At 35.1% G+C, this 247,276-nt stretch overlaps 9 protein-coding genes and 7 long non-coding RNA genes across 24 annotated transcripts; 11 read left to right on the top strand and 5 right to left on the bottom strand.

Annotated features, from left to right (window-relative positions):
- Window positions 1-7,600: 7,600 nt before the first annotated feature.
- On the top strand, window positions 7,601-8,437 carry LOC138137434 (uncharacterized). The gene is made up of 3 exons (XR_011161731.1): window positions 7,601-7,675; window positions 7,728-7,826; window positions 8,264-8,437. It is a non-coding gene; the product is annotated as an uncharacterized lncRNA (long non-coding RNA).
- An 11,458-nt stretch (window positions 8,438-19,895) lies between these two features.
- Window positions 19,896-25,802, bottom strand: LOC138137044 (uncharacterized). Its single transcript, XR_011161538.1, has 2 exons — window positions 25,710-25,802; window positions 19,896-20,664 (listed from the first exon to the last, which is right to left on the bottom strand). It is a non-coding gene; the product is annotated as an uncharacterized lncRNA (long non-coding RNA).
- LOC138137043 (uncharacterized) lies at window positions 25,800-28,204 on the top strand. The gene is made up of 2 exons (XR_011161537.1): window positions 25,800-27,151; window positions 27,206-28,204. It is a non-coding gene; the product is annotated as an uncharacterized lncRNA (long non-coding RNA).
- Window positions 28,205-44,269: 16,065 nt separating this feature from the next.
- cysu (Curly Su) lies at window positions 44,270-90,110 on the top strand. The gene is made up of 13 exons (XM_069055861.1): window positions 44,270-44,507; window positions 84,067-84,255; window positions 84,307-84,383; window positions 84,438-84,528; window positions 84,585-84,776; window positions 86,490-86,686; window positions 86,745-86,918; window positions 86,974-87,052; window positions 87,099-87,619; window positions 87,670-88,000; window positions 88,050-88,181; window positions 88,232-88,378; window positions 88,856-90,110. The coding sequence occupies exons 1-13, from the start codon at window positions 44,494-44,496 to the stop codon at window positions 88,980-88,982; spliced, it is 2,271 nt and encodes a 756-aa protein (XP_068911962.1). The 5' UTR covers window positions 44,270-44,493; the 3' UTR covers window positions 88,983-90,110.
- LOC138137332 (uncharacterized) lies at window positions 73,143-74,416 on the top strand. The gene is made up of 2 exons (XR_011161693.1): window positions 73,143-73,746; window positions 73,802-74,416. It is a non-coding gene; the product is annotated as an uncharacterized lncRNA (long non-coding RNA).
- Window positions 90,111-90,481: 371 nt separating the features above from the next.
- Mcm2 (DNA replication licensing factor Mcm2) lies at window positions 90,482-95,725 on the bottom strand. Its single transcript, XM_069055980.1, has 10 exons — window positions 95,581-95,725; window positions 93,895-94,046; window positions 93,409-93,841; window positions 93,140-93,351; window positions 92,680-92,872; window positions 91,942-92,628; window positions 91,536-91,792; window positions 91,277-91,484; window positions 91,014-91,196; window positions 90,482-90,835 (listed from the first exon to the last, which is right to left on the bottom strand). The coding sequence occupies exons 1-10, from the start codon at window positions 95,590-95,592 to the stop codon at window positions 90,545-90,547; spliced, it is 2,628 nt and encodes an 875-aa protein (XP_068912081.1). The 5' UTR covers window positions 95,593-95,725; the 3' UTR covers window positions 90,482-90,544.
- A 63-nt stretch (window positions 95,726-95,788) lies between these two features.
- On the top strand, window positions 95,789-98,032 carry LOC138136525 (uncharacterized). The gene is made up of 2 exons (XM_069055749.1): window positions 95,789-96,039; window positions 96,844-98,032. Exons 1-2 carry the CDS (start codon window positions 95,889-95,891, stop codon window positions 97,971-97,973), a joined length of 1,281 nt encoding a protein of 426 aa, XP_068911850.1. The 5' UTR covers window positions 95,789-95,888; the 3' UTR covers window positions 97,974-98,032.
- Window positions 97,975-104,817, bottom strand: LOC138136527 (cyclin-dependent kinase 2-like). Its single transcript, XM_069055751.1, has 5 exons — window positions 104,573-104,817; window positions 104,065-104,275; window positions 98,667-98,939; window positions 98,414-98,617; window positions 97,975-98,365 (listed from the first exon to the last, which is right to left on the bottom strand). Exons 1-5 carry the CDS (start codon window positions 104,695-104,697, stop codon window positions 98,234-98,236), a joined length of 945 nt encoding a protein of 314 aa, XP_068911852.1. The 5' UTR covers window positions 104,698-104,817; the 3' UTR covers window positions 97,975-98,233.
- Window positions 104,818-105,405: 588 nt separating this feature from the next.
- Window positions 105,406-213,667, top strand: LOC138136524 (protein tramtrack, beta isoform-like). 8 transcript variants are annotated; one of them, XM_069055741.1, is made up of 9 exons: window positions 105,406-105,687; window positions 105,741-106,105; window positions 112,097-112,514; window positions 200,096-200,226; window positions 200,278-200,386; window positions 200,548-200,633; window positions 205,205-205,420; window positions 205,473-205,709; window positions 205,762-205,979. In XM_069055741.1, the coding sequence occupies exons 2-8, from the start codon at window positions 105,749-105,751 to the stop codon at window positions 205,665-205,667; spliced, it is 1,512 nt and encodes a 503-aa protein (XP_068911842.1). In that variant the 5' UTR covers window positions 105,406-105,687; window positions 105,741-105,748; the 3' UTR covers window positions 205,668-205,709; window positions 205,762-205,979. The 8 variants fall into 8 exon arrangements, with proteins under 8 accessions (XP_068911842.1, XP_068911841.1, XP_068911843.1 ...); XM_069055740.1 differs by having other exon boundaries at window positions 105,413-105,614; XM_069055742.1 differs by lacking the exons at window positions 205,205-205,420; window positions 205,473-205,709; window positions 205,762-205,979 and adding exons at window positions 212,560-212,779; window positions 212,833-213,667 and having other exon boundaries at window positions 105,415-105,614.
- LOC138136532 (uncharacterized) lies at window positions 112,990-147,234 on the top strand. The gene is made up of 4 exons (XM_069055756.1): window positions 112,990-113,288; window positions 146,698-146,779; window positions 146,829-147,047; window positions 147,094-147,234. Exons 2-4 carry the CDS (start codon window positions 146,769-146,771, stop codon window positions 147,170-147,172), a joined length of 309 nt encoding a protein of 102 aa, XP_068911857.1. The 5' UTR covers window positions 112,990-113,288; window positions 146,698-146,768; the 3' UTR covers window positions 147,173-147,234.
- On the top strand, window positions 172,744-175,411 carry LOC138136536 (uncharacterized). Of its 2 annotated transcripts, XR_011161327.1 has the most exons (3): window positions 172,744-173,075; window positions 173,126-174,353; window positions 174,415-175,411. It is a non-coding gene; the product is annotated as an uncharacterized lncRNA (long non-coding RNA). The 2 variants fall into 2 exon arrangements; XR_011161326.1 differs by having other exon boundaries at window positions 172,744-174,353.
- LOC138136538 (uncharacterized) lies at window positions 181,792-183,667 on the top strand. The gene is made up of 2 exons (XR_011161329.1): window positions 181,792-183,429; window positions 183,482-183,667. It is a non-coding gene; the product is annotated as an uncharacterized lncRNA (long non-coding RNA).
- LOC138136530 (uncharacterized) lies at window positions 197,174-198,251 on the top strand. The gene is made up of 4 exons (XM_069055753.1): window positions 197,174-197,583; window positions 197,637-197,836; window positions 197,885-198,044; window positions 198,095-198,251. Exons 2-4 carry the CDS (start codon window positions 197,684-197,686, stop codon window positions 198,205-198,207), a joined length of 426 nt encoding a protein of 141 aa, XP_068911854.1. The 5' UTR covers window positions 197,174-197,583; window positions 197,637-197,683; the 3' UTR covers window positions 198,208-198,251.
- Window positions 212,993-213,622, bottom strand: MED22 (Mediator complex subunit 22). The gene is made up of 3 exons (XM_069055754.1): window positions 213,481-213,622; window positions 213,221-213,434; window positions 212,993-213,175 (listed from the first exon to the last, which is right to left on the bottom strand). The coding sequence occupies exons 1-3, from the start codon at window positions 213,581-213,583 to the stop codon at window positions 213,070-213,072; spliced, it is 423 nt and encodes a 140-aa protein (XP_068911855.1). The 5' UTR covers window positions 213,584-213,622; the 3' UTR covers window positions 212,993-213,069.
- An 81-nt stretch (window positions 213,668-213,748) lies between the features above and the next one.
- Window positions 213,749-215,467, top strand: LOC138136526 (uncharacterized). The gene is made up of 3 exons (XM_069055750.1): window positions 213,749-214,424; window positions 214,477-214,609; window positions 214,663-215,467. The coding sequence occupies exons 1-3, from the start codon at window positions 214,132-214,134 to the stop codon at window positions 215,296-215,298; spliced, it is 1,062 nt and encodes a 353-aa protein (XP_068911851.1). The 5' UTR covers window positions 213,749-214,131; the 3' UTR covers window positions 215,299-215,467.
- Window positions 215,468-227,866: 12,399 nt separating this feature from the next.
- On the bottom strand, window positions 227,867-231,918 carry LOC138136535 (uncharacterized). Its single transcript, XR_011161325.1, has 2 exons — window positions 231,535-231,918; window positions 227,867-228,810 (listed from the first exon to the last, which is right to left on the bottom strand). It is a non-coding gene; the product is annotated as an uncharacterized lncRNA (long non-coding RNA).
- Between the last annotated feature and the right edge of the window lie 15,358 nt (window positions 231,919-247,276).

The following is a 247,276-nucleotide window of genomic DNA, read 5'->3' on the forward strand; positions in this document are numbered from 1 at the left end:
TAGACTTTGAAATTCTTCCTAGGATGTAGTATTTGTCCCAAAATTATTATTCTTTTTTAAATTTGTAGATATTTGCATCCTCTAAACGATGACAATGGTTCTTTGTTATATCTTTTTTATTTTTATTGTTTGTATTAAGAGAATGAAAAATACAGGGTCATAACTCATAATAAATGATTGTAGAAGCAAGCCATGCCCATGTTATAAAATTTTTGCCGCTCTATACATAATTGTAATGTGGCGTGAACTGTCAATAATGTCAATTGTGTGAACGGTTTATATTCACTTATTCACATAATTTTGATCATTTTCATATGGGGCATCTCGGTCTTCAAGCTCAAAAAGACTCACTTCTACTCTTAATGATATCGCGTGTTCAAATAAAATCCTGGGTCGGGAAGGCGTTGGAAACCGTTAATTGTTGTGCTTTTTTAAAGTATAGATTAATTTTTTCTTTCTTTGCAATGTTTTCATTAAGGTTGTACAATGCCTAAAAATATTACGTTTCACCAACGCAAGATGGCTCTGAAGTTTCACACTCTGATAGTTGGCGTATAGGCAACACATCAACCTTCTATCCTTCCCTTTACAGATTTCAATTTCCTTATAGAAATAAGAAGGGTTGATGTCCAAGCACAATTGTTGTTATGTCTATTGACCGGTAGGTGGATTCAAATTCGACCGCTTCCCTTCACCTCCTTTCCGCCCGAAGCTATGGATATAATTTATATTTTTACTGTGGGTATAATCCTGTTAACAGGTATACGAGCCCCGTCCAGCTTCAGTTGGCCCACTTACACTCGCTCCAGAGAAATCTAAATTATATTTTGATATAGGAATTTTTTTCTTCACCAATTTAAAGATTTTTAATACAACCTAAGCCCTACTACTATTATTTAAAAAAAACGATAAATTAAACAGAAAATAAAAAATATTATTTAGACGAATGTGAATGTATTTTTAACAACAATTAGCTAGTCTTTTATCTAAAGTAAAATATTCGTTCTGAGAATTCCAATGATAAATTTTGATTTGTAGATCTTTCTTTAACGTGCAACTCCAAAAACTTTCATTTTTCTGTTTAATTCCTCGTTCACTCCCCGGCAAATTTTGAAAACCTTCTTTCAAAATTTTCCGTACTTCCCCTTCAGATATCTGAAAGAGATTGAAGCTAACATTTTAAATAGGTCAATTTAAATTAAAAGTGGATTTGTCAACTTATGGCAAAAATCTCCTCAACCATTCGGTAAACTGGCATCTTCCCCAAAGTTTGACCATTTACTTTTTACAACATCAATGAACACTTTACTTTGTCTTTAAAGTGAGGCATTTTCTCTTTATAACCCTGCCTGTGGCCTCCAGGATATCGTTACTTAATTACTTAATCGTATTTTTTTCATATACAGTGTGGTGATAAACCAAGGAACAAAATTTATAATAACTTTATTTAATGTTTTCAGGCAAAACGCTCGGATAAGTGAATTTTATTTTTTAATTAGCCACCTTATAACATAAAAATTTTACTTATGACGTAATGTATTTTTGCACAACGACGTCATGATTGTTTTTTTTTATTTTTAATTAAACATAACTCAAACAGTCCTTTTTGATCACCCGGTATATTGAAAATAAATAAATTTTAACTATAATTTTTGTCTATAAGAGTCAAAAAATGATGACATTTAAGTTTCAATAATGAAAAAATTAATTTGAATCTCGTAATTTCATATTACGTTCGTGTCTGCTGTCGACCAGTTCGGGGCTAGTGCTTCAAGCGTTTTTGAACACGTGACCGATAAACAGAGAACGAATCTCTATTTAAATACAAGTTTTAAACTCTGGAGTTCTGCACTTCATAAAATATTTGGTATTTATACATTTCCAGGTAGCCGGAAGGGTCCGGCACCGCTAACTCGAGGTAGAGGAAGGTATCTAAAGATTGAACAGTGCTTTTAAAATAAAAATGTTTTAATTTTGGAAGGATATTTTTCATAAATTGATCACCTACTCGTACCACTATCGTTTCAACAGTTTCAACGTTGATTCCTTTTGAAGTCCAAACTATAAAATCGCAGTATTTGCGCTGGGTCACAAATAATTGTCCCTGAATTTGAAAAAAAAAAAGTTTTTTGTTGAGTTTTAGCTTTTGGTCATTTTCTTTCTGCGAACCAATCGTCGCATTAGTCTTTAGGTTTATTTTTGAATAATTTTCTGCTCATCAAAAGACACATTTAAAAAAAGTTTTATTTGTTTATCAATTAAAAAATTGACTTCGCTTTCCTGCATATCAGGTTTGGCACAGGATAAACCGTAATGCGAATCGTTGCCTTGATTTTTTTAGAAGTATTTCTCTCAAAAGACAAGTGTGATTTTTTACTTGTTTTTTCAGTCGTTAACCAGGTGTTTTTTGTTTACAGACTTTTAAAAACCGCTCGGGACCAAACTGATAGGCGCCTTGGAATTTTATGTTAGCCATTCCTTCTTCCATAGAAATTTGCTTTGGCCCCATTATGTCCTCGTCCTCAATGACAATGTTTAGAATTCAAAGGACCATAAAGCAATAAATAGTACCTACCCAGTGGACGTATTTTGGGAAAAACCCAATCCATTTTACAGTTTCTTGAAATAAATAAACTGTTTGTCTATCTATCAGTTTGCAGATGGCACTGATGACATTGGAGGTAGTAGTTGAGGAGATATCCGTCCAGGCTATGGGGACGCTACTGTGCAGTGTTGCATTAGTAGTGTCGCATTTTGAAATTATAATCTGAAAATGCTTTTTTTGAGGAAAAAAACATAATTGCAGCCAATCATTTGACTTACATTTTCTTTTCATTGTATTTACAAACTGTACAATGGGTTTTTAGTTTTAATTAATGTATTTTTGCTTGATTTCGAATCGTCGTTTTTTTATTTTTTTATGCAAAAACTGTACATTCAAAATCACTCAAAAAAATGGAACATCTACAGAAAAGCTATTGTAACCTGATGTTGGATTTTCATTAAAATTTATCATCCCATTTTTAATATAAAAAATAAAATGTGGTTAAAAACATGGTTTTTCTAATTTTTTTAAGAAACTGGACGGAAGATTTTTTTTAAATTAATCTTATATTAAACTTGAATTATTTGTAAGCGCTGGTAATTTTTTCAGATTTTTTGAATGTAAGGTAATTTTTTTCTTGACCATAGTACAACCTTAAAAATAGAATAACTTATACTAAGGACAACGTAACATTTTATCTGCCCCGCCCATTTCATTTTCTTAGTTACCAATCAAATGGGGTGTTAAGACGATCTGATTTACACAGTAAAAATTTCTGACATTCTAATTGTCTTAATGACATTTTATTTTTTAGAACCTAAAACAATAATTGTGGACTTGACAGCAAAATTCTAACCTTAGCTTTTTTACGTGGCAAATGTGATGAAAAAGTATACAGATTGAATCTGGCTTTGATTCTGATTGGTCAATTTTAGTGGGCGGAGCAGATAAAAAGTTATAACGGCAATACTATAACAATTCCTATTCTCGAATCAAATATCTAAGTACAACCTTTGCTGAAAACAAACATGTTCAATTCTGTCCCAATTAAACATAAACAAATGTCATTCGTGTGAAATGGCGGGAAATTCAAACTTTACACTGTTTTAAACGGTTTAATTTTTCCAACGCCTACTCAGCCCAGGATTTTATTTAAACGCGGGATATAATCTATTATTGTTACATTATCTTGTTATTATCATCTTACATTTTACGTTACAAAATGGTTATAGTTATTTTTATTTATTGTATAAGTGTTTTAGATAGCATTTTATCCACGCAAGAATTTTTAACCGCGAGTGCGAACGCACGAGCGTTTAATATTCTTAAGTGGATAAAATGCGACTAAAACATGAATGCAATATAACGTTTTATCCACAATTACAGCGATTTAAAATCAGAATCGCCAAAATTTCATCTCTTGTCATCAAAAAATGATTTGACATTACACTCTGACAGCGGATGTCACCTCAAAAATCATTGAAATTAACTAAAAAACATGGGAGGTGTTGAATAGTCGCTATTTATTTTTGATTGTTTATCGACTCCATTTGTACAAAACGCTGTGCAAGTTGGTGAAAATGGAAGAAAGTGATCCTGTTCCGATTGATTTAAGATTGTATTTTTTCATTATTCCACTAGTGGAATAAAGTGATTTCATTATTCCACTAGTAGATAAAGTGTTACTTTATACGGTTCATAAGTGTGGATAAAACTTCAATTATAAGGTAATTGTGGATAAATATTATAAAATGCAAAGTTTTAAGCAACAATCAACATCTCGAGAAATAACTGAAATACCCAAAAAATGTCATATCATTTAGACAAAAAAAAACCTGCAATTTAATAAACAAATCGTAATTTTGCCATAAATAGTACTGGCTAGAGAACATTTCACAGTTTAGTGAAAAATTGAAATTTTACATTTTTCAGTGTAAAAAATCTAATATGTATAATTGGAAATTAATTCTAATTGGCTTTAAGAATTTCTTCGTAATATTTTGACATCATATACATTTTTTCAGAATTTTTCGACAACATTTAGGTATCTCCTGTAATTTGTAAATCATGCAGAATTGGCACATTTCATGGCGCATCTTACGTCTAAACTATGATAGTTACAATGTGGCCTTCAGTGACTTCTGATAGGAAATTTTGTGCTCAACAAAAAATATTCAATACAATGTTGCTCTCTGTGCAGAGGCGAAAAAAGTGATTTCAAAATTTTAACAATGAATTGTTTAAACAATTTCTTGAGTATTTTCTGAGGCGCAAATGCAGAATAAGCTTTAACGAAGCGATTTCTACCATTCATATATTTTTTAATGTTAGAATAAATGAAAGGAACATTTTTATTGGACTGGACTTCTGGATATTTATAATTATTTTTTAATTAGTTATCTATAAATAGTTTTTGATTTTTTAATTTGTGTACTACAACATCCATTTCATTTTTATTAATTTCTTGGCAAACAGTTTAAATTTTTAACTAATTAGTGAATCACAAATTGACAGATTCTTCACTTTCATCTTTCATCATTATCTTTTTCTTTTATTTCTCCTCTCTTCTTCCTCCTTTCCTCTCCCACTTCCATTTCCATTCACCCCACACAACTAAAATCTCCATTTCAGTATTTTTACCGTCGAAGCTTTCTTGTCAACATTCTTCTACACCGACACAAGATCTCCATTAACCATTACCATTACTTTCTTTGAACTAGTACCAAGAAAAACCGGTACAAATGGTGCACCGAAGACACCACCTGTTGTATTTTCTCTGCGTTGTCGAGTGCCTCCGCAAGACACTGAGATTTATATAACATCGATTAGAAAAGCAGAAGTGTAGAAATCGCAATAATTTAAACCGGCCAATAAGTGTCATCGAATTATAATTTAAAGAGTCTCGTTGCGAAATCTGTTTACCCAAACCCACTCAGCTCCGGTGTTATCAGTCCACTCCCATTATCACTCGCACTCCCACACCGTCACATCCTCCCGGACAATCGTCCCAATTAAACGTTTTGTTGTTGCGGGATCGCATCTCTTATGCAAGGATAATTAAACGCGGACCAATTTCCACTTTCACTGGTTTTATGTCTTCGACTCGTGCAATTCAACGTGCGAAACGAATCAGATCGGGTGATGGATCGAGGACAAAGGCGATGGACGTTTCGAAAGCATCTTCAAGGCCCGGCCCGTTCAGGAATTCCGTATTTTGTGCAATGCGTTCTAGTTCGAGCGGTTTTGCAAAGACTGGCAGGATGTGACGGAGGATTTAGGAGTAACGATCGGGGGGGTTGTGCAAGGATGTGGACACGTTTGACCGGAAATCGTATTGTCCAAAAGAGTTATCTAATATATTTTTTATTGCGAGATCGCTGTTTTGGCTCCGGATTGTGTTAGATTTTCATAATTATAGACGAATTTTAAAGAAGAGTCAACGATGTGTTAGGTAATACCAGCTCATTATCTGTAATGATGGTGATTTCTGTAATTTATACCTCGAGGATTTTAATTAAATTTTTTTAAACATTTTTTGTCAGCTCGTTTATTAGGACAAGATCTTTTTCAAATGTATCGACCACTTTGTTTTTATTTATTGGCTTGATTTCCAATTATCAAAAAATTATCAAAATGATTTGGTTTATTCCGGTGTACAATTTATAGCTGGGGAATTTTTAATTATTTTTTTTTGATTACTTAATTCTTGTGACATTTAACGGAGATTTTTTTTGCTGTATTTTTAGAGCGAACATAATTTGATAAATTATTTCACTACCTTGTGGCCATCTATTATCTCCGCATATTTGCATATTGGTTTCTTTTATTTCTCAAAATACACAAATACAAATTCTTGATTCGTCATGGAGATTTTAAAATGGCTTTCATTGCATTAGCATCTGTCACAAATGAATCTTCATCCTTAGCTTTCTTCTATGTGTGGTTTTTTATTTGTCAAGGTAGTGTTACAAATTTTTGATTCAGTTTTGCCCAAATTTAATTATTTTTCTCTAACCGACGGCTTATCTTGCTATGACATTCATGGAATTACAGCTGTCAAGGAAGTTGTTTGTCAACTGGTTTTTAAGGCCAAAATATTTTTCACATCGTATTATTGATCATCCTGTTTTTAGTCAACGACTTGATTTCCAATTATCAAAAAATTATTAAAATGTTTGGGTTGATTGAAGTGTCTAATTCACAACTTGCAACTTTTTAATTTTTTTGTATGATTATTTAATTCGTGTGACATTTAAGAGAGATTTTTTGCTCCATTTTTAGAGCGAAGATAATTTGATAAATTATTTGACTACCTTGTAGCATCTATTAGTTCCGCATATTTGTATATCAATTTGTTTTATTCATCAAAATCAGCCAGAAAACCTTTTAACTCGTCATGGAGATTCTTGACAAGGTGATAAATCCGAAAATATTTTCCATTGTCTTAATGTCTGTCAAAAATGGATGTGCTCATTTCTAGATTTGTTCTTTGCGTTGTTCCTATTCATCAAATTTAGAGTTACATTTTTTAAATTTGGATTTCATCATATTGACCACTTTGTTTTTACTTATTGACTTGATTTCCATTTATCAAAGAATTATCAACTTACTATCAAAATGTAGCTTGGCACTTTTCAATTTTTTTATTACCTCATTTCTGTGACATTTTTTGCTCTATTTTTAAAGCAATGGTAACTGAGAAATTACTTGACTCCTTTGTAGCATATACAGGGTGTGACAGAATTCCACCGACAAACATTCAGGGTTGATTCTATGATTAAAAATAAGCATAAAACTCTTAATACATATGGGGTCAAAAACGCTTAGTTTGCGAGATAATAGACAAAAATTATTAACTTAGTATCAAAATGTTTTGGTTGATTGTAGAGTCTAATTTATAGCTTGATAAATTTTATTACTAATTCTTGTGACATCTAAGAGATTTTTGATTTTGTCAAAATACACCAGAAAACATTCTTAGCTTGTCAAGTTCTTGAACGTTATCACAAAATTATTTTTAGATTGGAGTGGAAAGATAAGTCCAAAAATATCTCTCAGTGTTTTATCATCTGTCAAAAATGAAAGTACTCATTTTTAGCTTTCTTCTTTGCGTTGTTTTTATTCAGCAAGGTAAGAGTAAATTGTATTTAAGATTTCATTAAATTTAATTGTCCTTCTGCAGCTGACAGTTTGTCTTTTTATGACATTCACGGAACCACGGATGTCAAAGTAGTTGTTTGTGAAGGAGATTTTTGTGTTTGTTATGGTTGTAGATACAGTGGTGAGTTTTAGACATCAATCGTTTTCATAGTACTTCTTCCAAAGTACTACAGGGTCATTCTCATTATAAATGATTGTACCATCGTAGTAGGCGTTGGTGGCTTAGTTGAATGTGCCGCAAGCTTGATAACATGAGTGAGACTAGTATCGCCGATAGGTGGTGGAAATCTGTCTACTAGGCTGGCGGCACATGTGGGTTTTCAACGCCAACTACGATGGTACAATCATTTATGACCCTGTATAACAAAAAAAAACTGGAATAATTATTGACATTGATCTACTAATATAGCATCTTACTTGACAGTTATGTGAACAACCTTTTATGAAAAACGAGTGTTTAGTAAACGCTTTAAGGAAACAAAATCTCCATGGCTTGCTTAATAGACAACTATTTCCAATTTTGACATTACGGCATTTTTGATAATTCTTTCTTTCTAGAAAATGGTGAAGTAATGTATGATAAAGGGTGTGCTCCTGCCAGCTACACTTGCAACTGTACCAGTCTGCCACATGTTTGTTACACATGCGAAACTGATTTGTGCAATAGTACTTTGTAATCATCCATAAATGGCAGAACAAATCAAATCAGAAAATTAGAGAGTATATTTTCGAGATTAGCGAGATATTTTTTGTGTAAGAATAATTATGATGAAACAGTTAGTCCAAAATCGAATAGTTTGCAACAAGACGTTTTCATTATTGTTATTATAATTTTTGCCAATTCGTTTTAACAAACGTGTCGACTGTATTTGAATCGAAAAATGTTACAAATTCGCCGTTTAAATGACTAAAAGGTTAAGTTCCTCCCACAGAATAATATTCTCTTAATCGGACACAGAAAAGGCCCCAAACGAGACCCTTACGGTACTCACACTGTACAATGTCCACCATCGAGAACTTTCTTTCCTCTCGATCGTGTTGAGTATGCGATGGAAATAACTGACACCAGTAGCAATTACCAACAATTTCTTCGTGATTAAAAATTCAATCTGCATATGCCGAGCCTCCTTTCATGCCAGCCCGTCCTTATATAACACATTTACCCTCAGGAAGCTGGCTCGATTAATTCTGGCGCAATCTCATTGTTTTACATTAAGAAATAGATAATAGCACACACTGTTTGAACTAGAATCCTTAAGGCTGCGGCCACTCTGTGACATAATCCGTTTTAGGGCGTACCCGGTGCGAGAGTCCGGTTGTCGAGGCCGTTCGAAACCGTAACACCGGATTTTCAACAGACAGATTTATCTTGGTGCACCTTTACGATTTATCGAGAGAGGAAAAAATCCCAGACGAGATTCGGTTCGAGCTTTTGCGTGATCTGCAGCAAAGGTTGCGATCTGCATTTTGTAGGAGTTATGCGAGAGCGGAGGAATTCGCTTTGAGGTGAAGCTGGGAGGAGCTTGTGGGAGGAATGGGTTGAATCATGATTCTTAAAGGTTCATTTTTAGAGCTGTAATGATTTCTGTTTGTTTTTCGAGATCAGTCAAATTAGAAGTAATTAAAATAAGAGAAATTGAATAGATATCCAAAAAGAAATAAATTTGATTCGTTTTGAAAATCGAAGAAGAAAAAGTAAGTAAAGAAAAAAAATAACCAAAATTAAATTATAAAGGGAAGTAGGAAAAGAAATTGAATGTGGAAACAAGAGAATATGGTCTAGTTAAACTACAGGAAAGTTTAAGAAAAAATGGAAAATTAAAAAATGAGCACATTATATTAAAAAAGAAAATAGTGTAGTTGTAGTTGTGTAAAGAGAAAAATGCTAAATCAAGCATAAATTAAAAAATATCAAAAAGAAAACTGCTGAATAATAAAAGGAAAAAGAAGCACTACAAGTGGAAATTAAGGAACAGATATATAGAAATAATAATAATAATAGACTAAAATGTATTTACAATAGAAAGATAGGCAGATAGAAAGAGATATATAGAAGAATAGGAAGTATTTCTGCACAAATCTTATTAAGTACTTACTACATTAACATAAAACAAAATTTAAAACATGAAAGAAGGAAGTATAAAGACGTAAAATAAAAAAATAAGCGTAGAACAAGAAATTTAATTCTACTTAATGAAAATTAGTTATTTGTATCACAAGGCCAGAAACTGCACGTTTGCGAGCATGAGTACGGTTTGCACTACGAGTCGATAGACGAGTATTGCAAGTACGAATGCTTGCACAACAGTTTCTGGACGTGTGATACATAAAATTTTTCATGCCGACTTCTGCGGATTTTTGTTAAATGGAAGTTAAAGCACTTGTTTTAATAATTGGTATTAGGGACTTTTTTTGTGTTGGCAACACTTACATTTAAACATTTAAATTTTAAAATCAACATCGCTCTTGTTTCCTGAGATTTACTAAATTTAATTAATTTGTTTTGTTTTTGACATTTTCCTGAAACATTTGTTGTAATAAATACACCAGCCCATATTCAAGAAGTGCCTCGAAACGTAATTTTAATTCATTAATTTTAGTTAAATATTGCTTCTTTGTAGTTTGTACGTTGCGTTGTTATAAATAGAAAAACATTTTTAACGAGCCATCCACAGAACAAACATTGACGTTTGATAGAATTCTGATAACAAATGCCAACCGAAACCGATGACAACTCAAAATCCCTACTTTTAGCCGGACTAGGCCGGCAATGCATGTGTTTCTGGACGATTTCGAGATCTGTAATTTATCAAATTCCGGCCGGAGGCACGAAAAAAATTAAACAGGCGCACCTGTAGCAGTGGTGAAAAAGAGAACATTATATTTAAAAAAAGGATATAAAATCGAAAATGTAAACGTCCAGAGAAAAAAGAAGATGTTTAAAAGATGAATTAAGAACAAACTAAAATACACCAAAGCAAAAACTGTGCGGAATAAGAAAAGAAGAAAAACAGTACCTACAAGAAATAAGAGAAATAGGAAAGGAAGTATGAGGAGAAAAACTGTAATCCATCAAATACAAAATTAACAAAAGAGGTAGAAACAAAAAAGTAAACTAAAAAGTTAATAAATGAACATTTATGAAACAATAAAAACACAAAATTTAGTTAAATAATAATAAACAATGTAACAATGGTTAAGTTGGTAAAAAGGTTTTGGTAAAAAAACGAAGGTAAGTAAAAGTAAGAGCGGAAAAAAAGAAATATAGGTACAGACCGCCCAGAAATGTGGTAGCAACTTTTACACAAAGTGTCGCAAGATGGCACTTTCGAAAAGCCAAATTTGTTCAATCTTGCAACATTCAATTTTTGAATTTTTTCAAAATAATATGTTAAGGAGGTTTTTTTACCCCCGATTTGTGCACTAAAATTTGTCGAGATGTTGCTCGAAGGGTTCAGTTATGCATTGAGCATAATGGTGGTCAATTTGAACATTTACAATAAAATTTAAATTTGAATGTTTTACGTTTGACAATTCTTGACATTTATTTATCTCAATTTAGATAGCGGCGTTGCCATGCATAAAAAAGGTCTCTGTAAAAAAGTGTCATCTTGCGGGACCAATCGAAAAACTTGCTACCACATTTCTGGACGCTCTGTACAAGGGAATAGAAAGTATTTTTGGCAAATCTTTTTACTAAGTCAACATAAAATATAGCAAAAAATACAATTAGAAAATTAAAAAAGTAAAATAAATTACTAACCATAGAACAAGAAATTTTATTCTATTTAATAAAACAAATTAAACAGGAGTACCTATACGAATAGAGAATAACGCGGGGAAGAGGAACACGAACCATAAAGAGTTTAATAATAAGAAGAAAAAAACTAGTGGAACAAAAGACTAAAAAAACACAAAAAAAGGAAAGTAAGATTGGAAAAAGGAAGAGACATAATAATATATAAGTAGTAATAATAATAATAACAATGATAAGTGATAACAGACCAATATAAAAGTGTTTTTTAAAATTTGGCGTCGAAGTTGGCTTTGAAGAGTCAATTGTGAATGAACCACTCCTCTTAAAAACACTTATTTTTCAAACTGAATATAAAAGTGAAATTAGGTTTAAACAGCTGATCGGAGTTGTAATCCGGTGGTGCGTTCACAATCGACTCTTCAACGCCAACTTTGACGCCAGATTAAAAAAAAAACACCCGTTATATATTTACAATAGAAAGATAGACAAATAGAGAAATATAAAAGATCGGTAAGTATTGATTACGTCAAATTACAGCACCTGCAGAAATGATATAAAAGAGAAAATAATGGAATAAAGTGCTAAGAGAAAAATTATGTTTGATGATCGAGTAAAAAAAATTATAGCCAAAAATAATTTGGAGAAAAAACAAGATCAAGACAGTAAACAACAAAATACAAAATTAACAAGATACGCAAAAACCAAAGAAAAAAATTAAGCCAAAAACATATAGTTAGAATGAAAATTCTGCCTGATAATTAGAAATTAATGACTCAATTCAGATGATGGATATAGTAAATAAAGAAGAAAGGTAGTTTGAGATGAGGAATCAAAGAAACAGAAAATGTGAAAATTGTATTTATTAAATGAGTATTAAAAGGATAATATAGAAACATTCAAATATAAAAGTAATGAGAGGAAAATGAAGAAAAAAGTTAAAAAAGGATACACACAAAAAATTGTACTATTCCGGACATCCGGAATCTTGGCCACAACTGACATTTAACTGACAAATTGTGTGAACTGGCCTTTATTGAATATAACCCAACTTTTGACTCGATAATGCCATTTCCCTGCTTTTTTGATGTCACAAGAAAAACTTCATAGTTATTTATGTGACGCGCTTAGTAAATTAATCTTTACGGGGGCGCTGGATTTTGTGGGACGAGTGACGTAAGGAACGAGTCTCCATAAGCCAGTAAGCCTAGTAAAGATTAATTGCTAAGCGAGTTGTATACAAACTTTTATTTCCACCTTCAGCCTTTAATTTCGTTTTTTAATTGTTATTTATGTTTATAAAAATTTTGTAATGAAGGGCGGTGGGGCAATTGTACCTACGTCGTAATGGTGTTGAGATAAACAATAAAAATACTGTCAGAAGTTTTGTGAAAATTGTTGCAAAAAGAATGGCTTTAATGCCCGATGAAGACTTTGAAGGCGATTTTTTTGAAGTGCAAGAAAATAACCACGGAATTACCACGCTGCAAGTGCGATTCGATCCCAAGAGCAGTATGAAAATGTAAAATGACTTTCGAAAACGAATCAAAATGCATTATTAACGTATGTGATTGCAACAATTATTCGTAGTTACATTTGTTTGTGTTTATAATAAACTTTTTCAAAAATCATTTAATTCGTTTTAATGAATTATTTTGTGAAATTCAGTGTGGAATTGTTTAACTTTTCCACAACCATTTGAGTGTTCAATTTTTCCTAACTAGAATGGAAAAATAAAACAAAAGAGAAACAATGAAAAAACAATTTTAATGTCAAATATAAAAATCTAACTGTCATCAACAAATAAGTGCTTCCTTTAGAAACTTTTCTACCTCTAACTTTGCAAACACGCTGGATTTCTTTGAAAGCTGGCCGACTGACTTTCTTTTGATAAATGCTATCAAACTTGGATAGTTTTTAATTTCGATCTTCTTGTTCACATTAAGGGTAGTTCGTAACATTCAATATTCCATAGTGTAGAACCTTTAAAAGTTTAACTCTCTTTTCTGAACACCAATTCTCGAAGTCTTTGTACGCCTTTTTGTACTTTTCTTTTGATTCTTCGCGCACCAATGAATTAAGTGCCTAGGCCGCTGACTTCAATATCAGAAGATGGTTCATCTGCTTCCTCAAACATTATTTTCAGGCAAATGAGACGAACACACAAATTGAAAATATTTTGTCAAATTTTACTTTGTTTACTTTTGTTTCTCCTAGGTAACAATACATCAATAGGAACTTGACTATGGTTTTCACATGAAAAGTAGGAGTATCAATTAAAATTATTATAATGTAAGGGCTTCTTTTCCGAATTTCACAAAATCTTGTGTGCAATTCGATAGGAAAAGCTTTTTTTTCTATTCACGACGTCTAGAATGGAAAAGAATCGCTTTTCCTATCTCGTTATTCTCGTTGCACAAATAGCTATTTTGATGAGCATCGTAAATTATTACAGGTCTCTTCTACGAGCCTGTAAAATATTACAGGGCTCTACCCGTAACTATTCATTTACTTAGTTACCACAAATACCTGTAAACTGTTATTTACTTAACAGGTGGAAATAAACGAGTAAAAGAGCTTTTACGACAAATTATTAAATAATGAGTCAACAACTATTAAGTAAAGCGTAAATGCACTATTAAAACCATTGTTAAATACTTAAACATGTTGTTTGTTGGTTGTCTGTAAACCAAATGATGTGTTTCGCGTCTCTAAACCACGAAGATAAAATAAGTAATGACAGAATTTATTGAAGTAAATAAATCACACATATTACATCAATTTGTCGATTTCCTACGTTATCTGTTTATTCTTCGTCCCACTTTCGCACACCCGCCGATTTCCCCTTCCCACACCACTTCCAAATCAATTTCCATCCAAACCCATCACCGCTTGCAATAAATCAGCCCGACGGAAAACTTAATTTCCTCATACTTTCCGGTTCACATTTTCGACCTTTCCTCTCATCTCATTATCGATGATTTATGTCACAAATGCGCACAAACACGTCACAAAATCCTTTCACTATCTTATTATGTCCTGCAGCACCTGTGAATCATGCACGCATTGCACCATTTTCTTTGAGCAACTCCACTAAACGTCATTCCGATAATTTACGAGGAATGTGACGCGAATGGCTAAAAATGGCGAATTAAATGCTTTGTGGGACATTCTAACAATCCACAAAATGCAGATAATGTCGCGATAATTGTCCCAAAACTAATCGAGTGGAATTTATGACACGGAGACTGTTTTCGGACAATTATCGTAAATTGGTAGTTGTGGTGGAGTTATATAATCGACTCAGATACCACCGGTGCTCTCCACATATTTTTCTAACATTAATCTGCGCGTTTACGTAACGTTACGTGGTGCAGGTTTTTGGACGAGTACCGATTTTTGTCGATGACTTTTGTTACGTAAAGAGTGGAATCGAATCAGATACTTGTGGGACTGCTCCAATTGGACAAAATCGGAACAAGTGAAATTAAAACACCAGAATCTAGGAGTTTTGGTATTACTGTTGAGTCCCGGGTACTGACAATTTCATATTAGTCCTACTGGCATCCCTCAGGGTTCCAATCGAGGACCACTTCTTTCTCCGGGAAATGTCCAAAAATGGTCGGAATGACCCCAAAAGTTTGATTATGTGTCCCCAGGTGCTCATTTTTCATCCAGATTACATAAACCCCAAAACCATCACATTTGTGGTGACACTTCCTCTTCTATAATTTATTTCACCAAGATTATTAATGCCACCAATGCAACTACAGTGTTTGTTGGGGTCCCATAAACCTGAGAACGTTACATGTGAGAGAAAGAATGTTGTTGAACATGATTTAGAATTTGTGAAAAAATGTCGATGACATATCTAGAAACTCGGGCGATTAATCTTTTATCAGGATCCAGTGCTCATTAATTTTGTTATACATTTTGGTCGATTACCTCACATTCTAGCGACGATTAATTTTTAATTAAAACTATAACTCACGCGATTCTTGATTGATTAAACCGAACGGAACAGATCTAGATGCACCAAAAAACTTTATGGTAGTTAATGGTGCAGATTGTAAATCACACAAATAACCGTAGCTGGTGCGCCCCAGGGCGCGCATATGGGTCCCCTTCTTTGCCCAAAATCCAAAAATTCCTTCCAGCGCTCTCAGTTTCCTGATCCTCGTCTCGGTCTCAGCATGGGCGTGCTCATTTGATTATTTACGATCTAAATCACTTTCATTCTCGACGATTTTCACAATTGGCGGCACGTGTGCGCGTCTTTCATCACCGAAAGCTTCCTGCTCCAAGAAATCTATCACTGGTGATTGTCGCTGGGAATTTATCTGTTCGTTAATTGATTGCAGCCAGTGCTCCCTAAAACGGGGGCTTTACATAAGAGGTGACGTTTAGTAACATTTCAAGGATTGCGAGATCCAGTCTCGTTATTTTGTTATGTCGCTCGTATGCAAGGAGAATTGTGTACGTGAGCCGTTTAAATGGCTCTTGTAAAAAATCCGCGCATTTTTAAAGAGTTGGGAAACGTGTTCTGTAATAATTGTGAATTAATAGGTATCGACAAACCACAGGTTTGGAAATAAATTGGTACAGATTGTTTCGGTTTAAAATATGTATGTGGGTCTAAGAGTCAATTACAAAACTGGCGGGCTGACCAGGAAGTCGACATTAATTCCCACGAAAATTTTCTCCGGGACATTTTCTTTCGAGTGTTGGCATTATTTAAGACCTAATTAGCTATTAAATTAATTGAATTAAAAATCCTGCAGAAAAAATGTGGGAAGCACGACTTACTCAATGGTGAATTTTCATCTAGGGGAAAATGAAAAGTTGGGTTAAAGCTTTTAGTTCTTCCAATACCTTGTTGACACCATTTTAAATTTTTTCTTAAGCACATTTCCTATCCACTGTATTACACTTACATTTTTCTGAAGCACGTGTCCATTTAAACTGTCGTCTCAGTTGTGCCAACTTATATCGTCTTCAATTATTACATGGAATAATAGGGACATTTATTGCGTAACCAACATAAGTTAACACCATTTGTTATGCATTTTGAGCAAAATATTTCAAAACCAGTGTAAAGCTGGTTACTAAACTGTATAAATTAATTAGGAAAAAATGTTAGGTTAGAAATATGAATTTTTAGTGTCTGGTTCAAATTTAGCATTTAGCAATAAAAGTCTTTTGCAAAGATGAGGTGAATTAATAAATATATAAACTTACCAAATCATTAACAATACAAACAAAAAAAATTAAAATAACATGATAACTGCCGCTACGACGCTGTCAAAAACTCTACCAGTGTCCAGTGATTAGACAGTTTGATACTTTTTGGAAAGTAAATCATATTTATTTAACGGCAAATTAGCTAATTTGCATTAGAGTTACAATGTGGTTTTGCGATTTAAAATCAAATTTATTGTTTTCTAATTGTTTCGTTTTTGCAACGAAAGACAACTACCGTAAACTTTGAAAAAAAAATCAAAAATGCAATGGTAAAAAAGGATAGGTACTAAGTAGTACTCGACTAGGATTAAATATGGTAGTACAGTCACGGCCACGGAATGTTGTCAGTCGTTGTCAATCAACTGACATTGGGGCGTATTCTGTAATTTTAAAGGGGCGTTACAATTTTAGCGTCTTTTAAAACTTAAAATTTCAAGCCCTGATTGGTCATTGCTATGACAACTTAATTTAACTGCCTTTAAAAGTTAGCGGAGAAGTTACAGAATACGTTCCATTAGCTGTAAAACAGGTTTTATATAAGTATTTCTAACCCCACATTGGAATTTTTGACATGGATGTCAATTTGTCAATTATTTTTATTGGGCGTGACAGAATTTCTGTCACAAAAATTTTGAATATTACTCATAATGACAATAAAGCTTAGGCTATACAATTTTTTTAGAGTTGACAATAAAATAACTGATGAAATTTCGTGGCCGTAACTGTACATACTCTCGTGTCAAAAATGGATTACTCCCTAGGCTTAAGGGATATTCGTTACTAGGTTGCCATAAATTTGGTTAGGTTGGAGGTTATGTGGTTTCTGGTGACAAATAAAAGATATCCCAAAAATGTAAGACAGCAAATTAATTGTAACAGTTGCAAATGACTAATTTCTCGCCAAGTGATAGATGATTTTTCGTTTCACAATCAATTTTGGTTACTGGCGGCATATTTGTTTGGATTTAATCTCTCAATTCAAAGTAACCAACCTTAGGCATTCAAAATAACTTTTGAAAATTCTAGTTACACACAACATGAAAAACGTTATTTCCCTAAAAGTTCGAATTCTAGGGAGTAATCCATTTTTGACACGAGAGTATATAAAGTCCATTCACGTTGGATTTTCCTCTCAAGGTCAAATAATTAAATTTTTTGGCTCAGTAATTATGTTTTGTAAATAGTGACATGCAGCTAACCAACATAATGCGATTTAGCAATGCTGAATCCAATCTGTACGGTGTTTACCTGTATGTCGCTATTTACAAAACATAATTACAGCCCAAAAAATTTAATTATTTGACCTTGAGAGGAAAATCCAACGTGAATGGACTTTATTAATATTTCTGTGCAAGAGCTGCATTCTTATCAGTATTGCAGCACAGCTTCACCAAAGATAAATATTAAAGTGAATTTAAATGAAATGCGGTGGTGGTAAATTATTCTGCACATTGAAGATATTAATAATCTGACTCGTTAATAATTGATATTTTATTTAAATTTTTATTGATGAAAAACGGAAGCTTTAGTTTCCAGTCTGTTTAATCCGTGTGTCTGTGTCACTGTGCAGAATCAGAATGACAGTTTGTTTACTTTGTTTTGAACTTTTGACAGATTTCTCCAAACTAAATGTGTTATAAAACCATAATAAAGGGATTATTGTGCAGTTTTAGGTAAAAATCTTGTCACAAGTTGTTTGTTTGTTGTATTTTCATGCACACTTTCAGTGCCTCACGCGTGACCTACTTAATAAACCTCCTTGTGCAATTTGAGGTTATGTTGCAACAATTTGATTGACCCAATTTAGAGAAGACTCCGGAATTCAAATTTAAGCACTTGAACCAACCTCAAGGTATGTCAATTACACTGTAGTTCTGTACATATTTTCATCCAAATGAAATTGATTTCATTATAAAAAATTAAAATTTGGCTAAAAACTTTGTTCATTTAGTTCACACTATTTCTCTTGTTAAAATTCAGTTGAATACAAAAAATACAAAACATAATTAATTGGGATAGCGTAATAAAAACTTTATAATGACGCTTTTTAAATGTTAAAACAATAAAATAAAAAGTGTAGATAGAATAGTCAATGTTGGGTTAATTATCAGCTTATGTAATAACATTTTTATCAACAGTCTCACATTCTTAACAGCTTTGTGGATAATGTGGTAACAGTACAATAACTCAGCGTCTCAACTACAATAGAGGCAAAAGAATTTTTTCCTGAGGAATCTTGAAATATAAGTTTCATCTTCTTGTCTAAGGGTACGTTTATGTTGGAGCTACGATGAGCGATAAAAGCGGCGGCAAGAGCGAATTGCCATGGTTTTCAAATGGCAATTCGCTCTTATCGCCGCTTTTATCGCTCATCTTAGCTCCAACATAAACGTTCTCTTAGAGTACGATTATGTTGGAGCGGCGATCGCTCTTATCGCTGGTCTTATCGCTCATCGCAGCTCCAACATAATCGTACCCTTAGACGTTACATCCCTCACAAAAAATTATCATGGCTTGCTGACTGAAAGGCTTCATGAAAACTAGAAGAGGGCCTAATACAGGTTCTTGTGGTACAGCGTGCCCAACTATACATACCTATAAAGGGTGTTTTTTTTAAATTTGGCGTCGAAGTAGGCGTTGGAGAGTCGATTGAGATCGCACCATTCGTGTAAAGCGTAAGATTTAAACAGCTGATCCGTGATCCGTAACCTGTATAGTGCGTTCACAATTGACAGTTCAACGCCAACTTCGACGCCAAATTTAAAAAAACACCCGTTACATAGTATCACAATTTGAAATACATATGTACCTATTATTTTTTCTTCTAACATGTCCAAGATCTTAGTACATATTTTGTTTCAAGAGTTTTTTGGTGTCCATAGGACTCTCTTGAAATACTTTTTCAAGATAATACATATTTGTAGTTTCTTTACTACTACTTTACTAGTTTTTTCTGTTTCAGTTGAGCAATTTATATATGTGTCAAGAATAACCTCCAGATTGTTTTTAATGAAACAAAAACTATACAATTTAGAATTTACTATTTCATAAAGATAATTTATTATCAACGAATTTTACAAGTCGGATTAAAAGAAAAAAACTATTTTGCTATGCAATATTAGCAACAAATAAAACACTTTCGCCGTAGTAGGTACCTAACAAGAATATTAAATGGGCAATAAAATAACCAATAAATGCCGACTGAAGCAAATATATTATTATTAAGCATACATTATAGTTTGCTGGAATTAAACTAAATCAAAAATTAAAATAGAAATCTACAAAATGTTTATTTTCGTTGTCAGTTGCACTACCGAATGCGCTAATTGCATTTATGCAACGCTATTCATAAAATCCAGTCTCTAGGAAACACCAGAAAAAAATTCCAAATCTAATTAAAAATTGACCCGTTCACTTCAAACAACGCAAAATTGTGCGGAAACGGAACTCGGATACAAAACCCGATGATTAAAGATCGCAGGAAGGCGCACTCGCATTATTTGTAAAGAAATAAAAACACAACAGGAAATGTGTCCAAGCTTGCGATTTTATTGTACAACTTTTACGCTCGCGATTAATCCTGACATCTGTCGATTTTTCCCACAAATCCCCTCATTTGCATTTGTAAACATAATTGGTTCTTATTCGATGTTTACGGCCCCAAATCCGCTCTAATGGACATAGTTCTGGCGATTATCGCGGCCAGATACTGCTCCAGATAGCGATTTAGCATTGACACACATGACTTGATGGCTTCATTTGTTCGGTAGATCACGCAAAAAGCGTATTAGCATAAATGCAAATCGGTGGATGGTCGGACGACGGAAGAATGTCCTGTCTGGGTTCAATGCCGTCCTGACAAGAGCGAGTTTGCGGTGCGATTGTGATCAACTTTTCGTTATAATTAAGACTGACAGTCCTTGTTTGGAGTCGGTTTTGTGAAGGCGTCGTCCTGGGGCTATCTCTGAAAAGGAACAATAAAATTATTATTATTATCATTTACTATTATTACTACTTGTTACGGTCGCGTAGTCAAAGTCTGATCGATTATTCGACCGAGCGAAGGTCGTTCTTGTTCTGGTTTCGATACACGACAATTAGAATTAATTACTTGTCATTTTAATCTAATTACATGTAATTACGACGTGATCTATTCGAAATATCGACGCAATTAAGGAATAGAAGAAAAGGGGACGGAGACCGCCTCCCTGCGGCATACCGAATATATTTTTTTTTATCCTTCGACCGCAGCTTGTTAGCTGATACGTTGTAATTTCTTCTGATCGCGTCTTTGTTAATTTGTAATTCATTAAATTATCTGCCTACGGGATACGAAATCCTGTTGATGGCATTAGCGAGCTTTATAGTAAACGCTGCAAATAAATCAGTTTTATTGGCTTATTAACAAATTAAATTTATGTGAAAAAAAAGTGCCTTAAGTCGGGTTTTTCTTGTGCTTTCTATCGAGAGGATTCGAAGCGTTAAAAAAAAAAGTGACCGGTAGAAATAATGTGAAATATGCGGTATTTGTGGAGCAGCAGATGACTGAAATACCAGAAAAAATGGAAATGAAGTCAGTAAATGTTATATTCGGAAGTAGAGAAGACTAGAAAAGTGTAGGATCTGGGCGACAAAGTTTGTAGAAGAAAAAAAAATCGAGACTGCTGAGAAAGAAAGATTTAAAAATGAAAATGTAGAATCTAGAGAATGCAACAATTATTATTATTTTGATTAAAGAAAATGTGAGATCTGGAGAAGGAGAAAAGATGTAACGAAGAGACGGGTGTATAAGAAATATAAAAAATTAAAATTTCTACTGGTACCATTAGTACCAAAGGAAATAGTTTAATTTTCTCTCTGGATGTTTGAAAGCTACGACGGACCTAGAAGCACATTACTGTAAAATATAGTTACCCAAAGGTTATAAATACATTTGGTGAAGTACCACGACTTCGGTACCACTACCAAAATTTTCTCTACATATGCTACATATTTATTATTTTTCGAAATATTCAAATCTTCTTTATAAATAGTTGTCACTATGACCATTTGAGTGTATTCGCCTCCAACTTTGTGGTGGTACCGTGTGGATTAATCTTGCCTAAACCTTGAGTTATTGAAACGTCACTAGGAACATTAAACCGGTGAAATCGCTCGAAATTAGCCTAACAAGTTAATTTTCTCTACTCTGACATTTCGCATTTGCAAAATCTTGGTACCACCATTTCTAAAAATTCCAATCAAATCGAATTAATATTTTTATGTAACGATTAATTTACGATTTTTATTTGACCCGCGAGGTGGTCATTACGCGCGGCGAAATTCTAAAAAAAGCTAAAACCAGTACCTGAGCAGTACCATTAAATAAAGCGGTTAAGTGAATTTGTAAACTAGATAAATTACGAAATTCCATTTATTTCCAATATTTCATAAACGTCCCGCTGCGCGCTCTCTATTAAGCCTCGTAAACATAAACGTGTAAATGTGGAAGTACCATTTAGTAGATTTACAAGTATAAATTTCTAGTCGTACATTTGAGCGGAATGTGTGGGGTACCACAGAGGAATTAACATATGTGTTTATAAATTATGACAATCCAGATCTGAATTATATAAAAAATGCGATCCACACTTTCACCACCACACGTTCAGTACCGCGGTGGTACCACATAGAAAGCCGCGGAATTGCAGGAAAATGCACTCAAATTGAATCTTCAAGAGGTTCACTTGGAAACCACGAGGGCGGAGTGATTGACAGGTGTTACGTGCCGGTTGCATATTTACGAAATCCGTGAAATAATTTGGTACTTGTTCGGTACCGTTTAAAATTCATTTTGTTGGACGAAAGTGCGCGCGTGTTTATCAATTATCCTGAACGATATCGAAAGCTGTTTGGAATGCTGACAAGGACGTTGTGTGCGTTTGTCAGTGGGGCATTCGCACCGACCCATATTTTAAAATGCTAAATTTATGCGTCGGTTCAGTGTTGTTGTTCTTCGGCACATGGACAAGAAAAAATGTGGAAGGAAAATTTTCACAGTAACTGGTGAAAATTATGAAATAAATCAATTTGTAAATCTTCATGAAATATTTCACATTAAAAGTGACGGGTCGTACCGTTTCGTGGTACTGAAATTTTGTTTCTCTTAAAGTACTTAATGTAATATAAAATGTAAGTTAAGTGAATCTTATGAAATGTTTATTATTGCAATCGTTGGAAGGTAACTGAATAAATAACACCAAAGAAATAAAAAGTTCAATCAACTTTAAACAAGATTGTCCCAGATTCTGTCCAAAAAAAAAAAGATAGTTAAATGAAGTGAACTGTTGAGGTAATGGGTAAGTGTAGTTGGTTTGTGCTGATGAGGAAGTGAAGAAAAGAAAAAGAAAGGTGTAGGAAATGAGACAAATTAGAGAAAAATGAAAATAATAAAGTGGATTTAAAGGACAAAGGATCAAAAGGATGAACTGGATTGGAGAGTTGAAAACCTGTAATATGTAAATGGAAGGAATTCGAGAGTATACAGGGTGTCGCAAAATTAACGTATTCCAAGTCGGGGGTCTTGTAGGAAAAATCTCAGGAATCTCGAAAAAATAAAATAAAAAATATAGGGGGGGGGGGGGGGGTCTTTATAAAGATATATGGGTCTGAAGGTTCAAATTTTTAATCATGTTTTCTTCAAATAAAAAATATAAATGGTTGACATTCTTTTTGAAATATGGTGAGGATGATTATGTAAAATATTAAAATATAAATGAAAAGACATTTCTTGAAAAAATAGCTTTATCTCGAAAAAATAAAAGTTTTATTTTCCCAATTTTTGTTCAAAAGGGAAGTACCACACAGCTAGAATATTAATCAGGTATTTGTGAACAAATATTGGCAACTTTGATATTTTTTTCAAAGTGTCCCTACTAATCCCCGAACTCGGAATACGATAATTTTAAGACACCCTGTATAATAAGAAAAAACATATATTACTCTTGAATTTATAAAAAAAAATATTAATATGTATTATTATTATCACTTATGGAGTGGTAAAATGTTGTAAATTTAATAGTTGATGAGATCATGAAGATCATAATAAGTAGTAACATTCACTTGTCTGTCTATTTACGTTTCGTATTATTACTATTATTATTTCTTTCCTTCGGGGAATCACATGATTTTACCGAATAAACAAAAACCCGTTGACCTTTAATTGTCCATTAACGGTTACACTTTTGATCGTTTAAGATAATTAAAAAGTTGTAAAAGCACATTCACGTCCACACCAAAATGAATGAGCCCAATAGGAATTTAATTGGCTATTTCGCCAGAATCTATTCTTTACGAAATTACGAAACAGATCCTGCTGGTCAAACGTAGGCGCTTCAAATACCACCATTAGCAGGTACGCGTCGATAAATTTGCTTAATTGTTTTTCTGATCCCGATATTTAATAAACGAGCGAATCGTGTTCCAAATTGATTAAATTAGCACTTTTGACCGAAGGCGACCGAGAAGAAAAAAATCCACACGTTATTGTGAAGAAATCCGGGAAGTCGAGTAGTCTATTCATCGCGTTGCATTTTCAACAATGTTATTGAGCGGAAAAAAATTGTTATTATCCGAAATAATGACGGCCTTGCTTTCGAAAAATTATGGGTGGTACCGCCGGTACCTCACCTACTTGCAGATGCTGTCAATTATTTTCGATTATTCGAGTTCCGTGGCGTAACCGGTGAGGTTCAGGATGCGAGGACACACCTGGCGGATCTGGAGAGTACCGAACGGTACCCAAAAATTTTCCAAATTGTCACAAAACTCGTTCTGGAGTTAGTCACAGTCAGATCGTATTTCGGTCGTAAATAATGCTAATTTGGGTTCGATTGTGATCGAGAAATGCAAGAATTGGCATTTCCGTACATTTGAGACCGCCAAAGATGGTACTTTGGTCAGTGGTGAGTCACATCTGGTACTGCAGCAGCCCAACAGCCTCAGTAACAAAGAAACTTGGCGTGTAAAAAATTCGATAATCCAGATTAATGTTTTTTTCTGTGTAATAAATTGTGTTTTAAATGTTAGAGCGAGACTTTCACAATCTGCTGGACGTTCTGTATTTAATTTGTAGACGATCAGATTACCCAGAAGCTATAGTACTTGTGTATGTTGTAAGGAAACGTTTAGAAATTATCAAATAAATTATCTTGTAGCTTTATGTCTTCATTTGATGTTTTTTTACTTGTTATTTAAATAAAAATCTAATTCTGGTGTTACGCAAGGACCTAGTTGAGGCCCAATACTTTAATACAAATAAAATTGTGTTTTGAAATTTTGAGTTAATACTTTACATAAGATGGGCATTTTGAATAAAATTCAAAGTAAAAGACTTGATTTGAGTTTATCTTTGATATAGTTGTTTGTATATCAAGGCCACGAAATCATTCTTTAACGCACCGAGAGAAAAATTGTCGCCGAGGTGCGGCCGAGACAGCAATCTCGAGGGGGTTAAAGAATTTCGCGGCCAAGGTGTACCAATGTACCAACATCTTTTATGCAACCGAAATTGGATTTCGCGGCCTGTTTTAGGTACGCGAAATGCTCGTTTCGCGTAGGGTTGCACAAAAAATAATTATTTCAGTTTATATCGACGATGCTATCGATTTTATCGTATTAAAAATAAATTAGCATTCCATAAAGAACGCTTAAAAATGACAAATCGAATAAAACCGTCGGCTAAGCAAAAACCAGTGAAAATATAAAATCTCTCTGACATTGATATCTAGATTTATCGTAGCTGTTTGGAATAATAGCTTTTGTGTTATGTTATCTGTTTTTTAGAGCTTGTAATGAAAAACTTTTACTTGTAGTTTCCATATAAGCCAGATACGATCAGTTTTTGCACAACACTGGGTGCATTTTGAACAAAATAAAATAAATCAGTCCGAATCGTTAAACAAAAAAAAAAGAACCTTGATCCATTTAGTCGCAATCGAAAAACGGGTGTGAAATTCTACACCTACCCACCGAAATTTATGAAGACAAGATTTTATCATCTATCACACGAAAATCACAATAGCGCCCCATTTATGTCACACCCGCACATAAATCTGACAAACATCAAATGGGAGAATAAGTGTAGCGTGTATACTCACCGCCGAAAAATTTGGTCGGTTTGTAAAGGTCGACCAGTGCGAATACGTCCGACAAAAGTTTAAGGTGAAAATTCTTTCGAGTAAATTAAATTCGCATTTTACGGAGAAGGTGTCTCTGATGCGGAGAAGAGAAAGAAGAAAAGTCAAATTTATTGTTGACACATCTGGCAAAACAGTGGAATCAACCGACCGCTTTCTTCTTTCTGCAACACCATCCTGAACCTCTCCCAAAGGTCAAGTTTGAAGACGTAAAAGGAGCGAGTGTCACGCTCGACTGACGATTATTATTTTCCGAAAATCGTCAATTTATGGGCGTTGCAAAATTGGCGAAGAAAAAATGCTCGACCTTCGCATTTTGCAACGAATTTTTTCGGCCAGACACGACGTTCAAGAAACAAAGTGACAGTCATTGTTGGCCGGTGGTCCAGTTTTTGAGAAATGGAAGGAAAATTGTTTGGAAATAAATGAAGAGTGATGGGTGGAGATAATCGATTGGTATCTTGGCAGGCGATGTTTGTGCAAAGCGACTATTAAAATTAATGTTTTGTTCCACATGTTGCAATAGAAGTTGGTTGGAGTTTTTGCGAAATGCTTTCAAAAGCAGTGGCGTGTCAGAGAGTGTGTAATGGAAATATGTGGAATAAATCGTGATGGTGTGAATGACGTTTTCAGTTGGTTTTTCTTGCGAAAAATATTTTGGAAAATTTTAAGTATCTAATGAAAATGGAGAGGAGAAAAAAATGCTTGAAATAAAAATAGTTATTTACACTACGAGAGAGGAAGGTAAAGCTTTTGTTCACGCGAATTGCATGTTCGGCCACGACGCGCAGCGGAGTGGTCGATGCAATTCAAGTGAACAAAAGCGGCCTTACTCTCGAGTGCTGTATTTGATTTTGTTCGATACCAGACATAACTCCTTAGAAAATAAGCCTGTAACTTTATATTCAAAATTTTAAATAAAATTAAAATAAAATAAATCAATCACATTTTCAGAGAGATCTGTTGCTATGGAAAAAAATAAAATACAAAATAAACAAAGTTTTGCAAAGTCAATAAAGTGATTGTGCACACCACGTTGTGAAAATGGATGACGAAGAATTCTGTGTTCCTGATGACGTCCTGGAAGAGGCAAGTGCCGCGAAGTACCAAATGGTGCCTACGAAATCAAAATTGCGATACCAGAAAGAATTGGAAATATTTACACAATGGCAGACCGAGATCAAGGGAAAAGACGAAAGCAGCATCAGCGCGGTTATTCAATGTTGAAGAGTACACTGTTTGTATTTCAAAACGTTTATATCTCCAGGTATCCAGGTAAGAGGTTTTTTTAATAAGCTATTAGTTGTTTTAATATAATAAATTGTACAGGTTCAACAGTCTCACCTCCTTTTTGAAAACAAAATGTAGAAACTATCAGCCGAAAAAAGCTACAACTTCTTCAAGAAACGATGTTTGCAAGTTTTTACTGGAAGCGGCGGACCAAGAATGGATCCTTCAGAAAGTTGTACTGATGATGGGCATATTCAGTGGCCGTCGTGATTAATTATGTAAAGTGATGAATTGTTATACAGTGAGTTTTTTTTTTAAGACTGGCCATAGGGTTTTACAAGCTACATTTTTCAACCCCCTGTTAACTTTTGTCCTCATGAAAATATTCAACCCAGTTTTGTAGTAAAGTTGTGGGATATGATAATGTATTGAAACAATTTCAATTTAATAACCAGAATCAAGGAATAAGTTATAGCAAAAAGACATTTTTTGAATTCCGTTTGCTCTAATTTTAAATTTTCAGTAGGCTAAAATTTCACCTGACATTTGTAATTTTGATATGTAATTGATTATGTGATTGCTTAACTGCCTCTGGAGGCCATTTTGAACATTTCATTTAATTTTTATTAAAGTAAAGAAACTTGTTATAACATAAATAATGAATCTATCGTTATAAAATGTAAAATATTAATGTTCACACTATTTTTTGCAAAAAACATTTTATTTGTAAATTGTCTATTACAACCATTTAGGTATTACAAATACAAAGTTAACAGGAGGTTGAAAAATTAGCATGTAAAACCCTCTGGCCAGTCTTAAAAAAACGCACTGTATACGTTATTCACGTTGAATTGAACATTTCAAGGTCAAATAATTTAGCAAACAGTGACATGCAGGTAAATACCGTTCACGATGGATTGAGCATTGCTAAATTCGCATTATGTTGGTTAGCTGCATTTACAAAAGCCATTTACAAAACATAATTACAGAGCCAAAAAATAAAATTATTTGACCTTGAAATGTTCAACTCCACGTGAATAACGTTTAGTTATTATTGGTATGTAATTATTTTCAATATACAAATTCTTTTTCATAAAATCGAATTTCAATTATGCGTGAGCGAAAGTGCGTGAGCGAAAGTGCGTGAGCGAAAGTACGTGAGCGAAAGTGCGTGAGCGAAAGTGGAACCTTCACTCACTGGTAACCATGGATACAGACCCACTTTCTAGGGAGGTATCGAACAAAAATATATAGATATAGAATTGGAGACAGTTTGATGAAATATTCCATGTTCCTTTTTTGGAAAATTTGGGCAACAAAATTGAAGAAAAACATTCCGAAACTTTGGAATAAAAATATAAATAGCAAAACGAGTTCACAAAGAATTGGAAATAGAGGAGAAACATATTTTTAAATTAAAAAAAAATACAGCAATTAGAATGAAATTAAAATGAATGAATTACTAAAACGAACAAAAATATTGAAACGCTAATTTATTGAATAACAATTTGAAAAGCGTGTGGTGAGGAAGAAACTGCCCTAATGTCCTTGTTGAAGGGTCTCTGGCTGAAAGGTTTATATTTACAGCATCTAGGTAGTCTGACTAAGTACGTTCTAAGAGATGTTCTGAGCGGACTTTCGGATTATTGAAATTAAATACAGGGTTGTAAAATTTTTCGCATAAATCTGGAAAATTTTAGGTAATAAAAATTAAGAAAATGTTTTTCCTAGAGTTACCAATGAAAATATAAATGGCAAAATGTGAAGGGAAATAGAGAAACGACAAATCTTTCAAGGAGAAAAAAAAACAGATTAGAATGGAAAAAAATCATTTATCAAAATAAAAAAAAAAAAATTGTGACATCAGTGATTAAATTGAATAACATTTTGAGAACCACGCGATGAAGAAGGAACTGACCTAAAAGTCTATCTGAAAGGTTTACGTTTTCAGCATCCACCTAGATCGATGAAATAAGTTCCCTAAGACACGTTTTAAGAGATTTTTTAAGTTAAATTAAGTATAGCGTAGTGAAATATTCCGTGTAGAGTTTGTAAATGCGTCCCTTATGGAAAATTTTATGTAATGAAAATAAAAAATAGTTATTTACTGTAAGAGCGAGAAAGGCAAAGCTTTCGTTCACACGAATTGCGTGTTCGTGGACGATGCAATTCAAGTGAACGAAAGCAACCTTACTGTCGAGTGCTGTATTTGGTTTTCTTTTGTTGAAAATTTTAAACACATAAAAATAAATCACATTTTTGGATGGAACTGTTGCTATGGAAAAAATAAAATACAAAATAAACAAAGTTCTGTAAATAAAGTGGTTGTGTGCACGTTGTGGAAATTGTGGAAATGGGTGATGAAGAGTCAGTTATATGTTCCTGATGATGTCCTGGTAGAGGCAAGTGCCGCGAGGTACCAAATGTTGCCTAAAAAATCAAAATTACGTTATCCGAAAGAATTGGAAACATTTACACAATGGCAGACCAGTGAGTGAAAGACAGTGAGCGAAAGTGAAGTAACAATGGATACATGCTCACTTTCTTGGGAGGTATCGAACAAAAGGTTTATATCCTCAGCATCCATGTGACTGATTAAGTACGTTTTGAGAAATGTTCTGAGGCCACTTTCGTATTCCGCGAATTAATCTATAATAATCTATTAAGCTATAAATACTTCTGTAAAGTTCTTGAGGTGAATGTGTTGTCTGCTTAGCGATCGAGTCGGCATAGAAGATAATTCACGTCAGCTGAGATGAGTCAGATTTGGTGTCTCAATAACCTGAATAACAAAGAAAATTTATGAGCAAAATTTTTTGACGTTACAAATTAATGTTTTTTTTTGATAAATTATGTTGTAGCTATATCGAAACTTTCACAATCTCCTAGATGTTCTGTCTTTCATTTGTGGTGGATCAGATTGCTCCGGCGGAAATTTTTGTTTACATTAGTAAACAGTACTGCACGAGTTCTTTGTTTTCCTTTTGTGGAACTTTTTCTTTCTTTGCGTTTTTTTTTTGTTTGTTTTGTTTTCTGGGGGTCAAGTACTTAATTTCATTATTTAAAATAGTCATTATTATTATCATGATTAAAAAAATATTCTGCACTTCTGCACCGCGTCAGTACTGGTTGGGAAATTTTTGAATTTTTTTTCAAAGAAAACCTACCCAATACAGAAACAAACATTAATCTTTCTTACTTCATTATCACTTACAAATTCCAAGTTTTTAAAGATTAAAACACATTTGACAGATTTACACCTACACCTCTCCAAGGTTGCAACAATTAGCAACTGTTACTGAGCAGACAATCCCGGATCCATCTAAGTGGTGAATGACACACTGATCAGCAGTAATTATAGTGTTGCCTAGAAAAGAATTTAGCCATGAAAAATATGGAGCAACCTTCGCACAAAATGGGTTGCAATTTCTTTCAGACTGTTAAGAGAACCATCAAACTCACAAATTATATCTAGTCAGCTTATCTTAATTACCATCTGATTTTTTATAATTGGATTTTCCACTCATAAATTAGTACAGAAATGGCTTAAAATAACTTCATCAGGCTGAAGGAATTTCTCAAATATTTGAACACGCCAAGAACTCGACTGATTTATCTCTTTCGCTAAGTTTTCTACCTGTCCGCACACCAAGTTCGTTTCCAGATCTTTTGGTACCAACAAATCCCCCAAACCACGATTTCCTCATTCTCATCAAATCCCGCGTTCACGGTCGCCCCTCGGTACCACACGCGTGAAATGTACCCAAAATTAAATTAAGTTTTACTTTCCAATCACCTTGAGTAAACTTCTCAAGGCGGTACTGTACGTAACTGCAGACTAATTAATTGATAAACGCAACAGAACGAAATGTCACCAAATCTTGACCGACAATAACACCAGATCACCAATTAGGAAATTCATTCGAATTGTTACAGCCTCGTCGTAGTCGAGATCTCGCCAAAAGCGATGCTCACAATGGCTTCTTTGTGTTTGTCGCTTCGGATTAAGTGGTAGGGACTTGTGCAGTTTCAAAAATGCTGCCACAACAAAAATGCAAAGAGAAACCGTGTGGCCTAGTGTGATTATCGTAAATTGGTCGGCTGGGTGCTTGGGGGCATTGTAATTGAGTTGTTGTATTTCTTGGACAATGATTGTTGGTATTAAATCTAATAAATGCAGAGGGTTATTAATCATTTTGACAGTCGACTGGTTGAAATTGCGTCGGGGTTTCATAAGGTGGAAAAAAATCGTTTAGTGGGAATTCTACGTAAGTAAAATGACGCAACAAAAACTACCACAAAGTACTACTTGTAATGTAAAAGATGTGGGACAGCAGTCCAATTAGTACCAACAACACGCCAATGATAATTGATGGTCAAAAATCTAGTCCAAAATGAGGTAGTACCAATCAGTACTAATAGATAGAAAAATAGTGACGATTTGAGTTTAGTTAAAGGGAAATGAAGTAGTGCATACAATGTCAAAAACCTTTTGTAGAGAAATTCGATGTAAGAAGTACCACACCTCCAAAATTGACGCAACAAGAACTACCACCAAGTACTACTTGTAATGTTTCGTCAAAAGATGTGGGAAAGCGGTCCAATTAGTACCAACAATATGCCAAGCCAATGGTAATTGACGGTCAAAAATTTAGTTCAAAACGAGGTAGTACCAGTGAGTACTAATAGATAGAGAAATAGTGATGATTTGAGTTTAATTAAAGAGAAATGAAGTAGTGCATACAATGCGCAAAGACTTTTGTAAGAAATACCACTTCAAGAAGTTTCACACATCCAAAATTGGAACAGAAGTTTTTTATGAGTTTGTAAACGTGAACAAAACAGCTGAAGAAGAGATTTTGATAGCTCTGTCTTAATGTTGGCAATGCTATTATTACGGAACAATGATTAATATTATTATTATTATTATTATTATTATTATTATTTTCAAAAATAATTTTACTCCTTAATATGACCTGACCTGACCCGAAAATAGTAATATACCTGCTGCTGTTTTTTTTTTGAAGTGTGCTTAACTAGCACTTGCATGGAATTTCTTGAATATAGAAATTTTGAGAGATCAGTCTGAGAAGTACCACAGTACCAAAATTGGAATTGAAGTTTTGGAAGAGCTTTTAAAGTGCAGATGTAGGCGAAGAAGAGGTTTTAGTAAAACTATCATAATTTTTTGTGATAGCATTATTTAATAACAAGTTGCAGTGTTAACGTTCACTTGAAAACGGTAATGGCTCTGTCTGTTGCTTTAATTTTTTGTAAGTGGTGTTACTACAAATTATATGAAATCTAATTTAAATTAATTAATCATTAAAAAATTCTTTGGATATTGAAACTTTCGTGGATGTACTCTAATTTCTAAATATTTATACATATTTATATTTCCCATTTTAAAACAATTATTGTGTAATAACATACATAAACGATTTTCTTTCAAACATTAGTACCTAACAAAAAAAAAGGTACTAGTTGTAATGTTCGGTCAAAAAAAATGTGGAAAAGCATTCAGGCAGCAGTATCAATTATGTAGTACCAACAACACAGCAATAATTGTAACTGTTAGTTAAAAATTATGTCCAAAAACAAGCAATATCGATCAGTACTAATCGTACTGAAAGAATTTTGTACTAAAATTCACTCTGAGAAGTACCAAAATTAGAGTTGAAGTTTTTTAAGAGTCTATAAAGTGAACATGACAGCTAAAGAATTTTCCCTCCACTACCCGGCGGCACGGCAATTTTGCCGGAGTAGGTACATACACAATTACGGATATTACTATCAAGTAATAGTGCAGTGCTAATCAACATAATTACCGGCGTCTCGCCTCCACATTTTGACTTTGTTGTGTTTTATTATGTTCTGTGTCAATGTTAAGAAACTTCCTTACATTGTGACATGAGGATATTAATATACCTTTTTGAATTTCAACTACCAATGTATTCCCTAAATCCAGAATTTTTAAAAAGAGTTTGCGGTACTATTCCCATTGCTGAAATTATAAGTGGTAAAATCGAAACTTTTTCTAAACACCAAAGATTTCTCATAGCAACGGAGAGCTCTAAGTATTTATTAATTTTTGTGTTATATGTCTGTTCTATATTGTGTGAATTTGGAACAGCTATATCTAAAAGATATGCTTGCTTTTGTTGTTTATTTAAAATAATAATGTCTGGTCTGTTATGCTTAATATGAATGTCAGTTAAAACTGTTCGAGCAAAATATAATTTGTAATTATCATTTTCCAAACAACTTTCTGGTAACTATTTAATTATCTATGTACATTTATAATAATGTATAATATTTATATATGTAAACTAAATTTTAAACAAATAAAAAACTTCTTCAAGTCCTGAGGTTTTGGCCACAGTTCCCAAAACACTAGCAGCATTTCCTCTTTGGATAGCAATACTTATTCTTTGCTGGAAATAGCTAGGGGACTCGGAAACACCAGATTTTTCAAGCAGCAACTTGCTTATATCTTTAAAAAGCTCTTTAGCATCTGGGCTCCATGGGCCAAAGGTTTCTAACGAAAAGGCGACAAAATTATGATTTTCTTTAATTGTACAATATTTGCCGTGTTTTAATTTTTCGGCTGAAAGAGCAGCGGAACCTGATTTTCTTGAACAACCATCTAAAGGTGTTGCAGCCAAGATATCAACACATGTTACATCCCAAACAAGTGTTCTACCACGTTTCCAAGGAATTAAAGTAAAGTAACCCCATCTGGTCTTTTACCATCTTCACGAAGCAATACGTAAGGTTCAATAATACAAGGAATGTTGACTGAAGAGAAGGTACGCTTTAAAATATCATTTAAGGCACTGTGGCGTGGAATTCTACCAGCACTTTTTAAACACGAAAGACCACCTGAGAGCCACAAATGCAAATGTGTGGATGACAGATTTCAGATGCAATTCTAAGAGCAACAGCTATTTGAAGTGTTTGACGGTCCAATAAAGTACCAAGGTTAGAAGATGGTAGAGCTTTTAACCAGGCTCCAGATTCAAATTCAGAAACAGCTAGCAGTCTTGCTTTATTGCGATGATCAGAAGAATCCAAAATTTCATTAAACTTTTTGTTGATAATTGGAGCATCCCAAAGTCTTTGCAAATTAGGTGAATCAGGTATCTCAATGCCGGGACAGAGGAGCTTCCAACAATCCAAAGCTTCTGACAAATATTTGATCTCAAATGTATTGTTTAAAGGAGAGAGTATACATCCGATGAGAGCAATTGGAGAATGTATTGAAGCAAGGAACGCTACTGAAGATAAATCAGTCACTGAACGGATACCTAGTCCACCAAAATCCAATGGAAGTGATGCTTGATTCCATGAGTTTGAAGATAATTTAATATTCAAAATTTTTTCCAAGGTTGACTGAATTTTTTCATCAAAAGCTTTACAATAATTTTTGAATTTCCAAAAAGGACAGCAACGAAGAAAATAATTAAGTTTCAGAATCCAAAGGCAATGACGTAGCAGAAATAAAGCCATATGAGGTTTTATGTTTTCGATATTCTTCACTAACAAGTCGAATTTTTCCAAAATTGTTGAGAAAAAATTAGGCATTGCATCTTCAAATAGCGGCGAACCAAGTAAAGATAAATCTTCTGCAGAGGTCTTTCTAATATCTGGAGAGAGGAATAATTCACATTTAGAGTAATTCAATGATAACCCAATTTTTTCAAATTCAACTAGGTATAATGGTTTCTAGATCTTTTAAAACAGTTTCAGCTGAACCTCCTAAAGCGCCATCATCCAGATACCAAACATTAAGGTGCGACGAAAGTCTTTCAATGGTCGGGTGAATTGAGAAGCTGAATATAGCAGGACTAAGGGGGTCGCCTTGTTGACAACCAACTTGGGAATAAATTAAATTTCCATTGTAAATCAGATATGAAGGAGAAGAGTAACATTGCCATAAATAAGGATAAATCAGGGGAATTTTGTTGTTAACCATTAACAGCAGGGAGTCACGTTCAACAGAATTAGTAGTTATTTATTTAACGAATTCGTGTGTAATTTTGGCTTTTTTTGGCATGAGTGGACCAATTTAAAACTCGAGTGAAACGAGAGTTTTAAAGGTCCACGAGTGCCAAAAAAGGCCAAATTACACAAGAACGAGTTGAATACAACGTTTTTTTTGTTCGACGAGCCCCTTAAAGGCTCCAAATCGCTAAAAATCTTTAAAATTAGCTTGACGTTTCGTTTTGACAAGTTGTCAAATTTATCAAAATCCGTTCACACAGGAGAAAATTCTCAAATTCTGACAGTGTCGAACAAAAATAGCTATTTATGTAATAAGTACATAATATAGGTCTTTGTGGACGAGCCCTATAGTTTATGGCAGAGCGAGCTTGCGAGCGAGGCTAATAAATAGGGCAAGTTCACAAAGCCTAATTATGTACGAATTACATACAAAGCTTTATGTTCGATGGTGAAGTTAAGTTTCTTTTAGATACAAAATTAATAGATTCTAAAAATTACGATAATTTCGAAGTGTTCTGTTTTTGTTTCTGTGGTTACGAAATGATTTATTACTATTTATTTGAAAACGAACAGTGTTTGTGTTTGAAATACGAACTGAAATCGTCTTTATTTCTAGTTGTAATAATGAGCAAAGTAAGTGAAATTGCGGCAAAAGCTAAAGAATCTTGACTGCAATGTTTTCTATTAATTCTATTCATTCCTGATTTAAATAAAATTAGGAAAATTTTGACGTTTATTCAAAATAAAGTAATACCCAAAATTGACAAGCGGCCGTTTTACTATCTTTATGGACTAGTCCATAAACATATAGTTTGTGGACACTAAACGATATCATAAATCATGAATTATAATACAATCGAACATAAAAGCATTTTTAACGTCAATCTTCAAAAAAACTTCGGCTGAATAGTTTGTTAAATATGATCTTACGGAATGCACAGCTGCTTCGCAACCACTTCTCGTACCGAAACCAAGTTGTTTTGGTTTAAGATAATTTTAAATCTCTCCAGAAAGATAATAACATCCTAATTTCGATGCAAGGCGTCTAAAAGTGGATCCAATGGCGATTGGGCGTATTCCACCATCTTTCTTAGACAGCGCGCATAAAGAAGCTCCATAGATAAAAGGTGTAAAATTCGAAATTATTTTCCCAGAGAACATAAAATTGCATAAACGCGTTATTTCAGACAGCAAACGTTGGCCAGCATCACATGAACTTTTACCAATTAAATCTTTTAGATGTTGTGGTCTTATCCCATCTAAACCAGCTGAAGAACCATTCGGAAAAGACATTATGGCTTTAGAAACTTTATCTTCAGAAACTGATAAATAATCAACATTTTCATTTGGTTCTTCAGGTAGATTAAGTGTTCTAGAAGGAGGAGGATGTTTTTCTTCTAATTGATCAAAAGTATCTGAGTTGTTTGCTGCAAAAACATCTGACGAAGAAAGTAAACGAATAGCTCCACGGATGTCACCATCGCTAATTTTATTCTCTGCTGTTTTGTAAACGGAAAATTTTGAATTCTTTTTTTTAATAAATGTATAAGGACCTTCATAATGAGAGATGTTTTCCTTTACTTTTGAAGTCAAAGATTTATTCTTTAAATTTTTATTTGAAATATTCAAAATCCTATAAGAAAATAGAAAAAGTTCTTCCCAAGCATTCATCGTATTAAGGTTAACACAAGCATTTATCACGGAAGATAGTTTGTTTGCAACTGAAATTCGTGCACCTTTAGGAATTCTTTTGAGTACAGGAACATTAAATTTAAAGTTAGCAATTCTTTCTTGAAAACTCTTACATTCTTCAACCGGTGATATATTAACAAAAGATTCTTTATGGCATCTTGAATTGTGAATTTTTAAACCATGAGCGTTAACAAAGGTTCTTGAGTTTGGACAAATCTCACATTTATTATTAGAAGAACAAGTTGTTGTTGTAGCAATAGAGCTATTCGAGTGGCTTTTTCCAAGATGTATGTTTAATCCACGTTTTGACAAAAATTCTTTATGGCAAATGTCACATTTTAAACAAATTTTCTCACTGTTGTTAAAACTTCTGTCAAAAATCCAGGAAGATTGTGAAGATTGTTGCAAATCAAAAGAACTCGACGGGCCTGCATCAATGATGTCTTGTGTAGACACTTTGAAATTACGTAAAGCATCCGAAGTTCCACTTTTCAAAAGACTACTTCCAAGATATGTTTTTTTAACTGGAGAAAAATTTTCACAACTTGACACTGACATTAATTTATTTATTTATTTCTGGTGTATAACTATAATGTGGTTGTGTATTCTTTAATAAATTGAATTTAACAGCTAAATTCATGTGTATAATTTTAGCGAATATATCATGACGTTTCTTATATCCGCTTTGAGCCAAAATGGTGCAAGAAGAAATGATGTGTTCAATTGTTTCCCTTCGAGTTCCGCAAATCCTACATTTATCAATAATAATAAAAATTATTATTATTATTGTCAAAAATACGTTCAGTTTTTGGCTTTTAATTAAAACGGTAATTGATCTCCCTGTTGTTTTAACAATTTTGTAAGCATTATAACAACCAATTACATGAAATCCAATTTAATTTAATTAATCATACATAATTTCTCGGATTTGCGGATATACCCTAATTATCAAATAGCCATATGTATTTATATTTCCAGTTCTTAAACAAATTATTTTGCAATGACACACTAAAACGATTTTCTTTCAAAAACTGGTAAATTTGCATTTTTTTCTAATTAAATTTATCGCAACAGCAATTATTATGTCACAGATTTATACGTTTTTATTAGATTACTATCAATTGGGACTAAGCTTCATTCCATCCGCCCACGACTATTTTACATCTAGCGCGCCTCGAGCCCAATTTTTTTTCCTATAATGGTACAATTTCTTACGAGCGTAACATATACCATCAAGGTATATGGTTTATTTTACTCTTGGGGCTACTTCGGGAAGAGAAAATTTATAGCACTCGAGTATCTTCTCTGCACATCTAGTCCACAAAACTGTGGCGATTTCTGATACTGCTAATGGAGTTTAATGTCGTAATCATTTGATGGTATAAAAATGTATAAACACCATCATGGGTGTCATTGAGATGTCGAACGGTTTTATGATCTTTGGTTTATACTCTCAAATTTAGAATAAATTAAATAGAAAAAGATTTTGCAAAACTCATCATGCTAACTGTAAAACTGTGTAATAGTTTGACAGTTCTAAACGTCACCTTATCCACTTCCTAATTAAGTACATATTTAGATTAGGACAAAAACAATGCAAACAATAATAAATAAAATTATTCTGTAGTTTTAACTTAAAACTATTTTACATTTTTAGCAATGCACAATTTTTAATACCTATCGATTAAACTTTACAGTGAAATATATTTTGAGGTTATGTATGAAAAAATTTGATAAAATAATCAAAAAGACACGTACAGTTCAATTTTTTTACCTTTTTTAAAATTCTTCCTGTTTTGAAAAAAAAAGCTATTTGTATCTTTAGTAAAAAATTAAAACGTTCTGCAGTTTCGAATGAAATGAGATGGATCCACCAACACATTGAACTTTGTAGCATGATGTACCGATGTAAAAATTTAAATATCCGTGTCAGACAATAAAATACAAAATGGGAATAGAAAGCAAGTCTTACCATTTCGACGACAAGTTCTTAATGGCGTTCTGTTGTCCTGATTTTATAAGACAACAAATGAAAGTTCTTTTTTGAAAATTTTTAAATTTGTGCTTACGGTGTTGGGTTGATTTAGTAATCGGTATAGAAAGATTTCTAAATAAAAAATAAATTCATGTGGTGAGATTAGACGAGTCGTGAGCGAAACTCACGATAATTTTGCAGAGGAAACAGTATTAAATAGAATATTGCAGGAAAATATCCTTTAATACCAGTTATTAGGTGCATTTGAACCATCGAAATAAAATCTGAGTTTATCAAGAATCAAATTGAAATAAATTATATCACATCGGAAAAAAGAAGGTGATTTAAGCCTAACCCTTGAGGCGCACCTAAAATCTTGCTGCACTATCTTACCGTAAAAAATGCGACCTGCATTAGCAACGACAGCACGAGCACAGAAAAACTTACATAATGCGAATAAATTCCATCGAGAATTATATCTCCCCGATGAAAAAAATTCGAATAGTTAAAAATTTAACCGGCACATTACCGCGTAACACCATGAATTATTATTATTATAGTTTCGACACAAATACGATAAGATTTAATCCACAAGTGACGTAACGAAACATATTTGCACGGCCCATCAGTTTTTTGCATCTGAAAATATTCCAAACCATTAATATTATTATTACAAGGTGCTTGCGTAACTCTTCGTACACTTATTCCAACGGACAGTTTTTGGCTCAGTGAAGCAATAAACTGTCAAAAAAATTTAGCAAAAATACATTTCGAACCCTTTCACCCATTTGGACAAGTCAGCAAAAAAATCTCGTTGTTGCTGTTGCTCGATGCAGATGTCGCCATCGGTGTCTTCGTCGTGCGGTTCTTCCGTTTTTGTCGGTGCAGCGAAAGTAATTCGCAAACAATGCCTCCTATTGGGTAATTGCGATTTTAAATACCGAATCACGGTTCTCACGCGAGCACGATTCGGCTTCGTTAAGTCGCATCAGGGAAAAATACTTAATGGACCTCATCCCAGCAACAGTGTTAATTCTTTTGTTTTAATCTTCCTCCCTGCAATTATTTTAATTTGCGTTGTTCCGGTCTGATCGGACGAAGAATTTTTTCGCCCGGTTCAATTAGCGAAAAATGATTGGCGAACAGAGCGAGAAAGTGTCGAACGGTTTTATTTTGAAGGTGAATGCTAAATTCATTCGATTTGTAAATTGTGTCTTTGTGTTGAGAAATTCGCGGGATTTTGATGCGCCGAATGTTGTCAAGTCTGCTTTCACTGTCTATCAGAAAAGAATCGTGCGAGATGATGTTTGGAATGTGTTTTCTTCCCATCGTAAAAAATAACTTTATAGTGTGTGGTGTCAATTGGAGCGAAAGCTCTGACCTCTGCGGGGCTATTGGCAGCTGTCAGCTTCCAGTGTTGTATCAGTTGCATACTCACCAAATCGGAGAATAGTTATTTATGTTATAAGGACGAAAAAGAAAATATTTCGGACGATTTGCTGGAAATTGCTGAACGAGGCAAAGCCGAGTCCAGCAACAGCAATGAGTCCGAAATAGTGTTTTCGTCCATGCATCATACATTACTTTTTAGTCGATTGCAATAAAAAATGCTTCTAAAAATTTTCATTCCATTTGATCCATAATAATTTTGAAAAAATGCGGGCTGTTAAAAACTTCCTTAACAACCCTGAGTGTTGCCAGGGTGTTATTGACGACTTAACTGCTATCGATTGAACGTTATTCATGCTTAACAACATAGCGGACGAAAAATATTTTTCGGCCTAGGACGAAAAATAATGCTTTGACGAAAAGACAACGTTTTCGCTCAGATATTCAAACCGAAAAATACTACTTTATGGTACAATCGACTAAAAATGCTGTTTTGTCACCTAATAAATGCGTGTGGATTGTCTCAATCGCTTATTTATCAACGGAAACGACCGAATTGAGCAAGACCGAACCTGTTGTGCGATTAATTTAATGTTCAGCTTACATCCACAACACATTAACATTGTCAATATAGCGAACAAATTTGTCCGACTGACACTAAATTATGTTCTGCAATTATCTACGCGATATTATCACATCTGGCGAAGGTCGAAAAACTGACACCTTCTTGTAATACCCAAAGGTGAAGCATTTTCAATATAATTGGTGGTTATCTTGCCCAATCTGATTATTTATGGCGTCGTAATGTTCGCAGAATGAAAAGTAAAAAAATAAATTAAACATTTGTGTTTCGTTATTATTTATAACGTTCTTACGACAAACAATAAATTATTATTAATTTTGGATAGGTGTGCGTGACGCTCAGACCGTTGACACGGTGAACCAATAAACGATATGAGTTTGCAAATATTTCTAAGTGGATACCTCTCCGCAGGTTATTATAACCTCTTCAACTTTCCTTTTTCAATTAGGTACAGAATCTGCGGTTATTTATTTAATTGTATGAATTTAATAAAAATGTTTTTTTATTTACTGTAAAAATCCCTGAGGAACTCTTTTTTTCCACTTTCTCTAGATGATTTTCTTCGTAATTGATGGTAGTTCTGAATGTGCAAATTGTTTTGTTATTGTCTAAATACGACAAAAAAAGGAATTTTTGTCGAGTGAAATAGTCGAATCTTCAACAGAATGAGACTCTACCTCACTGTGCGACATCACTGAAAATTGCTGTAAAAGTGTGGAGCTACCATAGCTAAGATTTTGATTTTTCTGCAAAAATACAGTATACCAAGTGATTGTGTTAATCGTTCTCATTTTGTCCAACTACGACTTGTTGATTTAGTTGCAGATGACAGGATGAAAATTGTTTGAGAACACATCCTGTATAACCAGTTTTGTTGAAATAAAATGAAATCGTCGGTAGAAATTAAAAAAAATTTCCTCAATAAACTACATTAAGACAGTTATTAGTTTTATACAGAGTGATTCAAAACGAACGCACCAACTACTAGCAGTTGTACAGAATAGAGTGGAGAGAACATAAAAAAATTTAAAACAATTTTTTTAACAGCTTCCATTAAAAATTACAGGGTGTTGAAGTTATAACATTTTAACCAAAATTTTTTTGGAAAAAATTCTTTTTTTGTTCCAATTATTTTAAACATAGTATTCATTCAATTGCTATAACATTCACTAATTGAATTATTTTTCTTTTAGTCCATTTGATTTTTTTAAATGCGAAATTTTAAATTTTTGTTACACAATTTTTGATTAAGTCTTAGTCAATTAATCATGTACTTTAAATGTCAACAAAAGAAATCAAAATCTGGAAAAATGAGAAAAAACAAAAACGCATCAGGAAAATTTTTTTATTATTTTTTTCACGTTCCTCTAACTCTACTTTATACGGTTACAAGAAATTGGTGCGGTCGTTTTGATACACCCTGTATATTGGGTGTATTTTAAGGTAGAGATACAGAATGTTTGCAAAAATTGCAATAATTCTCACGCAATATGAAATTACTGTCTGCTGTTCAAAATTTTGGAAAAAGTGATCCACTCTGTATAGGCGATAATGATTTTTTGAACTGATTTACAATTACCGAAAACAAGAACGTTCTACCTACAAATAAATATTTTGAAATTTTTGTTATTTTGTATAGTGGGTGATTCATTTACATTTATTTAATTTAAATGAATTCTGAAATAAATGTAAAAAATTCGGAATATTTGTTGCAGCAGTAAAATGTCGCCTGGAAACATTAGTATTATTGAAAATAATTTAAAATTTGTTGTTCACTCTGTATACAGTGCGTTCGTAAAGTTCGGAATAAATTCGATAAAACAGTAAGTATGTATTAATTTCTGAGAAAAATCCTCGAAGAGGTCAACAGCATATTCTTCAGTACTTTACTTATGTTGACAGCTTTTCATCTCCTAATTATGACGTCATTAATAATTTTTTTAAATGACAACCCCCACTTTTTTCTTCTTTTTCTGATAGGCCTTCGTACTAGCTAAACGATGAATGAAAAAAAATGATACCTTACATAACAATTCTTTTGAGAAAATGACAAATTTTACTTCAAAAATCTATGTTAATTTTTATTGTAAAAATTTTAATTGAGATCAAACAAAAACAAACAAACATCTAAGGTTAACAATAAAATTCAACCCAAATGTTGAAATTGCCTCTCGCCAACCATTTAGCACTCACCGACACTATGTACACTGCGCTCAATAATGTCAGGGCTTATCTGTTCCGTTTCAGTACGAATTTTCTACCGCAAATCTTCTAAATTGTTTGGTCTATTAAAATCCTCGATTTTAACTAAACCCATAGAAAAAAAAAGTTTACCTTAAAAATTAAATTAAATATTTGAAATAAAAATTGTTATTTTCTCCAAAAAATTCTTAAGTAAGGTACAATTTTTTTCACTCATCGTTTAGGTAGTGTGAAGGTCTATCAGAAAGAGAAGAAAAAAGTGGGGGTTGTCACTTAAAAAAATTATTGATGACATCATAATTAGAAGATGAAAAGCTGTCAACATAAGTAAAGTACTCAAGATCTCCAACAAACTTTTCTAAATTATACATACTGGGTGAGACTGCATATTTTGGAATTTAAAGGATTTAGGAGAGATTTCAAACATTTCGGTAATAATCTATATTTATTTTTAAGAAAATTTAAAATAGAAATTAAGTTGTTCCAGGTTATGTCATTCTAAATAGAACACTCTATACAGGGTGTATCTGAAATACGTGTGTTAATTTTAATCGGTGGAAGAACTCGTCAATTTATGAAAGTTTTTTCTATAACATTTTGCAAAATTCGCAAGTTTTCCAAAAAATGTTGCCCCTTAATTTTTACCAAACGAGTCGTTTTGTGTGAGAATGAGAATGAGAATTTTAATTTTAATTGTTTAATTTTTTTCTACCTATTACAATGTAAACTTTTTGACAAGGCTCCGTTTCTATAACAACCGAAAATTGTCGCCTTTACCCATAGGCGGGTATACATTTTGATAGCCAATTTATTCCAAATTCTAAATCAATTTGTGACGCTTTTTCGTAAAAAATTCAAATAGAAAAAACGTTTCATTTAACGAGCTCTGCTACATGTTAAAATTAACACACCCATTTTAGATACACCCTGTATATTTTAAAATTAATTGGAGACTGACGAGGTTCTTTTTGGCTATCAACGGTCCACACATAAGCTTAACGGAACAATTAAAGAATGAGTCCCTAACACATTTTTGTAAAAAAAAAAGTTTTTTCAAAAATCTGGTTCGCACCACGTTCGCAGCATAATTAAATCCCGCTTCTGACGCATCAGCAGCACACCCAACACGCGCGTTCAAAAATTTCGCCACGCTTCACTTTCACAAAAAACACCAAATCCCAGTGGTGTCCGTACGGCAATGTCCCTCCGTGTTGCACACGTCGAAATCGCGATGTCTAATTAGCCTAATTTCGTAAGATGGTCGCCACCACATTTTGGCGTAGTCCCTGACCGACACCAGTTCCTCCGTCTCGGCACCGTGGAGGGGTGAGTCTCTCTCCTTCGCGGTGGCAAAGCTCTCGGTTCTCTGCACCAGCTCCGAACAAGTGACAGTACTGACCGTACTAACCCACATCCGAGTCGTACTCTCGTCAGTACTTTGCCGCGAAGAAGTATAGTAGAGCGCGCGGGTGGAGTGCGGTGCATTGTGCTGCATTGTTTTTCTTGGTTGTCATCTGTTCAAGTGTGCCATACGAGATTAAAATGATCCACGGAAGGTAAGCGATTTTTCGGGATTCTTCGTAGACGCGTTGGGCAAGGTGCGCTCTTGATGGTGATTGACGAGAGAGTGAGGTGAGGTGGTGACGATGATGAGGTGTCGCGAAGGTTGGCAGATGGGTTAATGCAATTTTTGAGCGAAGGACGGACACAGAGGTGATTGGCCGCGGGACGAAAAAATATGGAAATTGGGTGGTGGAAGGACGACTCAAAAGATATCTGAAGATGTAGAAGAAAATGAAAATTGGAAATTGGGGTCTAAAAAATTTTGGAAATCTAAAATTGACTAGGAAAATATACACATCAGGAAATGAGAATTTCAAATTTTTATTATGTTAATGGAGAAACATTCTGACCAGGATAGAAAGTAAAATTTGCAAATTTAGCGATAGGAGCTGCAGAAAAAATTATATTTTGTCAATACCGTTGAAATCTAAGAAAATTTACAAAATAGCAGTCTGGGACTAGAACTACATATTTTTTTAAGTAAAAAAAAATCTAAATTAAATAAATTCTCTAATATTAAAACTACCAAAAGAACACGATTTATTTTTAATTATTTATTTTTTGGAAATGCATAGAATCAAAATAAAATTACGTCAAATCTTGCATTTTTAAAGTAAGAAAGAAGAAAAAGAAGAAGAAAGTAAAGTAAATAAAAACTCCAAGTGCTAGCAGCAATTTTGAAATTTTTATATTTTTTGTTTATAGATCAGAAAGTAGAATTTTGGAAATTTGTAAATCGTCGTGAAGTAATAAATGAGATAATAGAAAAATTTGGCTTGTAATAATAGATACCTTGATGGAAACAAAAGAGTGACAAAAACTGTAACTAAAAATTTTCAAAATTTCAAGACGTAAAAAAATTCTTGAAATTTTGATATTTTGTTGTTTAAGGAAAGTTCATAATTGTGAATTATAAAATCTTTGTTGACAAATATGAGGGTCTGAATTACACCATTTTACAAAAACAGTCTCCGGAATCTTGGAAATGAAAAAAAGTAAATTTCAGAAATTAAAATTTTTAATTTTATATATGCCTATTGAGGAGTACAAATTCGAAATGGTAATAAAAATGTGTAAATGACACTAATCTTGAAAGGATTAAAACAATACAATTACAAAAAAAATTGAGAATAAAAGCAAAGTAAAATTAAAGTTAAAATTATTTGTGGTTACAAAATAGAATATTTTCAATATTACGTTTGTTCGTCGATGGGAAAATTATTTCTTAACAAGCTATTGAAAGGAATAAAGAATAAGTAATGGAATTAAAAAAATTAAAAAGTGCAATGGAATTGCAAGAAATTAAATTATTTAGTTGTTACGAAAAAAGCAAAAGTATTTAATATAATAATAAAATTGTATTAATATTGAAGACCAGAAATTCAAAATTTGAATAGTTTCTATTGCCGGAACGTTATAGATGTGGATTGGGGACTCGTCATTAAGTTGGCACTACCAGAAAAAGTAACTAGGTGCGCTTATAAAGTATTTGGAATTTATGACAGATTTCTCACTAACGTACAGTTCAAGCATAAGTTTTAAGCGACCTTGAGTTTAATAATCCACATCTAAAACGTTTTTATTATAGAATCATTAGAACCAATCTACAGTTTTCCAAATTTGCCGTAATAAAGTATGAATTATATAAAATTTATTACAAATAATTTTGACTGTTTGGATTCAGTTAAAAAACAAACAGGACTTTATGAAGTCAAGAAATTTTCAAAATTTTGGAAATAATCGTCAAAACAGGTCTAAGTTCTCTAGTATTAATTTTAATTTTGAAATTCTATATTGTGGTTTTGTAGGCAAAGAAGTCTAAATTGTAGAATATAATTTTACCAATAAAAAAATAAATAATAACCAACAAAATGGAGCAAAATACTGCCAAGACGTTGATATGTTAATTTACGGAATGTTTAAATGGATAAAAAATTGTGAGATAGTTAATGAAAGAAAATTGAAAAGTGATAAATACTGGAACCCGAAGAAAAAATAATTTGAAAAATAAAATGAGTAGTAAATTAATATCGATTGTAAATTGAAATTAGGACTTGGACTTTTAAATCATAATTCAAATTCAGAAAAGTTTATCCAGGACTTGAATGAAAATAAAATTTTGGAAAAAAATCAAAATGAACTTGATCCTTTTACTTCCACGTCAGCACATTTTATCAAAAAGAAAAAGATTTCATCGGCCAGACATTATCGCACCATCTGCTTTCCAGATTGCTTTTGAAACTTCATTTTATCATTTTGTTAACATCTGAAACCGAAAGTGACTCCACCTCTCGCCACCGGCCAACTCTCGTCTAGAACGCTCCGGAACCTCAAATTGCTCAATGATACAGCGCCTCCGGTACGATCAATATCTTGTCAACAGTAAAATTTTTCACAAATTCTTCCCGCATGTGGTGGGCGACCAAAACGCGCCTCGAGCACCTCAACACTCGGATTAAGCAATTAAACATAACCCACTTATCAACTTCTTTAAACTACCGAAACGATCTTACGCAGGATCCAGTTTAATTAATGCGAGTTTTGAAATAAGTAATCCGAGTCGTGCTAGTCGAACGAATTCTGCAGGTGCAGTCGCCGAACCGAGGGGCATTCCATTTTTTCCCCAGATTCGATTGTGAAAGTCCCAAGATCAAGATCAAAATCTTTGCCCGACATTGGAGTAATTACGCAGACTCACGCTTCCATTAATCTACTCCTCGAAGCACTCCTCCACTCCACTGACGTATCTCCTGTCGCGATTATCACGCTCTAAATGCTGGAGTCACAATTTTTTCGAGATGTGTGTGTCAATGGCGAGTTTCACACTTTTGTGGCCACGAACAAAAGGACCATCTCGAATTCCTCTTTCGCTCTGGATTCCACCGAAACGCCCGGGATGCGTCGTGAATGCAACCAGACAATAGTGCATCTTTCACCATCCGTCGAAGCACCTTTCAATATTTTTTTAGCCAATAGGGAAAGTCTCTTCCACTCTAACCAGAATGGTCTAGGATCGCGACCGGTCTTTGTCGCAAGCATTGTATAAATTTATGTGGACTAGTGACATTTCTCTTTGTTAATTACGTTAGATTTGCGCAAAATCGATTCGTTCCCAAATGACATAATAGCTACTGGTTTTTGCTTAAATACGACTTGGTGCCCGCACCATTTGCATGAAACGGTCACTTTTTCCCGCAGAATGCATCGTATTTCGCTTGGTTCTAATTTGGTTGGGAATTTGACCGACGATGTAGGATTTAACGCAGCCGGTGCGCTGATGAACCCGAAGCGCATTCGGACGTGTCCAATTTGTCAACACTTTTTTCGCGTAATTGCACTAGGAAAGTTTGCATTTTCACTTTTGTTCCGTTACTATTGCGATTTTTGTACAGTAAATTTTAAAATGTTATTATTGGTATCATTTGAGCGCAATGTGAACACCAATTAAAATTATTTCATTAAAATTATGTCATTAAAATGCTAAACAAATTGCTAATAATGTGCATTTTCCGAGAGAGCAAACGCCATAATTGACACCTGCATGTGCAACTAATTTACGACCATAAAGGAAAACAATGTGGATAAAGTGACAATTATGTTTTGCTTATCTTATTGTGATGTGAAGGTTGTAAAGTGACTATAACTGTTATTAATTGCAATTGCATTAAATAATTGTGACACGTAACATGATGTAATCCCGTCTAAGATCAAATCAGATTTTTTTCCAATTTGAATACATAATAATAAATTTAGTTATGAACATTTTCTAAATCTGAAGGAAAATGTTTTCTTTTAAACTCTGAACAACATTTTCTTCTAGCAAAACAACATTCTAACACTCTAACTAAATTTATAGACCAAATAAAAGAGCTCTTGGTGCACTTCCTTGTGGTCCTCCAGTCATTTCTAGTGTCTGACACTATCTTCTTATTTTCTTTCGTTTTCCGTTGAAGCTAGACCGTAATACTTTTATGACGCCATGTCGATTTTTTTATACAACTCTTGAGTACCATAAAGTAGGGGAGACCGGTGTCAATTGTAACAGGTGTCGAAACTAACAGGGTTGATTTTAGCGCCATTTTTGCTAAAAAGTTTGAAAAGTCTTCAACAACGTATGGCATATCTACTTTACCAATCGAGCATTGGTTGGCGCAATGCAAGTAGGTCGCGTTGTTCTTATTTAAAAAGATTTGTGATAATTGCAGCAAAACGTAAGTTTCCGCACACAAGTATTTTTCGGTCTACACCCTAGTTTATTATATTTATTACAAATCTGATTAAGACCCCACAATGCATGTTCTTTTAGCTATCTGTTGAATACGTTAAATTTGTTAGGTTATACAGCATGTATCATAAGGGAGGTGGAGAATCAGAAATGTCAACATGGTGTCGATTGTAACACATGAGACGGTGTCAATTGTTACACGTTAAAACCGACTAAAAAAAATAAAATTGTTCATGATAGCGATTCGTTTGAAGAGGATGGGCAAGATAAGGAAACTTTCTGTTTAGTATTATAACACAAGCTAAAAAGACTGGATCCAGTGTAGAGATTGCAAACAATGGGCACATTTTAGTTGCACTGATGAAGATCCTTATTTTGTATGCGTTAATTGTCTCTCAGATTAATTTTATTAGTATTATTTATGAATACTGTTTAATTTCAAAATTTTTATAATTAAGTTACGTGAGTTCTGTATATTTTTTGTTGTTATTAATGTTTGTAACAATTGACACCGGTCCTGTTACAAATGACACCAAATAGGTGTCAATAGTAACACCCGACACGTGAGATAATTTTGGAACTATTCTAAAAAACCATCTTTGGCAGGCAAATTATAAAATCGGTATAAGTGTGTCAAATTATTACTTATGTTGACAAAAAATAATCTGATAAAAATTACTAAGGGGTTCCTCAGGAAAAAAATACTAAACAATTTTTGTTACTTTTGACACCGGTCTCCCCTACTCAATTTATGCCTACTGGAATTACGTATTGGTAAAAAATAAAATCCAACAGTGAACATCAGGAAGTAGTAAATGGTAGCAATAAACAACAATAATAGTAATAAAAGTCAGATAATGATGCGAGAGAAATTCATGTGCGTTCGTTCGTTTGAAAATCAAAAAATGTCATTTCCGGCTGAACCAACTAGTAATGAATTTGCACGTGAAGTTTTTCTTTCTGTTTGTAGTTTAATGTTTCGAGACTGACTCGATGTGTTCTATTTTTGCAACGACCTGAAACAATCTAGAGGAGTTAAATCGGTGGATCTTGCTGGTCACCACAAGTGTTTCTGTCACTAGAAGTGATTCCAAGTTATTGCTCTATTCGGAAACGAACTCAAATTGCTTTCGACATAGATTTGAAGCTTATGCCGTCTTGAATTCTCCACTTTTACATAATTCTTCATGACATTCGTAGTATGTTTTTGTGTGCGCTGTCGACAAGTCTCTGACATTTTAATTGCTCCGAATTCTCGTTTCCAGTTTTGGCCGGCATGACATCACACCAAATCACCTTTTTGCAGCGTGTACGTACCACATTCGTAATGGTATGGCGTGATTCCCATATACCTATGGGGGTCAGTGATACGGCACCAAATCTATTAGGTATTCCGCGTAGAGTTTTAATTTAAAAGACGAAAACAAACTATTAATTTGCTTTCACATTTTTATTATAATCAACAACAACAAGAAAAATACTTTCACACATCGTCGGTCCAACCTGTGGCCTTTACAAAAAAAATATATAAATATTATATAATGCATTTCGTGTGACGCACGCCTTACATACCGTTACGGAGCGATCAACGCTAACGAGTGCAGCAACGGTAGATAATTGCGCAAGAAATCGAAAAAACTGTTTTTTTGCTTCGTACGGATTGTCCGGAAATGAGCGCAACTTGTGTCGTACCGATTTTTCGCACGCCTACGTCAGCGCGGGCCACGGCGCGGTCAGACCGGCTCAGAACTGGTAAATCTGGAAACCCGGACAAAGAAACACGGTGGTAGAGATGAGTCCGCGAAGTGAAAGTACTCCTTTCGCTCTTCTATCGGTCAACGGGCTGGGCAATCAACTAATCTCTAATAAATATTTATGTGTTCTGCGGAAATGGCCACCGCCGGCATGGTCGACTTTTTAACGTATCGTCAACCTTACATGTCCATGGTGGAATGCTGGCTGGTGATGGATGAGGTGGATCGAAGGTTGAAGGGAAAAAATCCGAAAAAGGTGGGATCTAGACGAGGAATTTGTTTGGTAACAGTTAAATTATCGACGTAAATGTCACTTGGTGTGGATGTTTACACTTTCTGAAGATTAGATGGATGAATATTTACGTTCGTATGTTGAGAGCTTCCTGTTTGGTACTCGCAGATGCGAAAAAATCGTTTGCCAAGAAAGGAAAGCCATTTTTGCTCGTTTTGCACATATTTTGCCTTCTCTCCATTGAATGGTACTCTCTTCTAGTTTTGCTCTTCTTCTAAAATTTAGAACCAGTAGATAGAAAAATGGTTACCGGATTGGATCTAAAGAGATGAATGCGTGAACTGCTAATTTGTAGATGTGGTACTAATGTTTCAAAACTCTAGAGTAGAGAAGATTAAGTTCTACTAAGTAGACGTAGTACCAGTAATTTTTAATACCAATCTACTTTTATGACTTGTCGCTCATGTTCTTGTCCATTTTTCTAAATTGAAGAAAGGTGGTACCTGGACTAGGTTTCAAGTAAATCAGTACTACTTCAGAGTAACTAGATTTGGAACGGTAGATGCCCATAGATCTTATTCTACGTGTGAAATAATGTCGCGAAAAAAATTTGCTGATCACCATTCGGTATGTGTAGTACCAGAAAATCGAAAAATTTTCCCTAGAAGAATTAGATTCTAAGCAAATTCGTTTCGGAAGAAGTACCGTTGGTAAGCATTTGTTTACATTCTGTGTCTTTTGTTTATTTGTTGTTTTGAATTTTTGTCTCGGTCGCTGCTCCACCAGACCATAAACAAACATGAAACAGTTACCCAGATACCATTTCGACAGCTCTCGATCAAACAGATAACTTCCTAAGTAGCCGAACATTGTACAAGTACCGGTACCATTACCTTGCCGAAATCATTACAAGAAAGCAATTTGTCTAATAAGTACCTAACCCACATAGGTACACGCGTCTGGTCCTACTGTTACCGTTTCCGGTCTGCGTCGTACGATCCGACCTTGGCACACCTCCTCAAGTAACTGTAAAACAATTTCAGAGCGGCTATTAAAAAACGACACCTTTTCCTAATGAGAAATCAAGGACGTATGCCGATTAATTAAATGTAGCGGAGTACGACCGGTCTAATTATAGGCAAGGAGTACCGCTAGGAAAAGCGGAAAAGTCGTGGCGGTACCACCTCTTGGACGGACAGATCTGGGATCGAACGGAAGTCACAGGATTGAGATTACTTCAGATGCTGATAGGGTTACGTAAAAACAATTACAGTACGACCTGGCCAATTGTATAAGAGAAAGATGTTCCACGAGAAGTGAAGCAACATGTGTACGGTATAAAGTTTACTTGCAGCAAAGCGAACTTTTACTTTCATAATATGCTAATAGTGTGGTACCCAACGGATTAGAACAATAGTACCACCGGGTTCGAACATCTTACAATCGAACAATCTCTGCTCTGGTACTGCTGCGCAACGAGATCTAGACCAAAACGCAAAAATGTGTACTGCTTTGTCTTCACTTAGATCGAGTCAAATTTGGATATTTTTCAAAATTGTTCACTTTGTGGGTCAAACTTCTAAATTTATTTTCTATTGTTTTCAAACTGTCCCACTTATGTAATGAAGCGTTCGCATGTGTTCCACGTTCCTTTTGACAAACACCGTAGGAATCTGCGTTCTGTTTACAAAGTCTCCATTGATTTATAAATTGCATTAATCATCCAGACAAGAATTTGAAAGGTGATCTTTACAAATACCATAAAATTAATAACCCTAAAAAACTTAAAGTCAAGATCAAAATTGAGCAGTTTTTTAAGATCTGTTTGTGGATTGTCGACGCACGTGCAACACATTTCGTCCACTTTTTGGCGCTGTATATATTTGGCAAATTCCCTGTCCAAATATTACACTGCCAAAAATGACCAAACATTTCTTAATTATTCATTTAGCACAATAACATAATATCACAACATCATTCAAGTGAAAGTAGGAATCTTGATGTGATTACGTTGATTTTCTTACGGTTCGGATGAATATTTATCTTTTATGAATATTCAGCCAACAATTTGTTAATGCAAATCTTTTACACGTACGTGCATATTTTTAATACTTATTAGTATTATTATTATTATTTGTTTGACCCGGATTCACCAAAGCAAATTTAGATTTTACAATTAGTACATTCTGACCCATCCGGTGACACGGCATTCAGACCGGATTAATTTATCATTATCGAAAATTTTTTTTGCTTTCTTGTTTTGTCTCTTTTGTCCACCTTTGTATTTCTAAATTTTTTATTATTAAGATTTTTAACTTTGCCTTTCCTTCCCTTCTATTCTTCCTTTCTTTTTCTTTTCTTCTTCTGTACACTAACTTTTTCTCTATTATTTTATCTACAGAGTAGTCATCACATTCCAAAAAATGTACCTCATATATTGTCTCCTCAGTTGAATAGTACCATTTTTTATTGTTCTTCGTGTAATGGTACCATTCAGGATTTTTGATTACTATTTTTATATTTCTTTGAATTAACGTTCCCACATTATTAATTAGTAATTAACACAGAAAAACATACCTGCTCTAATTTCTTCAGTCTTTTGCAAGTGGTTGACTTTGACAAACTAAATATTAGCAATTTAAAAACCTGCGAGCTTTTATGACAACAATTAATAATAATTTGACATTTATTTCTTTACTAATGTAGGTACGACATTAAAATTCTGTTGGGTACTTTTGCAATCAATTCACTTAAACTGGCACAACCTACAATAGACAAGTGGTACTTGGTACTTAATTTTCTATTATCTTCAAGGCGGTACCGCTTCCATTCAAAGCCTCCATTACTCGATCCACCAAAGATTCAATCACCCATTATTGTTCTTCTATCAATAAATTTCGGTAAGTAGTACCGCCCACCATCTCACTTGTGCTACCATTTGAGGTCGACCACTATTGTTACTAGAATCAACTCATTAATCCCATTTGGAAAAATTTTCATTGAAGAATTACAACTTTTACAACTACTAGTACTACCAGTGCCGATTATTCAAATTCGCTCGTACCAACATCTTTTATTACTTGTTTTCAGTGACAATTTTATTTGTTGACTAGTGTGACTACTTTCTTAATGATAATGTTACTTTAATATAATTTAGCTTGTCATATTTGCCCCGTAGTGGAATCACCTGGAACGTTTCAATTAGCACCGTGATTGATTTTTTGACGGACAAGATCGACAAGATCAATTATATTTTTTTGTATGAAAAAAGATTAATTTAATTGCGTCGTTTTATAACAAAATTAAACCGTAACCAAGATAAACTAGGTGTCCATTTGAGAAACGAGATCGCGCAAAACTTCCATCGATTTCAAACTTTCTTTGCATTAACAAGAAAAAGATAATTGCGGTGTATTAGCACAAGACTGACGCCATTATCTAATCTATTAGACGCCAAATTATCATTATTATCTGCCGTTTAGAGTGGCACTAATGTAACAGATTTAATTTAGAAGAAGTGGAACGAGTGTGAAGTTGGATAATGAAGAATAAAAAAATTGAAAAAACAGTCTAGACGTAGAAGTTTCGGAGTTTTATAGTTGTTTATAGAATTGTTTCTGACTGTTCAAAAAAAAAAAAACAAACAAACAAAAATTGACTAGTAATGATAATGGGAGTGTGCGTGATGAGATTTTTTTTTGGAATTTGATAGCCGCAACATAATCTCTTCGCAGTTCAGTGACCACAAATGATGTAATTATGGCAAAATTTGAGTAAGAAATTAATTCCATTTGAAGTCCACTTCGATTGACCAACGAAATTACACTTTTCGTTGCACAATTTTCGAAATCTGGTCACGCGGTGCAACATTTTTTCATTTTCTGACAGATTACGCCCGTTGCACCACGCCAACATCGAAAACGAATCAATTTCGAAGCGAATTCTTGTCGCATTTCTCCGTTTTTTCGTCCGTCCTTCACAGTCTACAGCGCAGCAAATTGAGCGTTTCTGCGATTTAATTTCAGAAGTGGATCGGAAAAAACTGAAACAGTTTCCAAAGTGCTATTTAATCACGGTAATAACAACGAGTTATGCAAGTGTGGTACACTTATAGCTTCAATTGCCCGGATTGTTGTATAATCGAACGGTGTAACTATTGTATTTGGGTTGTTTCACTCGCAAACCGGTACTTTGGAGTAAATTAGTGGAAGACTCGGGAGTTTTGCAACAATGGGTGTAGGGGCGCTAGTGGTGAACGTTACAGACTTCCCGTGGGCCACCCATCCAATTTATTGACCACTTCCGACGCTGCTTAACCTCTCTGATCAAATTAAATCAGTACTTTCATCCTTACTTTTAATTTCTTTTCTTCTCCTGTACCTTTCCCAATTCATGTGTATACGACATCTTAACACTTTTTAAATTAGTTTCAGCAACACATTTTCACTCTCTTTCCTCTTGGAAGCACTTGACCATTTTTCACCTTTTACGAACATTTTTAGCACTTTCGTAAACCGCAAGCTCACACACACACAATTAGAAATGACAATTTCTACTTTTATTTTTCTCATTTGAGATTTTGCAATGTTTGTACAGAATTAATTAATATGTTAATAAGACGGCTAACCGGTCAGTCCTTGACCCTTCTAGCTCAAAATCAATTTGCGGTCTCTCAATTAATTCGATAAAAATCTGTTAACTCGCCTTAACGCGAATATTCAGGACAAAATCGTGCCATTAATCATAAATATAAATAAATCCCAGTAAATCATGGAGCTAAAATCGATCCGGTAATTAATTCGACCGTTAATGATAATTTACTAATCTCCCAAGAAAAAGTTAATGCGCGAATAAATCAAAACTGTGTACGCGGTGATCCTAAATAACAATAAACTTTCTGTCGTGATCCTATTTTTTTGTTTGTATTTTTTCCTGGTGCACTTCTCGCAGAAGTAAAAGGAATGTCTGCGGCATTGCCCCATTTAGTGCCACACATGTAAGAGTATTGTGTAATTCCTGCAGCATACCAGTATGTGGTGCCCGAGGCGGTTGGCAGGACTGCAGCACCGTTGTGCTTTTCAATTCTCGGAGATCACGCCGATAATAATAAAGTTATTGGCCAAGCTGAATTGTTCAAGCGTTTTATTGACACAAATGTCGATTAAGTGGTCATCATCGACATCGTTTTCACGACTGTTACCCAACAGCAAATTCATTAATTGCATCTATGACACAGAAACAAACAGTGAGAGTCGATTTGCTAATTGGATTTCCTTGTTTGGTGGTATTTGAGGTTTTGCAGAGGATGAGTCATTTTGAGGGGAGTTTTATGGCAAAAAAAAATTAAAAATGCACACAATAAGCGGTAAAATCTATAAGGCTTGTAAAAATACTTTTTAATTACCCAACCTTTTCCTTCTCTATCCTTTCCCTTCTCTTCCATATCTCTTCGTCCATCTCATCTCCATTCCATCTTCATTCAGTATTTCTCCCGTTCCTTTCCGTCCCTCTCTCTCATTTCGCTACATCCATTCAACATGTGCTCAAGTGTCTCTCTCTGCTCACAGCACATTTTGCACCTTCCTTCCTCTCTTTCCTTCCACGACCTGTTTTCTCTCTCCTCATTCCCACATCTAAGTCTCTCCACCATTGTTCTTTCTTTTGCACTCTTTCCCCCAGGCACTCCGGAATTGACTCATACTCCCTATTGTATCTGGATTATTTAATTCTCTCCCTTCTTTCTTGCTTGTTTGTATCTTTGTCCCTTTCACTCAGCCCTACATCATCCATCTTCCTTTTGCTCTGAATCTTTCCATTTCTTCACTGGCATACCCGTTCCTCTGGTAGTACTTCTCTCGCTACTTCTTCTCCGTGTTCTTTTTCTTTTCTCTCCAGCATTCCGTTAGTATCCGGCACTCCTTCCTTCCATCCATTTTGTCCTCAAACTTTGCCGCTCGCTTTCCTGCTTTCGCTCTCAGCCTGTTCCTCTTTCACTCTCCCTCACTATGTAACCTGGCGTTTCTCTGTCCACTCCTAGCACCCATCTCAAATATTTTCTTGAACTCTCTCCACCTCCTCCTGTTCCTTCCCTCCCCAGATCTCTGCCCCATACATCAGGATGATGCTCTCAAACATCATCATTCTCCTCCTGGAACCACCTCCCCACTTTCTCTCTCCTATTCCCCAAACACATCCCACTATCTTATTTACTTTCTTCATTATCTCTCTGATGTGTGTTTTTATCAGTTGCTCTTTCGTTGAATCTGTAACCCAAGTATTTGAACTCGTTTACTCGTGCTATTTTCCTTCCTTCCTATTTCTACTCATTCTCTTCACTCTTCCTCTTTCGGTTATTGAACACCATCATTTTCGTCTTCTCAACATTCATTTCCAGCTTTTTCTTCCTCACATACTTTTCTAGGCCCCTCATCATTTCTTTCATTTCTCCCTCACTCTTTGCCACTATTGCCAACGCCAAGTTCCAAACTTTCTCTCTTTCACTCCCTTTGTCGTCTCAAACCATTCACTTTGTTCATCTCCCACCTTAATTTTGCTTTTTGTGTTGCGTATTCTCCTCAATCTTCCACACCAGCCATTCGCTTATTCCTCTTTCTCCCATACACTCAAACATTTTTTCTCTGTCTACCTTGTCCAAACACCGTCCTGAAGTCTGCAAACAGTGCATACATTCTCCCCTCTTTCTTCTTTAATTCATTTTTTGTTAAATAATCCAGGATGTATACATTGTCCATAGTACCTTTTCCCTTTCTGAATCCTGCTTGACTGTAAGGTACCATTCTATTTTCCTCGATCTCTCTCTTCATCACCCTGTGTTTAGTAGAGTTATTCCTCGGTAGATTTCTACTTTGTTTTTCGCTCTCTTTTTATAAAGAGGGCAGATTAAGCCATTTCCTCTCCATACTCCGTTCGTTACTTCAACCATTTCCTCTACTATTCCTTCGGTCCCATACATCCATGTTTCATTCTGCACTTCGTCTCTCCCCGATGCCTTTCTCTTTTTCAGTTTCCTTATTTGTCTCCACCTCTTCTACTTCTTCATCTCTGTTTTTGCCTTTCCTTTTGCTTTTCTCCCTTCCAGCAGTTTCATGAAGTACTCTTCCCATTCTTGTATTGTTATTTCCTTGTTTACTGATTCTTTCTTTCTTTCTCTTTCGATTTATGTATTTCCATACTTCCTTTTCTGTTCTTATTTCCTTTATCTCTTTCTCCTCCCTCTCCCCCCTTTGTTTCTTCTCTCTATCTACATTTCTCTTTGTATCTTCTTTTCGCTTCTAGAAAGTTATTTCTGTTAATCTTGTTCCTCTTCCATTCTCTTAATGCCTTTTTAAATATAATAATTGTAACGTCCTATAGAAAGGAATGAATAACACCAGAACTGGGAAAATAAAATCAAAAACAAATAAAATAAGTAATAGAAAAAGTCAGATGTGATTATAAATTATTACAATACAGGGTGTCCTCGAAATGCATGCAAAAAAAATATGGGTAGTTGGTGACGATGAATAGACATTAAGTAAGTATAATGTTTTTTCTAGTAAAAGTTTTTGTTTTTGAGATACAAAACATTGAAAATTTGCTCAAAATTTCCAGAGTTGAAGTTATTTAGGAGAAAAAAAAAGATACTGAAAATTTGTAGGAAATGCTTTATATCTCAAAAATAAAAAGACTTGTTCATTTTTTTTTTGTATTTAACTTCTATTTATCGTCACCAACTGCCGACAATGTTTTTTGCATGCATTCGAGGACACACTGTACAATAATAATTGAAAAGTTTGAACTTTAAGACCCATATATAAAGACCTGCCTATATTTTTTATTTTATTTTTTCGAGATTCCTGAGATTTTTCCCTACAAGACTCCCGACTTGGAATACGTTAATTTTGCGACACCCTGTAGAACAAAGAATACCTAACATCAGAAGTGGGACAATAAATCCAAAAACACCTAAACCAACTGATGAAAATAGTTTGAAAGCTGTGTAAGTGGAAACGAATCAGATAAAAGAAATGTAATCGTTGTTTTGACATTTCTGTCACTTGTTGACACTGTCAATTCGTCAAACCACCAGATACTTATCTCAACCGAGGACTGTGCGACTTTCTTGTCATTTTTCTCCGTCACCCGCGAGATTGCATTCCCATCCGGAATTCGGCAGAGGTGATGATTAATCTGTTGGTCGTGACTGGTCTTTCTTAATTGTTTAACAACAATGCCGCGCGGGTAATCCATTTTTGTCAGGAAAGTGAAGGTAGTTTGCTTTGCGCGAACGCGCGAGCAGATGTTGTCCAAGTTTCACTGCAGCAGGAGATAGCGCCCGGATTGTTGCCGGACCCGGAAACGGCCACCTCAACTCCGGTAGTACACCTAGTGCGATCTCTTACGAAATGGACAGATTTCATCACTGTTATTCGCTTTCTCACCAAATATTCTTCTAGTGTCCAGGTGTTTTGTCGTGTGAAGGTCGACGATGCTAAAATCTTGTTCCAATCTTGCTCGATTGCTTTTCTATTCATATATTCCTGGATGAAAGCTACGTTGTGCAAATTAGAATAAAATTAATTGATTTTTAATTAGTTATCAAGTTTTGTTCTTTGTTTGGTTCTTTGACCACATCCAAAAACTTTCCATTTCATCTGTCCATGTCACACCTGACCTCTTCAGACCCCAACAGATGTTAAATCTAATTATCACGATCTCCATGGACCTGTGAGTGACCCGTTGGTAAAATAGCGGTTCATGGTCGCATCACCTTGGTCGCGATCGATCGCTATCGATGCCGACGTCAATTAAAAATGTAGCGCCTCAAAGAGACAACGTTGCGCCATCGACGGCCACACAAAGAGCTCTTTAATCGATTATCGATCGACTATTAAGTCGTGGCTCGGTTACATTCTAGATCCACTTTCTCATCTAGTCAATGTCAAATGTGCAGACTGAGGCGGATAAATTATTATGAAACTACCAATAAGTGAATTTTATAAAGAGCGAAACATAAATAACGTCCTGTCAGCGGCACCGCAACGGTGTGCCTCACAATTTATTAATTTGTTTGTTCACGTTGTTGTTCCGTTTTGTAAATTATAGAGATTTAGCGTTGCTCGGGGTGTATACTGCGTGATTTGTATCAATCTCAAATGGAATATGTTGGATGTTGCGACATTCGAGGAAAGATTGTGTTGCATCTAATCTAAGAGAAGAAAACGTAGAAGATTAGAAGACATGCTGTTCTGAATGCACATCCTGAACGTAAAATCTTTTTCGAAAGAAGTTTGCCGTCGCTGTCGTTGAAAATATTGTTCGTTGGATTCTTGAAAGAACTTGTTTGACAGAACGATGTCAGTGGTTTGACGTTTAAGCCAACTTGATTCTTAGAGATTTATCTTTGCACTGTAGATGTACTTATCTTTGCAATATAGATACACATTTTTCTGGAAACAAAAAACATGTTTGCTTCATGTGATGGCTTAAGTATCTTTTTTTTTCCCATTTCAACTGTTAAAGCTCGTAACACTTCTTCAAACTTTAGTGGACCCTCATTAAGGCTTCACGGTATGCTGGGGCGCCGCGGACCACATGCTAAGAACCTCTGCCTTAGAGCGTAAAGAAATTATGGTAAAAATTAGCATCTGATTGCTAAAATCGGGGTAACTGAAATAAGCGCGGCGAGCGCATTGCGCTACGATATACTGGGTGCAGATTTATCGGTACTGCGCAGCTCCCTGACGTCGTATCGCAATGAAACAAGGTGCAGGACACAATTAGGAATTTTAGTCTTTTGACAAAGCTAAAATGTCTTCTGCATGGCGTGAGTAATTTAAAAAATTTGATTTTTTTTTTATACGAAATAGCAGGCACTCTAATTGTATTTGTATGTATTGATACAATAATTTTCAATGCAAAATTTAACTGCAATAGGTCCATAATAATAATTTTCAAATGTAAACATTGTTTAAATCTTGTAAATTACGTAAAAAAGTTAGCAGAGACTCATTGCGGACATATTCTATAGTCTAGAACGTGGAAGTCTGGCAACGTCGCAGTCACGGACTAGAAACTCAAAAATCTTTCCTGTTCTTTTCTTCTCTTCTTTGTGTTTTTTTTTTTACTTCACAATTTTTTGTTTTGCAAATCTCCCCCTGTTTCTTATATTGCTTGAAACACTGTTTGCGATTTGACGCCTTCAACAGCTGCTTGCCGAAGGTCACGCATGTTGCCATATCTGTTTCACGTAAATGTCAACTCTAGTAAAGGAATTTGTAATTTTAAATTCTCAATAAATTAAATATTTAAAAATGCAATAATGAGTCATGTTATAATATAACATTTTTTTATGACAAAAATATCCAGTTATTTTTGTTGCTGTGGTACTGCAGACGCATTACCTTCCCACGCTGCATAATTTCTAATAATTAGGCCTGAGGTTAATTGTATTTTATTTGACAAATTGTTTCTAAATTCTAAATTCCACATTCTTTCATTTACATTTGTATTTCACATTCTATTATTATTGTTCACTTGTTTTTCCTATTTTCATCCTATATTGTTTTTCTTCTGTCCTGTAGGTGGATTTTTCAATCCATAAATAAATCTTCAGGAGATTCTAACGGGTGACTATTAAAATTTTCACTTAGGGTTGGCTGTGGATCATTCTTTGTTTTCCGTTGCACCTTAGACACTGACAAGTTTGACATTTCAATAAATGTTTTTTCTCTTAATTTGGTTATGTTTCAATTGTACTGACTTGACATTTGACATTTTAATAGTCACCCGTTATATACAGGGTGACTGACGGAAAACCTTTGATGCTGTATCTTGCTTATTTTTTATCCGATTTGAATAAATGACAAATCAAATGAAATAATTTTGAAAACACTTCAATACCATCTAAATAAAAAAAAATTCTTGCGTCCAGTTTTTGACAGATGAACATCAGTTTCTTTTTTTCAAATAGCACTGTACCTTTTTTTTATTCAGTATTGTAGAGATTTGTCTTCTGAATATAAAAATGTAAAGTACTGTACATCAAATGAAGTAATTTTGAAAACACGACAATACCAACCAAATAAAAAAAATATATTTCGTCCAGTTTTTGACAGCTTCTTTTTTTCAAATAGCACTGTACATTTTTTTTTTATTGAGTATTGTAGAGATTTGTCTTCTGAATATAAAAATGCAAAAAACTATACCCATTCATGAAACAAAAGTTAAGAAATTAAAGAGTAAATGTACAAAATTTTAAAATCAAGTGACCAAAATAAATTAGAGAGAAGTTTGTTCTAAATGCTCGAAATGTCTAAGTAAGCTCTGAATATTCATTTGTCAAAACAGTTTGATAATAATAATGTTGCTGTGGAAGAAAATTTCCAAAGACGATTTAGTGTTAACGTGTGGTGTGGCATTTTTGGAGATAGCATGGACTAGTGGGTCCCTTTTTTATTGATAGCAGTCTCAATCAAACAAAATATCATATTATTTATTATCAAACGAAATAAGCAACTTTCTGGATGAGATACCATTAGCAGTGGTGAATAGAGTCGTGTTTCATAAGGACGGCGCCATACCACATAATGCACGCATGAATTTTGTATTTTTAAATCATTTAAATCATTTTGGTGAACGATGAATGGGTGTTCATGGAGCTATTCGATGGCCCGCTAGATCCCCAGATTTAAATCCATTGAATTTCTTTATATTCATTCGAAACTTTCGAGACAATGTTTATTTGACCCCACCAGGTACCCAAAAAGAGTTAAGAAAAAATGCGAGTATGTCAGGAAAAACCCTGAAATTTTTTACTGAATGCAAAGGTGGGCATTTCTAGAAGGGATCGACAGTGTCTGCAACAGCACTGAGGAAATTTTGAGCAACTAGAATAGATTTTGTATTGTTTACAAATGTGATTACTTGATTTTTGATTTTCAATTTTTTTCAATTAAAATACATTTTTTGTTTTTTCTTTTAATGTACGAATATTCAGAAGAAGATTCTTTATAAGAACGAATAAAAAAATATATAGAGTGTAATTTGAAAAAAAATAGATGTCGAAAAAAATATCGAATAGAACAATAATGAAGTGTTTTTCGAACTATTTCATTTGAGATGTCATTTATTCAAATCGGATAAAGAATAAGTAAGATACAGCGTCAAAGGTTTTTCGTCAGTCACCCTGTATATACTTCAATTTAAATTTTCCACATTGCTAACGTTTCTTTCTTTTTTACTTTTGTATTTTTTTTTTAATTTTCACGATTGCTTGAATTCACACTGCAACCAAATTATCATAGTTATTTGTATATCAAGTCCGAGAAATCATTCTTTAACATACCGAGAGAAAAATTGTCGCCGAGCTTGCGGCCGAGGCAAGACAATCTTGAGGATGCTAAGAGATTTCGCGACCAAGGTGTATACATTTTTTATTTTATTGTTTCTCGTAAATTCATTCAATCTTGTTTTTTCTTAATGTCTTTATAATGTTCTTCTTTTATTTTTATTTGCATTTATGTATCTACTTTCTTTTCTTTTTTCTCGTTATGATAATACATTTTAAAAAATTGTGTCGTTTCATTCATTTTAATCATTTATTATTGCGTTCTTTATGCAAATATTTTATCGTATTAACATTTATACAGTTAGTTCATAATAAATTAAAACGAAGCAATTAATTAGTAACAAATATTTTATAATGTTTATATCAGAATTAATTAAAATTAATTTGGTAAACACTTTCCTGTGACATTATGAACAGTCACATCAACAATTCATGTTTTTCACAACATTGTCAAAAATTTTAATTTTTAATATCACCGCCAAAAATATTTGAACTGTTTAATTACTTTTTAACAAGAGCTATCGGCAACTCATTTTGAAACATAGTTAAAGCAAACTTTTTATTTAATTTCAATATGCCTTACATAACCGCTGACATTACATTATAATAAAATGTTTTATGATTGAAAACAAATTTCTTTGATAACGTTACGAAATCCCAAAAGATTTCCTTGCGCCAGTTCCGGTTCAGACTTCTCTTAATTTGCATTTCAACGTTATTTTTCCATCGCGTCTCACTCTCGAACCAGCCGACATTGTCTCAACAGTTCGTCATTGACCGCTCGAACAGGAACCCGTACCTACAGCGGCGACGGATCGATCACCGACGTAACTTCCTGATTCCACAGCCGAGCTGCGCGCTTTTTATCAAACAAACACAAGAAAAAATGTCTCGGCGACACTCCGAGAAAGTAAAGCGATAAAGTTTATGTACGGTGTTTTTGCACTCACTTCCAGATTATCTCTGAAATTGTTGTCGAAAATGAGGTCTCTCACATGTGCGAAATAGCGTTTTTACGACGAGAAAATCCGTTTTGGCGTAACGTTCAGAATTGAGAGATCAGATCAGGCCATGAGAAAAGTGCACCGGATTAATGAAATGTCTTGTGCGGGTTGTAATTAAAATGGTTTTGATGTTGCGGTTACGTGTTGCGTTATGTTGTGAAACTTGCTTTCCAAACGGCAAAGTGATTATTTCGGTAATCTGAAATCTGGTGCTTTTCTATTTAGAGTTGTAGAGAAAATGAGAAGAAATGAAAATGGGGGAGGGAAATCAAAATAGTAATAGTAATGATAATAGTAATAAATGACAGAGGTAACAAGAAACGAAAAAAGGGAGAATATGTATTGAACTGTAAAGAAAATAAAAGACAAATTTTAAAAAGAAATTGATTTAATAATAATTATAATAATGTATTATTTTTTCAACAGACTGGAGTGTATGAAGGAAACAAAATTAAATATCTAATATAACAATTACATAATAACTGAATTGTAGCCAAATATAAATAGATAAATAAATACCAAAGGACAAAATTATAAAAAAAAATAAAAAACTAGCTCATTATTCTCTAATTGAAGCAATTTGCTGCAACGATAAAAATCTGACGAAAACTGGAAACGCTAATTATAATTGCGATATTTTCTAATTATAATTATTGCTTGTTATCCCTAATCACGGTCATGATTTCAAATTTTTGTAAATGTCAGCCCCCCCTCCCCCAGAAAAAAATTGATTAATGAGAACGTTCCCACGATCCTACACACCTGGTAACGTTTTAATTAAGAATTTTTGTTTCTGTCGTATCTGTATTGTTATCTAACCTAGCGCCGATATGGAGAAATAAATAGATAATTGACCTCATTCGTACTCTTCACACTCGATAACTCGCCGCTAATTTAAGATCGTTAAGATTAACTCCATCGGACTCGCATGACCATTTCGTAACAACGGATTCATGTCTAATTGGCTCGCATTACTAATTGGTAATTTTTCTTGCTCAAATTCGCACAGATTTCAACGTTTTATCTTAATCGCAACATGAGACCTGTTTACAAGTTGTTAAAGTTCATGCCGACTCAATTAACCGACAAGTGGAGGTTATAAAATTGATTCGACCGAATTAGAAACTTGCATCAAATTATTTGGGAGTGGAGACGGCCGCGAGACACAAAAGGCGAGTCGCGGATTGATTCGTGTAGATGTTGGCCGTCTCATTACGATCGGAACCAAGACGCATTAATTTGGACCGAACAATTCAGAAGCGGCGAAACACAAAAGTCGAGTCGCGGATTGGTTCGCAAATGTAAGAATAATAATGATATTTTTTTTACAGAACAAAACACAAAAAAGTCAAAATGTGGAGGCGAGACGCCGGTAATTATGTTGATAAGCACTGCACTATTACTTGATAGTATTATCCGTAATAGTGTATGTACTCCGGCAAAATTGCCGTGCCGCCGGGTGGAGGTAATATACATATGATAAAACATTACAATTTTTATACTATTATATCCTATATAATTTTTGTTATTATTATCAATTATTTTTATTTTTGTCAAATAATTTAGGGGTGTGGACGGTTGCGAATGACAAAAGGCGAGTCGTGGATTGATTCATATGGATATTAATTGTCACTCCAATTAGAACCCGCATGAATCGATTTGTACTTAACAATTTACATTTTTACCGAAGGACATAGTCGAGTCGTGAATTGAATCGTACGGATGTTAAAAGTCGTCGTAATTAAACTATGGATGAATCGATCTACGACCTGACATTTTTCTCATTGATCTTTGCAGCATTCATTTTTTGTGTGGATTTTACCTTGATCGTTCCGCGAAAAAACGACGAACCACATCAGGTTCGTTACAAGAAACTAGGAAATGTCAGAATAAAGTGTTGCAACTAAAATTAGCCCTGAAAAAAATTACAGACCGAAGTGGTCGACCTCTAGCCCAGGATCGATCTAGGTTTACAGTGACAGATCGTTATGTGAGATGGTTATGCGATTAACAAGCACAACCATGAGTGCATTTCATACTTTTCACGCTCTGTCTAGCGTAATATGCCAACATGCTGTGACCTTTCCTATCTAAACATCTAAAAGTAACGTACTAAGAAGTGGGATTTCGGTTGGATCGATTCAGGAATGGGTTTTTTTTTGGATTTCACCCTCGTGATGAGATTTATTTGACCACAAAAAATCAAGAGGTACTAGATCTGGAGATTTGTCACGTCTTTTGTGAGATTTTGCACTGCTCTCGGCGTTTTAGATTTGTCACGGATCTGCAGTAGATCACCACGTGCGAAAGTACCTCAATACCGTAAGGTGCCGATGACCACCTAATCGCGCTAATTGAGAAAGCGGACCCCATATTCGCACCAGGAAGAGTCGATTTCTACCAAATCCACCAAATCACATCGTCCACACCACCATAAATTACCATATCACGCGACTTGCCCGCGTCACTACGACTTTCTAAATTTCGACCTCTCGGTCACATGGTCGTCTCGTCGACCCCCACCACTCGGCGCGACCTTGAAGCTTTCGGCATTGCCGAAAGCGCGACGCCCGGAATAATCCGGGCGGAATGTGCTGTGATCGGCGATGCGCCCAAAGAACGGATTTCGTGGTGGGAATGTCGGTTTGGAGACCTTGAGGGGCTATTAAAATATCTGCCGGTTTTTATTGCGGCAGTGTAAAAGGATAATTGCGTTTTGACGTGCCAGGACACCTGATGTGTCAATTCGGAATGTTTCGGTTGCCGAAATGGGGAAAATGTCTCGTTGTGCAAGGTGCTACTGGATTTGTAAACAGGCCCATAAAATTAACTCATTCGTAATTATAATACACTTTTACTTAATTTTTGTTAAGTAAAATGTGTTAATTAACTTTGATTTATTATCTGGATGCAAGGATTGAGATGTGCTGTGGGATGATCAATTGTGAGGGTGGAGCCCTGTGGGGCGATTGTTAACTGTCAGTTGCACATTTACGAAATCGGAAAGATATCTTGCCACCAAGGAGTCACAACAAGATATTGCTTTTATTGTTGTGGTGTTCTGATGACATACATTCTCGCAACAAATCAAGATACATCTTGATATCGTAACTGACACGATCCATTGTCAAAATTTGTTTTCTCGCTATTCATTTTATAATTGGCAATTGTTTCGGCAGATAACAAAAATAACAGAAATTTTTATGTCGTAATGTCTCTGGAACACGTGTACGAAATGTAAAAGTCTGATATGACGATTTAATTACTCAAGTGTTAATTTCAACAAACGAAAAATTAAAAATTATACTTTGTACTTCAATTATTTTATTATCTATTTTGTTCTGTTTCGAAAACTGTTTTCATATGATTTTCTTCTTCGCACTTTTCAACTCGACAAAAGTTATTTTGGCATCATTTGAATATTCTAAAATAGTATATTAAAAAACGACATTCTAGATAGTCTAAGCTTTAAACTTTTTTTTCTAAACACTAACTTCTAAAAAATTCTTTATATACAGAGTGGATTTAAAATGCGTGTGTTAATTTTAATACGCATCAGAGCTAAATGAAACGTTTTTCTATTTGAATTTTTTACAAAAAAGCGTTACAAATCGGTTCAAATTTTGGAAGAAATTAGCTACCAAAATGTATACCCGCCAATGGATAAAGGCGAAAATTTTCTGCTGTGATAGATAGTCTTGTGAAAAAAGTTACATTGTTGTAGAAAAAATAATAGAGACTAGTTAATTAAACAAAACGACGCGTTTGGTAAAAATTGGGGGCAAAACATTTTGCGAATTTTGCAAAATGTTATTGAGAAAAGTTTCATAAATTGGCGAGTTCTTTCACTGGTTAATATACACCTGTATATACAGGGTGTATCTGAAATACGTGTGTTAATTTTAACCAGTGAAAGAACTCGCCAATTTATGAAACTTTTCTCTACAACATTTTGTAAAATTCGTAAAAGTATTCCAAGATTTTTTGCCCCACAATTTTGACCAAACGAGTCGTTTTGTGTGATTAACTAGTTTCTATTTTTTGTAACCATGAGAATCTAAATTTTTTTATTTACTTTTTTCTATAACAATGGAACTTTTTAACAAAGCTCTGTTTCTATCACAACAGAAAATTTTCGCCCTTACCCATAGGCGGGTATACACTTTGATGGTTAATTTATTCCAAATTTTAAATCAATTTGTATTGCTTTTTCGTAAAAATGTTATAGAGAAAAGTTCCATGATTTGGCGCGTTCCTCCACTGGTTAAAATTAACACACGTATTTCAGAAACACCCTGTATACATATATTTTTTTCTTTTTTTTTTAATAATTATAACTTAATTTGTTCCGTTGTGTACTGTAGAACAAATAAAGCAATATTATTATTATAATAATTTTTTTGCTCGGATTCACCCACGGACAAATTCGAATTTTAGATTTTTACTGTTATTATTATTGTGAGTTGTTTTTCTAGACCAGGTGGTATACAGCGACATAAAAAACAAAACAAACACCTCTGTAATGATACTGTTTTATAATCGCTAACGTAAACAGTAGGTAGATCACCAACGCAAAGATATAATTGGAGGACATAAATTGACTACCTACTAAATAAACAACTTAAGAAAAAAAAGATGTATATTTATAGACCATCAAGATAAGTGTTTAGTTTGCGAATGTGAATTAATTAATACCGTTATGGATATAAATACCAAAAATACATAAAGTCCATTCAAAAATAAAAAAACCACCACCTGTTGCTTTAGATTGGTAAAATTTAAAAAACCCTAGGTAGATATTTTTTCATACTATGTTGGTAACTATAAATTATGACATTTATTTGATTCAAAATAAAATTCAATTACTTTGAATTTCGTTCATATTGTTTTATTAGCAGCACGTTTCATTTGTTGATTCTTATTATTTTTACTTAAACATGCCCAGAAAAACAACACTTAATAAACATTTCACCTCAAAATTACAAGTCTCACCAAATTCAACACTAGACAGCGTTGCCGATAGTAATTATCGAGGAAAATGTGACGTTAGTGTTTTTTTGATTTTTGAATGGACTTTAAATCTTTCTGAGAATTATTTTAATCACCCTGTACATATTTTGAAAATTTACTAGTACATATTCAATTATTAATGTAATTATTGTAATAAACTGTCATAATGATCATTGCCTTTATCATCATCGTCGTCATCATCATTGTAAAAAAAATATTTTTATTATTATTACATACATTATGATATGACGTTTCTGTAAATATTTTTGATTTTCTTTTGTTTTTATTTTACAGGGTGTCCCAAAAAAAAAAAGACGAGTACATAGCTCCCTTATTTATCGGAGGATTTTAATTATCTATACACCAAATTAAATGGTTGTTAATAGGCTACAAAACGGCTTAATAAATTCACGTATAGCTCCAAGGGCTTCAAGACTAAACTGTCAAAATATTTTTTTTTTAATGGGATTACATACTTTTTTTTTATAAGTATGATAGAGATTTTAATTCTGAAAACAACAATGTATCACAAGTATAACTTTACATAAAAAAAATAACACTAACTTTTGAAACAAATGACGAGCACCAAGCGAATCAAAATGCATTGCGTTACAATGTAATAACCAAATTAAGGTAGCTGGAAAAACAAATGACAAATGATAACATGTGGAATTGCGCAGATATGCCGCCAATGTTTAGCGCAAAATGGAACATAGACGATATTAGTGTTTTTTTACTTTTTTTTTGTGAATTTTTGGTATTTAAGTGTATACTTGTGATACACTGTTGTTTTCAGAATAAAAATCTCTATCAGAATTACTAAAAAAAATATGTAATCCCATTTGAAAAAAAAATATTTTGACAGTTTACCCTTGAAACCCATGGGGCTATACTTAAATTTATTAGGCCATTTTGTAGCTTATTAACAACCATTTAATTTGGTGTACAGATAATTAAAATTTTCCGATAAATAACGGGGCTATGGACTCGTCTTCTTTTTTGGGGACACCTGTATTATATCCGGCTTGGTCACTAAATAAAAAAGATTGGACTGGTAGGATACCCAAATAAAGAAGAACATTTTTTTATGTATATTTTTTTTTCCAGAAAATGGCATTTTATAGAAAAAAATCACAATAACAAATTTTTATTTATTTATTTATATATTTATAATAAAACTAGGAAGATAATACCTAAATATTTTTTTCTCATTCTATTTTTTGATCTCTTCTCTTTTTACCAAATAGAATTCTATTTTTTTTTTTAATGTAATGTAAGTTTTTCGTAAATTTCAACTACATAAACTATGATTAATACATACTATCCCACCTCCACCCGGCGGCACGGCAATTTTGCCGGAGTACATACACTATTACGGATATTACTATCAAGTAATAGTGCAGTGCTTATCAACATAATTACCGGCGTCTCGCCTCCGCATTTTGACTTTGTTGTGTATTATGTTCTGTGTCAATGTTAAGGAACTTCCTCACGATGTGACATGAGTATAATAATATAGCTATATCTAAAAGATATGCTTGCTTTTGTTGTTTATTTAAAATAATAATGTCTGGTCTGTTATGTTTAATATGAATGTCAGTTAAAACTGTGCGATCAAAATATAATTTGTAATTGTCATTTTCCAAACAACTTTCTGGTGTATAACTATAATGTGGTTGTGTATTCTTTAATAAATTGAATTTAACAGCTAAATTCATGTGTATAATTTTGGCGAACATATCATGACGTTTCTTATATTCGCTTTGAGCCAAAACGGTGCAAGAAGAAATGATGTGTTCAATTGTTTTCTAATTAATTAATTGTTTCCTACTATGTATTAATATTATTATCATCATTATTATTCTTCTGTAAAGATAATATTACATTACAATCTGTTACGGTACAAAATTCTGTGATTTCAACGCTCAGTCAAACCCCGAACTCCACCCGAATTTTTCCAACATTCATCCGCATCCTTCCTCTCGACAGCAGGTTTGCCAATCTAGATCCCACCAACATGACACACATGACACGTACAATTCAGATCGGCAAGACGATAAAAGAAACATGTGCATCGCATACGAACACCTCCGGTACCTACTCATTGCCAAGCCTTGCCCACCGAAGGCCGTCCCCTTTACGAGCGGTTATTACATAAAGGGTAAAGAAATAATCGCGAAATAATTACTCACATTTCGTATGAAATTTATATTTCCTCTCGGTAACAAGATTCCTGGCGGGTTCTCGATCTGGTGCAAATCTCCGCAGCGTTTCGACACGCTCTTATATAACGACCATTGTCCAAATTGGGGCGACAATTGTGTAACGACCCCAGCACGGGTCTGCCTTAGATGCTGAGAAAGAAAATTTGCATTTTCCGCGAACAATTTTGCAACGTCGAGCTAGTTCTCGAAGGTTGTTGTCGATGGGGCTCGTGTCAGAAGTGTCGTCGTGGACTGCAATTGGAGTTTTTGAAATTTTTGGCGGTGTACCTAGTTGGTATTTGTGTGTCGTAAAAAATGTTTAACCGCTGCCCAAATAACCTTTTATTCTTTTCGTTCGATTATAATTTGTGACATTTTGAGAACTACCAGAATGTGTCACTACCGGTTTTTGACCAAATAGAACGGTTACACTGCCTGCAGGGTAAAATATTTTTTAATAGATAATATTTTATTTAATGTCGTCATTTCATAATTTATTTGTTTCATTGAATTCGATCAGATTGATAAATATGTAAAATTAGAATAAATTAATATGTAATAATAATATCTGTGGGGTTAGTGGTGGGTGTCTGAATAATAAGTAAAGCTTACACTCGGTTTTTCTGACAAATTTTATCGTTACTGGATAATAAAGTCCGTAAAATAAAATGCATCAGGACTGAATGAATTTTTTGTTTCTACCTAAAATTTGTACCATTTTTATTTCAGAATCTCCTACATTTTCTGAAAGCGTCTCGTTTCGGTATTAGCTTAGATTTTGCTCTCTCTTCTTCTATCATGTTATTGGTGGTTCACCTTTCTAGTTTCTTAAACTTTTATCCATCTACATATATTCGGCTTCTTTTTGCTCTTTGTTTTTCGATTGTTTATTTATCGCATCTTTCTCTTTTATTGCTCTCATTTTTATTCTGTACTACCTTATTGCATTTATTCTTTATGACATATCTTTTATTTATTATCATTAGTCATCTTTTTCACTAAGTTCCCAAATAGCAAATATTTATTTACTCTTTGTTATGATCACATTCGTTTCTTAACTGCTTTCTGTTCTTTTTGTATTTTTATATAATTTTTCTTTTTCTTCCATCTTTTTCATTCTTTCTACTGTCATCCAAAAGGGTATGTGTGAAGATCCTTAATTTCTAAATAGTCTAAGGCCTGGTTGCATAAAGCGATGTCAAGTCGTTGTTAAAGTTAACATAATGTTAAGCGATCTGATTGGAGGACATTTAACATTTTATTTGAATCAGCCAAATTTACGACTTGACGCGTTGTTAGCTGACACGATGTTAACTAAGCTTTATACAACTGGACCTAAATGTTTCAACTTTTCTTATTATTTATTCTTTTAAATGTTATAATTTAAATAAGTGTTTACCAATTCCCTTTCAGTTTTCTTTTCTTTTTTGTACAGTATTTTGTAGACTTTAAGAAAAGTATGATGAAACAATTACCTAATAATGCGGAATCTGGAAAAGTGCCCCGAATGCTTGTAGCGTTTCCGCGTTGAATAGCAAGGGAAATCCTCTCGAAAAGGAATTTCTTTGATTTTGAATCGCCTGATTCCGCAATAAGTCGGTTTTATAGACTGATTTTCCTCTTTTTTAATTCTCATTTAACTTCAACCAATTTACTACATATGTACTTGGTTACTACTCTGAATTGTTTCATCTCCTTTTTTATATTTCGTTTCCTTTTTCAATTTCATCAATTTTTTTACAGATGCTCTTCATTATTTTCCACTTGTCGTCTTACTCAATTTTTTTTTATCTTACACTTTTTAGGCTTTACTACTCGTAAGATTGAAATTAGTTAGTGCAGGGTTATTATAATTATAAATGATTATACAGAGTGATCAACAAGAATCCAAATCAGAGCAAGCGTTGCAAATTATCGGTCACGTCGTAGCAGAATCATACGCAAATAAGCGTTCAAAGCATGGCCGTAGACAATTTGTGGTCTCAAACGCTAGTTTATAATAAATCATACCTCATGAATTTTAGACGTTGGAATTATAATTGTGCATTTTATTATTATTATAAGATAAGGGAAACAATTTATAAGATAAATAAGAGCAACATTTTACATTTGTAAGAGTAAGTAAATTATCAGCTTTATTGCCAAACGCGACGCCACTGGTACGGAGATGTTTCGTTTAAATGTCACATTTCAAAATTCAAGGTTGTTGTTGTTGACAATTTAAGTGATTTAATCTAAAAAACAAATCTTCGATTTCGGAAATATTTACAGACGTTTATTGGAATTGTAAGCAATAATTATCCCAGAATAAGTTGTAAAATGGGTTTTACCATTAAAGAGAAGGCATTTTTATTAGATTATTTTCGAAAGAGGGTGAAACAAGAAAGTGAAGACTGGCCTTACTTTGTACCCCCTTACACTGAAGAATTTCAAACCAAATGTCTGAACCTGATGGTATTGGTTATTAACAAGTTTATCAATGTCTTAAAATTATAATGCCTAATTTTAGTGAATCATAATCCATCATTAAGAAGAAGTCAGGTCAGTCCTTAGTTCAAATTTTAGAAATGGTGCAAAATGTTCGACAAATTATCAAGGAACATCCCTCAACTTCCATAAGGCGTTTAAGACTGCAAATTAAATTGAGTTATGGCACTTATTGCAAAAATTTTGAAGGAGGCTATTAATTTGTTTCCCTTGTGTGTTGCAAGAAATAAAACCCACACATTACCTTAAAGAAATTTTCACCATAAATGAATTTTGGCAGTCCATTTCACCTGACAGCTTCATAAGTGTTTTTGGAAAATATGAGAGGCGAGTTTGACTCTTTCTGGACCACAATGGAGAACATTTGGAGCAGTTTTTGTGAAAACTTATTTTTTGACCTTGGAATAATTTAAATGTTTTAATTAAACTGCTAAAAAAGATACGAGTAAGTTCTCAATTAACCAAAAATGTGAGAATAATAACTTTAGCACTTTTCTTACAGAAAACAACAAAACAAAGAATTCTGAAAAATAATTACTTTTAAAATTTTGTAACCAAAGATTACGTGCCTTATGAAGGAATTTTATGTAACTGTGTGTTTTTTCCTTAATCAGTAATAAATAATAATTAATAATAACTTCCTTTTAAATCCATTATTCATGAATTACAAACAATTTATAAAGGCAATTAATAATAGATTTTTGAGGGGTAGGCAACCAACAAAACGAGTGCACAGCAATTATATAAAAGTGTCTGATTAGTATACGACGTACGTTTCGATAAAATAAAAGATGATTTAGCACTCTTGATTTGGTTTCTTGTTGATCACTCTGTAGTCCAAGTAGGCGTAAAAACTGAATGTAAAATGTATGGTTGCCGCTTCATACAGAGTGTCCCCAAAAAAAAAGACGAGTCCATAGCTCCCTTATTTATCGGACGATTTTAATTATCTATACACCAGATTAAATGGTTGTTAATAGACTACAAAACGGCTTAATACATTCACGTATAGCTCCAAGGGCTTCAAGACTAAACTGTCAAAATATTTTTTTTCAAATGGGATTACATATTTTTTTTTAGTAATACTGAAAACAACAATGTATCACAAGTATAACTTCACATAAAAAAAAATAACACCAACTTTTGAAACAAATGACGAGCACCAAGCGAAAAGCTGTCAAAATGCATTGCGTCACAATGTCATAACCAAATTAACGTAGCTGAAAAAACAAATGACAAATAATAACATGTGGGATTGCGCAGATACGCCGCCAATGTTTAGCGCAAAATGGAACATAGACGATAGTAGCGTTTTTTTACTTTTTTTTTGTGAATTTTTGGTATTTAAGTGTATACTTGTGATACATTGTTATTTTCAGAATAAAAATTTCTATCAGAATTACTAAAAAAAATATGTAATCTCATTTGAAAAAAAATATTTTGACAGTTTACCCTTGAAGCCCATGGGGCTATACTTGAATTTATTAGGCCATTTTGTAGCCTATTAACAACCATTTAATTTGGTGTACAGATAATTAAAATCTTCCGATAAATAACGGAGTTATGGACTCGTCTTCTTTTTTGGGGACACCCTGTATAAAAAATATCAAAATAATGTGAATAAGTGAGTACACACCGTTAACACACAGGAGTTAAATTGGGTGCAAAACAACTCAATATTAGAATTGGTTGCAAAACAACTCAATATTTTTGGATTCAATCGTTAATTAAAAAAAAATAAATAATAGTCTCATTACCGCACTTTTCACCTAAAAAAATTGACAGTTCATAGTGAGGCGGCAAAAATTTCATAACATGGGCATAACCTGCTTCGACTACAATAATTTATAATAACCCTGTATTTTCTTTTCAGGTGTACATATTTATTTGACATACTTACCTTGATATCCGTTATTCTTTTTCTCCATTACATATTTTTAACAAGTCTAACTACATATCTGTATTTTACTTTTCCTTCATCTTTTTGACATACTATTTCATTTCAAGCTTTAAATGTAATAATGGTATCTATAATTCTTGATTTTTTCGTTTTTTCAATACCATTCAATACACTCGTACTTTCTCATTCTTTCTTTCATTTTTCTATCTACATTTAGGTATTTACGTTTTTCACTTCCATTCCACATAATTATGTTTTGTTTTACTATAGATTGTAACTAATATTTTTACTAGATACTTTCTCCCATTTAACTTATTCTTGCACTTGTTTTATTTCTTATCTGTATTATTTATTATCAAAACTTGTTTACATACAGGGTGTCCCACCTAAGACTTTCGAGCCAAATATCTCGGTTATTTGCCAACAGATTTTTATCAAATTTAAAATGCAGATATGTTAGATGGTGAACATTCAATTAGTAATAATAAAATTACCTCTAGTTAAAAAATGTAATTTTATCACAGCTCAATTATTATTAGATTGTTAAACATTAAAAAATAGGTGTCTACACAAACAATTAACTAAATCATTCGTCTGATCCAACGAAAAAATTAGAGTTTGTTGTTAAAAATTTGATATAAATTTTGAAAATATTTGAACAGTCACCTTTCGAAATAATTGATGAAACATTGCCAAGCAAAATTTTGTACACCCTTTAAAATCTGTAAAAAGTCAAAAGCTTTATTAGAAACGTAAAGTTGTATAAATTTATTGAAAATAAATATTAAAAATAGACAATGGGAGAAATGTTGCAACAAATAAAAAACAATAAAACGTAGCAATAAAGTCAAATTTAATCTCACCTGCGTTTGTGCGAAGAGAGGTGATCAAAATTCGACGATAGTGCGCACATATTTTGTTTCATAGGCGTCTACGTTTTTGCATCCACGTTTAACGCAGTTTTTTCCTTTTTTCTTGCAAACCAAAGGACGAATTTAACATTTTCAAAAAGCATGTAAAAAATTACATTTATTTTTATTATTTTCGATTTTATGTATATAATACGAGTATTATTTCTCAATTTTTTTATTATCCACTTGTTCTAATTTTTTTATGTCTCTGTTCGTTATTGTCAGAGAATCTTTACATACTTACTACTTACTATCTTATCGAGGAAACAAAAAAAAATCAATTATTCAATTAACGATTATACAATGTAAACAAAGAAATACTCGTACATTATTACCATGCATTGTTGCCGTAGTAGTTTTGAGATAATTTTTACGATTTTCAAAGCTTCTAAATTCTCCATTATGCAGGATTAGATATTGGTAGTGAATGATCTGATCTTGTACTTTGTGATAATACGTACGATTCGAGGTAGTTTTCATGGCAATTTAATGCATATACATATTTCGAAATCGTTGACCTATTAAGTGCCACATTCAAAGACCGCCAAATTAGCAAATAAGTCCGATAGAATTTTTTAAACATTTTTCTGACGTTTACGGTAATCTCTTCTACACCGTAATGCACCGTTAGTGCGCCCTTTTTGGACACCTGTATGTACTTCTGTACTCTAATCATTAGTATGTTTACCTAAATATTTTAATAAAATATGTATTTTTTTTTCAAACGTCCGTAAAATATGACATTGCACTGCTGTATTATTGATAATGCTAAAGTGTCACTTCATTGTCATGGCATCTAAAGAACTGACCAGCGTCCGTGAAGTTATTATGTCCCCTGAGGAGCGTCCGTGAAGTTATTATCTCCGCTGAGGGCGTCCGTGAAGTTGTGATCTCCGCTAATGAGCGGCTGTAAAGTAAACTAGCTAAATCATTTGAAATTCCTACCTAGTTTCTTAACATGTCTTAAATAATTTGTTATGAAGGTTTGAACAAAAAATAGTATATGTTATTCGGAGGAAAAATGGTTTTATTCATTTTCATTTTTGCTCCTCATAACATAATATACTATTATTTCTCTATGCTATATCATCTTTTTCATGTTATACAAACAAGTCTTCCATTTTTTTCAATTTTACGATCTTATTTATAGTTTAGTTTTTAGAATACTATCAATTCATTTATTTTTGTTATTTCAGATTTTATTTTATATTCTTAATTTTTTGCTGTTGACTGTACAGTTGTTTTCGTCTAATTATAATTTTTTGACTGTTTTTTTTTGCTATTGTTTTTATACTTAAACAAGTTTAAGTATCTTCCTGAAATTCCAAATTATCTTCAATTATATTTTTTTACGTACATCATACTGAACACACAAACCCGTTTGAGACGACCAGATTTCTTTCAGAAACTGCACAGACCTGCGGGCGACAATCCTATCCGCAGATCATGAATTTACAACCGATAGTAAATAATTACAGCAGATCATATCTTATCCAATACTAATAACCGCCATTACCCAACACCGATGACATCAACGTCATAGATCTTGCATACGGCGCTGCAACAGAAAATAACTTTCTCCTCTTAATTGTTCCGTTAATTCGGCAAGTGCACAACTGCAAAAAAAAAACAACTCGAAAAAGCAACTTCTAAATTTCAGTGGGTCAAGGCGTTCCGACTCGTTTACACCAAAACCGCAACTTTTCACCGACCAGAAGACGTCTCGAAGAAAATCGCCGCCGTCGTTCAGCACAAATTTTTATTTGTGACCGACACAAACTCGCACCGCACAACGAGAGCAATTTCGCAATTTTCGCTTAATTGTTATTGTTGTTGACATTAATAGGAACACTCCTTTTTCCTTTCGTTTAAGGCCTATCTGGTGACCTCTATGCGATCCGGTCTGGTTTTCTCTAGGGTAATTTATGGTGACTTTCCATCGAGTCGTTTTTTCTCGGCGAAAAACTAGAGGTGTTGAAAGCGTTTGCCGCGTGAAGAAAGTCCGCCGTCTGATGCAGTCCTGCAGCGGGAATGACTTGCAGGAAAGTACATACCGCGAGTCGAGGTGACGAGTCGCCGCTGGCGGGGTGTGCCTCAAGGGTCCGCGTTGCTGTCGGTCTTGTTGAATTTTTTGCTACTTCTTGGATTACGCGCACGCTGGGCATCTTGCATCATGTCATAGGTGTAGTGACCTTCTTGTGGCACGGAATGCATTGCGAGTAGTAATAATAATAAAGTGTGTCTAGCATAAAAGGAAATGCGACGCAACGATTAAGTGTTTCATTCTTTTCAGATTTTATGGTTGTCTTGACTTTTTCTACAAGTGATAATTTTTATTCTGTTTATCATTGAGGTATTAGGTACTTTTCATTTGAACTCTTTCATTTACTGTTTAACCAAGAGTCACTTGCATCTTTTTAATTCAACCTACATTTTGAACTAAGTATTCTTCTTTCTGACTTTTCAAACATTCTATTAAAAGTATTTAGGTACTTATTGACTTTGATTTTTATTGATTTTTTCTTTTTCCGTTGTTGTTGATTTACGCTATTTATCTACTTATTGCGTTTCTATATTTTTTAAATTTATATTTTCATTCTCTTTTCTCCTCTTTGTTTATATGCTTTTAATTTGATTCTTCTAAAACAATGTATTGTTTCCTTACTACATACCGGGTGTAGAATTGGTTTACGAGACATAGGATTTTACATGTAAAAATAAAGAGTTTCAATTATTGGCTCCCCTAACAATTTTATGGCAAAATAGTTAAAATGAAAGTTAGAGAGAATTAAAATTACTGTCTAATTTCAATCTTAGCTTTATTCTAATATCTTGTGGTACTGAAAGAAAGGCAAGAAAAGAGTTAACACAAAAATACTAAAAAGTACTACTAGGCATGAAATTTTATTTCTTTCTTTAAATGGTATTATGGAGGATCCTCTTTAAGAAACTTCCAAGCAACATTTGCTTCAGGTTTCCCAGACCGACCAATTTCAGCCACAGAAACAATTCGAAGAATTGGAGAAAAGTTTGAACATTTAATAGAAGATACCGTTTCATTCGCCCGGTAGTCCTGTATGAGTTTATTTGAAGGGCAGATCAAAAGAAAATTAAATAATAGTGAAACCACCCGACAAATAATTTTAGAAGTCAAATTTCATTCCTACTACTGCTTTTTAGTATTTTTGTCTTAACTTCTTTCTTGCTTTTCTTTCAGTACCACAAGATGTTACAAAAAAACAAAAGGTGGAATTAGACAATACTTTTAATTCTCTCTAAAACTTTCATTTTAACCATTTTGCCATAAAATTATTAGGGGAGCCAATAATTGGATCTCCTTATTTTTACATGTAAAATCCTATGTCTCGGTATACTATCTCCTTCATTCTTATAATAGATAATAGATCGTGTACTTAATTATAAGGCTTGATTCAAATAATGAATATTCTCTTTCAATAAAATGTCTAATTTATTATCGTATCTGTTTCTTAACTTCTTTTTGTTCGATCTTTTATACCATTTTTCTTTCTGTAATTTACCTACATATTTCGTATATTTCATTTTATTCTTTATTTTCCAAAGCTAATACATAATACCATGTTGTTAGTATCGGGTGTTCATTTAAATTTCCGGTCAAAGTTTGTTGAAGAGTCGATTGTGAACGCACCACTCGTGTAAAAACACAAACAATGGTAAGATTTAAACAGCTGATCCCTGATCCGTAATCCGTAGTGCGTTCACAATCGACTCTTCAACGTCAACTTAGACCAGAAATTTAAATGAACACCCGATGTTACCCACCATATACAATTTTCTTTATCTACTTATTTATAACTTTTGGATTTGTTAGAGCTTCAACTCCTGTCAGTTTGCTCTTTTCCGCTCATTCTTTTAATTTCTGCTTCGTTTTCTCCATTTTTTCGGACACTCATTTCATAATAATTTTGAAATGAAATTCTCTCCATTTCTATAAAGTTTCCTCTAAGTATACAATTGTTTATAAGTATAAGTATAAGTATATATAAGTATAAGTATACACTGTTTATCTTTGTTTTTAGTAGGTACATCTACTACTACTTTTTATTGATTTCCCCCATTTGTTTTTTTCTCCACTGTTTATGTTTTATTTTTGTCACGTTTCTTATATCTTTAAAATTCTCTAATCAAATTTCAATTTTCCTTCATTTCTTTCACACCTTCATTCCTCTTTTGAGCTATAAATTTAATAATATGTACCATTTTTTACTTTTTTCAACTATTTCCAATTCCTGTTTTAAATACCCTTCTATCCAGGTTTTTAATTATTTTGTTCTATTTTGCACCTTTAATACAGTCAGTATAACACTCAAACGGGTTTCGAAAAGGAGTTCTTTTCGATACCGGTTTCAGGAACATTTACTTAAATTTTTAATGTTGGTAGCGACTCACAGTGAGTAGTTGCTACGTGATCACTGCATTTCACGATACTTTAAAATCAAACCTTGCAATTGTTCGTCTAGTTACTAGTGTTACCAACCCTTTATTTTTGCCAAATATAATTTTCCCAGCGTTGTGTTTTAAACCTTTTTTAATTTAAAATAGGGGCAAAATAGAAAAAATATTGTATTACACTCGTTTTATAACCCATTTTGTCGCACTTGTTTGCTTTATAGCACTCCTTGTGCTCTAAAAAACGCGTGCGACAAAATGGTGTCTTATAAAACTGGTATAATAAGTTACTATTTTACTTCACTATCTTTACTTTACTTTACTTAGTTGTTTACGTTTTCCACTTACATTCTATATTTTGTTTTGCTATACATATGTGTTAACAAATATTTTCCTTTCTTTTTTTAACTCCCTCTTTCACTTAAAATATTTGCATATATTATTTACTTTTTTCCCACCTTAATCTGTGCTGCCTATTTTGCATTTTTATCGTGTTTTCATTATTATTCTAAATCTCTTAAACATTTGAAGTTTCTTCTTTTTACTTTCAACCTTAATTCTTTTTTTCAATTTCCACTGTTTTTTTTTTCATTTTTATCATATTTCTTTATTATCCATGTTCTCCGAGCATTGAAATTTTCTTCTACTTTCTTCCCACTTTCAGTCTTTATTGGACCTCTCATTCTGTCCAATTTTTAATTTTGTCATGTTTTATTTAAGTATTCTTTTTTAGTTCTACTTGCACTTTTAAATCTCGACTGTCACTTCTTTAAATATATGGGAATTTTCTTCCCACGTTTGTTCCTTTTTCAATCTGTATTGTATCTTCCATTCTGTTCATTTTTACTATTTTTGTTACGTTTTCTATATTTCTTTAACATTTTTCAACTAATTTTTTTGTTCGACACTGTCAGAATTTGAAAATTTTCTCCTGTGTGAATGGATTTTGATAAATGTCACAACGTGTCAAAACGAAACGTCAAGCTAATTTTAAAGATTTTAAGCGATTTGAAAATGTTGTAGCTATTCAACTCGTTCATGTGTAAATTGGGCTCCTTTTGGCACTCGCGTTTAGACTGGCCCACTCATGCCAAAAAAGCCCAGTTTACACACGAACTCGTTAAATAAACTACTTACTATTTGATGCATCATTCAGCACACTTTTTTTATTCTTTCTTTTATTTTCGTTATCTTCTTTTATCATCATGTTTCGTTATTTATGTATTCCCCTTTCATTTATTTTACTGTAGATTGCAACAAATATTTTTACTAGATACTTTCTCCCATTTAAATCTTCTTTGTATATACTTGTTTTGAATCTTTTATCTATGTTCTGTGTTATCAGAATATTTTTGCAATTACTTTCATTTATTTCTATTATTTTCGGTTTTACTTAATATTTCTCTTTTTCCTTTTTTTTGTTCCCTTTCTTATATACCTACCTTTCAATAATCTCTTATTCTTTTTTTAATTTTTCCATCTTCACTAAGTTGTTTAATTTTTTTACTTCCATTCTGTTTTGTTTTGCTTTAGATGGTAACGAATATTTTTACTTGATGATTTCTCTTTTTAAATACATTTACACCTATAGGTAGGTACTTACATATATTTTTTTTATTTTTCTATTCTTTTATTATTAGAAAATATTAATATATACTTTCTTCCCACTTTCCTTCTTCATTGAATCTTTATTAGGTCTCCGTCTTGTTTACTTTTTTTCGTATCCCACCTCCACCCGGCGGCACGGCAATTTTGCCGGAGTACATACACTATTACGGATATTACTATCAAGTAATAGTGCAGTGCTTATCAACATAATTACCGGCGTCTCGCCTCCGCATTTTGACTTTGTTGTGTATTATGTTCTGTGTCAATGTTAAGGAACTTCCTCACGATGTGACATGAGTATAATAATATATCTTTTTGAATTTCAACTACCAATGTGTTATCTAAATCCAGAATTTTTAAATTTTTAAAGAGATTGCGGTACTAAAAATTTTGTTACACAGTCTAGGACTGGTTTACAAATCTATGAGGGGCATGGTGACCAACTCAATAGACCGGGATCAATGGCTTAACGTGACTTCCGAATCACGAGACAGAATATAGCCCTTTTTTTTTTTAATTATTTTTTAAATTTCGCCCTGGGTCGGAATCGAACCCGCGACCCTCGCGTCCCTGAGCCGAAACGGACTCCCTTAGGCTATATTCTGCCTTTTTATTTATTATTTTATTATTATATATTATTAATGATATAATTTAATTTTTTTTTTTCAACTACATATTTCTAACTCCTTTTTTAAACATCGTTCAGTGCATTTATATTTTTTATTTTATTTTCACTTATAATGTCACGAGTGCGTAGCACGAGTGGTATTCTCAAGCGTGGGGGACATGAGTGAGAACACCACAAAAGTAGTCTACGTAACTTTGACTAATAGTGGTATTCGAGGGACTATTCAACGAACAAAATTTATAATACATTTTCCTGATGATCATCACTAGTGAAAATAACCGATAATTTTCACATGTGATGAATAATCAGGAAGTTTCGTTCTGATTGGTACAGAAATGACAAATCGTGCATTTTTATTGGAGAATTTGATGCGATTTGAATAGTCACTTAATCATTTACGTTTTCCACTTTCATTCTTTATTTTGTTTTGCTATAAATCGCTAACTAATATTTTTACTAGATGTTTTTTCCCTTTTAACTCATTCTTACATTTGTTTTTTATTTCCCTGTTCTTTAGTATTTATTCTAAAATTTGTCTCAAAAACTTTAATTATTGGTTTTACTTAAGATTTTTTCTTTATTCTTTGTTTGTTCCATTTATTATATACCTGTCATTCAATAAACTTTGCTTATTATTATCATTATTATTCTTTCTTTTCCTTTAATTTTTCTCTATTCTTTACTATCAGAAAATCATTACATATATTTTTGATTTTCATTCTAAAATTTGTTAAATATACGACATCAGACGTCAACTGTTCTATTCTGTTTCATTCTACATATTAAAATTTAATTTTCTTCATGTCTTCCAGGGGGACGCTTCCCCTGTGTTGGTGGCTCACAGCGACGATTCTATACCAAACAACTCTAGTTCTTTCAATTCAGTACACACCAGTGGACCTCGCGGGAAACGGAGACGGAGAGTGCGCCCTCCTCTTGAACGGTCCCGCCAAAAGCAGTCACTTCGACTATTCCCTCAACCTCTTAAGGGGAACTCCCTTGTAAGTTGACCCCACCAAATCCAACACACACTGTGACCAAATAAATTTCAGCAACTACAACGGCCCCCATACCTGCATCACATACGATGCCGTCAACGCCGCCTACCTCGACGCCCGCAAAAGGATACGTAAGTCCCCATCCTATCCCTCAACAATTTTTATTTCTGCCTTGTCTCCGACAGACATCGCCCAACCCCACGGAGACTGGAAGCCCGAAGATGTCGCCACCGTCGGAGAGCTTCTCCTCGACATTTCCATCAACCTGGCCAGAACGTGAGCTCTTCAAAATATACTCAACAATAAAAATTATTCTTGTTGTGTTGGGATAGGTACGGGTTGAGTTACGAGGACATCGAGAAAGGTCTGCCCCTGATTGACACCAGCAAGACGCTAATTCGCGAAGTGTGTCCACCATATTTGTCCAACGTGGAGTGCAGAGCTGGAAAGTACAGAAGGTTTGATGGTCTCTGCACGAATTTGGAACACCCGACATGGGGGGCCACCAACACTCCGTTCACAAGGTAAGTGAGAACGTTGGCGAATTTTATTGAATTTCGCAATTTATTATGTACTACAACTCTGGTGGGTGAGTAAAATTGCCACACTATCGTCGATGTTTACCTAAATTCGTAAAAAAAAATCCCGAGAATCGTGAGAGTTCATTGAAAATAACCGAAGTAGTCCGCCATCTTGGCGTTGGAAACGTCAATTTTAGATTCGTGTTTTGATTGTCGTAGAAAAAATACACGCCTGCGACCCGTGCGGTCGTATTCCCCATTCGTGGCATAACTAGAGGTACCTATTGGATTCTCTCATGGGCTGTGACCTTGGAAATATCTACTACTTTATGCACCCGTTGCATAAACAACTACTCTTCATACGTGTTTGACAATTATCATCAGCCCAGGTAAATTTCACTGAGCAAAAAAAAAAATTAATTAATTCAAAATTAGTCGTTGACGAACCCACCAATTTTGTCCAACGGACTGGATCGCCTCCATTATACAAGAATTTTAAACAGCACCAATAAAAACCAAATAAAACGTCTCTACTATCAAAAGAAAGGCGTTTAAGCCTAATTAAGGCAAAATTTCACTCGCCAGCAAAAAATTCCTCCTCACTAATTTATTCAAACAATCTTATTCGAATATTAATCCGACAATTTATTATCGATTCGAACAACCGTTTACAATCGCAACCGTTGTCGGAATTTTCAATTAATTTCTAACACGAACCCGACCAGAAGACAATTACCACCGCCTTCACCCATTATCGCAACGCCGCTCGTTGTTAATTGTTTCGCCTCGAAGAAAGTTTCACGTGAGTTATCGCGGACGTTGGCAAAAAATTTTTTGATTGATGACGGCGATCATGATGATAATAGAGGATGTTGCTTTGTCCTTTTAGGCGAACAAGTCGACCGCTAATAACAGCCTGGACCACATTTGCGTAATTAGTAAGTCACGACTTGACCAACAATGTGTGCGAGAATTGAGTGTTTGACTTTTAAAAATCACCGGTCCAGATACGGGTTTTTTGTGCTGCGTGAAAATGCCTTATCGCATAATAGCCCAATTCATCGCTTAATTGGACCTGTTAAGATATCTGTTATTAAGTCGAGAGATCGAATTTGCCACTAGATTGATCGGTCGCGGCGTGAGAAAAGATTGGAGTCTGACTGGGTACACTGTTGTGCACGCTAGGGCGGACGGTACAGTGCGCCTCACGCTACGACGGACAAGCTATACTGCGTTTGAAGTTTTGACACCCAAGAGTCGTATTGTCAACCATCTAGCTTAATTTGTTGTAAAAAAAAATACACGAAAAAATCTTACTGTAGGTACTGTTATGGCACTTCAAGTTCAGGCGAGCTCCGGAATCTCAAAATAAATGTCGATTTGTTTTGGTACCGTCATTAATGACCCACTAATCAAAAATCACTGGTCTATTCGATTGTTCTACTAGGTACTACTAGTACCGATACAGCATTTGAAATTTTGACACTCAACAGTCGTACTGTCACACCATTTAGATCGATTTGTTGTGGTAAAATTCCCACAAAAATATTACTATACTGTGGTACTGATTAGTACTGTAAGCACTCCAACTCTGAGCGAGCTTTAGAATCTCTAGATTTGTCTTGGTACCGTAATTAATGATCCACCAGTCAAAAAACAGTGATCTGTCTGTCGTTACTTCTAAGTACTACCAGTACCGTGAATTGAAATTTTCAGACTTATCGGCCCCCTATACGCCGACGGCATGACAGCCCCTCGAATCAGCGTGACCGGAAGACCTCTGCCCCTATCTCGTATCGTCTCGCGTACCATGCACCCCGACGAAGGCTTCCACGATCACGCCGGTACCGTCATGGTCATCGCTTGGGGTCAATTCATCGATCACGATTTCACTCTGACAGCAACCCCTCTGGGTAAGTACCGCTCACAATATCTTGGGAGCAGTACCATTTAAACTCTCCTCTCTTCTAGACGCCTTGAACAGGAACGACCCTGAAGAGTGCTGTCACAGACCCCCTCACCTCAAACATCCCTACTGCAACGAGATCATCATCCCCGAAGACGATTACTTCTACAGATTGTTCAACGTAAAATGTTTGGATTTCGTCAGAGCTTTCCCCGCGTCCAGACCAGGATGTCGATTGGGTAAGTACCGGAAATAAATCTTGAGTCCAGTACTACTTTGTACGTCAAATTGTAGGTTCTAGAGTGCCGTTCAACACTTTGACTGGAGTACTCGACGGCAACACTGTGTACGGAGTTACAGAAAAATTCGCAAGGTAGTACCGCAATATTTTCTGAACCAAATCAAATATAAATTTGCAGGAAGTTGCGGACAGGTATTGGTGGTCTGTTGAGGATGAATCCCGCTTTCGAGGAGTACGGCCTCAAGGATTTGCTCCCCCTCAAACTTGATATTCCGGACGAGGGTTGTACCAGACCCAACAGTACCATGTACTGCTTCGAAGCGGGAGAAATAAGAGTCAACGAGCAGTTGGTACTGACTTGTATGCACACCTTGATGGCTCGCGAGCACAACAGAGCGGCCAAAGCTCTTGCCCAAGTCAACCCCCACTGGGACGACGAGACCCTTTTCCAAGAAGCCAGACGCATCAACATCGCCGAGATCCAACACATCACGTACAACGAGTTCCTGCCGATACTTCTTGGTAAAGATGTGATGCAGAAGTTCGGTTTGCTCTTGCAGAAAGACGGCTACTGGGACGGGTACGACTCCAACGTCAACCCCAACGTGATTGACGCTTTCGCAGCTGCCGCCTACAGATTCGGCCATTCGCTCCTCCCCACGGCGGTGGAGAGGTGGAGCAAGGCGCACAAATTCATCGGTACTACCGGTACTGACACACAAATGTTTTCTCTGACGGTTAAATTTCAGCCTCCAAGCGTCTCTCCGATTTGATCCGTCGCCCCTACGACTTGTACCGCGCCGGGGTACTCGACGAGTACTTCATGGGATTGATGAACCAAGTGGCGCAAGCCATGGACGACTCCATCACCCAAGAGGTGACAAACCACCTGTTCAAAAAAGCCGGAGCCCGCTTCGGCATGGACTTGGTCAGCTTGAACATGCAGAGGGGTCGCGAGTTCGGAGTACCCGGCTACATGGAGTTCCGCAAGTTCTGCGGCCTCCCCGGAGCCGACAGTTTCGAGGAGTTGTTCGGCTCGATGCCCAACGAGACGGTCAGGAAGTACACCACCATATTCGAGTACGTGCGGTACTTGCGCTTCTCTTCCGGTACTCATTGTTCTGTTTAGGCATCCGAGCGACGTCGACCTTTGGTCCGGCGGCGTTTCTGAGCGCCCCCTGCCGGGAAGCATGCTGGGACCCACTTTCGCCTGCATCATCGCAACGCAATTCAGCTACACGAGACGCGGCGATCGTTTCTGGTACGTCACTAATTCCACGTGCTGAAGGTGGTACTAGAGGAGTTTTTCAGGTACGAGTTGCCCAATCAGCCGTCGTCTTTCACACCAGAACAGCTTCACGAGATCAGGAAGACCAGGATGGCGAGAGTGATTTGCGACAACACAGATCTTATAGACTCCATCCAGCTCTATCCGATGGTTCTGCCCGACCACGAGATGTAAGTACCGTCAGTACACCTGGGGTCTTACACCTCATAATTGGGTGGGGAAAATCGAATTGAGGTTAAACGTCAAGTCTCAAAAACGTCCATTTTTTTTGTATAAAACGCAAGTACACCTAATTGCAGTATATAAATACGACAAAAGCTTGGTGCTTGTCATTGCGGGTGGCTAAATATAGATCGGGACTGCCAACCGTGCAAAGCAAACACCACTAGACGGTAAGTTTAACTAACCTTACTTTTTATCTAGTAGATGGACGGTAATGCTAATGAACTTCACTTTCTATCCAATTGTATCATTGTCTTCTGTATTTGGTTGTATTTTTGTTGTGTATCGGTCAAACTTGAATGTTCTTTCAACATGAACGTTCAAAAATGTGATACCAACCCCAGATCGCCAAAATCACTAACCAAGCTTTCCGTGAAGTTGCACTCGAAAAAAACCGAAATGAGTTTGTGTTGTGTTACTTTCAGCAATCCGAGGGTACCTTGTCGCAGCGGGGTAATCCCCAGCATCGACTTCAGCAAGTGGGCGGAGTTCCCCCAGACCCGAAGCAGTATGTATTACAGCAACAACTACGAGCCGCTCGTGGGAAAATGATTTAGTCGTTGAATTAACCCTACGCACAGATGCCATTGTATTATTATTTATTCGTAATGCCAACGGACAATCCCAAAAGCAAAACAAACTCCACAACCCGACGAGTTGCATACGAGAAGTAGTTTGGATGTTGCGCACGGCGAGTGACGTGTCTGTCGTTTGTCAAAATATTTTGAAATTTTTGTTGGAAGTGAGTCGCGATAAAATCACGCTGGTGTTAATTTCCATTGCGAAATGTTGCCTCACGTGCTCCAAGTCGAATTTTGCAACCTGTTAGAGTGGTATGTTACCATAATTTGCTTTTGCGATTGTCAGATAGATAAGTACCATTTTCAGTCGAAACTTACATCAAAACATTAGAATTGTAAATAGGTCATTAAGTCATACTCTTGTTTCATTGAAACATTGAGGTTCACATATTTATATTTTTTGTACATCAGATGCATGAGTATTTTATCCGATTTTCTACCTCCAAAATGTACAAGGTGGATCAACAACAACGACTGTTTGAGTTGGCAATACAATTATCAATTAAGAACATTTTCTTAGTGGGCTATTAGCAACACTGCAGCCGTACGTTTTGTTGACAGATATCTGACGGACATTAACGGCGACAAAATGTCAGGTTATGTATGAGTAAAAATTAACGACAAAAATAAATTAAACATGAAATACAGAATAATTATCTAAAAATGATCTAAAGGACGTGCTAGCATGTTTAATTTGAAATGTCAAATGTTACTTGTCAATGATGCCGCTGTCAATATCAAGCTATCAACAACCGAAAGTTACTCCGGGTCCGGATCCCAGTTGTACCATTTAAAAATAAAATTCAGTATTACCAATTCAAATAGTCTTTGATCACCTTGTAAATAGATCCGGTCCAAATTAAGCGAGAGCGTTTTTCAGATTTTTTAAACAGGAAATAATAGTCTTATCTAACAAGTGTGGAATGTTTACCATAGTGATAGTGTATAAATCTGTTAAGTCATTTTTGGTTTAAAATTTTATTTTATATTGGATTTTTGTGTTTAAAAATTTGATTTTTTTTTTGTATATATTGTTGAAATAATTTATTGAAAACTCATGTGTAAATGTGTCTATATATACTTACTATATTTTTAGATATATTAGACCCACTTATTTATTTTACACCTTTTCTCCACCACAGAAAAAATCTAAATTAAAGTCTATACAAGGTGATTCAGAGGTAATCATCAGCCCGACGGAATTGAAAATGCAACCCATAGTACAGTTGGAAGGTAAAGCTGGATGTTTACCTCGTCTATGTCCAGCTTTACGTTCCAAATGTATTGTGGGTTGCATTTTCAATTTCGTCGGGTTCATTGTTACTCGTGAATCACCTTGCATGGATTTAATAAACGTAAGTAGCACTATAAAAATAGCAACAAAATTAGAAAGACATTTTTTACTGACTATTTATATTTGTGCGTTTGTACTGTTTTGTCTTTTCGCAGGTTTAAAATAAAACGCGAGTATAAATGTAAAACTATAAACATAACGGTTCATGAAGGTACAATATGAAAAATAAAATCTTATGACTAAAGTTCTGCAGTTATGGCTTCCGGGATGGTGTGTATGATCACCTTCCTGGCGGCGTCGTACACGAAATTATTATTTTCGAATATTCTACTCTGGTAAAAAGGTTTCAAGTCGTGTATGTTCAACTGTTTCGCCTTATCCTTCAGATCTTTTTCGTCGATTTCAATCACCAGAGCTTGAGATTCGTTGGTTCCGCGCAAGAACGCCAACTGATCTTGCGACAGTTGTCTCAAGATGTAGAAAAGTAATTCGCTGTGGTCCTTCTTGAAGAGGAGGTATTGTTGGAAAGTCTGGAATTAAATAAAACGATTTGATATTAACTTGATTTAAGTATATAAAAACAATTTTAATGACAAAAATAAATTTGGTACAGGGTCGTATTTGACGCCCTGAATACGAAAATTCGATATCTCCGATGTTACTTTTATTTTTGGACATGTTGCAAATGTTCACATTCGAGCCACTCACTTGTCTCATCGACTTCATCACGCTGTACTTCTGGGTCTCGACGAAGCTCTCCAGCATCATTCTGACGGCCATGTTGACGTCGTCGTCATGGACGTACTCCCGGAGGTGCATCTTGGCGTGGGCCTCCGCCATACGAATCATACTTTCAATATGGCGGACAGTTATCGGAAGGCTTCCAGTAGCCTAACAAATTTATTTGCTGTTGTAAAAGTGTCACACTCAAAACATCTCAAATTTCACATTAAAAACGAGAGGACACCTACCAACGACTCTTGTCTCAGCTTGCTGTAGATATTTGCAACTTTGTCCTGGTCCATATTCTGCAACTTGGGGTGGACATTCTCCCTCGCGTACACCAAGTACTTCCGCAACATCTCCTGAGGAATGGCCAGGTCGTTCTCCACCTCCGGCGCCTCCACGTTCTCCCCCTTCTTGGAGGGGTGGTGCCGTATGTGCGAATTCACGACGAACCTGTTACAGATTCCTGTAATTTCCGGAGTGCAACTCGACACCTCTACTCACTTCGCCAGGTGCTGGTCTTGTATGGGGTCGATCTCGTCCCTGACGACGCACATGATGTCGAAACGCGACAGGATCGGATCCGACAGATTGACGTTCTCGGCGAAGGTCATGCTGGCGTCGTACCGCCCCCCGATGGGGTTGGCGGCGGCGATCACCGAACACCTCGCCTGCAAGCTGGTCACGATTCCCGCCTTCGAAATGGAAATGGACTGTTGTTCCATGGCCTCGTGGATGGAGGTGCGGTCTTGATCGTTCATCTGCAAGACGAAAAATTACAAATTTTAAATCAAAACGAATCTATCTGTCAGCTGTCAGTATTACTGTCACGACTAGATGGCGCTTTTGACTGTCAAATTGTGACACCTAACCTCTAAATCAATCAATTTTATTTCACTCTCAATCTCACCTTGTCGAACTCGTCTATTAGACAGACCCCTTGATCGGCAAGAACTAGCGCCCCCGCCTCCAGTGTCCACTCTCTACTCTGTACATTCCTCCGCACGTAGGCCGTGAGACCCACAGCGCTGGCCCCTTGACCGGTGGCGAACACCGCCCTCGGGGCGATCTTCTCGACGAACTTCAAGAACTGAGATTTCGCAGTTCCGGGGTCTCCACAGATCAGGACGTTTATGTCGCCCCTGACTTTGTGTTTTTGTCCTGGATTTTTCGGTTCTCCCCCGAACAGAGCTAGAGCAAGAGCCCGCTTGATGTAGTCATGTCCATAGATAGAGGGCGCTATCGACGCTATAATTCTCTCGGCTATCCTGTGATCCTTGCTCATCTTGATGATCGCGTTGATATCGTCGTCAGTCAAAGACTGCACGATGTGTTTGCAGTCTTTCACCACCAGATGATTGGCGAAGATGACGGTGGAAAACACCGGAAAACCGTTGTCCACATTGAGGGAGCCGTCGTAGCTGTTCGAGTAGATTCCTGTAACGTCTACTTCATCGCCGGGCTTGCAGAGGTCGCACAGGTCGGCCAACAGGATGCAGTCTTTGGAGCGGGGGACGCGGCCTGCAGGAATGTGACCTGGAGATTCTTGTAATGTGATTTTCTGGTAGTTGCGGTAGATCGTTTGCTCCATGTTGATCTATCAATTGTTAATTTGAAGTTGACACAAATACCGTGTAGATGGACTTACCATGAAGGGACCACTACTCTGACATTCTGGACAAGCCCCAGGTTTGACTTCGCTGTGTTGTGATTGGAGGAACGGTCCCAAGATGAAACCACACTTGTTACAGTCGAACTTCACAACCGACAGTTGGGGGAGTACCCCGGTGGTAGCGGTGACTACCCCCACTGTACGTACCAGCTGGTTGACGTGGAGTTTTCTAAGGAAATTATAATTGTCGGTGAAACTGTCAACGTTACGTGCATAGATGGCGCTCTCGACAAACTCTCAAATTTGACACCTAACCTCAAAATGGATCCAAATTTGCTTTAATTTTCTTTTTAAAACAAAAAGAACATGTGACAATTATTTTATCATTAAAAAGAAAATTATCCTTCAGCTCTCATCTCCTCACGTTGCATATTTACGAAATGGGAAGCACATTAACAACATATTTTTCACCAAAGACCCTTGACGCAATACACACCTGAACGTCCTGAGCTCCTCTATCAGAGGCAACTCAGAGATTCGCACGTGAATTTCGTTGGTGACCCTCTCGTAGCTCGGGTACTTCGATAGCACGATCTCTTTGGCGACTTCGTCAAATATCTCCAACATCTGGAACGGAGCTTCTGGCAGAAAGTACGCCAGAACGTGTTCCTTATTCGCCAAAAATGGAAACTCAACCGTGAAGCTCGACTGGAAAAATTCAAATTTGAATTTCGCACCATTGTTTCATTTGAATTTTTGTTTTACCTTGTTGCTCTCGCACATCCTCCTGATTTTCTCCTGAAAGACATGCTGCCCCCTGCTACTGGTGTAGGTCCTGAGGAAGTTCTTGAACCTGTTGGCGATCTCGGTCCTAGGCCCTATCATGCAGACCCACTCTTTAATCGTGTGCCCCTTTGTGTCTTCCAAGTTCTCAATGGACTCGATCATCTCCGCGTCTTCGGTCTCGCCGGCGGCGGCTTTCTCGGCCATGCGCCGCTTCCTGCGGGGGTCCGCGTCGTCGTCGCTTTCATCGTAGAACAACTCTCTGTCGTCGCGACGAAAAATTCCTCTCTCGCGGTCCTGCCGTCTCAGTTCAGCTTCGGCGGCCAGACGGTCCTCTATCGACATCAAGTCGTACTCTTCGTCGTCGACGATGCGACCGTCGTAACGGTCCAAGTGGGGCATGGGGCGATAGTCACTAGTTAAAAAAAAAAAAGATGATTTGGGAAGGTAGAGCGTGGAGTAGTTTACTTTTCCATGTTGTCGCCGAACAACTCTTCTCCTTCGCCCTCGTCCATGGGGGCTTCGTCCTCGAAGAGGGCCCCCTCGTCTTCGAACGGCTCCATGTCGGGGGCTGGAGATGACACGTGTGAGAGTGGGGTGGGTTGCGGGGATTCATCAGACTGAACAGAAGAATTTGTTGTTAAACGTCTCGATTATATTCACTGGGTGCAGACTTGAGCAAAATCATTTTTTAAAATGTGTAAATTGCGCACATTTCCAAAACGGTTAAACCGATTGGGATCAAAATCAATTGGTCTGGAATCGTTACTGAGACAAATATTTTGCAAAAAGGCAAATTCAAGTCGGTACGTATATTATTACAGAAGTTATCGTGAGCGAAAAAATTGCACAAAGTTGTGATTATTGATGGAAGCATTGATGCGATTAAAACCAAAATCAACAGACCTGTAGTCACAACTGTAACAAACATTTTCTAATAAGAAAGATTACATATGTGCATTTTCACAGAAATTATGAACTTAAAAAAAGGGAACAATAGTATATTTCAAACCAAGGTAAGAAAGTGCTTTCTTGCAGACCGCAGGCACAGATTATAAACCGAGCCGTAGGCGAGGTTTGTAAGTGTCCAAGTTCTGCAAGGGCACTTTCTTAACAAGGTTTGAATACTATTTTTTTCCCTACCGGCACAACTTCGTTGAAAAAAGTCAAAATATAGTATATTATATATTGAGGGAGAGAAATGCATGATTTTTCCTAAGGTGCAGTTTGTAGCCAGAGGGCGAAGCCCGAGGGCTACAAAGCACCGAGGGAAAAATGAGCATTCTCTCCAGAAGTATATATACTATTTTTTTCACGGTAGGGAGTAGAAACAGCACAAAAATCTCAAATTTTAAGAATAAAAAAATGATGACAAATGAGTTGTCATCTTTCGATGAATTTAATGGAATTAGTAGTTGCCTTGATAACACAATTAGATTTTTGTCACAACAGTCAAAAAAAATGAAAACTCCCATTAGATTTTTGTCACAACTGTCAAAAAAATGAAAACTCCCTAGGGAGCAAATATTTGCTCCCTAGGGCAAATGAGAAAATGCTCTACTTCTGTCACGATGTTGACATCCGAAAAGTTGATTTCTACTCCCGATCGTGAAAAGATCGTGGACCTTTAAAACGCTCGTTTTACTCGCGTTTTAAACTGGCCCACTCGTGCCAAAAAAACCCAATTTTACACAAGAATTCGTCAAATAAACTACTATTCCAAAACCACTGATCCGATTTGCACCAAAATCTACAGGCTTGGGGTCCTTACAGAGACAAACGTTATCCGAAAAGAATCTGTGCATTTTTGCTAAAGTTATCGTGAATGAAAGAAAATTGCACATAATGTATTTCCAAAACCAAGGACCAAACTCAGTAGGTCCAGAGCCTCCACTAAGACAAATCTTCTGCTCAAAGAAACGTTCAAATCGGTGCATTTTGACTTAGTTTGAGAGGCATCCCAAACAAAAAATTCCACTGAGAGACACCTGCATAGCAGTCATGCAAAAAAGCACACTTTTAAATGTTTTGAGACTAGTACACAATACAATAAGGACCTGACGGTATCTGGAAGACGGTTTTTCGATTCCTCACCGTTTTTCCACTTCTTCCGGGAAGACGGAAACAAAAACAACTCTAGTGAAGAATACTCACCCTTTGAGACATTTTGAATAAAATTTGGTCACTTGACACACACTTTACAACTTCTTTATGAAATTAAACGCGCAAATAAACTTCAAAACAAAGAGAACATTCGGTAAAAATTGGCGCCAAATTGCTTCAACTTTAACCTCACATTTCTAGTGACTTTGGTGTGTTCTGGTGGTTGACACTAACTGACACTAATTACACTAGTGTCAATGTTTGTTTTTGTCAACACGACATAACCTCCACGCGAATTGTTTATCCAAAGAGACTGCAAAAGCAGTAAATATTGTTTAAGTGTCTAGTGTTGGTTAAATATGGGTAGTTCAGACGACGACTGCTGTTACATTTATTTGGACTTTAATGAAAAACTCACATCGAATATTTTCGCCAATAAGATGTTTCTGAGGGTTGCTAATTTGCATAAACCGAATCCTTTGGTTCAAGTTAACGATTTGCTCTTCAAAGGTGAGTCGTTGAAACTGTAATACAATACATACTAACTTCATAATTAAGGCAAATGTAGAAGAGATTTTTTTTACTAATTTATTGTCACCATCAGTTTGTTTGCATTTTTTAAATATATTTTTATTAACACCGTTTCTAAGAGCTTATTACTCGAATACAAATACAAACATATTGAAATAAGTGAAAAATGTATTGGGTGCTTGGTTAATTTTTTTCTTATTGGTGATTTTTTGTTGTTGCTTTCCTATCATCCACACTTCACTCTTATCTTTTTCCAGTAAACATTTCTTTGCTTTTTCTTTTAAATGTTACTGTTTTATGCATTTATTTGTATTTCCTGTTACGTCCCATACTCGTTTTTTTTTCAGTCAAACCAAGTGCATAATAAAACTCAAATAGACCAAATGCAAAATAATGCCGTTTGCCCAGTACTTTGTTATTTATCCTTTTTCTAGATCTCTTGTTGCTAATCTTCATTTTAATTCATTTTTCTTTATCATTTTCATTTCATCTCCTTTTTCTTGTCTTAGCTTTTATTTACCTATCTTCTTTATTTACTTTTAATTACATTAGTCCTCAACTCGGTCCTCAAAGACATTCCCCTTGTTTTTTTTTCTGCATTTCTGTTTTCACTCAAAGCTTCTTCACACGATTTTCCCTCCCCCCATTTTCCAAACATTAATTTTTTCCCTACACTGTATTTTTTCATAATTTCTGTTTTCAACTGATTTTATTTCTGTTCTCTTTCTATTTCCTCTTTTCGTGCGGGACTCTCCGCTCATCCTATCTTCTTCCGTATTCTAGGCACATTCGACGAATGCGTCGGTACTAACCTCTTCTTCGAAGAAGTCGAAGACCCTCCCTTGAAGACCAACATCTTCGAGCAAGACACTCCAATACGCCTCAAACCCTTAGTCTCCCAAACCAAGATAATCAAATTAAAACAAGCAAAGCTCCCTCGAAAAGTAACATCGACCAACCAGTGCAAAGAATCGGTCATTCTAAACCTGAACCAAGACTACCACACGGTCTTGGAAAAGCTGGAACAAGGCATGCTCAACATCGACGACATAGCCCACAAAGAACCAGAACCAACGCGAGACGAACAATTTGATGATTTTTCGTTCGAATCCCCCGACGAAATCTCAACAGAGCCAGAAAAAGAAATCGAAACGTTGTTGGAAGGAATCGAGGACAAATCACAGACGACCGAACTGGAAGCAAAGTACGAGAGGCTGAAGCGGTTGGCTCGCAGACCCGTCAAGAGGATGAAGTCGCCCGAGCTGGTGGAAGAGTGCGACCCGGAGTACCGCAACGCCTACGAGTACCACAACCTAGAGAAGCAAATCTGCCAGAGCAGCGACGCCTTCAGGTCGGTGTCTTGCCCCATCATCGAGAAGAGCTTTGTCGGTGGGGTCGACATCGACCGGTGCGTCCTCCAAGGCTTGATTCCCGCCTCGTCCAATCTAAATCGAGTGCTGACCAAAGACGAACAGTCCAAAATCTTCGCGATCGACAATTTCGAAAATTTGTCTCTACCGGCGAGGTATTTGGTGTTGAAGGAACACGTCTCGCGGATCGAAGAGCTGATCGAAACCACCTCCACCGAAGAATTGAAAGAAACGGACGAAAACGGAAGGACCATAACTGACATCTGCGACATCTTCAGGAGACTGGTCAAGGCGTTGGAGCACGCGATGGCGGTGTCGTCGGAGGGTGAAGAGCTGACTGTGGTGAGCAGAACTGATCTGAGCGAGAGACCGTCGGATGAGTACGTCAAATATAAATATAATCCTGCGGCGGATTTGGTGAGGTCTGAAGACATCTTCACTGTGGACGATTGGATCGACGCTGATGAAGATGTCAAGAGAGATGAGATAGACGATTCGGAGGACAGCATGGAAGATGCAGACGAGGAGTCAGACCAAAATTAGATTAGTTTGTTGCATTGTTTATTAATAAAATCAATTTGTTTATAAAATAGATAAAATTCTTGGAGTTTTTTTTTCTCAAGTTGGCATACACGTCAGATTGACGTTTGCGAAATCGAAACATTTTTCCATTTCGGTTTAAAATGGCGATACCAATTCTCCTACTAGTGTCAATACCGTAACTTTAAATTGTTATAATAGAAGAATTGTGAATCGTCTTAATAAATACAAATAAATTAAATCTAAATTTAAGTAAACAATCGTCAACAATACTCTTCTGTGGTGTCTGGAAATGGCTTCATGTCCGGAGCCGTCAACTTCGCCTTTTTCAAATACCCCGTCCCCAACAGAGCCTTGGCAGTGTTTCGCACGAACGGGTCGTAAACGAGCATCAACTAGAACACAGCAAATCGTACACGCAGACCCCTTCGCACAACACTCACCTTGAGAAACTCTTCTTCTTCGGAGTCGTTGAAATTTATGTGCGTCTTCAACTCGGTAGCTTTCCACTTTGGAAACGACACTTCGTACTGCGGCAGCGTCGTCACTCCGGGCCAGTTTTCTTCGGTGGGGGTGCCCAATATTTTGAAGATCTTGAACATCTGGTCGATTTCAGAATCTCCGGGAAACATGGCGCGCTTGTTGAACTAGAATTTGATTTTATAGATGAATTTTGAACGGATCGAGATGCTTCACCATTTCAGCCATGACGCAGCCCAAGCTCCAGATGTCGATTCCGTTCGTGTACATTTTGGAGCCTAGGAGGAGTTCCGGTGCGCGGTACCACATCGTGACCACTTCGTGCGTGTACGATTTTGTGGGGAGGGAGAAACAGCGGGAGAGTCCGAAGTCGGCGATTTTGACGTGGCCCTCTTTGTCGACGAGGAGGTTTTGGGGTTTGATGTCGCGGTGGAGGATTCTGTGGGTGTGCAAGTAGGCGAGGCCCTCGCACAGTTGCTTTATGTAACTCTAGAAAAAAGAAAAATAGTGGATCTTGGACGGTGGAATTACGATGGAAGGTCAAATCGAATTTGAATATACAGGGGTGACGTTACGTATGGGACCGGTTATGAACGGTGTTGTGAATAGGCACAACTGAATTATTGAATAGCCAGATAAATCCCTTGATCTGAATCCCCTAATTTTTTTCTTGTGGGAATATTTCAAGAGCGGTGTTTAGATTAACAGACCAGAGCGCTTGAACGATTTAAAACAGCTTAAACAGTACAGTAGAAGGTTTTATCCAAGGAGTACTGTCCAGAAGCAATTAGGGAACACTTTGAGCAACTTCTATAATCTAATTTCTGAATTGACATTTTATTTTTATAAAGTTAAAACAGTGTTTGAATATTAATTGAAACCATTTTTTAAATTTTCTTTTCCTACATTTCGTTTATAACGGAGTTATTGTGATATCGAAAACAGTTTTAGAATAGTTCCTATTGTGAAACTAAGGCCCGGTTTCTGGAAACAATTTTATCGGGCCAGTTAGTTAACTCTCCCATAAATACTATTGGGGACACGGAAAACTGGGCAGATGTGTCATTCAGTTGTCAAAATTTCTAAACCATACCTTAGCTACTCATAACCAAGCTTAAGTTAATTTGACAGTTTTTTTGAAAATATCAATCATAATGACGGTAAAGGTGCATTTACATTGACACTTTCTGAAATGACAATAACAGACTGCCCAGGAGTCCATGTCCGTCATTGTACAAAAATCACGTGATGTGATTGGTTACTTTCTAACGTTTCTATAGCAACGCTTGATTTAACCGGCCAGTTAGTTATTGCGCCGTTCCAGAAACCGGGCATAATAGTTTTAGGATAGACCCCATTGTGAAAAAATTAAAGTTTAAGTTCTTAAGAGTGGCATTTGCTTCATATGTCAAATTGTAAACACCGTCCAAATAATAAACAGCTAGACTTTTCTTTTACGCGAAAAACTAAGACAAAACTGACAATAAAGATTTCTCAGAGGAAGGCAATTTGTCAAAAACCAGTACACAAAAAAAAAACACTGGCTGTTTAATTTCATACTAACTGTCAACATGTCAACTGCGATATTTCAGATAATGAAGCTTTCTCAAAATTTGTTAAAAAACGGTGAAGAAAACCAAAATTTTAACTGTTTAAAATTTTATAATAAACTCAAATTCCACAGTTTTGAAAACGGGTTGACTGGGTCACATGATACAATCAAAGTAAATTAATTCAAATAAGTAGAAATAAATTGTGTATTATACAGGGTGTTTCTGAAATATGTACGTGTGTTAATTTTAACCAGTGAAAGAACTCGCCAATTTATGAAACTTTTCTCTATAACATTTTGTAAAATTCGTAAAAGTATTCCAAGATTTTTTTTGCCCCACAATTTTTACCAAACGAGTAGTTTTGTGTGATTAACTAGTTTCTATTTTTTGTAACCATGAGAATCTAAATTTTGATTATTAATTTTTTTCTATAACAATGGAACTTTTTAACAAAGCTCTGTTTCTATCACAACAGAAAATTTTTGCCCTTACCCATAGGCGGGTATACACTTTGAGAGTTAATTTATTCCAAATTTTAAATCAATTTGTATTGGTTTTTCGTAAAAATGTTATAGAGAAAAGTTCCATGATTTGGCGCGTTCTTCCACTGGTTAAAATTAACACACGTATTTCAGAAACACCTGTATTCGTGTAAAAAGAGGTACTGAAACACTCCTTCTATCGGAGCTGGTGCTATAATAGACCCTCTTATTTAACTAGTACAATAATAATCCGCGTGAGCAAAATTACTGTTTGAGTTGGCACAATAAAAAATGTTACTTGAAATTGGCAAGACTGAATTGTACCTATTATATTTTCGTTTGTTTCATGCAAGGAGGTTAAACCTCCTTGGTTTCATGTCATAATTGACAGTTGACAGAAATTTAAAATTTAAACGTCTTGGTTTTTATAATCTTTTATTGATTATAGGAGCAGCACCTTTAAATTAAAAGCCTTTTCCTCACTCTAACTTGTTTGTTTTTCAAAATTTCTTATTTTTCCATAAACCGTTGCTTCCAGTTATGTGACAAATTTAGTCAACAGGGACGCAAAAAAGTCACTATACTTTAATCCATGCGACTTTCTTTACGAATGTTTTAATACAACGTGTACAATATGATCAACAGCAGTGACTTAATCAACTGTCACTTTGTTTAAAAAATACAGTGTGGAATAAAATGATTTACATCTAGTTACCTTTGCATTACCCTTGTAAAAATAGGAAATGCCGCTCTACAAAAAAAAAGAAAGCCTAACCTCAAAATTTTCCAAAATTCCAAATGTGATTTATTGCGAAGGGATGATATGAATGCAAAGTAGAGATTGAAATTAAAAAGGAGCTAACAAAAGCAAGTCACAGCTAGTGTTGAAAGTGGCCACCAACGTTTGTTAATTCAATTTAGTAAATTGTAACAATTGTCAATTCGATTGATGACATTTATTGACAGAACTAATAGTTCGGCACTTCAAAAAAAAAGTAGAGCGGTACAGGAAAATTTATATGTGCAAAAATTCCAAAGGTAACTAGATGTACCTACATAAATAATTTTATTCCACACTGTAGTTTTCGCTCGAGAATAGAAAATATTATTTAATTACAAAGAAAAATATCTACAGGGTTATTATAAATGTTTCTTACGTCATAATTGGCTGTGATTTATATCGCACGTATAGACTTGTCGCCTCTTCGGAATTTGTAAATTTATGACAGCTACTACGAGTACTTGTTACTTTCCAGTTTTCATTGTTTTGTTGTGTTATGTTTTTCAAAACGTTAATTAAGGTGTTGCAAGTTAGTTAAGTCAGAAAAGTAATTCTTTCAGGACTATCTCCTGCAGGATATTAGTTACTGCAGTGTGTACAACTAGAGGTAAAAACTTTCTTGTTTTAGCAGAATAAAAATGGTTTATCCCCCGAAACAGGATACATTTATTTTATTGCAATATATTATTATAACGAGTGTTCAAAAGAAAAGTTCATCAAGTTGGCTATGACTTTTTGATGAAATAAGATAGAGCGAAAAGGGGTACCGTGTCACAGCAGTGCAACAAGAACTCTAGCCAGCAGATTATTCAAGAGGATTAGCAAGAATGAATATCTTACAAAATATCTGTTGTCTAAACTAAGAAACGTCTCTAGTGGCCCATATGAAAGATGTAATCAGCCTGGAAGTGATAATAAAGGAAAAAGCACTGGAAGGCTTCCAGAATCTAAGGAAGTTGTTGAGGATTAAAGGAATGAGTAGAGCACACCTCAAACATTTTGCAACTCACCCTGAGGAATTTTAAAGACCAAGTGTGACAGCTTAAAGTCTACAGGAAAAAAATATACAATATTGATCAGACAATAGCAATGAACAGTTTTCTTTTTAACCATTTGTTCTTATAATTTTTCAATAAAATTTCAATCAACTGAACAGACTAAATTTGTTGTGGGGTGATTCGATTTTAGTTTCTCCTTACATTTTTTTTAAACTTCAAATTATATTAACTTAAAACACCTTGTTTTTAGACAGTCAAGTGTCACACCAATTGACCTTTGGGATAGTACAGTAATGCTCTGAATTGCACGTGGCAAACTTCACAGCCGACTACGATGTAAGAAACACTTATGACAAACTCTGTAGTTACGCTCCACCAAACAACGATAGTGATTGAAGGTTAAAACGTTTTACGATCATCATAAGAAACATTTTCTAACAAAAACCCATTTTTTAAAATAGTACAAACATTAAGGGAAGTGCTTTTTTTAAGTAAATTATAATGATTGTATTAACTGTAATAAAAAAAAATATTCTTATCAGCAGCATAATTTTGCTTCATTTATTTCAAATAATTTGGGCTTTTTTAAATGTTTTTTGTTCATAATATTGCACAAACATTATTTAACGACAGACCAACAAAATTCTAGGTACCAATCCTGCCTCGACATCAACCACTATTATTTTTTAATCTCAAAAAATATCAGCGAATGGTTTTTAAATTTTGAATTTGTTTGTTTAGCAACGACATTTTATAAATCTTCATTTTATGTATCTGTTTTTTTTTTTGTTTCGATTTGATTTCTCATTTCTTCTCGTCATTTTTTATCTCTCCGTTGGTTTGTTATTTAGTCCATTTGAATATTTTAAGCGAGCAACATGAAAACATATCTTCCAACGAACGGCTATACATTTTTTATGGGTAAAGCTTGTTTGACACGATGCTAAATTTTGTAGAAAATTTGTTAGAAAATGAGAGAGAGGACCAATGAACGATCAGGATCATAGTCTGTCTTTGTCAGATCCTGATCGTTCATTGGTCCTCTCTCATTTTCTAACAAATTTTCTACAAAATTTAGCATCGTGTCATACAGCCTTTAGTATCTACATATGTTCAAATAATTTTTCACTGATTAAACTTATCGCAAATAAAAAATGCCAATAATTCTGCAAATAGTCGTTCGTTGATAAAATTCTTCCCAAGGACTCTGATAACCTCTACGTACAAGATAAATAAGGAAATCTTATTGGGACACCTTGTCAAACAACAAACGATTATTTAAAAATAATTTCTTATTTACAAATCAAAAGTAAGCAGCAAATGTATTTAGAATTGTCGAGTGTAAACTAAACAAATGCCAACATAAAAATAGGAAATCAATATAGGTTGTTCTACCAGTCATAAAGAAATTTTAATTTATTTTTAATTATCTTCAAATCTAAACATTTATAACATTTGGTGAATAATATCTTTATTCCTTCACAATCATAAAATTAAGTTGCAGTAATTTTTAAATTGTTCAAAACCTATTTATAAACATATTAGTTTTTTTGGCACCTTGTAGTGATTTCAAAAATTTGTTAAAAAATAAATTATTTACATTTTGTACTGATCTATTTCCACACAAACGTGTCAATTTATTCTCAATAGTAACATAAAAATAAATTCTTCATATCTTTTTTTTTATTTTTTGCAAGCTCAGTTCTTAATTCTTATCTGTTCCTTTGATTATTTAGTTTTTGTCATTTTATAATCAAATTTGAAGCAATGAAAATGACGATTTTGTGATGGAAAACTCACCCTGATTAGTTCTTTGTCTACAGGTTTACTGGTACCATCCAAGTACCTCTTGAGGTCAAGCTCCAGGTATTCAAAAACCAGATACAACCTATCAGAAGTGTACATAACATCTTGCAGTTCAATTATAGAAGAGTGTCTGAGCCCCTTTAGGATCGAAATCTCCCTGATGGCAGTAGAGGGAACCCCTTCAGTGTGATCCTCCTTGCAAAACCTACAAAAAAATTCATACTTTAGAAGTGATCTGAACACAATCCAAGCACCCCAATTTTAGTATACTTACGCGCCTTCTTTAATATTAGTGTTTAATGCGTCGCTTGTTAGCTGAAGTATAAGCTGAATCATGTGGTGCTACGAGACAAGACTACGAAAGCACCGCAAGATTCAGCTCAAAATCCTGCTAAATTAGTAGAGTTAGAAGCGTCCCATCCCTTAGAAGAGAGCAGCCGAAGCACAGTTACAACGAGAAACGCAATGCAAACTGAACGTTGTGACTACAAGCGGGACTTACTTTTCCAATTTAATCCTTTTAAGGGCAACACTTTTACCAGTTACTTTGTTCTTGGCCTTGTACACGATGCCGTAAGTGCCTTCTCCGGCGGTACCCAATTTGATGAATTTGTCCAAATTATTCATTTTTCGCGGCTTTTCGAATATCACCTCACGGTTAGACCCTCGCACCAGTTTAGCGGGAAATTCACGTTGGGCATTTTAGCGGCCATTCCTGTTTATGACAATATGCGCATGCGCACCAACCTGCAAAATTCAATAATGAGGTTGGTAACGTAATCAATAATTAGGAAAACTCTCTTTTTTTGAGAACAAATTTGTAAATTTTTGTTAGTCGGATTGCCGTTCTTACAGTCTAGTCTGCACCAGTACTATCATAATTTGAGTTTAAATTGATCTTTTTTAATATTTGTCTTTATTAGGTTGGTGATTCGGTGCGACGCTACAAAATGGAGGGGGAATTCGAGCTTCAGGGGAAGTGGTTACAATCACTTTTTGCAAAATTAAAAAAATATATAAATGAAATTCGTACCTGTTATTTCATATACTGCACAAAATGTAAGGCTCCCTGTATTTCAAGTTTTAACCACGACACTACTAAATTACTTTAATATATTAAATGACACGAGCGACTCGTCACTTATGAATTATTTTGCCTTGATTCTAATTGTCTCAAGTGTGACACTGAAAACTATGCTTCGTTTCGTTCTAAAATAGATGACAGTTATATAACTATAATTATTTTAGGAAAAAATTGTCCAGTATTTTTTAAAGTGTGTCGTAATTGTAGCCACTTCGCTCCCACTCTCATCCCCTCTATTTGGAATTGGAGGCAACCGTCGACCGCGTCGACCAATGAGAAGTGTCCAACGCATGCGCCCCATAGAGGACGCTGGCCACGCTTGAAGAAGAGTAGTTGAAGGTGCTGCAAGTTCCAATTACGCTTGAATTTTTGTTTTCGTTAAGTGCCATTTTTATTTTTAGTTCAATGTTAAAAACTGTGCGTAAACAAACCGAGTGAACAGGAAGACGTTTTTTGATAGGTCAGTGTAGTTTTGGCCCCGTAACAACATAATTCTTGTGTGAAGTCTTTCGCCGACAGCGGCCGCCATTTTGGCGTGTCTCGGCTTCTGGTCCAACACCCATTTATAGTAGTTGTTGTTTTGCAGACGTCGACATGGCGTCGGAGCAGTTTTCGCTATGTTGGGACAACTTCCACAAGAACATGAGTTCCGGGATGAACTCGCTGTTGGAGAACGAAGACCTGGTGGATGTGACTTTGGCGGTGGAGGGAAAGTACTTGAAGGCGCATAAAATGGTGTTATCCGTGTGTAGTCCGTACTTTAGAGAACTGTTTAAAATGAATCCGTGCAAACACCCGATCGTGTTTATGAAAGACGTTTCTTATATTGCCATGAGTGATTTGCTTCAGTTCATGTATCAAGGGGAGGTGCAAGTCAGTCAAGAAAATCTCACCACGTTTATTAAGACTGCCGAGGCGCTGCAAATCAAGGGGCTCACCGGGGATGGCAACGTAAGCAATTTTTTCATTGTTAACAAGATGTGTTGAAAAATTGTCGGAAGGAAGATGTGAACTCATTTTTTCTTTTTTACTTCAAAGATGCACACGTGCAGAAACTGGTAACGTTAACGTTATGAAGCACAATAGGTATATACCAGGTAGTTCAAAAAATACAAACAACATATGGCACTTCAAGAGTAACTGGATTTTTGATAATGTTTCTTGTTGCATAGGTCATGATTTATTTCAATTTTTTTTTCTTGCTCAATCCACAATGTTTTGCCCCACCCAGTATATGATGTCCTTATGATTGTTCATTTAAAAGTTTTCCTTAAAGAAGTCACTTGCTTGGTCTAAAACTTTTTCTAATTGGCGTTTTTTTTATAATTATCTTTGGTGAGAAACTTTCAGACGTAAAATTATTAGGTCATTGTTCACTTTAACTACTTCTGGAATTTTCCCGTTTTTTCTGGCTAGACAGCCTCAGGGCGTCCTCCTACATCGTTTTCCACCACTCAAACCTTGTGCAAATGAATTTTCCTTCCCCTTTAGTTATACTAAGACATTGGCGCGACCTTGAAACACAACAAGAGAGAAAAAAGGCATTTGCACAAGGTTTGAATTGTGGGAAACGATCTAGGAGGACGCCCTGAGGCTGTTTAGCCAGAAAAAACGCCAAAATTCCAGAAGTAGTTAAAGTGAACAATTACCAATTATTTATTTCTACAAATGTACTAAATATTTTCAAAAATATTCTCAATATTATAATTTCCGTTATGGTGTCAAAAGTACAAAAAATCCACAAGTAATTCACACACATTTATTTAAATTACTAATTACTAAAGTAACAAATGTGCTGCGCGGAGTAGTATCGAAAAAGACTTTACTGTCTTAACTAATATGGAATGCCGTTATTTATACTTTTATTATAAACAATGTAAACTGCAAAATGACAAGTGCTAAATATCAGCTCTCAAATTTATATTCTGGGAAATCGGGAAGAGGCGGCAAATCGCAGCCAACTGGAATACAAGAAATTTTTACAACCTGTGTTAACACTCTTGGCACTATTTTTGGAGAGTTCTATTTAAAAGAAAGGATTGTAATAGATATTTGTGTATCGCGGCCAAAAAGTGAATCTTTTTCGTCCGACTCTTGAGTTTGCTGGTCGAGGCGCAGCCGAGGCTTGAAACAGGCGAAGACAAAATGCACTTTTGGCAGAGGTGTACATTAAATTTTTTAAGCGACAGCAAACAGCTTACCAACAAAACTAGAAATTATCGGTTTTGTCGGTTTAGTTGCTAACTTACTAAAAAGACCAACAGATGGCGCCACGGTCAGAGTTAAAAAAGAGTTACTTTTCTTGCGAGTATGTAAAATTACCGTTTTCATTATGGGTGCCTAAAAAACATTTTTTTACGAGGAAGAACACCCTTCTTGGTTATATTAAAAAATATATCGTATCGTATGATCAAATAAAATTGAGGTCAAGAGTACATGCTTTAAATATCGTATGATCAAATAAAATTGAGATCAAGAGTACATACGTTAGAATGTCATTTGAATACATACATGTGTGGAGTGACAATCTAAAGCACTTGAAATTCTGAAATTTATTTGATAACACGATAGATTATTACTACACAAGTAGATATGTACTACGATGTGAATTGAAATAGATTAATCATTAAAGAAATAACCTTTTGAACTTTTTTGGAAACAATGAATTTGTCAATTAAATTGTTTTTATTAATTTAATTTTTTGCGTAATTAAAAGCACAATATTTTGATGAAATTTTTTCGACGAATGATCAAACTTTTGGTTGATCTTGGTAAAAATTGAAAAAAGTACTATTCCGGAATCTTGGCCATAACCGACATTTAACTGATTAATATGTGGAACTGGGCTTTATTGAATATAATCCAACTTTTTTGTCACAAGAAAAACTTCAAAGTGATTTTTAATAATTTTCATTCATTAATGATTGGTTTACATCATTTTTTAAAAATTTGTTCAAAAAATGTTGGCCAAGATTCCATGTCCGGAATAGTACCTGGAACAAGGTCACACAACAATCACAACATTTTCTTAAGGAATCTGCCAGGGAAATTTTTATTACTAAAGTGTTTCTCATGAGTTGAGACAGTTGCGTCATTATACTCTATTCTTTATCTTGGTGAGTGGTCTTTGGGAAATTTTCAGCCGTCAAGTTGAATTTAGGGATTTTTGAAAGTTCCCATGAAAAAGTGCGTTGGTAGTTCAAAAATATTCAAATATGTATTACAATAATGTATGTACTTACAGAGACGCCGCAAAGTCTTTCTATTTATTATTTTCCAGGTTAAATTGCTCATGATTCACATGCACCGCGACATAACCTCAAATGTGTCATCTTCACATCGCATCGTTTTCTAAAATTTTAATAACTTGCTGGGAATTTCAAAATGTTCTAGACCAGCGACACACTTTCCGGTCAAATTAGGTCCGGTTTATGGTTTAAGAATCCGGTTAAACCCAAACTTCGTTGCAATATTACCCGATACGGGCATAATTTTCGGTCGGATTGACCGACGACGGACGCCGATAATTTTCAGACCGGGAACGGTTAAATTTAAGAATCGATGTGTACGGCTTATATATTTACATTTCGCGACATAAGATCGCGAGATTTGGACTTGAATGTTTGACGAAGATTCTAAATCTGAATGACAGCGATGACAGTTAATATTTTGGTTTACACCATACAAAAATTTGATGGAAAAAGTAAAACTTACAAAGCTACCCATGCCTTGTTTGATCGCATCGACCACTCAACCAAGATAAAGAATAGAGTATACTTGTAAAGCGTAATAAAAATACAATGCTGCCAAAAGTTTTAATTCTGAGGGGAGCAGATACAACGAAAAAAGCTGACAAATGAAATTGACGTTGCACAATGTTGCCAACGACAGCGTCTTTCCTTCAAACGTTTTAGGTCCTTACGTTGGTATGTCTTGAACATGATTTATGAAGTAACTGTCTTAACCCGAGAAACATACTAAAGCATCAATATTAATGTTTTACAAAAAAATTTAAAACCATCGAACATTTTAAAATGAGGAATTTGGTTTTTTTCTGAGATTATGTTATCGTATGGGAAAAATAGTGCCTTTTACTTTTCTTAAATTAGTTAGAAAAAATTATTATGTAATGTAATGGTATCAACTAAAATTTAAAAAAAACTTTTAAAGATATAATCGTGTCAAAAATAAATTACGCCCTAGAATTCGAACTTTTAGGGAAATAACGTTTTTTATGTTGTGTGTGGCTCAAAAGTAATTTTGAATGCCTAAGGTTGGTTACTATGAATTGAGAGATTTAGGGCCAGTTTACAGAAGCGAAATTAAGTTAAAAATGCGAGATTAACTGAACACGTGATCAGATTGAACCAATCGAAATTTCGGATTCATGGGTTAATCGCGCATTAAAATTTAATTCGAATTAAATACAGGGTTGGCATGTTTAAAACATTATGTTTTAATCTATAGTTTAAAACAGTGTTTTAACTGTTACCACGAATTCGCTACCTTACATTTTTGATATGGTTACGATATCTTTGATTTGTCACCAAAAACCACATAGCCTTCAGCTTAACCAAATTTATGGCAAACCTAGTATCGAATATCCCTAAATCATAGGGAGTAATTTATTTTTGACATGATTATACATATAAAAAAATTGGGATGGAGCCGAGTCGAAGACCCGACCTAGTAACTTACCCGACATCAATTTAAACCAATCTGAACTGACTCGAGATACTTACCTAATTTTCTGTTAAAATTTTTACCATTTATTACCGCCAAACTATAAACACGTAAATAACTTTATAAGCCGCCATATTGGACATTTTCGCAAATAGTACATATCATTTCCAACATAAAAACACATGCCCTTTCAACTGGTAATGTCAAATTTCCATGTCACCTCATAATTTTTTCGAGCAACCCCCACCCTCTTCCACCCCTCGTAGTCAGATTGACACCAAACTCTATTCGGTGGTCACTATTACAGAGTTATTTCCAATGGCAAGATCCGAGATTATTTTGTTAAAAGTTTCAGCAGTTATCGCCGTCGATTTATGAAGACGTAAATAACCTTATAAGTCCGCCATATTGGAAAAATCCGCAAATGGTAAACATCGTTTCCGACATAAAAACAGTCAAATTTCCATGTTCCCTTATTATTTTTTCTACCTACCACCACCCTCTTCCACCCCCCGTGGTCCGATTGACACCAAAAGCTTTTCAACTCTAGAGACCACGGGTAAGTTTGTGTTGGTCAAATTTGTAAGCAATCGGTCAAAGCGTTTTTGAGTAATCGTGGGAGAACGAAAAGTGGGACAGACAGACGCACAGACAGACGTCATTCTAAAAACTTCATTAACGTGTTCAGGGGACCTCAAAACGTAAAGATCTACTGAAATTAGCAATTCGAAATTTTGGACCGATCACAATAACTTACCTACCTTTGGTCGGGTAAGTTAAAAATTGAAGCGAATTGTCGGAAGTTTGAAAGTTTCAGATTTTTCTTTTTTTTAATGATTTAAAACACTTTTTTCTCCAGTAAATGCATATTCGTGGTTACAAAGACAAAATAATCAATAAATCAAAGAAATTGTTTTGCAAATGGTAGAAATATTCAAGACTATTCCATTCACCTGTCATTTGTTAAAAATGGACCTATAAAAACACAATTTTACACATTTGTTACAATGGTTTCAAAAAATTGGACCGAATATTCCTACTCGTGGAAATTGTATCGGTAATACCACTAGTGATCCAAGCGATAATTTTTAACAAATGAATGCAGCCTTGAGAATTGCTTTCAAATGAACTCGCGTGTCTTTTTTTGTGTTGTTGGAAACATTTTCTTCGATTTCTGCTTTAATTTCTTCTTCCGATTTGCTGCCAAATTGCCAAAGTTGGTTCATGGAATAGTCCTCCGAATACAACTCGTAGTCCAAATTATGTAGACTATTCAATTCACCTGTTATTTTTTAAATATTAACCAATAAAATAGCAGACATTTACTTTCGTAGCCTAGCAACAGAAAATTCCAGCGAATATTCCACTAGTGAAAATATAACTGACTATTCCACTAGTGGTCGAGGTGAATATTTTAAACAAACCTTGATTATTATTTGTATTCAAAGAAATTATTACTTTCTTACGAAGTTAACTGAACAATGAAATCATGTGTAAGGCAGATTTGCGAACTAGCTTTGAAAATTTTTATTTTAATCATTGATTTGGTTCATTGAATAGTCTGTTGAATACAACTCGTAGTCAAAGATGGTAGAATATTTTTCCGATGGTATCACTCATGGACATTACGCTTTTGAACACCATTCGTGCTACGCACTCATGGTGTTCATAAAGCGAATAACCATTCGTGATACCACCACAAAAATATTCGACAATCTTTGACTACTCGTGGTATTATAACTGACTATTTTTCAAACTGGTTTCACTCATTCAATTGTGCTTGGGAATCTCACTCGTGCTGACGCACTCGTGGATTCATTCCCAAGCACAATTGATAATTGGTGACCAGTTTGAAAAATAATCGACATAATTTGGACTACTCGTGGTATTATAAATGATAATTTTATTCTACGTAATTGAAATTTAAATTATCTAAAAAATTGTCGTAATACGTTGTACACATTTGTTAATTTTATGGCTTCGCCAATTTATGCACACTTAAAGCCACCAAATGATTAACTTCAAACAAATGCAACAGATGAGGACAAAATGTTTACGAAAATATTTTGGAGTAGGTACAAGACATGAAATGGTGTAGAGAGTAGAGTTTATTTTTTCTCACTGGAGACTGATAAGAGTGATATGAACACATAATTAGAAAATTTATTTGCCATCGTCTTCTTCCATATCGACACTTTTTTAATTCGTTTTATTATCATGATTTTTTTGGAATGCATGTCTTACTCCGACATGTTTCAGGGCTCCACCGAATGTGATAACGAGCCGCACGACGAACCTCCCAAACCTTCCGATGTCGAAACACCGAAGGTGACGACGCGACCCAAAAAAATCCACCACTCTCCAGCAGCACCACCCGCCAAACGTCCAAGAACGAGTGTTACAGAGCAAAACGTCACAACGGCAGTAACAAAGACTGAACCGGCAGCGTCGAGCACGCCGACCAACGAACAGTTGATACAGTTCAAAATGGAACCGTACGACCAGAGCCAGTCGACGGTCACGATACCGGACGACAATCCGGACGAGACGTTTACCGACGACCCCCTGGACGAGTCGAACGCGGACGACGGTAACGAGGACTATTCGATGATGGAAGGCGGTGACGAGGAGCCCCAGGCGGGCACGAGCGCCGACGGAACGGCCGGAGAAGGGCAAGGTATGTAGATGTTGATTTTTGCACTGGTTCTCTCGTCGCCACCTAACTGGGAGAAGAGATGCGGTACGATTCCGATTCGATCGTATCAGTAAAGTGTGCGTTAGACGACGGACAAATAATTGATCCGAGGTGAAGAAACAGATGTCGCGACGATTTTCGAGTAGTCCCTCAAAAAAAAATAAAAAAGATCCGCTGTGATTTGGTCGTTTTCACTCGAAATGCTGGAAACCAGTTACGTGGTCGACGAGTCGAATGTTTACAAAATTGGACGGTCGACATCGTGTTTTGATTTCTCATTATTCCACTACTCGGTCTTCCGCTCGTCAATCTGTCGACAGGTAATTTTGTAAACATTCACTGTTTCACACTAATTCTGTGTCCAATGTTTGCGATTCTACGGCATAGTAGGCAACACTATTTCAAATTTGTCTGTTTTTTTATTATACTGTATGTAACCAATTTTATTTGGTATTTTGTATGTTGTTTTGAAACGTTTATAATTGTAAACGTTTTATTTGTGCATTTTTTTCTCGCACGTTTCAATGTTTGTGGAAGTGTGGTGAAAATTGGAACGAGTTGACAAAAGGCTGTTAAAATTTTAACTGCTGGATCTGTTTCTTTTTCGCGATTGCGTCACACCTATTTGTTCTTAATTGGAGGATTTCTTTCAGTTAATTTTTTCTTGTGGTCGGGTAGTGAGTGCAAACGAGATTTTTCATAGTGAAGTGTTTGGTAAGAATTTGTAATTGAGAAGAGGAAAACTTTATTTCTTTGGTAGGTGTCTTTTTTTAATCTCTTAACGTGTCAAACTAGTTAGATTTTTGTTTTTGATCCGTGACTTCACAAATTTGTAATTCAAAGAGCGATCAGGATTGACTCAATTTGATGAATTGTTGTCTTCAACTGCGTCTGCATTCTTAATTTTAAGATTGTGGTATTTTTTCGAAGATGATAATTGACCGAACAGTTTGGGAATTTTGTTCCTCCTGTTCGTTTGTATGTTTTTTATATTGGGTGACAGTTTTGCGGTGAAAAAAATTTTGTTTGAGGTAATTTGGTAAAATACCCACCCTACCTACCATGGCGTAAAATCGCGCTCTGAATTTTTCTCTTCAATTGACATTTTTCGTTATTGTCAGATGCAAGTGTTCCTGTGCCGTACGCCAAAAGATATCCGAGGAGTGGGATAATAATTGATGGGTTTACGTATCATCAAAATACTGTAAAGAAAGATTCTAGTATGCGGTAAGTATTAAATGATGATGTTATAGTGAGATAATTGAAAGAAAGAAGTGTGCGGTAAATATAATGGGTAAGAATATCGTGGGTGTTCGGTAATTGATGAGAGTTGCGTCAAATAAAAAAAAAGGTTTGTTTCGATGCTCTAAAAATTAAAGATGAGCAAAAAGTAAATACATATTTTGTTATAAAATAAAAAGTTATCCTGTTTTATGTAAAAAAAATATAAAAGTAATCATCATGAAAATCAGTCGACAAAAAAGTTAGGATCAACATTGAAAACTCCGAAAGTATAAGATAAGCAAATAAAGATTATAAAGGTAAGTGGTACAGTTTTTTTTTTATTTAAAACGTTGAAAATGAAGTACCTATTGGGAAAGGGTGTTTTCAAATATATGTACGGGGTCTCCCATCACTTATGACAAGTACGAAAATGACTTTTTGTACTCATAACCTTGAAAGCGACGCTTCCAACATCCAACGCTCACTCCGAAACGAGTGTTTCCCGATCGACTCGAATGTAAAAATTGCAAAAAACACTGGCCCTTTGAGGCATTCAAAAAAAATCGGTCTTGATAATAATAAAATTTAGTTCATAAAATACAACTTCCCTGGATTTTCCTCCATTAAAAAATTAGGGAAATACATATTTATAATCGTTGAAAATTGTTTCTACAAAATTCACAAATTATTGCAAACATTGAAATTTCAAGTGAAGCAATTGTTTCTAATAACCAAAGGTCACTGCCTACTTGGTTTTATGTTCGTTTATGCTTAGGGTAGTAAAACAAAAAAAATTACTAATTTAATGTTCGTCCAAGAAATATTGTACGAACCACTTGCGTGAAGACATCTTCCGCTCATTCGCGCATCAATTAAAGGCACTCGTTCCTTCGCCGCTCGTGCTTTAAAAAATGCGCTCATGCGGGAACATCGTCTTCCCGCACTTGGTTCGTAAATAACTATTAAAACTAAATTATATTTATATGAAAGTATTATAGATGCGTAAATACTGTTCACCGCCACAAAAATTGGGTATTACTTTTTTTGTTAAAATTAATTGCCTAGGTACAGCAGGCAAAAAACTATCACTTTAAAAATTACATTTTGTTCGATGCAGTTCAAATTTAGTACACGTTATGAAACTATGATAGAGAAATAAAATCCGTGATTAGAATTTAATTAAAATGTTTTGATGTAAGGATATTTGGTTAATTTAATTTGGGCCGTTCTATTTTATTAAAACTTATGGCAGACAAAGTTAAGTTTGTGGTTACTGCTCCTGTCCGCAGTTTATGGTACGAAGATTTATGAGGGGTTGCAGTTTGAGCCCGTAACACAGGCGGCTACCGCTGGAACCCTCTTGAATTGTCGCTACCTGATATGGATGATATTTCAACAAATTTATTTAAAAAATAAAATAAACACCATGAATTTTTTATTGAGTAGTTGTTTCGAATAATTGGTAATAATGATAATGCATAATACATAAAAAAGTAACAACTATAACAAATGTTCAAAATGATGCCCAGCTTGCTCTAGGCACGTTTCAAGTCTTTTTCGAATGAATCTTGAACTGGAGCAGCTTGATTCGATTCGTTTATCGAGCGAAACGCTTATACAGGGTGGAACAAAAGTATCAAATATTGGCTGTAACTTTTTAATTTGACAATTTATGAAAAAATGTTTAATACCGGGTGGGGCATCGTATACGCGCACGCGAGAAATCGCGACTTCTAATTAAATGAAATTGGCGAAATTTTTCAGACTTACCTGGCTATTGGTAAGGTACATTTCATAATTTTTCACTTACAAAGCCAAAAAAAATTAAAATGTAAATTTCAACCAAAAAGTCAAATTCTGATTTTTATACTAACCTACCCAGATTCACTTCCTATAATTATTTACGAAATCTAGGGAAAAAAATACCAATTACATTTTGAATTAAACGCAGTTTTACATTTCAACTTTCAAAATCATTTTTATTTATGACCTGCTACTTGTGCTGTCGTAAATTTAGGTGACAATGGAAACTGTCAATTTTATGGCAAAAAGGTTTAAAACGGTCGGCTATACCTTTGTTGGGAAATTATACCATTGTGCCGTAAATCACCCGTCTGGTTTACGTTTAAATAAAAAAGCGAATTATTTAGCTAACCAAGTCAAAATTTGTAATAGTGCCACCAAGGTTCGATGCGCTAGCAGATACAGATTCATTTAGTGTAAAAACTTTATAGGTAAATTAACAGTTAATTTCAGAAAACTAATAAAACTGTTACGGCCTTATTTATTAACAAAAAATTTTTAAAAAATTCTCAAATATACCTCATCAATAATTAGTCAGGTATATAAAATTTCGCCAATTTTTTTTAATTACAAGTCGCGATTTCTGGCGTGCGCGTATACGATGCCCCACCCATTATAAAAGTTGATTGGTGTATTATCCTGCATCATCTGGTCTTTCTAGTTTGTTCCTATCTTCTTTTGTTTCGCTGCTAAGGCAACCAACTTTGGTTTTTTAAATAGCACCCATACATTTTTTGTGTGATTTTCAAACAAGCGTATTTTTCTGTATTCATAAATACAGTTTTGCCATTATGGGGAAAAAGAATAAAAAAAAAAGGTGATAAAATTAACTTACTAAGTAATAAAATGCAATATCAAGAATGCCATGGAAATTTGACAATTTTTGTTGAACGTCATGCATGATAATAAACCAAACAATTTTTATATTTAATTTGAAAAATTATGAAAAAATGTTTAATATAAAAATTGTTTGGTTTATTATCATGCATGACGTTCAACAAAAATTGTCAAATTTCCATGGCATTCTTGATATTGCATTTTATTATTTAGTAAGTGAAATTTATTTATTAAAATTTAACATAAAATAACATTTTTAATTTACAATGCGAAAATTTCCGATAATAATGCGGAATCTGGAAAAGTGCCCCGAATGCTTGCAGCGTTTCCACGTTGAATGGCAAGGGAAATCCTCTCAAAAAGGAATTTCTTAGATTTTGAATCCCCTGATTCCGCGATAAGTCGGTCTCCGATGACATTAATAAAATCTATTGTTTCTTTGTAAGTTAATTTTATCATCTTTGTTTTTTTTTTTTTTTTTAATTTTATTCTTTTTCCCCATAATGGCAAAACTGTATTTATGAATACAGAAAGATACGCTTGTTTGAAAATCACACAAAAAATGTATGGGTGCTATTTAAAAAACCAAAGTTGGTTGCCATAGTAGCGAAACAAAAGAAGATAGGAACAAACTAGAAAGACCAGATGATGCAGGATAATCCACCAATCAACTTTTATATTAAACATTTTTTCATAAATTGTCAAATTAAAAAGTTACAGCCAATATTTGATACTTTTGTTCCACCCAGTATAATTCGTTGCCTCATGCCTTCAGGTGTTGTTGGAGGTGTCCTGTACACAATATCTTTCACTGTGCCCCACGTGAAAAAATCCATAGATGTTAAATCGGGAGAACGAGGCGGTCACGCTACAAGACCTCCTCGCCCAATCCACCGATTGGGATATTTCTCATCCACGACTGCACGTGCAACCATTGCAAAATGTGGCGGAGCTTCATCTTGCTGAAACCACATGTTTGCTATTTGATTCAGTTATCCAACTCATTTTCCAGGAAATTTGCGTATATTTCCCCTGTCAAATTCTAATCGAAAAAGAACGGTCCTATCAATCTATTGTTTATAATGCCACCCCAAACATTCAACGACCAGCGATTTTGTATTTTTTCTTGCCGCATCCAATGCGGGTGCACAGGCGACCAATAATGCATATTGTGCCTGTTCACATGGCCGTTACTTTTAAATGACGATTCATCCGTGAATAAAACATTTTCTTCCTTGGGCCCATTCGCAAAACGCAACTCTGTTTTCAAAATCATCCCCGTGGAGTTCTCGATGTAATTCAAGATGGTACGGATGATACTTGTGTTGTTGCAAGATCCTTCCGACAGATGATTTGCTGATGCCAGTTGCGCTGCTGATTCCCAGTAGGCCAATATGGTGACTGTTATCAGCGTAATTTAACACAATTGCCTTATTTAATTCGTTGGTGATGGGTTTGTTGACGACATCCTTCGTTTTCGGTTTCAGACTACCTGTTTCTTTCAGTCCTTCCACAAGTCATTTAAAATTTTTATTTCCAGGATGATTTCGCAATGGAAAGCTTTCCACGTAAATTTTCACGTCTATTGCTAAAATCACAACCCCATTCCCTAGTAATTACAATTGCACTGCCATAAAACCAAATTACCGGGTGATCAAAAAGGACTGTTTAAGTTGGCAGTACAATTAAGAATTTTTTTTTAATTCGGTTATTTATAACACTGCAACTGGATATGTTTTGTTGGTTTATTTGACAAATATCTGATATAGGTATATTATTAACAACGACAAGCCACCAATAACCGGAAGTTACTCCTGTTTACGATTTAAAATACGATCCAGTGTTACCAACTTAAACAGTCCTTCTTGATGACCCCGTATAAATGGGAAAACTATACCTAGGTATGTAATTAATTTTAACAAAAAAGTAATACCCAATTTTTGTGGCGGTGAACAGTATTTATGCATCTATATTAATACTTTCATATAAATATAATTTAGTTTGAAAGTCATTTTCGTGCTTGTCATAAGTACAAGAAGGAACTGTAATTGGCGATGAGTAGGAGTCAATGAAGGAAACGTTTTTCTAATGAGTCTTGGTTTTGTAGATAAAATTGACAGATTTTTTTTTTTAACATGAAATTATTAAACAATTTCCATAAGTGATTAGTTAAGGCAGTGTTTTTCAAACTATGGGTCGCTGTCGCAAGCAAGATAAAAATAAAAAGTAAGAGTTCTAGGTCCTACTTTTCAATAAAATTACAATACTTTCAGTGAAAAGGCTGTGCCTGTTTATTTTGTAATAATTTTTCGAATCTTGGTTCTGTTTTTAAGACGCAAATTAGCAAATCATTCTCTAAATGGAGTCTATTTCTCTTTTTAATTTTTAATGTGGGGAGAATGTTGATTCACATACTCGTAGGTAGAATGTGGCGAGTGGCACTAATAATTTCAAAGCTTCCCCTGTCAGCTCTGGACATTCTTTTCTCTTCATCCAGAAGACGTCAATCTTCTGCGAATTAAATTCCATTTTAAGCATGCTGTCAGCAATAGCTATTAGATTTTCTTTCGTTTTTGTGGTCAGATTAGCCAGTTGTACATTTCCAAACAGGGATTTAGTATCCATCTTTGCCTATCGCCAGCTTCAGAGACCTGTTCTGGAAAGTAGCTTAATAGTTTCTCTTCTAAATTATGCAAGCGTAGTATAGTGCAAGGAATGTGAGCAGTTGCTACCAACGAATGGTCCGTTATAGGTTCTTAGACGATCTTCTAAATGCATAAGCGAATTTTTGTGATGAATCCTTTGATTTTATCCTTAGCCGTTAATATGTTTCCTTCTGTCCCTTGGAGACTCTTGTTTAAATTTAGGTGGTCAAAAAGATCAGCGAGAAATGCTAATTTTAATAGTCAAACAGGATCACAAAAATAAATCGCATATTCGGATTTAAGATCTTGTAAGAACATTAACAATTCAGCTTTTAGTTCCAAGACTCGTGTCAATAGCCACTAGAAAATTAAATACATCGTTAAAATCACTGACAGTTCAATTAAGCTTCTGGGGAGGGGGTCGCCAGAATTTTTTTACTCAGAAGGGGGTCGCGTATTCAAAAAGGTTGGAAAACACTGAGTTACGGCAATGTGGAGTGTGTTTGGATGTTTGAATGCCGGGCGTTTTCATAGCTTCGTTGCTTAATTTCATGATTGTCAGTAATTTGTAAGAAACTCCGACGTGGATGTTATGTAAAAAGTATGTATATACCAAAATAAATGATAATATAAGAAATTGTTATTACTTGATAGAAATATCCGTAATGATTAATAAATTACGTTTCTTGTGCTAATACAATGAAACAACGCGCGGGCACAAAGTGTTCATCGATGATGAGCTTAAAAACAAATTCAAAACCCTAGAAATAACTCATTTATGTTGCTTATTAAAGATTCAGTAATACGATATTTGGTGCCCAATTCGACAAATTCCCAGACTTGTTCAATTTCTTATCGAGCGATCAAATTAATTTGTAATCGAGTCATCGATGAATCCGAAATCGTATGTCATTACTTGAACTCCGCGCACCAATGAACACAGCGTGAGACACAGGTTAAGTCTTTGACAGTTAACATTTCAGGTAAACTATTGCAACGGTGGTTAAAAGTTTTCATTGTATACCCAGGATTAGAATCTGATGAAAATTGAAATTAACAACAAAATTTGATGTGGAGGGTACAGTTTTTCCGATCTATGTATTTAAAAATTACAAAATTTTTGAAAACCAAATCGATTTAAAAAGTCTTTTAAATGGCGTCACTTTAGATCCCACAATTAAACATCAGTCGCAAAAGACATACGAATTTAAATGCATGGAATATGTACTCGATAAGAAATTAATTTAATCGCTCGATACGTAATCGAATATGAATATTGAACACTATAAAACTGTTGCAGCTCTAAATTGCACTAGTAATTAATAAAGATACTTAGGTACCTTGTACAGGATTATTCGCGAGAGACTTCCGATGAAAATTTCGTTATATGCAACCGAAACTACAATTTCCAATAGTTTTTAGCTTCCTAAATTTATAAAAAGTAATATTAAATCAACAATAGCAGGCCCTTATAGTCTGTCATGTCAGTTTTTACATTTTTAACTAATCATAATTTTTCAAGACAGTTTAATTTCATAATAATAGAGTACACCTCAAAAATCAAGAAGTCAATTTATTAGTTTTTTTTCCACATGTAAAGATGCCTTTTTGAAATTTGAGCGTCGTACTTTTTTTTATATAGGTGACTAAGTGAGGTAAGTTTGACAACATAAAATGTCTCCGATATTTTAGAACACCATAATATGGTCTGTTTTATCCTCTGCACGGTGCTCTTCGTGGTTTTATAATACAGGGCTACCCCCCGGACCACCCTTCTAATTTGGGAAGAATGAGCGATTTCGCGTTTTCGGTTAGATTAGGCATTTTGTTTGTCAAAATTGACATTGATCATTGACAAAAAATGTAAGTGCAATTCACACTAGAAAATTAGGTGTACCTGCTCTATAATTTTGAAGTTAGTGTACACAAAAGATAAAAACACGAATATATGGAGCATGTAAAAAAACGGTGCGCAAACTGCCTTTATGTATTTACAGACGGCAACATCCATACTTGTTGTGAAAACGTTTGCTCATAACCTCAATAAAGAGAAAGTCCAAGCGGTTTCTTGTATTTTGGGTTGCATATAACGAAATTTTTATCGGAAGTCTCTCAGGAATAAACCTGTATACATGCACAGAGTGAATGACAAACATCCGCTCCGAGCTCTAGAATTGGTATCTGGTAAATACTACAGAGTTATTATAAATGATTGTCCCATCACAGTTGACGTTGAAAACCACAAATTTTGGATGTGCCTCAGCCTCGCAACATTAGAGAAACTATTAGGCAGATTTCCAGTATCGCCATTTATCGGCGATACTAGTCTTCTCAAGTTATGAGGCTTGCGGCACATTCAACTAGGTCTGCAACGCCAACTGCTATAGGACAATAATTTATAATAATTAATAACCCTGTACGAAGTGTTGAACGTATATCAAGAGTTTTTTGGAACTCGAAGATATTTGATTTTTGATGTTCTGTGGCATGTTGTGGTACCAAATGGAAAAACAGAGGAAATGTAAGCCCATTAATGACAGATTTTTAATGACTGTTGTAAGATGAAAAGAAATTAAGAAGACGAATACAACTGTCACAAGAATTGCGAAATTTCTTACATGGTTTCATCTATTTTAATATATTTTTATTTTTGACAATTTTAGGGCGAGGAGCGAATTCAGAATAAAATACTTACTTCAGATCTGAAGAGTAGGCATCCATTTAAAAATAAAAAGTTGACAATCGCTTCTAAGGTACAGAGATTATTATAAATTATTGTAGTCGAAGTAGGGCATGCCAATGTTACGAAATTTTCACCGCTTTAATGTAAACTATAATTTTTTTTCGCTGTCACTCATTTTTTAGGCCAAAAGTACGGTGATGAGGGTTTTATTTATTTTTTTAAATGACGATTGAATCCAAAAAATAATTAGTTTTGCACCCAATTTAACTCCTGTGTGTGAACGGTGTGTATAGTCCGGACAAAATAAATCTGAATCCTGACTAAACATGTTCAAGTAAAAATGTAAAGACAACAATAATAAAGATTTATGATGGGGAGCAGATGGTTATCTACCACCAAAGTTGCAGGTAGAGAATTTCGAAATCTCGCTGTATTTTATACCTGCTCCTTTTCCAGAACGACCTACCATAAATCTTTTCTATGGTTATGATGTTAAATAATTGACTTAATCAAGTCAGGATTCAGATTTATTTTGTTCGGACACCATATACTCACTTATTCACATCATTTTGATGTGTTTTATATGGAGCGGCAACCATAAATTTTACATTCAGCCTACTTGGACTACAATAATTTATAATAACCCTGTATAATAAGTTAGGAAATTGTTCGTGAAGAGTGTTGTATTTATTAACCATTCCGATTGGCATGGTTAATAAAAGCTGTAGAACTGAAGTTGAATCATTCCTGTCATTAAATTTAAGCTACGTACACTAAAGTAATAAGTTAATAATTTTTATCAAATTTTGCCTTATAAAGTCATGTTTAAAGACTTAGATACAGGGGATAAAAGCACTTGTTTAATGAATAATCGAATAAAATCTGTCGGATGTCCTCAGCTTTTCTGTTGAATGCCCCTACCTTTTGTCAAAGCTTCTTATTAAGGTTCCTGCTTTTAATTGTAGAAGATGTGAAGTTTTTCAACTAAGATCTGCGAGGACAAATATTCTACTAATGTCACCGTTATACCAGATGGTTAACAGCTGTTCAACCAAAGCTGACTCCAATAAAATCGACATATTCTTTACAAGACCCTCTGAACTCAGGTCTGTCCTGACATATGCCTCTTAATATAGCAAGAATATATATAAGCTGGCAGTAAGTGTGATTCCTAATGGGAGAGTAGTATCATGCTGCTACTCATTCCACTTACTGCCTAACTAATGATAGCTTGCCTGTAATTAGGTCATTACCTGTTGGCAAGCTTAACTAAATAATAATAATAATAATAATAATAATAATTTTAATTGCTCTAGCGGTTTAAATTTTTTATTTCGCTCTAGCGGTTTAAATTTTTTATTTCGCTCTAGCGGTTTAAAAATATCAAGTAAATGTCAAGAAAATAAATAAAAATGTATTAAACAATAATTATACATACATTACAGGTATTGGGAAGCAATTGTCCATAATTGTATCATCAATTTTCTAGATTTTCATTTTCTACACACTGATACGCCGTAAAGACCTAATTTTATTAGGAGTAATATTGGATAAAATAATTCACTGTCACACCGATTTTTTTTTCTCCTGTCAATAAACCCATGGCAACAAAAAATCACACTCAGCGACTCTACAATCATAGGTGATTAGTGACACAAGCTTCGGAGTTCATTTAAAAAAAATACACTTAAATTAGAGAGGTTTATTATTAGTGTAAAATTGGATAAACAATAAATTGTATTATACTCGCGGGCTAAATGAATGTTTAACTTGCGATGTTAACGGGCTTGCGGCTTCGCCGTTCGCGCTGTTAAACGCATCGCTCGTTAAACATTCATTTAGCCCGTTTGTACAGAGTGATCACAAAAAACGCCCCAGCTTATATCTTTTTTATTTGAAATCCGATTTCAATGAGCGATACATCAAATTAAAGGGTTCAAAAAGTACTATACATTGGATAATAAATGTTGCCATTAGCAACCCTACCTTGTAAGGGTCAAGGGTCACTTTAATATTTTTAAATGGCAACGTATTATTTTTTTGGTACAGTTAGATTCATTATGTTTTTCTGAGTTCAAAAATATAGCACATCTGTATATTTAAATGTTATTCAAACGTAATAAATAAATAAAAGTCAATTACAAATTATTAAGAATAAGTAACACTGTATTATGTATTTATTTATCGTAACAGGCCATGAATTAAAGTCCATTCATTTTGTATTGAACTTTTCAAGGTCAAATAATTTTATTTTTTGGCTTTGTAATTATGTTTTGTAAATAGTGACATGCAGGTAAACACCGTAAACGTTGAATTGAGCATTGCTAAATCACATTAAGTTGGTTATATGCATGTCACTATTTACAAAACATAATTACAGTGTCAAAATTTAAATTATTTGACCTTGAAAAGTTCAATACAAAATGAATGGACTTTACTTACGAAGACATTCTTGTAGCCATTGAAACAATATTTATTCATTAATACAAACAAGAAATATAAAAATATTTTTTTTTCAACAGAACTGTTCAAATTGAGCACCGTTTTGTTCAAAACGTTGTTGACATATAACACATCGCGTAGCATTCAGAAAGATTTCAGGTGGCGTTTTTCTGCATTCAGTAATTTCTATTATTTTCGAAATATGAACATATCCATAAGTTCGTTATTATTCATTTTATTTCACAACACGAAATCGGAGAAAAAAAATTAAACAAAAATTAAGACAAATAATTTTTACTAGAGGTCGCCCAGCGGTCGAAATTCGACCGTTTTCATTAAATTTTTAAGTTTGAACGTTATTGAATTTTTTTTTTATCAAAGAGTATATAGTTCTCCCAGAGCTGCAGCGGTTTTATGGCAGGGCAATAGAAATTATTACGCATGTTGAAATGCCGATAAGCGACATAAACAGACCCCTGTCAATCGTCATTTTCGTTCTATACCTGTCAATTTACAGGGTAGTACTTGGACGAATTTACGATTAGGGGTTGTACTTGCGGTTTAAACCTATTGTGGGTGTTGTTAACGTTTATACAATGGTACCCTGCCATAAAACCGCTGCAGCTCTGGGAGAACTATACCTCTATAATTATGGCATATAATTTTTTTGAATTTTCTTCTGTTACGTCTGCTGCGAGCGTTTACAAATACGTCATTATGCACTAATTTTCGAGTTACTTAAAAAAAACGAACGATAGGAAAAATGAGGTATAGTTTGGCTATGCCAGATTTAAAAACAATAATGCGTTTTTTTGACATTTCCTTAGGTTCTTCATTGCTATACTGGCTAGGTTTCTCCAAGGCTACACGGTTAATTTGCCCATCTTTTTCAAATTATAAAAAATTAATACAAAAATTAAAAATGAAATAAAGAACACGTGTTTCGTATTTTTATACATACATACCTATATTTTTTTATTGAAACAAAAAACCGGGCGGTTAAAAAAATAAAATGTCCATTGAATTTAAAATAAAATTTCATCGTTTGCTAAATGCCCTTGGCCGTTATATTCGGAAATATAAAATCTCAAACCATTGAATGATGATCGAACGCTACTTGCTGCGACGTACAATTGAAAACTGGCTGCCTCAATAAAATTGCAATTTTTTCGAATGTTTGTTTTTGAGACTTATTTATTGTCATCGCAAATGCAGCTATAATTGGAAATTGACTTCTTTGGAAATTAAATGGTACAATAGTACCTGAATATGTTAAATTTATACGTGGAATCAAAATTTTCTTATTGCGTTCGGTTCCAGTTAAAACTTCGCAATCAATAGCATTGCGATGCATAAACTTGATGCGCATTCTTGTTCCATAAACTAATGCTTCCTTTTATTTAAGTTTCTGATCAGTAAAACGTGCAATTAACTTTCAATACTAACTTATGTGGTGGCAAACCACTAATAGTCAAAAAAATTTGTATTTCACTCCGAAGAGTTTTTTTTTTTATGAATAATCTAAATAAACTCCTTCTTGGAGTGGATTTCACTGCGGGGGAATTAAATCAATTACAAATCATCCACTCCATTTACTCCGCTAATTTTTTACAGTGTATGAACGTAAACAATGAATGTTTTGATATTTTTGTAACACACAGGTGTCCCCGAAAAAGAAGATGAGTCCATAACTCCTTTATTTATCGAAGGATTTTAATTATTTATACACCAAATTAAATGGCTCTAAATAGGCTACAAAATGCCCTAATAAATTCACATATAGGTCCAAGGGCTTTAGGGCTAAACTGTCAAAATATTTTTTTTCAAATGGGAACACAATTTTTTTAACACTTCTGATAGAGATTTTTATTCTAAAAAGAACAGTGTATCACAAGTGTACACTCACCTACCCAAAATACAAAAAAAGTTAAAAAACACTACTATGGTCGATGCTTAAACTGCGCTATGTACGTGCAATCCCAAATGTTATTGCATATTTCTCATTTGTTTTTCCAACTAACTTAATTTGGTTAATTTATTACATTGTAACGCAACGAATTTTGATGGCTTCTCGTGCTTGTCATTTGTTTCAAAATGTGTTATTTTTTTAATTTTTTTTCTTATATTAGTGAGTTACACATGTCATACATTGTTGTTTTCAGAATAAAAATCTCTATCAGAATTACTAAAAAAAAAGTATGTGTCCGTATTTGAAAAAAATATTTTGACAGTTTAACCTTGAAGCACTTTGGGTTTTACGTGAATTTACTACGCCATTTTGTAGCTTATTCACAACCATTTAATTTGGTGTATAGATAATTAAAATCCTTCGGTAAATAAGGGAGCTATGGATTTGTCTCTTTTTTTGGGGATGTCCTGTATATTATACATAAATTTTATCTTTCTGCACTCCTTCTCCACATAAACTTTAACTATGCCAAATCTCATACTCCTCCGTGCGCGCAATTTGCTTAAAAAGGGATACAAAGGTTTTCCTTCACGTATTAATATATAGATTACCTCGTATATTACATACCGAGGCGGAAAGTATTCCATTCCTGTCGAGAGAATAATAGTTTACCGAAAGACTTCTCCTCGAGGTGAACCTGTTCTCGAGACGCAGGAATGGTACTTTCGCCGAGGTTTGTATATTATTTTATTCACAATCAATAATTTAATAAAACAAGCAACATTATAACAATAAAAAATAAATAAACACCCAACTTCCATAATATTATCGTTTATTTCGGCAAAATATTAAAACTTAGTAGGCGCGCACGATTGAGATTGTATTAAATTTTAGTTCACAAAAATCACACCAAATTGACATTTGCTCAAATTTTTTAACAAACAAAATGTGCGATAATGAAATAGAGTGTAACCCTCCCCAGAATTGCGGGAATTCGCACACCAATTATCACTCAATCTCGTACCTGAGAAAAGCAAATTACGATACCGAAAAAACGTACAGAGTTTTTCACGAATGGTGCCACAGTAGCGCCCTCACAGGTCAGTTAGGGGTTTCATTACTAACCAATTACGACTCATTGGTCATTCATTACTGACTCCTTTTTCACTATTACTGACCGGTTGAATTGTACAGGGTGATTCAAGTTTTACCGCCCGCACGATTATTAATTAGTAAAAATTACGAAACTTTAGGGTTACATTCCCTTCATGTAAGGCTTCAAACGTGTGCAATCAATTTTCCCGTATCACTTCATTCAGAGCCATAAAATTTAAAAAATCGATTTTGACAAAAAAAAAAAATTCCGTGCACGCTCATAATTCACAATTAATTCAAAGAACATATTTATGAAATTCGCATCAAAAGAAGAGGATTAGTTTTTGAATTATTCCAATTTTATTATTAGCAGCGAAAAATGATCAAGATTTACAGGTCATTAGAAGGGTTGCTTAATCCTCAACTGAACTGCGCTCAACACTTATGCAGCTACTTACTAAATTGATAATGCTTGATTTGCTTCGTTCCACGTTGCCTCCTGTGGGTTTTGCCACAGGATGGCGACAAATAGACGTCGAATGATGGGATTTAACCAACTGTTTGAGAATTGTACGTACCGAAAGTAGGTACTTGTCGGCGGAATTATTGGAAGCAGCATCATAAACCAAATTGTACAAGCTGCTCCAACAACATTTTCAATTTCCAAAAAAAATTTAACTATCAACTATCGGGAGGTCAAAAGATTAAATAGTTGTCCATTGAGCATTCAGATAGGAGAACCGAGAAGGACGATCGCCAATAAAAATTTTCTGAAAACGTTTACTGAGCGCTGGAAAAAGTGGTAAAAAGTTGAGAAGAAATTATAAATAAGGGAATTATAAGTAACTAAGTTATTTGTGAATTTTGTTTAACTCAAAGGGTAAATATGGAAAACGTGTTTTTATCAATGGTTATTTGACCATCTTTCGAATCCCTTTGGATACTGAGCGCAGTTTAGGAGTTTGTAAAGGTCAGTTCAGGTAGAGTAAATTTCTTGAGCGCAGTTCGAGTGTTGGATTAAGGATCTAATGAGTTTTGTGCGCAGTTCAGTTGCACCCAGTCCTTTAAGGGTACCATAAATAACCCATGTAAACCTCTATTGTTGAAGTGACCACCCAATTTAATAATAAATCATAGCTAAAATTTGCACTTTAATATAGAATTCCATTTATTTAAAAAACCGGTGATGCTTTCATGATTTCAATGATATCAAATTTTTCCTAAATGTTTGAAATGACTCTCAGTGAAAAATAATGTAAATCAATGTAGCGGTTATTGAATTAAAACGAAATATTTACTCGTTTCATTAAAAAATTTGAAATTTTTAGAGAATGTTCTGCAGCGTCACACAATCATTCCTGAATTTTTTGAGAATTTTAAATCGATTAGAAGTGTGTGTTTTCGCTCGGGCGGTAAAACTTGAATCACCCTGTATACGCGGGTAATCGCCCACTTTCCAACCTTTAAGAGGTTCGTAAAGCTGTACGTTACTAACCGATTGTGAATAATAGTTATTTTCATATAAGTAGCGCTGTCATATCACTTTTCAGGTATGAGGCCGAGATTTGAAGCACGAGGCGTTAGCCAAGTGCTGCAAAACAGGCCGAATTCCTGAAAATTGACAGCGCACGAATATTGAATAACATTTTTTGTGTTCGTTTGGGCAAAGTCTTAAAAAACATTAATTTATTGTAAATTTTGAGGTTATCTTTGACAGATGTCAGGTTAGGTATATAACCGGGAAAGTTTATACAGTGCGTTCGTAAAGTTCAGAATAAATTCGATAAAACTGTAAGTATGTACATATTAATTTCTGTGAAAAATCCTTGAACAGGTCAACTTTGTTTTTAAAAAGTGCATATTGTTCAGTAATTTGCTTATATTGACAGCTTGTCATCTCCTAATAATGACGTCATCAATAATTTTTTTAAATGACAACCCCCATTTTTTTGTTATTTTTCTGGTACGCCTTCGTACTAGCTAAACGATCAATGAAAAAGACATTCATAACAATTTTTTTGAGAAAATGACAAATTTTACTTCAAAAAATTTAATTTAATTTTTAACTTAATTTTTTTTTTTTTTCAATAGATTTAGTTACAATGGAAGGTTTATTTTAATAGACCAAACAATCTAGAACGATTTCCGATAGAGAATTCGCACTGAAACGGAACAAATAAGCCCTGACATTATTGAGCGCAGTGTACAAAGTGTCGGTGAGTGCCAAATAGTTGGCAGGAGGCAATTTCAACATTTGCGTTAGATTTTATTGTTAACCTGAGTTGTTTGTTTGATTTTGTTTGAGGTCAATTAAAATTTTTACATGAAAAATTAAGTTAAATTTTTTAAGTAAAATTTGTCATTTTCTCAAAAAAATTGTTATGTAAGGTATGAATTTTTTTCATTAGTCGTTTAAGTACTAAGAAGGTCTACCAGAAAAAGATGAAAAAAGTGAGGGTTGTCATTTAAAAAAATTATTTATGACGTCACTATTAGGAGACGACAAGCTGTCAACTTAAATAACGTACTGTACAACATGCACTTTTGAAAAACAAAGTTGACCTCTTCGAGGATTTTTCGCAGAAATTAATACTTTCAATTTTACGAACGCACTGTATACAGATTTAGTTATACAGTGATTTTTTTTAAGACTGGCCATAGGGTTTTACATGCTAATTTTTCAACCCCCTGTTAACTTTTGTTCCGATAAAAATATCCAAACCATTTTTGGAACAAAGTTGGAAGATTTTTTAAACTATCGGATAGATTACAATTTAATATCCCAAACCGTCGAAAAAGTTGTGAAAAAATATTTTTTAGGACGCCGAAATAATAGTACGTCGAGCGGCCGCCAGAGTAGCGCCATTGTCGGCTCAACCAGCACCTGACGATCTCCAATTTTGGACGCTTTCGACGCGCTACAATAGTAATTTACGTTATAAGTCCGGTAGGTTACTTGTAACAGTACGAGTTAGACATTATGAACGAGGCGACGTTAGGGCGCGTACAGACTACGCGAACCGAGCATGTAATGTAACATGTAATGTAATGCTCGTCGCAAAATTGGTGCCACGAACAGCCGACGAACCGAGCACGCAACGAACAGCTATACTCTGTCTACTGATGATAGATTGCACACTTTTTTACAGACACAGAGACGAGTGTCTACACTTTATAACATTTGCTACATCATTAATACTCGAAGAATAAATAATTCCAACAACAGTTTATAACAATTATTGAAAATACCTGTACTGAAACTTCATTTAGAGTCACAGCTGTAATTCTGTAAACAACATCATAGGCATAGGATAACTACTGGCGGGATGGAGAGTTTTGTATGTTTCAGTGCGTTATGTTTTTAAGTGATTTTTTTTTATAATCGTCTCAGTTCAGTTCGATAGTTCCGAGGTTGCGTGTCATTACAGCTACATTATACAGGGTCGCTAAAAAGTATGAATTCAGCTAAATATTTTCAGAACGGTTTAGCAGAGCTCATTGAAATTTGGCACACAGCTAGAAGTGTTTAAATTTTATCATTTGATAATTTTTTCAATTTTTAACGTCATTTATTTTAAAGATGCAAGGCTAACTTGTTTTTTTTTAAATGGCACGGGGGACTTAAATGCAATATTTTTGAAAAGAGTATTTTTTGTGAATTCAGTGATGTAACACATGCTCACATCGCCGCCATTTTGAAAATTTTTTTTTGCTTAAAAATTATGTATTTCGGGTTTAAACCTTTTATCTTTTATGTATCTGTTTCAGTTAAATGTCTTACTTCTACAATTATTATTTACTTTTATTAATTTTTTGGCCAAAGTGCAGGCGGCAAAGAATTAACAATGGCTAAAAAAACATTCCAAAGGTCACATTATTTCAAATTTTATTAATTCGATAATTTTTTTATAAAGTTTCGAGTAAATTGAGATATGCATGTGCTACATCACTGGATTCACAAAAAAATATTCTTTTTAACGGTGTTAAATTTGACCTCTTGTGCCATTTAAAAAAAATCAAGTTGGCTTTGTATCTTCAAAATAAAAGGTGTTATAAAATTGAAAAAATATCAGCCTATAGAATTTAAACACTTCTAGCTGTGTGCCAAATTTCAACGAGCTCTGCTAAACCGTTTTGAAAATATTTAGCTGTATCGATACTTTTTAGCGACCTGTATGTGATAAGAGTGATAACGAAAAACCGTTAGCTTTAATTCTGTGTAGTGATGCAGTAAGAATTATGTGGAATCTGGTGAAAAAAGAGAAAAAGGCTCGACGAACTTTATAAAGATTTAAAGTTCCAACATATTAGCGGACAGCCTACAATTTTTAATAGAATGTCTCCCACAGACGGTGAGAATTTACTAACCAAAATAGGACCCAAAAATTTCCAAAAAGAATACGCGTTTTCGATGTGCAATCTCAATTTAAGGCAGGTAAGTATTAACGCAAATATTGTTAGTTCAGAAGTTTGTTTAACGAATTAAAAGTACCGAGCGATCATTTAAAACATAAATCGAGTTTGCTTTGGAGCCTATGCTATAGCATGGGTTGCCATAGGTAACACGCCGACTCGATTTACTTTTTAATTGATCGCACCGTAGCTACAACAATGAAGAAAATGAAGAAAATTGTTTTTTCTTTACCATTTTACAGGTAAACTTTTGTAATGACAATTTGTCAGTAGAAAACGTTTTTGCACCACCGGTCATTTTCACGTGTTTACCGATTTCATGAACATGTTTACTTATCAAAAGGCGGTAAGTGATCAAAGAAGAAATTATTGTTTAGATTCGGCATCGGGTGCAGAGCAATGGGCCATAAACTAGTATGAAAAGTAAAAAATGCCTTCTTTGGAAAAATCAAACAATTTAATAAATTAAAAAGAAAATTTTATCTATTTATTAATATGTAGTTCCGATGATGCAAAAATATTATTAAGCATCACGGGTGCTTGTCCGTCAGAATAACTGAATGCCCATTTTGGGGCCGATTTATAATTTTACCTGAAAAGGTAGGAGCAAAGTTGCTGTTGATTATAACATTTACTCATTAATTTGTTAGGCTGTCTTACAAATATGGTGATCCATACATTTTATTAAATACATACCATAACTTACTACACTCTTTAAATAAATTACAAGGAAGCGTTCGTCTGATTTGGACGGCGAAGCTGTGAACCTCGAGAGCGCATGCGCGCCACGAACGGTTCGCAGTGCTCCGCTCACTGTCGGTTTTCTGACGAACACAAAGCGCCATTCACAAACGCATCTCGACAAAGGGAGCTGACCACAGTCATAAACTCGTAAATCTAATCTCCAACAAATTCAGTTACCATTAGTTTTTGTCCCTTATTTAAACGGTCTTGATTGTCAAATGAAACACTGTAGTTTTTTATGCATTTCATTTATGCTGAACAAAATAAATAGGTTATTATTTTTGAAAGCAACTCTTTACAGTATGCATGCCATCAGCTTCGCAAATCAATCCGATGTTTAAGTCAATTATTGTTATATTACTACAGATTAATTCCCACATACTTCAAACGTGGGTGTTCAGTGCTTGTTTTCATCCAATAAAAAATGTTTATCGCGGATAAATCGTCTTCCTAGTCTGTCTTCTGTCAAAAACGAATAAAATTGCATGTTACGCCTGTCAGATTCCCAAATTGTTTTTAATAACTGTAAGTATTAAAAATAAATAATTAACGTGAAAGTTTGAATTCTGGAATTAATCTTGCCAAAAATAACGCGACCTTATTTGTTAAATCTGATAAAAAAATTAGATCTTATTATTTTACCTTCGATTATAATTTAATTTTTTAAACTATAATTCGTTTTTTTTTATGACACGAAGTCTATTTTCGGGCCCAAAACTAAAAAACAACCAACATTCTAGCTACTTTCTCCGGAGATGTGCAGTTATGGCTTTGCCTTTTTTTTTAATTTTACGATGGGTGATTAAAAAAGAGAAGAAGCGGCGACGTTGGTGGCGAACCGAACTCTATAGAAAACGCGTCGGTAATGAACTTATGCAAGATTTAAAATTTCAACATGTCAGTGAACATTATAAAAATTTTACAAGAATGTCTCCTACAGACTTTGACAAATTATTGACAATGATAGGACCAAAAATCTCGAAAAAAGATACTACTTGTACGTTCGCCGAAGAATGAAAATTTTATTTTGAAAGCACACTTTAGCGACGAATCCCTTCCTTGTAACCTCCTACCTTTTCAGGTAAAATTAGAAATCGGCCCCAAAACGGGCATCCATTTTATTCTGACCATCGCCGAAATACGGGCACAGCACCCGTGATGGTTATATTTTTTGTTATTGGTAACCTATTTTACTTAATTAAAGCACGCCTCAGTGTGTATAAATCCAACTTTCAACAACGCGCGTTTTTTAAAGTTTCCATAGCAACATCAACAGCCCGAGAGGACTTGAGAAACGTGCACTCTCGCCAGTAGTTTTCCTACGTCTATGATGTTGTTAACAGAATTACAGCTGCGAATCTGAATGAAGTTGAATTATTTATTCTTCGAGTATGTATTAATGATAAACAAATGTTATGTGCGCTATTCGACTTTTTGCAGCATAGACACTCGTCTCTGTGCCTGTGAAAAGGCGTGCGATCTATCAGTGAACGGAGTATAGAAGCTGTTCGTTGCGCGCTCGGTTCGTCGGTTGTTCGTGGCACCAATTTTGCGACGAGCATTACATTACATGTTACATTACATGCTCGGTTCGCGTAGTCTGTACGCGCCCTTAGGAGCCGAGCCTAGAATGTCTAAACGAGTACCTGTTACAGGTACTACCCGATGTATATCGTAATGTATTTTATTTCATACTGGAAGTCTCTTGTGCATCATCATTTTATTTCAAAAATTAAAAAATCACATTATGTTGTGAAAATAGCAGCACCTTTTTTCCTGTGGCAACGGCCGTTGCTATTGTTTTTCTAGATCGAATATTTTTTGAATTTTTCACTTTTCAATGTCAGATTTGATGTATAAAAGGAAAACAGTCCGGTAGGTGTTGCTAAGTGACACTTTCCGGCTCTGATACTGTTATAACTCACCTACCGGACTCAAATTGATGATGCAATCGAGCATCCACCGGACAGTATGAAATAAAATATTTTTTTCACAACTTTTTCGACAGTTTGGGATATTGAATTGTAATCTATCCAATAGTTTAAAAAATCTTCCAACTTTATTCCAAAAATGGTTTGAATATTTTCATCGGAACAAAAGTTAACAGGGGGTTGAAAAATTACCATGTAAAACCCTATGGCCAGCCTTAAAAAAAACTCACTGTATACCATTTTCCCGGTTATACATCTCACGAAACGAACACGAAAAATACATTACAATACACTTCCGGTAGTACCGTGAGAGTATCGTAAATACTCCAACAATACCAAAGTACCACAAACCATTAGACTGGGCTACCATAAATTATATAGTTTATCTGCCTGTTTTCGAAGGGGTGCACGTGTACAGGGCCTAAAGGTTTGTGGTACTTAGGTCTTTATCGTTTACACCATGATCCCTCCCGTAAAAGCGAAAAAGGAATTCCCGCACTATACTCGTTTAGACATTCTTGACTCGGCTCCCAACGTCGCCGTCACCTCGTCCATAATGTGTAATGCTCGTTTGCACTGTCATACTAAGCAAGTACTGGACTTATAACGTAAATTACTACCTATTGTACAAGGTTATTATAAATGATTGTAGTCCAAGTAGGCGTAAAAACTGAACGTAAAATTTATGATTCCCGCTCCATATAAACAAAAATCAAAATGATGTGAACAAGTGAGTACACACCGTTCACACACAGGAGTTAAATTGGATGCGAAACAACTCAATATTTTTAGAATTGGTTACAAAACAACTCAATTTTTTTTTATTCCGTCGTTAATTTAAAAAAAATAAATAAAACCCATCACCGCACTCTTTCACCTAAAAAATAACAGTAACAGCGACAAAAATTGACGGTTCGCATGAAAGCGGCAAAATTTCATTACATGGGCATGGCCTGCTTGGACTACAATAATTTATAATAACCCTGTACATGTCCGTGCTAAAAACAGCAAGGGTGTTAATGTATTATTGTCTTGTCGTACTCCACATACCACAAGACTTGACTGTAGATCTTGTTCCCTGTACGAGTTAAAGTAATACTGGTTGGTTGGCAACAACCATGATAGATAATTTTGATGCCACTTGCTCGACTGGGTTTATTTCTCTATCAATTTTAATTACTGAAAAAGTGTGCTGTTTTTTTTTTATCCCAAGTTGCACAAACAAATTACCTGCCCCTGGGTAAAAATAGGTATTATGGAAAGCAATAAAGGCGGCCAGTGGTAAAGTGACCCTACTAATCCGTCTGGTTCCAACTACAGGTGTCCCAAAAATGGCGTACAAACTACTTACTACCTTATCGAGGATGCTTAAATGTACATGACAAAAATATGGAAAAAATGTTCCCGACAAAAAAATCTATTATTTTTATTATTATTATTAACGATAATACAATGTAAACAATGATATATTCATACATCATTACCTTGCAATGTTACCGTAGAGGATTTAAAATAATTTTTTCGATTTCCAAAACTTCAAATATTCTATTATGCAGGATTAGATATTGATAGTGAGTGATCTTGTACTTTGTGATAATATGTACGATTAGACGTAGCTGTCATGACAATTTCATACATATATTTCAAAATAATTGACCTGTTAAGTGCCACATTCAAAGACCGCCAAATCAGAAAATAAGTCCAATAGAATTTTTTTAACATTTTTCTGGCGTTTACGGTGATCGCTTCTACACCGTAGTGCAACGTTAGTACGCCATTTTTGGGACAATCTGTATCTATATTTCTAGGAAAACCCTGGTAAAGCTTCATTATTTTTCGTAGAAATCTTAATATTTAGGCAGGTAAAGTCCTCGTCGAGAAATAGTCAATTTTGACTTAAATTGTAAATCATTTTACAATAGGAGAGAAAATCGTCTTATAACTACCATAAATAATTCCATAAATAAATAGGGGCTGTTACTTTACCTGATGTTTGCTCTTCCTTGAGTTGGCAATAAAGTTAGAGGGTATTATGGTAGTTATAAGACGGTTTGCTGTCCAATTGTAAAATGATTTACAATTTAAGTCAAAATTGACTATTTCTAGACGAGGACTTTAAATGTAAAAATGAAAATAAAATAGTGTTCACTTATTGTTCGGCACAAATTATTCTAAAGGACATTTTATTAGTGTACGTAGGTTAGATAAAACAAATCATCTTCCATGGTTTAATTGTGCAATATGTCTGGTTAATCACTACGACGGTATGAAAGGTGTTGTTACACAATTTGACTCTGAAAGTTGTATCGCTATTGAAAAATGTCCAGAAATTTTTGCCGACGGCATTTATCAAAGCAAATTTTTAGATAATTAGACATAACATAAAACAATTGGAAGATCCGAAATTGTCACTAAATAAAAGTATTAATATTGTCAACAATATTCAGGAACAAATAGGAGCCATTAAGGGGTTAGTTAGGAAAAAAATTTAAGATAAATTGGAGGATATTTTAACTAAAAACAAAGAATTCACTAAAATCTATTAATAATGTTTTAAATGGTAATTTTGATGAAGATGTTTCCATGTGTACTTCTGTAATAAGTAGCTTTAAGTTTGCACCAATTACATGGTGCCATGTGGAAAGGTCATCATATAAACATAGCTTAACGTTAACCGATCGAAGACAAAACCTAACAATGGAAAATATTGAAAAATATATGGTTACATAAATAGTAACAATAATATTATTTCCTAAAAAATAACTACATATTGTTAATCTATTTTGCATATTTAACTGCATATTTTGACTACTTTTGAGTGCATATTGCATGCATATATGTATTGGACATTTTTTAGTGCATATTTTCCAGTCTCCAATCATTACAGTATACCTACGTATTAATTGCGATAATATTGACTATAAAATGTGAAACGACGAATTAAATTTTAATGCGTGATTAACCCACGAATCCGAAACTTCGATTGGTTCAATCTGATCACGTGTTGAGTTAATCTCGCATTTGATTATGATTAACTTAATTTCGTTTCTGTAAACTGGCCCCTAGCGTTCGTTTTTAAATCACGTAGTTGCAGGTATAAGTTGACATCGCCATTCTTTTGAGATATCTTTGGTACAACAGTTTTTAAAATGTCACCAGCATGAAGCGACCGACTTGATCTCGGTTCAATCCGCACTAGCAACTCTCCCAATCGAAGTTTTTCAAGTTGTGGCAATACAGCTTGATTCTGAAATAAGTTTGTAAAAAAAATGTGGAGTATCCTTGACGTGCAATAATTCTGCTTAAATCACTTTTGGGGGTGAAATCAAAAGGATGGAAATTAGGAAATTACCCATAACCTTGTATTTTCAAGGCCTATGAAAAGGGAAAATTTGTCCGAATTTGTTAACTTCATTTCCAACCATTGTTACATTAACTCCACAGTAAAGTCGTAGGTGCAAACACACTGCTTTGTAAATGTTTCTATGGAAATAATCGAACGGAATAAATACCTAATGTCACGTTTATGACTGACGGGCACTTTTTACCTTTGATTATTATTATTGTTGCTAAACTACCAGGATAATCAATTAATCACCTTTAACTCAGCAGCGTAGGTACTAGCAATTTTGACCAAATTTCCAATGATTTGTATATCGAAAACGGAAAAACTTCTGAGATTTTTTTTTGTCTGACTTCTCATTATCACCTATTACCAGTTTTTTTTTTCAAACTTATTTCAGAATCCCGCTGTATTGCTTTCTTCGTACCCGTAATAGTTATTTTCATGCCGCCGGCCGTTATCGACGGTTTTGCATGATTCAAAATCCGCCGGGAATATAAAATTCCCGGTCTAGTACTTACAAAAGTGACCTTGACTAAAAATTCACTGGAGAATGGACAGGTAGGTAGCATTGAATATAGCCAACGGACTCCGTTTCGGCTCAGGGACGCGAGGGTCGCGGGTTCGATTCCGCTTGTGAAACAAATTTTTTACTTTTTAAAAATGATTTAAATTTGTCGGCATGAAAAATTTTGTGGATTACACGTCCAGAAAATGTTTTGCGAGTGCTCGTGTTGCTTCGCCTCGGCTACGCAATATCACTCACACTCGCAAAATATCATTTTCTGGACTTGTGATCCAAATAACTATTGGATTTTTTTTTAACGGCATCGAAAAAACCGAATGATTAATAAGTGTGTGGAGGACGTCGTTATGTGAAAAATAAATTGTCTCAATGTTGTTTGTCAGATTTGTTCAACGCTTAACTTTCCGTTGAAAATAAATGAATGAAATCAATAAAGAATCGCAATCAAGATATTCCCGATGTCCGGAAGTGAGGTCATCGTTATTGCCTGCAAAACCGCGCTTGTGTTAGTGTTAAAATTGTGAAGCATCATCTTCGATCTTGTCTACATTTGCTGCTGTTTATCAGATTTGTTCAACACTTAACTTTCCGTTGAACATAAACAACTGAAATCAATAAAAAATCGCGATCAAGATATTCCCGATGTCCGGATGGCCGCAGAGCAAGTGAGGTCATCGTTATTCCCTGCAAAATCCCGCTTGTGTTGGTGTTAAAATTGTGAAGCATCATCTTCGATCTCGTCTACATCTGCTAGTGGCATACGAATTTCGATTAATTCAAGGTGTGTCCCATAACATTAAACATTAATTATTGTACCAATTGTAAAAAAGTTGAAAAATAAAGTTTAGATCTACGTTGACATAGTTATTTAGTCATTCATAGCGGCCGCTCCCGCTTATAACGGACTCCGGCCGTTATCAGGTTGTTTACATGGTGACAAACAGTCCGGAAAGCCACCTTTAACAACTAGATATTACAAAATAGCTATTTATGTAATAAATACATAATATAGGTCTTTGTGGACGAGCCCTATAGTTTATGGCAGAGCTCGCTTTGCGAGCGAGGCTAATTGTTTTGGGAAACGGCTTTAGGGGCCATTTGTACTGTATTGGATCCATGGATGTTAGGTGTAGGTAAGTGGCGTGGCGTGGGATCATTAATGCGAACGGTCAGTTTAACTTAAATGGCGTTTACTCGCTTTAACACATGAAAATTAACTGAACTGATTACACTTCTTGATTAAACGAAAGGTGAACGATAAGATTAACATATGTAAAACGTTAGATGAGTTTACTTGGAAGAATAATGGGAAATAGAGAAATGGTGGACAAAGGTGAGTGCCACCCACGTGTGAGTCAACCGTTTAGAGCGGAAGGTGTTAATTGACAGGTTAATGGCGGTCGCGGATCTCGCATCGACGAGGAACTCCGCGCGTTGATTAGCAAGGTGCCTTATGGGCAAGGCAAGTGACCTCACTCGTAGGAGCCTAACAATAACCGTAGGGCCCAACCAAATGGGTTCAAATCCCAGAACACTAATAAATAGGGCAAGTTCACAAAGCCTAATTATGTACGAATTACATACAAAGCTTTATGTTCGATTGTGAAGTTAAGTTTCTTTTAGATACAAAATTGATAGATTCTAAAAATTACGATAATTTCCATGTGTTCTGTTTTTGTTTCTGTGGTTACGAAATTATTTATTGCTATTTATTTGAAAACGAACAGTGTTTGTGTTTGAAATACGAACTAAAATCATCTTTATTTCTAGTTGTTATAATGAGCAAAGTAAGTGAAATTGCGGCCAAAGCTAAAGAATCTTGACTGCAAAGTTTTCTATTAATTCTATTCATTCCTGATTTAAATAAAATTAGGAAAATTTTGACGTTTATTTTGAAGTAATACCCAAAATTGACTAGCGGCCGTTTTACTATCTTTATGGACTAGTCCATAAACAGATAGTTTGTGGACAATAAACGATATCGTGAATTATAATACAATCGAACATAAAAGAGTTTATTTTTTATCAAGTTTTGTAGTTACAGTATAAAATGTGTAAAAAAGTTGACAACTTTCATGGATTGGCATTGTTCCTTCTCCTGTTGCATAATGTTAAACAAATAGTGTCTCTCAAATTTTTAGCAGCAAAATTATTTTCATCCTGAAATGCTATTTCTTCTCTTTCTTCATTACTATTTTCATTTATAAATTCCATGCCTTCTTGAATGTATTGTTCAATAGTCAGATTAGCATGATCCTGGCATATATTGTACAGGATGCAGTCACAGTCGCTGGAATAAATCAGTCCGATTCATGTCTAGATATTTAATTAGAACCTTCCAAAAAGAAGCGCAAAGATTCTTTCAAAATGCTCGTGTAGATACGAAGATACGTCAACCTACGTCGTTCGAAAACAAATGTCAAAAACGTTACACCAACCTCCTACTACCGATACACTGGTCAGAGCGTTATTTCACTTTAGAGCGACGTTCTCGAACGCACCCCAGATATCAAACGTCGTTTATCCAGCAAACGAAGAGCGTCAGTGGTGCCAAATAAACCGTACCTACCAACTAAAAAGACAACATGCGTTTGAAAAAGAAAAAACCACGTTTTACTAAATTACCTACAGGTTTTTTTAAACGCTCGTAATAATGACAATCTAAATCACAGACGTATTTTATTGATTTTCTATTTAGAATAATTTATTTATACATAAAGACGGACTAATGCCCGGTTTCTGAAACGGCCCAATAACTAACTGTCCAGACAAACATAAATTTACAACCAAAGTCGAATTCCACTAGAGTTTCTGTAGGACTATACGTGATGGGGGAAACGAATTCGATCGCAGCGCACGAGGTGTCGAAAAAGTGCACTTAGGGCGGACGAACTTTTATGATTGTCACCCTGTGTTTTTTTTTTATATAAATAACACGAAAAGTATGCTTCCTTCACGTTTCCTTTTTAATAAAACGAAATTCTGCCGCTACATTCATAATAAGTGTCCTACCATTTTCTAAGTGGGAGATTATTCTACCTCTTATCTATTTCGTTGAAATGAGGCATTGAAAAAGTTGGTGTAAATTGATAGAAAAATTTTTGATAGGTACTGTCAAGTAGACAATTAATTGACAAATACTTAAAACCAAATTTACGTTTAGTGGAGTAACGATAGACAAAAATACGGCGTTATTTCGGAACCGGTAGCAAGAGTTCCGATTATAATATATTTTTTTTTTATGTCATGAATACAAAATACTAAAACCTTTATAGGTTAAAAATTGACGCTCATAGTGGGAAATACACTCACCGGCACAAAAAGCGACTCATTATGATTTCTTTAATAAATAATCTTGAAATTATGTTTGTGCTTATTTTTTTTTATAATAGTTAAATTGGGATATTTTCAAAGATCGGGAGTGCTATGGTCACCATGGCAACCGAATTGTTTTGTTTAAATAAATTATTGAAAAATTTGCGCTACTTCCATGTTGTATTTTTGTCGGTTGTTTTACGTGTTAAAATTTTTAATTTGACAATACGAGATACTAATTCAAAATACTGTTCAAATTTTGACAATTTTTTATAACACATTTTTTTTTCTAAAAAATAACTTTTATCATTTTTCATTAAAATCTTATCTCCTGTGTTTAATGTTTTGTTTGTCGGATATTCTTTGACAAAGAATAACTTAAATAGCACCTACCAATACAACATGATACCAAAAAAAAAATCTAAGACAATGAATTACTTAAAATTCAAAGTGAGTAGAACTCTTCAAACGATCATTGTGACGGGTGTTGGTAAAAAATATACAAGAGATGCTGAAAGTAAAAATTTATTAAGAGTGTATTATAAAAATTAAATATTTTCCCCGGTTTCATCTATATCATTTTCATCTAAAATTGTTGATGGTGGGCAATTACAGTGGCCTATTTTTGAACACGTTGTTTTTCAGGAATGGAAAAACAAAATAATCAAGGCAAGTTGTTGGTACAGTTGGGTCTAAAAAAAACGGACATCAAAATTGTGACATTTTCATGTGACATTCTTTATTGTCAATGTGACAGTTTATGACAACTGGAACATTTGAAGAATTGATCAGACGTACCTACTACCTTGCCAAAAATAAATTACTCCCTATACCTATTTCGAGCTTTTAGAGAAATAACGTTTTTCATGTTGTGTAACTAGAATTTTCAGAAGTAATATTGAATGCCTAAGGTTGGTTACTATGAATTGAGGGATTAAGTTCAATTAAATATGCCGACAGAAACCAAAATTGATTGTGAAACGAAAAATCATCTATCACTAAGCGAGGCATTAAACATTGATTTGCAACTGTGACAAGGAATTAGCCACAGCCTTACATTTTTGAGATATCTCTTGTCTGCCACCAGAAACCACATAGCCCCCAACCTAACCAAATTTATGGCAACCTAGTATCGAATATCCCTAAATCCTAGAGAGTAATTTATTTTTGACACGATTGTAGCACAGTTATTAACTAAACTGTCACAATCAGTCTAAATAAGTTTAAATATAGGAAGGGCGGTTTCACACTTATGACTGTTATGTCAAAAATTATGTCTGGTTTTTTTTTACTCTCCACTGTAAGTGCCTTGAAAGTCCGGAAACTTTTGTTGAAATTCCTCGAAAACTAGAGGTGTTGAATAGGATGATTCGCCGTTTCTGAAGTAACACTGCACATTGAAAATGTTTTGCTCTGAAGTGAACACATTTTAATAGTCAATAATTAATAATGACAGTTCTCCATTGTAATGACGTCTGATGACATTTGAATTACATTTTTACGTGTTGCCAACTGAAGCGTATTACTCACGGACCTCTGGATTTTTTTTATTTTCGATCGCATGGTATTACTAAACACTTTTTTGTCAAAAACCATTAAAATAATTATATATTTTCTTCAAAAAATTCTAACTATGCGACTCTAGAAGACAAACTGAACGTGTTTCTATCTGAGCCGGTCAACACCGGGCTACCGAACATCTGCCTATTGTTCTTTTTCTACATACAATTAATTCCAAACAAGTTTCAATATAACAATATACTCTTCCCAAAGTCATTCTATATTGTTCTCTAGTATTTTTCTTGCGAAAATAACGATTTCTAACTGGAAAATTTCAGTTTTTATAAATAAACAATAAATTAATGAAACAAACAATGAGCGGCAATTTTTAAGCTATAAAGGTTTTAATATGTTTTATTTATAACACATTAAAAAAATTTCGTTCAAATCCGAGCTCTTGCTACCGGTTCCGAAATAAAAACCTAACGTTACTCCACTAGTTAGGAAAAATTTTATTTCCCGTTTTTTTTTAAATTCAGCTGTACGCTAAGAGTTTTTATAACTAGGTATGGTGGTCGGCAAAAAAAGTTAGCCATGTTATGTCAGTGTCATTAAAGCATTGATTACACATTTGGATTTTGATGTGACAGAAAAGTGATTGCTAGTTTTTATTGCCGGCCATTGTGCATAGTTTTTAGTTATCTATTGCGTTGCTGCCGTTTTCACTTTTTGAGAATTTTTTTTAAACTGAAAACTGCATAACAGTTTTTGCTATAAAATCGGGGTCTTTGTTATGCTATGCTATGCTACTGAAACACCTGTCCGTCCTTTTTGACACACCCGATATAATTCGTGTATACTTTTATTTATTTCATATCAATATTTAAGTGAAAATCATGAAACCCACTTGGACTGAGTAATATCACGTTGACAGTTAAACCCCATTCATCCATGTTGTGATCAAGAAAAAAATGTGTGCCCTGCCTTAAATCTTTTTGCACAAATTTATTTTAAAGTTAGATGCATAAAGCCGTGCAAAAAATACCACATATAGCACTGGACTAATATGCCTTTTCAATTCTCGTGTAATTATTGCCCTCGCTGCACGCATATAATCAAATGATGTTCGGGATGAAAAGAATGATGCACGTTAGTCCTTTGCCAATCCTCAAACATTATTATTGGTACAAGTTTTCTTTTACTTTAGATATTTGGTTTGCGCCGAATACAAAAGACTCGCTTGCAAAGCCAGAGCTCAAATACCCGTGGGAGGTTCACTTAACGACGTAATCCTAAGAAAAGAACACAATCATCCACCGTTTCAAGAAGCCAGCATCAAGGGCGACTTTTTAGCTGTCCTAAAGACGCACATCGACTGTCGTCCCACAGCTCCTCTCAAACAAATTTATGAAGGGGCGGCCATACTGTAAGTCGTAACGGCCATTAAAAAATTGTTTTTTAACTCGCTTCAAGGAACTCGAATTTTCTTGTGTTTCCAGTCATCCCGAAGGGGCAGAGCTGTGTCCGTACAAGAAAATTGTCACGTCGATGCGAAGGTGGAGACAGATCGCTCTAGCGTGAGGAGGACTGACGTGTTGTTTTTGTTCGGTTACTATTTAATTCATTTGTTACAGTTTGTATTTTGATTTTTAATAAAATTATTGTCGATGATGCTTGGTTTTCTTATATTAAAAAATCTGGGAAAACCAGCTTGTACTTGTTTTGTTTATTTTGATTCGAAAAATAAATCTATTGACGCAGAAAACTGGGTGATGTGTTTAGTTCAGTTGAGGTGGACCAGTGGTCGTCAACAGTTTTCGAGAGATGAGGACGCCCAAAAACGCGCCGTGTCATACACTTTCACACAAAAAAAAAAAATTGTTTGACGGAAAGACAAGAATTACGTCACGAAACGGAAGTATTTTGGTGTTTGCACAGCCTCTTGCCGTGAAATCATTTTTTTCAAAGAGGAAAATTGCATCAGGTGCTAGCTAATATTCTGTTATTTTTAGAACATTTCAAAATTCAACGCAGTTACGAAGAGGCATCGGCCCCCAAAAAACGAATAAACCGAATGAGATTTGTTGTTGATGGATTTGTCTATCACAATAATGTTATCGCCGGTACTCCGCCATTACGGTAAATATATCATCAAGTATTTGTTTTACCAAGAGATAATAGTTGGAATTTGTTGTCTGCGATGTTATCGACGACAGGACACGGTACTGGGTGTTTCAGATTGTCTTCGTAGTGGTGTCAAATTATACCGGGTGAGCTAACAAAAAAAAAAAAAAAATGGTTGCTTTGCGAAGTGACAGTTCTGGTGAAAAATTATTTTTTGTACTCATAGCCTTGAAAGCAACGCTTCCAACATCCAACGGTCGCTCCGAAACGAGTGCTTCCCGATCGACTCGAATGTAAAAATTGCAAAAAACACTGGCCCTTTGAGGCATTCAAAAAAAAATCTGTCTTGATAATAATAAAATTTAGTACATAAGACACAACTTCCCTGGGTTTTCCTCCATTAAAGAATTACGGAAAGATTAATAATCGTTGAAAATTGTTCCTACAAAATTCACAAATTATTGCAAAAATTGAAATATCAAGTGAAGCAATTGTTTCTAATAACCAAAGATCACTGCCTACTTGGTTTTATGTTCGTTTATGTTTAATGTATTAAAACAAAAAATGTTAATTTAATTTTCGTCCAAAAAATATTGTACGAACCACTTGCGTGAAGACATCTTCCGTTCATTCGCGCGTTAATTAAAGGCACTCGTTCCTTCGTCGCTCGTGCTTTAAAACATGCGCTCATGCGGGAACATCGTCTTCCCGCACTTGGTTCGTAAATAACTATTAAGGCTCTGTTTAACAGCGTAAACGTATACTCACACTGGAATGTTTGATTTTTGATATGCCAAAATGTGTATTTTCAATTTTTTTTTAAGCTAATGTGATAAATGTCAAATCACAACATTTGTTCAAAAGTTCATATTGAGTGATAATTTATATCGAAAAGAAACCACTCAAGATAGATTTTTTTTGAAAAATGTCAAAATTTTTATTTTCAACATGTCTGTCAAAATGATCTCAGTTTGGACGTGAATTTAGGCACTTGAACGTTTTGATGGAACACCCAGTACACTAGCGCTGCACTAGATCGCTTTTGGGTATAGGGATTTTTTGTTTTTCACCAAATTGTCATTCGGTCAGCTATTTGGGGTGTGCGGAACACAAGAGATCTGGATGTCGTGGGCGAGCAACAATCCCGGTTGGAGGAACTCTGAGCATGTTAAAAATGACCCAACCCCACAACCACCCCCCGGACGTGAACGCTGAAGAAAAAGACGCCTTCATAAGAGAGCTGAAGAACGCCGTACGGTCCAACTCGATGGAGAAGGCAACGCTGAAGAAGGTCTACGAGACGGTCGCCGAAGTGTAAATACTGGTCCAAAATGTCGGGGAATATTTTTGATTTGGTTTTTGCAGATACCCTAAAGCCGCAGAAGAAATACAATTCAAAAATGTGAGTTCGTCGTTGCACAGATGGCGAAGAAATCCGTTTTTGTAATTGTGCAGATTAAGAGAATGTAGTGTTTGGTAAAAAAATATACGTATCAAGTCTGGTCGCAGTTTTTTTTCAATTTGATTTAGCATTTGAAGTGTGAGTTAAGTATAGAAGATTTAAGGAGTAAAATGTGACAGTTTGCTTTTACCAGTGGAGTAGATACTATCTGTGGTTGTTGTTGTTGTAGGTAGGCGAAAGAAACCCGGCGACAGCAAAATTTTTTCTGAGGGTCATTTATACGTAATCAGCAAATGTGCCATGAGGAAATGGTAATAGAGAGAGAATCGTCGTGGTGTCGTCTTGACAACGTTTTTCCAGGTATTTGAGGTGTTCCAAAGCTAGCAAGTTGGGCTGCAAGGCCAGAGGTAATTTCACACTGAACGAAAGACCGCGCAAAGTGGTTCTCACGCACCCCCACAACCACCCCCAAGACTACAACGACGAGGTGGCGCTGCGCTTCATGAAGAGACTCAAGATGGTCTGCACGAGCGGGGTCAACCTGCCGCTCAAGACCATCTACCAAGACATCGCCAAAACGTACGTCGCGATCTTGTTGGGTCAGACTGTCAAGATTTTGTTTCAGGTATCCCGAAGGAGCCAATCTGAAGCCGTACTGTTCGGTGAGGTCCTCGATGGCTCGTTGGAAGATGGCGGAAGCCTGAAAGAATTTTGTTTTGTAAATGAGTTGACAGTTCGTGCGGCAAATAAAGGCGTTTTAGACGTTCACTTGTTTTTTACTGGTGAAACAAATTTCAGCCGACGCGAATCCAGTCAGTGATCCTTGCGATTGTTCCAGATGAAGTGGTCCAGAAGGTGAGGACAGGACGGCTCTGCGTAAATGGGTACTATTACATAACGGCGTACGTTAGAGGAAACAAACGGTAAATGTGACATTGACAGTAGAGCGCTGCGGTCGGTTGTCAAGGTCGTAATGGCGCCGCTGTTGTAGCTATATGCGGTGCTGCAAGTCCAAGCAGCTCGGTTGTCGCTCGCGGGCGGTCCTCAACCTGAACCTGCCCCCGAACAGGACGGTGGTTTTCCGCCCCCACAACCACCCACAAGACAAGAATGAGAAGCTCACCATGGAATTTTTGGACCAGTTGAAGGTCGCCTGCAAGAGCGGAATCGACCTCTCGATTAAGAGCATTTACGACAGTGTTGCCAGAATGTGCGTGGGTTGTCCGGATTGACGTTTTAACTTGTCGTTCAGTTTTCCAGATGGAGCCAAACTCAAATCGTTCGCGTCGGTTAGGTCATCGATGGCGCGCTGGAAAATGGCCGAAGCTTGACGGTTTTGTAAATGATCGAGGCAATAAAGAGATTTGACGTTCGTTTGTTTTTTAATGGTAGAGACATTTTAGCCGAAGAAAACAGTGATCTTGTTCCGGATGAAACAATCGAGAAGCTGAAAGCAGGACAGCTCTGTGTATTATTACGTAATATCTCTTGTTAGGGGAAACAAGCAGCAAATGTCAAATTGACATTTCAAGGTCGTAATGGTGTCGTTTGACAATGGTCTTGTAGCTATGTACGGTGCTGCAAGGCCAAACAATCGATTGTCGGTTTAGAGCAATTTTGAATTTGACACTGTCCCCGCACAGAACGGTGGTTTTCCTCCCCCACAGCCACCCCCAAGACGAAAACAAAAAACTTGGGATTTTCTGGACCAATTGAAAGCTGCCTGCAAGAACGGAACCGACTTGGTCATAAAGAAAATTATGGGACAGTGTTGCCAAAATGTCTGGGGTGTCTGGATTGACATTTCACTTGTTTAGCTTTCAAGATGGAGCCAAACTCTTTAGTAGTACTCGTCTGTCAGGTCGTGTATGGCGAGGTGGAAGTAACAAACTGACCAATCGGCATTGATTTGTTAATAAATAAAGAAAACAAAATTGTGTTGTTTTATTTGTGCGGACCGCGAACTGAACACACTGCCATTCACCTCTAGCATAAGTAACCTGCCACCTGTACCTCAGCATTAATACATTTTTTTACTTTAACGCAGATACTGTGGAGTGTAAATCTAAAAGAAAAAGGAACATGCCGAGATATATTGTTGATGGATTTGTCTTTCATGTTAATATCACTAAAGGGAAGCCCCCCATGATGTAAGTATAGAACGTGTACTTAAGTAACGAGCGAGTGCACTTGTGCTTGCGATGGTTTCAGTTACTTGCGCTGCTTGGAGTACAAGCGGTTGGGGTGTCACGCGAGGGCGGTCATCCCGTCGGAGGGCTCCATACAAGACATAAAGTTGAACAAGCCGCACAACCATCCTCCGGATTTTGCCGCCGAAGAGAAGATAATCTTCATGAGGGAGCTCAAGGAAGTGATGCTGAAGAAGCCGAACGTGTCGCCCAGAACTGTGTACACCACGCTCAGTGAAATGTACACAAATTTGGTTTTGTTTGGTTTTGGGTAAAATGAGTTTTTGCAGGTACCCCAATGCTGCCAGAGAGACCCCTTTTGATTCCATAAGGCATAAGCTGAACAGGTGGCGGCGACAGTGTGATTAATAATATACTTACTTAAAAAATTTAGTTGGGGTTTTATGTAATAGGTCGTCCTAATCTTTTTATTTATATTTCAGAATTTATGAATAAAGAAGTCGTTCGAAGCGTGTTTTTGTTTTTTTTATGACCATTTTTGTTTATCAAAAGGCCAATAAAATCTGCGAGATAGATTTTTTTGGCTGGATTAGATAATGCGAAAGCGAAAAAAATTACTCATTCACATTTCTTCACCGGTTCATTTTTTTCTTCAGTGTGTGACAGTTGTCAATTTTAGAATTGTCAAACTGTTGAAATTCTATTTTTCGAATAATTACGGAGTTCGGAAATGTTTTGGTCCACCCTGTACATTTTGTTATCCAAAAAGGTTCTGTTCAAAAATGCTTATTGTTTATTTTGAATTTAGCGCCAAAAATGTATTTTTAAATCTGTTTTAGCTCAAGAGGAAAACCTTTTTGGAATATTATACAGCTTCTCAATATTTAAAAAACACTACAATGTACAGAGTGAATGTTTCATTTGATTCTAATCCATGTTTGTAGTATCGGAGTTAAGTAAAATTTTCTCTCACCCTGTATATTGTAAAAATATAAATGGAATATTTTACAATCGTCTCTGTACTTTTCACAATATTTGATAAAAAGATGAAAATGTACAGGGTGAATGTTTCATTTGACTACGAAGATCCACATTTTTTATCAATAAGAATTTTTAAAAAATTCTCATGCTCTATACAGGGTGTTATTGAAATGTGTGACCAAATTTTAACCACGAGCTACTGGCTTCACGTAGAACTCGGAAAAAATATTGAAAAAATTCTTTGTCAAAAAATAAAATAATTTTTGAGGTACAATTTTTTATAATCGCTTTTAGTCTCTCACAACCTCGTAGGTAAAGTTTTGCCACATTTTAAAAATACACGGCGTATATGATATTTTATAAAATGTACGCCAATGCGACGTAACCGCTAGGAAATATGCTTTAAAACAAGGAAACCGCCTTGGTGTACGTTTTATAAAATATGATAAACAGGGTGTATTTTAGAATGTGCGAAAATTTTACCTACGAGGTTGTGGGACAACGTAGAAGACTAAAAGCAATTTAAAAAAATTGTAGCTCAAAAAATAAATGTCATTTTGTCATGCATTTCAATAACACCCTGTATTGTGTGGTGGCAAACAAAATATATATTTTTATTTTTTTTTTAGAAAAGCAAAATTATCAAAGAACATTTAGTCTTATTATTATAACAAGGTTGGGGCAAAAAGGCAAAAAAATCTCAAGATAATTTTTCTGACATTAGATGATACAAAAGTGAAAAAATACTCATTCACACTGTATATCGATTTTTTTAAATCAATTTTTTTATTTTGTTTTAGTTCCTGGGGAAAAAGGATTTAGAATATTTAATGTAATAATAAATATGACAATGTACAGGGTGAATCGTTCATTTGGCTCTAGAAAATCCACATTTTTGTATCTTGAGTTAAAGAAAATTTTCTCACCCTGTATATTGTACGGTGGCAAAGAAATTATATTTTCTTCTTTTTGTAAAAGCAAAATTGTCAAACTGATCAGATCGTCGCAAAGTTAGTCGGAATTGACCATAACTTTTATTTTTACATGGAAAGTTGTTGATTTTGGAATGTAAATAAAAATTTGATTTCGATCGTTTTTTATGTTATTACTAATACCCAACATGTTCTCTCCGTCCTGGATGCCGTACCCCCTTTGTGATAATTTAATTTTAAATTTTCTTGGCGTTTTAAATTCAAATTTATTTAATGGAATAGCAATAGACAGTGCGCCCAGTGCTGATCCCCCCTGCTGATTTGGTTTCTTCTCCTCAGGTATGTTTCACTTTATTCGGAGTGCCTGGGCGGGGGACCTTCTAGTGACTCAGGAGCAAGTTTACAAATGCGTTCAAACTGTTAAGGGCAAGAAGCTCTGGAAGTGTTATAAACCAACGTGCCAAGCCAAATGTTACACAAAGAACGGAAAAGTTGTCGTCAGGATGGGCTTGCACTCCCACGACATCCCCAGAAGGTATCTCAAAGAAAAAGCCCACCAAGGAAAAATGTTTGTTAAAAAACTGACATAACCCGGAATTGCAACCAATTTCGATGTGCACTATTTGTTGCTTGGAGACTTATCCGCTTTGATCTGTAATTTTCGACGAATAAAGTCTTTCCCACAGTAGCAATTCACTTGAATAGTCGACCCAAATACCACCCGCACCTCATTTTAAGAAAAGTCGTTTTGTTAACCTAGGCAAAGTCCCGAGCCTCGTTTCAAAACCTTTGAACTGTGCAAGTTCTTTTCTAGGTATATTTTAATCGTGGCAAAAAGTACCCCATCATGATCGTCGACAACTTTCAACACAAAATCGAGCGCATTTTCCCCCACAAGACCGTCTGGTGCTGCACCCACAAGAACAAGTTTAAGTGCAGGGTGAGAATGATCACGACGGGGAAGGTTTTGCACATCCGGAACGGTTGTCACAATCACGTCGCCACGTTTGAAGGAGACTGTAAATTTTTAGTGACGCAGAAAGTGCAAATTGTCCGGAGGGCTTCGCAAACGTGATGACTGAAAGATTTTGCCGTTAAAAAATACTGTGAGATCGAAAAAATTAGAGTATGCTGTGACCAAACATTTCAGTTGGTAATTCGTTAAGATTTCAATTAGCAGTTGTCAGTCTTAAAAGTTAGGTTAGTGATTATACAGGGTGTTTTTTAAATGCAAGTACAAAAAAAGACTGGTAATAGGTGAAGATGAGTAGAACTCATACACACAAAAAATTATCTAATAAAAGTCTTCGTTTTCGAGATAATTAAAAATAAATTAAATTTTGGTTAAAATTGACGCTCCTGAATTAAAGGTAATTAAAGACGTAATTGGGGTTGTCAAGCAACAATAACAATTTTGTTACTTGTTATTGCTATTGTTTACTATTGTTGTGTCTGTGGCGTAGAATGTGCATGGACAGGGTTAGTTTATCTATACCGTTTTAGATTAGAAAAAAAATGGTTTTCTGGACTCTTTAGAATCTCCATATGACCCAGGTTTTTTTTGATACTAGCATTTAAAAAACCCTGCATATAATAGTATGTTAAAAAACAAGTTTCATAAGACCAGTCTTGACGCACGAATTTAAGTTTAAAAAATGAGTGGCGTAGCCACGAGTTATTTTAAAGAATGAATGCTTCAAGGTCTTACGAAACAAGTTTTTTACACTATTTTTTGTAATTTGCCCTTTTTAAACAAAACTTTTGACTTTAGTCGATTTAGAGATTTTTGTGGCGGTTGGTAATGTCGTTTAAAAATTTGATCTAGTGGCCGTTTGTTTTGTCAAAATTCTGTCACAAAACACGAATATGTAAGATAATCAAGATAATCTTGCATGTACGCCCCCTGAAATACGTGAAATTGCTAAAAAATACTGTCAAATTTTTCCACTGGACACTTCCTATTCTTGACACATTTTCTAATGTAAACTGACATGCACGACAAGATAATTCCGCATCAAGCTTTGCCAACCTAAAAATTTTCGTAAAATGTTCCGTGAATTAATGGCTATACAGACATCGCAGATGATGACGTGGCGTTTGTTAATATGATGTCTATTAGAGAATCAAAGTGGAGGCAAATTACAAAAATTAATAATGACAACTACTATTGTAATGAAATGACATTTGAATTAAATTTTTACGTGCTGCCAACTGAAATGTATTAATCACGGGCTTCTCGATTTTTTTTATTGTCAATCGCATGGTATTTAAGTGAGTACATATTAAACATTCACGATTGTTTTAAAGACGCAGCAGGCCAAGAAATGTTTTTGTTAGATTGGCGTCGTGTCCTGTCATGACATGTCGTTTTTAAAGATTCGTCTTGTCAATGCCGTAATTGATTTAGTGCAATTCAATTCAATCACAATGTTGCCAACTAAAATGCCAATTTTCATATGTCGTGTCAAAACCAAATAACCACCAACACTGCAATCTACCCAGAAAATCAGCCGGCAACGTTGTGTCTGGCAACCTAGTCATATCAAAATTGTCATTAGTACATTTAGGGCCAGTTTATAGAAAGAGAATGAAACATTTAATTCGAATTAAATTTTAATGCGCTATTAACCCATGAATCCGAAACTTCGATTGGTTCAATCTGATCACGTGTTCAATTAATCTCGCATTTGATTACGATTAACTTAATCTCGCTTAGTGTAATTTTGTTTTCACCAACTTAATTCAATAGGTGGTGGTTATTTGGTTTTGGCATGGCTTATTATAGATAGTCCGAATTTGAAACAATCGTGAATGTTTTATAAGCATTTTTACTGTGATTATTAGTTATTTTATTTGAATAAAGTTGTTATTCAGTTTTCGGTGTTTTTTTTAAATCTTTTTATTTAATACTAACAAATTTTCCGGACAATAAGTGTCAACAAAAAGTAATGTTGGAAATCGATTTCAGTTGAGGCTTTTGACGTTCTGGTTTTGATCAAAATAATTAATAAAATTTTCACAAGCGGGAGATTTTATTCTCGATACAAGTTCAAGGATTAGTTATCTTTATTCATAAAAATATAATTCCCATAACATTAAATGTGAAATTTCTGAATTGGAATAAATAAATATATAGGGTGTTCATCCTAAACGATTGATAATGACAAACAAATAAAAAATTCATCAAAAAACATTTTATGGTTAAATAATTATGTTTAATTTAATTTGTTTTGTTAATATACTGTCATCAAAATGTGGTAAAGTTTGTCCAGCGAGAGATTGGTTGACATAAAAATCACTAAATTCTACGTAGAGAAAGTATCGAGCGATCAAATTAATTTGTAATCAGATCATCCATGGATTTGAATCCGTATGTCTTTGATATGTTGAGATCTAACCTGTGTTTCGCGCTGCGATTATTGGAGCGTGGAGTTCAAGTAACGACATACGATTTTGGATTCATGGATAACTCGATTACAAATTAATTTGATCGCTCTTTAGTACCTAGCGCACGTAAAATTTGAAATATATCCTTTAAGCAGTAATACTTTTGCCCTGAAATTAAGCTCTAATTAATGTATTCTAGTGCATTTTGTAGTGTTGCGTTAATTTAATGCAATTTAAAATCTCCCAATCTCTCGCTGGACAAAGTATATTTTGTGACAAAACATTGTTATTAGTATTATTAATCAAGAATCACAACTTTTAACATTCGTATTCAGCTAATCGAAATTTTGAATATTTTTTTTAAATGAAACTTGTTAATTCAAGAAGATTCTAACATAAAAACGTTTGTGTGAAACATCAGTTTCAAAAAAAGTTTGAACAAAATTGTCTTGTGCAATAATTAATCAAAATTAATAGTATTGACAATCATTTTGTTTTTTCGATCAGTAGGTATAACTTTCAAGCGAGGGCTTTTATTCTCGGTGTAGTACAAGTCCAGAAAGTAGTTATGTTCATGTTTATTTTCGTTTTTTCGTAATCTTGTTACATAATTCGCATTTTATCTTTTTTGTGTATAATTTATACACTTTATTTTCACATATTTTCCCAATTTCCGCACAAATTAGTCAACAATAGTAGATTATATCGGGTGTTTTTTTTTTTAATTTCACCTCGTAGTAGGCGTTGAAGAGTCGATTGTGTATGCACCACTCGTGTAAAACGTAAGATTTAAACAGCTGATCCGTTTCCGTAACCTGTATAGTGAGTTCACAATCGACTCTCCAACGCCTACTATGAGGTGAAATTTTAAAAAACACCCGATATCATTAAGTGTGTAGAAGTGAGTCTTTTTGTGCTAAGCCCAAAGATTGAAGACCGAGACGAAGTCAGCAGCTGGGCAAAGCACAAAAAGATCTACTCTGAATGATATAATAGTAGTTTATTTAACGAGTTCGTGTGTAAATTGGGCTCAATTTACACAAGAACGAATTGAATACGTTTTTTTGTTCAACGAGCCCCTTAAATTGTAAGATTGAAAATTGTCATTTTACTGTAACTGCACAAACGAGTTCATGTTCGATTTTTTTTGTGGTCCGCTTGAAGATAAAATAGTTTTTGTTCGACACTGTCAGAATTTGAGAATTTTCTCCTGTGTGAACGGATTTTGATAAATGTCACAACTTGTCTTGTCAAAACGAAACGTCAAGCTAATTTTAATCCTTTTGGACCAGTCCTTACATCGATATGCAAAAAAATAACGTGTACAACACGTTATGAAAGTCTCCTTTTTTCACTTATTTGCTTGATTATTATCAATCTGCAAATTCATGAAAAAAGTATTACTTTCATAACTAGTTATACAAATAACTATTCGTTAATTATTTCACGGATTTACATTTTTTTTCGAAACTGATACCTATTTCACGCAAACCTCTTATCTTCAAATCTTGAATTAACAATTTTTTAATAATAACATAATAATAATGTTTTATTAGAAGACACCATATTTTTCCTAACAGTATACAATTGTACAGTAACAATAGTAGTTTATTTAATGAGTTCGTGCCAAAAAAGGCCCAATTTACACACGAACGAGTTGAATACGTTTTTTTGTTCGACGAGCCCCTTAAAGGCTCCAAATCGCTTAAAATCTTTAAAATTAGCTTGACGTTTCGTTTTGACACGTTGTGACATTTATCAAAATCCGTTCACACAGGAGAAAATTCCCAAATTCTGACAGTGTCGAACAAAAAACAAATTAAATTAATCAATATTATTTAACAATGAAGTATTGAATTTTTTATCAGTTTGGCATTGTCAACCATTTCAAATGATCAATCAGTATACAGAAGTGTCCCAAAAAAGAAGACGAGTCCATAACTCTCTTATTTATCGGAGGATTGGAATTATTTATACACCAAATTAAATGAATAGGCTACAAAAGGGTCTAATAAAAAAGTATGTTCGTATTTGAAAAAAAACATTTTTTTGACAGTTTAACCTTGAAACCCCTGACTACGTGAATTTACTAGGTCATTTTGTAACCTATTCCCAACCATTTAATTTGGTGTATACGCTGCGTTTTTTATTTCGCTGAACATACAATGTAAAATGGCTATGTTCAGTTCTAAAATGGACAAATCAATTCATTTGAAATAGGCAACCAAACTTACAGATTCACGAATTTTATGTTCAGTAAAAAAAAACTCACTGGAGGTATTTTCATATTTGGTGGCGGAAACAAAAGACTGAGAAATGTCACAAAAATGTTTTGTCAGTGTCAAATTTCTCATAAACGCCGTAAAAAGGAATGTCTAGGTAAATTTAAATTTTCGCTAAATTGAAAAAATAAACCAATTTTTGTCAGTGGTTCAAAAGGAAAAGTTATTCTCATATATTCAAACGTATTACACATTTTGTCTCTAGTTCGACGATGAATAACTTTCTTATTGCCAATTTGCTGCATTTCTGTCGAAATCACGAACGTCTTTGAGAAATTTGACACTGACAATACAATTTTGTGACATTTCTCAGTCTTTTGTTTCCGCCATCAAATATGAAAATATCTCTACACCTTTCAAATTAATAGAATACCTATAGTAAATTAAAAAACTCGTGAACTGTCAAAATTAAATTTTAAATAAAATGCTTCTTTTGACTGTACTTGGGTATAAAAAAATTTCGCTAGGGTGTACCCACGTCGAAATCTAGTTACAAAATATATTTAGGTTATGTTTTCCTTTTTAATCATTGAACTAAAAATATTTTGAACACTTGAAACAAAATGCAGCAACTTAAACAGCAATTTAATCAAGTTTATAAAAAACACAAAGAAAAACAGAAGGTGACACACGATAAACTGAAAACCGGTAAAAGCTAAATACTAAATAACCAAAATTGAAAATCGCTTCCCATACCTGTCTGAGTCAGATTCCGCTAAGGATATATTGGGTGGAACATCACATAGGTAGTTAACCAATCAGCTGTAATTAGGTTTTCATTTTCACAATGCAAGATGCTGTTTCTCCACAGTTGGGTTAAAATCAGAAACGTTTTTTGTTGAAGGGATGGCTTTATAATATAATAATTTGTTATGGCCCTTTTCTCTCGCGCCAATAGAACCACCACAGTTCGTTTGAACTTTCCATTTTAACATTTTTACAAAATGCACTAAAATAATTTTGCAATTTATTTGACAATGTCAATTTAAACAAATGAATAGTTTGAAAAATCAAAAAAATCATAGATACCAATCGGGCAATATGAAAATAACTAGTGATTTAACCAACCTAGCAACTGCAATTTTGATTTTGACAGTCCAAATGTTTTTTGAATGGACTTTACTCGGATTCCTGATTTAATTTTTAAATACCAAAATACATTGAATGCTTTGTAAAGTGTATTTTGGGTTGTATTTTTACCTGGTCAGGCTCGTCATCTTATATGAATAACCCAGTAGTAATTTCATTTTTGTAATGAACCAGAGTTACTAAATTTAGTAACGTTTGTCATGTGAATACACCTTTTTACTGCGAATTTAGGTTTTTAAAAAGTTAAGTTATGGGTCACGTCATTTGCTTCTACAATTTTGTACTTTTTCATTACGTTTCCACTATCTCCATGAGTAATTTCTTTTTTTCACAATCGGTTAGTAACGTACAGCTTTTCGAACCTCTTAAAGGTTGGAAAGTGAGCGATTACCCGCGTGCAAATCAACCGGTCAGTAATGGTCAAAAAAGGAGTCAGTAATGAAACCCATAACCAGTCTTTGGACAGAATAGTCTCGGACAAGTTGACCAGTACAACTTTGCGTAGTATCCCGCTTACATACAGGGTGAATTCGAAATACGTCACAATCTTAAAACCCCAGGATCTTCAGGAAATGAATAAACCGAAAATGTGCTTAAACATTTTAAATTCATAAAGTCCAATTTAACTTAATTCCATCCCGAATGAGACGCTTCTGAAAGTTCAAATAAATCGAAACATGAATATCCGCAAAAACGATTTAAAAACCGAGAGTGACAAAAACACTTTAAACAGACAGCCGCAAAAACGTGTAACATTAAGAGTGAAAACCAAGTGAAAGGAAAAGTCAAAGCAAAAACCACAGCTACCGTAGTTACAATTATTAGACACAATGTTCAAAATGCCGGTCGTGATTTCTAATACACGCCTGTGCCCTTCGATGTAGATTGTCCCGAACCCTTGCAAAACTTGCTGCATCGTCCGGGATTTGCGCTGATGAATATGGGTGTTAAAAACTCCGTTAACACTATTCGCATAAAATCAGGTTGATCGACGCACATTTGAATCACTCACAAAACTCTTGCTGGCGAATGCAATCGAAAGGAACCTACCATTTTCCCGTAGACAACAACCAGAAATGTTTGCGAATGCGGCACACGACCCGCCGGAAACTTTTCGTGATACAAAGCTCGGCCCTTAAGCCAACACCATCTGCACTTCCGTAACAAAGTACCACATCGGTCATTTAACTATTGGTATAATTTTCCATGATAATGGCACACTGAGAGTACTGAGACGCAAAATTCGAAACAAACAATAGCCGAAGGTCGCACTGAACGCAACTAATGTGCACGCGGTACTAGCACCCGCGTAACAAAACTTTTTGCACCTTTTTTGCGTTGCACTCGATAACTTTTTAAATCTTACTATCCGGCCTAACGTGATATCAGTGGCGTACTCAACTTTTGTGGTTGAAGTTTATATGGCTTTTCTGCCCTTATGCGGATCTATAGCGCAAAACTGAGTGCACGTGATTTTTACAATTGGTTTGAAGATCCTGGGGTTTCAAGATTGTGACGTATTTCGAATTCACGCTGTATAAACACGATTCAGCTAGCTCGTTTTAAATAACAGGCGAATCAGCTAGTATGACAATTTAAATCTTTGCCAAATGTCCAATTTTTATTTATTTTGTAAAAAAATCTAACAAAAAAAAAAAGTTCCAGCTAGTTCGTCATTACAAAAATGAATCTACTATAGGTAATAATTAAAATCCTCCTCGTCTTTTTTTGGGGACATCTGTATATTGATATTTTTTATTTTTGTCCCAAACGTAAAAGTGCATTTTCAGTTTATTTTGCTCCAATTTGTCACGAAACCTATTTTGATTTTTTTTTTCTAGAATTACTTAAGAGAATTATTTTTCATTTTCAGTACAATGTGACTAGTGTGTTGTTTTCGTCGGTCAAAATATCGCAAAGAAGTGCAAAAAGTGATCCGCACCGGTTGACCTCACGCAAACGAACGTCACAAATTTGTTATTTCGTAGACTCAACCGTTGGGTATAGCACTCATCATCGCCTCATTCCTCAAAAATATTCGACTGTAATTACACAAGAGGTTTCATTTAGTCGGAAAAATATTTTTTGCAACGAAAACGTATTGCTTAGCAATTAGACGAGAAAAATTGGTACGATAAAAGCACGACGGCCGTAGGCCGGAGTTGATTTTATCGTGCCAATTTTTCGAGTCTAATTGTCAAGCAATTAGTTTGAGTTGCAAATAAATATTTTTCCTGACTAAATGAAACCTCGAGTGTAATTCGGCGAGACAATTTAATGAATGAACAATGCAAATTTAATTTTTTTATTTGGTATTAAAGGTATTAGATGCCTAGCAACTAAAGGTATAAGTTACCTGAGTGTTTTTGCCGGATAAAAGTTAGGGCAAACTTTTATCCGCTGTCAAAGTGACAAAATCACAGCGCCTTATGAGATTTTTTATACATGAATTAAATTGTCAATGAAAATCACCAGTTTTTACCAATCTGCCCAAACTCTGAAAAATATATTCAGACCAGAATCTCCCGAATTCTAAATACGTATGTATTGCTCTTCAACTAAAGTTTCCAATGAAAGTTTTGTGTTTCGGTTCTTCTGTACAAGTTGCGTCATTCATAATCAATTTTTTGTAGGAATAATCTATTTCGACTCTGGCATAAAACACCCAAAGATCATCTTAGACAACTACGACTACAAAATCAAAGTGCGACTAACGAACAAGACCGAATGGATTTGTTCTTCCTACTACAAAACGAGGTGTCCCTCGAGAGTGACAACCACAGGGAAAGTGGCAGTCTTGAAAGGCGAACACAACCACCAACCCAACCCTCAAAGAAAATACAACCAAATGATGTATCAGATTGTCCAAATTGTAAAAGTTTGAGTGCATTAAAACTTAACGTTCCAGACAAAAGATTTTTATTTGTTTCGAGCTGCAACATCAGCGCACCATCTTCAAGCGTGTGTTTGTTTCAGGAATTATATATTTTGACAACACTAAAAAGAAGTATCCAAAGCTGATACTGAACCAGCACGACTACAGACTGAAGTATAAGACACATGACAGAACGTTGTGGAGATGTTCGACTTACTCTAGGACTAAGTGTCTGTCGAAGTTGCTCACCACGGGGAAGACTGTAGTGGTGAGCGGCACACACAACCATCTCCCCAAGCGAATCAGAGACGTCGACAAACTACCCTACCAGTGCGTCTCCATCATAAACCAAGACTCTACCCACTTGAATAAAATTTGGCATCGTTGAGATTGTTTCAATCACTTGATCCCTCTGCCCACGTGCTACTAACCCTGAGTGTGACAATGTGTACATCGTAACACATATTTTTTTAGGTACGATATTCTTCGACGTAGGCAAGAAGTAAAATAATCCTAGACAATTACTCCTATAAAGAAAATACAAACAAATGATGTATCAGATTGTCCAAATTGTAAAAGTTTGAGTGCACTAAAACTTGACGTTTCAGACAAAAGATTTTTTGGCCTCCTCAGCTCTAAATGATATGTTTACACATTTTGAACAGCTACGGTATCTTGATTTTTACACACTAACCAAACAAACTACCTATTTTTACCGCACGGAGTGTGTAAACTGACACGAAAATTTTAAGCTTTCAGGGACCTCCAAAAAAACTGTTAGCGTATCATAAATAAAGCCCATTTATACTAAGACAAGATACCGCTACCATTGATCCCTTCAGTTTCCAAAAATGAACATAATTTCATTGTTTTCGTCTAAAGCCTGATGGCCCTATATTGTGATGTACATCGTAAGCACGTCAGTTGTCGGTATAATAGATAACTTTCTCCCATTGCATTAATCAAAACATCAGTTTTTCACAGGTTTTGCAAAATTATAGGTTACAACAAATTTCAAATTTGAGAAAACGGGTAATAGGTCGTCGGCCAAAAAGATTAATACATTAGGTACTAATGCGGTAGTCTACATTTTACAGCGCGAGGTTTTTAGATTGAAACACGACCGCAAAGCGGGAGTATTTTAACAAAAACCTTGCGCTGTAAAGTGTAGCCTACCGCTTTTGTAATGTAAATAACTATTTATTTGTTGTCGAGCTGCAACATCGGCGCACTGTCTTCAAGTGTGTCTTTGTTTCAGGAATTATATATTTTGACAACACAAGAAAGAAGAATCCAAAGATAATACTGAACCAGCACGACTATAGACTCAAGGATAAGAAACAGAACAGTACGTTGTGGATATGTTCGACATACTCTACGACTAAGTGTCAGTCGAGGTTGCTCACCACGGGGAAGACTGTAGTGGTGAGAGGCACACACAACCATCCCCCCAAGCGAAAAAGAGACGTCGACAAACTACCCTACCACTGCGTCTCCATCATAAACCCAAACTGTACCACTTGAATAAAATTTTACACCGTTGAGATTGTTTCAATCACTCGATTCCCCTGTCCCACGTGCTACTAACCCTCAGTGTGACAATGTCTATACATCGTAACACGTATTTTTTTAGGTACGATATTCTTCGACGTAGGCAAGAAGTACCCCAAAATAATCCTAGAAAATTACTCCTACACTGTCCACAAGAAGATGCAAAACAAAACTCTCTGGTTATGTCCGTCTTACTACAAGACGAAGTGCAAGTGCAAGATCACCACCACGGGGAGGATCGTGCGGATCAGCGGGGAGCACAACCACACGCCCAGCGGCGACAGCACCAAGTTTAAAAATATGTTGTCGCAAGTCGTGTCGATCGTGAGAACTTGAAGGAACAGTTTGGTGCAAATTCGGACTTTCGGGAATTCTATCTCGTGGAAAATAATACGTTTTGATCTAATTGTGTTGTGTTTATTCTGAAATCGGAGAGAAATTGATTTGAATTCGATCACACAAGATTTGACAGTTGGTGGTGGTTTCGCAGTTGGCGCTGGTGTCAAATGTCAAATCAAGTAATGCAAAGGACAGTTGATTCTGGCGCCAATGCTCTTTGATCGGCCATCTTGCTAATTACACAACGAGGAAATTTCTCCTGATGTTAAAATAATAATTTTATTAACATCAGGAGAAATTATGTTTATTATTCTACAATTATTTGTTAATGTTCCAATAAAAACAACTAAGTACAATGTTTTTTTGTTTTTCTTTACACCTCTAAGCTGTCACACCTCTGCAAGTAAGTACGTGGTGAATCCACTTTTTTTAAATAATTTCTTTTCTGATTTGTTTTTAATCACGTTTTCACAATTGCAACTATTTTCTGACAAAACTTTTACTTTTAGGCATTTTGTATTTTGACATGGCCGTCAAACACCCCAAAATCATACTGAACCGTTGCACCTACACTATCAGCAGAAAGTCTTTTGACAAGACCACTTGGATGTGCACTTCTTACTACAAAACCAAGTGCAAATCTAGACTGACCACTTCAGGAAATTGCGTCAAAGTCAGTGGAAACCACAACCACGCCCCCAACGGCGACAGCGAGAAGTGTAAAAATATGGTGTCGCAAGTGGTGTCGATTGTGAAAACTTGAAAGAAACATTTTTAGCGTAAATTCGAACTTTGCCAATTCTAACTTACAAAAAATAGCATTTTGATTTAATTTTGTTGTGTTTATTTTTAAATGGGAGCGAAATTGATTTTTATTCGACGACACAAGATTTGACACTTGGTGGTGGTTTCGCAGTTGGCGCTAGTATCAAGTGTCAAATCACCGGAAGTGATGCAAGTGACAGTTGATTCTGACGCCAGTGCTCTTTGATCGGTCATCTTGCGAATTACACAACGAGGAAATGTCTTCTCATGTTTATTCTTTATTGTTAATGTTCTAATAAAAACAACAAAGTACAATGTTTGTTATGTTTTTCTTTACACTTCCAGGCCTGTCACACCTCTGCAAGTATTTACGTGGTGAATCTACTTCCATGTTTTTAAATTATTTCTTTTCTGATTTGTTTTTAATTGCGTTTTCACAATTGCAACTATTTTCTGACCAAACTTTTACTTTTAGGGATTTTGTATTTTGACATGGCTGTCAAACACCCCAAGCTCATACTGAACCGTTGCACCTACTTTATCTGCAGAAAATCTTCTGGCAAAACCACTTGGATTTGCACCTCTTACTACAAAACCAAGTGCAAATCTAGACTGACAACTTCAGGAAATTCCGTCAGAATAAGCGGAAACCACAACCACGCCCCCAACGGCCGCCGCAGGAAGAAGCTTAAAAATATGGTGTCGCAAGTGGTGTCGATTGTGAAAACTTGAAAAAAACATTTTTGGCCCAAATTCGGACTTTTGCCAATTCTAACTTACGAAAAATAACATTTTGATTTAGGTTTGTTACGTTTGATCCAAAAAGGGAGAGAATAGATTTTTTCTGTTTTATTTCACGGTGCAAGGTTTGACAGTTATGGTGGTGGTTTAGTCGTTGGCGCTAGTCTCGGCTGTCAAATCGCCGGAAGTGGTCAAATGACAGTCGATTCTAACACTATCTATTTTGTGAAACACACAACAAGGTAATGTTTCGTAACATCTTATTTATTATTCTAGAATTTCCTTATTTTTATTAATATTCAAATAAAGACCACTCCAACTTTTCTCTTGTTTTTCTTTTCACATCCAGACATCCTACACCTCTGCAAGTAAGTATACCTAGTGAGTCTGCTTCTAATTTTTTTATTATCACATTGGCACAACTTTGTCAATTTTTGATTAAACTTTTACTTTTAGGGATTTTGTTTTTCGACATGGCTGTGAAACACCAAGATCATACAATATTTTAACAAGACTGTGAACTTAGTACAAAACCAAGTTCAGATCTAGACTCACCACTTCAAGAAATGGCGTCAAAATCAACGATGATCACGATTTCTGCGGAGAATTTCCAAAATTGTATCCGTAATAAGAAAAATAAAAAAAAGAGATTGTTGAACTTTATTAAAATGGCGTCCGCCATTTTATCGAAATTTGTCATTTTGTTGTTTTGTAATAAACGTGTTACATTTGTGATTTGTGTAATTGGTTGGTGGTTAATTAAGTATGAAGGGTCCAATCTCCAAAAATTTACCAAAACACTGTTTAATATTTTTCAGGTGTGATACACTTTATGCCCGGTCAAAAACACCCCAAGTTGATCGTCGAGAACTACAGTTACTTAATAAACAAAAAAAAAGTAGACAAAACGATGTGGATGTGCTCTTCGTACGCAAAAACCGGATGCAAATCAAGAATCCACACCACCGGTCGGAAAGTCATAATAAATAACTTTCCCCACAACCACGAGACCAAACTAAAAGAGGAAGACTTCAGCCAGATGGTGTCGCAAGTTGTCGACATCACCAGGTCGAAGAAGTAGCTCGATTTTTGCGTTTCGTGCACGCAACGGTTGAACTTCCGCCTAGTCTGGTGTACCCTGAATAAATCGATTGAAACAGTTAGAATAGTCTTTTTGTCACATGTTACGATTAGTATTCCCGTTATTTTGATCGTTTTTCGTTTATTTGCTGTTTTGCAGGTGTGATTTATTTCGTTCCCGGCAATAAACACCCTAAACTGATTCTCAACTGTCACGACTACATAATAAACAGACGGATGCAAAACAAAACGATGTGGAAGTGCGCCTCTTATGGCAAAACAAGTTGCAAGTCGAGAGTCCACACGACCGGCAGACAGGTCTTGGTCAACGGAGTCGCGCACAACCATCAGCCCAGACTGTCCGGGAGTGACTTCAGCAAAATGATTTCCCAACAGGTGTACATAGCACACATGTAATGTACCAAAAATAAATAAATACTGTCTGTTTAAAGTGTTGGTTGAAATGATCCCGTTGAATACCACACGGACCCGTTTTGTGCGTCTCTTATGTGGTGTTTTGCAGGTTTGATATTCTTTATTCCTGGGACCAAGAACCCGAAGTTGGTGTTGGATGGACACGACTACATCATAAACAGGAAGAAAAAGAACAAGACGTTGTGGATTTGTGCTTCTTACGGCAGGACTAGTTGTAAGTCTAGAATCTCCACCAGTGGGAGGGAAGTTTTTGTGAGCAATGGCGACCACAACCACGAGCCCAGACTCAAGCACCAAGACCTCACCAACAAAATCTCCCGAATCGTACATATTGTAAAACATAGATCTAGTTGTTCAAAAAATTATTTTTCCGTGTAATTTCTTGTGGAATTAAACAAATTTTTCTAGATTGTCATGTCTTCATAACTGTCAAGACTGTTACTATTAACACAACTGTTGGTAGCCCTGTCGCTTAGAACGTCTCCATCTTGTTAATACTGTGTCATTTTCAGGTTATATTTATTTTGATATGGGCACCAAAAACCCCAAAATAATCATGGAGGATTTCGAGTACCTCATGTTGAGGAAGAAAACAGACGCGACCACTTGGATTTGTAAAAAGTACTTCCACCCGCAGACAGAGAGGTGCAAAGTGAGAGTGGTGACGTCACAACGAATGGCGTACATCTATGGCCGCCACAACCACATCCCCAATCTGAAAACAAACAGACATAAAGATTTGCTACCCCAAGTCGTCTCGATTATTCGGAAAGACTAGTTTTACTCAAATTGTGCGGACTGTTGTGGTGAAAGATTTTATCTTGTCAGTGAAGGGTGGCTCAGTGCACTTGTACCATGTGGGGTTGGGGTTAAGACGAAGCGACATCTCGAAACGTGGGTTGAGGGGGCACAAAATTTAAATTCTCTTCCAAAGACATTTTGTTTTGTGTTGGCTAAACTACAAATATCCCCAAATCTTGGTACAAGTTGGCACCACTGAAACGACACGTTGACAGAATTTGCGTAAGAAAAAGTTTGAAATTGTGTTAATTCCGTGAAGAATTCGTGTACTTGACTCAACATTTCATTGTCGGGAAGGTCCAAATTGTGCACGTGTGTAAATCCCAGTGTTGGCCGATCTAAACAAAGTTGATTCGTACTGGTGAGGTTACAATTTTTTCGCCCCCGAGTACGAAACTTGTAAGTGAGAAAATTTCGTAATTTAAGGACTCGAATTGTTTGTAACTGTGAAATTGATTTGTTCGTGTCATTTCTGAGTGAACCAGTGACGGTCAAAATGTTTGTCAGTGCGACCAAACATTTTGACCCAAAAACTTGACGTTTGAGGTTAGGTGCGTCATACATTTCACTTTTTGTCTCAGAGTAAAGAGTTGGCGCAGGTCACAGTGCCGCCACCTTGTCAAAACTTTCACCACAGCACTCCAACCCGCCCTGTACCGCCCTGAACTGTACCCAGTTGAATAAACCATTTTACAAGAGCTGGTCTCGTCACTCACTAACAATTTTGTTTGAGTTTGCAGTATTGCTCGGTCCACCCTTAATTATTTTGAGAAGAGAAAAGGTTGTGTGCTTAGTGAATGTATCTAGCTGAGAGTTGCCGTTCTCACGTGGTCTTCCTTTCAGATATAATATACTTTGACGTTGCGACGAAAAATCCGAAGATTGTTATAGACGACCACGACTATCTGGTCTACCGGAAGGAGACGAACAGGACGATCTGGAAGTGCAATCACTATTTCAATTCGCGGGAAAACAGATGCAAGTCGACGATAGTGACCAGCGGCAGGATCGTCCGCATCAACAACCACCAACACAACCACGAGGCCAAGCCGAGGAAGGACAGGAAGTTCAGGAACTTGCTGTCCCAATACGTCACCATCCAGCGCGACCCTTAGACTTTAGCGATTCTTGTCGTAGATTATATTTGTTGGGATTTTGTAGAAGTGGCGGTACTGTTTACTAATAAATACTGAATGTCTCAAACATTTTTCACTCGATCTGCGACACTTGTATTCCTAGTGGGACTTGTACAGACGAATGAATCACTTGTGGAAAATGTTGTAGGGGTCGTTTATTTCGGTGTCGGAGATAAGAACCCCAAACTTTTCTTAGACGATTACGACTACCTCCTCCTGAAGAAGTACCCCGACAGGACCACCTGGATGTGCACCGCCTACTACGGACGCATCAAAGACAAGCAGCACAGGTGCAAGAGCAGAATCGTGACCAGCGGTAGAATCGCCTACGTCACAGGCGTACACAACCACGAACCCCGCGTCAAGAACAGAAACAAGTACAGGAACATGCTCTCAGATATCGTCACTGTAATCAGACAATAATAATTGTCACAATAAATCCTACCAACCTTCTGTTTTTCTTTTATTCACCGCACTCGCTCTTTCACTGCGTCTCGTCTTCACTCTCCTCTCGTCTTTTACAGTGTGTCCATTTTTAGGTACCATTTATTTTGATGTGGCCGTGAAGAACCCCAAAATTATCCTCGATGGATACGACTACCTCATTTACCGGAAGCTGCCCCACAAGACTGTCTGGACTTGTTCGCAATATTATACCACTTTCAAGCAGAACAGGTGTAAGACTAAAGTCACCACTATCGGAAGAGAAGCTTTGGTGGAAGGATGTCACAACCACGAGCCCAAGCTCATACAGTATACAGGGATGATGTCGCAAGTTGTCACTGTCAGGAAGGCTTACAAGAAGTCGTCTTTCTAACAGTACGCATAGATTGTAAAAACGTTTTGGAACGTCAGAGTGACATCGCCATGTCTTGGTTCCGTTTGGTGTAATTGTTAATAATATGAAATTAATTTTTTTCTTAGTGTGGCCAACTAGGGGCTGGTTGCTTTTGGAATGTTTCGTACTCAAAAATAAGTAGCAATTGGTGTTGGCAGAGGCATAATAAAATATTGATATAACCGGTGTTTTTTTAAATGTGGCGTCGAAGTTGGCGTCGATTGTGAACGCACCACCGGATTACAACTCTGATCAGCTGTTTAAATCTAACCTCACTTTCTTCATTGTTTGTTTTTAATCTGCAATTTGAAAAATCTGTGTTTTTACGACGAGTGGTTCATTCTCAATCGACTCTTCAATGCCAACTTCGACGCAAAATTAAAAAAAAAAAAACCATTATTATTTCCAAAATAATCGTTAGGAAAAAACAAACAAAATCGTTTCAGTCTAAAATGACATTTAACCAGCGTTTCCTTAGATTTTTTTGTAAAAATGACAAATTTACAGTTACCGAACAAGTGAGTTATCCATCGGGTGACAAATAAAACAACTCACTTTTTTAGTTTTTTTTGTAAAATTTTAGTAAAATATATGTAATTAGTTCCATACTACAGGTGTCCCTGAAATGGACGGCAAATTTTTAACCACGAGCTACTAGGCTTCATGTAGAACTCGGAAACAATATTTAAAAAATTCTCTCAAAAAATAAAGTGGCATTTAATTTTTGAGGTACATTTTCTTAAATTGGTTTTATTCTTCAATGTTGTCCCACAACCTTGTAGGTAAAATTTCGTCACATTTTAAAACTACACCCTTGTATATCATATTTTGTAAAATGTACGCCAATGCGAAGTAACCTCTAGGAAATATGCTTTAAAACAAGGAAACCGCATTTGTGTACATTTTATAAAATATGATATACAGGGTGTATTTTTAAAATGTGCCGAAATTTTACCTACGAGGTTGTAGAAAAACGTAGAAGACTAAAAGCAATTAAAAAAAATTGTAGCTCAAAAATTAAATGTCGTTTTATTTTTTGACAGAATTTTTTAAATATTTTTTCCGAGTTCTACATGAAGCCTAGTAGCTCGTGGTTAAAATTTTGCCGCGCATTTCAGGGACAGCCTGTATATTACAATTCAGAATAAGTGGCATCGCGGTAGGCGTTGGAAATTCAAATTTACGTTGGTAGCAAGACCCTTGCTAATAATACCCTAATTCCGACTCTCTTGGTATCATCCTTCGCTGTTAGTTTGGTTTTGGGATTCCTTTTGTGTTTATTTGTAAGTGTAAAAAAACTGTCTTTTTTGTAAGACACATTGCGCTCAGGATATTTTTATTTCTGGTGAGTCACCTCAAAATAAAATAATGACGGTTTCACATGTTTAGTAAATTTTTTGATAGAACGTAATACTCACTTTAAATAATCCACGCCTACCGCGATGCCACTTATTCTGAATTATACTATACTCGTTATTTAATATTGTTATTATTATTATTTGTAGAGTATGTAAGCAGATTGTATTACTACATTTTTCTAACATTTATTTTTTATTTCTTGACTAGTTTTACTACTTAAAGCTTGTATTTTGGTGTTGTTTTGTTAGACTTAAATCCCATCACTCCTCAAACCGACACCCAGAGGTAGGATTTGCTTCCAAATTGAATTTAGTACCTAAATTTTATTTGACCGGTTTGTTGATTTGTGTGAAATTTAATTGGGTCGCACTGATGGCAATAAATAAACTGAAACTGATTGAAGATTTTTTTCAAACTTGTTGGAACAAGAAAATTTGCCCCCGCACTCGTTCAATTGGCCACAAATTGGGGCCTGTGTACGATTCCCAACTGTTGTAGTGTAAGTTTTAAAAAAGTAGATTGATTTCTTAATAATAATAATCGTTATACGTTTCTCAATGTTTCTTTTTTTCCCAATTCTGTTAGGTAAGTACTCAAGATGCTCTCCCATTGATAAATTTCTTTTACGAACGCCGAGTTCACTTGCGCAAACGATCACAATCTCGCGTGAGATCGGAGTGCTTCAGGGTTATCTCGTCTGTCCTGTCTTGTTCGAACTTGCACACCGCTTAACACAAACTTCAACAGTTTGCAGTCGTACTAATCCAGACATTTTTTTAGGTGTGATTCATTTCGTTAAAGGTCACAAATACCCAAAGTTGATACTAGATAACAACGAATTCATCGTCCATCAGAAGGGCAGTTCAAGAACGAGATGGCGCTGCGCTCAATGCAACAAAACAAAGTGCAAAGCGGCCCTATTCACAACGGGAAAAGTAGTGCGAGTTTATTATGAGCACAACCACCCTCGGACAATGGAAAATCGGTACTTCGAGAGTCTCTTCAGTCAAAATGTTACTATTATCAAACACACTAATTAATCTGTTTATATTATATAATTCTATAAAGTTGTTCACCCAAAAACGTGTTTGTTTGAATGATTTGTATTGTTGTGTCAATTGAGTACGTGTAGTGGTCACCAGGTGGCGTGCGACGTGACTTTAGACACCATATTCTTGTTATGATTGTTCCCATTTGTTTTACACAGTACCGTGATAAAGTTTGTACTTTTCTTTCAACTCCTTTTTTCCAGCTTCTTATCTCTTGTCGCAGATAATACAATTAGTGTGATCTTGAACGGTTCATTATTCGTGGCAATCAAAAAGAAACTAGTGTCAAAATTAGTGTTAGAACTTTTTGCACCACGGTGCTGAGGGTTAAAGTGCTCTGAAGGTCAAAAGTTCAAGTGGAAGTGGTACCTTGCGTCCTTGCAACGTGAGAATAGGCTAAAGTAATGCTCCTATTTTTTATTTTATTTCTGGTGCAAAGACAATCACATGATTGCCAGTGGCATCATCTGTCAAATTAAAAATGGCGAAAGTGTGATGGAAGGGTTTTTAATTTGTTTTTCGCTTATAAAATTGACATTTACCCTTTATTTATTTATTCGTGCTGAACTGGTATCATTTTAGGAATGGTTTACTTTCGGCAAGGGACCAAGTACCCCAAATTAATCTTAGACGGTCACGTCTACACGATCCACACAAAATTCAACGGCAAAACGAGATGGCGTTGCACTCGCACCATGAAAAACAAATGCAATGCGAGACTCTACTCTTATGGGAGAGTAGTGGAATGTTTGCGCAAGCACAATCACGAGCCCGTGGTGCAAGACCAAGATCAAGCCAAGCTGAGTGGTCAAATGGTCACCATCATAAGAAGAGAAAAATGAAACGTGTAGATTTTTGCAATAAATTGTTACCTGTCAAAAGTGGTGTTATTACGTAATTGTTTCTAGTGACACATGTCACGACTAACATTGTATTGTATGATATAAGCGAGGAATGTTTCTTTTTAGGAATGGTTTACTTTCGGCAAGGGACCAAGTACCCCAAATTAATCTTAGACGGTCACCTCTACATAATGCACATAAAATTCAACGGCAAAACGAGATGGCGTTGCACTCGCAACGTGAAAAACAAGTGCACCGCGACACTCTACTCTTATGGGAGAGTAGTGGAATGTTTGCACAAGCACAATCACGAGCCTGTGGTGCAAGACCAAGATCAGGCCAAGCTGAGTGGTCAAATGGTTACCATCATAAGAAGAGAAAAATGAAACGTGTAGATTTTTGCAATAAATTGTTACCTGTCAAAAGTGGTATTATTACGTAGGTACCTAATTGTTTCTAGTGACACATGTCAACACTAACACTGTTACTGTATTGTATGATATAAGCGAGTAATGTTTCTTTTTAGGGGTGGTTTACTTTATTGAAGGGAAAAAGTATCCTCGACTGATACTAGATAGAAATATTTTTATCATCTACTCAAAGTTTGAAGGCAAGACTAGGTGGCGCTGCTCGCTCAACACCAGAAACAGGTGCAGAGCGAGACTGTTGTCCTACGGGAGAGTACTGGAGTGCAGCAGCTCTCACAACCACCCCCCCATGATGCAAGAGGACGCTTATCGGAATCTCTGCAGCCACAAAGTCACAATCGTCAGAAAAAAGATCTAATCTGAATGTATTTTCATAAACAATAAAGACACTTGCACTGTTATTATTATTGTTGAAATGGCAGTTGTCAAATTTATTTCGGCAAGGCTAGTGACTAGTTGTACTGATTTGTTGTTTTTAGGAGTGATCCACGTCGTTCGCGGTCACAAGAACCCCAAACTGCTCTTGGACAAAAACGAATTCGTTATTAACCACAAGTTCAGAGACAAGACGAGATGGAGGTGCACCTCGTACTACAAGACGAAGTGCAGATGTGTTCTGGTGACTCACGGAAAAGTCGTTAACGTGGTCCACGACCACAACCACAGCCCAAGCATCGAAGTGTGCAATTACGACAATCTTTTCAGTCAGAAAGTGTCAATCATTCGGAACTGACAGCTGTCAACAGGATTAGTTTATTAAAAAAACACTTGATAGAACTGTCAAAGTATGACTTATAAGTTATAACGCCCAAATACACGTTTGTTCTGTGTTTCTTTGTATGATTTTGTACTGTTCTTTTTGTTTATTGTCGGAACTGAAATGGACCAAACATTTTTCTTTTAGGTGATGTCATATATTTAAAGTAGACTCAAGTTGCAAAAAACCATGGATGAAAAATTAGGTTGGTATTTGCTGTCATCGTCTTTGGTAATTTTGACGAATCAATATTGTTAGCATTGCCGTAATTTAAATCTATTTATGCTGTACCTAACCTCAAATAAATAATTACTAAAAATGGTCGCTATAAAATTCACACTAACGAAAGTTCTGTTGCATATTGCAACTATACAGGTGATTCATATAGTATCATACAAACTTTAACCGGTGGTAGATTCCAACCCCTAGACACTCTTACAAAAATGTTTAGGTTCTATGGTTAAAATTAGTGATGGGCAATGGAAATATTTCCAATTGGAAATATTTCCGTTTCGGAAATATTTCAGAAACGGAAACATTATAAATTTCCTTAAGTTTTCCAGCTTGAAATTTTACCGCCAAATCTCAGAAACATAACCTCTAATGTAAACTGCTGACTCAAATTACTCAAGTAGGGTATATTGCAATGCAATTCCCAACGTTCTGTGTTCGCAACGACCAAATCATAATCTATTAAATTAATGTAATGAAAATGAAATAGCACGTGTTTGTAACTGAATTTACCTGACCTGAATCTGAAACTCAAAGTTGTTACATATTCTCATTTTCGGTAAGTTCTATGATCTTTTTTAACAAAAACCCGTGAAAGTTTTGATATAGGACATGGTTAAACACAAAAGTGCTGTGTGGAGTCATTTTAAAAGGCTGCCAGGCAATAAGGTTTCATGCCTCTACTGCCATAAACAGTATTTCGGAAATGCAACGAGGATGATGTCGCATATTACAAATGAATGTAGACGCTGCCCTTCTGCAAGACTATTGGCTAGCACTTCCAAAACTGGAACCTGTAAAAGTAGCACATCTTCAACTTGGGGATCATTCTCTGATGATAACGTAAATGAGAAAAATATTCAATCCAAAGTTACTTCATTTATTGATAAAATGTGTCCAAATGAGAATGAAAAATTAAATATGATGATAGGTAGGGCAATATATGATGCTGCACTACCTTTTACAATTGTAGAAAATCAAAAATTTAAAGATTTCATCAAATGCTTAAGGCCCTCTTATAATCTCCCCTGTAGGAAATCTATTGCAACATCAATTATGGACAAGATATATTCACAAATAAAAACATCTGTAACTCAGATGCTTGAACAAAGCACATCATTAAGTATGTTATGTGATGGATGGAGTGATATAAATAACACTCCAATACTGAATATAATATTTACTACCCCAGAACCTGTTTTCTACAAAGCTGTACATACACAGTTTATCTTCGAGATATTAAATGAAGCAATAGAAGCAGTTGGTAGTGAAAAAGTCCATGCATTTGTAAGTGATAATGCTAGGAACATGAAAGCTGCTTGGAATTTGCTAAAAGAAAAGTACCAAACTCTTATAATTTATGGCTGTTTAGCCCATGGATTGAATCTTTTAGCTAAAGATATCGCCAGCCTTGAAGATTTTAGCAACATTATTGCACACACAAAAAAATTGTGCAGACATTTCGCAATAAACATCTTCCCAGCCAACTATTCAAGAAAATTCAAACAGAAAGTGGAAATGGACAAGCTCTTCATGTACCTGTTGAAACTCGATGGGGAACATACACAAAATGTCTACAGTCAGTATTAAAGAATAAAGAAAATTTGCAAACTGCAGCTGTAAAGCAACAAATACAAAATCAGATTGAAATTAGTGTTAGAAATAAGATCCTGGATGAAGATACCTACTGGCCTGGAGTAGAAAGATGTTTAAAAATTTTAACTCCTATTTCAGAGGCAATCCATAAGTTAGAAGCAGATAAAAACACCATAGGCTGTGTTGTAGGTCTAATTAAATATATAGAAAACTCAATTTCGGAGCATTCATCTTTATTTAGGTTAGTTTGTGAGATGTGGTCATTATTTTGCAATGATTTTAACGTTTATTTTTTTATTTAGTGGTGACGTTGGGAGAAAAATTAAAGCTATGTTTTACCATCGAAAGGAATTTGTTTGTCATGATATACATTATGCTGCAAGTTTATTAGATGCCAGACAACAGGTAGCCTTATCTGAAGATGAAATTGAAAAGGCAGTAGATAAAATATTGGAAGTCGGTACTAACATGAGTTTAGAAAGAGAGCAACTACTTATTGATATTGGTGAATATCGTGCACGAGAAAAACTGTGGAAATCAAAAACAATTTGGGAAGCTGCAAGAAAAATGGAACCTGTAACGTGGTGGAAAGGCCTTTGCAGCACCAGATCTTTGGCTGCAGTAGCTGAACGGATATTAAATTTTCCAGCTACATCAGCAGCAGCTGAGCGAAATTTTAAAACATTTTCTTTAATTAAAACAAAAAAACGAAATCGGCTAACCTTGGAACGGACAGAGAAAATGGTGTATATAAAATCAAACATTAAGTTTTTCAACATAGAAAGTGAAAGTATAGATAAAAATGATGACATTGAAGTTGAAAGTCTTCCAGGAGAGACGATGGAGATCGAAACAAATGAGTATGAATATGAAAGTATCTCTTCCGAAAATGAAGATGTTAGTTCAAGTTCAGAGTTATGTGATGATGACACGATTACTATTGACAGTATTGACACTGATAATGTCCAAGAAATAGAGGAGACTGATAATGATATTTGCGGTACTAAAATTTATGCCAAAAATATTGAAGACACTTGTGATGAAATTGTAAATATAGAAAAAACTCCAAATGTTGCTTATTATGACGGAAATCTGCATGACACGGAGTTCATTTATGTATATGAAAATAAATAAAAAAATTATGAAAGTGAAACTTATATACAAGACTGGAATAGTGATCTTTTTTTCTTTTTTTTTTATGTTATTTGTTATAACTATTTTATATTCTTATGAATGCATTTATTTTCTGTTACTGTTTTATTTTTTTTCTTTAATAAATTTAAAAATTATGTAGTTAAACTTAAACATTAAATAAGTGAACTCCTTATGCACAACCAAAAACCCTACAATAGGTCAAAATTCTGTCGCTGATATGAAAAAATGGTTTATTAAATCTTAAAACATTGTCAACAAACATTCTGTTTGATGTTTGTTTGAAATGAATATTACCCGTAACTTAACAAAAATATATTGAAGAAAAGCAAGTAAATTAGGTTACAACGTCTCGCACGGAGAGCTAAAGTAATATTGAGTTGACAAAACTTGTCGGGGGTGCAGGTACCTAGACCATCCCTGTGTAAGGACAAGTGGGGGTGCGAGTACCTGCCATTTTAACGTGAACATGCCGCCCCCGTTGGAGACCTCCAGGTCTACAATAACTAAGACTACTGACAAAGATATAACTTATACATTGATTCACCTTACATCTATGTTACAAATAATGTTTTGAACCTAACCTGAACAACAAGGAAAGAAAAAGCTAACCTAATTAACCTAAACTAGAACACTCGTTGAGTTTTTTGAACGTCTGTGACGTGATCATAAGTTGTCTGTCGATGTCACTACACTATCACTAACTATCTATCGGTAATGGACACACTTTGGCCGTTGGACGTTTACAAATTCCCTGGGGCGTCCTAATTGTCACTACCCTGACGCGACTGTCTGGTCCGGGATGAGTTTCCAGGATGCGACCCAATTTCCACAGTAGAGGAGGGAGGTTATCGTCTGCGATGAGAACCATGGTGCCTTCAGAAATTGTATTAAAGGGCTGTGTTCTCCATTTGCTTCGTTTTTGTAACGTGGAAATGTATTCTCGTGTCCAGCGGGCCCAAAAATGTTGTCGCAGCTGCTCGATCCGCTGCCACCGGGATAGACGGTTGTCCGGTACTGGTCGCAGATTAGTCTCGACAGGGGCTGTCAGTGATTCTCCGATGAGGAAATGTCCGGGAATGAGTACCTCAAAATCAAGGGGATCATTTGACATAGGAGTAATAGGGCGCGAATTGAGGCACGCTTCGATGCGTGTTAGGAGAGTGTACATCTCTTCATAAGTGACCAAAGAGACACCAAGGATTTTTCTGAGATGGCTTTTAACCAATTTAACCCCAGACTCCCAAATACCACCCATATGAGGACTACTCGGCGGTATGAAATGCCAAGATATGTTTTGACGTTTTAACGCTTCTAATACGTTAACTTCAAATTCCGAGGATTCTAAAAAGCGTTTCATGTTTTGTAATTCATTTTTTGCCCCTACAAAGTTACTCCCATTATCACAATAAATATTTAAAACATTACCACGTCTGGACAAAAAACGTTTTAAAGCATTTGTAAAGGACTCAGAAGTTAGATCGCCTACCAGTTCCATGTGTACAGCTTTCGTCGCGAGACATATGAATAATGCAATGTAGGATTTGACAGGTTTACTTCTTTTATTACCCTGTTTAATTAGAATTGACCCGGCGTAGTCAATACCTACATTAATGAAGGGTCTTGTCGGTTCGATTCTAACATTCGGTAAATCACCCATCTTTTGAATGAAACGCCTCGGACGAGTTTTGAAACATTTGACACATTCAAAAATAATTTTTCTGACTAAACTTTGAGCTGCTACGGGCCAGTATTTTTGTCTTAGTGCTGCTAGAGTTAACTGTTGTCCGCCGTGCAACTGTTGCTCGTGGTATTGCTTAATAAGTAACCGAGTGACATAATGTTTTGAAGGTAGGAGGATCTGATGTTTTTTGTCATATGAAAAATTACTGTTTCCGATACGACCTCCTACTCTTAGCAAATTATCGTTAGGATCAATAAATGGATTTAATGATAATAATCGACTATTTTTGTTTAGTTTCTTATTATTGGATTCACGCGACAAAACATGAATTTCCTCAGCAAATTCGCGTTTTTGAACATAGGCAATTATTCGATTATGAGCTTGTGTTAATTCAAGACACGTTAAGCTACTGTTAACTCTTTGATTTTTGTTGCGACAGTTATTAATGAAACGTAAACAATATCCAATGACGCGCTGTAGTTTAGCGAAGGAAGAAAATTTTGAGATAACTGGTAACTCCGGCTGGTTGCAAGTTGTTAACGCAGTTTTTCTTTTTTCTAGCATACCAGTGTCTTCTGGAATTGGAGCTGGTATTAATACCGGCCATTCGGATAAATCTTTAGACAAAAATCGTGGTCCGTGCCACCATATTTCTGATTTAATTAATGTTTCCGAGTACATTCCGCGTGTTATTACGTCTGCAGGGTTATCCTTTGTACTAATGTGATGGCAATCGTTCACTGAAGTTAAATCCTGAATTTCGGACACGCGATTTGCTACAAAAACCTGCCACGAATTCGGAGATGCAGCTAGCCAAGCTAGTATAATGCTGGAGTCCGTCCACAAATATTGTTTTGTTATTTTAAGGTTCAAAGCAGAGGCCGTCTTGTGAATTAGACGCGCCAATAAAAGAGCTGCGCACAATTCGAGTCTAGGTAAACTGACAGTTTTTAATGGTGCAACACGACTCTTAGCACATAATAATTGCGTGGAATATTCTCCTTGACTATTTCGCGATCGTAAATAAATAGCTGCTCCATAAGCTGACATGGAAGCATCAGCAAAACCGTGTATTTCTAATAGGGTTACTGGAACCTGCGGAATAACCTTGCGTAAAATATTTAGGTTACTCAAGTGACATAATTCATTTAGAAAGCGGTGCCATTCCTCTGTTAATGGATTAGGAACAGATTGGTCCCACGGTAACTTTAACTGCCATAGTTTCTGCAGTACTAATTTTGCATTTACTACGAAGGGGGCTATTAAACCTAGGGGATCAAAAATCTTAGCTATTGTCGATAGTATCGACCGCTTTGTTATTTTTCCTGGAACGGGTGAATTTGCAATGACAAATTTTAATGTATCTTCTTTGGAGTTCCAGGTAAGACCAAGTGTTTTGATGTCGCCGTCCTTGTCTAAGTTTATTGCAGTATTGTCGGACGTATCAGAATTTACCGTTGGTAACAGAAAAGGGTCGTTCGAGGCCCATTTTCGAAGGTTAAATTGTCCCTGCTTTAAAATTTCTATTATTTGGTCACGTAGAACTAAAGTTTCTTGGAAAGTGTTGTGACCACACAGCAGATCATCCATGTAAAAACATTGTCTTATTGTGGCGCACGCTAACGGAAAATTATTTATATTTTCAATCGCCAATTGTTGTATACAACGCATTGCCAAAAACGGAGCTGACGTGGTGCCGTAGGTGACAGTCTTTAGCCTATAAATCTCTAATGGGGAATCAACACTTTCGCGCCAAAGAATTCGTTGGAAATCCGCGTCTCTTTCATCGATATTGATTTGCCTATACATTTTCTCTATGTCTGAACTTATGACGTATTGGAAACAACGAAATCTAGCCAAAATTAAAAACAAATCTTGTTGTAAGTTAGGACCGGGCAGTAAATTATCATTAAGACTGAGCCCGTTTGAAGTTTTACTTGACCCGTCAAAAACGACTCTCAATTTGGTTGTTGTGGATGAATCTTTAATTACGGCATGGTGCGGTAAATAACAGGAATTGCGCTTGTCAATTTCTCCCGACGGTACCAACTCCATGTGTCCCAATTCCAAATACTCTTTCATGAAATTACTGTAGGGTTGCCGCAATTCGCGCTGTGAATTGTTGAGTTTTCTTTCAACTGAATAGAATCTCTTTTTTGTTTGTTCCAAAGAGGAACCTAAATCGTATTTATTGTTTTTAAATGGCAACCTGACGATAAATCTCCCGTTTTCATCACGTGCAAAATTATTTTGAAAATGGCCTTCACATTGTAACTCATCGGAGGATAAATTGTTTTTATGACTTATTTCCTCTAGTATCCAGAATTTGGCTACCTGCTTTTCTAAGGTACTCTGTGAAAGAGCACTTAGATGACAAGATGTTTTCAAAGATTCTTTGAGTTTTATGGACCCTGCAATAACCCATCCCAATTTAGTTTCCTGGAAGTGTGGTTGGTGACCACTTTGTGAAATTCTCCCATCACTCAATAAATTCCAAAATAGCTCGGCTCCGATAAGTAGATCTACGGGGCGAGTTTTATGAAACAGGGGATCCGCTAATTTAATATTAGGAGGAATGTAAATTAACGATTTGTCAATTACGTCGTTAGGTAAATCTTCTGTTATCTTTGGTACCACGAAACACTTAAATTGTTCACAAATTGACTGGTCAACACGAGACTTCATGATTACCTTTGTCGCCTGCGTTATAGTGGAAATGGTTTGGTTTATTCCACCAACGGTTAAATTTGTTTTGTGGAGATTCAGATTCAATTTAGTGACCATATGTTCTGAAATAAAATTTGATTGTGACCCAGCATCCAAAAGGGCTCTACATTCAACGTATTGGTTCGAACTATTTTTAACAAGCACGATGGCTGTGGAAAGAAGAACGAATTTATTCCGTAAAAAAGCATTGTTATTTACGGTGTCTACTGCCGTTAGTACTTCGTTATTTGTTGTTTGTTCGCTCTCTTGGTGCAAAATGGTATGGTGTCGTTCGTTGCATTTTCGACATGAATATTTTGATTTGCAGTTTTGAACTTGGTGATTGTTGAAAAGGCAATTAAAACATAGTTTATGATTTTTCACCTGCTTTTTTCGTTCAGTGATCGATAAGTCTAACAATTGCGAACATTGATAGATAGGGTGTTCACCCTTACAGAAATGACATGTTACATTACCACCTTTAACTGATTGGGCATGATATACGTTGACTCGCGTTTTATTATCCGAAAGTTTTTGATTATTCGATTGTCCAACTTGTTGTGATGCTTTAGTATGATTTTTGTTTATGACATTTACCGACGCTAGAAACTGACACCTTTTTTCTAAGAAATCTTTTAAATCTGATAATTTGGGCATTTCAGAAGTGTCTAACGTGGCCTCCCAGTCTTTTTTCGTACTATAATCTAGTTTAGTGTTAATTACTGTGACTATAATTGAATCCCACGACTCTACCGGAATATTTAGAACTTTCAGGGCTTCCAAATGTAATGTTACTGTGTCTAATAATTGACGTAATGAAGCATCTGAATTTTTAATTATGTTAGGTGCTGTGAGGATTGAATTTATATGATCTTGGATGATTAACCTATCATTTTTGAATCGTCTTTTAAGAATATCAGGAGCAATGTTGTAGTTTGCACTAGATACTGACAATGCTTCAATGGCCCGAAGCGCTTCACCGGTTAGGCATGATCTGAGAAAGTTTAACTTTTGACAATCATTTAAATTATTGTCTTTACCAACGAGACTACCAAAACTATCATAAAATGCAAGAAATTCCGAATACGCTCCACCAAAGGTGGGTAACTTGATTTTTGGTAAAATATTGCTACTTTGTAAAACTCTGTTATGATTCGACTCCGCTGTGTTCGAATCGAGCCGACTAGTCCCAGCACGCGGGTCTAGCACGGGCAGACGCTTTGATAAGTGATTGTTGATAGCCGCTATTACTTTGAAATACGTATTTTCAAATTTTCGAATTCTAGATCTAAGCTTTCGTCATTCGGGTTTAATTCAGCCATTCGTATTTGAACTTCCTCAAACTCCCGAAACGCTACTTCTAGGGAAGCCTTGCGTGTTTTTAATAATTCGATGTCGTCATTCTCCCCAAAACCTACTACAAATGTTTCCCCTCTAGTCAATTTTCCCTTAATATGACCTCGTTTTGATTTAAGAGCTGAAAACTCAGCCATCTCAGATCAATCAAACTTTTCTGGACACTTATGAAAATTGTACGGTAGGATTTGATAAAAGGAACGGAAATCACTGACCTGTATTGCCCTCGGCTTGTATAGTTGAGACTACTTCGTCTGCAGACTCTCTGGTGATGGTCACTACGGACGCTTCTTGTTTTGATGTGCTGGTGCAGTTTCCCAGTTTCACTCACAAACACTAGAAACTGACTTGATTTTCGAAGGACCGATGTATGTTTTTGCGGTATATCCGGCTCGAAGATAGACCAATGTTTGATGTTTGTTTGAAATGAGTATTATCCGTAACTTAACAAAAATATATTGAAGAAAAGCAAGTAAATTAGGTTACAACGTCTCGCACGGAGAGCTAAAGTAATATTGAGTTGACAAAACTTGTCGGGGGTGCAGGTACCTAGACCATCCCTGTGTAAGGACAAGTGGGGGTGCGAGTACCTGCCATTTTAACGTGAACACATTCTTCATGGTTATTTGGTCTTTTTTTGAAGAGTAAAAGAACCCCAATATGATGGAGCACACATTTTCAAAATTACAATGTTTCTTAAATTTCCGGAAATATTTCGGAAATTTTTGCCGGAAATATTTCCAAATTATAAATTTCCGGAAATTTCCCATCACTAGTTAAAATTGTTGAAGAGTGTACTACCACCTTTTAAAAACTGTACATAAATGAAAATATTTTACGTTAAAACAAACTGTCAGGCATTGTTGTCAAAATGAAACTAAAGCGAACTTTATAATACCAATATTTTGGAAATCGAAAAAAATATCTTAAATCCACTACGGTAACATTGCAAGGTAATGATGTACGAGTATATCTCTGTTTACACTGTATTACCGTTAATAATAGTAATAACAATAATTGATTTTTTTGTTTGAAAATTTTTTTTCATGTACTACAGGGTGAGCAACAATAACTGATTCAGTTGGCAAAAAAAAATTTTACATAAAATTTTCAAGACTGAATTGTACCTATTTCGGTTTGTTTTATTGACAGCTGGTATACATTTCAAATTTAAAACTCTTGGTTTTTGTAATCGTTTATTAATAAAATGGTTTTCTCGTTGGAACATGACATAAAAGTCACCAAAAATCACCAGAATTTATTGCCAACTCAATCTGTACTTGTTGCTCACACGGTATTCCGGACACGGAATCTTGGTCAACATTTTTTAGACGTTTTTAAGAAAAATGATGTAAATCAATCATTAGTGTCATTAATCAATGACAATTATTAAAAATCACTTTTTTGTTCTTGTGACATCAAAAAAGCAGGGAAATGGCATTATCGAGTCAAAAGTTGGGTTATATTCAATAAAGGCCAGTTCACACATATTTGTCAGTTAAATATCAGTTGTGGCCAAGTTTCCATGACCGCAATTGTACATTTAAATATCCTTGATAAGGTAGTATAGTTGACTCAAGTTGCAAAAAACCACTTGTCATTTGCAACAGCATTTTTTTCATATTTTTGAACCAAATAGAGACACAAAGGGACCAGAAAATCATAGTTTGGGTTGAATATTTTCCATATAAGTACAGTTTTAAAGTAATTTCAATTGGCTAATGCCATAAAAGTGCTGTTGCAAATGCAAAGTGGTTTTTTGCAACTTGCGTCAACTTTAAGTAGTTAGTACGCCAATTTTGGGACACTGTATGTAAATTTTCGAAGGTCAGTTGCAAAGTTGTTTTTTGCAACTTGAGTCAACTTTAATTTTCGGAATAGACTCTGTAATGTTGGTATTAGATAACTATAGCTTCGAATTCAATCTGAAAGAGGGAGAGGAGACTTGATCGAAGTGTACTTCTTATCTTGAGTCGAAGTGTCTTGCCGAACTTGTCACTCATGACTTTTTGGTGGAAACTGTCAATTCACACAATCATTCTGCATTCTTCATTATTTTCGACCCAAAGTCGTCCAGAAAGTCACTATTACAAAAAGAAAATGATGCGCTTTCGTCAAAATTATTTGTTTTCTGTCAAAATTTGCTGTCATTTTTATACAGTCTTTTTTCTAAATTTAATAAATCTGTTCTGCTGTCAGACCGTTTTCGTAAAAATGCGTAATCTGAAATTTCAATTTTGACCTTTACCCAAATTGCAGGAGCGCAGCGAAAGATGGCGCCACTTAGTGTAACTCGCGACCAATTCTCTCCCCCTTTACTCTAAATTTTGTCCAAAATCGCACCACATCTTTTCGGATATACGGAGTGAACTAAAGTTTAATTTGTGAGTAGCAACACCATAAATCCGCGACCCGCGAGGTTTATTTCTCGCACACTCTGTAACTGTCCATATTTACGTGTGTCGTTTTAGGCCTCATCTATGTCATTCCTGGTCGGAAGAATCCTAAATTGGTGCTGGACCACAACGAGTTCGTTATTAATCGAAAGTTCAAGAACAGAACCACTTGGAGGTGTACGTCATATCGTAAGACAAAGTGTGGTTGTCATTTGATGACACGCGAGAAAATTGTCAAGGTGTACAGTGCGCACAACCACGCCCCCTGTTCGAAAAATCGCAATTATGTCGACGTTGTCTGTCAAAGAGTGTCAATCATACAAAAGAACTGATTTTAAATTGTGCTTGTTCCAGTGGAATGCAAAAGATGAGTCGTAGATTGATTGTCAATATACACTTGTAAAACAAATTTAGAAACATTTTGCATATTTTTGAAAAGATATTTTTATTTTCGGGCGTGATTTTTGACAACTACATACTTAAACTGGCTCTGTACGAATCAATCTACGACTACACCTTCGACCATCTGAGCTTCCAAATTTATTTGATCTCACACCAATATTTTTTGTTCATTTAAAATATTTTTCTATTCGTTTTAATTTCTTGATTGTTGCCGCTTCTATGATTTTCCTTTACGAAACGTCACATCTTTAGTTGGGGAAATAAATGATTTCGGAAAAGAATGATGGAAATGTATATTTTTTCTGCTGCGAATCTTTTTTTACACTTGGAGTAGAGATCCAAATTTTGAAGTTCACTGATCTAAATCTTTGATGTTTGCGAAGATTTTTACCATTTTGACAATTTTTGACAATCCACAAACTGACAGAATCGCATTTTGACATTGACTATCAAACACTTGTTACAAAGTGAAAAGATAATTTTGTAAAAATTCCAAATAAACAATTCGTTGCTCATTATGTTGATTTTTTTCCTCTATTTTACCACTTCATCTACATCACCAAAATGGCAAAATGTCGGTAAGCGACACTGTAGTAGATTATTTTGGATTACAAATATTTTCTTTCAGATTGTGTCATTCACGTAATCCCGGCCCAAAAAAATCCGAAACTTATACTCAACAAGTATTCTTTCCATTGTAAGAAGAAGTTGTCAAAAAAAACTCTCTGGAGGTGTACTTCTCACTACAAAATGAAATGTACTGCCAGACTGATTACTTATGGGAGAGTTGTGGAAATTATTAACGATCACAATCATGCTCCTTGTGTTAAAGGACATCACGATAAAATGGCGATAACACAAAATATGATTTTTATAAAGAAAACAGAATATTAAAGAGAAACTGTCAAATTGATTTTTGACGATATTTAGTCAAGTTGGCTAGGTTTATATTGTTTCAATCTCGAAATGTCAAAAAAAGTAGGGAACAGTCTCAAATGTAAACTTGTAGTAATTAAAATGTGTAAACAATACTCGTAGTAACATTTTGCTCTTAGTAGTCGTCTACTATAGATTTTAGAGAGGAAATGAAATAATTTTGAAATGACGTTTGAATTATTTTTAAGGTTGGTACTTTCATGTCACTGTTAATAAACCTTCCAATAAAATTGTTTGGTACTTTTTTATTAAGTCTGTGCGGCGACATTTTATTTAAACACTTCGGTAAGTATTTTTATTACATTGATAATATAAATAATAAATTGATTATTATATTTTATTGACACTTTCTTGCGTAGGCTGTCACTTGACATTTTTTATGATGTGTAAAACAAAACAAGATGGCACTGTGGTATCAACTCTTTAAAAGAAAAGTCCTAAATGAGCACAGTTGTAGCGGGTGATTCAAAATGGTTGTGGATAAATATGGCAACTATGTACGAAAATGTATGTGGCAACTTGATAGAGTTGACATTTCTTTGACAGTTCATAGTCGCGCAATTTTGAAAATTGTCAAGTCAATGTGATATGGTATAAAAAAAAATCAAATGCACGCATATGAAATGTCGTACAAATGTCAACTCTACCCAACCCACGTAGTTGCCACATAAATTTTCGTACATAGTTGCCATATTAATCCACACCATTTTGAATCACCCAGTATCTTTATATTGGACCGATTTTGACCGCTTTTTTCAAAAACAATTAAGACTCAATTCTGTTCTAGAAGCTCCCTGATTTTTAACACCTCAATGCGCTCTTCCACACGACAGATATTTTCTTTGTCGTCAGAAATTTTATCGTGTCAGTCGATAAAATATGACTGGTGTCGTTTCCGTCCAATCAGGTGCTTTACTTGTGTCGTCTATTTGTAAGTTGTGTTTGGGGGACAACTACTGAACTTGTGGTATTTTAGGTTCGATCTATGTTGTGGCGGCGACAAAAAACCCAAAAATTATTTTCGAGCAGAACATGTTCACCATTTGCATCAAGTCCATGGACAAGACAAGATGGCGCTGCACGGCCTACTTTAAGAGTAAGTGCAGGGCCAGTCTTTTGACGTACGGGAAATATGTCAACGCCAAGTTTCAACACAATCATCCACCGACGGTCCAAGATCCCGACATTATGGAGAACGCGATGAGGCAGAAAGTGTACATTTTGAGAAGCGACTAGGGAAAATCCTATTTTCAAAACGAGATTGGAGTGTAGTTACACTTTGTGTGACCACTTGGTGTATATATTATTAAGTTTTCGGTTTTGAATGCTTCCTAGAAATCAGATTATTTTTGCTAGTAAGTACTTAAATGTCAATATGCACAATGACTGAGTTTACCAAAGGTCTATTTATGTTAGAAGTAGAGTTTTCTATATTATATTGTTGCCAAAATGCGAGGTGTTGGCTCAAGTAAGTTTTTAGAGATATATAGTATCGTTATTGTTGTTTGCAATAGAGAAACAATTATTTGACAGTTGAAGTTTTTCAAAATTTTCTCTCTTATTTTTAGGTTAGAAATTGTTTTTCAAAAAATTGTCGTCTACGTCCGGGAGTCGGCAATTTGGAATTACTTGAACTGCGACTTTACAAATTTATCATATTCACAAATAATTTTTTTACTGACGTGGAATCACATTTTTGAAATTTTGGAAAAACGAAAATGCAAATTTTTACCAAAAATACTTTTTTTGACACTTCGATCGGTGCATCTTTTTTCGACATCTTAAGTAACTCGATGTGATGATTTTTTTGGGTTATATTTTTTATACAAAAGTGTTGGAAACTTGATCAAGTGAATTATTATTAACACAGAAAAGATATACCCAGTTTAATTTTACACTTTTTAACAACACTGAGGATTTATTTTTGATGTTTTTGTTATATCTTGACAATTGGACAATACACTTGAAAAATCCAAAAATCACTGTGTATATAATTTTTCAAAAATGTTATACACAACTCGATTTTTAACCGACTTAACAAAATACAGTCGTAAAGAAATAGTGAGCAAATTGTACTTATTGACTAAGTAACGAGTACCCACGGTACAAAATTAAAACAAAACATTTTTTTATTGTAAATATTTTGTATTTCGCACTCGTTTCATTCAATAAATTTTGTTCTTCCCGATTGACTGTTTTTGTTTGTAACCAATTTTCCTTTTTCTATTCATTTTTTATCTTGTTAAACTTCTATCGGCAAGGTAAGTTTTTATTCCTGTTTCGTCTTTTTGTCATTTTTAACTAACATCCAGAACTTTCAGGGCAACTTAAAAAAATCAAGTCAAGAATATTTTTATCAAAACGCAATCACAAGACCAGGTGGCACTGCAAGATCAATTACAAAACCGCCATCTTTGTACATGGCGGTCTAGTTTATGGTTGTGGACGTTGAAGATGACAATCAAGATCTAGAATATGATTTTTGTTATTTTTCTATTTCCAATAAAAGAAAAAACTGAATAATATTCCAATATTATTAATGTTTTTGTTTTTTAATTTATCTTTTCGTGAATGTTTCACATACAGTGTCCCAGAGTTGCGAAAAAGCTCCATAACTTGTTTGTTATTACCCCATCGCCAAACTGCAGGTACTTACCCTGTCAGGGCCGAACTCGACTATTTTACGCCTAGCAATTTCGGCAAACATTCTGAAGAAATTTTCAAATAAATTACGTAATGAAGTTGAAATTATTCAATATTCAGTTTTCTAAAATATCTATTTTTCATTTAAAGAAAAATCCTTTACTTGCTGCGAATCGTTTCTATCATAAACTGGAATTTCACCAGTACTGACCTGAAAAATGGTTTCGCGGGAGCCGACAGCCCTGCGTCAAAAAGATTTATTGGGAGGCCATCACATTACGAGCTGTCTTATTCAGCTCTACCATAAACGGTCTTGCATTCCAGCTTTCTTTAACTTGATATTTGATCGCAATTTTCACTATTACCTAATTATAATTCAAAGTCGGAAGTGGATCAATCAAAAAGGTGAGGAGTTCTGTAACCAGTAGAGGGAAAAAAACTTTTAATATTTGAACCAATTTGATATTAAATCGCTATAAAGTTAGCTCCATCACAAAAATGTAATTGAAAAAAATTGATCATGCTCAATCATAGAATATTAATTGTAGATTGTGCCTACCGAGTTTCAGAACTTTTGGACAATTATTAAATGTGTAATCGCAAAAATGGTAAGTGTTGGACCACCCTGTATATACCGCAATATTTTCCGAATATGCAGTAGAAGCGTAGCTATCATCTAGAAAAAAGAAAAAGTTGATATCTTTAATAACAAACAAGTTATGGAGCTTTTTTGCAACTCTGGGACACTCTGTATATCGTTGTATCCCTTGAATTTGTGATTAGAGTTGGCACTGGAACTGTCAACACATGTCTAATTTTGAACTATGGCGGCAAACTAAAACAGAAAATGGCGAATTAAACAATGTTACAACACATGCTGAAAGTGTTCACTATTTTGTTCTAAGGACAAACGGGCCTTTCGTTTGACTCCACTGATTTTGTAACATTAATTTACACACAAATAAGTGTATCGATTCAAAAAGACCTACGGCTTCAGTTCCAGCGCCAACTTTAATAACAAATTCAATGGATCGCTCGATACAAAGTGATCAAAAAGAAAACAAATCAAGAGTGCTACCTCATCTTTTATTTCGTCGAAACGTTTGTCTACTTTAAATTGTACCATATTTATACAGGGTTATTCTAAATGATTGTAGTCGAAGTAGGCGTGAAAACTGAATGTAAAATTTATGGTTGCCGCTCCACATAAAAAAATCATCAAAATGATGTGTTAAATTGGGTGCAAAACAACTCAATATTTTAAAAATTGATTGTAGAACAACTCAATATTTCTGGATTCAATCGTTAATTTAACAAAAATAAATAAAATCCTCATCACCGCACTTTTCACCTAAAAAATGACAGTGATAGCGACACAACTGACAGTTCCCATGAAAGCGGCAAAAACGTAATAACATGGGCATGGCCTATTTCGACTACAATCATTTAGAATAACCCTGTAGTTGCTATGCTATGTCGTTTATTGGTTGCCTATTCACCCCTTTTCGAAAATAACATTCGAAAAAAAATGATTTCTCTTCAGTGGTAAAACCCATTTTACCACTTATTCTGGGATAATTGTTGCTTACAATTACAGGAAACATTCGTAAACTGAAATGGAAAACTTTCTTTCAACAATAACAATAAGACCATTGCGTTAAAATTGACATTTCAACGGAAAATCTGCTTACCAGTAGCGTCGCGTTTGGCACTAAAGCTGGTAAATTACGAATGTAAAATGTTGCTTTGGTTTATTTTATAAATTTTCTCCATAATCAGATAATAAAATGCACAATTATAATTACAACGTCTAAAATGCATGAGGTATCATTTATTATAAAGTAGCGTTTGAGACCACAAATTGTCTACGCCCATGCATGCTTATTTGCATAAGATTCCGCTACAACATGACCGATAATTTGCAATGCCTGCTCTGATTTGTTTTCTTTTTGGTCACTTTGTATATCACGTGACGCTAAAACCTGTTCAAATAGATTTACGCCTTGTGTAAAATATTGTAGTTTCAATTTGGTTGTAGGTCGTAAAATTTTATTGGATATTATGAGCGATTAACGGGCACAATCGTTGGGTTTGAAAAGGTTGGGAAGCGGCGCGTGCCGTTTGCCGTACAATGCAAATATACCAAATGTACAATACAACCCTGCTTAAAATATTACCTGCTAGTGGTAAACTAGGATTTATAAGCCCCGCAAGATCTTTAACTTAAAGTACCATAAAATTTTACGACCTACAACCAAATTGAAACTACAGTACACTGGATGTTTCTCCATTATTTCACCGGAAATGATCTTGAAAAGTTTGTTTTACAATTTCCTTTACAGAAACTTTCAAAAATGACAATTTTTTTTGGGTGATCGTAATTTGTTTTCTTGAGTAGATTATTTACAAGATCGCTAATGCAATTTTAATTCTTTTAATTCAATGCATTTCATTGTTTCTCAAATGTTCAATATCAATTATTTTTTCCAAATCGTGTTTCATTTAATATTTATAACTTTTTTTCCTTTTCAGCGAAACCAAAATATTACGGAAAATTTCAATTTTAATATTTGCATACTTATGTAGAGGTGTCCCAGAATGAACCAGCATAATTTTAACCACGAGTTACTGGCTGCATGTAGAACTCGGAAAAAATATTTAAAAAATTCTGTCAAAAAATAAAATGACATTTAATTTTCGAGGGATAATTTTTTTAAATTGATTTTAGTCTTCTACGTTGTCCCACAACCTTGTAGATAAAATTTCGGCACATTTTAAAAATACACCCGTGTATATCATGTTTTATAAAATGTACGCCAATGCGAAATAACCTATAGGAAATATGCTTTAAAACAAGGAAAATCCAGGTTTGGTGCTCACCCGGTATGTGTAAGTCGGATATATTTTTTTTAATTTCTGTTCCTACGAGTATTACGTTATAGTTGTAATAAAAATTATATGTAATTTAGAGAAGTACACTTCTTCTCACAAGTAATATCTAGGTATCTCAATTTGTACAACCAACCGACTACCCTGCATATAAACATATTCTCAATTTGGGCAAGATAGTGCGAAAGCGCACACTGCTGATTTAAAAATCTGTATCCACAAAATTGAAATACATATACACAAATTTCGCCACTGAAAGATCCAGATTCGATCGCAACGAAATTTTGTGGTGGGATAAAGCGCCGCCGACTTCTGTTATCATTTTTTGAATTAGTTTTTACGAGTTTTTAATCAAGACAAATCATTTTTGGTGTTTGAATTGTGAAAGGAAGTGTACACACAATTTTTTTTACCTTTAAAATATTTCAAAAACTTCTCAATGTTCTTGTACACGTTTATTTCTTTTTTCTGTTTAACCTCTTCATATTTTCAGCAGAAATGAAACATTTTTAAAACACTCGGGGTAAGTTTGGAATTGAAAATTTCGTAAAATTTTGAAAATAATAGTACCTAGCGTGTTTTTTGTAGCGACTAACAGAAGTAGCTCAAAGGTAACGGTATTAGATTAACCCCTTCGATCCTCTTTCATCCATCCCTGTACAAATTTTTTGGTACACCATGTATACATACGACACCGGAACTTCAAACAAATAAACATATTTGTTGTTCTTATTTGTTTTTTTTATTCTAATTATTATTTTTACTAAAGTCTAATTTCCACCCTTTCTATTATTTGTTACTTTTTTTTTTCTAATCTTAAGTGGTGGTGGCTACTTTGACTCACTTTTTAGTTAGTAAAATTCGTCGAAACGATCCCATTTTGACACGTTTGCATTTTTCAGATGTGATTTATGTTGCCCCCGGCACAAAAAACCCGAAACTAATCGTTGATAAGAACATTTTTACCGTTAACACGAAAAGCATAGAGACAACAAGATGGAGATGCACCTCATACTTCAAAAGCAAGTGCAGAGTGACCCTGCTGACGTGCGGCAACGTCGTCAAAATAAACCGCCAACACAACCACCCTCCGGTCTTGACCAACAGCTGCGTGAGGGGCTCGCAGCCCCAACGTGTCCAAATAATAAGGGAGCCCAAATGATTTTATAACACATCAATAAACTCTTCCAACCAGACCTGCTTATTTTATTTTGCGATGATCTGCTCGAACACCGCACGGCACACCTTTTACTTTTGTTATTTTCGATTTGTCGCACCGTCTTTAGCGTTTTTGTACTTCCAGGAGTTATCCACTTTCTCCAGGGTCGGAGTTTCAAGCACCCCTTAATTTTATTAAACGGCGACGAGTTTTTTCTCCATCAGAAACGCGCTAACTCCACCAGGTGGCGCTGCAGGGCCTACCACAAGACCAAGTGCAGGTCGGCGCTGTGCACTTACGGCAAAATCGTCAAAATTTACAACTATCACAACCACTCCCCGTACGCCAACCACCACGACGTCGCCCAGCTCATCAGCCAGAGTGTCACCATCACCAGAAAAAAATAACCTGTAGCTTATCATTTTTTTAAAATAAACTTTGCTCTTTTAATTGTCTTTTTTACTGCGCACTGTGACCCACCCTGGTTGCGTCACTAACTAGCGATTTTTTTCAGGGGCGATTTTCGTGCGCAAGGTCCAGAAGAACCCGAAACTGATCGTTGATAGCAACGAGTTTGTGACACATCAAGCCAGAAAGGAGAAGACAAGGTGGCGCTGTAAATACGTCGCTCAGAACGTGTACACCGTACGAAATGAAAAATAGTCACAAACTCGCCCCGCTTGATCACAAACTCGTCCCACTTGATGGTCACAAACTCGCCCCCCTTAATCACAAACTCGCCTGCCATCACAAACCGTTTTTTGTGACGAAATTTTGAATAAAGTGTTTATCTGGAGGTGTTTTTTTTTTCTTCGACTCGTCCTCTTTGGGTTCCGGCTTGGTCGCCGTTTTAACGCTCGCTCTTTCTAGGTACGATTTACATCACTAGGGGGAAAAAGTACCCAAAGATCATTTTGGACAATAACGAATACCAGATTTACCAAAAAGACAAGAACAGGACGAGATGGCGGTGCGCCCAGTATTTCAAAACAAAATGCAAATCGCGGCTTGTGTCGTATGGGCGCGTTATTAAGATCAACCACGGACACAACCATTTGCCTTTTGTTACCAATCTGGGGGAGTTGCAGTTCTCCACTCAGACCGTTAAGCTAGTAAGAAACCCGGATCCCTAATGTAAGTAGCGAATGCGCGCGGGCCGTGTCACGTCGCTAGGCTAGTCGGTTTGTGATGAGATTGCGAAGTTGTACTGAAGTAGTTTGTTTTTCAGTGCTCGCGACGTATATTAAAGGTTCGAGGAGCTTTCCGCAGCTGATCGTCGACAACCACAGGTACATGAAGCACAGGAGTTCCCAGAGGGTGTCCTACTGGAAGTGTCATCTTTACGACAAGGGCTACTGCAAAGCCAGATGTACCATTAATGTGGACCAGACTATACGGTTAAGTGGGAAGCACACCTGTGCACCTGTCTCGTCTAGGAATAATTTTATCATTTTAAGTCAGGAGTACTATTCTATCAAACCGACTAATTTTCAGTTGATGTGGGATTGTGACCAAACAAAAATAAACAGAAATAAGTTTGTGATGGACAATTAAAATCACAAACATGTTCTTGTAGAAACACTATGTATTGTTATTATTATTATTATTATTATTCTCGATGTCCTCATCTCATGTACCTATCTAATATGTTGTATGTTTGGAAAAGCATTTTTAGCAAAAATATACTTAAATATACATTTTTCCAATTGTACAGGGTGTGTCTTCTTTTTAAAACAAACGAAGAAGCTTTTTACTAATATTTACCCTCCAACAATGATAGAACTTGTGGTCTATAAGAAAATGAAAGTGATGATTGGTTCAACCATAACGTACAAAACGAACGCTGTCTCATTTTTTTGTTACAACTCAAAGGTACAAGATTTTATTAAAATATGTGTGTGGAGAATGACATTGTACCTTACAGGTGAGTGAATTGTACGAAAAATTAAATGTGAATGGTTAGGCGGCGAATTTTGTGTTTCACAAACTCGCTCAGTCTCGGCAACTGAACCGAAATATTCCAGTTCTTCGAGTTAACATCGTAAAGAGTACTGGCATCACGTATTCGCTTCTGTATATCACATCTTCGTGTCACAAATTCGACCCACCAAAATCTAGTCATTGGAAGTACGAAATTTTTGGCACATCACAGAAGTCTATGATTTAAGACGGAGCACAAAGCTTGTTTTTTTCATCGTAAAGTATTCTCATCACATATTCGTAATCACAAACTCGGCTAATCGCTAAATTTGCAGCAAGCAACCTTCACGGAGAACTTTTCTTATGTGATTTCTAAATCTAAAATCTCAAACTCGCCTATTCTCACTACACATTCATCACTTGATAAGGGTGTTTTTTTTTTTAACTACAAAATAAGCTTGAGTATATTTTTTTCTCTAGAAATGGAGAACTTATTGTGCTTTTTAAAAATAAGTGATGAGCTGATGACTGGTGCAAAAAATTTCTCTTTTTTTTATATCTCAAAGTTTAATTTTTCAGTAATTTCGTGAGTGGTATGAAAATAATATATAGGGTGTAATCGAAATACACGGAATAATTTTAACCACGAGCTACTGGCTTCATGTAGAACTCGGAAAAAATATTTCAAAAATTCTGTATCAAAAAATAAATTGACATTTAATTTTTTAGGTACAATTTTTTATAGTTGCTTTTAGTCTTTTACGTTGTCTCACAACCTCGCAGGTAAAATTTCAGCACATTTTCAAAATACACCCTTGTATATAATCTTTTATAAAACGTACACCAATGCGGTTTCCTTGTTTTAAAGCATATTTCCTAGAAGTTACGTCGCATTGGCGTACATTTTATAAAATATGATATACAAAGGTATACTCGTATTTTAAAAATGTGCCGAAATTTTACCTACCTACTATAAAAAATTGTAGCTCAAAAATTAAATGTCAATTTATTTTTTAACAGAATTTTTTAAATATTTTTTCCGAGTTCTGCATGAAGCCAGTAACTCGTGGTTAAATTTATTCCGTGTATTTCGATTACACCCTGTATTTTATCACAGGTGAGCAAAGTACAAGAAATATTTGAACATTAATTGATAAGCGCCGAATTTTGTGATTTTCTAAATTTTCCATTGACAAACTCGTTCAGTCTGGGCATCTGAAATGAAGTTTTCTAGTTTTTCGAATGAATGCTATAAATTACACTCCAAATATTCGCCTCCTTGTATTAAACCTTCTCATCACAAACTCGACCGACATTGAAAATATGGGATTTTTTGGCGCATCATGCACTAAATTATCAGAGAAATCTTTGGCAGTAACTTTATTATCCTACTCATCACATATTCGTAATCACAAACTCGGCTAGTTTTTAAATTTGCACTAAACAACCATCACAAACCTTTTCTTATGTGATTTACTAAATCAAAAATGTACAAACTCTCCTATTCTCGTCACACATTTGTCACCTGATCTGGCTTTTTCTTTTTTATTATTTAGTAGTATTTTCTCTAAAAATTTAAATAGAGTATAAAGAACTCTTTCGAACAATGAAAATGATGATGAATCCAACCGCTAATTAAAAAAACAGAACATTAAAAAAAAAATGTATGTTTTTTGAGAATTGGTGTTAAGCGGCGAATTTTGTGAGATTTTTAATTTTCCTTTCACAAACTCGCTCAGTCTGGACATCTGAAATGAAGTTTTCTAGTTTTTCAAATGTACGCTATAAATTACTCTCCAAATATTCGCCTCCTTACATCAAATCTTCTCATCACAAACTCCACCAACATTGAAAATACGAGATTTTTTTGGCGCATCATACGCTAAAGTGCTAAACCATCAGAGAAATCTTTGGCGGTGACTTTATGATAATTCTCATCACATATTCGTCATCACAAACTTGGCTAGTCTTTAAATTTGCACTAAACAACAATCACAAACCTTTTCTAATGTGATTTACTACATCAAAAATATACAAACTCTCCTATTCTCATCACACATTTGTCACCTGATCTGGATTTTTTTTTATTTAGTAGTATTTGCTCTAATAATTTAAATAGAGTATAAAGAACTTATTATACTCTTTCGAACAATGAAAATGATGATGAATCCAACCGTTAATAAAAAAAAAAGAACATTCCAAAGAAAAAATATATGTTTTTTGAGTATTGATGTTAAACGGCGAATTTTGTGATTTTCTAAATGTTTCTGTCAAACTCGCTCAGCCTGAACAACTGATTTTTTTTACAGTTTCTCAAACGTCCTAAATTACACTTCCATCACATATTCGCTTCTCTACATCACAAACTCAACTAACAAAAAGGTAGCCATCAAACCTACTGGATTTGTGGTGCATTATATAGTAAACCGTCACAGAACTCGTGTAGTGCCTCAACGTATCTAGGACAAGAAAAAAACCTAGTTTCTGTGTTTTAAATCACATTCTCATCACATATTCGCCAAATTCGCCTAGGCGTTACGTCCACTCTCAGGGACCCATCACAGAAAGCTTTACTATTGATTCACCAAATCAAAAATGCACAAACTCTTCTGTTCTCATCACACATTTATCACTCGATTTTTTTCAACTTGTTGGTCTACAACAAATGCTTTTTAGATATTACAACGATGATCACGAGGAGCAGCAGAGGACATCCCCTACTGGTTTGGAATGGGTACAGATACATCAGGGATAAATTCAAGTGTGACGTCGTTTTCTGGAAGTGTAAAGACCACAACAAATACTCTTGTCGTGCCAGGTGCATAACGCGTGATGGTATACTCACGGTTAGAAACACAACCCATACACACCCATCACACTAATCACTTTTAATCGTTAACTTTGTAATTGTTGTAAATAAAGAAATACCAATTTGAGACTGAGAACACCATGAATGTCATTACATTGTAGTGAGTAGTTGTGAGTTTGAGAGTGAGAATAAGTGAGTGAGTGCTGTTTTTATGCAGAAGTAGTGACAAGTTGGTAGAAAAGATCGATCACATTGGTTAGGATTTTTTCTGACTGTATTTTCTTTCAGATTTTGCCTACTTGGTTAACCAGAAGGGCCAAAGCTCGCTGATATTCGAAGAGAACATTTTCTACGTAAACAGACGGTACGAAAACACCGTGTTCTGGCAGTGTTCGGAATACAAGAGGTTGAAGTGTAAATGCAGGTGTACCACCACAGGCGACGGAAAGATCAAAAGGTCACTAACCGAGCACAATCACCCATCCAACAAGGACAAAGTCCAGGACAAGATCGACAAAATGAAGTCTTTCACAACCTACCATTCTCATGTTATTTAACACAAACCCAACAAAATAAAGATATTTTTGGATCATTTTTGTTTTTCTTGGTGCAAATCTAGCAGGCGAGGTAGGTAGTGTCATTGTCTTGTGCCGTGTGAGACCGAGTCGGAGATGTTGGCACTAGCACATTTTTATTTTAGGTTTTACGTTCATGGTGAACGACAAACAACAGATCATGCTGATCTACAACAGCAACATCTTCCACGTCAACAGAAGGTATGACAACAAGATTTTCTGGAAGTGCATGAACTACAGGATCACCAACTGTAAGTGTAGAGTGACAACGTCGCAAAACGAAATCAGACAGTCTAGTGTCGTGCACAACCACCTCCCCCACACCGACCAGATCCAGGTGAAGGTCAGGTCTAAGAAATACAGAGCTACTTCCTGCTACAGGACCATCTACAACAGTCGCTTTTGTCCAGAAAGCTACAAGAAGACACTCATTATATAGGGTGTCCACGAGATGTTAGCAAATTTGTGGTTAATAGCGTCCCAAGGGTTTTCTGTAGGACTCAAATCAGGCGAACAAAATGACGATTTTGTTTAGGAGGAGTTTTTTGACATTCTTTTTGCTGCAATGCCTATTACTAGTAGTTAGTAGTTAGACTAAGTGTAAGTAGAGTGTAATGTTAATGATGGTAATAAGAATAAATGCATATTTCCTGTTTTTGCATCACATTTAGTATTTTACCCACTCCTATCAACGAACAAGACAAAATGACAGAGATTCTAAGACGACCAAAGTAAGTCAATTGTATTCAACTCGGGGTGTAAGGACGGCGCTTTTGTTTGTTGGCTGTACTGATATTGTCTTTTCCTGGAGCACGTCGCCCTAGAAAGATCGCAGAAGTGTTAGGTGAGTCCAGAACGATCCAAGTCACTTTTCTTCACTAGTTTCAAATCTTCTAGAGCATTTGGTGGCGCTCTCTAGCACCATCCTCCTCTACGTAAAGTCTATGGACAGCAGACTGAGAGATCTGGAAAGCAGAGACATCAAAGAAGCCGAGGACTTGTTGATGATCGAGAGCAGACTGCCGTTGAGGAGCATCGACTCCTTGCAGCAATTCGAGATAGAGTTGGCGTTCAACGAAGAGTTGAAGTCGAAATTTGTGAGTTTGTGATTGTTGAGATTTTGACAGTTCGAGTGTTTTTGACAGGTCCAGTACATCAAAGGAATCGGAGGGCGGCACGCTAAAGACAACATCAACAGGATTTTGAAGCGCGTCTACAGCAACGAGCTTGGAACGAAGTGTTCGTGGCTCGGCCAAAGACAGAACTACCGGGTGTGCGACTTGGTCAACATAAAACTGATGAAAGGTGAACGGTACGTCGTAGCTTGAGTGTCGGGCTTGATTGTGTCGTTGCAGACGAAATAATCAAAGCGCACGCTTTGAAGGAGCTCGAGTTCGAGAGCTACGCCAGCGAGTGGTTCCGACTGAGCAGGTTGCGCCTCCAGAGGGAGGAAGGGACTAAAGAATAATTTATTTTATTGTAACGCACACAAAATACATAACTATTTTATTTCCCGAGTGTTTTATTGGTGTTTTGCCGTGTCCGCAACGGTTGAACTCACTATACTTTTTTTTCTTCATTTTTCTAGCCCAACGAGATCACTTCCAAAGAGGAAGATTTTCGCCAACAGTTTAAAAAAATCAATATGGCGATCGAAGAAAATCGAAAACTTCTAAAGCTTCACAACTGGAACTTTCTCACTTTCAGTCTCTAAGAGCAGTAGATTTCGTTTATTCCAAAGATTTTCTAAGAAAATGTGTCTAACTTCTAATGAAGAGCGTCGTCTTCTCATTCTTCATAGTTGGAGTGGTAAATCTGGTATAAAAAGTGGTAATCGGTGGTTTTGTCTTGGAAGTGGAAGTCAAAAATTTTGACAAGTTGTACAAAAGGTTAAGCTGATCTTCAGCGAGTACCACAACGTTTTGCAGTTGTTTTTGATGACAAGTGGACTGAAGAGAAGTGACTCGGAAGAAGAAATCACGAATACTCTGGTTGATTGTCCGAAGAACAAAATTACAACAGATCAAAATACTTTTTTGTCAAGAATTTAAAATAAACCTATACTCGAAATGTTTTGGATATGGATTGTCAAACTCAAGGTCGCTTAAAACTTATGATTGAACTGTACTATTGGGGACACGGAAAACTGGGCAGATGTGTCATTCAGTTGTCAAAATTTCTAAACCATACAGCTGGTTGCAAAAAAAAACGGGAACTGTCAGAATAAAATTGACACATTTTTGCAATTTTTCCATAGTGTGAAACCTTCTTACGGGAGATAGGTTAGATTTAACGTCAAAATTCAATCACATTTTTAAAAATCACTTGATAGGTATTGTCAAGTAGACAATTAATTGACAAATCGACAAAACCAAATTTACATTAGGAAAATTTTCATTTCCCGATTTTTTTGAAACCAGCTGTACCTTAGCTAGGTACTATTAACCAAGCTTAAGTTAATTTGACAGTTGTTTTGAAAATATCAATCATAATGACAGTAAAGGTGCATTTACATTGACACTTTTTGAAATGACAATAGCAGACTGCCCAGGATTCCATGTCCCTCATTGTACTTTAGTGAGATCTGTCATAAATTCCAATAACCTTATGCCTTATGTAGTGCCAACTTAACGACAAGTCCCCAATCCACATCCATAACGTTTCGACTGTACAAAGTATACAGTTTTTGTGTTTGCGCTTAACCTATTCAGTATGACAGATCTTCCGGAAATGACATCTGTCAATATTGACAATGTGATCAAATACTAATGGTAAGTACTGCCGAGAAAAAGTGTCAACTTGAACGGTCTCGGTTTTGTGTTTAGCTTTAAAACTTCTTCTTTCTTCTTCTTCTCGTCGATTCATCTTAACAATTTGTTTCTTTTAGACAGACCCACTTTCTCCAAAACGCGAAGAGGCAAACTGTGCATGATATTTAAGGAGCATTTGTTTTACAAAAATCAGAACATCCCCGGAAAGACGTTTTGGGTGTGCGGAAACTACTACAGGAGCAAGTGCAAGGCCAGATGCGTCACAGACTCGACAGGTCGGATAGTACGGACTAGTATAGTGCACAACCACCCTCCCCCCGTGGACAAAGTCGGAGAAGTGAAGAGTTGAAACGATTTTTTTTGCTGTTTATTTATTTTTTATTAATAATAATGATGATAATTGTTTCTGAGTCTTGTTAATAAACCTTCCTGGTGATCTTGTAATAAAAACTGAACGAAAACTTGTCGAACGAAGGTGTAAACTTGTTTTTGATGTAAGTACCTAGTTATAGGAAAGCCTAAGATTATTTTTGAATTTGTGTTATTGTTGTTGAGTGTTTTGACATAAAATTTCATCATTTTCAGATCCTCTAGAGATGCCAATTGTTAAAATTGAGAAACACAGTGACGACGAGGATGATTCTGCGGATAACAGTACTAACAGTACCATTGAGAACAAGTCGAGTCCTCAAGGGTGCGAGTCAGTGGGTGACGAGGTGGGCTCCAGAGTGTCAAGTGCTCGATAAAAATTAACTCTTTGATTTTAGCTGTTCGGGACTCAACTGAAAACGATCAGAATACAACTGAAACAGACCATTGAAGAGAACAGGCAACTGAAGAAGGAGCTGATGCAGAAGACGTTGCAGTTGCATTACGGTAAGTCCTGGGTTATTGAAATATAAGAATTAGAAGTTGTGGTTGTTCCCAGCGAATCCAGAACTTGTGTCTCAACTGTTTGTTCTTTGCACAGCTTGTACGAATAGAAAGAACGTCAGGTCCCACTTTGGAACACATGCTGTTTATTGTTATTGTTTTAGATGTAGCTACGGGGCAGGTTCCTGCACAAGCCTTACAGGGAGAAATTTGTCAGGTTCCCATTATTGGAGAGAAACGTGTAAAAGAGGTGAGTTGAAATGATAGTTTTGTTATAGTTGACATTAAGATGGGGGATGAAATGCGACGATCACCCACCAGGTGGCGCATTTAGATGACTTTTGACAAATGTGGTCGTGATGACACTTCCAATTCTCTTGAAGTGTCAAACGTTTCTTGACGCCACAACGCCACATTCTTAACTTTTAATTTAAATGTTCTCACGGTATTAGCAACGCCACAGTGATTAGTGATAGTGATAGATACCGGCATAAATGAATGTTACTTTTTTTCTAAGCCTTTGGGTACCGTGTCCATTTCAATAGACAAAAATTTTTCATTTGTGTTTATGGACTGAGTTTAGCTCTGACTTGCCTAAGTCACGCTGACCGTGCTAATGGACACCTATTTCAATGCATAAACAAGGTTGGTAGAACTGACTAAAATTACTCCCTAGGATTTAGGGATATTCGTTACTAGGTTGCCATAAATTTTGTTAAGTTGGAGGCTATGTGGTTTCTGGTGACAAACAAAAGATATCGTAACCGCATTAAAAATGTAAGGCAGCGAATTCGTTGTGACAGTTACAAATGGCTAAGTGATAGAGGTAGTAGATTGCCTCGTTGAAAATTGGAGGGGAAGGGTGGGGAAATAACTCGTGACGTAAAATCAATCCAGAAATTTTGAGTGTTCGCATAGAACCCAAGGTTTATAAGCTCCGTGAGGTCTATTGGGTGGTTTTTTGGGTTTAATTCTAGTGAGGGAACACCTAATGCGTGATCAACAAACCCTGTCATAAAACTCGTAAAAGTTTAGTGCATTATGACGTCACGAGTAACTTTTGTGGGGGAAAAAATTCAAACTATTATTTTAAATGGCAACGAGGCAACCTATAGTCTGTTTCAATTCTAAATTTCCACCACCTGTTGAATTATGTTGGCCAAAAAAAAAATTTCTAAATTGAGGATTGTTATAGTTAACCAAAGTTAGCAATGTAATTATTTTATAAACATGATTCGAATACAATTTCTAGCCAAAATTTGATTGCAGAAAGTGATTATATTGCAATGCAGCCGATGAAAAAACAAGTAACGCCAATAATAACTCAATATGATAACGTAATTTACTTGTCGCTAAAGTGAAAAATGCTCGAGTAAAATGTTTAGAAGGGATAAAAAAGGTTGGCACCGTTCTTTTCCTTTATTCTAAAATCTGGAGTTGTAAAAACGGAAATTGACAGACACAGAGAATGATAAACAGATAACCTCACAAATACAACAGTGTTGCCGGTGATAGAATGCACTGAATGCAGTGTTGGTGGAAATTTAGAATTGAAACAGACTATACTACTCGTATACAAATTAGTGAGTTCTACCAGCTGACGACATCTGTGCTTTAAAAGACAAATACGCACTGTCAGTTACAATCTAGTGTAAAAAGTGTTTGAAAGTGTGTTAAACTCCGGACAGTCGTAGACTGATAGATTGCACGTTTTTTGACAGACACAGAGACAAGTGCCTACGCGGTAAAAAGTAAAATAGCGCGCAAAAATTTGTTATATCATTCATAGTCGAAGAATCAATAATTTCAACAACAGTTTATAACAATTGAAAACACTTATGCTGAAACTTCATTCATATTGACAGTTGTAATTCTGTAAACAACATCATAGGCGGAGGATTACTACTGGCGGGAATGAATCTGCAAGACTACAATGGTTTCCCCTAAATGTAAATAACGTGAAACAATTGAGATACTTGGAGATTTTAGTATTTTTCACTGCGTTTTGTTTTGGAACTAGAATTTAAAAACGTGCAATCTACGTGCAATCAGTATACGGAGTAGGACCTTATTCAAATTATTGCTGTTGGTAAGTAAAAGTACAAAATACAACAGAGACTTTCGTGAAAAAACACAAATTGCCTTCAGTGCATGTTTAGCCACCTATGAAATGTCGTTCAATTTTATATTATTTAGTGTTATATTGCCTTTAGCGGAGTAAATTTAATCTGTAATCAGGTCTATTCTGTAACTTTTGTGTTAAAATTAACAGGGATGTTAAACGTTTAATTATAACAGAGCTGTTAACATTTTAACATGGATGCGTATTCTGTAAGGTAATTTTTAAAGCAACAGTTATTAGTTATTTACATAATTAGTGGGATAAAAGATTAAAAGCAATATTACAGGACTCAAGTGTGAAGATTGCAGATGACGAGGGCGTTAGCCCGAGTTCATCTGTAATCACACGAGTTTCCTGTAATATGCTTTAGCCCACGTGTTATGTACAAAATTTTATCTAAGACCGCCCCAAATTTAAAAAAATAAATCTTATCTATTGATTTGATAAGAATTTACTTATCCCACTGAGTGAGGTAATGAAACTCATTTATCCCACTGAGTGCGGTAATGAAACTCATTACCTCACTGAGTGAGGTAATGAAAATGCGTGAGGTAATGAAGTTCTTATCCCACTAAAAATTAGTGGGATAAGTATCATTTATCCCACGGGATTAGATAAAAAAAAAATTTTGGCCTCAGCTCTAATTGCCATGTTTACACACCAAGTAAACTATCTGTCATTTTACCGCATGGAGTGTGTAAACTAACACGAAAATTTTTAGCTTTCAGTAAACTCCCAAAAAACTGTTAGCTTATCATAAATACTATCATATCATATCATTTGTAATAAGAGAAAATACCGCTACCATTGATCCGTTCCGTTTTCAAAAATTAACATAATTTCATTGTTTTCGTTTGAAGTCTGATGGCGCCATCTTGTGGTGTAAATCGTAAGCATGTCAGTCATCGGTGTAATGTATAATAGAATATTTTCTGCCATTTCATTTAACAAATGTCAGTCTGTTGACAGGTTTTGCAAAATTATTGCCTAAACTAGTAATGGGTCGTCGGCCAAAAAGATTACATTACTAATGCGGTAATCATTTTACATCGCTCGGTTTCTTTAAAACCCTACCGCTTCGCGGTCGTGTTTCAAACTAAAAACCTCGCGCTACCGCTTACGTAATGTTAAATAACTACCGGGTGACTTTTAATGATTGAGACAATTTTAGTGAGTTGGCACCCCCGAATAATGAGTACGCCTAGTCATTTGCAAAAAACCACTTTGCATTTGCAACAGCACTTTTATGGCATTAGTCATTTGAAATTACTTTAAAACTATACTTATATGGAAAATATTCAACCCAAACTATGATTTTCTGGTCCCTTTGTGCCTTTATTTGGTTCAAAAATATGAGAAAAATGCTGTTGTAAATGACAAGTGTTTTTTTTGCAACTTGAGTCAACTATAGTTTAAGATTCTAGAAATAAATAATGATAATTTGATTTATTTTGACTTTTGAACTGTCATATTTGAATTTGCCAGTCAAACAATTATAAATGTGTTACCAACCAAACACAAATCATTTATTTCGATCACTAAAAGTCGCCTGGTATTTTAACAAACATGTTAAAACTGACGACGTTGTCATATAATACAAATACGTTTCTCCTTTTCTACCTCATACGGCGGGATCAAGACTGACTAAATCTGTTGGTAACAATTAAATTTGGCAAATTTGAAATTTACCATCAAAGGTTCATTTTTGTTAATAGCATAAACATAACCAAAAATGTTTTTAATGTCGACTTAAGTTAAAAAATTCGGTTAGTGCCAATTACGAGGCAAAAAACACCAATACTTTTCAATTATTTCATTGCCAACAGACTCAATCATTGTTGATCACGCTGTAGGAGGTATGGCCGGAACGTTATGAATGTGGATTGCGGACTTGTCGTTAAGTTGGCACTACCAGCAAAAGTAACTAGGCGCGCCTATAAGGTTATTGGAATTTTTGACAGATCTCACTAGTGTACAGTCGCAAGCAATAAATTTTGGTCGTCAATGTCATTCTCTGACGCAATGAAAATGTTCCATTGTAGAACGGTCGTAAAATCATGTATGACATTATTTATCATTTTTTGCTTTTTTTTTTGACAGTTGACATGGTCGTAATCAGACAGGGAAAAATTTATAATTTGTGACAATCTAACCAAATTTTGAAATGACATTGACGACCAAAATGTATTGCTCGCGACAGTACAGTGCAATCATAAATTTTAAGCGACCTTGAGTTTGACATCCACATCTAAACGTTTTTACTATACTCCTTTTCAATGAAATTGGCATAAGAGCAGGCCATGACCATGTAAACAGCGCTTTAGATGTGAAAGGTATTTTACACAAAAAGTAATTAGCTCCGTCAGTTTCGTTACCATTTCAACGACGCTCCTTCGACCCTCGACGCTTATCAATGGCGCTTCGCTTGTTGGCCGCTTTGTTCAACGGTTAGTTATAAACGCGATTTAAACAAATGTCATTTTAACCGTCGACATTGACAATAATTTGCTGACATGCAGTACTGTAAATAAAGAAACCAAAAACACTGCAAGCGGGGTATACACATGGCTGCCAACAGAAATTTGAACTTCCACAGCCACCTATTATGCCAATTAAGTTGAAATGGAGTTTGTTTATATCCTTGTTCTGATGTTTAATTTTGACGTCTGTCATCATATTTTTCATTTTCATCATAAAAGATTCAAATGTGCGAGGTTCAAACACAGCAAAGACTACGCTCTACAAAACGGCAACTAGAAGCTCTCGTTGCCTTCGTGGAGAAAAATAAGGAGTTGGCGGAATACAAAAAGCGGTCACCATATGAAGCTCGGATTGTAGAAAGCAAATGGATAAACCTAAAAGCAATATTAAATGATCTTGAAGGTCCAAATCGCACAGTAAAAGAGTGGAAACAGGTATTTTAGAACTATACAGGCAAAATAGTATCAACAAAAATATGCTTTTAAGGTGTTGTCGGATCTAAAAACAAATACCAGAAGAAGGGCTCGTAAAAAAAAATGTGACGTTAATGGTAGTGGATCAGCCAAGGAAACACCTCTGAATGATATCGAAAAACGAATTCTAAACGTACTTAATACTCTTGTAATTGACGGTGCAGCAAACGTTCCTGAACCTGGACTTAACATAGGCGGGAAATTGTAAATCTTGTGGGAGACATAGCAGCAGAAAGAAGTGATAATGAAGGTATTCAAAAATATTATAACACTAAATTTTATTATTAAACTATAAATAACAGAACCAATAACAATGGATGTACCTTATACAACACAACAGGTACCAAAGAAAACGTAAATTGCCTCAAGTGTAGCTACAAGACAATTTTAATCATCTCCGAAAAGTGAAGCTATAAGATATGCTGCCAACAAATTGTAAATCAACTCATTTTTCATCCTGTACCTATTAATAATGTTTATTTGTTTTTTCTTATTTTCAATTAAAATATGTATCTGCAAACGCATCTTATTTCCTTTGTCCTTGAAAGAAAAATGATTTTGAGCGTCATAATTATTTTCAAAGTTATAATTTCCACCATTTTCTTGTTCATTTATATCAGGATCAGGCCAAGGAACTCGGCAATGTTGACAGGTATTATGAAGCACCACGCAATTGTAAATTACTTTGGCTGCTTTTGTGGGATTGTAATGTAAAGTTCTGTCCTTCAGAAGCCATCTAAATCTTCCTTTTAGTCGACCATGCTTTGACGAAGTCGTAAGTTGTATCTTCCTTGTAATTCACGTTACCCTTTAATTAGTTCTTGTGTACCTAACATATCAACAATGATAATTGCAGCCATATTTTTTATTTTGACAGATAATAATTTATAACATGATGTGAAATTCTAAAGTTACCTACATAAGGAAAAGTCCTTAAAATTTTAATAGTTACACGAAATACAGGGTTATTCTAAATGATTGTAGTCGAAGTAGGCCATTTCCATGTTTATTACGTTTTTGCCGCTTTCATGTGAACTGTCAGTTGTGTCGCTGTCACTGTCATTTTTTAGGTGAAAAGTGCGGTGATGGGGATTTTATTTATTTTTGTTAAATTAACGATTGAATCCAGAAATATTGAGTTGTTCTACAATCAATTTTAAAAATATTGGGTTGTTTTGCACCTAATTTAACACATCATTTTGATGATTTTTTTATGTGGAGCGGCAACCATAAATTTTACATTCAGTTTTCACGCCTACTTCGCCTACAATCATTTAGAATAACCCTGTATTAACAGGGTCTGTTAATTTTTTAACATAACATCTCTTTCACTGATGTCTATGGTACCATAGAGATCAATAATCTCTTTACAGAATTGGATTTGCGATTTTAATGGCCGTTATTTTATAACATGATGTTAAAAAATAACATATTAGTTACAGAATAGACCTCGATATATTTCCAAATTAACGAGCTGATGACAAATATATTTTTTTTAATGTATAAAAAGTCGCGTAGGTCCAGTTCGGAGCCTGATCCAAATTCGTCGAAAGGGAAAAAAAGGGCTGAGACAAAACCAAATGTGGAGGCGAGGTACGATGGATACGCCCACTATCCAGGCCAGGATGATAAAAAGGAGGCCACAAGATGCAAGATGGAGAAGTGTGGAGGAAAGTCACGCACTTTTTGTACAAAGTGTCATGTGCATCTGTGCCTTCAAAAAAATAGGAACTGTTTCCTACAGTTCCACAACAAATGAGACTTGTACCTAATTGTTTCTTAATACGTATATGTATTTTCAAATAAATTTTTTATACCCTACTATTTACGCGTATTTGTTTCCTTAGGTCAGTGTCGATCAAAATGGATTAAAAAAAATTCAAGTTAAAAAAAAAATAGGTGAATCCAGATTATGGTTAAAAAATGTAAAAAACACATAGCATATAAGGCCGATTATTTCCACATGCGTGACTTAAAGGGTTAAGTTGGGAACATATTTCAAAAATCATCATTTTGACATTTTATGGACTAATAAATTATATCAAATTGGCGAGTACGCCTATATGTGTACTATTATGGTTTAACAACTATCCCACCTCCACCCGGCGGCACGGCAATTTTGCCGGAGTACATACACTATTACGGATATTACTATCAAGTAATAGTGCAGTGCTTATCAACATAATTACCGGCGTCTTGCCTCCGCATTTTGACTTTGTTGTGTATTATGTTCTGTGTCAATGTTAAGGAACTTCCTCACGATGTGACATGAGTATAATAATATACCTTTTTGAATTTCAACTACCAATGTGTTATCTAAATCCAGAATTTTTAAATTTTTAAAAAGAGATTGCGGTACTATTCCCGTTGCTGAAATTACAAGTGGTAAAATCGAAATTTTTTCTAAACACCAAAGATTTCTCATAGCAACGGACAGCTCTAAATATTTATTAATTTTTGTGTTATATGTCTGTGTTATATTATGTGAATTTGGAACAGCTATATCTAAAAGATATGCTTGCTTTTGTTGTTTATTTAAAATAATAATGTCTGGTCTGTTATGCTTAATATGAATGTCAGTTAAAATTGTTCTATCAAAATATAACTTGTAACTGTCATTTTCCAAACAACTTTCTGGTGTATAACTATAATGTGGTTGTGTATTCTTTAATAAATTGAATTTAACAGCTAAATTCATGTGTATAATTTTAGCGAATATATCGTGTCGTTTTTTATATTCGCTTTGAGCCAAAACGGTGCAAGAAGAAATAATGTGTTCAATTGTTTCCCCTTCAGTTCCGCAAATCCTACATTTATCAATTATCGATTGTAAACCGCATATGTGTTTTTTATAATTTCTTGTATTTATAACACGATCTTGTATTGCAAATATAAAACCCTCCGTCTCAGGGTGAATATTTGATTTCTTAAGCCATGCATGAGAGGCCTGAATATTAACTTCTGGTTGTTCCAGTTCTTTAAAGTATCTCCCATGTAAAGACTTCTGTTTTATATTTGCTATAGTGTCAGGTATATTTGGCTTAACAATATCTGAAATTATATTATCACTTAAATTTAAAGGTGTGTAGCCTTTATCGGCTGAAACCAAAGCATTAAAAAAGGTGTTATCACGAGCTCTATTGAGGAAATAATTTTTTAGTGAAGCAATTTGATTTTTTAGCAGTACTTCTAGATTTGAAAAACCCCTACCACCGTTTTCGCGTGGTAAATTAAATCTTTCAATAGCAGATTTAGGATGGTGTTTACTAAATTTGGTAAAAAGAACTCTAGTTTTAATGTTTATGTTCTGTAAATTAGTTTTGGACCATTTTATAACACCGAAAGAATAGGTCAGTAATGGAACAGCATATGTATTAACTGCTTTAATTAAATTATTACCGTTTAATTTTGATTTTAAAATAGATTTAATTCTTAAATAAAATTGCTTTTCTAAATTTTCTTTTATAATTGAATGTTGAATATGATTTGATTGATTAATACCTAAATATTTATAAAATTCTCCTTTATTTAAATTTTTAATGATTTCTCCTTCTTGAGTTATATATTCTAAATGTTCGTAATGACCGCGACATATTGATTGCATTTTACACTTATCAATACCAAAACTCATCCCAATATCATTTGAGAAATTTTCAGTTATTGTTAGTAAAGATAAAATGTGATTCTTTTTTGATGCATAAAGTTTTATGTCATCCATATAGAGAAGGTGATTTAATTTGGATAGTGTGGTATTATTAAGTCTAATATTGAAACCATATCCAGTGCTATTTAATAGATTTGTCAAAGGATTAATGGCTAGACAAAACCATAAAGGACTTAAAGAATCTCCTTGATAAATCCCCCGTTTAATTTGAATAGGCTCGGATTTTAATTTAGTATTGTTTATTGATAAATTTAAAGTAGTTCTCCAAAATGTCATAACATGAGATAAAAAGTTAATCAAATCCAAATTAATTTTATAAATTTTAAGAATTTTAATTAACCATGAATGTGGTACTGAATCATAGGCTTTTTTGTAGTCTATGAATGCGGTATAAATATTTCTATTATTTTTTCTAGCTTGTTCCATTATTACCGTATCTATTATGAGTTGTTCTTTACAACCAAAACACTCTTTAACACAACCTTTTTGTTCTTCATTAAGTATATTTAATTTTTGACAATGGTCGTAAATTATTACTTTAATGCAAGATGTCATAATTTTATAAATTGTAGGCAGACATGTGATTGGCCTATATTTTGATGGATTTTTAGTATCGGAATCTTTTGGTTTCAGATATGTTATACCATGGGCCAAAAACTCTGGAAATGTGTTAGGTTCCCTAATAAATCCGTTAAAGTGATCAAGTAAGCATTTATGAATACAAGTAAATTTTTTTAACCAAAAGTTATGAATTTGGTCACCTCCAGGGGATTTCCAATTATGTGAACTATTAATATTTTTAACTAAAATTTCAAGGCTAATTTGAATATGATGTCGATTATTACTATCTGGTATATCATTTTCTAAATGAGGAATCCATTCTGCCTGATTATTAAATTGAACTTCATTTGACCATATGTTTGACCAGAATTCTTTAATTTCGTTTATATTTGGTGTACCATTATTAGTTTGAGTTTTATTATCTGTTAAATTTTTGTAAAACAACTTCTCATTATTTCTAAATAGTTTGTTTTCAAATTTCCGTTGTTTATTATTTTTATATCTTTTGAGTCGTTTAGAATAAATATGTAACTTCTGTAATAAAGTATCTTTGATTTCTATTAATGTTTTATTATATTCGTTATATTTTAAACAATGTATTCGGTTGTTATTTAAAATGGATTGAATACAATTATTTAGATGATTAGAATTTATACCCTTTAAATATTGAGTTATTCTACCTAAATCTCGTCTGATATTATTAATACGTTTATTTAGTCTTCGTTCCCATTTTGGTAATTCTTTCGTTTTTATATTATTTGTCTGGCCAATTTCTTTTGATCCATTTAATCTGATAATTGTTAAAGCTCCACTATATATAATACTGTGTAATTTTTTAAAACTTGTGATGTTATTTACAAATTTAGGTAAAATGAATTGATTTAAAATTTCAATCATTGCAAAGAATTTTTTGGAGCTTTGTTGTTTAGGTAATAGTGGTCTATTAAATGGTTCTATATGTTCAAATTCGTTCAGAGTTCTATTAAATTCATCTTCAATTTGTTCTTTAAAATTTTGATGGTAGTAAAAATTTTTATTAATAACATGTATATCATTATAACTCAAGTCTAAATTATGTATGTCTGTTTGTATGGTGTTTGGTGAATCGATAATTGAACAGAAAGAGTCATTATGATTAGATAAACTTTGTAAACTTTGCGGTTCAACAGAATTTTGGAGTAAATTATTAGAAACTTCATTATTGTCAGAATAATTAATTGACAATTCTAACTTTACATCATTTTTAATCTTTTCTAAAATTGCCGAAGGGATATAGTTTTTCTTCATAATGGCTCTCCTCTGGTCAGCTAAATTTTGAATAGTAACAGGAAACTGGGGGTACTTACTTTGGAACGCTTTAAATAAATCAAGCCTGTAAGTACTCACAACATCCTGTAGTTTCGTGATCCGAAAATATTCCCGTATAATGAAAATATTCATTTCCATAGTCCATTTTTTGCGTTTTCTAACTTCTGTAGCACCATTGGATTGCAGTGAAGCACTTGCAACAACATTTGGCGCGTTTTTATTAGAGAGCGAATTTATTGACATTTAGACAGTTGTCACGGCACTCTTATTATTTTAATATTATATTAATAACATAATTACATAATAGTATATTATATACCAAGGTGGAGAAGTTCATGATTATAGCCAGAGCGCCAAGATTAGAGCCCGAGGCGCGCCGAGGGTTGTAAGGCGCGAAGGCTATAAGGGACTTCTCCACCGTGGTTTATATACTATTTTTTTCACTACTAGATACGTTAAAACCCTTTCTGATAATAATTATTAATTAAATTATTTTGTCGGATACTACGGGTCCGAGTTGTCACTTCTTGACAGTTGGTATGAAAATCGTCTACGTTAACCAATGAAATAGACGACAATCTTTCGTTCCTAGGTGACGGTTGTTCCATTATTCTCCACTGGTTAATAATGAAAAATTATTTACCTGTCACTGGGCCAACGTAGAAAAGCGAAACTTCTCAGTGTTCTATGACAACCGATAACGCTAGACTTTATTACTAGTAGTGAAAAAACATTTTTGTTTTATAATATTATAATTCAGAATAAGTGGCATCGCGGTAGGCGTTGAAAATTCAAATTTACGTTGGCAGTAAGTAAAAGATAGGTAGGTAATCTTTCAAACCTACCGCTTCTCTCATTTTTAAACTAGTCCGAAGAGTAAAATATCAGTGTTGGTGTGGTTGTTGGCAATAGATTATTACAAATTTAATCGAGAATAAATGAAATCTCCCCATTCAGCTCTCCAACAATTAGTGGAAACTCCATGAAAATACCGAGTGATTAAAAAAAAAACAAATCAAGCTTACAATTACAGGAAACATCTGTTAACTTTGCCGAAGTCGAAACGTTGTTTTCTAAGTTAACAACACCACATCGTTGACGTTTCTTTGACATTTCCGTGAAAAATTTGCTTACCAGTGGCGTCGCGTTTGGCAATAAATCTGCTAAATTGCCCGTTCTTACAAGTGTAAAATGTTGCTCTTGTTTATTTTATAAAATAGCGAGTGAGACCACATATTGTCTACGCCCGTGCATGAAACGCTTATTTGCATATCATCCGCTATGACATGACCGATAATTTGCAAACCCTGCTCAGATTTGTTTTTTTTTAATCACATTGTAACGGTCAGTAGGTTTTTAGTTTAAGTGCCGCAAAAAACACATGCACAAACATAAATTTTTGTCTTTCATGGCGTTTTATAAACGTTTGCGATTGTATTCCAAGTGATACAAAGAAGTTTTAACTGTAAAATTATGAACGCTCTACTTGTAGTTTCTACAGTCAACCACCAGATGGCGTATTCCAATCAATCGCGGCAAATTCAAATAAATCTCCATTCATTTCTAGATTCACATCGGCCAAGGGGTGTTCATCCCGGCGCAAATGTACGAAGATATCGGTAGACGCTCCCGCTCAGCTCAACAGTTTGTCAGGAGTATAGCCGTTGCGGTCTTTGGATACGAAACTTTAATGAACAGTACTGTGACCGGTAAAGCCCACAACACCTCTCCGATATGGAAACCGCAACGGCCGCAACTTGACGCCACCAAACTCCGAGCTGTGAAAGGTATTGCTGCGTGAACACTTTGTCGATCTCTGTATTAAGTTAATTTGTTACAGACATAACCAGGTATTATATGATGTCGAAAAATCTCTCGAAAGAAGTCATCGAGATCGAAATGCAAAGAGTGAACACTTACATCGGGAGGAAAATTGCGGATCTCAACAAACAAAAGAAAAAGGCTAATTCGTAGAGGAGGTTTCAGCACGACAAGTACAATTGGACAACAGTGATTTCAATTTATTTGGCAAATTTTACAACACGACTTAAATAAATGAATTATCGTTGTACTTATTCTATTTGTTTAAACTACTGTAATACTCTTCCTCTAGATCGTACAAATCAGCCGCTATATCGTCCCTTAATGACATCAACTTCTGATCACATTCTGCCTGTTTTGTCCTAAAAATACAAATAAACATGTGTTGTCTGTTAGTATATCATTACCTGAAGAGCTTCGAGTTTTGCGTAATGGCCTCGTTTACCGACGGAAAGTCGTTTAAAATGAGGTACTGCTTGATGTCTGACACCAGCTTCATCAGAGACTCTCCAGCTCGCACGATATTGGCCGCTCGCACGTGCATCTCGTACGTGTCTTGCTCACACTGGGTCATTCGCGACAACTGTGTGTCGTGTTCCCCTTTGGCTAGTTTAACAATTTCTAAAAACGAAAATTGAATCGACCGTCTGCACAGCGTAACACGTACCTTCGAAATTTTCCAGCATACTCTTCACGTCATCTTTTAATCTGGTCCTGTACGACTTGAGCAGAGCTTCTTTGCTCTGGGGCAACGCCCTCGGACCGGACATCGCTGTGGAGAATTAATCACAACACTTAAATAATGCTACACAGTATTTTCGTTGTTGTTTTGGTTTGAGGTTATGTGGATAGAAGCACGGATGATAGAAGTGTCAAAACACTCAAAACGCAAATACAAAAAACCCGCTGTTTTGACCTGGGTTATGTCCATAGATAATAGTTATTTATTATACAAGACGATAAAATTTTATTTTATCTTCGAGAGCGGTTTAAGCCTCGAGGCGTAAGCCGAGAGGCTAATACGCTCGAGAAGATAATGGTGAATTTTATCGTCGTGTACAATACAAAATTTTATTCCATCCTCCATTACTTCGATTGAATTACTGAATTATTTTGATTATGACAATTATAAACGTCAAAAAAATTCAACAATCAAAAAAACGTCAAAAACAGAAAAACAACAATGGATGTTAAACATTAGAAACTCAAAGCGGGGGCTGTTGGCATGGGAGTCAGTTACCGAGATAATTTGTTTATCAACAAAGTTAAAAGCAGTTTCGTGAAAGCGTCGTGAAAGTGTTTCATTTTTGAGGAAATAATGGCCCAATCTTTCCTTAATGAAGATGAATTGTATGTTCCTGAAGATATTATTAAAGAAGCCAGATCTGTTATTGAAAATTTATTGCCGCGAAAATCTGTATCGTTGTATGAAAAAGAATACAATATTTTCTGTGCCTGGAGGAAAAGCAGAAACATAAAAGGTGTATCAGAAGAAGTCCTGCTATCGTACTTCGCAGAAAAGGTAAAAAAGTATAAGCCTTCAACATTGTGGAGTTGTTATTCAAAGTTGAAGAGTACCTTACTGATCAAGGAACAAGTAGACATATCAAAGTAAGAAGAATGATTATTTTGAATATTATAATTAAAACGTTTATTTTTTTAGATTTTTGAGTCTGAAGACTTTCCTTAAGCGAGAATACTCAACCTACACACCGATTAAATCAAATGTGTTAGAGAGGGAACATTTTAACAAATTTTTGGAGGATGCACCTGATAAGATTTACTTGTTGATAAAGGTAAGTGTTTTTATTATGGTAGTTTCACTCAATATTAAGTAAATTATCTAAAGGTTGCCTTGGTCATGGGAATCGGCGGAGGATGCAGAATGGATGAATTACACAAAATGAAAATTGACGATATCGAAGATCGAGATAATATTCTGATAATACAAGTTCCCGAAACAAAAACGAATAAGAAGCGTATGTTTACTATTGTGGATAATACGAAAATAGGAGTTAGCAAGTTGGCTTTATACAAAAAATATAGTGATTTAAGACCTGCAAATACACCAACCAAGAGTTTCTTTTTGGGTTATCGCAATGAAAAATGTACAAAGCAAGTGGTGGGAATTAACACATTTTACAAGATGCCCCGAATGATAGCGGAATTTTTAAAGCTGCCATTACCTGAATCTTACACTGGTCATTGCTTTAGGAGATCAAGTGCTACTCTTTTGGCGAACACTGGAGCTAACACGCTTATGATGAAGAGACATGGTGGCTGGAAATCGAATTCGGTTGTAGAAGGCTACATTGATGAATCAGTTGAAAATAAGAAGGAAATTTGTAACAGAATTTTGATGGGAACAAGCAGCACAAAGAATTGTCAAGGATTTTCAAACGAATTACCTGGTTGCAGTGGCGCTAACCTCATCAAAAGTGAGGATGTCGTTAACTTCATCAAAAGCAAAGATGTCGCTAACTAGAATACTGTCAAATGTGGTGGAAAAGTGTTTAAAAAGTGCACATTTAATTTTTATTAACAATGTTATTTCCGGTTATTTCAATTCAGACGTTTGTAATTTTGATTAAAAAAGAATAAAGAAACTTGTGAAAATGTAATTATTTTATTTTTCTAGACGATAAAACTTCATTTTACCATGAAGAAAACAGTAGATAAAATACCATTTTATCGTTTAGGATGGAATAAAATAAAATACAAAGTCGTTGCATTCCAAGAAATTATAAAAGTCAATATTGTCAATCAGTTTAATTGACTTAAATTGTAATACAGTTCATTCCATTATTTCCATTTAAGAATGCAGTAGATCATAGATTAAGCAGTAGATGTCGCTTCGAATGGAGAACGTTCATAGACAACACAGTAAACCTATAGAACGCAAACTCCTATGCATTTTATCGTTTTTTTTGGAAACGCACCCACCACAAGCCGTCAGGGGACGCTGCCGTTTTATAAAAATAAAAATCGCGGAAACTTATGCCAAAATTTAAAAAAAATATATATTTTGACATTTTAAGTCATAAATAATAAATCTACTGTTACGAGAATTTGCAGAGTGCAAAGGTATTTAAACCATGTGGAACTCGCCATAGATTTTCAAATCCAATTAAATATCCTGGGCATTTTATGGAATGGATTAAACACACGGGTAACAAGCAGTTATCAACTTTGTAGCCTTTTAAAGTGTAGGTATAACAGCTACACTGTGTGTGGACTTCATTTTACCAGCAAATACTTCGGCATGAACAATAGATTGCTGAATGTGGCCGTATCCTCGACTCAATACAACTTCCCTCCTTTTCCAGTCCAGACTTACTTCCAGTAATAGTAAAAAAATATTGATAATTATATTTTAACTGAAAACTATTTTTTATAGAATTTTCATCCGATCTACTGATCTACGATATTTCTACTGAAGACGCTATAAGTAAATAGTGTAAATCCTGTTTTATGTAGTAATGAAGATATAAATTCTTGTGAAAATTTCAAAAAGAAAGTAAGAAAAACTGAGCATAATCAAAATGATAAAAAGCCAGAATATTAATCCAAAATTCGGGCTACAACTACGGGCTGCAATGTACCGAAAACGTTACATGCAAAATTCGATGTCAAAGTAAAGAGCAAAATTTTGAAGGTGAGGAAGCCATAAATCTCTGTTTGTCGCAATTGAGGAAAAGAAACACCAAATCAAAATTTATAAAAATGCAATGGAAATGTATCGAAAAAAATTGAAAATAAAAACTTCAAAATAAATGTAATCTTTTAATTTCATAAATATGTAAATTATTTTGAAAATTAAAATAAATAAAAAAGCCAGGATATCCAGCTGGCTGTGTCTTATTTTGCACCTACCACAAGCCAGTAGATGGCGTCGGGACACAAAAAACTATGGGAGTTTGCGTTCTATAGGTTTACTGTGTTGTCTATGAGAACGTTTCACTTTCACACTGGCGAACGCGGCAAATTGAAAACATACTTTCCTAGCCACATTAACAAAATAAAGTCATAATGGAACTTATGGTAGTGGTATTCTAATAACAACAATAAAAAACCCGATAAGTTTGACACTAATAACCAAAAAATCAAACTTTTCTCTCATTTAGATCAGTCAACGACGGGAAAATAGTCCCTATGCTATTCTCATGGAGGTAGTACAGGGTTATTCTAAATGACTGTAGTCCAAGTAGGCGTAAAAACTGAATGAAAAATTTATGGTTGCCGCTCCGTATAAAAAACATTAAATGATGTGAATAAGTGAGTACACACCGTTCACACACAGGCGTTAAATTGGGTGCAAAGCAAATCAATATTTTTAGAATTGGTTGCAAAACAACTCAATATCCTCATCACCGCACTTTTCACCTAAAAAATGACAGTGACAGCGACAAAAATTTACAGTTCACATGAAAGTGGCAAAAATCTCATAACATGGGCATGGCCTGCTTCGACTACAATCATTTAGAATAACCTGTATTAACAATACTAGGTCCATGGTACATATGTACAGTGGCGAGCACGGAATTTCGCACACATTGGACATTTCACTGACTTAATTTTATTAAAATGAGATACTGGCGACAGTTGCGTGACAGTTTAGGTGAAACATCAGTTATGATCACATATATATCATGCGTATCCCACCTCATTATTGATTATAATGACAATAAAGCTTAGACTAGATAGTTTTTTTTTAATGACGTACAAATTGGCGTGCGAAATTCCGTGCTCCCCACTGTACCTATTTTTATAATAAAAAAAAAAACGAATGTGCCCTCGATAACTTTCCGTCAAACCTAGGTGGCCACATTCATTTTCCCAATTTAAGGAATTTTTAATATTTGAACTTTAACATTGTTTTTCTCTATTTTTTTGAAATATAACATACGTATTGAAAATTTTATACGGTTGGAAACGGAATAAAAAGTACTATACTCCATTATCTTGGTGAGTGGTCGATGCGATCAAGCAAGCCATGGGTAGCTTTGTAAGTTTTACTTTTTCCACCAAATTTTTGTGTGGTGTAAATCAAATATTAACTGTCATCGCTGTCATTTATGTCCAAATCTCGCGATCTTATATCGCGAAATGTAAATAAAGAGCGATCAAATTAATTTGTAATCGAGTTATCCATGAATCCGAAATCGTATGTCGTTGCTCCAATAAACACAGTTTGAAATACAGGTTAGATTTCGACATATCAATCGCAAAGACATACGGATTCAAATCCATGGATGAGTCGATTACAAATTTATTTGATCGCTCGATATACCCTGCGATCGAATAAAAAAAAATCAGGGTAGGTAAAAATGGTGGTTTGAACCAATCAAAGCAAGAATAGCACAATCCAGGTAACTCGATTTTTTTTTATTCGATCGCACGTTATAAGCCGTACACATCGATTTAACCGTTCCCGATCTGAAAATTATCGGCGTCCGTCGTCTGTCAATCCGACCGAACATTATTCCCGTCCCGTGCCGGGCAATATTGCAAAAAAATAAATAATAAACAAAAATAACAAACTTTTTGTCATCGCTCATATTGACAAATTGTAGATAAATTTCACAACAGTTTCATCATTCATGTGTGACAATTTCAATAACGCATGATTTAGAGTAATTTTTTTATATGACAGAAAAATGATGTCCAAAATTTAATGATCGCAATAGTAGGTACCAGGGCGGATAATAAATTTAGGCCGACAAATTTCTGACATTTCAAAAAAGTCATTGCAAGCGACCATTTATTGTCATTATGACTGATGTGTTAGTTTGTCAAACTGAAGGTTTTCAAGCTGTTTGGCGTTTTCTTCGCCCTTTTCGTGACTTACAGATCATGACACACTACCATAACTGATTTGTAGTTCTACGCATTTCACTCTGGTGCACGCTTCTTTTCCCAATTTTAATTTTGATTATCGCTGTCACGATGACAAGAATGACAAAAATCAAAATGGGGTTAGTTGAACATAATGCCAGCTTCACATTTTGATGTCAAACCAATCACAGGCCGGCCTCCATAGTATCGCGCGTTCAAGTGAAATCCTGGGCTGGGAAGGCGTTGGAAACCGTCAATTGTTGTGCTTTTTTAAAGCATAAATTAATTGGATTATGTTGACAGCTAACCTAAAATTTAAATCCAAAAAAATCTAAAATATCTAAAGTAGAATAACTTAACGATTCCTATTCTCGTAGCAAATATCTAAGGGGACCCTTTGCTGAAAACAAACATGTTCAATTATATCCCGATTAAACATAAACAAAGGTCTTTCGTATCAAACGGCGGGAAATTCAAACTTTACACTGTTCTGAACGGTTTAATTTTTCCAACGCGCCTACTCAGCCCAGGATTTCATTTGAACGCCCGATACTATTGCGGCCAAAAAATTTCGTCCACCCATTTCCTGTCATTTCACAAAAATTGGGTGTAGTTTAACCTTTATTGTCATTATTATGGACGTGTGCAAATTACAGTTTGAAATTTATTACTGTCACCCATAAGAACATTGATACAATATGTCAACATGTGAAGTGAGGTTAGTCGTTCCCAAAGGCTGCTTTAGAGCATACGTGAGTGGAATGACAGTTGTGGACGAAATTTTTTGTCCGTCATAGTCCTACTATGCCGGTCAAAAAATTTTAGTCATTTAAAAAAAAAAGTGTAATCCATACTTTATTGTCATTATGATTATCGTCTTGATTATGAATTGGTATTTTTTTGGGTGTTAATTTCAAAACTACCACACAGAACGTTTACCTCAGGTTATCTATGTATGACTGCTCTAATTTTGTTCATTCATCTCGGATTTTTGGAATATCTGAGCTTTAAACAGTTTAAATTGATTGGCAGAATAACAACATGCGTGTCAAAATGATAAGAATCGAAAGTGGGGTTACGGTTCCTAAAGGTTTATTGCACTTTACATGAATGTCAAGATAGTGACAGCTAAAATTTGTTGGCCTCCATAGTACTATGGCCGTCATTCAGATATTCCAAAAATCCGACATGAATGAACAAAATTATGGCAGTCGTATTGTACTATTGGGAGCAAAAAAAGTGGGACATCAAACTTCTGTCAGTTTTGAAAAATTCGATGTAGTTCAAGCTTTACTGTCATGTTGCCTTTCATTATTGTCATGGAAATTTGACACTATTCTAGCTGACATTTTAAAAATTTATTTTATACTCATATTTTACTTTTCCAAGTGCCCTCTTCTTTTAAATAGCATATTCACAACAAAATTGTATATTTTAATGAAGAAAATAAATTATAAACAACGATAATACTAAACAATATTGAAATGCGTAACTCATTGTTCATTTTTAAGCCTCCAAATTAATGAGAGGACATTATCGATAAATGCCGTGAGTGTGACAAAGACAGAAGTATACACAATTTTAAGGGATGTTTGTATCGTGTCAAACAGATTAACTTACATTTAAGTGAGATGGAAATATTGGCGCAACCGTTGTGCGAGACACTGCTCCCACTCGACCCGAGTGTTTACCCCCACCATTTTTCGTCACACAAAAAGGTTGCCGATCAGAATTTCAAGACCCTCCCATAAAAAGTATCACTTCAAAAATCTATGGATAAAATAGTAGCAGCCATGTAGCAGCCATGACTCCCGACAACAATAAAGTTCATTTTTTGACAAATGTAACGTTTGCTGATTACTCAGAGAATTAACTCTTTTAACAAAGAAGAAAAAGTTAACTTCGTAAAATAGTATTGCTCCGGACTGTTTTCTAGATTAATGCAAGCAACATTTGCTGCATTCTATCCTAAGCGACCAATTCCGAGTTTGACATGTCAAATATCATAGATTGTCATCTTTGGTTGTCAGTGTTGTCACCTCGATTACACTTCACAGCTATTGCTATTTTGACAAATTCTTCAACTCTTTTTTCCACTATTGTGTACTTCCGGCAGATGTTGAAAAAAAAAATAGAATTGGGAACCATTTTTAAAACTCTACAACTTCTGTATTTAAGGCTTTGTTCTAAAATAATTAGGGGAGCCAATATCCGAGGATTTTTACTTTTACACGTAAAGTGCCTATGTCCCAAAATCCTTTCTACACCCGGTAGATAGCCTGAGGTAAACGTCTGTGTAGTAGAAAATGACAAAATAATTTCGGGTTTTGAAATTTACCACCCAGAAAATACCAATCATATGTCAATAAAGTATGGCTTTGATTTTTTTTTTTGAAATGGCAGAAATTGACGGCTAAAATTTTTTAGCCCCCATAGTACTACTTTCTCTACGTAGAATTTTGTGATTTTTAAGTCTCTTTTTATCCCTCGCTGGACAAAGTATACCAAAATCAATAATAAAAAATACAGGCCTAGTCACATAGGGGAGAGTAGCCTAAATTGGACCACTTTTTAAAAATTAGCAAAAACAGTATCAAAAACGGTAATTTTTATTTAATGCAAAAATAATAACTTTAATGTGTTTGCGTAGAAACGAAACACATGAATATGTCATAAACAGAAATAGCATTTAGCAAAAAAAAAAAAAGAAAATTAAATGCATTTTATGTACATTTTAAAAATGCAAGTATTTCTCGATCATCCGATCCCCGTGCGCACGGCTCCCGGCGAGTCCGTTTTCCTCGGAATTGAGAGGGGCGAAACTATAAAACACAGGAACGAGTGCGGAGAGAGGTCTTTGGGCTTAGGTCTTGCGTCTTGGTTGGTGGTTAGATCGCTGCCGGACTGTAAAGGGGGCGGAAAGGGTGTGGAGACGTCGAGGGTCCGAAGAGGGTGAGGCTGGAAGGAGAGTCCAGGAAGTCCCAACCCAGACGCCGAGGAGCGGATTTACGGATCCCCGACGGAAGGTTCGCGGAGAACCAAACGCCGGAGTGCGGAGTCAGATTCCACGCCCGGATTTCGTCGTCCACCGTGGGCCCGAGGAAGTCCCTGAGGAACGTCCGGATCTCCAAAGACGTCGACCGCCCCGTGACGACCAAGGCCACGGTGATAAGAGTAGATTTTTAGTTTTCGGGAAGCGAGCGCGTCGTTTCAGGCAGAACGTTTTTTTTGTTTGAGTTATCGGTCTGCTGGTGACCTCGCCTGCAAACGGCCGGTCAGACCGATATAATTATTTGAGAGTTTTCGCGTTACGTTCCGTTAAAATAACCGGTACGCTATTCGCGAGAAATTACCGTAATCGATTATTGTAATAATGAATCGATTACGCTATTGCCAACAACACCGGCGTTAGCGTACACGGTTATCTGAAAAACGTAACGCGAAAACTCTCTATTTATTTAACGTGAGCCTTTAAAACGCCCGTTTCACTCGCGTTTTAATCTGATCCACTCATACCAAAAAAGCCCAATTTACATAAGAACGAGTTGAATACAACGTTTTTTTGTTCGACGACTCCCTTAAATGCTCCAAATCGCGCTTAATAGTTATTAATGATGCAAGTGTTAAAAGTGAGATTTTATTTTGTAAGTGGGGTAGATTGGGAAACGAGCGCAGCGAGTTGACCAATCCCACAAACAAACTAAAATCACTTTTAACACGACCATCATATATCTATTTTTTATACAACTGGTTTGCATTGCATTAAAAAACGCAGTCGTATTTTTGATGTATATTTTCATTTCTGTCGCAAAAATCAGGTAGCTAGTCTTGTATTGACATTTGTTTATTAGAAACGTCAAAAAAGTTTTCATTACGTTTTGTAAAACACTTTCAATTCCACATTATTGCATTCGTAAACATGGAATGCAAAGAAAACGACGTTAACGATGCCGATATCGACGACAGATTTCCCGCAGATATTAAAAAAGCGGCAAATAGAGCCACTTTAACATCTATAAATAAATAAAAAATAACTAGTGTTAAAACTTTTTTTTTACTAGTGTTAAAAATACTTTTAACACGGTAAGTTATAAAGAGCAATTTTTAATCAAATTAGCTTCCACTAAAAACGTCACTTGTATAAAAACAGTTTTTTTTTTGTAAGAGTTCTTATTTTATTATTTATCTTTTGTGTCCTCATCCTCCGCGCGACTTCCTTTTTTATTTTGAATTTGTCTTTTTTTTTGGGAAACGAGGTGAGGCCCGAGGGAACGGTCCCGCCGATCGTGGGCGGCGTAGAAGATTAGCGTCGAGAACGATATCGGACTTCGCTTTCGGTTCCCCCACCCCTTTTTTTTTAAATTTGGTTTTTGAATTCAATTTACTTTTCGAGAGTTTTTGCTTTTTTTAAATTTTTTTTTATCGCGTCGAGGGCACAAACGTTTTTTTACATAATCTTTGAGTGTGAGAAACGTTTTTGTTGAAATTACTCAGATTTGTACATGTGCAGGACTGAGTGAAAATATATCTTTTTATTAAATCACTCGGAGGTTTTCTTTCTCCAGGTTATCACCACCACCCCACATCTTTGCTTGTACTCTCGTGCAGTCTCCAGTGGATTTCGACCCGGAGTCAGTTAAATCGTTAATTTGGGACAATTTCACCAAAAGGGAAAATAAATAAAGTAACAGTACCCAGACCAAGGCGCAAATGAGTTCCTCCAAATGCAGGTACCAAGGTGGATGTCAGGTCAGGTAGCGAAATGTAGAGGATTATCAGGGGCGGGCTAATTACACGAAAATGACACGGCAAACCAGGTACTCTTTAAAGTATTTATTCTTTCTCAAAATGAAACACAAAATGTTCAAATATGTTTTGTGAATATACGTATTAAATTTTATTATACTGTAGGAACACTTCCATTGTACCAATAAAATTTTATTGCGCTTAAAAGTTAAAAACCCCCCGATTCTACACCATTGATTCCATAATGACTCATAAAATTTTATTGGCTACAATGGAAGTGTTCTTACTATAATACGAAACTGCTTTCACATAGCGTGTTTTTCCATCTTTCATCACACTAGCTTTAAAAAAATAACTTTTTGATCATTCATTGTACGCAGAGATAGAATGTTATCTTGTCACCAGAAAAATTGATATAATACTAAGTGTTGTATATTGTTACGTATGATGTCGATATTGAAGTTCTCGAAGGACCGTTTTAGTTTGTTTAAGGTATAAACGTTTACCAAAGGGCCGTGAATTGAAACGACGTGTTGTTTCGTGAGATGTTTAATGTTATCTGTTCCTTATCTGTTTGTTCTTACAAAAAACTTACTAGCAAAAAAGGAGCTGACCGGCTGCAGGTAGGAACGATACCGGCTAATAAGGTCGATATGAAAAATTTAACATGAGCTCAACCATATATTTACCCTTAATTTTAAGTGGGGTGGGTAGGAGTATTGAAAATCTTGGAAAAAATTAAACATTTTACTGAATTTTAACTGGTGGCTAATGGCCAGTCCGGATGGACCGCTGCCGCCGCCGGTCTCTAATCCGATTGCAGGTACTTGGAGGAATTCGTTTGCCCATAAGGATCAAAAAGGTAGAGACCTGCAAAAATTTGACCGCGTGGAGGAAGTCATTTGCGACCCTAGACCATCCCTGTGTAAGAACAAGTGGGGGTGCGAGTACCTGCCATTTTAACGTGAACACAAGTTGCAATAAATCACATACAATATATGTAGTTATTTTTGTATAGTCCATTCATTTTAAATCTTGGGTAAAGTTGTAAACTCAAAACGCCGTAAATTACGAAAGCGGCAAGTTTTCATTGTGTGGGTACTGTAAAGTAGTAATCCCTCTGTTCACATAAAATTGGCGGTATAGGACGATTGCGCCGGTATTACCTGAGTTGTTTTAAGCCGATGGTACGATTGCGCCGAGGCGACCCAAGTGGTTGTTAATACCTGGGCACGATTGCGCCGCACCCCTGATTTTGTAAGCCCCTCAATAAAATACAGGTAGTAGGTAATGGTGGGCCCCAACGAAGTTTAAAATCAATTATGAAAACCAAATATACCGGGTGGGGCATCGTATACGCGCACGCCAGAAATCGCGACTTCTAATTAAATAAAATTGGCGAAATTTTATATACCTGACTAATTATTGATAAGGTATATTTGAGGATTTTTTTATTTTTTTTTTTTTGTTAATAAATAAGGCCGTAACAGTTTTATTAGTTTTCTGAAATTAACTGTTAATTTACCTATAAAGTTTTTACACTAAATGAATCTGTATCTTCTAGCGCATCAAAGCCTGGTGGCACAATTACAAATTTTGACTTGGTTAGCTAAATAATTCGCTTTTTCATTTAAACGTAAACCAGACGGATGATTTACGGCACAATGGTATAATTTCCCAACAAAGGTATAGCCGACCGTTTTAAACCATTTTGCCATAAAATTGACAGTTTCCATTGTCACCTAAATTTACGACAGCACAAGTAGCAGGTCATAAATAAAAATGATTTTGAAAGTTGAAATGTAAAACTGCGTTTAATTCAAAATCTAATAGGTATTTCTTTCCGTAGATTTCGTAAATAATTATAGGAAGTGAATCTGGGTAGGTTAGTATAAAAATCAGAATTTGACTTTTTGGTTGAAATTTACATTTTAATTTTTTTTGGCTTTGTTTGTAAGTGAAAAATTATCAAAAAATTATGAAATGTACCTTACCAATAGCCAGGTAAGTCTGAAAAATTTCGACAATTTTATTTAATTAGAAGTCGCGAATTCTCTCGTGCGCGTATACGATGCCCCACCCGGTATAAAAGATTCTCAACAAACCATTTATTTACAAAAAAATATATACAAACTACATACGTATATTTCGGAATTTAAAATTTTCGAAAATTACAAGAATCTTGCCACGTTCACTAAGCATCTTCTCCATTGTAGCGTTTATTCCAGCGATCACTTGAATATTGTTGGACGAAACTAATGATTTTAGTAAGACGCTGTCCGAATATTCCCAACTACCCCTACTTTATTTGCAAACAGGTACAGGTACCTTTCTAATTACCCTTCCCGTTAAGGGATTAAATTTAGTACCGGCGCAATCGTACCTGTGGATTACAGGTAATTTGGGAGACCCCGGATTATAGCAGGTCATATCGGCGCAATCGTCCCCTGCCCAAAATTGGTACCACGTCGTACTTTCACCCTCTTGTCGACGAGTAAAAGAAAGAGACCTTAAAGTATCCGCAAATAAAAAAAAATTAAAACACATTTTGCCATCAGTGACCAAAAAAATGTTAAGAGATTGTTGATTTTGTATTGGGAAATTTTGTATTTGAGAAATAAGATTACTAAATAAAGAAATAAGAGTAATTAATAAAGTATCCATTACATGTATACTTTAGAGTAAATTAATAAATAAAATAATAAAATACTTACATAAACAAATAGAAAATTAATCGTCATCTGAATCAAATTCACTAGATGATTCACCAGTATTGGCAACAAATATTCCAGCACATTAAGAATAATTTGTTCAGACTGATAAGTCAAATGACCCAAACCACCTGACATATTGAGTAAAATTAACGCACTGAATTCACTTTACACAACAGAAGTTATTTCTTGAACGGTACAATTAAGACTGTAATTGTTTAGTGGCTTAGGGCCGGCCGGTTCTGTACTTTTAAAATTCTGGAAAACCCCATTATTATGTATAGTGTTCCCATTTCTAATTTGGTTTTACTACCAGCCCTGTCGTCAGGGAGTTAAATACCCCGACAATAGGCAACTACCGCCATAAATCCTAGGACTGTAAAAAAAGGTCTGTTATCTGTTGTCTGACCAGGCTACAATATCTTCACGTCTATTGCCAAAACCACAACCCCAGCCCCTAATAATTACAATTGGACTTCCATAAAACCAAATTATAAATGGGAAAACTATACTTTCTGTCTACGCTTGGGATGTCTTATTATTACCTGCACCCGTCGTATAGATAAGGTAAGCAGAACATATTTATAGTACCTAAAAACAGATGTTTTACCGACGAATGCAAATGTATGTTAAATAATGAGCCATCCAGAACTCGATATTTGTCTCAAGAAAATCCGCGGATAAATTTAACTATAAGAACGCAATGCCCTCAGAAATTTAATGTTTGGGATGGTATTTTTAATAATCAAATTATTGGGCGATTTTAGTAGTAAATTTAAACACAAACATATTTCGACATTTTGATAAATGTGAATAAAAATGTTTCTAATAACTTGACCATTTAACAAATGTTAAATTTAATCAATTTCTTAATGAAGTAGGTACCTGAAATCAGGCAAAAACTATTTTTCATGTTAAATTCCTATGGTCAGGTTTGGTAGTTGACACTCGGTATTGAACACAGTTTTAGATTCACTGAGTTTCGGACAAGTGTCAAAGCAGGCAAGTTTTATTACTAAACCAAAGATTTAAAATGAATGGACTATACTCATAGCCTTGAAGGCAACGCTTCCAACATCCAACGCTTGCTCCGAAACGAGTGCTTCCCGGTCGACTCGAATGTAAAAATTGCAAAAAACACTGGCCCTTTGAGGCATTCAAAAAAAATCTGTCTTGATAATAATAAAATAGTTCATAAAATACAACTTCCCTGGGTTTTCCTCCATTAAAAAATTGTTCCTACAAAATTCACAAATTATTGCACTGCGTTCGGCAGCCAATCTACCAGCCGCAGCACATAAAACTTCATTTTTGCTCCTCATAACATAATATAACGGGTGACTATTAAAATTTTCACTTAGGGTTGGCTATGGATCATTCTTTGTTTTCCGTTGCACCTTAGACACTGACAAGTTTGACATTTCAATAAATGTTTTTTCTCTTAATTTGGTTATGTTTCAATTGTACTGTCGTTCGTTCTTGCGTGTGTCTAAAGTAACAGAAAAAATAAAAACTCGTTCAAAGCCAACTCCAAGTGAAAATTTTAATAGTCACCCGTTACTATTTTCACCGTAAACATAGTGAAAAAAAAAATAAAAATTTCCAAGGAAACTTTTTGACAACTATTTTTGATCTATCAAAGAATGACACACTTTGCGACTTGATGACGATGCTCAATGCATAAATGTCGCGTTTTTTTGACGGTTGTAGAAAAATATATACGTATCTATTAAAGGAATAACAAAAGTAAAATATGAAATCTAGTTAAGTCATTAAAGTAAGTAGTAGATTTATTAACATTCATACCCAATTGATAATAAGGGTTCTAAATCAACAAAGCTCATAAATCTACAACTTCTCACAACACAAATTAAATTTATTCTGCAAATTTATATTTAGTTTCCGACATTTTAAACGCCCACTTAGATTGCTTATTTAAATCTTTGCTGTACACACTTTCCATGAGGACATGATACCTATGGCACCAAGCTAAAGTGATACGAGGATCTAAATAACATTTTTTGCCACTGTCCAAGTTGTCTTCAGTCCCATTGTCTCTTCTGTGGTTTAACAATTGAGCTACATCAGTAAGCGCACGCTTATATTGGACTTTTTTTCTCTCTTTTCCCTTACTATATTCCTTCAATTTTTTCTCAAATTCTACATTCGCTCTGTAAGTACGAATTACTTTACATGTCACGTTATTAGTACCGGCGATTTCTTTTAAATAATCGTTGAGGGTGTCACAGTTTATTTTGTCGAATATTTTATCTCCTTCTAATTTATCCTGTTTGAACTGTTCCAAATTTGTGAAGACCTCATCTGGTACCGATATTGTTCTGTCGTAGAGTACTGGACCTTTTCCCAGAAAAGTCAAAGACATTTCTCTATTTGCGGGAGTTAAAGATACATGTTTTACAAGTAGTGTACTACATCCAAACGTGTCAACATTGTTAGGACCACCTGGTCTAAGTGCAAGAGTGTCGATTAAGTACGAAGCTACTGCATGTTGTTTTGTTTTGTCATCATCCGCTTTCCAGTCGCTTTTGTATTTTGCTCTTATCTTTTCAATATATCTGTGCAATGCCTTTGCTTCATCGAATTTTTCTTTATCAGTTTTTTTTTTTGTCATATTTGTTTTTATTTTTATTTTCGACACACTTCTCTTTTTGACGACGTAATTTTTGACTTTTTTCTTTTCTATGCTAAAACAAACGTTTCCAATATTTTATTAATAATTATTAATGAATTTATTTTATCTACGATCGCGTTAAAAGTAGGCACTTTTTGCACTAAAAATCGTTGTCAAAGTTGACGTTTAGAGAAACTGACGGAATCGTTCTCTAAAAGTTTTAGAGCACGATTTCTCGCTTTTTTAGAATTTGCGTCTCTAATAGGTTTATTATTGTATTCAATTTGAAGTCGTTTATGGCTATCTATTAAAGTACTCGTGGTTTAATAGATCTCTAAGAAAATTTTTATCAATATTTCAGTGTATTTTTGTCATTTACACCAAAAACTTCCAATATTAATTTTAAACTATACTTTTTAACATCTGTTGCAGATGTAGTTGCATCCGTTACTTTGAATTACCAATTAATACAAAATTCCCTAGAATTTGAAGATTTAATTTCTTTATTTAAAAATTAAAACAAGGGTGAAAATTCTAAAAAATAACATAAAAAAACTCGTTTTATAAGGGCATTGGCGCACTCGTCCCGTAGAAAACTCCCCTACGGCTCGTTTTCTACACTTGGGACTCGTGCGCCAAATCAACCCTTATAAAACTCGTTCTTTAATATACTATTATGGCACAGAACTGTTAGAATACAACAATCGAATTTGTTGGAAACATTGTTTAGGTTGCTAAACGACGTGGTTCTCAAACGACTGTAACGGGCTAAAGCGCCCCATTTTTGGCAAAAAATCCCAAAGTCGTGATTTTTGTGTTGAGGGTTCCTTTGCGCTACGTGCTGAAAAACAGTTTTGACTCTGCCTCAGAAACAATTGTTTAAAATACTCATTTCCGGTAATTCGATGGATACTTGATATAATCACACCATCAACCTCTTTCATTTCCGCATTTTTTTCATAAAGTTCCTCATCTTCATCGCCCTGTGGTGAAGGGCTGAAGAATATTGCCACCCTTTGTGATTAAGGGGAAGTAAGAGTCTTCCGAAAGTCAGAACCAAATTCCACAGTCACCTACAGAAACAGCTTTACTAGCAGGGTAGTTTAGCCACCTTGTTCCTTTCAACTTTACCCTGGGGGCCCACGCTCGGGCACCGTGAGCCTCAATTTGAGCGCCTTTGTTTCTTCGTGTCGCGAACTAGCCCGTGGGCGAAACTAGTTCAATTTAAATGCCCATTGTCCTCTACGTGTGACTCAGCGAGCAAAGGTTTGCTGATTTCTCCATTTTCCATCAATTTCATTTAACTAAACCTCACTTCTTTGTTTATTTTGGTCTGTCAACTGTCTTCTCTCATAAAAATCCAACACCCCACTTTTCCTGCGACCGCAGCATACGGCAGTACACCATTGGCCCACTCAATTTCACGTGGAATTAACAAAAACACCGAGTTAATAAAAGGGAGAGATAAGAGATTTTTGCTCTCTTCCCGTTTTGCGTGTACACCAAGCTTGTTTACGTGGTGAACGTACCGTCGAATTACCGTCAAGTGCCGCAAAAGGGAAGAAGCTGCTATAATCTCGCTGCCGCAGTCGAGAAATCCACGACTGGACATTTCGCAGAACAAATTCCCGAAAGGCCAGAGTAAAAGCTCAGGTGAGACCTCCAACCTTCTTATCGTCGACCTTCCGTCTTTTTTTCTTCAGCTGGGTAACTTTCTATTGTCTTCCCCAGGCCTTTTTTTTCTTATCTCGTCATTCTCGCAAATTATCTTCGACCTACCGCAAAATAACGCCTTCGTGTCCCGGACTCTCCAGAGGCAAGTCCGTGTCCCACATGAGCTACCGCCGGATCCTTGAGGCGAGCAACCCACAACGCTCCGCGCAGGCGCATCCACCCCCGCCAAAAGCCACCCTTACCGGAGTCCCGGAATCCAGCTTCCGGCAGCGACCACCACCGCAACAACTACGGTCAGAGCTTTTCATTCTTTGCGGAAAATTACCATCAGGAACGGACGCTTTGTTCCGTTAATCTGCTACCTAGTTGACGCGCAAGTGCGCTGGATTTTTATAAAACAACTTGCGATAAAAATTGTGAAGGGCTAGCTACTAGGCGTGATTGTTGGCTCGGACCGGTCAAATATTTTTGTAGTAAATCAACGCCCTGTACGACACGTGGCCACGCGCCCCAATATAGGACAATTTCTCGGGTCAAAAACCGAATTAAATTAAATTTTTACTTTTAAATGGTAGCGGCTTGCTAAATTAACTCATTTTTATTTTTACAACTTTTTTTACAACAAATCAAAGTACTTTTTTCATGTTTATTTTTCCATTTTTTATCAATACACGTTTTTTTTTATGCGTTTGTATCATTGAGTTGCCGGAATTTCCCTCTGAGGTTTTCGGATTTGGACCCAGAGTCAAAATTTTAAATCTTTTTTTTCAACCAAATCCGTGGCGCCCTATTTTTGTTGAGAAGGAACCCACCAATACAAAAATTGCTCCACGACTGATGCCGAGGCAGTGGACCATCCCCTCAGGTAGGTTACACGACTTTGGTTATTCATGAAATATTATAGAACCAATGAATTATTTTATACAAATTTATGTTGAAACCGGTGTGATGATCTCACGATCGTAGATAAAATGTTGTAAGACATACGTGTAAAAAGTTCCTTTGTTGCACTCACATCTTTTAAAATACTCCCTCGTACCTCGGTCGTATTTTAAACCCGTTCGTGCAATAAAGGATAACTTTTTACACATATCTTAAATAACTATTTGAAGCTGACACTTACCTATGGATTTTTTCGATTTCATTGTCTTTCTAATCACTTTCCGTTTCTTTTCTTCTGATTCGGCGCCACCACAAAATGATTACACCTTCACATACGATGTATCTTTATGATATCAATCAGTTGCAACAATTTGTATTAAAAAAAGAAAGATATTGATAAGATATTACCTATACAAGTACCCGTTATTATTCGAAGTGTGGTATTCAATTAAGTATCTATTTTGTTTACACGTGTACTGTTCTTCCAGACAGGGCAACAGTATTCTGCCGTAGAATACACTAGAGCCTGCGAGTTTATGTACGAGTATAATGTTGTTTCTCGTTTTCAGTTTCTGTCGTAATTTTTCGATGTGCTGTTTGAAGATTAAAAATGAATGAGAATGATCTGGAGTCTTAAATTTGTCAAACATTTTTATTATACAGTGAATTTTTTTTATCAATGAACAATAGGGATTTACAAGGTGTAAACTTTATCTCGTGTTAATTGTTTTTCTACTGCTAATTTTAAATTTATTTAATGCTGTGTAAATTTCTATTATCAGGAAAAGTAATTAATGAAATTTGTCCTTTTATCTTCGGTGTTTCTCTTTGTGCTTTAAAGGAAAAAGATGGTGGTATCCGCCCTAGTGCCATTGGTAACATTTTCCGAAGATTTGCAGCAAAAATTAGATGTTATAAACTGCAGAGCGATCTACATTCTTATTTGACAACAAATTAACTTGGAGTTGCTACAAAACTCGGTTGTGAAAGCTGTATTCATACAGTCAGGGCATATGTTCATTTTGGAAATAATATATTATACACCAAGGTGGAGAAGTTCATGATTATAGCCAGAGCGCCGAGGGACGTAAGGCGCGAAGGCTATAAGGGACTTCTCCACCGTGGTTTATATACTATTTTTTTCATTACTAGATACGTTAAAACCCTTTCTGATAATAATTATTAATTAAATTATTTTTCCGATGCGACGATCCGAGTTCTCATTTTTCAACGGTTGCTATGAAAATCGTCTACGTTAACCAATGAAATCAACGAACATTTTTCGTTGCTAGGTGACGGCTGTTCATTACTGATCTTGGTTAATAATAAAAATATTATTAACCTTAGATTCAAATTTCTCAAATGATATTAGCATGAGTTTTGGTATTGATAAGTGTAAAACGCAATCAATATGTCGCGGTCATTACGAAAATTTAGAATATATAACTAAAGAAGGAGAAATCATTAAAAATTTAAATAAAGGAGAATTTTATAAATATTTAGGTATTAATCAATCAAATCATATTCAACATTCAATTATAAAAGAAAATTTTGAAAAACAATTTTATTTAAGAATTAAATCTATTTTAAAATCAAAATTAAACGGTAATAATTTAATTAAAGCAATTAATACATATGCTGTTCCATTGTTGACCTATTCTTTTGGTATTATAAAATGGTCCAAAACTAATTTATATATATATATATATATTTAGCCCTGCAAGCCAAGTAGGCTCATGGCTTGGTTGCATTTTCTTCTCCACTCTGCTCTATTTCCTGTTTGTCCTCTCCAGTCCACTATTCCCACTTCCTTCAGGTCTCCTTCCACCATTTGTATCCACTGTGATCTCGGTCTGCCTCTCTTTCTCCTTCCAGTAATTCCCCTCATCAGAGCTTGTTTGGTCGGTACGTCGTCGTTTAGTCTTGCAACATGTCCTAACCACCTCATCCTTTGCACCCTTGCTACACTACTTATTGACGGTTCGCCATAAAGTTCCAATATTTCTTTGTTTGTTCTTCTTTCCCATATTTGTCCTATCTTTTTCCCTCCGTATATTTTCCTTAGTACTTTCCTTTCGAATATTTCTAGTGATTGTTTTTCCTTCAAATTGAGTTTCCACGCTTCACTACCATAGATAACTACCGGCCTTATTATCGTTCTATATATCCTTTCTTTTACTTTCCTTGAGATACTCTTTGATTTTAGTATATGTAGCAATCCTCCCATACTCTTCGTCCCCTTTGCGATTCTTTCTTGTATTTCCTCCTTTTCTTCGCCGTTGTCAGTTATTGTTACTCCTAAATAATTAAATTTATGCACTTTCTCGAAACTATACTTTGATCCTTCCGTTATTACTTCGAGCCTTTCATTGTGTTTATTTTCTGAGCCACATTCTATCTCCATAAACTTTGTTTTTCCTTCATTTATTCTTAATCCCTTGTCTCTTGCTGCCTTTTCTAGCTTACTTAGTGCTTGTACTAGGTTGTTTTTTGTTCTCGTGAGTATTACAATGTCGTCAGCGTATGCCATCACCTGTACTGACTGATTATATATCAGACCGTTCCCCCGTATTTCACTTGCTTTTACTGCTGAATCCAATGTTATATTAAACAGCACTGTTGATAGTGGGTCCCCCTGTCTTAGGCCTCTCTTGTCTTTAAATTTTCCAGATAGTTGTCCATTGGCCAGTACTTTGTATTCTGTCTCTTTTAGAGTCATTCTCACCAGTCTTATAAGTTTTTCCCCTATACCCATCTGTCTCATTGCTTCATACACTTTTTCTCTCTTTATTGTGTCGTATATATATTTTATATATTAAGCCCTTTATTCCCGGCTGGGACATAGGGAAGAAACAAATTTTCTCCATTCGTTTCTGTCTCTCGCAATATACCCCATCTCTGCCACAGATTTATTGGTCTCCCTCAGCGTGGATCTCTTCCAAGTTTCTTTTGGTCGTCCGATCTTCCTTCTCCCTATTGGGTTCCAGTAGAGTGCTCTTTTACATATCTCTTTGTCGTCTTTTCTTAACGTGTGCCCCATCCATCCCAGTTTCCTTTTCCTAATTTCGTGTGCTATTTCTACTTGTCCGGTCTTCATCCATAATTCTTCATTGGTTATAGTACGGGGCCACCAAATTTTCAATACAGTTCTTAAGCATCTGTTTATGAATACTTGGAGTTTATGTTTTATGCCTTCTGTCACTGTCCAGGACTCACATCCATATAATAGAACAGGTTTCACCATTGACGAGAAAATTTTGAGCTTTGTTTCTGTAGTAGTACTGCTGGATCGCCAAATTTTGCTTAGTCTTACAAATACACTACGTGCTTTTGAAACACGTGAAGTTACATCCTTCAGGACTCCTTCCTCCCCTGATATTATACTTCCAAGATATGTGAAATCCTCCACCTCTTCTATGATTTCAGAGCCTACTTCTATACTTGTTGCTGCCTTTGTGTTCAAGCGCATGATCTTCGTCTTGATTTTATTAATTTTTAGACCCGCTTTTTCAGACGTTCTACTTAGGTGATCAATTTTTTCTTGTAGTTGTTTCCCATTCTGGGAGAGTAGGCATATGTCGTCGGCAAAATCGAGATCTTCTAGGTTCTCCTCAAAGGTCCACATTAATCCCCTTTTCTTATCTTGGACTGTTGTTTTTAGGACTTCGTCAATAACCACTAAAAACAAAAGTGGCGAAAGGATGCAGCCCTGGCGGACCCCTGTACTGGTCTCGAACTCTTCGGATAGTGTACCCTCATGCAATATCCTACATTTGTAGCCATTATATCCCTCTTTAATAAGATTGACAAACTTCTGGGGAAGGCCTTTATTCGTAAGTGCTGCCCACATACATTTTCGGTCTATGGAATCGAAGGCCCTTTCATAGTCTACAAAGAGAAGGTATAGGGGAGATTGATACTCCATCGATTGTTCTACTATTATCCTCAACGAAACAATCATATCTCTACATGCTTTTCCCGACCTGAAACCACTCTGTTCTTTCCGTAATTCTTTATTGTGTCGTATGCTTGCTTGAAATCTATGAAAAGCATGTAAAGAGGCAAGTTCTGGTCTATGCTGTTGTCCATAATTTGTTTTAGCACAAACACTTGGTCCATTACCGATCTATTCTTGCGGAATCCGCATTGATACTGTCCTATTTTCCTTTCCACTACCTCGTTTACTCTACTTTTTATTGATACCGCCATTATTTTATATATAGTATCCATCAAAGCTATACCTCTGTAGTTCTCACACTTGGACCTATCTCCTTTCTTATGTAGAGGACATATTAGTGTTTCTTTCCATCTTTGGGGTATTGTTTCCTCATCCCAAGCTTTGTTTATTAACTTGACACTATTTTCTTCCAGGTTTTGCCCCCCCACTTTTAGCATTAATTTACAGAATATAAATATTCAAACTAGAGTTCTCTTTACAAAATTTTGTAAACATCACCCTAAATCTGCTATTGAAAGATTTAATTTACCACGCGAAAATGGTGGTAGGGGTTTTTCAAATCTAGAAATTCTACAACATAATCAAATTGCTTCACTAAAAAATTATTTTCTCAATAGAGCTCGTGATAACACTTTTTTTAATGCTTTTGTTTCAGCGGATAAAGGTTACACACCTTTAAATTTAAGTGATAATATAATTTCAGATATTGTTAAGCCAAATATACCTGACACTATAGCAAATATAAAACAAAAGTCTTTACATGGGAGATATTTTAAAGAGCTAGAACAGCCAGAAATTAATATTCAAGCTTCTCATGCATGGCTTAAAAAATCAAATATTCATCCTGAGACTAAGGGTTTTATATTTGCAATACAAGATCGTGTTATAAATACAAGAAATTATAAAAAACACATATGCGGTTTACAATCGATCATTGATAAATGTAGGATTTGCGGAACTGAAGGGGAAACCATTGAACATATCATTTCTTCTTGCACCGTTTTGGCTCAAAGCGAATATAAAAAACGTCATGATATATTCGCAAAAATTATACACATGAATTTAGCAGTTAAATTCAATTTATTAAAGGATACACAACCACATTACATTTATAAACCAGAAAGTTGTTTAGAAAATGACAATTACAAATTATATTTTGATCGGACAGTTTTAACTGACATTCACATTCAGCATAACAGACCAGACATTATTATTTTAAATAAACAACAAAAGCAAGCATATCTTTTAGATATAGCTGTTCCAAATTCACACAATATAACACAGACATACAGGGTGTTTGAAAATTGCTAGTACAAAAAAAAACTGTGGCATCTAGAAGCCCTAAGAAATCCAAAAAACCAATTTTTAATTTTTTTAAACAAAAGGGATAAAGTAACCCTATCCCAGCATATTTTACGCCTCAGGCGGGGCAGTATTTTTTAAACCTTGGTAACCAAGCGTGATAATGAAGGACTATACAACAATATGAAAAATTAATATTTTTTTGCAAGATTTTAGCAACTAACAATGATACTAACAATTTTAACCCAATTTTTAGTAATTTTTATCTCGAAAACTAGAGGACTTTTATTAAAAAATTTTTTTGCCGATGACTTTAAATCACCATCACCAATTACCAGTATTTTTTTGTACTAGCAATTTTCAAACACCCTGTATAATACAAAAATTAATAAATATTTAGAACTCTCCGTTGCTATGAGAAATCTTTGGTGTTTAGAAAAAATCTCGATTTTACCATTTATAATTTCAGCAACAGGAATAGTACCCCAATCTCTTTTTAAAAATTTAAAAATTTTGGACTTAGAGAACACATTGGTGGTTGAAATTCAAAAAGGTATATTATTATACTCATGTCACATCGTGAGGAAGTTCCTTAACATTGACACAGAACATAAAACACAAAAAAGTCAAAATGCGGAGGCGAGACGCCGGTAATTATGTTGATAAGCACTGCACTATTACTTGATAGTATTATCCGTAATAGTGTATGTACTCCGGCAAAATTGCCGTGCCGCCGGGTGGAGGTGGGATACGAAAACCTTAGGAGAGAAATTCTACTTCAGGGGTCGGTTCCAGAGTCAATAATGACGCCTTTTGAGACTAGTAGTGAAAAAACTACTTTTAAAAATTGACTTCTCAAATGCCTTTAACTCTATCGAAAGTGATAGTGTGTTGCTTCAAGTAAAGGATAAAACTCCATCATTATTTCCTTTTTTGAATCAGTGCTATAGAGGATCTTCACACCTTTTCTTTGGAAACAAGGAGATCCTTGCGGACCAATGGACTTCAGCTCAACAGTTCATCGTATCTTTCAATTCAACTGAATTAAACGCCTGGTATCTAGATGACGCAACAATAGCTGATGTTCATGATTTTATATTTGAAAATTTCAAAAAAATTGTCAACGCGGACAAGGAAGTAGGTCTGCATATTAACCCAAATAAATGTGAACTTTTTTTTTGTTATGATACTGTTGACGAAGATGATTTAAGAAAATTCAAATCACTAACATCAGAAATTCAAGTAATAAACACAAATATTTTAGAATTACTTGGAAGTCCAATTTTTGAAGATGGTTTTGGTTTCATTGTCAACAAGAAAATTGAAAAAGTATTTCGTCTTTCGAAAAATATAGAACAAGAACATCTAAACTCACACACGGCTTATTTTTTGGTAAAAAAATTTTCTCTATTCCAAGATTAAATTTTTTACTTAGACCATCTCTCTTCTGGAATTTCCAATTCTATTAAGTAAATCGATAGACAATGCTATTCGCAACAGTTTACAACATTTTTTAAACATCACGTTCACTGAAAAGCAATAGACTCTTGCTTCCTTTCCTATTTCAAATGGTGGTCTTGCTATTAGGAAAATTGCAGATATCTCTCTCCCAGCCTTCCTTCGTTCAATCCATGATGTTTACGACCTAGTTTCTCAAATATTATCAAAAACTGACAAAAAGGTTAATGTTCATTTTGCTCAAAAAGCTCTTGGATCATGGATTGAATTAATACACACATTCATGATGTCACAGATCAGAAACTTCATACCCACCAAGTTTATTGTTTCATAGCGTAATGACAATGAGTAATGACTAGTTTCAAAGCTTCATTCCCTTAGAGTTTCAAAATTTCACAGCTTTCTATAAGTTTAGAGCTTTAAAAACTCATAGATTGAAAACTTTATTATTTCACAGCTGCAAAATTTTTCAACCGCATTAACATAGCAAGTTCTGTTATGATAAGCAAAATATTCTTTTTTATCTTTAAGATATTCCACAATAGTTTTTGTTTTTTATTTTCTCTTATCATGTCGCGTATCTCTACTTAGATATAATTATCTTATTGTAATAGGTTGGTACTTCTAGGAAAACAGCAATGATGTCATATATGATTTTAAACTCAATTAAGAAATAAAATATCATTACCTAGTCTCTGCTCCATTAAAAAAATATTTCTGTGTATTTCAAGATTGTGATTGTTATCCTTTTTTTGTTATCAACAAATATATAAATTATGAATATCCAGTAAATGTTTAAAACAGAAGCCATAAACTTGGTAGGTACTGTTACGATTTAAATCGCCGCGCGCTTGTAAATCTTCGCGATTTCTCTAGAACGTTCTAGAACCCATCGCGACGGAAACGTACACGGACTTCCGCCGAAAAATTCGCGCAGAAGCGATAAATCGTGGGAACCAGGGAAAGACGGGAAAGTTCACGGCTGTGAAGAGTGTAATTAGCGCCTGGGAAGAGTCAAGGGGACAGTGATCCAGTGAATTTGCAGGGCTGACGGGACGACATAGTGAAGTTCACGAGGCCGTTGGAGACGATTCGTCCAGGTACCACCTCCCCAAATCGCCAAACGCATCAAGGACTTCAGACTTAACTGCGACAGGTCTCCGGACAGAACGCTTTTCTGGATCAAAATCTCGTCAGGTCCTGGCAGTCCAGATCGTCCCCGGACTCACCGGAAGGTCCCGGATCTACCAACCACCTAAGTCCGGACGGAGCAGTGGTGACACTTCATTTCTACAGGCCGTATCTTCCACAATTATTCATATTTTACGGATAGATTAACTTTCCACCTCTCATTTTTTATTGCATTTCATTCCATTTATATTCAATGACCGATTCATTGAAAACATTTTATTATATCAATTTTTGAATCAAATTTAAACTTTTCGTCAAGGGCGGACACTTTTTATACACGGCTTCACCGTATCAGCTGGGAGTGACCTCGTCAACATCGAGCTATCGGCGAGCACCACAATTTCTTGCGACGGTTCTTCATCGGCCTGATAAAGTTCAACGACTCCGGAGGGCGGTGTAATCGTTTAGCGTCCGAAAAAGGGTCGGCCTTCCACCCCCTTATATTTTCGCGATTTGCTGTCAACGGTGTCGGAAGATTGCTCGTTGGGTTCGCATCGAACAGGGAAGCTCGTGGGATAATTAGTCACCTTTTTGTCCGAGATAAAGTAGGAGAAAATTAGACAGCGTTGTATTTAGATTTTATTCATTTCTTGGAATTTTTACAGATTGTGTCATTTTGTTAAGTTGTAGGTATTAGATAAGAATTGTACATTTCTAGGTTTCTTTTGTTATCATCTTGTCTTGTACCAACCATTTCACGTCACAGTCTGTGAATAAAAAAAAACCTTCTCCACAAATTGTTGTGTATCATTTCCCGTATTCCGGGCAGTTCTCAGCTTTTTTTCAGCCTCAGTCGACGATACCCGTGGTTCGCATTATAAACCGAGTCGAAGCCCACGACCTGTTCGTTATTCCCCTGAACATTCCGGATTTGTAACCGGTAACAGGGTTGCCCAGTTTTGGGAGGGTAATTTATAACGTAACAGTACTCTTATATGATAAAAATTTGTGACACATTTTCTATATTTGAATTTGTTATACATATTTGTTTAGCTGATTGTGAAATACAATTTTTATAAAATCACGTAAGAGATGGCAACATAATCCATCTACATATCAGAGCAAAGTACGAAGGTCAGGTAATTTACTAATTTTCAGTCTAAACAACAAGTAGTACTTGAAAGAAACATGGGTAAAGTACCAATTTATACCGATTAATTCCCACGTATATAAAACGTGCATGTTCAGCCCATCAGGGCGCTTGCTTTCATCCAATCAAAAATGTTTATCGCGATAAAAACAAATTGTTTTTAATAACTGTGTTTAAATAAATCATTAACGTTAAAGTTTGTATTTTGGAATTAATCTTGCCAATAATAGCACGACCTAGGGCCAGTTTACAGAAGTGAAATTAAGTTAATCGTAATCAAATGCCAGATTAACTGAACACGTGATCAGATTGAACCAATCGAAGTTTCGGATTCATGGATTAATCGCACATTAAAATTTAATTCGAATTAAATATTTAATTCTCTTTCTATAAACAGACCCCTAATCTTTTATATCTGATAAATTTCTCAATTTTCACTTAAACATTCTTGCTTTAGACAATTTTACTCGTCGATATTTGCGCATTATTCAAAGGTTAAACTCTCGAGCTAAAGCTCTCGCGCTTAACCAGAATAAAAATGCCCAAATTCAACTCGTAAAATTGTCAAAGCAAAAAGTTTTCGTAAAGTTGAAAAATTTATCATATACCGTATGCCTCCGGATTGAGTTCACAAAAGGAAAAAATTGTTATTTCCGATTTTACGCAAAAACCTCAGAGGAATAACAGTTTTCTAATTTTGACATATAAAGTGGTACTTTTCAAAATTAATTGATGTTTGGAATCGTCACACTTTTCTTAACTAGTTAGTAAAAGTAAAATCTTTCCTAACTGGTTAGGAAAAATTTATTGAATCACCAGTTACGAAAAAACAACACAAAATTAAGACATTTAGTGTTTTATAAATTTTTGTTAATATTTATAACGCAGCAACTCTTACAATTACTTTTGGCAACTTCTGAAGATGAAAGGGAAGTGTTAGTAACCGTCTGACTGCCGCTTTAAAAATCCCACCAAATTTGTATATTTCTTAACATCAATATTCATTCCTCTTTAGAGATGGTTCACTTCGCAGCATGGAATAAAGAGTCTACAGTGTGGAAGCTTTTACAGTCTTCTTCGTTGATATGCTTGACATTTCTTCCTTCACACCATTTTTGAAATATCTCGTACACTCCACACCAAAAAAAAATGGGAAATCTAGAATTTGGTCATGTAAATCAGATTATTAATTGTCAGCTTATGACAGTTTTATTCGTGTCAATTCAAGTCTAATTAAACTATTTTGATTAATCATTTCGGTGGCAATGTCAGATAATTTTAACCTCTTAAAAAAAAACCCAAATTAAACAGATTAAAAAACATACAAAAACAAATTTTTGTGTACGTCAATTTCCCATTTTTTTTTTGGTGGCAAGTGTAAGCCAAATCATATTGGGCTCTCGACTTGTTCGGGATCACGGACTATATCCCACTTCGTGCAATCTCTTCTATATCACTTGGTATATTATCTGATTCTGAAGACATTTTGGATGTTTCCAGTAAAACTCACTATTATACATATTTATGCACAAAATAAATTTTCCCTGTCACATTTTTTATTTTTAACATAGCAACATAAGCGTACTTGATATTTTAACACAATTATTAATTAAATTTATTGCTTCGTTTAAAGTTTGAAGAAATATTTTTTTTGTCAAAATTAGAAATAATCTTGTATGTAACACGTTAGGAAATGCAATTTTGTGTAACTCGTGTGAAGCAACCATTTCCGTTATTAAAATCTCCATATTAATATACTGCATTCTTAAATTAACATTCTCCGTTAAAATTTTATTACAATTATTGGCCTTGTTTTTTGACAAACAACTTATTACTGTTTCAAAATGTTGTCTTTAGAACAAAGAATTTATTTAATCTAGTGTTGGATCAGTTTTCGTACCATAATTACAAAATTTAATGAAAAATTTCCCAACACTCATGGGTGTTCAGAAGCTTAAACTTCGATGTAGGATTGAATTAATTGCTGAAAACGGCAGAGTTAATAGAATACTTTTTTTGTTCAACACTGTCAGAATTTGAGAATTTTCTCCTATGTGAACGGATTTTGATAAATGTCACAACTTGTCAAAACGAAACGTCAAGCTAATTTTAAAGGTTTTAAGCGATTTGGAGTCTTTAAGGGGCTCGTCGAACAAAAAAACGTTGTATTCAACTCGTTCGTGTGTAAATTGGGCTTTTTTTCGCACTCGTGGGCCTTTAAAACGCTCGTTTCACTCGCGTTTTAAAATGGCCCACCCGTGCCAAAAAAGGCCCAATTTACACACAAACTCGTCAAATAAACTACTATTATATTCAATTATCGTTTGATTTTTTCAAAAAAAAAGTAAAATATTTTTTCTGCATTTTCTTTTATTTTAATGTTGTCTTCCTCTGTGTTGAAGAAGACGTTTTAATAACAGAAATTGGGATTTGAAATGAAGCAAAACATGTTATTCTTTGAAGTTTTTGCGCAAAATCAAAAATGATTTTTTTTCCCTTTTGTGAACTCAATCCGGGGACATACGGTATAATACAAAAAGTGGTCTAATTTTTTCCAACAAAATTTGTCATTCAAGACACGGGTAGCTTTTGCAACGAAAATTACACGAGTCGACGAAGGAGACGAGTGTTATTTTTCAATTTTCCACACGGTCCAGCAGACGCCGATGTGGGATTTGATCCGCTTTTGCGTTCGGTTCGGAGAACCTTCCGTGGTGAAGATCGTAAATCCGCTCCTGCGATCTGACCTGGATTTCTTGGGAAGTCGCTCCTCCATTCTGCTTAGACTCCACCACGTCCACACCAGCACCTGCCGCACGCTAAACTACCCCCTACAACTCCCCTATTTGAACACTTGAAATATACTACAGGCAAAAGGTCATGAAACTGCCTCTTTCGTCTCTGGTTCTCCCGATTTATAGCTTTCGCCCCCTCTATGCGCAGATTTTTCGGCGGAAGTCCGTGTACGTTTCCGTCGCGATGGATTCTAGAACATTCTAGAGAAATCGCGAAGATTTACAAACGCGCGGCGATTTAAATCGTAACAGTACCTACCTAGATGTTGATTCTAAACAACTTTTATTAATAAGTTTTTGTCGTATTTGTCACATAAAAGGCACTTTACAGAAAAATAGGTTTTTCTGAAAATTTCCAAGGCATACTTGATTTTTCCAAACTAAAAGTATGTTAGAAATTAGGTAGTCTCTAACCAAGCAGGGCTGAACCCCAGAAAATGAAAATTTAAGTCGAGAATTTTTTGTCTTTTACAAGAGTCGTTTCACCTATCCGGGGACACACTGTGTACATACAATATGTGCACTTACAAAATATAATCCAACATTTTTTTTACCAATGCAACGCTTATAATTATAAATCACTAAAAATTAAATTCTTCCTGCCATTACTACCTATAAAAATATAGAATATACAAATAAAATAAAGAAATGATGGCATTACTGTATGTTCGGAATACTGAACCTTTGTTATAGTATAACGGGTGTTTTTTTAAATTTGGCGTCGAAGCAGGCGGTGAACTGTCGATTGTGAACGCACTATACACTATACGGATCACGGATGAGCTGTTTAATCTTACGCTTTTGCACGAGTGGTGCGCTCTCAATCGACTCTCCAACGCCTACTTCGACGCCAAATTTTAAAAAACACCCTTTATAACGGTATTAGGCCGATATGGGTTATATAACAGACGAGGTTGAGATATTGTAAAATCCAGGCGGAGCCGAGATTTTATAATTAACCGAGTCTGTTATATCCATATCGGCCGTATGTTGTTTTATAGTTTTCTTTACATCAATAATACTTAACATTTAACGATGATTTATTTGTAAGACTGACATTTCTCTTTAGTTCAAAAATTAAATTTAGTTGTCATTTGTGCCGTAACCGTAGCAACGGCAGCAAAAATAACGGACTCGGTCTGATAATTATGAATAACGGCCTATAATTTTGAATAACGGCCTAGACGGTTATAGGTGTCATATCAATCAAGCATTGAGTACTGATAAATCCTAATAACAGTATGGTATAAAGAAAATTTGTTTTTGTAATATCTAGTTGTTAAAGGTGGCTTTCCGGACTGTTTGTCACCATGTAAACAACCTCATAACAGCCGGAGTCCGTTAAGGGTGTCCGTTGTGAGCGGGAGCGGCCGTTATGAATGACTAAATCTAGCAACGTAGATCTAAACTTTATTTTTCAACTTTTTTACAATTGGTACAATAATTAATGTTTGATGTTATGGGACACACCTTGAATTAATCGAAATCCGTATGCCACTAGCAGATGTAGACGAGATCGAAGATGATACTTCAGAATTTTAACACCAACACAAGCGCGATTTTGCAGGGAATAATGATGACCTCACTTGCTCTGCGGCCATCCGGACATCGGGAATATCTTGATCGCGAGTTTTTATTGATTTCAGTCGTTTATTTTCAACGGAAAGTTACCTGTTGAACAAATCTGACAAACAGCAGCAAATGTAGACAAGATCGAAGATGATGCTTCACAATTTTAACACTAACACAAGCGCGATTTTGCAGGCAATAACGATGACCTCACTTCCGGACATCGGGAATATCTTGATTGCGATTTGTTATTGGTTTCATTCATTTATTTTCAACGGAAAGTTAAGCGTTGAACAAATCTGACAAACAACATTGAAACAATTTTTTTTCACAAACAACGGTTGACATGATGACGTCCTCCGCACACTTATTAATCATTCGGTTTTTTCGATGGCGTTGAAAAAAATGTATTTCAAAAAGATAATTGTGAACGAATCGTAGAGATATTACAAAAACTATTGTACAATACACGTCCGTTAGGGCCTTTACAGCCTCGCCAGTATATATTCGACTCGCTCTGCGAGCTCGTCTCACAAAATCTCTGGCTCGGCAGTAAAGGCTATCCTAACGGGCTTCTACTGTAAAATACTATAAAAGACCATGTGATATTGAAGTATGCGATAGTATAAATAATAGAAAATATAAAGACGATAATCAGCGAGATGTATTGTCGGGTAAAGACAGTCAGTTGAGTCATAAAGAACATCGTATGCCGCTTGGATATTTGAGCGCAGTAGTTCCTTTATCGTGTTGACTGACGGTCTTACCACCCTCATACTTACAGCTGACCATTATTTTCGTACTTATATTCATAGTTGTAATCATGTAAAAAAATTTCATGCGGTATAAAATTATTTGAATTTTTTTTTTACAAGGTTTGGCACCCTTCCTCAGTTACCCCCACTGACGGCCGCTTTCGTAGATAGCCCAGTTTTATCTATCAAAATCGGTAATAATCAAACGGTATGAAATTCCTAGTCAAAACTAGTATCTAAAACAGTCGGCGAAATTGGATTTCGCGGCCGTTGCTTTTAACAAGGACCGTTAAAGTAGACGGCATTTTAATATTTGATACAAATCAGAGTTTCCATGTACCTAATACTGGCATTTAGATTTTTCGGGTATGAAATTAAAAATTGCAGAATTTATAATACGTAGGTACTTTTTAACTTTGGGGATGCACCCATACGAAACTGAAACATCACTTTCAATTCTCTTCCGATGTTTTTACGATTATTTACAAAATGAATTGTTTTATTTAAGTGTTATGTCATTTCCATAGCGACACGTGAGCCGAATTTATATGTATTTATTGACAGTAAAGTAAATTTTGCTTGATCGTTTTATAATATGTAATTACAAATTTTCCGTTGCACAAAAAATGTTGTGTATACCTTGGCCGCGAAATCTTTTAACATCCTCGAGATTGTCTTGTTGTTTACTTCTGATTTGTTGCCTTTTTTATTTATATGAGGCAGAATATGTGATTGAAGAGAGCGGTCAAAGGATAGGCAAAAGCACTTCCACAATCCCTCAATAAAAACGCTGGAATACCATCACGACCTACAGCAGATTTATCTTTGACTTTCCGTAGAGCCTTATACATAGCTTCCTGATCGATTTCGTTGATGAGAAGAGTAGGATTCTGCGTTAACATCTCCAATTCATTAGGTTGAGAAATTCATTCGATTTTTGGAAAAAATCTGCCAAAGCATTTACAATCGACAAAGATCCTGTTAATTCCTCATATCATAGGTCATCGATACGAGAAAGAAAGTTATCATTTGGTTCATAGCTAACTGAAAAAAAATAAAACATTTTTTTTTTTTTGGTTCAGCTTATTATAAAATTTTTAAGAGTGCTTTGGAAAACAATCGGAATACAAAGTACGATAAATGTCATCTAAACGTCAGCTTAGAAATTTTCGTCTGCTTTTTTGAACTTTTTTTATTTAAGTATAAAATAACATTGTCAGTCATGCAGGATAGCAGTCATTTGAGTATTATTTTATGTTCGAGTGTAATAAAAATCGTAATTCGTCAAAAACAAAAAGTTAATAGAAAAAATAATAATAATTTTTATTTTATTCTAAGAAAGTAATAATAAAACTCTTCAAGATTGCACCTGAAAAAATTCAAACTCACACTTGACATTTGTTGCTATTTGTATTCCAATTGTTTTTCACGGCACACTTGAAAATTTCATAATCGCGCCTACGGCTTGTGGCTCAATTCTGCAAACTCGTGTGAAATCTTTCATTTTCAACACAAAATAATATTTCATAATCGATGTTGGAAAAAATATCTTAATGCAAAGCTCAATGTGTGAACCGTTTTTATTGAGACAGTCAACAATGTTGTTGTTATCTACAATTTATTGCAATGCGATTTTTGAACTGTATTATTAATGTTATTGCTGAAATTAAATTTTACATTGAACTGAAAAGTACAAAAATACGTTTCGTTTTGACAAGTTGTGACATTTATCAAAATCCCTTCACACAGGAGAAAATTTTCAAATTCTGACAGTGTCGAACAAAAAATATTATTATTTATTTGTGTAGGATATTGTAAAATTTTAATTACATAGTTACGAATGTGCTATTGAACCATTTTAACTT

Source organism: Tenebrio molitor, chromosome 8, assembly GCF_963966145.1.
Source record: "Tenebrio molitor chromosome 8, icTenMoli1.1, whole genome shotgun sequence".
Classification (NCBI taxonomy): Eukaryota; Metazoa; Arthropoda; class Insecta; order Coleoptera; family Tenebrionidae; genus Tenebrio; species Tenebrio molitor.

Coding starts and splice junctions, on each gene's coding strand:
- cysu (XM_069055861.1), top strand. Junction 84,384..84,437: donor CGACGCCCGCAAAAGGATAC/GTAAGTCCCCAT, acceptor TGTCTCCGACAG/ACATCGCCCAACCCCACGGA. Junction 84,529..84,584: donor TCCATCAACCTGGCCAGAAC/GTGAGCTCTTCA, acceptor GTGTTGGGATAG/GTACGGGTTGAGTTACGAGG.
- Mcm2 (XM_069055980.1), bottom strand. Junction 92,629..92,679: donor AGAGTAGTGGTCCCTTCATG/GTAAGTCCATCT, acceptor AACAATTGATAG/ATCAACATGGAGCAAACGAT. Junction 90,836..91,013: donor TGATGAAGTCGATGAGACAA/GTGAGTGGCTCG, acceptor ATTTAATTCCAG/ACTTTCCAACAATACCTCCT.
- LOC138136525 (XM_069055749.1), top strand. CDS start 95,889: ATGGGTAGTTCAGACGACGACTGCTGTTACATTTATTTGGACTTTAAT. Junction 96,040..96,843: donor TAACGATTTGCTCTTCAAAG/GTGAGTCGTTGA, acceptor TCCGTATTCTAG/GCACATTCGACGAATGCGTC.
- LOC138136527 (XM_069055751.1), bottom strand. CDS start 104,697: ATGAATAATTTGGACAAATTCATCAAATTGGGTACCGCCGGAGAAGGC. Junction 104,276..104,572: donor AAAAGGATTAAATTGGAAAA/GTAAGTCCCGCT, acceptor ATTTTTTTGTAG/GTTTTGCAAGGAGGATCACA. Junction 98,366..98,413: donor AAGAAGAAGAGTTTCTCAAG/GTGAGTGTTGTG, acceptor GCTGTGTTCTAG/TTGATGCTCGTTTACGACCC.
- LOC138136524 (XM_069055741.1), top strand. CDS start 105,749: ATGGCGTCGGAGCAGTTTTCGCTATGTTGGGACAACTTCCACAAGAAC. Junction 106,106..112,096: donor GGCTCACCGGGGATGGCAAC/GTAAGCAATTTT, acceptor GACATGTTTCAG/GGCTCCACCGAATGTGATAA. Junction 112,515..200,095: donor AACGGCCGGAGAAGGGCAAG/GTATGTAGATGT, acceptor CATCATTTTCAG/ATCCTCTAGAGATGCCAATT.
- LOC138136532 (XM_069055756.1), top strand. Junction 147,048..147,093: donor TACCAAGACATCGCCAAAAC/GTACGTCGCGAT, acceptor ATTTTGTTTCAG/GTATCCCGAAGGAGCCAATC.
- LOC138136530 (XM_069055753.1), top strand. CDS start 197,684: ATGGACAGCAGACTGAGAGATCTGGAAAGCAGAGACATCAAAGAAGCC. Junction 197,837..197,884: donor AAGAGTTGAAGTCGAAATTT/GTGAGTTTGTGA, acceptor TGTTTTTGACAG/GTCCAGTACATCAAAGGAAT. Junction 198,045..198,094: donor CAACATAAAACTGATGAAAG/GTGAACGGTACG, acceptor GTGTCGTTGCAG/ACGAAATAATCAAAGCGCAC.
- MED22 (XM_069055754.1), bottom strand. CDS start 213,583: ATGTCCGGTCCGAGGGCGTTGCCCCAGAGCAAAGAAGCTCTGCTCAAG. Junction 213,435..213,480: donor TATGCTGGAAAATTTCGAAG/GTACGTGTTACG, acceptor TTTCGTTTTTAG/AAATTGTTAAACTAGCCAAA. Junction 213,176..213,220: donor CAAAACTCGAAGCTCTTCAG/GTAATGATATAC, acceptor TTGTATTTTTAG/GACAAAACAGGCAGAATGTG.
- LOC138136526 (XM_069055750.1), top strand. CDS start 214,132: ATGGCCCAATCTTTCCTTAATGAAGATGAATTGTATGTTCCTGAAGAT. Junction 214,425..214,476: donor GAACAAGTAGACATATCAAA/GTAAGAAGAATG, acceptor TTATTTTTTTAG/ATTTTTGAGTCTGAAGACTT. Junction 214,610..214,662: donor AGATTTACTTGTTGATAAAG/GTAAGTGTTTTT, acceptor AATTATCTAAAG/GTTGCCTTGGTCATGGGAAT.